General features: G+C 45.8%; 2 protein-coding genes across 6 annotated transcripts; both read left to right on the top strand.

Annotated features, from left to right (window-relative positions):
• Positions 1-3,858: 3,858 nt before the first annotated feature.
• EPS15 (epidermal growth factor receptor pathway substrate 15) lies at positions 3,859-103,624 on the top strand. 2 transcript variants are annotated; one of them, XM_083157385.1, is made up of 25 exons: positions 3,859-3,974; positions 26,268-26,309; positions 35,057-35,146; positions 36,184-36,231; positions 38,107-38,202; positions 39,063-39,128; positions 40,848-40,973; positions 44,219-44,278; positions 45,964-46,176; positions 49,606-49,751; positions 51,015-51,171; positions 59,755-59,840; positions 68,284-68,356; positions 72,176-72,337; positions 74,193-74,390; positions 75,528-75,734; positions 77,412-77,492; positions 79,078-79,186; positions 81,296-81,331; positions 82,654-82,931; positions 87,164-87,233; positions 87,908-87,987; positions 88,585-88,744; positions 90,299-90,450; positions 101,179-103,624. In XM_083157385.1, exons 1-25 carry the CDS (start codon positions 3,948-3,950, stop codon positions 101,323-101,325), a joined length of 2,910 nt encoding a protein of 969 aa, XP_083013511.1. In that variant the 5' UTR covers positions 3,859-3,947; the 3' UTR covers positions 101,326-103,624. The 2 variants fall into 2 exon arrangements, with proteins under 2 accessions (XP_083013511.1, XP_083013510.1); XM_083157384.1 differs by having other exon boundaries at positions 79,072-79,186.
• A 9,333-nt stretch (positions 103,625-112,957) lies between these two features.
• On the top strand, positions 112,958-238,269 carry TTC39A (tetratricopeptide repeat domain 39A). 4 transcript variants are annotated; one of them, XM_083157379.1, is made up of 18 exons: positions 112,963-113,110; positions 206,117-206,221; positions 212,608-212,739; positions 214,387-214,463; positions 216,733-216,800; positions 219,113-219,177; positions 219,541-219,640; positions 221,253-221,318; positions 221,905-222,013; positions 222,127-222,194; positions 222,450-222,509; positions 223,463-223,624; positions 223,912-224,003; positions 227,009-227,129; positions 228,756-228,867; positions 233,812-233,926; positions 234,232-234,348; positions 235,048-238,269. In XM_083157379.1, the coding sequence occupies exons 1-18, from the start codon at positions 113,019-113,021 to the stop codon at positions 235,142-235,144; spliced, it is 1,758 nt and encodes a 585-aa protein (XP_083013505.1). In that variant the 5' UTR covers positions 112,963-113,018; the 3' UTR covers positions 235,145-238,269. The 4 variants fall into 4 exon arrangements, 3 of the variants coding, with proteins under 3 accessions (XP_083013505.1, XP_083013506.1, XP_083013507.1); XM_083157380.1 differs by lacking the exon at positions 112,963-113,110 and adding an exon at positions 184,435-184,713; XR_014454494.1 differs by lacking the exon at positions 235,048-238,269 and having other exon boundaries at positions 112,958-113,110; positions 228,756-228,889.
• The last annotated feature ends 4,393 nt before the right edge of the window (positions 238,270-242,662 follow it).

Here is a 242,662-nt window from a genome sequence, read left to right as displayed (position 1 = left end):
ATGGGAATAAAAATAAATAAAAAATTCTTAGTTTAAGCCCCGCACACACTATACGATATACAACAATGCCGATATTGTTATCAATTTTGGCACAAAACCGCACAACCTGTGGTTAAACATTGAATGATATCGTTAAGTGACATCACCGGGACCCCCGCCGAACATGCAGTCACTGACAATATTGTCAGATTAGACTGCATGTTCAGATGATCGGGATTATCGTTAACGATCCGTGGGAGTCCGCATTGCAAACGATATACGCACTAAGTGATGTGAACGATATCGATAACAATATTGTATTGTGCATATCGTTCATGCAAATCGGATAATGGGCCTGATTCTGGTTCACTTGCAAAAGCAAATTCTCCCTCTAATGGACAAAACCATGTGCAGTGTAAGATTTGCAGAGAGAGTTAGATTTGTACTTCAAACTGATATCTATATTGCAGTGTAAAAATAAAGCAGCCAGTATTTACTCTGCACAGAAACAAAATAACTCACCCAAATCTAACTCGCTCTGCACATGTTACATCTGCCCCCCGATGTCACCTTTACTTTGTCTTTCCACATTCTTCCATACAGGAAATGGCTGTCAGCCTGGTGGCTCTGTGTATAATTCACAATTAGAGCAGCCGAGCACTAATCTCTACCTGCCTTCCTATAAATACCAGAGGCACCACCAGCCTAAGGGGCAGATGTGTGCCCGGATATCTGGCAAATAAGGAACCTATGCATAGTACTGTATGTGTATGATTTTTAATGTGAACAGTGCCATCTTGTGGTGAAGATATATGATGACATGTAACATGCATTTCTTGATGACATGATCACATAACTCTGCCTCTACTGCAGCCTGGTACTGCCAGGGTCGGCGCCACCACTAGGCAGCTCTAGGCATTTGCCTAGGGTTGCCGGCCACTGGAGGGCGCCAGTGTGCAGCACGGAGCAGAGAGAGGTGAGTGGCACCGGCGGCCTCTGATACCCCCCCCCCCGCACACTGCAGCTGCATCACACCAGGCATCACCCTACACCCCCTGCCATACCTCCCCCCCCCGCCCCGTCCGGATCACCGGCACACACACACACCCCTCACTCCTGAAGATGTCCTTGTGACATTAATGCGATGAGTTAAAATCATGTTCCTGGCATGAGAAGAACACATTATTCTGGTTCATTCGCATCGGAGCGATGTTTGGTGTATGCGCATTTATGTGCAGATGCTTGGTGCGAGCAGGTGTGGCAAACTGCTTGTTCGCCGACCCGTTCACATCTAGCAGTGCGGGCAGGGGGTGTTGGGCGGCGGCGAAGGGCTGCAACCATGGGAACGCCCAGCATTTCATGGGCGTTCCCATGAAAACACTGGACGTTCCCATTCTAATATGTCCGTGAAGCACATGCGGGGGGCGGGCAGATGACGTCAGCAGATGTTAGCTGCCCGTCCTCTACCCACACAGGGCACTCACAGATGTAAGGCACTATAGAGATGTCTTAGGGCTATTTCACACGCTCCGGCTCCTGCCGGGCGGCGAAACCCTGCACGGCCAAGAAGCCGTGCCGCACACAGCAGTTTACAATGGTGGTGATGGCCACAGCCCAGCAGCCGCCCCTTCCAGTGGTGGGATCAGGCTGCAACCGGGCGGCTGGCCCGTGGCTGTCCCGTGTGAATGGACACAATCGTGTCCATTAACAACTACTGTGTGCAGCACGGCAATTGATGTTTATGCTGAACAACTATTTGCACGGGGAGCTCGCCGTGCGAGGGGGGCGGATTGCCTTTGTGAGTGACATTTGGTGGACTTACAAGGCTGCGAAATTCGCAGCCTTGGGAGTCAACCAGAGTAAGGTCCATAATACAGGTGTTATTAAGTCTTACTTGAGCAGATACTTTGCCCATACAATGCAGTGGATGGGTACTGAAGGAGTGTTTCAGATTGTGCAGCCAGGAATAGACTTCTGCGTAGGTTTGGCTTGACATTCGTAGCACTCGGTGACACCCTGTAGATACAGATTTAGGTAAAGTGAACATACTCATCCGGCCAGCAGCAAGTATACAAGCCTCCGGCTGCCTAACCCATAAGAAGCTGTAGTGCAATCACATAAGGGGAGCGCTGCAGTCTTCTAGTACATATTTACATCAATACTAAACTCCTGGTTGCCAGAAAGGTCGCCCAGATTAATGATCAGCTGCAGCTACCGGAACCTCTCACACGGTATATAATGTACTGCGAGTAGGCGGTCAACCTGCATGTGACACCTCAACCCCTGGACTGAACGGGGTGTCCTCAATAACAATACCATGTCCTATGATTGCAGCATGTCCTGCAAGGCCATGCCGCACTTAGCTGCTGCAGGGGCATTTCTAGCACTCTATGAGCTGCTGGCCATGCATCCCTGTCCCTCTCTCCCAGTGAAAAGGCATCTGCCCAACCACTGAGGGACGTTGCTATTTATGCTATTATCATCTAGAAGGTGTTAGATAAATTATAAAGTAGAATCTAATTGGTTGCTATGGGCAACATCTTTCACTTCCAAAAACTCTCACTTTAGAAAATTGACCCCACACAGCCGTACGGTTCTAACAGCCCCCGGGAGGTAAGAGCATCAACTTTCTTGCACCAACTGGCTTTAAAGCATTCTTGGCTCTGACTACAGTCCTGCCTGGGACTGTCTGTCGACACTGGCAGCGGTAACACATTTCTGCAGTATCGCTGCGTGTGAATACTCAGAGGCAAATGCACATATGCCCACCTCTAAATCAGGCCCATTGTACTAAAGCAGAGGTTCTCGAACCGAGGGGGTTATTCTGGTTCACTCCTTCTGGCAAATTCCTTCTTAAATGGACAAAACCATGTGCACTGCATGGGGCAGATGTAACATGTGCAGAGAGAATTAGATTCGGGTGAGTTATTTTGTTTCTGTGCAGGGTAAATACTGACTGCTTTATTTTTGCACTGCAATATAGATCTCACTTTAAAGTAAACCCCCACCCAAATCGAGCGCTTTCTGCACAAGTAACATCTACCCCACCTGCAGTGCACATGGTTTGTCCATTTGAAAAGGAATTTGCATACCCTCCAACATGACCCATCCCATTAGGTACAAAATGCTCTGTTCCTGGACTTTCCTGCCAGTGACAGTTACAGATGTGAGCCTATAGCACAGTCCAGTATTCAAAGAGGGGGGGTCACATCAACTCTCAGTGATGTTTGGGATGGCAGCTGGTGTGGCTCCCCTTTTTGAATATTGGACTGTGCTGCAGGCTCACATCTGTAACTGCCACTGGCAGGGAAGTCCAGGAACAGAGCATTTTGTACCTAATGGAATGGGTCATGTTGGAGGGTATGAATTTGCCAGAAGCAGTGAACCAGAATAAACCGCTGTCCTTAAGGCACCCTAACAGTCCATGTTTTAAGGCTATCCATGCTTGAGCACAGGTGATTTAATTGGTACCTCAGTCCATTTGAGCATTCAGTGCGTTCTCAAGCATGGGTATTCTTAAAACATGGACTGTTAAATGTTAAGGTGTCTTGCGGGAATGGGTAGAGGAAACACTGCACTAAAGTTTGTGGCATGCAAGCTACCACAACAAGCTACCTACCCACCGCCACCCAACTCCCCGGGTTATCTGGGTAACAGGTAAAGGCAAGCATTCATTTTAGCAAAACCTAAACCACACTGAATATGGGCAATGCTGGTAGTAGTGATATCAGAACAACAGTTCACATCACTGAGTGAGTTTCCTTTATTGTGGGAGGGAAAAAAACTTCTGTCTCCCTGTCCCGAGCCCGGAGTCACCTGAGTCCCCTCAGTCACAGCCCACTGTCATTTTGTGCACTAGAGCTCCCCAGCCCCTTCCCCACCTCCAGCCCTGACTCACAGGCCGCCCCGCCCAATCTCCCTCCAGTGCCTGCTTCAGCGTATGATGGGCGGTCCTGCCCGGAAGCAGCATGGCGGCCTCACTGCCCCGGCCACAGGTAACTCTCTCTGCGGGGCTCAGGGCGAGCAACTCAGGGGCAACAGCGGCCGCTGACTACCGCTGATCTGAGTGGCTCAGTGACGCGGAGGTAACAGACCTGGGAGACACAGCCTGAGAGTGTGTGTGGCAGGCTGACCCTGAGTTTGTGTGTGTGTGGGACACAGAAAGACTCACCCTGAGTTTGTGTGTGTGACAGTGAGAGACTCACCCCGAGTTTGTGTGTGTGGGACACAGAAAGACTCACCCTGAGTTTGTGTGTGTGACAGTGAGAGACTCACCCTGAGTTTGTTTGTGTGTGTGTGTGACAGTTAGAGACTCACCCTGAGTTTGTGTGTGACACAGAGACTCAGCCTCTGTGTGTGTGAAACACTGTGAAATTTAGCCTGAGTGTGTATGACACAGAGAGACTCATCCTAAGTGTGTGTGTGTAACTTAGAAACTCAGCCTGAGTGTATTTGTGGCACTAAAAGATTGAGCTTGAGTTTGTGCGACGCTGAAACTCAGCCCGCGGGTGCATGCGAAACTGTCAGACTCAGCCCGCGGGTGCGTGCGACACTGTCAGACTCAGCCCGCGGGTGCGTGCGACACTGTCAGACTCAGCCCGCGGGTGCGTGCGACACTGTCAGACTCAGCCCGTGGGTGCGTGCTACACTGTCAGACTCAGCCCGCGGGTGCGTGCGACACTGTCAGACCCAGCCCGCGGGTGCATGTGACACTATCCGACTCAGCCCGCGGGTGCGTGCGACACTGTCCGACTCAGCCCACGGGTGCGTGCGACACTGTCCGACTCAGCCCGCGGGTGCGTGCGACACTGTCCGACTCAACGTGCGTTCTTAGATGGACAAAACCATGTGCACTGCAGGGGGGCAGATGTAAAATGTGCAGAGAGAATTAGATTTGGGTGAGTTATTTTGTTTCTGTGCAGGGTAAATACTGGCTGCTTTATTTTTACACTGCAATATAGATCTCACTTTGAAGTAAAACCCCACCCAAATCTAATTCTCTGCACAAGTAACATCTACTATGTGTTTTTCCCTGAAACTAGAAATTTATTTTCACGTGAAAAAAGGGCTTTTAATTCAACTGCCTGAAAATATATATATATTTTTTTCTGCATGAAAAATTTTCAGGCATAATTAAATCCCCCCCTAAATATACTAATCATTAATTGCAGACTTACATTACCACAATATTGAATGCACTATATGCCTGGTTTAAGTGTAATTATTCAAGCATTAATTATTATATCCATTACAAATCCACACCGAAAATCAGCTTTTTTTAAATTCATAGTAAATCTAGTTTTCATTCCAGCACCCTGCATCTTTCAAAACCGGTGCAGTTCCTCTTCCCTGCCTGGAGTGTCGCTCTCTGCTATGGTGGTGCTAGCACAGGTCTGGTCTGCATATAATTGCTGAAATACAGATCAGACTGTGCTAGAAGCAACACAGCGAGATGAAGTTAGCCATGGAAGAGGAACTACACAGGTTTTAAAAGGTGCAGATAAATGAACCCCTGAATCTTTTTTGCATTCACATTCCTCTGGGAGATGACTTCAAAGATATAGAGACAGAATAATATAGTATGTGTTGTACCAGAATGTTGTATGTGTCAGAATGCTGTTACAGAGGGATTATGATGATTATGTGCATGGGTACTTGTGTAGAATCACGGCTCCCACGATGTCCATCGCATAGCAAAAAATCGCATGCGATTCGATCACATGTGATTTTTAACAGAAATGCATCCAAATGCATTGAAATTAGTATCAAACATGTTCAATGGCCCCCAAATGTCATTTTTAAAGCTGTACCACCCCCACTATCAACGCGAACCCGAAGCATGGCGAGTGCAGCGGTATGCGTCCCACGACCTTTTCATACCCCCACTATCCACGTCGGCATGGAGTTGACAATAGAAAGTGTGGCGAGCCACTGAGCCCGAAGCATGGCGAGCGGACACGGATACATTCACAGGTATACGCGTCCCCTCGCGGGGCGCGCTGCGCTCGCCACGCTTCGGGCTCGGTGGCTCGCTGCGCTCGCCACACTTTCTATTCTCAACTCCACGCCGACGTGGATAGTGGGGGTATGGAAAGGTCGTAGGACGCGTACCGCCGCCCCTCGCGGGCTCGCTGCGCTCGCCACGCTTCGGGTTCGCGTTGATAGTGGCCTGAAAAATGACATTTGGGGGCCTGAAAAATGACATTTGGGGGCCATTGAACATGTTTGATACTAATTTCAATGCATTTGGATGCATTTATGTTAAAAATCGCATACGATCGCATGCCACTACATATGGCATGTGATGGGAGCCGTGATTCTACACAAGTACCTGTGCATGTAAGAACTATGTATTAGAGGTGTACAGAGTGTGTCTGGTTTGCATGAAGTGTACAGTTTGCATGAAGTGTACAGTATGTCAGAGTTCAGTTACTGGGCTTCAGGTTACAGAGAGTTATTCCTATTCATTATTTAAATAGTAATACTGTACAAAGTACTTGCTGGTGTTATATTGAAGAAATCACAATAGGCGTCATGGTGTGGACCTTCTACCAAAAGCTTACAATCTATTAGTTGGTACAGGTGTGTTTTGTTTTTTACTGTGGCTCAAGTCGCACCAAATAGTTTCTCTCTATGCACCCAGGTATCCTGCGGCCTGGCTGCGCTGCGCATCTTCCACTCTGAATGTGCCTCTTCTAATAATTAACCCTTTGAGTGCCAAGTGAATTTGTCTAACTAGGCTTGAAAATTGGCAAGCAAACATTTTTATTCGTCATTATGACCTGTAATGCTTTTATATAGGAAATATAATCCTTTTTTATGCAACAATTTTTATTTGAATTTATATAACAAATGTGAGGTTTTTTTTTTTTTAGCGGATATTGTGCATGTTTCACAGATGTTGGCACTCAAAGGATTAAAGCAGCTGGGAGTGACAGAACTACATTGCTAGCTTACACTGATGACTATGATGTGCTTCTGGGCGCGACCCAGGCTGATTTTGTGTAATAAGGCTCATATCGTGCTTCATCTGTGAGTTTGTACGTGTTTAATACCGATTCCTGTGTGGATAACATCGCAGCCGGCGTCGCTGATACGCTGCGTCTCTCAGAATAGTTTTATTGTAGGTATTGTACATTAAGGATGGTGCTGTGTCTGTGAAGGAACTAAGAATTGCAATTCAGAGACAAGTCCACTGCATTACTTGTCGCGGAGCATCTCAGCTGTGTGGTGTGCAAACATTCAATGAATGCCTGATCTTTTCCGAAATTCTTTTGATGGAATGGATCCGTCGTCCATAATTCAATGCATTGGCCAAATCCGGATGTCTGATTTGGCCGCTGATTAAAGCTCACCCGGCCGTCCTGGAGACCAGGCGAGTGTGGCGGCAGGAGGCAGGGGGAGCCGGGATGGGGCCAGGTGAGCTGCTATCTCCCGGCGGGACAGGTGAGTGCGGCGGGAGGGTACGGCACTGTGGAAGCTGCCGCAGCTCACCCGGCACTATCCTCGCTGCCTCAATCTAACATCTTTTCATGTCTGATTGGGACTGCCGGAAATATGGACAAAACCTTTCGGTTTTGGCTGTGTTTCTGTCAATAGCAGGTGGATTAGAGGCTATTCCGGCAGGTGGATTAGAGGCTATACCTGGTTTTCGGCAGGTCGGAACCTTCCGACCTGCCGAAAAAAAAACCCAACAGCTAGAATTAAATAGATCGGAACCCCTTCCGACCAATTCATGTCGAAAACGTCTTTTCAGCAAGATGGCAGTTTCAACATCAATTGAATATACCGCCTTAGTCAGTGATGGCTAACCTTGACACTCCAGCTGTTGAACTACACATCCCAGCATGCCCTGCAACAGTTCTAGCATGGCCAAATAGCATGCTGGGATGTGTAGTTCTACAACAGCTGGAGTGTCAAGGTTAGCCATCAGTGCCCTAAATCTTGCATTTATTTCGTATTCATGAGCTGGGGAAATGATAAAGCCATTGAATTCTATTATAATTTCACATTTCCGGTGTATTATCTAGCCATTGCATCACAGTGGAATTGTTATCCCCACGTGTCTTGAACTGGAGGGACGTGAGTCTTTAATCAACCTTAAATACTATGTAACTACAGTATGTCACCTGACTACTCCCTATCTGTAGTGCAAGACCTGGGTGTGTGCCGCGCGCTGGGTGACTTGTGGTAGTGTGCAAGGAGCTACTGTATGCGACTAGTGATATTCATTGATAGGTTTATCATAATTGTGCAGAATGTAGCAAGATATTTTATTAAAATAAACTTCTGCATGACGCGAGGATGGCGAGTTAACCCTAAAGCCCCATTGACACTAAACAGTGTGGTAAGCAGTCAATATAATTAACAATATCGTCCACGGGTCCCGATATTGGCCGTTGATGAACATGTAGGTCCTTTTGATCCCCCCCCTCCCTCAGTGGCCTGATGTAGAACTCCCCAGTTAATTACCATTTGGCCTCCTCATTGCTGTTGATTCCGGTTCCAGTCTCCTGGCAGTAGTCGGGATGCCGGCATTGGTGTTATGAATGTTGGAATCCTGACCGCCGATAAGCTAAACCTGTCTTAAATCGTTTAATTTTGCTTATTCAATAGAGTGCCAGTGCTTTAGTCTTTGAGCCTAATTCTGGTTCACTCGGAAAAGCAAATGCTCTCTCATGGACAAAACCATGTGCACTGCAGGTGGGGCAGAGAGAGTTTACATTGGGTGGGGTTTGTACCTAAAACTGATATCTATGATGTAGTATTTACACTGCACAGAGTCCAAATAAAACACCATTATCTAACTCTCTCTGCACGTGTTACATCAGCCTTACCTGCAGTGCAGCATGGTATTGCCCATTAGAGAGAATATTTGCTTTTGCGAGTGAACTGGAATCAGGCCCTTTGTCCCATATTGCTATTGGTGAGCCTGGTTTATAAAACCTTTCTGTTCAATGTAATCTGTCCTTTCACAATACAGCAGCTTTGTTGCGTTTATGGCACGGGATAAAGCTGGACAGGATCCAGTGACTGGGTTAACGTTCATAATGTCGATAGGCACCACGTTGATGTGCTTAGAATGTCAGCAAGTTCAGTGTCGACAGCTGCAATGTCAACATTCTAAGACTTTTGGGGGAATGTCATTAGGCACAAGGATTATGGTTTAGGGGCAGGTGGAGAAAAAACATTAAATTAAGCATATTGGGCCTTATTCTAGTTCACTTTTTCTGACAAAATCCTTCTTAGATGGACAAAACCATGTGCACTGCAGGTGGGGCAGATGTAACTTGTGCAGAGAGAATTAGATTTGGGTGGGGTTTTACTTCAAAGTAAGATCTATATTGCAGTGTAAAAATAAAGCAGCCAGTATTTACCCTGCACAGAAACAAAATAACTCACCCAAATCTAATTCTCTCTGCACATTTTACATCTGCCCCACCTGCAGTGCACATGGTTTTGTCCATTGAAGAAGGATTTTGTCAGAAAGAGTGAACTAGAATAAGGCCCATTGTTTTTGTTCTCCTTAGGTGCAGTTATGTGGGGCGGGACAGTAGCCACTGTTTGTACTGTACACATATTTTATGATTGGCACCACAAACACTGGTTTTACCTATTAAATTGACCATAAATAATGTAGATTGGTCTAAGGACACCTGTATATTATGCCTTTGTGAACAAGGGGGAGCTTTAGCTACGGGACGGGGAGTTGTTTTAGCAGTATATGGGTGCATTTGTTGCATATAACCATGTGCTTGTGCCCCTTAAGAGTGCTATAGCTGCAATGGCAGATTTTTTAATTACGCAAACTGTACCCAACTCTGCATCCGCCTCACCATGCATTAACAATTGTGCTGCTGTTTGGTATCATTGGAGGGCTTTCAGGTCAACGCGATGTGCCCCTGAGCATTGCGGTGATTCCCGGCTGCACACATATCAGCCACTTATACCCCTTTCAGACAGAAAAAAAGACCCAGGAATTTCCCGGCTCTTGCCGTGTCGACCCGGGTTTTTCTTCTGTCTGAAAGGGTCAACGCGGGTCTAAAGTTCCGGGACTTCGACCTAGGTACTTACCTGGGTTTTTCCCGTGTCAGACACATGTTTGCGGCTGTGTGAAAGGGACCGACCCGTGTTTTTCTCCCGACTATTGAAAAATCATGCTGATTGGCTGTGCAGCATGGCGCTGCGCGATTGGCTGATCTTTTCAGCTTCCCTGATTGGCTGGGCATGGCAGTGGCGTGCAAAACACTGCTGTAAGCAGCAAAACACACAGAGCACTCATGACCTCCAGGTTCTGCAACTTGTCAGCCATGTTTAATGCAATGCAGTGAGCAGACACCTCCCACTTTTCATGATCTCATCTCTGTGTCCTTTTCTTATGACACACAGAGTTTTGCAGGAAAAATCCGGCTTCTGTGTGAAAGGGGTCGACACGGGAAATACCCGGGTTTTTGCTCCTGTGTGAAAGGGGGTCAGCACCTTGCTGCCTAGTTCTACCCGGGTTTTTGTATCCGGGAAATACCTGGGTTTTTGGGATTTTTCTGTCTGAAAGGGGTATTATTGGAGTGGCGACATTGCAAAACTTGACATGCCAGCCGATGCAAGGTGCTGTTCATGCAGAATTTAATGCCACCCACATCCCCCCCCCCCCTCCATGTTGATTGGTTGGCAGCACACCCTCCCATGATTTGTACAGCAAGAAAGTACATGCATCCCTCTGTAAAATGCACAGATAACCAAAGTGGCAGTAAGCGCTGAGCTACAGTTTACATTATATATTTATATTCTTTTATATACCCCAGAGAAGCACTGCGCTGTGAATGGCTGAGTACGGCCATTGCCTTAGTATGCCCAATTAATTATTGAAAATGATTTTTAGGAACGGATTATGCTGCTGCGGTGTTTGTCCACCCACAAGCCAACAGATCCTGCAAGCTGGTACGTCTAGGGTTACACACTGGCTGAGTGGCTACTGCTGATTCAGCTAATGATGTTTCCAAAGATAACCAGCATTCCGCAGAATGGAAGGACGAGAATTTCCAGCTATTATTTAGCGTACAGGACTAACACTTCGATAACTCAGGAGAATTTTCTGAAACTTATTTCTGTTTTATCCGTATAAATAAAGCTCTTCTCTGGGCAGTTTATGCCTCCCGGGCTGCTAAGGGCAGGACAGATAGGACTGTGAGACTCTAAAGAAGGGAGAATGTTGGACATAAATGAAATATGAAATTCTAAGTTTGCGCCGTTTGGACAGTTTTCACTCTGTATCACGTTGGAGCACAATACTCTTTGAGACAATTGTATTTTTTTTTTTGCAACAATTACCCCATGTACCTGAAAGTGCTGACACATTGCATAAAACCGCAGTCAAAACTGCCTAGATCATCACTGGTTGCATGTTCAGCAGGGGGGGTGATGTCACTGAACAGTGTCGTTCAGTGTGTATGCCTTATATATTTTGTCCAGGAGTACAGCCGGTATTGTTAACAATATTGGTGGTGCTGCGAATCGCATAGTGTGTACCCAGCTTTAGGTCACAATCTGAAATGTTTCACTCATGTACGTAACTATAGTGTGGGCAAGGGGTGCCATTGCTATGGGGAAGTCTGGACCAAGGTTATAAAGTTGCATACCAATTTCCCAGATTTGCCTGCTAAGCAGTTGGGTCTGATCCATTCCCCAACCTGAATTGTGTGACATTGACTTTCAATGCGAGGGCTGTGTAGTGCAGGCATGGTTGTTGTGAAACTACACATCCCAGCATGCCTTGCCATAGTTTTAGCATTCCCCTAATAGCAAAACTGTGGCAAGGCATGATGGGACTTGTAGTTTCATAACAGCTGGAGGGCCATAGTTAGGCCATTCCCTGTGGATGTTCTAATTCAGGCATGGCCAAACTATGGCTGTTGTGAAGCTACAAGTCCCATCATGCCTTGTAACAGTTTGCTACTACGGAAAGGCATGCTGGGATGTGTAGTTTCACAACAGCTGGAGGGCCACAGGTTTGACACGCTTGTTCTAATTAATAGACCTATATACTAGCAGATGCTCAATTAGTTAAGCGATATCACGCAGGTGCTTGCAAGGGTGGGGCGGGGTAATCTTGAGCAAAGAAAAGCACACTTGGTACCCCCAGAACACTGTAACCAACACATGATGATCTAATTAAAGGTCCATACACACTGGGCTACTATGCCCAGGGTGTATGGACAGCGATGATTGCTATCATCACTGGGGGGAAAGCCGCTCAGTGCGTACACACTGAGCAACTTTCCCCCTGCCCGGCACCGTCAGTGGGAAGAGGATGGCTTTGCATATTGCAGCACTATGCAATGCCGTCCCCAAAGCCACTCATCTGCTGGTAATACCAGCAGATGAGCGGCTTTCCCGGCGTTGATGCGGGAGTACGCAGCAGCGCTCACCGCTGGGCCACACATACTGGGCGGCTTTGAGCTGAAATCTGCTCAAACTTGCTGTTTGATCGGCTTTCAGCTCCGTCCCCCAGTGTGTATGGGCCTTTAGAGATCTGTTACATATATTTATAACTATATGTGAAGCCCCCAAGCCATAGTCAAGGCCTCTCTGAGATTAAATGAGATTAAAAGTGCTTCTTATCTGCATTTATATTCTAGGTTCTATGGGGTAGATGTATGAAGCAGTGATGAGGGAGGAGAATTGTTAAAGTGCCTGGTACTTTATCACTGGCCAATCAGTTACAGGCTGGGTTTAAAAAGGGACAGTTAGGAGCTGATTGGCCGGTGATAATGTACCAGGCACTTTATCACCTCATCACTGCTTCATACATCTACCCCAGAGTTTCTTCAGCACTTGCTGCATTGATGACGGCAGGACAATTATCCACTGTCTGCATGTATTCCTCAGCTTGCATCAGCAACATACAGTATATCACAGAGAATTGCTTTGGGGCTTACTGTCCTCACTTTGCCTCCCAGCGCAACATCACCCAATTCCAGGATGTAATTGCCACTTTATTACGATTATCACTCAATAATAATGTGTCACGTAGGGACACTGTGACTGTGGCTTTGCTTCTTTTTTGTTGTTGTCATCTTTCTTGACTCTGGAGTGTTACAACGCTGTCTGCGCACTCGCATTCTTATGGGCTAGCCCTAATAGGGCGTACAAACAATTCAATTTGGAAATGTTTTCGATTCGATTTTGCTTTTAGAAGCAAAATCGAATCTAAATCGAAGTGTTAACTGTCTTCAATTTAGATTTGATCCTGATGCGCGGCACCTGGATCCGAAGCAGAAATAGATTTGCCTGGCAAGATGTGCAGCATCCTCCCTCCCCCGCATGCTGTCCTCGCACCGTCCGTCCCTCCTTCCTCTTTAATGCCAGGTCCCAGCTGCCATCGATATGGAATCAGTATTGACGGCCGCCGCATCGGACCATCTGTACGCCCCTTTATACATCACATTACCTGCATTTCCCATCTTTATCTCTAGGCTGTAACACAGACTTAACGCACCCACGCCGCCCCGAACGGACCCTCGCCACCTCACGCCGACCCCCCCTCACCTGTGTCCAGGCAGCACAGTGCTGTGGCTGTGCTGTCTGGACCTGTGACCTCCTCCCTTCACTGTATTCTCTTCCAGGTGCAGGGAGGAGAGCCCACACGCATGCAGCAGCCCCGGGTAATGGAGGGAGGGGGGAGCCGCCGGGACCCGCAGCACATCGCCGGCAAGATCGCAAAGGACAGCTCTTAACGCAAGAGCCGTCCTTTGCCATAATTATCGCCTATATTAGAGCATATGCGATAATTAGGTCTGCGGTAGCCGGCGATGTGCGGCGGACAGGGGGGCGCGGATGTTACAGCATCCCGCCCATACACACTGATGCGAATGTTCAAATAATCTCTGTAAAGCGCTGCGGAATATGTATGCGCTATATAAGAAACTGTTAATAAATAAATAAATAGACGCCAGCACAATAAACTGGTCGAACCTGAGCAAGCAGTTAGAGAGCTTTTAGTACATGAGATGCGTGGAATGCTTATGCAAATGAGTGTGCATTCCATGCATACATCGTCGGTCACTTTGTGCGGTCCCAGTGCCTGGTAACCATATCAGCGAGGAGGGGAGACTATATAACATGTGGTGTGTCTACAGGTAGTCTAGCAACATTCACAACACAGTGCAAACTGGAAGGTGAAAAACTGGTATTCTGATTCCCCTGCATCGTCTACAGCAGGGGTGGCCAAACCGGTCCTCGAGATTTACTAGCAGTCCATGTTTTCTGGACCACCCGTGGATCTGTAGAATATGTCTGTTAGGAATGAATGCAGCACATGTTTGGAAATGTGAGAGTAAAGGTGCGTACACACTGGGTGATGATATCGCTCATGTTGGCCCTTTTGAGCTCTAGTGTTCAAATTACAGGCCAGTGTGTATGCAACAAGGATGAACCATGGACGCTCCTGCTGGTCATTAACCCCTTGAGTGGTGGGTTTTGCTGGGGCAGGACAAACCTATCAGGGCAGGTTTGTCCTGCCCCAGCAAAACCCACCACAGGAAGTTGGAAGCCCCCCCCCCCCTCTCCTCTGCTCTGGCGTTAGTACGTCGGGCTTCCCTGCCGTCGCTGTTCCTGCTGCCTTAGCCGCCGCCTGTCACATTCAGCAGTGATGGCGGCGGCAGGCTGGGGGATGTTAGCGGCGGCTTGGGGGGACTCTGGTGCCTGAGCGCTCCTGAGTCCCCCCGAGCCACACCGACCATACCCGAGCATGCCGCCGACGTCACTGTAAAATGAGTGACGGCTGGCTGGCGGGCGGGTCAGGGGAGCTCCGGCGTACCGATCGCTGGAGCAAAGGTGATGGGGGGACTGCAAGGGATGGGCGGACTGCAAGGGATGGGCTCTAGAGGTGCTGAGCCAGTGGTGCACACCTGGACACCACTGGCGCGCACCTATTGTATATTAGTAGTATGCCTGGAAATTTTCCGGGATAGCCTGGAAATTTTCCAGGATAACCCGATTCGGCAGCGCAGCTGAGCCCGGAAAATTTCCGGCCATACCACTCAAGGAGTTAACAAGGGCTTCTGACGTCTGTACATGCAGCTTAGTATGGCTATGACGTTCACAAAAAGATGCATATAACTAGACTGTAGCTATCATTTGTCTAGGACACTTGAAAGTCACTGCACACATCATTTAGTACACGGGTCCTCAAAGTCGGTCCTCTGGACCCCACACAGTGCATGTTTTGCAGGTCTTACAGAATCAAGTGGAATAATTAGCTCCACCTGTGGATCTCTTACAATATGTCAGTGAGTAATGAGTGCACCTGTTGGGTGACCTGGAAAGCGTGGACTGTGTGGGGTCCTGAGGACCGAGTTTGTGAACCATGGTTCTAGTGTAATGACTGCACCTGTGCGCCAGCTAGGTGTTCTGGAAAACATGAGCTGTTGGTAGATCTTGAGAACTGGTTTGGACAACCCAGATAGACTACAGCTAACCAACAAAATAACGGATTGTTCAGTTTGGCCTTTTTTTTTTGTTATGTAGACAACCGATGTATATGTTTTTATAGCTCCTAAAATTGCTGCCTGTTCTGAAGTAAATCACAGTTCTACTGCTTCTATTAATTAGACCTGCCTTCCAATAACAAATGTTGCCCGGCTGTCCCCATTGCAAACTGTTTTACTATGTCTCTCGGCGAGGCTCCTTCTCCTCTAGGTAAACCTGTGAGGTTGCTCCACAGCCATTCTCTGCAGGCGGCACTGTCTCATTGTTGGCTTGCTGCTTCCTGGTTTGTGCACTGCTGTGACCTCTGACAGTAGATACTCTGGGTATGGTCATAAACAGCACAGCCATAAAGTCGACATGGGATTAGGTTGACACGGACACTTAAAAAAAATTGCACCGCATCCGCTCGCTACGCTTTGGGCATGGTGCCTCGCTACGCCCGGTGCACTATTTTATACTCCCACCATGCCCTAGTGGATGGTAGGGCATGGAATACCGCCTGTCAGCACAAAAAATAAAATAGTGAAAAACCCCATGTCTAACTTTTTGCCTGCCTAATGCGTGTGCCAACCTAATGACATGTCGACCTAAGCCCATTTCAAGCTTCCCCTGTGTTGATCTTGGTTCATGTCGACCATATACAGATACTCTTTAGGAGAAGTAGCAGAGATGTATCATACAGTCTTCAGATCTGGGTTAAACCATTGTATTAATGTGTTTATATGAATGTGCGTCTCTGCATTTATTGAGAGTAGAGATGAGAGTAGTACACACGTAATGCTCTCTAAGTAAAAGTTGCCAAAAAGGGGGGGGGGGGGGGGTGCTGAACATCTGAATCCCAACGCCGGCACCCCTACTTGCTGCTAGAAGTTAAATGACAACACGGAATCCCGACTCGTCGTAAGTATGCGAGGCCGATTACTATCAGTCATGGGTGGGTGGGGTCGACCTTTTAACTGTCAACCTTCCCATTGCAGGTCTAATGCTTGTGTCAACCTTCCAACCCAGACTTGCCTGCCCTCCCGAATGACCGGGAGCCTCCCGAAAATTGGGTCTTTCTCCCGGCCCCCCGGGAAGGTGGGCAAGTCTCCCGCTTTCTGGTGATTGCCCTCGCTCCCCCCCTTGCCCGCTGGTTTAATTACTGTAAAATCGCGGGTCCGTGGGGAGGGGGCGGGGACTAAATGACGCGATCGCTGCATTTAAGCCCCGTCCCCTCTCCACTGCTCTTGAATCACAGCGTTTTCCGGCATGGAGGAGCCAAGTGATATCAGCCTTGCCCCAGCCCCCCTGACGGGCTTCTCCCGGAGAGGTGAAATCCAAAGTAGGCAAGTATGTTCCAACCCTGTCGACCTTTGCCATGCTGACTTATTTCAGGTGTCGACCTAAAAAGGGTCGACTCGATGACCCATACCCGAGAGGAAAAGTCACAAAACCTGTAGGGAGCCACCAGTAATATGATTACCGCAGGAATCCGCCACTGTAGGCCGTTTCCATCGTGAGGTTACAGAACCCTAGTGTTCATTCTAGCACCCGCCATCTTTGAAAGCCCATGCAGTTCCTCTTCCCTGCCTGGGGTGTCGCTGTCTGCTGTGGTGTTTCTAGCACAGGTCTGGTTTGCATATCAGTGCTGATGTACAGACCACACTGTGCTAGAAGCACTCCAGCAGACAGCGACACCCCAGGCAGGGAAGAGGACTGCATGGGTTTTCAAAGATGGCGGGTGCTAGAATGAACACTAAAGTCCTGTAGGTCACAAGATTCTTCTTCCTTTTGGGTAAACAAGGCTATTACATTTTGTGGCTCAGTCATCCTGTTTTATAGCACTAACCAGCTGGACATACTGTGTATTATGCCACAGATAAAATGTTTTATTGTTTGAGTAAGAACATGAACTTTCCCTTTATACTGCCATTCTCCACCCTGTGACTCTGGTTAGAGTTTTATACTGATGATGACTTGGAAAGCTCTTATCGCAGACTGCCTTTGTCGGTACAGTTTGTGTCTGGACACGGTGTACTTGCCATTACATTGGTGCAAGGCCTGCTACACATGGGCCGATTATTTGTCTGATTTCACCACGCATCTACCATGATGACCATCCCGGCAGCAGTGATCGTTTTACCTACATTTCATAAGATTTCTGTGAAAGATCCGCCAAAGGGACAATAGTGTGTTATGCTTTGCAGTCATTGGGGCAGATGTATTAAGCCTTAACAAGAGATCAATGCAAGGGTGATAAAGAGAGATAAACGTCCAGCCAATCAGCTCCTTACTGACTTTTTCAAACACAGCCTGTAACATGGCAGTTAGCACGTGATTGGCTGGATGTTTCTCTCTTTATCACCCTTGCATTTATCTCTTGTTAAAGGTCCGTACACACTGGGGGATTGTGCCCAGTGTGTATGGACAGCTATGATCACTATCATTGCTGCAGGGAAAGCCGCTCGGTGCATACACACTGAGCGGCTTTCCCCTTGCCCGGCACCGCCGGAGGGGGGGGAGGACGGCATTGCATAGCGGAGCGCTGGTATAACCAGCAGATGAGCGGCTTTCCCGGCAATGTTGCGGAAGCGCGCAGCAGCGCTCACCGCTCATCGCCGGGGCATACACACTGGGCGGCTTTGAGCTGAAAGCCTCTCAAACCTGCTGTTTTGAGCGACTTTCAGCTCAAAGTCGCTCAGTGTGTATGGGCCTTAAGGCTTAATACATCTGCCCCATTGGCAGGTACCACACACTTTCATATTGGGTTGTTTTAGCAGCTGAGGTATTATCGTCTGACTCCTTCTTGCTGTGGGAGTCGCAAAGAAAGTTTATTAGCTAAGCGAATGACATGGACCATTGGGGGAGGTTGCAAAATCGCAGGAGTCTCGCAACTATTTTTGGGATGTTTGCGATCCCGCACACAGTAACAATGGCTCCTACATCTCCCTTCCTGCACCCCTGTTGCATGACCATAGGGCTCCCCAAAAAGTTTGATTTTCTACTGATCTGCTGTTGATTCTGCATCTTTGTACGTACTATGTAGAAAAGGCGACGGTAGTAGTCTAAAACAGGTACCATGTTACAGTACCAAACCGGCAAGGTTATCCTCATATAGGCCCTTATTCTGGTTGGTGCGGATATTCCCGCATTCTTACGGAGCGGTCCGCACGCTACGGTGTTTTGCCGCATGCGGCCATCGTCCGTAGAAACGCCCGCGTGTCCTCCGCATTCGGACGGACTCACTCTTTAAGAACAGGGCGTGTTTACGGACGACATACAAACCATGCGTGTGCGGGAGAAACACTCCGATTCTGCACGGTATTACAGAGTATTACAGAGTATGCTCGGAAATACCGCATCCGACCGGGAGCCAAGCGGTGCTACCGCCCGTAAGCGGAGTATTTACGCCAAACAACCCACTATTAAGTATCTTCTGCAAGACATCACATGACCCACTTATTCAATTACCTATCCTCATAAAAAACAAATAATTTTTTTTACTTTACCCAAAAATGTGTGGTTTCATGAGTACATGTCGAATACACATGTGTATTGCTAGTATTAATATTCTGTCATGTCCATTGTTAGCAGTTTTAAAGTGTCTGACAAGTACAGGATATGTGGGTGTTTAGTAAGGGTTCCTTGAAGCAGCAATGGTTTCAATTAAAGCACTGACAAGCGGCCTATTAGTGAGTAATGAGTAAAGGAGTAGATTCTATTGGGTTCAGGTGTTAATGCTTGTAGTCATTAGGCGTACGTTCGCCTACCGCATGAACGAGTGGTGTCCGCAAAGCAATAGTACACTTGTGGACACCGCACATTTCTTCCCTTTTTGATCGCGTGCATTCGGAGTGCTATCCGAATGTACGCCCCCCAACATAAGTGTACTCCCCCGTGTCCGCCCATGTTTCCGCCCCGTTTTGCCCACTTTGAAACTACGCCCATGTGACATTCCGCATGACGCCCATAATACGCCCATATTTCCCGAATGATTGCGGGGAACAGTTTTGTACGGGATTTGGCCGAATTGGTACGGAGTCAAGGCGTGGCACATGCGCGTTGCGTTCGCCACGCATGCGCAGACGCCGTAAAGACGCGATCCGAAAGTATGCGGTAAAGTCCGCGTCAATCAGAATAAGGGCCATAGTGAGCACTCTAGCATATTTTTAGGGCAGGGCACTTTTTTCAATCGGGAGGGCACATTTTATATTAGAAATTTACATTAGAAACAAAAAAAAATTAAATATATAAAAAATTGCACACTGCATTAGGATTACGCCCATTTAACATGGTCATACTCTGCTATGCCCATTACATATTCTGTCCTAATGACAAATACACATTTTGGCACCCACTGTAATTCCTCTTACACATTATACCACACACCATGATGCCCATTACACATGATGGCATACATTGTAATACCCATTAGAAAGTTCTCAGTAGGGATGGCCATCGTCCATCGATGGTTTATGGCCGACGTTGAATACTTTTGCCATCGATGTGGGAGAACCAGATGGTTTCCCTACATCAATGGCAAAGGAGAACAGATGTTCCTTTTTTTTATTTCAATGTGTCGGGACACAGAATATAGCCCCGCCCACGCATTTTGGAATGGTCCACGGGCCATTCAGCCAAATATAATGGGTAACCATCAATCATCCATCACATAGTTTCTGACTATCGATGGATGGTTGCAAAATGACTACCGATGACCATCCCTAGTTCTCAGCGGCATGTCAGAGCGGCGAGTGGGCAGCATAAAGTGCACACAGTGCCACACATAATAAGGGCAGGGTGCATTTGGAGGTTTTAAAAACAGGCAGGGTGCAGCACCCTGCAAAAGAAGCTTAGAGGGAACACTACTCATATGTTATGTATGTAGTAAAGCATACATGAGTTCTAGCCAGCTGTTATTGTAATTGTGTGGTTATAGGGGAGAGGTTGTGTTTTATAGACTACTTCTGTTTCCTTTCCCAGAAGCCTGAGACCTGCATACAATATCACAGGACATCCAACCCTTTACCTCCTGACTCTGTACAGTCAGATACTCGAATGAGGAATTACAGCCTCTCACTGAGTTTTTCATGTTTACTGTGACCCACTTTTCTGGTTATTCCGCCCACACGTTGGGTGTGTCTGTTTGTTCCCAGAACTTGGGCAGCTGTGAAAACTGAAAGTATGATCCTCAAATATTTCTGTACATGTAAAGTGAGAAACGTCGTCTCATGGAATGTAGGAACATATGTGAGGGAATATTTCTCTCCCCCTTCTAGAAAACACCCGGTTATCCTGTCAGCTAGCCTAAATGTTGGCTCGTGCGGTTGTCAGCGTGTCACGGTGGCTGGATAATTAAATGGAACCGTATAATATTTTGATAGTTCCCGTAATCATTTCTATTAGTATTTTGGGGATTTCTTCGACTGACAAATAATATTGTCACTGTCATTATTGACGGGGTTTTAACTTAAACTGTTTTACGCTCTAAGACGTTTTGTTTGCAGGCTCCACTAATGTTTGTATTCAATAATCCTGTGTGTGTTTTATATAAACACTTGGTTCCGAGATGAAATTTACCGTACATATTCGCAGACACACGTGCAGCCGTGCAACAAAGGATTTATACTTCCCATAACCCTGTACTTTCTGAAGAGCTGTGGGCAGCATGGCCACTTAATGGTACATACCCACAGGCTTAGGGTTTTCCTGGATTTTTTGTTTTCTAGATTTGTTACTAAAAATTGTTCCACACCGTCCATATCCACTTGATGCTTGTTCCTTTTCTGTGTGTTTGGCGTGCTGCAGCGCATGGGGAAAATGCAACCAGAACCGCATATTCAGATTGGGCTGTAGTTTTGTAAATCCCGAGAGGCCCTCCGTCACAGGGCAAGGTCTCCCCCCATTAAAATCTTGCAGCCACATAACAGAATGGGTGCAAAGCCATATTTCAGGTCAGAGTGGCTTTGTGTGACATCATGCAGCCGCCGTGGTCCTCCCACTGAGTGGCCCATCGACACCTGCGTTGTTTGCGTGGTCTTTGCAGACCACTGAATCAGGCACATCAAACTCTAGTGTTTATGTATGTATGCATGCGTGTGTATGGATGTCTGTCAGAGCATTCGAATTGCCTGCAGCCCGTTTAAGACCGTGATTCTGATATGAGAATGCCACAAAGGAATCTGGGGCCAAATGTAATAGGGTGAGAGATTCAGAAAGTGAGAGATTTTGGGAGAGTTTTCCCGTTTTTTTTAAAGCAGCAATCAATTACATGGCAAAATCAACCTGGTTTTGCAGTGTAATTGATTGCTGCTTTAAAAAAAAGGGGAAAACTCTCCCAAAATCTCTCACTTTCTGAAACTCTCACCCTATTACATTTGGCCCAAGATTTCTATACCGAGGAATCCGATTAAGTGGCCAGAACTTTGTAGCAAGGATGTTGCAGCAAAGCGAGGAAGGGGCGTTTGCATGCTCCTGCTATGCCTTTAAAGTGAATGGGAGCCGGTGTCTGCATGCTCCCGCCTTTCATTCACCTCAGTAGTACCCTGCAGCAAAGCAAACACCGCGGTCCCGCTACAGGAATCTCCGGTACTTGTGTATTTTGGCGGCGCCCATTGCATCGCATACCATAAGGCATACGATGGTATGCGATGCGATATCGCGCGATATTGTACAATGGCATACAATTTTTAAATTGTATGCCATTGTATATGGCATACAATGCCATACAATGCGATGCGATTAAACATTGTATAAGCACCCTAATGGGTGCTTACAATGTTAAATGCACCCCCACGCCACCCCCCCCACTATAAACGTGAACCCGAACCGTGGCGAGCGCAGCGGTACGCGTCCTCCGATCTTTTCATACCCCCACTATCCACGTCGGCGAGTGTGGTGAGTCACCAAGCCCGAAGCGTGGCGAGCGCAGCGGACACCTGTGAAGCCCGCGAGGGGACGCGGATACCTGTGAAGGTATCCGCGTCCCCTCGCTGCGTTCGCCACGCTTCGGACTCAATGGCTCGCTGCGCTCGCCACACTTTCTATTCTCAACTCCACGCCGACGTGGATAGTGGGGGTATGAAAAGGTCGGAGGACGCGTACCGCCGCCGCTCGCCACGCTTCGGGTTCACGTTTATAGTGAGGGGGTGGCATGGGGGTGCATTTAACATTGTAAGCACCCTTTAGGGTGCTTATACAATCTTTCATCGAATAGGGGGCAAAAATCGTGTCGCATCGCATGCCATCGGGTGCATGGCATGCGATGCGATGTACTCATCGCGCGATGGAGGTCGGGGGCGCCGCCAAAATACACAAGTACCAAATCTCCTCTATGCAGCAACAATATAGTGGGACACAGCTGTATCGTAGGGGCATACACATGTAGAGATGTGTGCCAAGCAATTTTGCTAAGCTATTTAGGGTAGGCGATTTCCTGGTGTCCAGATCTCCCATGGACAGCACATACACATGCAGAGATTTGTGCGAAGGGATTTTGCTAAGCAATTTTGCTAACCAATTTTTAAGCAAAAAAGGTCCGGGTAGTGGTTCAGAATGAGAGATTGCGATCAGTATCTCTCATTCTGTACACACAGAGAGATTTGCAGTCACTTGCTAAGCAATTTGACTAGATTTTGACTGCATGCAGTTAGTAGGGGATAATTAATCTCTCGGGGCATACACACGGAGAGATCTGTGCTTACTTACATAAAAATAAACACTATATACTACACTTTGATAGATCAAAAGAAACACATTGCTATAAAATGGCTTAAAATCTGAACTACGTACAAAGAATATTTGTTACTTGTGTATTATCACTGCGCCGGCGCGCGCAACATAGTTGGCGTAGTCAGAGCTAGGTATAGTCAGCGTCAGCCAGCGTAGTCGTAGTAAGGCAGCGTGTAGTGTAAAGTAATAAGTAAAGCTGCCGGCGTCCACAGGGTCGGATGCGCTGGCAGACCACCGCGCCCGACCTCTGTGGACGCCCTGTGGTACATAATACTAGTATCACGGCGCTGGCACAATGCAACAAATAATATATTGAAGGGACTTGTGTATTATTATGGTGACAGCGCGCGCAACGTAGTTGGCGTAGTCAGAGCTCTACAACTGCTGCCGCTGCGCTGAAGGGACACTACGCATGAATAGGACAGTACGTAAACTACTTAACGGGCGCCTGTGATAATACACAAATAGCGCTTAAAACTACGCTGGAGGGACTGCCGCCGCGCTGAAGGGACACTACGCTTAACAGGTCAGTACGTAAACTACTTAACGGGCGCCGTTATAATACACAAGTACCGAATATTCTAAAATACCTACCAAGATAAAATAGTAAGCATTAAATAGCACAGCTACTATATAACTAGAAAAATGTCCAGCAATTAATAAATGTCAGTATAGATAAGTTCTCTTGCATTCCGAACAATTAATGCCTGAAAGCTGTAATTGCACTTAGCAAATTGTTACAGTATGACAGATGGCACATGATACACAAATGGCTTCACTTGCCAACCCCTTAATCATGGAAATGTAATTGAGATATGAGTGTAACCTCCTGTAATGATGATGATTCATCGCTGAATCTGCCACTTGTTACAATTAATGTTTGTGAAAGACAATAATGATCCGCAGAAGTCAATTAAAGGAACATGCGTAGTAATAGGCAATGGTGCCAAACAGCAAAACAATTGAATTGCTGCCATTGGATGCCCACTAGTAGCTCTGCAAAAAAAAAACAATTGAATTCGGACCAGTGAGGTAATGAAGTTATTTTGCTGGCCATCTATGATAATGGAACAGACGCCCTTTAGTCTTTAAATTGTCTGAGTGCCATAGGCTTAGTCGCGCAAAACACCATAATGTTTGGTCACTTTGGGTGTTCGGCGACTGTGCAGGCAGCTCAATTTGGATATCTTTCAAAAGCTTATACGCGCTCTGCAGAATATGTGTACGATATATAAGAAACTGTTATTAAATAATAAAAATAAGCCCCTACACACTAGGGTGTCTGAGTGATATTGTGGACAATATCACCTAGTGTTTACAGTCCCTGTCGTTAGCGCTGTGCACTCCTGCGCATCGTTAATGACCCCCCCCTCCCTCGTCCAGCATGTCCAGGCATGGAATGTCCTCATTAATGATGCCCCCCCCCCACATCAGCAATTGTGTGTGGCTTATAGACACTAGCCAGATCCTTCGCCGTTCATCTGTCAGCAAATCATTCAGTGTGTGCATCTTTCATCCAGGACACTGGGGAAGTTCAGGGGAAATTGGTCACCAATGTCTTTAAGTAAATGCATTGTCCAGTGTGTATGCACCTTTTAGTACTGAGGAATATTTTGTTTTATTTGCTCATATAAATACACCCAATGAGCTTCCACTACCTTCATTTATTGAATTAATACCACCTGGGAAAATGTCCCCCTGCTGGAAGTCACGAGGAGTTCTGTGACCAAACAAATGCACAGGGCCAACATACAGTACTGTTTATTAGTGGCTATTACTGTCGGTGGCTCGTTACTCCTATCTCTACTGCTAGTGGATTGTTGCTACTGTCCATTACTATTACATATGCACCAGTAAAGTGCGAGTAACAATGCTTGGGGATCCAGATGGCTCACAGACAACGTCTAGGTGGTCTTTGACGACTAGCCCAGGCAGCATTAGTCATACAGTCCCCTCTGCAGGCTCCTCTGCGTGCAAATGGGTGGTCCCTCTATTACAGTGGTCAGGGAACAGGGGTATGCATGCATGGCTGTGTCTCTGCAGTGCAACCGTTCATTACCCCCAGGAATATATCATTCATTCATGCCCGCCCAGCTCCGTGTGTTACAGTACAGTAGAAGCGCGGCGCAGAGTTTCTCTGCCTGGTTATAGGCTCTGTCAAGCTTACCCATCTTTAAATACTGAAACTAATAGTTCCTTGGACGTCACATTACTAATGGCTATACCACACACAGCCTGGCAGCCATTGATAATGATGATGATTACCACGTATGGCTAAGAGTGGTATAAATTTACCACACACAGCCATACATGGTAATCAACATCATCAATGGCTGTCAGGCTGTGTACCATACTAGCAGGATAGATCATCAATTTCTGTGGTACAGTGTGTATTACAATTATATGATTTCCTTCCTTTCAAGGGTATAACATAGGCGTAGCTAAATATATTTTTTTGGGTAATAGGTAGAAAAGTTCCCTGAGCCCTGCTCTATTACATATTATAGAGGTCTGTCTCCTGATTGTATGTCACTTTTATTTGTAATCTGACAATAAAATGACAAATAAAATAAAACAATAGTGTAACACTAGCCGTATACAGAGGAGAAAATGCAATGCAATTAGCTGATTGAAGCAGTTATTAGAACGTGCTCTTCATGGTTTTTTTGAATGCTTGAAAAGCAGAGAAATATGCGGACAGATTGGTGTTAATGTGGCATGTGTTGCAGAGTAGTTTAGCCACGGTTGCTCTGTGACCATGAGCTCTCACTAGGAATATTCAGCACTGATTGGTGTTCCTGGGGAAATAAAAGTCTACAAGCAAGTTAAAATGTATTAATAAAACAATTTACTGCTGTCTTCTGTGTGTCATTTCTGCCTATGTAAATGGGTGGTGATTGAGATGAGCCTGTTACCCAGTTTTACCGAGTTCGGGTGTCAGTGTTCATGGTAAACACCGAAACCAGTGCCCACTTTTACCCACCCTTGAGCTGCATTTCCTCTTACCTTGTCTTTACCCATCCCGCAGCTGCCAGTCATCACCTGTACGACCATCTCATTGTTTATCTAAATGATCGTTCTTTCTCTTTCAGGTCCCCAGCAATAATGCTGTATATGAGAAATACTTCCACCAGGTCAGTGTTCTTATTTGTTAAAATGTGTGTGTGACAGATGCTGGGATTCCACCAAATATGATCTTGTATAAGGGGTCTTGTATATGTAATACCTGTGTTTGGTGCTCTTGTTAATGTGCAAGAGAGCGTTCAGTAGAATATCCTTTTCAGACATACTCCAAAATCCCAGGTTTTTGCACATAAATGTGCATCAACTTAGGATTGTGTCTGAAAGGGTCAACCCGGGTATTAAAACCCGTGTCTCCGACCCTTCTTTTTACCTGGGTTGAGGACCCTGGATTTTTGACCCAGATTGTTCCTTTCAGACATTAAGAAAAACCCGGGTTTTTCAGCAAATTCCAGGTAGAACTGCTTCACCTGGTAATTTGCTGCTGTAAGTGTGAAAGGGTGCAGGCTGTACCCGGGAAAATGACCCAGCAGTAAAAATGCCGGGTAATTCCTAGGTAGTATGTCCTAAAAGGGGTATACCATGCTCTTTGCCAGGCCTGACCAACCCTTGGCTCTCCAGCTGTTGTGAAACACATCCCAGCATGCCTTGCCACAGTTCTAGCATTTCCTAGTACCAAAGCTGTGTCAAGGTATGCTGGGACTTGTAGTTTCACAACAGCTGGAGAGCCACAGGTTGCCCGTGCCTGCTGAATGCTGATAACTTGGCTCTGCCTTAGACATAATCTGTGTGTATACAGAATACTTTGTATAGGCCAAATTCCTCTGTATCTCACAGTTTTCTGCTGTTAAATACCAAAGCAGCTAGCAGAGAACACTGCGAGCATGTACTTCTCATTACTTTGGTATATGCCCATGAGTTTGAAAAAACTCAGGAGCCCGAGGTGTGCTCCCTACAACCAGTGCTGTGCCTAAACACGTGCAAAGGGGGCCGTGCGATCGAATTGGGCCATCTCCCGAAGGAGATGGGCCCCGTTTTTCCCCTAACCCCTCTCAACCATAAGACCGAAGAGGGGAAAATAGGGAACGGTGGGTCCTCTTCGCCGAAGCTTAGAGAGACCCTCATTCCTCAACCCCTGGAAGGGTTAGGACGGTGGGTCCTCCGCACCCGAAGGTTTGGAGAGACCCTCGGTAGACTTCCCTCCGCCTTGTGGCTCGGGGTCATCCTCGGGGGACCGAAGCTCTCCCAAAAGGCGAGAGCTTCGGCACATTGGGGAAATGGAAGGCCCGAAAGGGTCAACCACACTACCCAAAAAACGTGACAAACTAAAAAAAAAAACAAAAACAAAAAAAAAACAAGGAACGTGAAAAGTGACAAATGTGAGAGGGGAAGAGAAATAAATAATAAATACCTCAGCCAGAAGGCCGGGGTGGGGGTGTGAAAAATTGTCCTACCCCATCCAAAAGGACGAGGTAAGGATGTGAAGCGCTACCTGAAGGGAAGTGCGCAGTGCAAGTGCCATACTAGTGCATGGTGATTTTGGGATCACCCGTGCATGTTCGGCACCCCTGAGTTTCCCCGGGGGCACAGTGCAGCCTCGGACTCCAAGCAACCGACCGATCAGCGTCCGACCAAGGTTTCTCTGCTCCCATCGTAGGGCACTTTCCAGCCCCTGGCATTTGAATGGGTACTCCACTGGGCTTTTCGACTGACTCCCTTAGGGGCTGTGACCCCCTCGGAAGAGCAATCGACTCAGTCTCAGTGTTTCTCCGATCCCAATTTTAAGGTACTAAGCTGGGCCTTTCGCGGTCTCCCCATCAGAGGCTACGAACCTCTGGAACAGGAGCCATCTACTCAGTCCCAGCCTTTCTCCGCTCCTTGGGAATGGATACTAGACTGAGCCTTTCGCTGTCTCATCCTTCGGGGGCTACGAACCCCGTCAAGAGAGCCAAACTACTAGGCCCAGTGTTTCTCCCCCCCTCTCACCAGTGGGTTTACGGAAACAACACCTCCTACCACTGGCAGAGGTGAAGGTACTCAGCCAGACTTTTCACCACTCCCAGGCAAAAAAGAGGGGTCCCACACCCTCCGCCCATCAGAGCAGCTACTCAGTTCAGCCTTTCTCTATTCTCTGCCAGAGGCCAGTCCATACCCACTGATAAGAACAGATGAGTTTGAAGAAACTCAGGGAGCCCGAGGTGTGCTCCCACCACCACCAGTGCTGTGCCTAAACACGTGCAAAGGGGGCAGCCGTACGAACGTTTGGACCCTCTCCCAAAGGAGAAAGGCCCCATGGTTCCCCTAACCCCCCTCAACCATAAGGCCGAGGAAGGGAAAAAAGGGATCGGTGGGTCCTCTTCGCCGAAGCTCAGAGAGACCCGCGTTTCCTCCACCCCCGGAAGGGTTTTAGACGGTGGGTCCTCCGCACCCGAAGGTTTGGAGAGACCCGCTTAGGCTTCCCTCCGCCTTGCGGCTCGGGGTTGCCCTCGAGGGGACCGGGACTCTCCCCAAAAGGTGAAGAGTCCCAGCCACGTTTGGGGAACGGAAGGCCCGTTAGGGACAGCCGCACTACCCAAATCAAAAAAACGTGACAAACTAACAAAAAACGTGAAGTGCTCAAAAGTGCAAATCAAAGAAAGAAATAAAAAGAGGCCCTAGCCAAAAGGCCTGATAAGAACAGATACTACACTTGATCTTAGCCAAAAGGCAGATGCCAAGCTGTCTGCATATACTATGCTTTCTTCAGGGCAGCCTTCCTGGAATCTTCTGAGTCCTCTTGGACCAAGTGTGTGCCCGCTGAATGGGTGACGGATTTATGTTTGCTTATTGCACATAAGGATCTATGTTTGAAATTAAAATACCCAGTAACAGATGCTCATTAAGCGAAGAGAATGCGTGAGGTTGCATTACTGTCAGTTACTGAGCAGTAATGAGCTATTAGCATATGGACAAGAAAAACAAACCGTTTAAACTAATAACCATATTATACAGTTCTAGGATAATGCTGGAGTAGGGTTCTGGTTATGGAAGAACAGAAAAAAAATTATCTAAACTGAACTATTGTCCTACATTTATTTATGTTCATGTCATTGTGTTGTGTATTGCTTGTGTGATTGTGACCCAGTTTGGTGCTGACAGCTATTTTGTACAGTTGGGAGCAGGATGCATTGTGGTTCCTATAGCAGCATTTGCATATTGGGCCTGATTCAGAGATGTACTGATGGTGTAGTGGTTAGCATTACTGCCTCAGAGCACTTAAGTCATTGGTTCGATTCCCACCATGGCTCTAACTGTGCGGAGTTTGTATACTCTCCCCGTGCTTGCGTGGGTTTCCTCCCACAATCCAAAAATATACTGGTAGGCTAATTGGCTCCCAACAAATTAACCCTAGAATGTCTATGTGTGCATGTACACGTGGTAGGGAATATAGATGGTAAGCTCCCCAGGGCAGGGACTGATGTGAACGTTCAAATATTCTCTCTGTAAAGCGCTGCAGAATATGTGTGCGCTATATAAGAAACTGTTAATACGGTAAATAAATAAAATGAATGCCGATGCAGCTAGACACGCCCACCAGCGGCTTTACTAGTCCTAGTCACTGCGTAGAAAGCCGTGTTGATCGCTCAACTGTGTAAATGTTGGGTTTACATACAGATGGAGCGGGTCCCATCTTTGGCCGGCGCTCGCCAGATCCCTTGCACTGGCGAGTGCCGGCGCTAGAGACTGGGACGCGCATGCCAGTTTCCTGTCGGCGGGGGGACGGGTACCCTGTCCGTCTCCGCTTCAGGGAGACGGACAGGGTTATGGGGGGGGGGGGGGGCGGCAAGGTGGCAGGGGCCCGGGGGGAGCCCCATTGTAAGGGGTCGCGCACGCATCTCGTGCGTCGCGCTGGCGAGGGATGGCGGCTGGCGAATCTTCCGCCATCCCCTGCAAAGCTGGGACCCGCTCCATCTGTACAACTCTGAATAAGGCCATAGTCACCAGGGAGGAGGGGATGATAAAGATCTATTTTCTCGCTTCCCAGTGCAGTTCACTCTATAGCACTAACATGTAAAATGGAGCCCTTGCCCGTGCACTTATGAACCCACTGTCACTCATGCATGAGCCATTGCACTCATGAGCCACTCATTTCTGAAGTGTTCTGTGTTCGGACAACTTCCCCCTGTAATTACCTAAATACTTATATTGTGAAACATTTATGTAAAGGGTTCCTGTGCTTCTGAAATCCTGCTGAGCGCATTGAAGGTTCTTTATTTCCTACTGTCGCTTGAAAAGATCTCTTTAGAACATGTCATTTTTCCCTGCTTTACTCCTGGTTTAGCACTGAAACTACTCCTTAATGACCCATTGCAGTTGATGTGGAACACTTACATTTGTCACACAAACGCTTGTTTCCTACAGTGTTGTTGGAGCCGTAGCACTCCCATGTGTCAGGGATGGGCTTTTAAAGGCCCCCATACACTAGTAAAATTTGGGCCGATTTGATCTAAACCCAACGGATCGGGCCGAGAAATTTTATGACATCCCATCCGACCCTATGCGCAGTCCCGTGCACTTTGGGTCGGAGCCTGTTGCACATAAAATCTATTGGGTCGGACCCATCAGCAGGACATCATGGGTGCTTCTTAGCACCCACAATGTATTTGGTCCGATCTGTATGTGTTTGCCAGCAGTGAAGCACCGCTGGCACACGCCTATGCGCAGTGGCTTGTGCCACGGGTGGGCAGCAGCGGGTGCAGGGAAGCTGGCAGTGGCAGGTGCCGTGCGGCGAGGTCGGGAAGCGGCAGTAGAATTTTATTAAATATTTTCAATCGACTGGCCTGCTGCTGATTGGCTGAGAGAATTAAAAATATATTTTTTAAATTCTGCTGCCACTTCCCGCCCCGGCACCTGCCACTGCCAGCTCCCTAGCACCCGCTGCTGCCCGCACTGCAAACCACTGCTGCCCGTCTCTCCTGCTGCCTGCCACTGCTGCAACTTCTTGGGAAAGTAGTTCTGATGCGATATGCGGTCTCATGCGCATCGCATCGGCTGCAGTAGTGATCTGTTGGATCGCAGCCAGGCAAGCTTGGCTGAGATCCGTTGTGATACTGTAAGCAAAAACACAGCATACAATATATTGCATGTGATCCTGATGCCCAGAAAGGTCCCGGGCAGTTTAAGGGGGGGGGGGGGTTTGTGGATGACCTCTCCTCTTTGAGAAGTCACCCTAGTATATGGGGGGGTCTTAAGGGTCTCTATTACTGTGTGGCATTAAATGTATAAGGTGCACTACTGTGTGGTGTAATGTTTATAAAGGGCACTAATGTGTGGTACAGTGTATATAAGGAACAATACGGTGTTGTATAATGTGAATAAGCAATGGTACAGGGGCGGAACTAGCGGGGGTGCAAGGGGGGCACCAACCAAATCTTCCCTAGGGCATCAAATTAGCTAGGGCCAATCCTGCATTTAGATAATGATGGACGCTCATGCCTTTCCAGCTAGAGATTGTCTGGGTGGCATCAGCCTGATGAGAATATGTTTCAAATCTTGTAGAGAGATAAAGTACCAGCCATTCTGCCCCAGCTCATTTTTCAAACACAGCCTATAAATTGACAGGAGCTGATTGTTTGTTTGGTACTTTATCGCTCGCTCCAAACTTTGATAAATATACCCCTATATCCGAAAACTGTGCGGGTAAGCTAATGCCTGTCGGCGACCCGCCAGACTGTCCTGTTAGATTCACACTGTGACATCTGTTAGTCTGTTTCATATAGTAAATGAAAACATAAATAATATACATTGTGGCCCTTTTTATGAGTGTACAGATTTGTCCACATGCGTTAAAAGTTGCGTTCTACATCATGCATGAGCTCCGCGTGAATATGTAAAACAGGGCATCTTTATGCTGGCTATTTCCATTAATGGCATCTTATTTGAAAAATTAAGTGCACAAGCAGCTTCTTCTGATTTAAAATATGGGGCATGCCTACTTTTAGAGTGTGACCGCGGCCGTGTTTGCATATGTAATGAAACTTTACAGGGTTTCCCTGGGAAAAGTGGAACTGAATATAGACATGCCGCATATCATTTTACTCAGCAGAAGCTTGTGTGTCCTATTTGCATTATTGCAATTAAGACGCTGTTTAACCTAAAAAAAATTTGTAAAGAATATTCCCAGTGCTACTGATGCTGCTTTCAGACCGCAAACCTGGCTTTGACCAGGTATGTTAAAACGTTTCTAAAAACAGGTCTGACAGCTAACACCCCTTTCACACCGCATGTCTTTAAACGGCATTTCAGTGCAGTTTTTGTCCTTAAACGGTATTTCAATGCAGTTTTTGTTCCCTCACAACACTGAACCCGATTTAAACCATAGAAAACACTGGATGAAAAAAAAAACGGGTCTGAAACGAGTAGGACCCTGCTTTTATTACCATTTAGAAATACCAGTTCAATAGAACCGGTAAATTCACTCTGCACCTTTCAGACTGCACAAATTACCGTTTTAAAACTGTAAAAAAAGGCAAAATAATGGGTAAAAAGTGCTGTCTGAAAGGGACATAAGTGACTTAAGAGGGCTGTTCAACATGAAATGAGGCTAGATGTACTTGGACACATCTGTAGACAATTGACACTTCCTTTTTTTGTATCTTTTTTACAGTCCGTTTCCTGTTGTAGTCCTTTAACAATAAAAGCCATAAAACTAACAAACAAACAAACAAACAAACAAAAGACTGATAATAGAATGAAAACATTGACATTTGAAATGGAAAGTTCCGTGTTTTTTTTATTTGAAATTGTATTTGTTTTATTGCCATATGTACAAGGTCACCAAGAAAGACAATTGAGTTTTATCAATTAATAGCTTCAAAATGTTTTCAGGGAAAACTGTAAAAGTTTACATGTGCATTAACACAGTGCTTTAAGCGCCCCCTACCTCCTGTCCCGGCACTTAATCTACATGCGCCTTCACATAATAATAAGATTAAGTGCCGGTTTCCTGATAGGAGCTTTCACGTAGCATATTCCTATGTAGGCCGGGAAACTGGTAGTTACACATTAACACTGACAACTAGAGGTTAGGGAATGACTTTGTAGAGATATGTGGCCACTCAAAGCACTCTTTTGTCACTAGTATATAGCTGTATGCAATTGCCTCATGCTTCCTTATTCCGAATGGGAATTCTATTGTAATAAGGTGACAAACTGTATATGGTGGTGCTTAGAAATGTCATGTGCCATGTTGTGGCATAGCTGCTGCCTATGGTATCAGTCACTGATCGCGTGTGTGAATGGTCCCATTCAATTCATATTCTAACTCACCCGTACAGTAGCAACCTTCTAGGAATAATGTTTAGCAACCCGATCAATCCATGCAAATTAAAGTATGCAATCATCCATAGCAGCCTAATGGCTGGGTACACACAATACATGATGGCAGATTTGCCATAACCTGAACAAAGGACAGCTCTGGTAAGGTAAGCCTATAGACTTGTGATACGATGCTCCATCTGTAAGTCCTGTCATCCAGTCGGACGGACAGTTGAATTTGCCCTCCCAGCTATGATGTTCGCTCCTGCAGCAAGTATATGAGTGGTCGGTGGACTGCCCATACACACAGCCATATGCACCAATATATCAGAAGATATACACGTGCTGCAGAGCAAATGTCCTATGTCTGTGTACCGTTTATCTACACGCTAACAATATGTCACCAGGTGTGTACCCAGCATAAGATGTATGTTATTTCAGTACCAGTCCAGATGTGGGGGGGGATTAAATAGGATGAGAGATTTGGTAAGAAATCTCCAGGTGTTTTTTTTTAAAGCGGCAATCATTTACACTGCAAAACCAGTTTGATTTTGAAGTGTAACTGATTGCCGCTTTAAAAAGACTTAAGATTTCGGTACTTATGTAGTATCTGGGCGTCCGATTTAGAAATCGCATCGCATCGCATGCGACCAAATCGTATGCGATGCGATGGTCAAGATTTTTCCATAGGATTCAATGTTAAAATGGTCTGAGTCCATTTTAACATAGAATTCAATGGGAAAAAGGGGTCCTTTTCCTTTCCCCACTATCCAAGTGGGCATGGAGTTGGATATAAACCTGTGGCGAGCGTAGCGAGCCACCGAGCCCGAAGTGTGGCGAGCGGACACAGAATACTTTTTAAGAAATATGCGTCCCCTTGCGGGGCTCGCTACGCTTCGGGCTCGGTGTCTCGCTGCGCTCGCCACACTATATAAAATCAACTCTATGCCCACTTGGATAGTGGGGAAATGAACAGGACCTTCTTAACATTGAATCCTATGCAAAATCGAATCGCATCGCATCTGATTGTATGCCTTAAGGCAGGGGTGGGGAACCTTTTTTGTGCCAAGGGCCAATTGTATGGGGAACAAATCCTTCGGGGGCCATATGTAAAAATTTCTCTTACAAATTCGCCTGCTGCAGCCGTCCCACGCTCCGGCGGCTGCCGCTGAATAGGACTGACAGTCTCTGGCAGCTGTTGATTAAGAGGATCTCGCAAGAACTACCGACCTTTCGCGAGATTCCCCTGTACTTGACTCCTGGCAAAGCCGCCGGGCGGGTCGGAGGGCCACTCAGACCAGCCACGGGGGCCGCATACGGCCCCCGGGCCTGAGGTTCCCCACCCCTGCCTTAAGGTAAGGCATACAATCACAAAATCGGACGCCCAGATACTACATAAGTACCAAGATTTCTTGACAAATCTCTCACTTTCTGAATCTCTCATCCTATTACATTTCCCCCGTGATGTCTGGATGTGTGCTCCAGGTCACCTGCATAATGCCATTCAGTCTGGTTCTAAAAGCTCATCAAAGCAGCTAAGGGCAGTCTGTATTGTCCTCCACAGGTGGAGTCCGCAAACTCTGGGAGAGTATTGGCTGGAGATGCTGCCCTTTTCTTGAAGAGATCTGGACTGCCAGACCTGGTGCTCGGCAAGGCAAGTGATGTTTTGTAACGCAATCCTACTGGCTGAGCAAGTGTATTTCACGCATAAGGCGAAACATTATTCATATTGAGAGTATTGGCGATCAGTATAGCGTATTGTACACGCTGTCATTTACAGCACAAAACCGCTGCTCTCTGACTAATCTGCAGATGTATCTGCTTATGCAGGTCCGTTTTAATGATGTTTAACCCTTTGACTGCTAATGGAATTTGGCAGAATAAGTGTGAAAATTGCCAAGCAAACATTTATATTCATCATAATGACTGGTAATGTATACCTTACAGTATATAGGAAATATAATTTTTTATTTTTTTTTTATAAATGGGAGCGGCGCTGCCATTTTTAGCGGCTATTTTGCACATCTCGCACAAATGTTGGCAGTCAAAGGATTAATAAATAATAATTGTAAGAGTGAAAAAGTATAACAAGCACTAGCGCCTTTGCCTAGGCTGGTATTGGAACAATTGGGGTTTGTGTTCTCTACCCCATGTTTCCATTATACGCATTACATTTGACTAGCTATGGCTAGTTGGAACCAAAGAAGGCAGACTCACAGTGTGGTGCAACACCCCCTCCCCCCCTTGATTCCATCAACCGCATGCAAGTTGCCACCAAGGCTGGTTTCTCCAATGGGAGGAGTGTGGCCGGCAAAATAAAACCCACGTGAGGCCTCCTGTATGGAACCAACCAACCCTATTACACATGGCACCGGGGCTCTTCTCTGTACCCCTGGGGCTTTGAGTACAGAGTTAATATTTAATAGTATAAATTGTTCTATACAGGTGCATTACGGGTCCCAGCAAGGCTGCCAGGGCAGGATGCCACTACCACTTTAGATGACTACATTGTGTTTATTATCCCTACCCTTACCGGTTTCCATCCGTATACATCTGTGTAATTAATATTTTGTTGGTTAAGCACATTGCATGCTGATAGGTCAGGAAACGCTAGTAAGTCTGTGCTGCATCAGTGTTTTCCTGTATGTCATTTTCCCTGGAAGTAACCCATTGAATTTTGTCTCTGCATAGATTTGGGATCTGGCGGACACAGAGAGCAAGGGATATTTAAACAAGCAGGTAATGTAATTCTGTACTTTTGAGTGGCATGTAGTGCAATTCTCGGTGAGCACAGGATTTGTTCGAATCTTTAATAAATCTCAATTTACTGAAATTAACAATTGAGATCTGGCATAATCATTAGCCGTGTGATTCGGTCTGACTGTAAGAGATGCAGCTGGTCACATGACCTGCATACGGTAAGGAAGGAAGCGTAAGGAAATTGCTCATAGTCTAGGGATTTCCTATTAGATGTTTTACACTCGGACCACAGAGAGCAAAGTGACAGAGTATTAGCCGCAGCATATTTCGGAATAGTCTAAAACATTTTGCTTAGGGTGTGTACACACTCTGCAGTTTGGCGGCCTCCTAGAACGATTCATTGAGCAGCACGGCCCTCATGGTTCCGAGATAGTAGAAGTAGACTGTGCTGCACAGTCTATTTGTACATATGATTCCGATGCCGGGTGCTGCAAAGCACGGTGCGATTTACACTATGTGCTATAAGATTTTGACTATATACAGTCAAAATCGATAGTGCAAACCGCACCCTGTGTTCACAGCATTAGAGGGGTTATCCTATAAGACAAATCATTCTCTTTCAATGGCATTGCCGCAAAACCTCCGCACCTCTACTTCCCAATTAGTATTTTGGCGATGGCCACCCCCAAGCCTCTGCCATTCTTGTTGACAGCCAGCCAACATAACCAGTCGTAAAGCTAGGTACACGCCATATGTTACTGTGGCCAGTCTTGACCATCGTATGGTGTGTACACCTTCCCATCAGATGGAACACTGCTACGTATGATGTGGGTCGTTAGTATTGATACTGTATCGATATATCATCCTGTCGTATTCCAGATTTGGCAGTGCGCATTCGGGCACCATAAATCATTACGTTGTTTTGTCCCTTTGCAAGGTCCACAAATTGCTCAGGTGTGTACCCAGCTTAAGGGGAAAGCTGCATCCAAGTCGTGGGTTGTTTATTTAAACCTGGTCAGACTTGAGGTGTGTAATAACTGCGACACCTGATTGGACAGGAGCTGTAGGCTATCTTGTCTGATGCTGCCGTATTAGCGTACCTTCTATTTAAATTCGGTTCATAATCCCAAGGCACCATTGCTGTATGTGGATGCACAGTTGTGTAATGGTGAGCATTACTGCCTCCCAGCCTTAAGATCATGAGTTGAATTTCTGAACAGCGTCTATCTGTGTGGAGTTTGTACACATTTGCATGGGTTTCCTCCAGTATAGTTAGTTGTGCTCTGATAAAAATGAAGCCTATTGTGTATATGTGTCCAGATGATACTGAATATAGATTGTAAGCTGCGGTGGGGCAGGAACTGATGTTGCATGGTCATATATTTTCTGTAAAGTGCTGTGCATTGTTTGTCCTACATATAAATAGCTGTAAAGGAGAATAACTGTTATTAATTGTTTTTCGCCTCTTACTGGATTATCATATACAACCATTGCAGTCAGCATTTTGCAATTTAATTCATATAGTAAAGATATCCCCTGCCACCTAACAATCTGTGGTGTGTTACAGCAGTGCTAGCACTGCCATGGACACAATAGACAATGGCTGGAGAAGTCCTGTGATGGGAATGTGATTGGATTGTGCTGACAGCCGCCATTCCTCTCCCCCAGTCCTGCCACTTTACCTTCATGCCCTGGAAGACAGGAATTCCTGTGTTTATCATGTACCATGTTTTGATTTTCTACATCCTGGTTTTTGTTTGCGTAGAAAGTGCCGTTCATAAGACTGGATTTATTCTATGTGTAAATGTAGACTTCATTACATGTTACGTTTCTGTATGTTAAATCTTGTTCTTGCCACCAAAGTCTTGTACTAATACTAATGTGTGCTTATGTTGCTTTTTTGTGTTTCTCCAGGAATTCTTTGCAGCTTTGCAGCTAGTGGCTTGTGCACAGAATGGGATGGAGGTTTCACTCGGCAGCCTAAAGAAAGTAGTGCCACCACCCCGATTTGTAAGATGCAGTAGAATCCATATAGTGACAGCTTTGTTGTTTTGTTTTTAAACTATTTGATGTATTTCAGAGACAAACTGTTGCATATCATTTGAATTGTTTTATTTAACGCTTGAGGTTTCCAGAGTGTGTGTATGTGTGAGTGTGTATATATGTGTGTGTGTGTTTATAGAACAATGTTACCAGACAATGGTGTTATGGGCCCCAAAATGCCTCTCCACGTTCAAATGGAAGAAGTTAGGGACTGGCACCAGTTCAATGAAGAAGGTATTTGTATTGAAGTTTATAGAAAAACCATAAGATCAGCAGACCCAACAGCTGTTTCAATCAGCAGTTGCAGGATTTCATCAAGGGCTGGTTGAAACAGCTGTTGGGTCTGCTGCTGACATGTAAACTTCAATACAAATACCTTCTCCATTGATATGGTGTGCTGGTCCCTTACTACTACTTTCGTTTGAACACGGAGAGGTGAGTATGAATTATAACATTCGGCTGTATGAATTCTGCACCCACTTATACCAACTTGTGAGTGCTATCCTGTCTGTGAAATGCTGGCCTTCATTAGGACAGGGCCACCGCCACAGTATTGTCCGTCCAATACTGTGGCAGTGGGCCTGTCCTAAGGAAGGCCAATGTTTGGCCAAAACATTGCCCTGTAAAGTCAGTTTGATGTCGTGAGCAATATAAACTTTCAATGAACAAGTCCCTGGTGAGAGTGCGCTTATTTACATTTGTTAACAATATGAAAACCCTTAGTAAACCTGGAGTTTGACCCTGCATGTGGCAAAGCTGTGTATTGCATATTTTATGCGGTGTTCACATTGTGGTGATTTAAGCATGCTGTCTGTTTCCTTATACAGCATGACACTGCCAGTCCCTCCTTGGTAGCTGCACCTGTCTCTGTGGACATGCCGTGGGCTGTCAAGGTGAGTTCTGTTGGCCTGGCCACTATATTGTGATAGAGGACTACATAAGGGAACATGTCATCCATCTAGAAACAAATCTATGTATGTGAACGTTCCCACACCTAATCACAGCTTTATTACTTGCTGAATTGTATCCTCCGATGGCCGTCTGTTACTGGGGCAAAGGATAAAGTTGGTCACACATGTTAGTAATAATGAGCAAGTGGCTCACTATGATCATCTGCAGTTCTGAAATACTCCTCCATTACTGGACATGTGCCTCATGAATCTGTAGTGCATACAGCTGGCTCCTGACATGTTTGATTTCATTGGACGCTGATCTTTTCACTTGGCATAAGAAGACAATCGTGCACTTAAAGGTCCCCATACACCAGAACGACATTGGACCCGGACACATGATCTCGATGGGCCGTGTGACGGATCTTGTGCGTATTCACATAATCAAGCGTGGGTCCTGAGGTAGGCCCTCGGGTCAGTCGCACTGCACGTCTAATCTGTCGGCTCACTTTGCGGTCGCAAGCAGATCGTATGTTCTTTCCAGGCTTGTTTGACCGCTCCACGACCTGCATACGATCAGGTCGTGTGCAGGTCATCCTGATGTACGGCCAGCTTTAAGCTGGATACACACCTAAAGATTTATCTGTTCAATCTGTCTAGTGAGAACAACAATCTGGTAATGTGTAGGAGAATACGACCGTCGGCCATTTGCTCCTAAATGCTGGGACATGGACAAAACGATTGTCCAGATAAATGTGTTAAATCAAAGGGATATAATGTCTGAATGATCATTGTCCGTTTTCCAGCATTTGTGAGCAAATGTTCATTTCTCATATGCTCCCATACTGTACATTACCAGATTATTGTTTCCACCAGATAGATTGGACAGATAAATCTTTAGGTGTGTATCCAGCTTTAGTGTCTGGTCTGTTACATTACTGAAAACTTTGCTAATAAATGTTTAATAGTAGATATATTTATGTAGGCTACTGTGCATTTTACAGTTAGGAGTCCTTTAAATAATGACTGAATACGACAAGTGCCTCAAACCATTTAAGAGGTCTGTAGAATGGGATGGTCATTAAAGTTTTCTGCACCTTTTAAAATGTGAGCTGAAACTGATGAATGGCATCCAGTGTTTAACAAAAGTCTGTCTGTGGAGTAGATGAGCATGTTTTAGACCAGGGGCGGCCAAACCGGTCCTCAATATTTACCAACGGTTCTTGTTTCTCAGGTAACCTGCAGATCTATAGTAGGAAAGAATGCAGTAAGTTAAAAAATGTGACAGTAATGGCTACAGATGTGCACCGGCTAGGTGATCTGGGGAATGTGACAGTTAGTAATGACTACAGCTGGGCACCAGCTAGGTGATCTGGGGAATGTGACAGTTAGTAATGACTAAAGGTGCGCACAAGCTAAGTGATCTGGGGAATGTGACAGTTAGTAAAGGCTACAGCTGTGCACCAGCTAGCTGATCTGGAAAACGCAGACCATTGGTAGGTCTCGAGCACCGGTTTGGCAGCCCTGCAGTGGTCGCTGATGAAAAGGGGGGGCACTTAGCAATTTGGTCGCTGAGCGATATATCGCTCAGTGACCAATCGCTCCGTGTGTACGGAGCTTTAGAGTCTAGATGTCCATGTGACCAGTACATATGTTTATTACAAAAGGAAATTGGGCAAGTCCCTAAGGGTGCATACATTAACATCTTCCTTTATGTGACAGACTGAAGACAAGGCCAAATATGATGCGATATTCGACAGTTTAAACCCTGTGAACGGATTCCTTTCTGGCGACAAGGTCAAACCTGTGCTGCTGAATTCCAAGCTACCTGTGGAAGTGCTGGGCCGGGTATGTTCTCAATTCTGGCCATGCTTCTGATTTACCTGTAATGGGCGTTGTCCTAGTTTCTTTAATCCTTTATTCTTAATGGTCTCCTATCCTATTTATTCTTAGGAGGCAAGGAACTGTTAAAATATAAGCACCTACGTTATATATTTATTTATTTTTTATTTTGTAGCATCACATGTACAATGTCCAAGGATAAGACATTGAGATTTGTGTAACAGAATACCTCGGCATAGCGTATTCCCCAATAGAAAAAAAAACAGCTTCTCCATGTTCTACTATCATTACATATATAAAGATGGGTGGTTTAACCAAGCGCAGGGCACTAGTAACAGTACCATCTGCCGTTTAAAAGGGATACTCAACCCTTTATTTTAGACCAGAAACAACAACAAAAACGGAAACGGCGCTAATGGACTGTAACCCAAGTATCTGAATGAATTTAAAATGATTTATTTTTCACAATAATAAAAGGTTATTATTTCAACATTACCACCGGCCGGTGAGACAATCTCATACAATTTATAAAATACAATCATATAATGACTGAGAAACTCAAAGAAATAAAAAACAAACAATAAAAATAGAATATGTATAATATTATAGTGCATAAATTTGATCTTATATTATACATATTCTATTTTTATTGTTTGTTTTTTATCATTATATGATTGTATTTTATAAATTGTATGAGATTGTCTCACCGGCCGTTGGTAATGTTGAAATAATAACCTTTTATTATTGTGAAAAATAAATCATTTTAAATTCATTCAGATACTTGGGTTACAGTCCATTAGCGCCGTTTACGTTTTTGTTGTCATTACATATGTAAATAATACAAATAAATTCAAACCGTTAAATATTTGTGTCTCATTGCCCACATCCCTCGGGGGAGGCCCTAAACGCTGGCAGTAATTTACATCCCTAGGTCATAATGAAATACGAGGGTCACCAGTAGGGAAGCCAATCCCGGGGCATTTTTTCAAATGCTCAATCCCGGGATTCCCAGGATCCCGGGATTGGCTTTCCTAATAAAAAGACTGCCCCACAATCACTTACATTTTGAGGGGTTGCTGGGTGGGGGGACGGGTCGTCAATGACGCTGGGTGCGTACTGGCTGGGTGGGCGGGTGGATGCGCTGGCTGGTTGGGTAGGCACACTGGCTGGGCGAGCGGGTAGGCACACTGGCTGGGCGAGCGGGTAGGCACACTGGCTGGGCGCGCTGGCTGACCGGGCGGTGTGGCATCACAATGCCGGGCGCGACCTCTTCCTGCGCAGCGTGACCTCTGATCTCACGCTGAGAGTTCACGCTGCGCAGTGCTGCCGGGAGAAGTCGGGCAGCGTCTGAGCGATGCTCAGATGCTGCCCGGCATTAGACTGCGCGCATGCGCAGTCTAATCCCGAAATCCCGGGATTGGAAACTCCAATCCCGGGATTGAAATCCCGGTGTTTTGGGGGCCAAATCCCGGGATCCCGCCGATCCCGGGATTTGCCACCCTAGTCACCAGAAACCTTGCGAGTAAAATACCAGGAGGTACAGTGACAGTGTAAACTTTTATAAAAGTAATCTTTAATTTCGGGTACTAGGATTTCTATATAACTTTCTCACATGTCAAAGAACATTCCTGCCTTAGATTCTTTAGCAAGAACCATGTCTACCCAGTTCATTAAAATAAATATTGGCTTTAAATATTGACAAGGTGGGAGCGGTTGTGTTATTTCATATCTGAAGAATGGCCTTATGAGCTGCTTCCCCGATAGACATCAGCAGTCATATAGAGGAGGGATAATCCTAAAGATTGTCCATTGTGGTGTGAGCAGTAAGTAAGTTGCTCAAAAAGGCCTTTGCATATCCCTTAGCTTGCAAACATAGGTCCATACACACTGGGTGATTTTGCCCAGCTTGTATGGACAGCGATGACTGCTGTCATCGCTGAGGGGGGAAGCCGCTCAGTGCATACACACTGAGTGGCTTTAACCCTGCCCAGCGCTGTCAGTGGGGGGCGGACGGCTTTGCATAGCGCAGTTGTATGTAAAGCCGGCCACAAAGCCTCTCATCTGCTGGTAATACAAGCAGATGAACGGTTTTCCTGGCGATGATGCGGGAGCGCGCATCACCATTCATCACCGGCAGCTTTCAGCTCAAAATCGCCCAGTGTGTATGGGCCTTAAGAACCAAGGGGCATTGCCCACATCCTCTTTTTAACCCTTGCATCTACATCGGTTTCTTTTGCATTGCTCTGTATAGGAGATAGGCACTAGGCCATTGCCCTTGAACATTAGTTATAGTCGGTTTTCTTCATTTTACAGTTTAATGGAAAGAATTCTAAGAACAGTAGGAAGGTCCTGAAAAAGTGTTCTTCGTTCTCTAATATGGGCAAATTCATAATCACTGCCCCAAAAAATGCCACTAAGCCACCAACATCTCTAGTTCACTGATCATGTATTTGCTAAATACCAGATTAACCTGCTGGATTAACAGGAGGAAATTGGTATACCCCCACCAGGGAGGAAGGGAAGGTGGCGCTTCGACTTGAGATGGGTCACTAGCAGCTGCTAGAAGTCAGGCTAGTCGGGCCTGAACTAAACAGTACAAAAGAAAAAAGGGGGAATATGCCTTGGTCCATCCTCAAGGCATATTAGGAACGGACAGTCCCTTTCCCCATTTCTTATGTGGGACTGACTTGTATCCCATACCAGCATTCCCCCAAACGGTCATTTCACTGTATTGAATAAAATGTATTGATTTTATTGTACAATGAGTCCAATTTTTATTATTATTTTACAGTTGATTTTAATTCATTTAGCGCTGCTATTCCCCCTTTTTTCTTTTTGTGCTGGATTAACAGGCCTCTTTCTACTGCCTGGGTTTCTTTGTGATCAGTCCGAGGTGGCGCCACCCCTGGGATTAAATTCCCCAGGCAATGCTTGGTGTCTAGCACACTTTTGCTGTCTTCCCTGATAGAAACATAGAATTTGACGGCAGATCAGAACCACTTGGCCCATCTAGTCTGCCCGTTTTTCTGATGGTCAATGGAATTAGAACCGGAGTGTTAGTTTCTAGGATCAGCAGGGGTTGTTCTGTACTCTGGGTCCTAAGTAGGCTTATTGTGAAGAGATAAAGGAGCAGGGTAGCCATTCAGACAAGTCGCCGTGTTTACTAGAGTGTAAACCTACCCCGCTATCTGTGTCCTACAGGCCCGAGGAAAGGAAAAGAACAGCAATAACCTGTGGCTTGTTTTCTGCAGGTCTGGGAATTGAGTGACATTGATCATGATGGGCTGTTGGACCAAGATGAGTTTGCAGTTGTGAGTAAATTAGTTTCTGAATAATATTTGCCTTTTATTCTATGTCAGAAGCTGAGCTACAGAACACCCTACATCTGTACATTTCGCCCAAGAGAGGACCGTTTCCGCTGGTGAAACTTCTCATGGGTTGCTTACAGTTTTGTTGTTTTAATTGGAAACATGATCCTTTTGATGGTGGGATTACCGATCCCCAGAGCTCTGGGGACATGTTTTTTTCCCTTCTGTTTTCAAAGGCCATGGTGAGTGATTCCAGTGCAGTGACCTTGGCTTGCTTTCCCATAAAGATGACTGTACAGGGAAGTAGGAAACTCTTGTCCTGGCTCTGTTATCCAACCTCCTGAGATGCCCATGTGACTGCAATGGCTTCTCTCCGTAGAGAACAATGATCTCTAGGCAACCTTCCAGCTCCCATTGGCTTCAAAGTGACGGAACTAAGTCAAAGAGACTGAGCTAAACACCCTTTGCACATGCTTGCCCCGCTAGCTTTAAGTGGCGGTTGTCACATCTTTAATGCTGCCATGTCTGTTCCCCCTTAGGGCTATTTCACACACTCCGGCTCCTGCAGGGTGGCGAGATCCCGCACGGCCGAAAGCCGTGCAGTGCACAGTAGTTGTTAATGGGCACTATTGTGTCCATTCACACGGCCACGGGCCCGGCCGCCCGGTTGCAGCCGGATCCTACCACTGGAAGGGACGGCTGCAGGGCTGTGGCCATCCCCTCCATTCTAAACTGCTGAGTGCGGCACGGCTTCCTGGATTTTGCCGGCCGGCAGGAGCCGGAGCATGTGAAATAGCCCTTACCATTGTTTTGTAAACCTACACTTATAAAAACCAATTTACCCATCCAAGCATTTAACCCCGGCATGTCCAAACTATGGCTGTTGTGAAACTACAAGTCCCATCATGCCTTGCCACAGTTTTGCTATTAGGGAATGCTAAAACTATGGCAGGGCATGCTGGGATGTGTAGTTTCACAACAGCTGGAAGGCCACAGTTTGGGCATGCCTGCCGTAATCGGGTGGATAGGACGGTGTATGGTCACTAGGTCTACAGGGTCGACATATAAAGGTCGACATGGCTTTATGTTGACATGTCATAATGTCGACACAAGCATTAAGTCGGCATTGGGAAGGTCGACAGTCAAAAGGTTCACATGGTTTTTTACAGGGTTTTTTTGAGCAGACATGTGCCAACGAGTGGTATTTCATGCCCTACCATCCACTAGGTTGTGGAGAGAGAATATAATAGTGTGCCGATCGTAGCATGGGGAGTCGGTCCACTTTTTTGGTGCCCATGTCGACTGTGTTGACATTCGGGACAAAAGTTTAAAACCCATGTTGACCGTCCCAGTGTCGACCTCATGATTGTGTCGACCTAAAGTCGCGTCGCCCTTCAGTGGTCGACACACTGCATATCGACCTTCGTTTGGTCAACCTGCATTGGTCGACCCGGTGATCCTTACCCGATTGGATGGTTCTTGCTGAAAGCTGTGGTTTCTCCCAGCCAATGGGAGGAAATGGCAAATTTTTCAACGGCTACACTGGAGCAGATGTTGATACTTCTCCATATTGGTTCTACGTATATATCTGAAGTACTGATCTTTTGGGCAGGATCCTTGTTCCAAATGTACAGACCTTCTGCTCTATATTATATTCTGAACTAGTCTCTTACATTCTGGTTTTCTAGGCGATGTTCCTGGTATATTCTGCTTTAGAAAAAGAACCTGTTCCTATGCTTTTGCCTCCGGCCTTGGTGCCACCATCCAAGAGAAAAACATCCAGTTCTGCATCATCATCCTCATTGCCAATTCTCCCACCGCCTCCAGTGCCACCTGCTAAAGAGTCACGGCATTCCTTGCCACCTGTAGGCATATTACCCACTAAGCCACCTGCCAACCAGGTAAGAAAGCGTAGGCTGATGATGTGGCCACAGTTGTTATTAATAATAATAATAATAATAATAATAATAATAATAATAATAATAATAATAATAATAATAATAATAATAATAATAATTAATAATAATAATAAAAAAATATAATATATATTCTTGTATTAACATTACTATAAATTGGTCCTAATTGCACTAACTAACATTATAGGTTGTTTGAAAATGGCAGTTAGGGTTGGTTTTGTCTGGATGTGTAAAACTCTTGATCGCTCATTCGTTTATCTCTTTAATGCTTAATACATCTGCCCCTGGGCGCCTAATTTGTATAAAAGCTGCATACAAAGTCACTTACAGTGTACCAGGCTCACTAGATTGGTACATTTGTTGCAAAGGAACTGGTATATTTTCTCAGATTAAGCATAATGACATTATGCATGGCAGGGTTCTCTATATTGACACTCCTCTTTTGCCTTATTTTACCCAGTTTTGCTGCTTACAGTAGCCAAACACACAGGTACATGTACTGCCAGCCCCAGGGGTTAAAGTGAGGGGGAACGCGGTGGAACGGAGTTCCACCACCTCTAATGGTAGGGGGAACTGAACTTCCACTTCTACTACAGCCCTGAACAGTAATTCAAACAGAAAAGCCTGTCCAATCACCGCCACTTGAGTGAAAAAAAAACACAAATAGGGGCAGGCGCTGTACTTGCTGAAGACAGGTGATAGGGGGCTGGAGGGACTCAGAGGTGAGGAAGCTGCTGGAGGGACACAGGGTATGGAGCTGCTGAGGGACATGGACAGTGAGCTGCTTGAGAGACAGAGACAGTTGTGTATGAGCAGCACAACCGTGGACATTGGACCTTTTATTCTGGTTCACTCTCAAAGGTAAATTCCTTTTCAAATGGACAAAACCATGTGCACTGCAGGTGGGGCAGATGTAACATTTACATAGAGAGTTATATTTGGGTGAGTTATTTTGTTTCTGTGCAGAGAAAATACTGATGGCTTTATTTTTACACTGCAATATAGATCTCTCTGCACAAGTTACATCTGCCCCACCTGCAGTGCACAAGGTTTTGTCCATATCAGAAGCAATTTGCCTTTGCGAGTACATGTACCTGTGTGTGTTGGCTACTGTACATACTGTAGGTTAATGTGATAAATGGTATAGATCAGGGGTAGCCAACTCCAGTCCTCGAGAGCTACCAACAGTTAACAGTTTCGATGTCTCCTCAAAGAATCACAAGTGAAGTATTTAGCTCCACCTGTGGATCTTCATACATGTGAGGTGAGCTGGAAAACATGAACTGCTGGTAGCTCTTGAGGACTGGAGTTGGCTACCCCTGGTATAGACAGTGTTTAGAAATATCTTCATATGCACAGATATCGTTGAATAAAGGAAATGTTATGTTTAATATTCAGTACTACTGTTAAGGCCAATACACACTGGGCGATTTTTGAGCTGAAAGCAGCTCGCTTTTTTGGTGAGCTCAAAACCACTCATTGTGTATCCCCCGGCGATGAGTGCTGATGCACGCTCCCGTGTCATCGCTGACCACCGCCGTACTGGTGTTACCAGCAGATGAGCAGCGAGTGGACAGCTTTCCTTAGCGTCCTGCTATGCTGGTCAGGGGAAAAATATCACTCAGTGTGTATGCACCGTGCGATTTTCACATAATCTCTGTCCATACATGCTGGGTAAAATCCCCTAGAGTGTATGGACCTTTACTATACACAGAAATGCATATTGCTGTGGGGGATTAGCGTTAACTTTTGTTCGTGTGTCATTCATGAATAATCAGTTACACGCGAATTAAATTGAAATAATATTTTGATGTACATAAAATACTGTCTGAAGCTGCTAATGATCATACTGTATCTTGGGTACTTGTGGAGTATCACGGCTCCCACGACCTGCATCGTATGCAGATCGTATGCTAAAAATCGCATCGCATCACATGTGGCATACGATGGCATACGATGCAATGTTTTTGATTTACAGATTTTTGACAATTTTTGCCATATGTAGTGGCATACGATGCGATACGATGTTTTACCGAGTTTTGAGCATTTTTGCTCAAAAATCGTATGCGATCGCATCGGATGCCATACGATGGCATGCGATGCGATCACACCCGATTTTGCGCTGAAATGCATCAGAATGCATTGAAATGTGTATTAAACTTGTGAAATGCCCCCAAATGCCATTTTTCATAGTGCACCACCCCCACTATCAACGTCAACCCGAAGCGTGGCGAGCGCAGCGAGCCCGCGAGGGGCGTCGGTACGCGTCCTACGACCTTTTCATACCCCTACTATCCACGTCGGCGTGGAGTTGAGAATAGAATAGTGTGGCGAGCCACCGAGCCCGAAGCGTGGCGAGCGGACGCGGATACCTTCACAGCTATATGCGTCCCCTCGCGGGCTTCACAGGTATCCGCGTCCCCACGAGGGGCTCGCTGCGCTCGCCACACTATTCTATTCTCAACTCCACGCCAACGTGGATAGTGGGGGTATGAAAAGGTCGTAGGACGCGTCTCGCGGGCTCGCTGCGCTTGCCACGCTTCGGGTTGACATTGATAGTGGGGGTGGTGCACTATGAAAAATGGCTTTTGGGGGCATTTCACTACTTTAATACACATTTCAATGCATTCTGATGCATTTCGATGCAAAATCGGGTGCAATCGCATCGGATGCCATCGTATGGCATCGGATGCCATCAGATACGATTTTTGAGCTAAAATGCTCAAAAATCGGTAAAACATCGTATCGCATCGTATGCCACTACATATGGCATACGATGCCATGCGATGGCATACGATTTTTGAGCAAAAATGGTCAAAAATCGGTAAGGCATCGAATCGTATGCCATCGTATGCCACTACATATGGCATACGATGCCATGCGATGGCATACGATTTTTGAGCAAAAATGGTCAAAAATCGGTAAAACATCGCATCGTATGCCATCGTATGCCACTACATATGGCATACGATGCCAAACGATGGGAGCCGTGATACTCCACAAGTACCGTATCTTGTCTAATATTTAATAAGGGTACTTGGTGCTAACTATAATTAATACAATGTATATGCACCGTATCCATCAAGGTAGGAGAATGATCTATGTATACTGATCCTTTATTCCTTGATTTCCTAGATTCTGCTTCCAAGCCTTTAGAATAATTGACCATACATATACAGAGGAAATAAGATAATCCATCTATGTGTGACAATGACTAAGAAACATGCATTCATAGGTATCTAGAACACAAAACAATAGAACCATTCAAGCTGTTGGCAACCAAATAAATGTGGTGTTGGCGCTTTCATTATTAAACAAATAGCTACTAATATTCCTTCCTCTTCGGGAGTTCTTTGCTGTCCTACGTGGGCTAACGGCCTATAACGCCCATCACTCTTGTGTTGTTTTCTGTAGTGGGTTGTCTCACATGTAGAGAAAACGAAATACGATGAGATTTTCCTGAAACTTGACAAAGACCTAGATAACCTGGTGTCTGGGCTGGAAGTCCGAGAGATATTCCTTAAGACTGGCTTACCTTCAGGACTCCTTGCCCATATATGGTAAGTGCGAATGTCTAAGGGCTAAATTCTCGTGTGCACCAGTAAGAGTTGATTTTGATGTCACGTTAGATGTCCTTAGTTTGTGTTCTGGATATTTCATTTGTTTTGTACATTACTTTGCAATATTGCTGGTGATATCTTCAGACTGTCCTCCAAACAGGCGCGATGCCCACAAATGAAGTCAGAAGCCATAGCTGAGAGTATAATTAGGAATGCCTCACCACCCAAAGGCAGCGACTGCTTTCTGCCTGTATGGTGACCGTGTGATTCTGTCACGTGTGGTCAAATAGGAAGCGGTCTTGGAATTTAGCTCTAGGTGTATTGACGCATTACAGACTGTGGACCAGATGCACTAAGCTTCAAAAGTGATACAATGGAGAGTGATAAATAGCCAGCCAATCAGCTCCTACCTGACATTTTTCAAACAGTCTGTGAGATGGCAAGTAGGAGCTGATTGGCTGGCTGTTTATCACTCTCCATGGTATCACTTTTGAAACTTAGTGCATCTGGCCCTGTGACTTATAGACCTTGTTTCTGCATTTTTCATAAAGTCCTATTTATGTGGATGTGATCACATGTTTGTCATAGATTATTTCATACAAAGCAATAATAAAACGCTGACCCATTCTAAACAAAAGACACGCAATAGGAGGGAATGTCTACATCATAGTATATTTCCTATGGTGGAAATTGCGGTATATCTATTTCATTAAAACAGGGCTTTGAAAGCAACTCCCAGGTAGGTTCCCATGGACTGTCCTGTTTCTGTAGTCCTGCAGTTCTCAGAGTGAGGGATGGAACCTGCCTGTAATGGATGCTAATAATGCCGCTTATGTGTAAAGCTAAGGGGTCAATTCAATTTGCAGGGGTCTGATTCTGTTAGCGAGGCTGCAATTTTTGCAGTTGGAGAAAACAATGCTGCACTGCAGGTGGGGCAGATGTAACCTGTGCGACCTTTCACATGTGGTGACCAATAGCGAGCGACCTATGACCATTAAAGCACATGTGACTTGATTAGTACCCAGTCATGTTGATTATACCATCTGTGCACAAATATGCATATCCTTTAAAACCTGGACTGCTAGTTGTCTTGAGGATAGAGTTTGGTCTGAGTGCCGGTCTCTACAGTATGGATGAAAACCATGAAATGATACTTGTGTGTGCAAGGCCTGGTGCTTACAATAAAAGATATATATGTGTAGGTTCTGAATGGTTTGCAAATGTTCTGGTTTAACCGGTGTTTATGTGTATGTGCATATACAGGTCGCTGTGTGACACGCAGGATTGTGGGAAACTCTCCAAAGAGCAGTTTGCTCTGGCTTTCCACCTCATCAATCAGAAGCTGGTGAAGGGCATTGATCCCCCGCAAGCCCTCACTCCAGAAATGACTCCTCCGTCAGAAAGATCTGCCACACCTAAGGTAGGGATTAGAAGAACGCTCCGTCAGATGTACGGTGGTTTCACTCCTAGCAACCAGACGTATTGCTCACTTCTGGGGTCTGTAGTAGTGTTTTAGTACCATCAGTTATGTCTGACATTCTACCGCTCTCGTTCGCTTTATAGTGTAACGTCCGATAATTTATGAGAATCCTGTGAACTCACTGACAAGTTCACTTGTGTCCTTAAAGCCGAGATAGGGACTCGTTCCATCTAACACATTCTTCAGCTCAAACAGCCGTTTCTGCAGTCGTTCGACTCATCAGAGACCAATGCGGCAGATGTATTAAGCCTGGTGAAGAGATAAACTGGAGATAAAGGGGAAGGAGATAACACACCAGCCAATCAACTGTGTTTGAAATATGACAGTTTGGAGTTGATTGGCTGGTGCGTTATCGCCTTCCACTTTATCTCCGGTTTATCTCTTCACCAGGCTTAGTACATCTGCCCCATTATTATCTTCTGCACAAATAAATCTGAATTTATAATCTTTATCATACTGTGTGAGTGTGGTGCTCTGATTCTGCTCCTCAGACTAAACCACTTACTTCACAGCAGCAGTGACCAGGACACCTGCTGTTAGGAAGGATTCACGTCCTCACAAATCACCTGCATTTAGTGACTGTTTATATAAGCAAACCCTACTAAGGGCTAAATGATTCTCAACCACACCCTCAATGCTGACATTGCATGAGGGGCCCAGCTGTAACACCAACTTTTATGTGTCAGTTGTTGGTATACACGCGTTGTGATATAAGCCCCAATTTTATAAGCGATACTTTGCTTTAAAATTAAGCATGGATCGCTCAGTGTGTACACCCTATAGAGACAGACAGTGCATCGCCCCCGTAGAGATACAGTGATCACAGGGTTTGGCTAGCCTATAAGCATAGGCAAAGCCCTTCCCAGCAAACATCGCACGTGGGCCCTGTGTGTACGTGGCTTTACCCATTGAAAGCTAGAAGAGGCTGATGATGCTAGGCCTGTTTTACTGAACATGCTGACTGCCCTATTCGCAACAAGAGCCAATAGTTACTAGGCCAAACCAGGGCAATACTATGAAAACTGTTGCCTGTGTATAGTATGGGGAAGGCTTTTGACAGCATCAGTGGTGTTAGTCATGAGGGCTACTTAGCAAGTATGCCTTAGGTATAAAGACCATTATGAATGATGCAGAGTACTCAGCGCACCTTCTTGTGATTTCACATCGCATGTGACCAAAATACATATATACTGGCAGAAGCTCAATTAGTTTAGTGATATCACTCAGGTGCACAAAAGGAGGGGTAATACTGGGTAAAAGAAAACTACATGTTTTCCCTCCAGCATCCAGCATCCAGTTTTCCCTGACATCAGTAAAGAGACTTAAACACATGATAATACAATTCAGAGATATTGGTTACATATATTTATATGAATAAGCCCCCAAGCCAACGTCAAGGCTTCTCTGTATATTTTGGGTCCCTATTGCTATATCTGGGTGCGGCAACTCCCCAAAAAATCAGCATAGGCCAGAAAGGCCAGAGCAACACACCAGTGAAAAAATGAAAAAAGGGTCTAGTACCAACCCTAGATAGGGGAGGAAACTAGGGAAGCACTTGGTGTGGGTGGCTATCTCAGCAGCCGCTAAAAACAGGTTAGTGAAACCTGTACAGTAATAGGTATGCAAGAAAAAAGGGGTAGGGATAGCAGTGCTCTAAAAGAATTTTTAACCAAAAAAAGTTAAAATTGGATGATCTGTACAAATATATTTAATAGTAATAATTCAAAATTAATACATAAACTAAAAGCATATCATAATATTAAAACAATTAAATGTAAACATTGCCCATATGAACAATTTAGCAGCAAATATAAATGGAGAGTCCGTTCCTATTATGCCCAGACTTTGTAAACAGATAGAAATAGTTACCACTCCTGGCTATATGGAAAGAAGCATTTATAGACGCCGGCCAAAGTTGGCACAAATAACCGAAGTCCACTGGCAGACTGGTGGGTCTTGTATAGCTGGAGGAGAAAGCACTGGTGCACCAGGGAAGGAGTTCAATGGCCTCCCATTTTGGAAAGGTGGCGGCCAGAGGTGATTCAATCCTGTAGGGCTGGTCCGGACTGCAATCCCAGATAGGCAAGTGGAAGGTGGGCAAGCAGTGAAAAAATGAGTGTTAATAAATGTATGTTATAGGAAGCCAGAGCTATATACAGAAAAAGTGATACAAATATAATTAATGTAATTACAATAAAGAAATTGTGATCTCACACTGCACGCGACCAAAATAGTGTGTGGATACACATGCTCCCATGAAGATTGTCTCTGCCACTTATTCCACTCTTCCAAAGCCTGCGTCTGGGTAGGTGAAGCCAGAGCTTCAGTATTAAGGGCTACATGGGCCTGGAGCGGGAATAGATAAATAGCCTACCGTGAGAAGTGGAAGAGCTGCCGCCATAGTTGCCAGATCATCCCTTTAATAAGCCCAACATATAAATTACACAGGTTCTTGACTACTTTTCAAGCTTTTCAAATGTAATGACAGTTGGTATGAACTCTTGAACTCGGTCACCTCCCAACCATACCAACTGTCATTACATTTGAAAAGTTTGAAAATTAGTCAAGAACCTGTGTAATTCAAATGTGCGCTTATTAAATGGGATGATTTGGCAACTATGGTTGCCACTAGTTTTATGTGGGTGTGGCCAGTGCACAGTGGGCGTGTACATCCCCACACTATAATCCCCAAAGTCTCCCTAATCATTAAAAAGGTAAAAATCTGCATTAGTTTGAAAAAAGAGGATTTTTTTTTTAAATACTCATTATTTATGCTTGTTACTGCTGCCTTAGATGAGTTTTAGCCATTTAATTGTTATTTTATAGTACATCTTTTTGCGGAACATAAAATAAATGGTTTATTACACAGGTGCAAATGGGATGTAAGTGATTTGTACATAACATCAGTCATCGGTTCTAAATCCCAATTGACTCCCTTTTTGTGACCTCCTTAATGCGTGTATGATCTTTAAATCACCCCCAAAAACGTTTATTTTCTTCTTTTTGTTTTTACTGTAAATTGCAATAGTGGCCTGGTGCTTTCCCGCTGTGGACTATGCAATTATCCTGTGGGTCAGGTCCAGTTTGCGTAAGTGGGAAAGGGGGTTTGCAACCAATAACAAACTGACTGCATTGGTTTGTGTACCTATTCCATGACTTAACAGAATGTGTGTAACGCTTAGGGGCAAGTTCAGTTAAGTGCGAAGGTGCATTGTGCGTCTGCACATGTTTCACATAATTACGGAAGGAAAACCTCCTGGCACAAGTAAAAAAAACAATTGTGAGGTTTTCCTTTCCAGATAACCGTTGTAGTATTGGAACATCGGAACCTCGTGGCTACTTGACACTGCTCCTTACATGGGATGTCCTGAACACTCTGCTGCTGTATAACAAAGTAATCTGTATTAACCACCTGTATGGAAGTCCCTGATTGATAATTAAAGTGAACCTTTCACCTTACAGAAATGATGTTTAAAATTAGAGACAGTATTTTCTGTGTCCCCCCCTCTCAGGCAAGAGGGCACTTCTGCATGCTCCTGGAAAGGGGGTGTGGCTGCTTGGAGGAGTGGGTGTGGTCTCATGACAAACCAGGTCCAACATCCTAAGGGGAGGCGTGGCCATCAGAGATTCTGCGCTGCCCCAAAGCTCTTTCCCCACTGTGAATTGATGTTGTGCACATGTGCACGGCATCTATGCACCTAGTGATGAGTGTTTTTAAAAGCAACCTTTTACCCCCATTGGACTCTGCGGCAGGCGGGTAGGATGGCACACGGTAGGCTGTTTCAGCACGGGTGCCTCCATAAGAGCATATTAGCATGTTAAAATTGGGAGCGGTGCGGGAACGCAACGTTAAACTAACGGAATTCTATGAGACCTTGCATAATACTAAGCTTGTCGATGCATATAACTGCGCATGGGTATAAGTCACACTGGGAATGGGCCTCCATGGTCTTGCCAAGGTGGTCGCCGGGAGGATTCATTTGCAAAATTATTGATAATCAGGGAGCCTTTTTGGGTGGTAATGGAGACTCAAACACAGCAATCCTGTATGCAGACAAAAGGACTTTAGCGTCTTGCTTCTGAAGACCATGCAGTAAGGCCAGCATGGTTGCTCAGAAGGTCAATGGCTGTGACACTTACCTCTACTTAACCATTTACATACATCTCTGTATCCAGCCTTTAATCCCCTAATATTGCTGCGTGCCGGCAGTGATTTCTGGATGCTGGGGAAAGGTACACTTTAATAATCTGCTTGTGTTAAGCCCCAGATATGAATATATTCTGCATTGCTGAGAAGCACAGAGAATGTCTGCGTGACGTCGCCTAATATGTCTTACTGGCTTCCTGTTGGCTGCTGAATGCTGACCAGCTAATATGCACACATCGGTAATATAGGTGGGGTCTATCAAGTTTTTCTTTTCAATAGCTTTCATTAAGAACAAAGCGCTGATTGACCAGATACCATCAGGTTTGTATTAATAACAGAACATCTGTTACAGAGTGAAATAGTCTTGTCTGGACCATTTAGCCAATATATGGCAGGAACATCCACCTTTCTCTGCATGGTCATCGCCAGCTATCCTGAGTTGAGAAGCCGTTCTTTTAATGGGCCAGAGGCACTAAGCTTCAAAAGTGATAAAATAGAGAGTGATAATCAATCAGCTCCTGCCTGACATTTTTCAAACACAGCCTGTGACATGACAGGTAGAAGCTGATTGGCTGGCTGTTTATCACTCTCCATTTTATCATCCGGCCCAATGTAACGTACCGTGTTTTACTTCTGCCACCCTTATCCAAGTGCTGGTACTTGTGGAGTATCACGGCTCCCACGATGGCCATCGTACATGAAAAAATCGCATCGCATGCGATTTTTAACAGAAAAGCATCCAAATGTATTGAAATTAGTATGAAACATGTTCAATGGCCCCCAAATGGCATTTTTGAGGCTGTACCACCCCCACTATCAACGTGAACCCGAAGCGTGGCGAGCACAGCGAGCCAGCGAGGGGCGGCGGTACGCGTCCTACGACCTTTTCATACCCCCACTATCCACGTCGGCGTGGAGTTGAGAATAGAAAGTGTGGCGAGCGCAGCGAGCCACCGAAGCGTGGCGAGCGCAGCGAGCCCCGCGGATACCTTCACAGGTATCCGCGTCCCATCGCGGGCTTCACAGGTGTCCGCGTCCCCTTGGCGGGGCTCGCTGTGCTCGCCACGCTTCGGGCTCGGTGGCTCGCTGCGCTCGCCACACTTTCTATTCTCAACTCCACGCCGACGTGGATAGTGGGGGTATGAAAAGGTCGTAGGACGCGTACTGCCGCCCCTCGCGGGCTCGCCACGCTTCGGGTTTGCGTTGATAGCGGGGGTGGTACAGCCTCAAGAATGCCATTTGGGGGCCATTGAACATGTTTTATACTAATTTGAATACATTTGGATGCTTTTCTGTTAAAAATCGCATGCGATCGCATGCGATCAAATCTCATGCGATGCGATCGCATGCGATGCGATTTAGTCAAAAACGTTAAAAACGGCATGCCACTATATATGGCATGCGATGGGAGCTGTGATAATCCACAAGTACCCAAGTGCTAAAGCTGCATGACTTCTCTTTGCTTGTGCACCCCTCCCTGCAGCACAGTCACCCACGCATTTCAGTGTTGTACATGACTCCGCTACAAAGATGGGCCCTAACCAGAGCTACGGCAAAATGGCTGCTGGCACTTAACAACAGGAGACGTGAATTGTTCTGATGCTTATTTTCTCTGAAATTGACTAATCTGTTCCAAAAACGTATTGTTTAGGACTTACAAGTGTACAACAGAGCTAAAGCATCCACCTGGTTTAAAATGCTCATATACCATAGACATAATATGGGTAACCCTGCATGATTTATTTCCTAGTCATTATTTCTCTGGTACCACTTGCAGCTATAGCTCACACCTGTAGTTCGCTATATTTCAGATCTTGCAGTGATGTTAGCCATTGTGTCTGCATCTGGAATGCTGCTGGTAGGAAGACCCTGAGTTACTAACCCAATGGCAGGATATAAGTACATGTCAGAGCGGCCTGTGTTCTCGCTGCACTAACTCTCCTGGTTTGCTGTCTTTGCTCCGTTCTAGCTTGCTGGACTCTTTATTTCCGTCTGCCTCAGTCTGCTTTCAGCCTCGCTCCTCTATTACTCCTAACTCGCGCCTCTCCTCTCCTGACTCTGCAAGGTTAGACATTTTACTACTACTTCTTTTGTGTTCCTTAATCCCCAGAAATCTTCCTTCAACGTGGCCTTGTCACCTGAACACAGCAGAGGCAGACATTTCTGTGGGCTGAACCAATATTCAGGGCGGCTTATCTACTCACTGGCAGCTAGGGATATCATGGAGGCACACCGTACCTCACACCTCTGTTGATGTCCGTTTCTAACAAATGACTAGATGGCCGTCTGAGGTATTCATAGCCAGGGCCCACATAAATGGTAGATCAGCCAGCACAATAGATGCCGTCACTGTGTATCGGTAACCGGGACATGACTATTATTTTGCATGGAAGTGTTGGCATGTTCCGTCTGAACTTGGCATGCTGTGGCCACTATACCTTGCTATTATCCTGTTCCTGGTGGGGTATCCTTCTGCGCTATTCGGCTATTGTGATGTGACATGTATGTTATATAGCATTTATAGGCTACCGCCGCTGTTTACAGTTCTACGTTTTATAAATTGAGTTCTTGCCTGCGCAAGAGAGGCCAGACCGTGCTATAGTTCGTGTAGGCCGTACCCATCTGCAGGGAAAGTCCCTAAAGTGGTTGGCCAGTAAGTTCTACACATGAATTCAAGACATTGGTTCCCCCAGCACACTGAGTGGTATTCGTAACCAATCTTGAACACTACGTGATAATAGTGTTCAAGATTGGTTACTAATACCACTCGGTGTGCTGGGGGGAACCAATGTCTTGCTTTACTTACTCAGTATAAACCCCTCCCTTGCATGCACCTGAATGGTATTACTGAACGAATTTGAGCATCTACCACTATCTGTATCTACACATGGATTCCCTATGTACAAAATGATACCTTCATTCTAAACCCCAAAGCTGAAATATTCATGTATTGAGTCATTTCTCTTTGGGGTTGAACTTAATGAACCTTCACACCCCAAAATGATCATTTTTAGATAATGAACTACAGTAGGTGGTATGGTTTATTGCTGGTATCAGATTCTCTACATATAGAAAGATCATGTATTGTACCTCAACAAAGGTCATTCCGGGGTAACAATAATGATGTGATCCCAACAAGACCTTTACATATTATAACTAAAAGAGGAATTCTCTTTTATACAATAAAATGTCTGTCTTCATAGCATGTGAATGTCAGTTTGGTTAACCTGACAACATTTGCCCTACCCACCCATATTCTCTGCCCATGCTATATAGTCAGTGAGGAGCAGGCACTGATTATCCAATAATTACAGCCTGTCCAGTAATTACACACCTCCTCTCAGAGGCCGATCTGTTGTCAGATGCGGTTACCTAGAGCAGGGGTTCTCAAAGTCGGTCCTCAGGACCCCACGCAGGTCACCAGGCAGGTGCATTCATTGACACATTTTAAAAGATCCACAGGTAGAGCTAATTATTTCACTTGTGATTCTGTGAGGAGACCTGCAAAACATGCACTGCGTGGGGTCCTGAGGACTGAGTTTGAGAACCTGTAACCTAGAGTAATACCGCGTTTAGTGCAGGGCTGGACAACCCCCACGAGACATGCAGCCAGTGCTTATTATTGTGCCACCCTATGTGTAGTTAGTAGCGCTCTTATTTAATAGACGTTTAAGAACACAGCTTACAGAGTATTACAAGTGGACCAATAATTATCAATAAGAATTGGAGTCTTTTACAGATTCTTGGTTATCAAATATGGAACATAGATTTAAAACCAATGTTTGCGTTCCGTTTGAGTCAGCGTTTCTCATGTGCATGTTTTCCAGATAACCTGGCTGGAGTCCATATGTGCTAATTGACTAATAGATAGTAGTAGTAATTCTTCAGTCATATCTTGAAAACTCGCCCTGTTAGGGTTCCATGATGAGAGTTTGAGAAACGCTGATCTGCGTAGTGCTCTATACTTTAAAAATAAAAATTTTTAACCAGAGATATTTAATTCTGAATTTACAGAATTAATAATTTTTTTATTCTATTCCATTCTGTTATTCAGCATATTGTCCATTCATACTGATGGGGTTCTAGATTCATGTCGGTTCTAATGCTTTTTATTGAGGTTTCTTGAATACACCATTCAGTGGCCGTTTTAAAACTATTAACTAGGTATGCTACTAATTAAGTACTGATTGGTTGCCATCTTATAAAGTACATGTGTTTTAAAATAATATTGTTCAAAAGCAGAATTTCCCATTTTTGTGCTTTCTACTAATAGCAGGCTGAACAATGTAATTCCCTTTAAATCTATGTTCTTGCGCTGGCCCTTTGAATGTTTATTAATCATCCTATCTGTAGATAATGCTGAAATTCCATTACAGATCCCATCTGCTCCCAGCCCTGTTGCTGATTTCTCTGCCATTAAGGAGCTGGACACATTGAGTAATGAAATTGTAGATTTACAGAGGTAAGTGGGAGTGATTATGTATTGTCATGATGCATAATAATTGTCTAATCGCAGAACATGTATGCAAGTTTATATACACAATGAATAATTGGGGGGGATTCAATTTGTTGCGAAAAATGTTCTTTCACTTGATGAATTTTCTAATTGAATTGTGCGATAAACGGGATTGTGCATACTGAAGATAAGCGGAATTTTTGCACAATACAGTAGTTGCCTTAGTTCCCAAGCTCTTTACTGATAGTTTGGCATTTACTTTATATTTGGGCATTTTATCTCATTTGCTTCTATTTTGACTATTTTTTATGTTTAGTGAAGTCATTGGGGAATATTCAATCCCCTGCTGCTATTTCAGTCAGGGGAAATAGCAGCGGGCGCCTATTCAATGTTGTCTTTGCCGACAACATTGAAGAGGCATCACGGCAGAACGGACCCGACTTTAAAAGCAGTCTGGCCGAGAAAGGCAGTGGATTGTCGAGCTCACAGGTGTATACTGACAGTCTACAGCTGTGGACACACAGACATTCCAGGGTTAATTTTGTTGTCAGCCAGTTAACCTACCAGTATATTTTTGGATTGTGGGAGGAAACCAGAGTACACAGAGGAAAAACCGACGCAAGCGCAGGGAGAATATACAAACTCCACACTGTTTGGGCCTGTTCAGTTTCAGTTTAGGTACGCATCCTCCGACCTTTTCATACCCCCACTATCCACGTCGGCGTGGAGTTGAGAATAGAAAGTGTGGCGAGCGCACGGGGATACCTTCACAGGTATCGGAGTCCCCTAGCGGGCTTCACAGGTATCCGCGTCCCCTCGCGGGGCTCGCTGCGCTCGACACGCTTCGGGCTCGGTGGCTCGCTGCGCTTGACACACTTTCTATTCTCAACTCCACGCCGACGTGGATAGTGGGGGTATGAAAAGGTCGGAGGAAGCGTACCGCCGCCCCTCGTGGGCTCGCTGCGCTCGCCACGCTTCGGGTTCACGTTTATAGTGGGGGGGGGGGTGGCGTGGGGGTGCATTTCACATTGTAAGCACCCATTAGGGTGCTTATACAATGTTTAATCGTGTCGCATCGCATTGTATGCCATGTACAATGTCATACAATTTTAAAATTGTATGACATTGTACAGAATCGCGCGATATCGCGTCGCATCGCATACCATCGTATGCCTTATGGGATGCGATGCGATGGGCGCCGCCAAAATACACAAGTACCCAGTTTTTACTAAAAAGTGTAAAAAGCTCACATACACTTCAATAAAGAAATATCAGCATGGAGAGGGTATTCACCGCGTCACACAACACAGCACCATCCGGATACAGGACACCGACTACGGCAGACTCGGCAGCAGCAGCGATGAGGGGCGGCAGCAGTGTACTCCTCAAGATGAACCACAGGACGGAACGGCGATTCAGCACGTCAGGAGACCACGACCCAACGCGTTTCGTCACTAATGACTTCGTAAGGAGGTCCTTACCAAGCCAAAGAAACAACAGGCGAAGTCCTCTGTGACTAAACGCATTGGATTGGTTCCCTGACTTGCCGAGTCACTGCTTTGTCCGTCCGGTGTTCACTCCTGTGGATCAGCTGGTACCCGCCGACATCCTGCCGTGTCCTGCCGGTGTCTACCATCTGGATAGTCGTTGCTGTATGCGGTGAACGCCTCCCATGCTGTTATTCTTGTATTGAGATGTATGTGAGCTTTTATACATTGTAGTAAAAAATGCTCTATTACTGCTCATTGTGCGCTTCTTCTTTTCTTTTCTTGAAATGTTTGTGTGTATAAATTACACACACAAACATTCCACTGTCCCTTACGGACACAGACAAAGGGAAGCACCAGTCCCTGCACATACGGACATGTGGTTATACACATGGAATAACTTTGGTAGCAGCATTAACATAAAGTCACAGACTGGAGATGGTCAATAAGCAATTTTTTTGGCTCCTTCTGTGAGACCCTCTGAATCCTGCCCATTCCCTCTGGTTTTCATAGTATATCAGAGCAACACTCTACTGTACCTTGGAAACTAATATGTTAAAACATTTTGTTCTAGTTATGGTAGCCTCCCGTTTGACAATGAAAGTGTTAAGATAATGTTTTGTCCTTTGTGACTGCTGGAGTCTTTTGGCTCCCTGGTTACAGTGCCTCTTAGGGATTTCCCTAGGTCTCTCTAACAAATACATGTAGAAATCTTTAGAAAGAGCATATTTCCTGGTTAGTAAATAATCCGCCTCTCGGAACCCTGCTCATTCCTCTTTTCTCATTGCAGTTTCACCACACACCTCAGTACAACACATAACCCCACTGCTTGGCGTTACATAATTCCTAATTCATCACACAGGGTAACCCTGATTCCTGTGCAGCTACCCCACTATCATTGACTGTTATCACCTAGCATACAACATCTCTGCACTTCTTACAGTTGAAATATGTTGCTAGGTTGCCCCCCCGGTTCAAGAGTGACCATAATCTGTAAAGCAGTTCCCGAATGTATGGTGTTGTCTGCCTGTGGTTGCCTGTGTGCTAGGCAACAGCTGACATCTAGTGGATTGTTGGTGGGACAACCTAAGCCAGGCATATCCAAACTATGGCCCTCCAGCTGTTGTGAAACTACACATACCAGCATGCCTTGCCATAGTTTTTGCGTTCCCTAATAGCAAATCTGTGGCAAAGCATGATGGGACTTGTAGTTTTTTATACAGATTTCACATAGGTATGTACATATCCATTCGGAGAATGTTCTTAGGGTGTGCTACACGTCAGTTGCACTTTAAGCACCGTTTATGATTTAAAAGAAAGGCAGGTCAGTTAGGAATGTGCGTTCTGTGTGCCTTGTGTCAGCCTCACAATTTATATGGACTCCAAGTCTAACAATGGCTTGCTATTTCTGTCTCCTGTCTCCTGGGTGTGTACTGACTAAGGCTGTGGGTCTGTACTAAGTGGTGTCTTACTATCCGCACTGTGCACCGACAGCCTACGGTGGTCAGCAATAGTCTGAGACAGTTGTCAGCCCATCAGCCGGGACTCATTAACTCTCTGGTCTATAGCTGTTAATTCAGAAACAGTTTTACTGCTAAGCCTTTCTCTGGGACCAAGTCTCTCAAGGATTATGATCCTTCAAAGAATCAGGAAGATGAATCATCGCGCAGTGTCTCATGCCCTGCATGCAGGTTACAGTCTGCAGTCACCGAACCTTTTCTGTTATATATTATTTGATCATGCATCCAGTCACAGCAGAGCTGTAATAATGGTCAATTAAAATGTTGCGGGCTTTGCGTGACTGTTTGACGTCTCTGTGCCGGCGCTCTTTGAATAATCTGGGGTGAGTCTGCAGTAATAAAGTTTTATCTATCTGGGAGTGGAATAGGTGGCGTGTCCCATTGGATTCTTTGATTTTTTTTAATGTGTGCGGTGGTGTGATAAGTGGGGCTTAGATTTAATAATTAGGACTGTGGCACATAAGGTGGTTTTTATCTATTTATTTTCTTACGAGTCTCCCTTTGATAGGTTATGTAGTGTTTATTGACTTACATCTTGTGATCTGCAGTGATGACCATTGTAAAGTACTGGTTCTATGGAATTATGTGTATGTGTGAGGATTTGTACAGTTTCGTATTTGCAATGGTGTTTATCTTTTGTTCATCTGTTAGACTTTACTAATGTGGGCCACACACAACTACAGGTTGATTCCTCGATGCTGATCCAATCGGCCAATTCCAGTGATCTGCGATTTCTATAGGGAGTGGCAGAATACGGCATGTTAAGAATTCTAGACTCAGGGTCAGAATCGCTAATCCGGTTGGATTTTGCCGGAATCGGTACATCTATCAGAATGAACTTAGGTCTACAGTCATTAGGTCGACCCCACTAGGTCGACTTGCAGGAAGGTCGACATGACTTAAGGTCGAATTTGCATAAAGGTCGACATGAGGAAGGTCGACTGGTCATAAGGTCGACATGGGTTTTCGCTGTTTTTTGATCCGAATGTCCACACAGTCGACATGGACACAGTTGGCAATGCGAATCGGACCCTCGCATCGATCGCTTCGCTCGCAATGCTTCGGGCACGGTGGCTCGCTTCGCTCGCCACAGCTTTAATAACCTCCTCCACGCCCTAGTGGATGGTAGGGCATGAAATACCGCCTGTCGGCACATGTCGGCTCAAAAAACAGTGAAAAACCCCATGTCGACCTTATGACCAGTCGACCTTCCTCAAGTCGACCTTTATGCAAATTCGACCTTAAGTCATGTCGACCTTGGCCCATGTCGACCTTAAGTCAGGTCGACCTTCCTGCCAGTCGACCTAGTGGGGTCGACCTAATGACTGTAGACCTAACTTCATTCTAATAGATGACCGCTTCCCGATTTTGCAAGTCTTTTTACCCAGGCATTGGGAGAACAGAGCATTTTCCCAATATGTGCCTGATATGTGCCGCTAGATGTGTGCCTATTTCAAGCACATTGATTCCATTTATTGTGATTTTTGTACAAATGTCTAGGATTTGGGTTTTTTTCTAAACCTTTTGGAGGGTATGTGTCATGATAGCATTGCTGTCCAGGATGTATAGTCCCACATCAGCTGGAGGACCATTTTTTTGCTCACCTCTCCTGGTGATAAGATAGAGGGAGATCTGTATCCTGTTATTGGTTGGTCTACCTTTTGGCCCTCCAGTTGTTGTTTAAATACACATCCCAGCATGCCCTGCTACAGTGTTGCTATTTGGCCATGCTAAAACTGTTGCAGGGAATGCTGGGATGTGTAGTTCAACAAAAGCTGGAGGGGCAAAGGTTCCCCATCCCTGGTCTACAATAAAACTGTTAGTACACATTTAATCTGCACCATTCCCCGACCGTTCTGCACATAGTTTAATGGAAATACATTTTATTCCGACAAATTTATCTGATCTCATGGTTTTCAAAAATATTTACATTTTATTCTGAACAACCAATGTAAGTTCCCCTGGCCTGTAGTGGAGATGCGGCTGTACATTTCAGATCATCCTCTGTATCTACGCATAAAATAATTATCCTTGGTTTGGAACTGGTTACGTGATTTAACAAGGCATTTAATTGTTATGGCACAGGGGAGATTGGAATATTTGTCAACATGTGTAAGGTCAACAGGTCCCAAGGTCGAAAATTTTAAATGGTCTACACGTTTTATTTTCTTATCCTATTTTTCATCCTGTACCTTCCACGTAGACTATGATTGGGATTAGTTACTCCTGTTGAGCACAGCTGTAGCAAAGTGAGGCTCCTCGCCCGAAGCATGGAAAGTGACATTTTATCCTGATCAGCGTCATGTTGTTTAATAAACAAAACAACACCCCTCTCCCCCCAAAGAGTTTTTGTTTATTTTTTTTTTGCATCGACTATCTCCCCGTCGTCCTTTTCCGCTTGTTGATCTTTTTGACTGTCGAACTAATGACCCGCTCAGCCTTACGGCAGAGTTAACTTATGCAATGTTGACCATATGAGGTCAACGTTGATTGTCGACCAAATTAGGGTTGACCTCATACATGTTTGATACAAAACAAATTTTGTGCGTGACTGAAATTTTGCGCTAAAAGCAGCTATGAGTGGTTCCCGGGACTTAATAGGACCTACACCAGAAAGGTCCTTGGAGTTGAACAAATGGAAAAATTGGTTTTTAAGATCCAGAAACAGTACACAGCGCTAAAATTAAATACAAAAATATCGTGAAAGTGAACAAAATCAATGTGCACAAGTGTAAGGTCAAAAAGTACTTCCCTTTCATATGTCTCAATGGGAGGGAATTAAGAGTATCAGTCCCTTGAAGGAATTCTTTTAAGGTGCGAGATCCGTGCGTTTTCGTATATCTCTCACAAAAGGCATGAAATGAAGAAAATGTACAATGTATAAACAAATGGAATTCAATACAGATGAATCCTAAATAGTAAAGTTGAAAGTGTTGACGGAGGAATAAATTTTCTCCCGACTTCTATACTTTGTCACGAAGTCTACTTCAGGGGCGTACCTCTACTCACTTAGGTCATATATGTTATAGTCCCATAAAGGTATCTTTGTCAAACACAATTTACTGACAGGATAGATAAGCGTACCCCCACTCACTGGTTACTCGATGGGTTAAATCTCATCAAGGTATCTTTTGTGAAGGTTATCCCAAAGAGTATATATCAAATTAATGGATATATGTTGGCGTACCCCCACTCACATCCAAGATGGTGGATGAAAGTACATCAAGGTATCTTTTATATGTTTATTCAAGGTAGAGGTCTTAAAGAGGATAGCGTACCACACTCACGGTGTTTTAAACTGGAGCCAGACGCATCAAGGTTTCTTTGTAATACCAAAAAGAAGGTTTTTTATATCCACAGAAATTCTCTCAATGTGGATGTTGGTGACCCCAGGAAAAACAAGGAGAAAAATGATGGGTAGACTGGAAAATTTTAATTTACAAAAAGTCCATAGTTGGACTACAAACACGTACAATTCAAATACATGTATACAAAAAAAGAGATAAAAACTTTTGAATAAAAAAATAATGTATGATGTATGAAAAAAATAAAAAAGCAAAGGCAAAAAGGACCAGGTGACCCAAGAGGCAACGTAAGGGCATCAACACAGTCACAAAAATAGATGTTAAAGGTCCGGACAAAGTGAAGGGTATAGGTGTCCAACGTTACCTCTGTCGGTCAAACAGGTCCAAGATGCACAGGATCCCCTAGTGTCAACGCGTTTCGGCTCCTTTAGAGCCTTTTTCAAGACATGCCTTGAAAAAGGCTCTAAAGGAGCCGAAACGCGTTGACACTAGGGGATCCTGTGCATCTTGGACCTGTTTGACCGACAGAGGTAACGTTGGACACCTATACCCTTCACTTTGTCCGGACCTTTAACATCTATTTTTGTGACTGTGTTGATGCCCTTACGTTGCCTCTTGGGTCACCTGGTCCTTTTTGCCTTTGCTTTTTTATTTTTTTCATACATCATACATTATTTTTTTATTCAAAAGTTTTTATCTCTTTTTTTGTATACATGTATTTGAATTGTACGTGTTTGTAGTCCAACTATGGACTTTTTGTAAATTAAAATTTTCCAGTCTACCCATCATTTTTCTCCTTGTTTTTCCTGGGGTCACCAACATCCACATTGAGAGAATTTCTGTGGATATAAAAAACCTTCTTTTTGGTATTACAAAGAAACCTTGATGCGTCTGGCTCCAGTTTAAAACACCGTGAGTGTGGTACGCTATCCTCTTTAAGACCTCTACCTTGAATAAACATATAAAAGATACCTTGATGTACTTTCATCCACCATCTTGGATGTGAGTGGGGGTACGCCAACATATATCCATTAATTTGATATATACTCTTTGGGATAACCTTCACAAAAGATACCTTGATGAGATTTAACCCATCGAGTAACCAGTGAGTGGGGGTACGCTTATCTATCCTTTCTGTCAGTAAATTGTGTTTGACAAAGATACCTTTATGGGACTATAACATATATGACCTAAGTGAGTAGAGGTACGCCCCTGAAGTAGACTTCATGACAAAGTATAGAAGTCGGGAGAAAATTTATTCCTCCGTCAACACTTTCAACTTTACTATTTAGGATTCATCTGTATTGAATTCCATTTGTTTATACATTGTACATTTTCTTCATTTCATGCCTTTTGTGAGAGATATACGAAAACGCACGGATCTCGCACCTTAAAAGAATTCCTTCAAGGGACCGATACTCTTAATTCCCTCCCATTGAGACATATGAAAGGGAAGTACTTTTTGACCTTACACTTGTGCACATTGATTTTGTTCACTTTCACGATATTTTTGTATTTAATTTTAGCGCTGTGTACTGTTTCTGGATCCTAAAAACCAATTTTTCCATTTGCTCATACATGTTTGGGCAGTGGGAAAATTAAGTAGCTGTATTGTGTAATAACTTGGGCGAGACTGAGATCTCTATATATTTTATAATGCATTTCTCCAAATCTTCAGCATTGCTGCAGTGTGTATGAAAGCCTGGGCCATCCCCCGGGAATTGTGTGGTGTATGTTGCTGTGTGCCTCTGAATGTATGCACTGCTTACAGCTTGGCCTGATTGTCTCTCGCCGGCGCACAGCCACAGCTTGCTGTCCATCGCTTCCCTCCCACCTACTTCCTCAGCATTTTGCATGAGCAGATTTCTCCTTAGCAACAGTGAGCTCATCACAGACTATTTCATTGATTTCTCGCTCTCCTCCTTTTCCCATTCCCACTGCCTGTTCTCCCACAATGAGGCATTGGTTTTAGTGCTCCCCAGGCCTTGCTCTCTCTAGGCTTTTATACTGACACTTGCTCAGCAGGAAGTCTGTGCACAATGTACTTGAAGTGGGACTCTGGATTAGGGGGCTGGATAAGCATGCCGGCTGTCACTGAGGTCTTCAGATATTCCTGTATGGTTTGCTGGTCTTCTAGGGAGAAGACGAATGTGGAGCAGGAACTGAAGGAGAAGGAGGAAACTGTGAAAAAGAGGACAACTGAGGTTCAGGTAAGAGACAGTCATCTTTGTTGTTGGCATCATTGCCCTGAGCATTAGAGATAAGTCTGCAAGCAGTAACATGGGGAGTCTATGGGAATGTAAGGGGAGGTTATTTCCAAACTCTGATGATTAAGTATCTGGGGCAGAAGGAAGTAACCTTTGGCTCTCCAGATGCTGTGGAACTGCAAGTCCCAGCATGGACTAGATCATGAGCCTGTTTTGTGTTATTACTATATGCACTGGAATTTTATTTTAGCCTTACCCTCCAGCCTTCACCCATACCTTCCAACTGCCCCTATTACAGCGGGGCAGTCCTGCTATTTGGAGACTATCCCTCCTGTGTCCCGCAGGTGAGGGGAGGGGGGCGATGGCGGGGAGCCGGTATCTCTTCAGTGAAGGGAGGGAGTGGGCCAGAGCCTGCCCATTCACTAGGGCAGGGATGGGGACCCTTCGGCCCTCCTGATGTTGTTGAACTACACATCCCAGCATGCCCTACAACAGTTTTAGTATGGCCAATAGCAAATTTGTTGCAGGGCATGCTGGGATGTGCAGTTCAATAACACCTGGAGGGCTGAAGGTTCCCCATCCCTGTACTAGGGGAACGTGGGGCACTCCCCCAAAAATGCTTGAGGAGGAGGCTCCTGACTTTAGGCCATGCCCTTTAACTGAGGCCATGCCCAGCCACCCCATAGTCACGCCTCTTTTTCAGACCGGATGCACCTTCAGCGCTGCAGGTCCCGATTTGGGAAAATAGAAGTTGGGAGGTATGCTTCACCCATAACTACTTTAGATAACCACATTCCCTGGTTCATCATATACAGCAGGAAAGGGGTTGGGTTCTTTGTCCTGCACTGTGTGCTCAGTCACATGACTACACACTGCATGATGCTTACATAAAAACATAGAATTTGATGGCAGTTACTAATCATTTGGCCTATGTAGTCTGCCCCTTTAGGGTATGGTTATAAGGGTTAGAGTTGGATTATAGTTTCTACAGCACTACTATTAGGCATAACGTTAACACCTGCTATGGAGAGGTGTCTCTCTAGAGCAGGGGTAACCAAACCTGTCCTCAAGATCTACCACTATAGTAGGAATTGAATGCAGCATGTTTGAAAATGTGACAGTTAGTAATGACTACAGCTGTGCTCCAGCTAGGTGATTTGGGGAATGTGACAGTTAGTAATGACTACAGCTGTGCACCAGCTAGGTGATTTGGGGAATGTGACAGTTAGTAATGACTACAGCTGTGCACCAGCTAGGTGATTTGGGAAATGTGACAGTTAGTAATGGCTACAGCTGTGCACCAGCTAGGTGATCTGGGGAATGTGACAGTTAGTAATGGCTACAGCTGTGCACCAGCTAGGTGATTTGGGGAATGTGACAGTTAGTAATGGCTACAGCTGTGCACCGGCTAGGGGATTTTGAAAACTTGGACCGGTGGTAGATCTCTAGGACCGGTTGGCCAGCCCTGTTCTAGAAGCTATAAAAGTACTGGCCATGCTCCTGCCTGATACCTACCCTCTAACCCTAATACCCTTACCTTAGAGTGCAGATGTAAATCTTGTAAACATAAAATTTGACCACTTCAACTGGTTGGTAATGATCCTCCGCCTGTGATCATGCGCCCGTGCCCACGAACGAGCTTTAATGTCAAGAGTCCACAAGTGTGGCATTATCATATGCCAGGGTATTTCTGTTGGCACAGATGTATGTTCTGTACCCTTCTGCTAGATAAACAGATTGGCAGCTCCCATTACAGCCTCCTGAATGTCTAATCTGTTTTATTTTTCGTTTGGAATTTATAAATTACCCCCCAGGTCCTCTGTGTTGTTTTAAATTTATGCCATTGATATTAGCTCCCCTTGTGCCATCAGCTCCATTCCGTAACCTTCATCTGACCTAGACCTTAGTATAGTAATACACAGCTTCTATCACCACGTAAACCTGCCCATTAATGTTAATCCATAGACATTACTGTCCCATTTATAAACCACTTTTGCATTGAATTCCTCCGATCTCCCTGGATTGTTACATTTACAGCAATGGGCTTTTTTAGGTTGTTGTTCATTCTGTTTGGTGACCACTTTCCTCTGACATTACACAGAGTAGTGCAATATTTTGGTGCATTAGAAGTAATTCACCACATTATGCGTGTGGCATGATATGATATAATAAACCGCTATTCCTCACTGCATGAATACACCCATTTATACATGCTGTGTTTTGCAGGGCTGTAGTGCTGGAAGTGCCTGTACTGCTTCACACGGTCGGAATGTACACAGATAAGACACTATAACAGTGGTGCGGACATCTTGCATTTTTAATAGGATAGTTGTTTCTGGTCAGTCCTGATAGGCCGGACCGTTGCTTTTATTCCTGACATAAGGAATTTCTGTCTTCCTAGTAACTGGGGAAGGCCTGTGTTCTGTTGGGGACGGCATTATGAATTTCCTGATATTTAATGAATCATGTGTTTTTGTGCTGTCGTCGCCCCCCCCATTTGGCACCTGACATCAGGGAATACAAGTCACTAGGACAGACTGAGGTCCCAGATAGTATTCTGACTACGATCTCTTGTGTATCTTTCCTGTAGGGATGCAGTCAATTTACCTACAGTCAAAATACTGATGCATTTAAAATACATTCATTATGCCGACCTGGACAAAATAAGGAAAATACCAACACATTAAAAATGTTGACAGGTCAAAAATTCGACATGAGTTTTTTTTTCTTTGAAACCTACTTGTTCATACTTTACCATCTCAGTGGACGCGGAGGGGGTATATAATAGTCTTCCGAGTTTACAAGTGTGCAAGCGTACACTTATGTCGACATAGACACCGTCAACATCAATTTAAAAAAAAAAAAGTCTACTTTTTGACCTGTCTGCATTTTAAATGTCTGCATTTTTTATCTTGTCGACCATTATGACCATCGGCCAACGGTGGCCAGTATTTTGACCGCCGGGATTTTGATTGTAGGTAAACCATACTGAACGCTTCCTGTATACTGTACTGTACCTTCATTCCTGGTGGTCAGTGTCTTATGGTGCCTACACACGGAAATTTAAATAACGGGTTGGTGTAGTTGGTTTATTGCCCATCTCCCGCTACAAAAAAACCGCGGGCGATGTATAGACTCTTCTGAGCAATTTTACTAGATTTAACCAGCAGGCTGGTTATACATCTTGATTCAGACTTGATTCCCTTTGTTAATACCAAGTAATATTGTATATGGTGCTTTTTTCAGTAGGGTGTTTCTGACCGTATAAAACACCACATCAACCAAAGTAGTAACATTGAATATTGTTACTTCTCAATGTTACCATCTGCTAATAATCTCAGTTCAGGGAATTTTCTACAGAACATGCCCCCATGTCTGCTGTAGATGAAGCAAGATAGGGCCTGGATCAGAATAGGGAGCAAAGCAAGTTACTTCGCCCCTGGACAGGCATGTTGTAAAGCCAGAGTGCACATGTTTATTTTGCATGCAGGGTAAATACTGAAAGCTGTTTGCATGTAGCCCCACAATTGCTGTATTATTCAGAATGCGTTGTTATTACACTACAATTGTAGATGCTTTGTGAAATAATTAGCACAACATCGTCCTTGCGTTGCATAAGGCCCATTGAGCAGACTGTTCACTTGGGGCTAGTGATGTCATGAACTCCTGGTTAATTTGGCTGTATTTTCAGAAATATTTATTCCTCAATGGTTTCCCTGGGTCCTAGCGACCTCCTCTTGTGTCAGTAGCTGCCCAGGCTGTGTGTTGGCAGCGCATTCACCTGCTCACTGTCTGAGGTAGGATCTGTTCTCTTTCTGGTAGGACCTGCAGGATGAAGTGGAGCGTGAAAACGCCAACCTGCAGAAGCTCCAGGCCCAGAAGCAGGAGGTGGAGGAGCTGTTGGCTGGGTTGAACCAGCAGAAAGCACAGCTGGAGAGCCAGTTACAGGAACTACGTCTGAAGTGCACAGAGGAGAACCAGCTGGTATGGAGGCTCTAACATTATTTCATTGTGACTGTTAAACGCAGCTTAACAACATTTGTTGTAATTGGCATCGGAGCCTTGTAATGGTACAGGTATCTAAATAATAATCCTTAACAACTCTCATTAGGTGGGTATTCAAAGGTCAACTCCATATGGTCAACACATAGGCTATCAGACACAAAAAGTCAACATTGTCTTTAGGTCGACAGGTGAAAGGTCAACTGTCTAAGGTTGAGAGGTACAAAACGTCCACGTGACGATGGTCAACCAAACTTTTTTTTTTTTACAAATTCACACTGTTCCATCCTTGTGGAATCTGATTGACTACAGTAAACTGCCATGTGCAGCGTGGCACCATGCCCGAAGTGTGGCGGGTTCACACTTATTGGGGATTTACAATGTGAATAATCATAATAAATAATATGGTGACTTCCGTTGACCTTTTGTATCGGTCGGCCATGTTCATGTCGTTTAATACGAGTTGACCCATTGATCTATTCCCAATGGCACGTGTCTGACCTAAAGGGGAACTATCAATTAATATCACACAGGGTCCTTTATTCTATTAGATCGTTTGCTAATGAAGTTCTTGCTTAGTTACTTCGTCAGTCTCCAGTTTTTGTATTCCCTGATTTAGAAGCCTGTGTTCCGCTTGTTTGGGTGTGACTGCATTAGTGAGGAGCGGATAGAGGAATTGGATAACTGTATAAATAGACATATTGCAGTTATATCTGGAACAAATCACTGACTTATACTGTATATAGGCACCTTTGGATGTTAAACCAAATATCATGAAATGCACCTGTCAGTGGTACTTGCAGGCATGCGTTTTACTGGTACATGTTCTGAAATAGCATGCGTTTTATTTCTATATATATTTGTTTTACCTGGCGTTTATCTTTGAGGAGATTAACTCTTTCATCTCCAGAGCCGCCCCTAGCAGCTCTCTGCATTGCCACCCATCTCCCAAAGGGGTGTGAGTGCAGACTGAACAGATCTCTGGCCTCGGTAGAAGCTGTGTAAAACAAATAACATATTGGGTGCGCTCTACTGCTGTGATTATCAGTATATAAAGATGATAACCACATGTGCATATGCTCATTATGCAAACATCTGATGAGATCATTATGGGGCAGCAACTCAATGCAGACATGGTCAAGAGGACAAGTTGTTGGAAAATAACTGGAATGTAGGAAATAATGTGTCGACATTGATTTTTACTGTGGAGTAATTTTTGGTGCCTGTTTGCATTTTTTTAAGGATAATATAAAATGTTGATAACGGATTTTTATCAACAGTCGTATAGACAAAGAGACTAGTTTTTAAAACATACGGTGAGCATCAGTTCTGTGGGCGATGAGAGACGTCAGAGGAGAATGCACAGACTGTTGTAAGTTGACAGGAAGCCTCAAATACCTATGTGTCGCACCAGTGGTATGCAGTAGAGCATCTGTGAGCACATAGCATACCAATCGGGAATCACACAAGGGTTCCGCTCCTGTCAGCTTAGTACATGAACCTGAGGCAAGATTTAGGTACAGGGTCCGCAATGCTGGACACTGGAGGATTGAGATAAGTGAACTCCAATGACCCCCCACAGTTACTAGATCTAGGACTAATGTTGCGCCCGGTGTAAATGCTAATTTGCAGCACTAATGCGCAGCCTACAACTGTGTGATGGTATCAGGCCAGCGTGCGCCACAATCTGTGAGTAACATTTGCATCACCTGCTTTGTTTCACGCAATTTACTAAAGGAGGGAGGGGGCTGGTGTTCGTACTAGAAAATGGTATCCTAATAGTTAATATGTAAGTTCCAGTGGATTCCTATTCCTTTATTACCACCTGTCTGCATAGATCTCGTCTCTACAAGTTGCCGTATCCAGCCAGGAGACTCAGATTTCCACTTACGAAGAGGAAGTCGCCAAGGCCCAGGAGGAACTGAGCCGATTGCAGGAGGAGACTACACAGCTTGAGGAGGACCTGGTGCAGGGGAAGGAACGCCTCACGCCGCTGGCACAGCAGCTGCTTCAGTGCCAGGAAGAGCTACGTTTGGTAAGAGTTCTCCCTATTACATAAATACATACATACATACCTTACCTCTCATGACATCTCCCCTCTTACCCCCTATGCCTAGTTTCAGGGTACATTTGACAGTTTGACGGCAGATAAGAACCATTTGGCCCAGGGTATGTTTAGATGTCTTCCACCAAATCCTTTTGAGAATCTTCACAAACCTCCTTAAGGTCTATGGAAATTGTAATCCCTTCCTTTATTCCTGCAATTGTTTTGTTTTATACCTTACTCTAGGTATGTAGCATTGGAACAATGTCCTGATCGTTACCGTTAAGACACCTCACTAGAACGGAGCGGGTTGTGCCAGGCACCGATCGTCTTGATCCAGCGCACTGCCAAACATGCCAGATGCATGCTGAACAGGAGGGGATAGCCATGGGCACCCATGTGACCTGTTATACCCCTTTCACACCGGCGACACGGCCATTACCTGGTATTTTTGAGTGCCGGGTAATTTTGCCAAGTGCAGCCTGACCCCAATTCACACCACACCGCAACTTACCGGGTTAAAGCTTTTCAACCCGGGAATTTGCTGAAAAACCCGTGGTTTTCTGTGGTGTGAAAGGGTCAACACAGATCTTAAATCCCGGCACTCGGACCCTGGTCAAGAGCAGGGTCGGAGTGCCAGGATTTAAGACCCGTGTTGACCCTTTCACACCAAAGAAAAACCCCAGGTTTTTCAGTCAATTCCCGGGTTGAAAAGCTTTAACCCAGTAATTTTGCTTCTGGTGTGAAAGGGGGATTACTGTTCTGGTGTCGGTGGCATAGAGTTTATAGGTACCTCGGCCCAATTGTCATGAACTTTCTTCATGCACATGAACTTTTATGGGTTGCAAGACAAAAGGTTAACCGGATCAAAAGATCGACACAATCGGTTGACATGGAAAAGTTCAACATGATTTATGTTCAACATGGCTTATGTCGACTGAGAGACACACAAAAATCATGAAAACCTCAGGTTGACCTTTTACATGTCGACCTATTGCGACGACTTTTTGACCACGTCGACATAATGCATGTCAACCTTTTCCACGTGTCGACCTATTGGCTGTCAACCTTATGACCCATACCCATCTTTTATATACTTCTCTCTTTGTTTTGTTTTCTTTTGTCTAGGCCAAGCTGGAAGAATTGAAGCCGGCTGAAAATCACATAAATGATCAGTTTCATGTTAGCTGGCGTCACCATTTGGATCCGCCCATGGTGAATGGTACCGGAGATCACTCCAGCCTGAGTAACAGCAGCAGCGAGCCTGCAAATCTTCATGAGAACTTAGAGTACGAAAGTCTTGCCCAGCCGGAGAACCAGAGCCAAAACTCCCCGGTCAGTATAACCCCCGACATGAGCTTTCCCTTGCTGAAAATACAACCCAACGTTTTACCTAGCACTTCATGCAGTACATGTGCTTCTGGTCTCTTCTAAGAACAATAATAACTTTATTTATACAGAGCTTTTCTAGAGCAGGGCTCAGTCATTTTATGAGCATCAATATCATAGACCAAAGGTTTAGTATTACAGCATGAAGACTATATAAAAAAAAAAAAAAAGTTGAACTTTGGTGGATGCAAATCTTTTTTTCAACCTCAACTACTATGTTACAAACCTAAAAACAGTGTATGCAGCTAAAACAATGAGCTAAATGCTGGGTTATTTCAGACCTTTTGATTTCTAAGTTCCACAACCCACCCCTGAAAGGTACTGTACCAGGGAGGCGGCCATTTTGGCATGGTACAGAGGTCAACCTAGGTGAAATAGGCAGAGCCTAGAACACAGGTTCTCAAACTCGGTCCTCGGTGCATGTTTTGCAGGTCTCCTCACAGAATCACAAGTGAAATAATTAGCTCCACCTGTGGATCTTTTAAAATGTGTCAATGAGTAATGAATGCACCTGGAAAACGTGTGGGGTCCTGAGGACCGAGTTTGAGAATCCCTGGCCTAGAAGATATTGCCCAAAATGGGAATCTTGCAGTGCACTAAAGCTAGAGGCAGATTATTTAAATAATTAAGATTACACAGTGTGATATAAGCTATGTGAGGAAAGAAGACCTACTGTATACAGGTGACTGCAGATCCATGTCTTCATCCTGGATAGATCATCCCAGGCAGCAGTCTAGGATGCACTGTGCAGGGGACATCGTTCAAGGTGTGCAGTTATCAGAAGTGTAACACTCAGGTTGAGGGAAAGAAACAAGAAGCTGAATACAGAGACATGCAGCGTCCAAATCAAAACAATGGTGACCGCAGTATGAGAACTAGAATAAAGATGTCAAATAATGGAATAAACTCCATACCTGGCCTCTCCCTTGCTCAAATATGCAGCCTTGCAGCATACAGGAGATTGAGTGTGACTGGGCCACTGTACGAGATTGCCCCGAACACAGTCTCTGAAGTACATGGTAACACCAGAGTAAACATCAAGGTCGTGGGGAAAAATATATACTAATACAACATGAGGTAACTAGGGCAGCACGGACGGTGTACTGCCTCACAGCAGTAAGGCCATGGGTTCTATTCCCACCATGGCCCGAACTGTGCGCAGTTTGTATATTCTCCCCGTGCTTGCGTGGGTTTCCTCCGGGTACTCCGGTTTCCTCCCACAATCTAAATATTTACTGGTAGGCTAATTGGCACGCAACATAAAATTAACCCTAGAATGTCTGTGTGTGCATGTACATGTGGTAGGGAACAATAGATTGTAAGTGTCTCTGGGGCAGGGACTGATGTGAATGTTCCTATATTCTCTGTACAGCGCTGCGGAATATGTGTGTGCTATATATAAATAACTGTTATTATTAATAATAATAATAATAATAATAATGTGAATAGGCCAAAGTTCAGAGTTCAAATTCCAGAGATGGCTTTGCAGTTGTTCTTCTGTTTTCCTCTTGTTCTACTCTGGCGAAACTCTGTCAAATGTATAAAATTCTAATAATCTTATAATGACTACTGCAACCTCACCTGAGCACGCTGACATTCTTATGACCTCGATTCATTTTCTAGGTAAGGAGCAGTCCGGAAATCATACAGAACTCAGAGAGTGATTTAGAAGAAAATCCTAAAGTGCCAGTGATCACTGAAAAGGTTTGTTTGTACCATTATATTATATAAAGTGAGGTAGGAAAGGGAACTTGTATTTCGCCACCTATTTCATCATTGTCTAGCACTGGGGTAGCCAACCCTGGTCCTCGAGAGCTACCAACAGTGCATGTTTTGCAGGTCTCCTCACAGAATCACAAGTGAGCTAATTAGCTCCATCTGTGTATCTTTTAAAATGTGTCAGTGATTAATGAGTGCAGCTGTGCAGCAGCTAGGTTGTCTGGAAAATGTGAACTGTTGGTAGCTCTCGAGGGCTAGGGTTGGCTACCAATCAGTAGCTGTAGATTGTTGGGTGTATCTTCTCTGTACTACTGAATAGGCCGTCCTTAAGGGGGATACCCTAACAGGTTAGTTTGGTTCTACATTAATAATCCTTATGCCGGCATCCTTTCCCCCAATAACAGATGTTATCGGTGATTATGTTTCTCCAGCCTGAGGCACGTGAACCATATCCTTCCATAAGCAGCCACCAGGAGCTGCAATAACAATTTAATGGCCATCAAAACCATTCTCTGTGATTTTGTATTTTGATTTAAAAAATTGTTATTGTGACTGCGAATGCAATAGCTCAGATACATAAAATACCTAAAACACTTCACAAATTAAGGGCTGCTCCACTTCTAGCTTCAACCGATAGAAACATCGGAGGTAGTGAGTTTCTCCAAATACGCTTTATCTTTAGGATTCCACTAGGCCAGAGGTTCCCAATCTTTTTTGATTCACGGCACCCTAGAGTATCAGAAGTTTTTTCACGGCACCCCTAGGCCCCCAAATAAATTATTAGATTGAGTTTATATGTGATTCTTAGGGTCAGTTATGTGGTAAAAGGCAGGATTTGCTTCTGTTTGTACACATTTTATGATTGACAGCCACCAGCACCGGTTTTGCGCATAAATAATTAACCATTAATAATTGGAATTGGTCCTGGACCACCAACCCAGGGCACCCCTGCATGTGTCTCGAGGCACCCCAGGGAGCCACGGCACACAGTTTGGGAACCACTGCACTAGGCTGTACTTGCCTCTCTAGGTGGGACTAGGACCTGTAGTTCATAACCTAGCCACTGGGTGGCGATACCGCCTATAAATAACTGTGTTGAATTAATACAATAATCTTATTTTCACAAACTAGCATTTCCTTCATCTGTCTGGATTATGCGGTTCTGTATTTATGAAAAAAAATTCTTAAAAAAAACTCAACTTTTCATACAAATTTGCCGTAGAATTTATAAAGTTATTTCTTTCTTTCTCATCATGCTACATAACTTCTCTTTAAATTCCAACCTTCTCAAATGAATAGGTTTGATGGCCTTGTTAATCCATTCAGTGTAAGGTCTGTACTGTGTGCATCTATCGTGGTACTTGGCATTAGTGTGTATCAGCAGTATTTCAAACTATGGCGTTTAATATTTTTGGTGCATGTTTAGAATTCCAATGATTTTGTCCAGTAAAACCGTATCTTCCTTTTACCGGCTGCAGATTCCTAAATAGACCGTTACAAACCCACAATATGCGTAAAACCTGTAATCTATGCAGCACTGTTGTTTTAGCAAATGTCTTTTCAGTTACAGGAGGTCACGTTCCAAGTGGGCAGTTTTGACACACAACAGACTGCACCCCCGTCGCATCCTGCCCCCGAGCCTGGACTGGATTTCTTCCAGAGTGATCCTTTTGTCGGCAGTAAGTTCTGCTTGGGGGCATTGTTACCAGGTCTTAAATGCTGCCCATACACTAATGCGATCAGATGCGATGGGACATCGCAATGCGATGTCCCATCGCATCTGATCGCATCAAGTGGTGCCCAGTGCAGCACCCGATGTCGCATGCTATCTGCTATGGACATCGGGTGCTGCGGGGTACTACCTGGCTGGGGACCGGAGCTGTTAGGTGGTGGGACTCAGCAGCATATAACTTTGAAATACTGGACAGCCTTCTGATTGGCTGAGGCCGCTGAGACTGAGAGCTCTCTCAGCCAATAAGCGGCCTCACATTCAGGCAGCCACTGATTGACTGAGAGAGCTCTCTCAGCGGCCTCAGCCAATCAGAGGGCCGTCCAGTTTTTTAAGTCATCTGCCGCCGCCGAGACCCGCCACCTGAAAGCTCCACCGCTCCGGTCCCCAGCTCCCGCTAAGGTACCGGCTCCCGCTCCTCGTCCGCCGCTGCCGGCTCCAGTCCCCACCCCTGTCCCGCTCCCACTAAGGTTCCGGCTCCCTCTCCTCGTCCGCCGGCTCCGGTCCCCATCCCTGCCCCGATCCCGCTAAGGTACCGGCTCCCGCTCCTCGTCCGCCGCCGGCTCCGGTCCCCATCCCTCCCCATCCCTGCCCCACTCCCGCAGCTGATTGCATTCGAGCAATCGCTTGTGGTTAAAAACCACATGCGTTTGCTCATGCAATTCGATAAATATTATGTGCAGCTCATAATATTTATCGATGTGACATTCGACGGCGTGCCTGCGCATTGCGTCGAATGGCAGCTTAAAAATGCATGCAATCATTCGATTTATCGACCAGATGTGGCCGAAATCAAATGATTGCATGCAATATCTGACATATGTATGGGCAGCATTACAATATGTCACGCTAATCTCCTTGTTTTATCTTGATTCTGGAGATGGCCTGGTGGGTAATGGGCCCTAAACATGGGTCGATTTCAGATTGCTTAGAAAATGACCCTACATCGCTCCATGTGTAAGATCCATAGTGATAGCGATGGGCGGCCCTGCTCGTCGCTATTGGCGGACGATTAAGTTCCTGGGTGCAGGATAAATTTAGTCAGATCACCGGTCAGGGCGAGCGTTCTCACCGGAGAAGTCTGACCCTGACAGATTGCTTAGCACACAGCGCTGACACTTGCATGTGCACTGTGTGGTGAGTGATCTGAGCGATCTGTGTGTAGGCCCCATAAGAGAGCATACTCTGGTCTGGAGGAGGAAGGTGGTAAAAAGGGCTGGTAGAGGACAAAGTGCAACTATCATGTGAATACTTTATAGGGGAAGATATTCCATGATCTACACTATTTACTAGTAGCCAATGAGATGTGAGTATTTGTTTAGCTTACAAGCTTACAGATGGCTGCTTCCACTGTTTGTACATGTAAACATAGCAGAATGGAATTTTCCATTTTATCTCTGTGATCTTCTGTGGCCCAATTCATATACAGTAGATTCTTATTTCCAGCCTAATTCAGAGATGTATGTAGACCTGATCTTTTATATACAACTCCAATGGTGTAAGATCTGTGCATGCATAGAATCTGCACTGCGAGATTGCCGGCAGTTCGCAGGTCACTGCAACATCAATGGCATCATCGGCGTGACTCCCGATCAGCTTGAATGTGCTGAGATAATCGATGTTCGCACCGTATGATCCGATACTGCAGTGGTAGCTCAGAGAAGCCGGCAGACAAAGGGGATTATAATGTTAAGTAAATAAAATGTACTGTAATGGTATGTACACACGGTGCGATACCCTTGCTATTCGATTGGGATCAAATCGCATGGAAGGCCAAACGCATACATTCAATTTTTACTATATAGTACAGATCTGTACTATATAGACATTGCTGCACTGTCTATTTGGCTATGCAATTTCAGCTGAACGGGAGCGCACATCGGGATCGAAATCTTAAAACCAAACTGCATTTGATTGTCTATGTGATACTGATTTGATTCTGACTAATCATATAATCAAAATCGAATGGTGAATCTCACCATGTGTACACTCCATAAGTCTTGCCTATTTATATATTTTTTGCCGTGAATGACTGAACAATCTCTTATTTCCCCTGCAGGTGATCCATTTACAGACGATCCCTTTGGCAAAATAGGTGAGTGTGCGAATGCGAAGTCTAGTTAGTCAGCAATACAGTGCTTGATTTTACATCTGTTTACACGTTTTCTCTGAGTATGCAGGTATTAGAATGCAGCCTGTACATTCTCTGTTGTGCAGCATTTGCATTGAAGTAATGGGACTTTACTTAGTGATAAGTTTCACTCCCAGTCCTAAAACTCCCTCCAATGTTCAAGGTGACAGGTACTTATTTGTGCATTTACAGGGGTGCTTCTCTGTACTGTGTAGTGAGGCCGGAAGACTTGTTTTCATATCCAGCGACTGTTAGCAATGAAGTTAGTTCTGGCCATTGTGCATGCAGATGATGAACAGTGCGAGTCTAGAATACCCTAGAAGAGCCAGTCCGAGTGTTGAAGGTTTATTTGCAGCACATGATTTTGAAGTAGCTTAGGATTGATTGCGATTTGATTGCGATTTGGAAATGAATCGAGAAAGTTAAGTAACTGTGCACTTTGGTGAGAGCATGCTGCACTGTAAGGGGGCAGACTTCAAATGCGCAGAGAGATTTATTCTACTTAGGATCAGTCCCGGGATTTTGGACCCGGCATTTGACCCTTTTAAAGTGCCATGTCTATGCATAATGCAGCATGGGTGATGTCTGCGGAGGTGGGTCCTGAGCTGGCATCTTCTCCCAGGGCTGGCTATTTCATTGCAGTGCACGGTACCGGGTTACCCGTTTACACCGCACCGTGAGCCTTATTAAAACCTTGTTCAAGCCTAATCGCTACCTGAGTTAAAATGCTGGGTCACTCGACTTGGGTAATTTCAACTGGGGGTGATTTCATTGCTCAATATCCCGGGTTGCTGCACGTTCATGTGCAATAACCCGGGATATTTAGGGCAGTGTAAAAGTGGTGTTAGATGTGAAAAGGTAAATCGCAGTGTAAACCTAAAGCAGAGCCAGTGTTTGTGGGCTACATGCAGAAGCAGCTAGTATTCACCCCACATGCAAAAAAATGTATGTATTTACACCCCTTGCCAGGACACTTACTGCTCTTTTTTACAGATCAGAATCGGGCTCTTAGTGTGGTGACCCTAAGTCATGTGGAAGGTGTAAACAGGCCTCCCACTAAGTGAAAGCGGAGTTGTCTGTGTCACGTGGTAGTGTCTTAATAATGAGTTTGATTTTGGGTCGCAGGCAACACTTCCGCAAAGTTCCTGCACTCACTCTGAACAGTATCGCTCATGCCTGAGATTCTGCAGCTGTGTCATCCTCCGTCTCAGAATCACCGTGTGGATTGTACGATGTATTGCCGCTCCTGCATGCCAGGCATCAACCTTTATATGTTTCATCTGCAGATCCCTTCGGAGGAGATCCTTTTAAAGACTCTGATCCTTTTGCTTCCGATGCATTCTTCAAGCAGTCTTCAGCAGATCCTTTCTCGTCCTCCAAAGCGGAGAAAGCCGATCCTTTCCTGTCCTCAAAACCAGACAAAGCGGATCCCTTCTTGGCCTCCAAAGCGGACCCCTTTGCGTCTTCCGGAGCAGATCCCTTCTCCTCTTCAAGCGAGGATCCATTTACGTCCTTTAAAGCGGATCCTTTTTCAACGGCGATGACGGAAAGCAGCATCTCCTCGGTATGTGTATCTATAGTGCGAAGGCAAAATTATTCCCAGAACTTAACTGGTTTGTTTCAGCTATGGTCCATGCCTGCACACTAATGGGTTTTGCCCTCATTCGTTGTTTTCCTATGTAAAGTCTCTCTATCTGCCTGTCTGGTACAAGGGGTATACATTATGTGGATGTGTAATTCCTCTGTATCTCTTTTCTCATTCCTGGCCAGCTCGTAAGGGTGGGGGCAATTAAAGAGCTTGGGGCCCCCCTGCGCATACAGGGTATATAGCAAGTCCAAATATGTGGACAGGGGTGCGAAAGAATGCAGAAATAGTACCTGGCTGAATAAATAACTTTCTTTAGTCTTCGTCCAGCACATAACTTGTACCTGATGACGGATAAGGTTATATTACATTTGACCTTGATGCCACTCATTAGCATCTCTCATCTGGATGTTACTTGTAGTACTACACTGCATCTCTTGTATACAGCCTTTTCGCCAAGGAAGCGGGCATCGAGAACCATTAACAATAATAGAACGCAATCGTTACTGTCGCTCCAGTTCCAAAGCACCTCTCCGAACCTCCCGATTGGAGTATGAGAAAAGAACATACGGTACTGCAAAACTGGCATCATTGTAATGCAGAAGTATTTCGTAAAGGATTTAATGCAGACCAAGTGGCTGACCAGACATCCATCCAAGTTCATGACCCAACATCACAGGTGTTCAAATTCAAATGTAACTTAGAGGCCATTTTAGGCTATTAAGAAGGTTTAAGCACTGCCCTGTACGCATGGAAGATGAATAATAATGATGATGTCAATGAAAAACTCCTGTTTCAGAAACTCTTCTCACCAAGGGTATAAGGTGGCCATACATCTACAGATCGATTGTCAGATTGGGCTGGTTGGAGCAGTTTTCCAGCCTTTCAAGACAAATGGTCAACTGTAATTTGCTCTCATCCATTACCAGGATTTTGTTCCAACCAGCCCAATCTGACAATCAATCTGTAGATGTATGGGGCCCAATAGTTGACAGCAAGGCGACCTTCAAGGTGAGGATCCTCAGCTCCAGTCAATGGAAAGCCAGCAGCACCAGCTGGAGCTACCAAGGAACTATCGTAGTGATGTTTAGAGGCTTCGCGCTCATCACTCTTTATAAGAAAGACTTTAGACAAGAGAGACACGTGTTGGATGAGAGAAATCAAAACAATGCAAGTCCTCCTCCAGATTTTCCTGCAGGAACAGCAGCAAGCTGTCAAAGGCAAAGGAACAGATGCTCTGATTTGGAGTCGTGTCAGCCTGATCTAGCTGTAGCCTAACCTTGGTGTTGCCACCATCAGAGCAGGTGGGAGGTCGAGCTTTCAGTAATAAGATCCGTCATTCCAGGGAAACTGTTCCTTCACTAGAAGGTACCTGGCAGCTTGTGGGCAAACAGGGTCAACCAGGGATCGACATGTTTACATCTTGTTTCAACGCCAAGGTGGAAGGAATGTAAAGGCATTTTTGGAAGATACCAGGTTTTGAACCCATGCAACTTCAATTGGTTTTATCAGTTCTCTCTGATATTGATGTAGATTGATTTAGCCAGGGCCTTTACTTTAATGTTTTTTGTTTTTTTTTTATTAATTAATCTAGCTTTAATGAAAAATAATCAAAACATTGAGCACATCAAATAGAGATATATGTATTAGTTATGGCCCCCATACACTGCGCGATTTTGACCCGATCAGCCTGAGAATTGGTGAAATTGACCCAAATAGCATGTGTGTGACATCCGATGCCCAAGATCTCCGGTTCGGACCCCCACCCAGCGACCGGGAACGGGGAAGGCATGCGATACATCACATGCAGAAGTACCGCATGTGCTGTATGATGGTCCCAGGGCAGCTCAAGGGGGATTGGATTCGATTTCTCAGAGGGGAAAAGTCGCATAGTCTATGGGGGCCTTTTCGTTTTTTAAATGTATTGTTTTACGGATATTTCAGAAGGCTGCATGTTTCTATACAATGAAATGTGGCATTCAGAAATGTGGCGGTGAATAGTGAAACCCCACGTGCAGTACTGTTAATTTCCACAGTATTGTTGCAGAACCTTCCTGGTCTTCCTTTCTTGTTTGATGCTAAACTGAATAAACAAGTAGAAATATATGTTTTTAGAACATCTTCTGCACCGCAACAAATAAGTCCCCTTTTGTTGACTATTTCACATCTTCTTTTATACCCCTTTCACATCGCACTTTTAAAACGGTATATTGCCGTTTTTTTCCCATTTTAAAATGTTTAAGGCTGCAATGTGAAAGTGCCAAAGTTGATTTACCGGTTAAAGATAACCGGTATTTCAACACGGTTAAAAAGCAGAGTCCTACACGTTTTAAAGCCGTTTTTAGGCAGTGTGAATGGCTCTATTTCAATGGCTTGAAACGTGTCCCTTGGGGGTTAAACAGGTTGAATTTTGAATGGTATTAAATGATTTTTAAAACGGTTTTCACCTGCAATGTGAAAGGTCTCAAGGCTCAGACCCGTTTTAAAGTCCCATTTAAGAATACCGTGTCATTACCCATTTCTGCAATGTGAAAGCAGTATTATATTAAACATAATTGCACAACTGATCACACATTCGTTTGGTTTTCTAGTGAGTCTGTATTGACACACAAAAAAGATACAATTACCCTGTTTGAATTCTTTATTGAAAAGACAGAAACACAATTGATGTGAATTTATTCACAGGACTACAATATGGCTAGTTGAAAGCCAGCAGTGGTCATACAGTGTATTTAATATAATACAGCAAGACCAAGGATGCACATAGAACCTCCAGGGACAGAATTACCCTTGTAAAGTTGGATATAGATGAGCCGTGGCCATTGATATTTTAAACACTTTCTTTTCTAATTTTCACTTACTATATTTGAATAATTCACCATTTTATTATAAATTAATAAAAGATCTCTTACTTCTCTTGTTACGATTGTCAATTATATTACACCCAATCAAAATAGTACAACCAAATTGTACCCTCTGTATTGTATCATTTATGCACCACTGTGTATTTTAGTGTTCATTCTAGCACCCGCCATCTTTGAAAACCCATGCAGTTCCTGTTCCTTGCCTGGGGTGTCGCTGTCTGCTGTGGTGTTTCTAGCACGGGTCTGGTTTGCATATCAGTGCTGATATACAGACCACATTGCTAGAAGCACTACAGCAGACAGCGACACCCCAGACAGGGAAGAGGAACTGCATGGGTTTTCAAAGATGGCGGGTGCTAGAATGAACACTATGTATTGTTTTTTAAGTGAACCTTGTTTTACACATTACACCACATTGCTGATCGCTATTCACACACAACCACACACAGGGACGGATTGGTATTAAAATCCGTCCCGGGAAGGGGTGATGCTGCAGCCCGGGGGTGGGTGGGTGGGTTGGTGTTTCTGTCGCCACAGCCGGGGGAGGGGGGGGTGCGGACACTACTCACCACCACCTCCATCGACATCCAGTGGCTGCAGTTGCTCACACAGTGCAGCATTGCCCAAAACAAATATGGCCGCCACGTATGTGCATTTAATATATGCGGCGGCCATATTTGTTTTGGGCAATGCTGCCCTTCGTGACCAGGCTGGGCTGCGGCCGCTTCTCACGAAGGTAAGCAGCCCAGCCAGAGTCAAATCTGGTCCGGCCCACCCAAACGGCCCGGTTTCCCGGTGGGCCAATCCGCCTCTGACCACACAGGAGCCAAGCGCAGCACTATCCAATTGTTTGCTCATATTAACCAATGCCATCGCACCGGTCTCCCAATAAGTGCTATCTCCGCATAATATTTTCCCTGTGCAGATAACCAGCCTCCACTTCTTATATTTTATTTATTATTATAAGACTTTTAGTGCACCCATACTACTTTATCTTTCTTTTGTTGTATGGGTGTGTAAGGTCAATGTCTAAGTAGTGGTGTATATACCTACAATGTGGAGATAAGAGGGTCTCTTGTATAATATTGGTGTGGGATTCATTTATGTATCCTGGAAGATCACTGGGCGGAGTTTATCCCAAGTGATTTACAACACCTTGGTAGATTCTGTGCCATGGTTTATACAGGCCACATGTACTGTATGTTAGCACAAATCATTAAATTGTGTTGGCATTATCTTTGTTTATCTCTCAGTAGGTTTCTGATATAATGTGTATGGTGTGGTACAATGTGTAACGTGTCTGGCATTATGTATGTATGTATATCTTGTTTCTTTCCTGTTTTGCAGGTTGAAGCTTCAAAAACCAATGACCCCTTTGCTCCTGGTGGAACACTTGTCCCAGCAGCCACTGAACCATGTGAGTAGTTTATTGATGGTGTATAGTTGTTGATACAAAACCATGATAAAAAGATTTATGTACTATTGATTAACCCCCCCCCCCCCTTTTTTTTTCTTTCTGTAATTAACCCTTTACCATTTGTATGGTGTGGTGACATCCTCTGTGACCACACCAGGCAGTGTGTAAGCTGTTCTGGTTGCAAACAATGCAACCAATCAGATATACAGCATAGGTGACTACAGAAGAGAATCTTCCCGCAGCTAAATTGTTGAAGAAAATTATTTTGTATATGTTTAAATACATCATGCTGGTGTGTACTCCGCCATTATAATAATTCAGGAATTAAGAGCTCCGTTGTTTATCTGCTCCGCTTGTACCTTCTGATGTCAATAGGCAGAGATGTGGCACCTCTTCTCAGTTGATCTGCTATTGAGTTCTGCCCCCTATTAATTGGACCGCTTTCTGAGTCTAGGGACCGGTTCTCAGCTAACAGTGCTCTGCCATCTAAGTGCAGCACATAACCTGTGTCCATCTACAGCTTTTTGGAAAAATTATTTATTGGTCATTAAAAAAAATTCAATTTTTGCCGTACCAAATTAGTATACTAGAAATCGTAGATAATAATTGCATTAAAGAAGGCAAATTCTAGTTGGTAAGACATCTGCTCACACAGGCTTTTCTTTATTTCCTAGCAAAAGATGATCCTTTTGCCTCACTGTTTGGGAACGAGTCATTCGGGAGCGGGTTTGCAGACTTCAGCACACTGTCCAAGGTAAGGGTTATTATTTTTCTTAGATATTTAAATGGACTCCTGAGCAAACATATTACTGTGGGTGATATACAGTGTTTTGTTACTGACGCGCTGAGTCGGGAGAGGTGCGTTCAGGTTATTGCAGTGCGGTTATCACTTCAGCAGGCGTGATCATCTCTGTGCTCTGTTAGAAAGGTGCCGGGAGCTCGGAAACAGCTGATATTCTGACATTAGGCTCCTAATGGGCTTTTAATACTGTGCTTTAAAGGCCATTTAGATTAGGCTGCTGCTAAAGGCTGGCTTTTATGCTGCTGATGCACTGTTTATGCTGCCTATGGAACATAAGTATACACGCTGCTATTTCTTTCTGCGCTAGGCACTTTAACATGTGACCTATACTGTTCAGGCCGCTCAACTGATTATCCATTCACTTCTATTAATGTGTGTTAGATCTCCAGCATCCACCCTTCAGTGATTTGTTTTCCGGGTTCTTCCTCGCCATCCTTACCGTGTGTATGTTCTGCGTTGAGCGGATGTGTTGATGCTCTAACTGTACCGTAGCGAGACGAGTAGACCGTGGTGTAATCCTGTGTTCCTGTGCCATATATCTATTTTCAGAACAGCAGTACGGACTCGTTTGATGGAACGCTGCCCCTTCGAGAGAGAGAGACACTAAGCGGGAGGGGCACACTTGACACCGAACCCTCACAGACAGAGGCCCCACCTGCACTGCCTCCAAAAATCGGGACTCCCACCCGGCCCTGCCCTCCCCCACCAGGTGTGTGGCACATAATGACATATCTGTATCCGCTCCCTTGTAGGGTGCATGCACAATGGCATTTAATATTTATGCGTCCTGTGATGCTTTGATTCCTTGGACTCAACACAAAAATTTTAAAAATTTGTATTTAGCACATAAGTATTCACCCATACAGGCCAAGCGGAATATATCTAGGACCACCGGTTACAACAGTTTGTTTTTTTTAATTTTGTTTTAGATGTATAAAACTTTTTTGAGCTACGTCTTAATATTGCAGAGTAGTACCTGTGCATAAATGGTGATAATTCAACAGTAAGTCCATTTTGGTTCCATGATTAAATAAAATAAAATGTAGGAGAATACTTTTTATAACCAATGTACAGGTATGCTCACATACAGTACATCTAGTCTTGCGCATGCGACTTGGGAATGATGAACGTTTTTTTTCCGTTTTTTTCCGTTACAAGGCTTCCTATTTGCAAAGCTATAGACACGCACAAGCAGCTTTTGCTGATTAAAATGATATTCGGTATGGTTATATTCTGTGTGCGACTGTGGCTGTTTATGTATATGAAATGTTACTTGTTTTCTAATAAAAAGCTGCATGCAGAGACCCTCATCACTATCAAGGGACACGGAGCACACGTGACTTATTGAGCACGCTGCTTAGATGTATGTAGAGTAGACACATCTGTGTGATGGATCTGACACCATCACCTTATCTGTAAATATACTTTTTATTTAGTGATTGCCTTCTCTCTCTCTATCTCTTTTATTTGAACTGTGTTCTTCAGTGGCAGGATGTACAGTTAATTTTCGTACTGCCTTATATTGCTAACGTCCATTGGGGACACTGCATATTATGGACTATAAAGTGCAGTGACTGGAGCAGGGGCTCCAAATGCCTTTTGAACCAGAGCAGTGGTAGTTATGGTAGTGGCTCCAAGGGCCTTCTGGACCAGAAGAGCGTTAGTAAGGGTAATGGCTCCCATCGCCTTCTGGACCAGAGGAGTGATATTAAAGTTAGTGGTTTCAAGTGCCTTCTGGAGCAGAGGAGTGATAGTAAAGTTAGTGGTTTGTAGTTCTTTCTGGACCAGAGGAGCAGAAGTAAGGGTAGTGGCTCCAAGGACCTTCTGGACCAGAAGAGCGGTAGTAAGGGTAATGGCTCCTATCGCCTTCTGGACCAGAGGAGTGATAGTAAAGTTAGTGGTTTCACGTTTGTTCTGGAACAGAGGAGTGATAGTAATGTTAGTGGTTTGCAGTTCCTTCTGGACTAGAAGAGTGATAGTAAGGTTTGTGGCTCCAATGGTCTTCTAGACCAGAGGAGAGGTAGTAATGGTAATGGATCCAAGTGCCTTCTGGACCAGAGGAGCGAAAGGAAGGTTAGTGGCTCCAAAGTATCTCCGGATGTATGAGGATGACAAACACAAGAAGAGAAGTTATCAAGTAGGACATAATACAACACTTTACGGTAGCATTCCCCAAGAAACAGATTGCGTGTTTTGGTTTGTGATTCTTGGATCTCAGAAAATCCATGATCGGAATTTGCTTTCTTATTTCATTGCTATTTAGGCCAGAGGCCATCCTCTAAGCCAGAGGACCTGTTCAAGCACGAAGACCCTTTCCAGCAGTTCAACCTCAGCTTCCCCAAAGAAGTGGAATCAGACCCCTTCGCTGCCAGCAAAGGGAAAGACGATGCAGGAAGCCATGGCAGCATTAACACTGTAAGTACAAGCTTAGCCAGGCAGCAGTCAGTACTCAGACAGCAGCATTAACCAGTAACTAGCAGACCACCTTTGTACAACCAAGATGACAGCCTGCTGCAAATTTTATGTATGGAGTGATAGGAACACTGAAACTATAGCAGGACGACGTGACACATTCATTTCTGCCATTATAAGGTACATCTATTGCTTAGATTGCTTTTTATTCTCCATAAGCTGCTCCGTTAGTATCAGCAAGTTATTCTTGCAAATGTTGCAACAGTTTCATATAAAATGGATTAATCTAGATATATAAAAGGCTAACTTCTCCTCACCTCTGAGATGAAGTACCACCAGGGACTACTAGAGGCCACTCTATGCACTAAATTACTCCGTAACAGAAAGTGAAAGCAAAATGATCTTTCAGACTTGCTGGATATGGAGAGAGGGAGCTGTGAAGAGAGATTGGAGGTAGGAGCAGACAAGGGACTAAGGGGCCCATTTATCAAACCATATTTGTGGATAAATCCCCGAAAACACCAGTTTTCGGGGTTTAGCTGCAAATATTAAGTATCCCCTAAATGTATCAAAGGGGGACCGCAGCAGAAATCTCCGATCCCTGCTGCGATTCCCCCCCCTGCACCGCCGCATCCCCCATAGGTTTCTATGGAGGATGCGAAGCTGCCCGATGTATCAACATCGGGCAGCCCGGCTTTGCATCCCTGGGCTATCGTCATTCTGGGATGGCGATAGCCCATTGTAGCCTATGGCTGCGGGATCGCGGTCAGAGGGGTCAGCGGGGGTCAGCGTATTACCGCACATGCGCAGCCCCCCCGGCTTCGGGGTCAGGGCTTCGCAGGGACGGTCTTCTTTCGGTATAACTCAACACCGCAATGCGATGTCCGGCGAGGTCATCGCGCCGGCATCGCAGTATATTGATAAATGCGCCCCTTGGCCATCAATGTGACAGGCTTTTAACTAGTTTGCTCTAAACACATGAAAATATATACAGTACTGTATATATACCTGTAAGCAGGTATGTGGGAGGTGGGTTCTACAACATTAAAATACAGGGCCGGTGCAAGGCACCGGAGCGCCCCAGGCAAGTCGGGGTGGGGGCGCCGCGGTGCCGGGGGGGGTGGTACCGGTGGAAAAAACTTGTGACCCCAGGAGCGGTCAGGGGTGTCCGGCCGGCAGGGTCCCTGCAGTGAATAGAAAATAACTAGCGCTTCCTGCGCCGCCGCGCGCATAGCGCTAGTTATTTTCTATTCTCTGTAGGGACCCCGCCGGCCGCAGCCAGCTTTAAACACATGACGGCGCCGCAGGTACCCCTGCCGCACGGACACCCCTGCCGCACGGACACCCCTGACCGCTCCAGCAAGTTTTTACACAGTTCGCTGGGGGTGAGAGGCAAACTGACGCCCTCCAGGTGCCTGTTAAAATGTGTTGTCTTTTCTTCCCTAGTCCCCTCAATGTTGACGATTTGGTGTATGGAGCTGGTGGAACTTTCCATAGAGCCTGTCTGTCCAACACTCCCTCCCCAATTATCCATGCATGTTCAGCTGCAAGTTTGTATGCAGCTGCTGCATTTTTGATACATCGCTTGTGACAAAGATGCAACCATGGCTGCAGTAAGACGTAGGATCACAGTCACAAACAGTAACCCTCCTTCAAAAGGGTTGCAACGCGCCTGCATTTTTGCCACCATTGCCCCCTTACATCCTCCTGACTGTAAAGCCTCTCTTGAGCTGTACGGGAAATCTGCGGTGTATGCAGCCTCTTGCACGTAGCGCATGGGAAAACCCATAGGTTCCAGCACATAATGTATTTGCATTTAATTGAATTGCTCCAGGCATTTAAACCCAGAGCTTTACCCATGCAGTGAATGAAGCGGGTAATTGATTCTGCCCCATTGATTGAGTGACATAAATTAATTAACTCTGAATGGTGATGTTACCACTGATAGTGTTTTACTGGTAGGTTATTTCGCATTTTACTTCGTGCACAGTTCTCATTGCAGTAATTATATTTTCTGGTAAATAAAATGTTCTCAGGGACCGACCACACAATCACAGTGCACTCACTGTCTTCACCCACTTTGACCTTTTACAGATGTTCTCTTCTTACATCATAGACATAATTGTTCCCAGCAATCAGGGGTAGATTTATCATCTGTCGATCAGGGAAATAAGCGCTATCCCAGTGCGTTATGGCAGGGGATATCGCTTCCCCTGATCTATGACACCCGCGATGCGGGTGTTTTAATGTGCGGCGGTGCGGGACAGGATGCATAGCGCAACAACGATATTGTAAATAGAGCACCTGCGCCTTACCAGCGATGTGGGGCTTCATTCTTTATGCAGCCTTGTCCCGGATCGCCATCTTTTTCTGGAGCTGCGGGTTTCCTGCTTCTAATGTTCAGTGCCACTTACTGGTCTCCGGCGCCTTCAAATAAAACGGCGCATGCGCCGGGTATACAGCATCCCCGGCGAATATTATCCGTGTGTGCGCAGTTTTAATTTGAAGGCGCTGGAGACCAGCAAGCCTAGCAGATTGTTAGAAGGCTGGCGACACAGCGCACAGCCGTTATGGGAGGACGCGTATCCCCGTCAGGTGGGGATAACGGACTCCCATAACCAATAGTTTAAAGTTAGTACATTCAGGAGATGTGCGGGGCATCTCCACCACGTTAAAGTGGTGAAGCGGAATGGGGCTGATGAGGATCGAAAAACCGGCAATGATAAATCTACCCCTCAGTCCCTTAAGGTCAGATGTATCAAGCTTCAAAAAGTGATAAAACGGAGAGCGATCAAAAACCAGGCAATCAGCTCCTAACTGCCGTGTTATATGCTGGGTTTGAAAAATGACTGGTAGGAGCTCATTGGTTGTTTTTCACTCTATTTTTTATCAGTTTTGAAGCTTGATACATCTGATCCTAGTCACATAACCAAAAAATAAACTTTTCACGGGGATGGTCCTAAAGTGTCCTGCAAACACAGTGTACACATTGCATCTTCCCTCTCCGTAAAGATCCTCCCAACCCCGCAAAAGGGCACAGAAACGCATTGGGTTCCCCCTTTGTTAATATGGGCACAGAAACGCATTGGGTTCCCCCTTTGTTAAGGAACATTTTTCAAATCATTCAACGGACTCAAAACAGTATTTATGTGCAAGGTTTTGACTGCGCCACAAGTTTTGGCACATATTGGAGAATATAATGTGATCGTGTTCATCTAGCTGGCCTCTACTGTGATGGGTTTGCACGAAATATAGAGCCTAGTGTTGACTATAAAGGTTTGGCCTCCATCTCATTACACTTTCTCCGCTTGGTGTGTGGTTCATTTTCAGATGAGATGTGAGTTTTTTCTTTTTCTCTCAGTCCCTTTAAAGTGCAGATATGTGCAGTGTCCCCTGAGAGGACATTTAGCGGATTGCCTTTCTCTACACAAATTAACCGCTGTGTTACTTGGTCTTCATGATGAAGCTCCTCTTTAAAAATGCAATAACTAGCTGTGGAATTTCTCACAGGTGCATTTATTTACTTTTCAAGCCATTTCAATAATAATGTTGTAGACCGGTGGAGTTCAGTCAATTTAGCAATGGATTATTGTATAGTGTGGACCCTGGTGCAATCATTTGTCAGACCAGTCTAGCTTGTTGGAATGAGTCTGGCAGTGTAGGGACAAATGACAATCAACCATTTGTTTACAAACACTGGAAATGGACTAGAATGGTGTTCAGGCAAATTGATTATATCTGATGGATATATTCGCTACCACTTTGGACAGTTTTCCAATGTTTGGCTGCAAATAGTAATTTTCCATTTGCTCCCATCCTTTACCAGATTTTCACTCCAACCAGCCAGATTGGACAAATGGTCTGACAATCAACATTTGCTCCCAAATAGTGTAGCTCATTAATCAATTAGTCTGATTTAACCAATTTGTCGGAATGACCATTCTTGTCCATTTACCAGTGTGTGTGAACAAATGGTCGATTGTCATTTGTCCCTTCCAGGCAGGTTTTCATTCCAGCCATCCAGGTTAAAAAAACGTGAAAAACAACCTTTTTCATTCATGCCAATGGTGGTCACTGGGACAGTGGGGTGTGGGTGGAGCTTCAGCTACAGGCACCAAGTAGAATAGAGTTCTTCAAGTGCAGCCCAGGCTCCTCCTCCTCCACGCCCCTACAGGCTCCAGTTGTTTCTTGGTGCCTCAAGGCACAGGTACCATGGGACAGGGCTCCGTGCCCTGTCTGATATCTTTTTTTTTTTTTTTTTTTTTACACGGAGACAGCGTTACGCTGCTCCCCTGTGGCTGGCAGCGGCGCGCTGACTTCCATAGCCAGACCCGCCGCTCTCCTCATGACACGGAGGACACCGCGCTCCACCACAGGTAAGCGGGCCCTCCATGTGAGGTGACGCGCACACCTTTTAAGTGCGCACCGCTAGCGGTCGAGTCACCGGGCGGGGTGCAGCCCGGGTGACCCTGGCAGTGGCACCCAGTCCTTTCTGCGCGGCCACTAGACCATCAGGGAGCCGTACTGTGGAGCGCCATTTTTGTTAATGGCGCAGGGCACTGATGGTTCCAGGGGAGGCGGGACCTTGATCCACAGCTCCCCGCCTCCACGCTCAGAGCGGCATAACGCTGGTTTCCCGCCTGAGCTTAGCTTCCCCACGCCCCAGCAGCGTACTGAAGACGCCATTACGCGGGACTACACGGTGGGAGAAGTGCACCAGAATCCCTGCTCCTCTACACGCTACAGGAACAGGTTTTTCAGCAGCCCTCTGTACCTCAGTATTTAGCTGAGAGTCAGAGAGTATAGTGTCTTTTCTACTGTCATCCATCTGTATACCTTTATAGTTTCAGAGGGTGTTACTGTCCACTGTATTATTGTTACTCAGTGCACACAGGGCCTGTCTGTGTTAACATGTCACAGAAAAACCCCAAAGCAAAGCCAGCTAGGGATACACCTAAACTGCATGCTTATACATGCGCTAACTGTAAGGAGAATTATTCCTCCATACAGGAGCAAGCTGGTTTGTGTGAACGCTGTTCTGCACAGGACTCCCTGGGGGGCCCCTCAGTCCCAACACATGGGGAACCCAGTTGGGCTTCCACTCTCTCAGCAGCCATGAAGGAGTTAGCAACTCAGTTAGCTGCAAACAGAGAGTCTGCTGCGCAGCCATTGCCAGCTCAGCCTGCTGTTGCTGCATCAGAGCCATCCTGGGTACAGGGTTTATCCTCCTCTGTTCAGGATTTAGTCCAAGTGTCTGCTTCTCTGCAGTCTGCATTGAGGGCTCCACCTAAACGCAAAGCACAGGCCCCTTTAGCTTCTAATCAATCAGATGCTGGGGATGACCTGGACGACCAGGTGGGGGTCGACACAGACGATGATCCTGACATAGATGATGTCGACATAGATGAACCTGACAAGGAGGAAAGGATGACCCAGTCCAGAGTAGACTCCTTAGTTAAGGCTGTTAGGATGTCTCTCAATATTCAGGACACCCAGGCCACAACACCTGACACACTTCTTTTTAAAAAGAAAAAGAAGGAGTTGGCTCTTTTTCCCTCAAATTCAGACTTAAATGAGGTTTTATCTGAAGCGTGGCAACACCCTAACAAAAAGTTTTTAGTGTCCAAACGCCTGATTTCCTTCTTTCCGTTCGCGCCAGCGGACCGTAAGAAATGGGAGGAGCCTCCACAGGTTGATGCTCACGTGGCCCGCCTAGTTAAGGCTACTACCCTTCCCATCCCTACAGTGGCCTCTCTTAAGGATCCTACTGATAGGAAGATTGAGCACTGCCTAAAGTCTGTGTTTTCCAATGCTGGCGTGTCAGCAAGACCGGCTATGGCTTCAGCCTGGGTGGCAAAGGCGATTGCAGCTTGGGCTGACTCCCTACAGGAGCAGATATCCTCAGGTACACGTCGCTCTGAATTGTTATCAACGGTGGACCTCATTAGGGAAGGGGCCACATACCTGGAAGAGGCAGCGATAGATGCAGCGGCACTCTCCTCAAAAATTTCTGCCTCTTCAATTGCTGCCCGACGTGCACTGTGGCTGCGCACTTGGAACGCAGATTCTGATTCCAAAAAGGCATTAGAGGCCCTTCCATTTTCAGGGGAGGTACTGTTCGGCTCTGAGCTGGACAAGATTGTAGCCACCATTGCAACGTCCAAGACAGCTTTTCTGCCTTCGGCACCAGCTAGGCCTAGATCTCAGTCCTTTCGGACCTTCCGTCCACAGGGGAGACCCAGGGGTCAGCCTTCATCAAGGGCACAGCCCGCCACAAGGCGTCCATCCGCTCCCAAGACCAAACAGTCCTGGGCGGGTCGCCGTCAGGCCCCAAAACAGGCCGACAAGCCCTCAGCATGAGGATCAGGCGGCCCACCAACCACATCAGGTGGGCGGTCGCCTGTTGTCATTTGCCGGGGTTTGGCAGGCCACTACCACCGACAGGTGGGTAAACACCATAGTGACCCAGGGTTACTCCCTCTCCTTTCAGGGACGTCCGCCATCTCGGTTTTTCACAACAAGCATACCCAGGGAGAAGGACAGAGCGGCTGCTCTGACCAGCTCCATTCACTCCCTGCTGGCAGCAGGGGTCATAGTGCCTGTCCCGCTTTCTCAGCGAGGAGCAGGTTTCTACTCAAGCCTGTTCCTGGTGACAAAGCCGGACGGGTCATTCCGGCCCATCCTCAACTTGAAAGGCCTGAACAAACACCTCTGCATTCCCAAGTTCAGGATGGAGTCCCTCAGGTCTATCCTGCAAGCTCTGGAGCCGGGGGACTTCATGGCATCCCTGGACATCCAGGATGCCTACCTCCATGTGCCAATTCGGACGGACAGCCAGTGCTACCTCAGGTTTGCGGTCAGGAGCAACCACTACCAGTTTATAGCCCTCCCCTTCGGGCTGTCAACCGCGCCACGAATCTTTACAAAGATTATGGCTACCATGGCAGCGGCCCTGAGGGCCCAGGGCGTTCGTCTACTACCATATCTGGACGACCTTTTGATACTGGCTCAATCCGCACAGACACTCCAGGGGCATCTGGAGCTAACGATTTCCCTCCTGCAGACACACGGCTGGCTCATAAATTGGAAAAAGTCCTCAACAACCCCGTCACAGCGGATGGTGCATCTCGGAGCTGTGATAGACTCCAAAACCCTCAGGGTTTACCTGCCGGAGGACAAGTGGATACTTCTCAGAGACCTCATCAAGCTCTTCCTGAAGCAGCACAGAGTCTCGGTGCACTTGTGCATGAAAGTCCTAGGCAAGATGGTCTCTTGTTACGACATGGCGGAATTTGCGCAGTTCCATTCCAGGCCACTGCAAAGGGAAATGCTGCGTCACTGGAACCGTTCCCAACCAGGCCTAAAGTCACAGACCTTTGTCCTGTCCAGGCAGACACGTCTATCGCTCACATGGTGGCTCAGTCCTCTAAACCTTCAAAAAGGGCGCCAGTTTATCATTCCTCAGTGGGTGATGTTAACGACGGACGCCAGCCTCCGAGGGTGGGGAGCTGTTCTGGCAGAACACTCCTTCCAAGGCCGTTGGTCAAGGGAGGAGGCGCTGCTCCCAATAAACATACTGGAGCTAAGAGCCATCCTGCTAGCCCTCAAGTCGGCAGGCCCTCTGATTCACTCCAAACCGGTGAAAATACAATCGGACAATGCCACTGCGGTGGCATACGTCAACCACCAGGGGGGGACCAGGAGCCTAGCTGCCATGAGGGAGGTAACATCCATTCTGCAGTGGGCAGAACATCACCTGTTAGCTCTGTCAGCGGTACACATCCCAGGGGTTCAGAACTGGGAGGCCGACTTTCTGAGCCGCCAGGAGGTACAGTCAGGCGAATGGGGGCTCCACGAGGACGTGTTCCAGGAACTAGTCAACAAATGGGGTCTCCCGCAAATAGACCTAATGGCCTCAAGCGTCAACAAAAAGTTACCCCGCTACGGGGCTCGCTCAAGGGACCCGCAGGCATATCTGGTGGACGCCCTGTCGGCTCCATGGCCATTCTCCCTGGTCTACATCTTTCCCCCAGTAGCACTGCTTCCAAGAGTCCTCAGGCGCCTCAAACAAGAAGGAACCACAGCAATCCTTCTAGCCCCAGACTGGCCCCGCAGAGCCTGGTACTCGGACCTTCGGGAGATGTCTCTGCAGCCACCTTGAAGGCTGCCAGCTCGTCCGGACTTGCTAGTACAAGGACCATGCCTTCATCCGAATCTAGGCAGGCTAGCTTTGACGGCGTGGCTCTTGAGACGGAAGTTTTAAGAGAGAAAGGTTTTTCTTTACCGGTCATAAAAACCATGATAGCAGCAAGGAAACCAGCTTCTTCCCGGATCTACTATAGAATCTGGAATGCCTTTTTCGCCTGGTGTGCAAAGAAAAACTTTCCGCCTAGGGAGTTTCGTCTTTCCAGGATCCTGGCCTTCTTGCAGGCGGGCCTGGATTTGGGCCTTAGGTTGTCCTCCTTAAAGGTCCAAGTTTCCGCTCTCTCTATTTTGTTTCAGCGGAAATTAGCGAAGAGGATGGCTATACAGACCTTTTTACAAGGCGTCCTTCACATACAACCTCCCTTTGTGCCCCCAATCCAGCCTTGGGACCTCACAGTGGTACTCTCAGCACTGCAAAAACCACCGTTTGAGCCCCTAGAATCTGCAGAGCTCAGGTGGCTAACATGGAAAACGGTGTTCCTACTGGCTATTTCTTCAGCCAGAAGAGTTTCCGACCTGTCAGCATTATCCAGTGCATCTCCGTATCTGGTGTTCCACCCGGACAGGGCAGTCTTAAGAACTAAAAAGGAGTTCCTGCCCAAAGTTATTTCCAGTTTTCACATAAACCAGGATATTGTTGTCCCTGCCTTCTCCCAGTTGGAGGACTCCCCAGAGTTACGCTCTTTGGATGTTTCAAGAGCTTTAAAAGTTTACGTTAATAGGACTCAATCCTTGAGCAAGACAGAGGCCCTGTTCGTGCTCTATGATGCAAACAAGAGAGGTTGGCCGGCAACGAAGCAGACATTGGCTCGATGGTTGCGGCTAACAATAAAACAGGCTTATGTATCTTCTAATAAGCCAGTTCCATCCTCTGTCAGAGCCCACTCCACGCGTTCGGTAGCAGCCTCTTGGGCGGCTCATCAGGGAGCCTCAGCAGAACAGTTGTGTCGCGCGGCCACTTGGTCCTCTCCACACACCTTTTTAAAATTTTACCATTTTGACACGTTCGCCAGGGCAGATTCTGTTTTTGGGCAACGCGTCATCAGTGCAGCTCAGGTGCGTTCCCTCCCGTAAAAGGGACAGCTTTGGGACGTCCCACTGTCCCAGTGACCACCATTGGCATGAATGAAAAAAGGGGATTTTGGTCCTACCTGTAAAATCCTTTTTTCTGAATCCATGGTGGACACTGGGCGCCCGCCCTCGCACACTGATCTACAGTAATGGGGGTCGGCTTACACCTTCCTGAAACTTATTCTTCCTTTGGGTTGCTGGTTTCTTTCCTATTTCTCTTCCTTTTCCTGTACCTTGCGGGTAAGCTGTTGAACAAACTGAAGCCTGTAGGGGCGTGGAGGAGGAGGAGCCTGGGCTGCACTTGAAGAACTCTATTCTACTTGGTGCCTGTAGCTGAAGCTCCACCCACACCCCACTGTCCCAGTGTCCACCATGGATTCAGAAAAAAGGATTTTACAGGTAGGACCAAAATCCCCTTTTTCCTGGTCGACCTTTTGCCTTGTGTCGACATTTTGTAAGTTTTGACCTTTTGCTGTCAGCCTAGACATTGTCCGTAAGCTATACTACACTCCTGTGTGTACAACTTGAAAAAGAGTAGTATTTTTTTTTTCTAGATGTCTTTAAAAGGCCCCTATGAATACACAGCCTAGGCGGAGATTTGTGTCCTGGATCAATCTTCTTGAAAATGCCGTCTATTAACCAGGAAGTAGGGACATAAAAGACCTTGTGCCTTAGTGATAGGATGATTCTCCTTGATATTATCTCTACTACAAATAATAACGGCCTCCATTGTTTCACTGACCCTGTTAAATTGTGTTTGTCTGACTCCTAGTTGCAAAGTATTTGTTATCTCTAGTTCATGCAAATATCCCTCGTAACTTGTTACTTCATGCACATGTCTCACTGGCGTAACTATAGCTCCACAGAAGCTGCAGAAGGTATTGTTACGGCCGCCGCCGCATCTGGTGCTGCCATGCCGGCCGCCACTACAATTTTAACGCTCCCTCCACTCACCGCTGTAACTATCTTTGGCCGCCCGGTCCGTTCCTTGCTGGGACCAGCAGAGCCTCCTGTCTGCAGTCCCGGTGCTCCTCCTGATAGAAAGTCACTTGCAAAATGGCCACCCTCCTCACAGCAGATGGTTATTAAGGATGCTAGAGGAGGCGGCAACCTCCTCTTCCTAAATAACGTTCTTCTGTAAGGTGGAGGCCAATTTGCAAGTGACATTCTATCAGGAGGAGCGCCGGGACTGCAGACAGGAGGTTCTGCTGGGAACGGACCAGGTGGCCGAAGATAGTTACAACGGTGAGTGGAGGGTGGCCGCTCAAATTGAAGTGGCGGGGGGGGGGGGGCGCTCAAATTGAAGTTACATCACTGACATGTCTGAAACAAAATCATGTACCCCACATGTTGCTTATGTCAGCTTTGTCTGCTCTGGGGGCGATACCTTAATCCTTTTCCGGTTTGTCTGTTAAGCCTTGCTCAACCAGTCAATGTCTTTCTTGAAATCTGCAGTACCAGTCTGAGGACGATCTGATCGAATGGGCGAAGAGGGAAAGCGAGCGCGAGGAGCAGGAGAGACTCCAGAGACTAAAGCAGCAAGAACAGGAGGATCTGGACCTGGCCATAGCGCTCAGCAAGTCAGAGATCTCACAAGAGTGACCCCATCTGGAATCCTCTGGTCTATATTAAATAACTGTGTAATTCTTTAGAAATATTTAAATAGTTGGCAGCCCTCTACCTATGAAGTATTTACACATCTCGTGGACACTTGCTCCGCTAGAGGCGTCTCTGGCGGTGGACAGGTAACATTAGCTGTTTGTGTTTTGGACATGACGGAGGAGTCATACTTGGTATTTCAGCACACTGTAGTACAGCCAACACCATGCTGATGGAATAACTTTTCCGGCAGTTGTGCAGTGTTACATATAGTGGTGGTTGTGCCTTTAGAGGACATAAATAACCCAGGAATGATGGTAGTGCCTCAGATACACTTCTCCACTTCATGGGCTGCTTGGTCGCCAATGTTGACATTGCATTTCTTTTACATCATTGTCCTCCGGAGCAGATCCAGTGGTGGTGAAGGGTTCTTCCTATACATTGTTACGTAATATACTCCTACTTCTATTCAAGCCAGCATTCTATCCCGGTTGCTTACACTGTGGCCAGCTCTGTAATGCAGTATTGTTCTGCTGAGCACTGTGTGGTGTGGAATAGGTTACCAGCCAATCACAACCAATGAGGTGAAATTCACTATACATGGAATTTGCCCCCAACCTTTACCCAGTGCCTAATTGTTTTCAGTAATCTAGACTGATAGCCGCGTGTCTAGTGCTGCCACCAGACTGGTTGTGGGAGGCTCATTCTTATTTAAACGCTCCATTAATTTATGTACTCATTATCTGCTAATTTGTGCCTTTTATTAGTGAGTTACGCTTACTGTGGGGGTGTTAGGGTTCAGATATGCCTTCATCTCACTAGTGCCAATGTTCACCCCCTTTATTTGCTAGATGATAGTGTTTTAGACCCCATAAATGAAGAATGGTTTCTGAAATACCATCAGACCTCCTCTGGATTGTGTGTATCCTGATGCAACTTAACAATTGGTCAGCCACAAGGTGGGAAGATGGGGGGCGAGCGAGGTGACTGTGAGATTAACACTCAAGGAATACATGGTTATAAACGTAGAGTGTATAAAGTGAATTGTGGAGAGCAAACCGGACAAAAATAACTATTTTAAGGGATAACTTTTCTTTCTAGAATCCGAAAATAATTTTTCATCTGGAATACGTTAGAAAAAAAAATATATGGTCCTATTTGTGCTTTCTTTCTTTTTCAATATGTACCATCTCATGACCTGATTATTGCCTAAAAAAACAAGAACGGTCATTTACCAGTATAACTTTGTGGACCCTTCTAGGTGATTTTATGTTGCAGTCGAGGTCATAGCCCTCAAAAGTGACAATTGTATAAGCCGGTCTCCTACATGCCGCTTATGAATCCATTTTAAACCCGCAGAAAACGTCATAGTGGTTCCTGAGGAAAGAATGAAGTTGAATGAACGCGTTTCATGTGTTTTCTCTCCATAGCTGGTGTGAGAAATTTGGCAGGTTGGTTGCCCTGTAGATCTTTTAGTCCTATATCGACGCCACTGGCGCGTCTACACCTAGCCTCTGAATGTCTGGATATAACCCAAAGGCTGCTCATTCAATAGTTCATTGGTCTCCCTTTTAAATCTCCCACCCCATTTCCCTCTCAGGATATCCTTAATAGTCCTTCTATAGAGGCTTACACGTCATTCTATTATAATTAACTTGTGTCTGGAACATACCGTAATAAGGAGTATTTATATGTGGTATATTGACTTTCAAATACGTGGTATATGTTCCTTGTGTTGCACAAGATGGCATATGAACAAAACCTTATTACTGTTCAGTGGCCATAATTTGTATTCTATATTACTGATATTTGGGATAGCTGTGTCATTACACGATGAGACACATCCATATGTGGATGAGAATCATCGTCCCCCCTCCCCCCCAGCCCTCTAAAACATACAATGCTATTTTAAATGTACACTAATGTTTTACAGAAGTATAGAATCTGTTTGTTACAATGAATACTCTGTGGACCAATATTATTATTATTGTTATTAAATATGTATATACAAAATTCATTTATTATATGTTCATTCTACTGACGTGCAGCTGTTCTGTGCTGGAAAAGTAACCGTAACCACTATAATAAGCCCGGTGTCTCCCCCATGGGTCCTGCGCGGGCTGCATAATTCATTGCCACGGTGCGTCAGCGCCCCCTGCAGTATTCCAGGGGCGGACACCTGCTTCTCTTAAATTACTCCTTGTTTGTTTTTCCCTTTTTTGTTTTTTCTATATTTTATTGCAGCTAGATGTTGTAATTATGGACATAAAATGTACTTTAATAAAGTGTAAATTGATTGAGATTGTTTGTCTTACTAAGATCTAGAACATGATAATTATGACACTGATCAACCGTTATATTAGAGCTGTTTGGGGGGTAACTTTGTGCAGCTGAAACGGGAATAGGACATCGGTTTTGCTAGATTGGGACTACTACTACAGGTTGAGTATCCCGTATCCAAAATGCTCGGGACCAGGAGAATTTTGGATAACGGATTATTCCGTATTTCGGAATATTTTAATATTTCAATGATGTATCTTGCATGTATGCTGTATAAACACATAATATACACACAAATATATTTTATTACCACATAAAATACACACAAATATATTTTAATTGTTCAAAAAACAAAGTTTCAAAACGTTTAACAAAATGTGTGTACTATCTCAGCACTGAATTTGAATGCCTAGCAATCATTGTCTTGCACATATATAGTGCCAGTTACATATCATGTCCCCAGTGATGCTGTTACAAATGTCCCCAGTGAGTTTTTAGCAAAAAAAAAATTTTTTTTCACTTTCTGGAATGTCCGTATTTCGGAATAATTCGGATAACGGATACTCGGATACGGGATACTCGACCTGTACTAACTTATGAGAATCCCAGACAAGGAGAACCCAGAAAAACACAAAAGACAAAACGAAAACTTTTTAACAGTCAGTGGCTGAGCACACATATACGGAGGGGGAATATTCTAGAATGATTGATCAACTAGAATAGAATGCTCCTATTTGTTTAAATGTATTTGGAAACTAAACAAAAGTTGGTACTTGTTTCCTAGCACGGCCACAATCGTTGGGATCGTGTACCTTTAAGTTAAGGTACACGATCCCAACGATGGACCCGATTTCCTTTGAAATCAGGTCCATTTTGCCGGCAAAGGAAAAATCGGGGGCATCGCGTCGGTCGGGACCATTAACATTGGTCCCAACGCGATGCCCCCGATTTTGCCATAGGCTTCAATGTTAAAATATTTTTTTAACATTGAAATCGTGAGCATCGCGTCAGTCTTGTGCCATTATAATGGCACAAGATGAGATGGACTTGATTAAGTCCATCTCACATTGGAAAAAAGGTGAAAAATGTGAAATGGGCCAATATGACCCATTTCACATTATATATGGCCCCGTCGTCACCCCACGATAGACGCCAACCCGAAGCGTGGCGAGCGGCGGCGGTGCGCGTCCTCCGACCTTTTCATTCCCCTACTATCCATGTCGGCGTGGAGTTGAGAATATATAGTGTGGCGAGCCACCAAGCCCGAAGCGTGGCGAGCGCAGCGAGCCCCGCGCGGGGACGCATATACCTGTGAAGTTATACGCATGCGCTCGCCACGCTTCGGGCTCGGTGGCTCGCTGCGCTCGCCACACTATATATTCTCAACTCCACGCCGACGTGGATAGTAGGGGAATGAAAAGGTCGGAGGACGCGCTGCGCCGCCCCTCGCGCGCTCGCTGCGCTCGCCACGCTTTGGGTTGGCGTCTATCGTGGGGTGGGGTTTACGTTGTACAATTTGGGGGTCTAGGGAATATTTTACATTGAATCCAATGTAAAATCGGGTCCCAGGGACCCTATTCACATTTGATTCAATTAAAAAATCGGGTCGGTCGCGTCGATCGCATCGCATGCGACCGCACGCGATTTTTCCGACACGACCACCCCGATGTAAATCGGTGTAGCCGTGCTAGGAAACAAGTACCCAAAAGTTTGTTGTGCTGCAAATGCCAGCCTGCATTTCTTAAGGCCAAAGAGGACCAATTTAAAGGTATTGTGACAAAGAATCACATACACTGGATAAGATGTAGTCTTCATCTTTATTTTGTAGCCGGCAAACGGCATACCGGGTAAACAGCATAGGTGAGGATGGTGACAGCATTGCAGCATACAGGTGTCACAGCATAGTACAAACTCCTCAGTATGTTCCAGTGGTTCCTACCATTACCCACACCCCCGGCCTATCACCTGGGCAGCTATTCCACCATCAGGAACAACAACCTCCTGCCCTGGAAACACTTATATCAGGAAAGCACAGGTGCTGCTAATCACATCAGTTTTCCTGCTGCTGCTGTTTTAAAACCTGGACCGGATCCTCCACATTACCTTCATATGGAAGTTTACTGTCCCGGCTACAGTATGTCCACCGATAGATGACTTTAAAATGTATTAGATTGTCTGTGACCTCTTAAATCCTTTATTTAATATGAAGTTTTATCTTTGTAATTGTTATCGTTTGTATGTAGCCATATGATTCTGTCATTTGACAGAATTGCTGACCTGGCATTGGTGACACAATACAATAGTTGTATACTACAAGGTCAACACTACATAACTGTTTAGAGAATATAAAGAGGGACGCAGATAACTGGGGTGGCCGAAAGACGGGCTATATCTATTCACTATAATTTTCTCCGACAAATTATAGACCATGACTCCATCACCACAGGGATGAAAGCATGGACACAGGTGATGCCAGACCTGACATGCCCGGTGTTAACCAGAGCACTGTGGCGCTCCAGGAAATTATTACCCGCCATACAATACCAAGAAATGTTTCTTAACATTTTCCATAAGGCATATTTTTCCCCCCGCAGACAATTCCTCGCTGGGATGGCCCCCTCGGCAGCATGTCCGAGGTGCCAGGCTAGTGAGGCAAATTTATACCATTATTTCTGGGATTGCCCCATAATTAAACTGTTTTGGCTGCAGGTCAGGAAGTTTGCACAGGACCACCTGGTGAACTATGTCCCTTTCAATGATCAATGGGCTATCTTTGGTATACTGCCTGAGGACCAAAGAATAACCAGAGGGTGCAGGCGGCTATTGGTAATTGTCAGCGCGGTCGCACGCAAGGCCATTCTGCAGACATGGATCGACGCTGTTCCCCCTTCCATGCAGTTATTCAGGACAAAACTGTTCCATGTATTTAACATGGAGTGGATTGAGGGTCTCTTAGATAAAGAACGTCACACTAAGAAAATATTCGATACTTGGGAAAGCTATATAACTGTGCTCTCACCTGAAATTAGAACAAAACTCCACAATTCGTTTAAAGACACCCAATGGTACTTGATGAGACTTGTCTCAGGGGACCCCCCTATAACCATAGATACTTAAGAGTGAGATGCTTTTACCAACTAGATTGACAGCCCTGGGACACCAAGGGCTCATGGACAGGTTAAATACACCTGAGGTGGGGAAAGAATGACTGAGACACATGATATGTTTTGCTGAGATCTTTAATCGTGGAGGACAGTGCCTGACAAAGGAAATACAGGTTGAGTATCCCGTATCCAAAATGCTCGGGACCAGGAGAATTTTGGATAACGGATTATTCCGTATTTCGGAATATTTTAATATTTCAATGATGTATTTTGAAGTATCTTGCATGTATGCTGTATAAACACATAATATACACCCAAATATATTTTATTACCACATAAAATACACACAAATATATTTTAATTGTTCAAAAAACAAGGTTTCAAAACGTGAAACAAAATGTGTGTACTATCTCAGCACTGAATTTGAATGCCAAGCAATCATTGTCTTGCACATATATAGTGCCAGTTACATATAATGTCCCCAGTGATACTGTTACAAATGTCCCCAGTGAGTTTTTAGCAAAAAAAAAATTTTTTTTTACTTTCTGGAATGTCCGTATTTCGGAATAATTCGGATAACGGATACTCGGATACGGGATACTCGACCTGTAATACTGTTCAAAGACCTTTTCTCTCGTATGTCTATGTTACTTGTAAGGAAATTGCTATTCATACATTCATTCTGTAACATTATGATTTTTGGTGTTTCAATAAAAACATGTTTAAAAAAAAAAAAAAAAAAGAGGGACGCAGATGAAAGTTGAGATCAAACAACGGTAAGTTACACGTACAGAAGGGCCCACGCTAACCAATAGGGCTGACATCCACCGTGAGGACATTTGGGTTTTCTATGCAGCTTATCTACTTTCCTGCTTTGCCTCAGGGATTTCCCTCTACAAGGCTTAGTACATCTCTGCCATCATCTCAAGGTAAGGTCGTTGCTTATAAGGACTTCAGCAGAGGAGCAATAAAGATCAAAGGGGAGGAGTCTTCTTTTTTAATCAATGACATGAGTATTATCAAATCAGTCATTTCCCCTTATTACTGGCCAACATGATCTAGCCGAGGTTGCTGGGAGATCTTGTAACTATGGGATCGCACTTTGGTGCTAGTTACTATTTTTTGAATAATTGTATTGCTTAACATTATTCTTGATGCCCTCTTAACCGTGCTTGCTATTTGCCGACAGCCATTTTCTTGAATACCTCTGTATAGGATTTTATTAGGGAAGGAGCTGGTTGTAAAACTATGGATGCTTCTTCACCTGTTAAAGTCATTGCACATTGCTGCTCATGTCCATTTTTAAGCTCTATGTATCAAAATCTCAATATCCTTTTTTAACCCATAAAGCTGACACGGTAAATTCTTGGAGTTGAATTAAATTTAAACCTTGCAGATAGAACCATTCTTATAGAAGGGCCAGTGGGTGGTTTAGCACCCGAGCCTTGCTTCTCTATGCTACATGCAATGTCTAAATTAATGCAAAAGAACAATTTTCGATTAGAGATGTGCGGTTCGGATTTGCTCGGATTTCAAATCCGGAACTAATTCGCTATCGGCTGTTATGTGTTGTGGATAGCCAATAAAATATCGCTTTGAAATCTGAGCAAATCCGAACTGCACATCTTTAGTATAGATCTGTTTGATTATACTTGTTTTGGAAGCCCAGGGTCGACTCTCACCATTCCCTTCTTCCATACAAATAAATGTATCTGGTTTTATACATTTTTACAATATATTGCGATTTTTAAATCCTATTAACAATGCTTAGTTTTTAGTCCTCTCACAGCAACCTTAATAACAATGCAAAACTGATACGATCATGGATTAAAAGGTCCATGAATAAGCTGGCGCTATATAAACAAATGTTAATTAGTCCGAGTAACCGGTAATACTTCTGCATTGTTTATAATATTTAATCGCAACCAGTACTGATGATAATGCAAGGCACATAGGCCCCTATTCTGGTTCACTCACAAAGGCAAATTCCAATGGACAAAACCATGTGCAATGCAGGGGGGTGGCAGATGTCACATGTGCAGAGATATTTAGATTTGGGTGAGTTATTTTGTTTCTGTGCAGGGAAAATACTGACTGCTTTATTTCTACACTGTAATATAGATCTCACTTTGAAGTAAAACCCCACCCAAATCTAATTCTCTCTGCACAAGTTAAATCTGCCCCACCTGCAGTGCACATGGTTTTGTCAATTTGAGAAGGAATTTGCCTTTGCAAGTGAACCAGAATAAGGGCCATAATCTGATCATCCCAACCAGTTATTATCATATCAAGCAATAAAATTGGTTGACGATAGGTGTTATCCAAATGTTGACCTTATTTGCCTGTAGTGTACCTTACTTTATTAGTAGTTGGGATCCGTTCTACCATTTCACACATTTCTGTTGGGTGTGTGTGGGGGTGTGTGTGTGTGTGTTTTTGCAGCTTTCCAAGATCACCTTCCAGGAGATCTTGCTCCATTCGGAAACTACACATCATGACTAAAGAGGATGTTTCATTTTTAGACGTTCGTTATACGATCACTTCCACAGGGTTCCAAACGTATTTCTTTCTCAATGTTTGGTTCTAACCGTGATTTATTATATCCATTTATTATTTTTCACTGAATAAGTCCTATCTACAGTATCTTCTACCACCGTGTGGTGTTTCTACCAAAGGTAAGAAAGTTCAGTGCTGTTCTGGGTTGTTAGACCAAGCAGCTACTCAAGAGAATAGTCAGTACCCAATAAAACGCAATGTATAGAAATCTAGTAGGCAAACTCTTGTTATGGTATGGATGGTCCTCACCAGGGTTCCGGTGTGTTCGATTATTGCTGAGTGTCCAAAAGATAAAGGAGTCCACAAAAATGTCCCATATTTTGCAGTGCTGTACGGAGTATATTATTGAGAGACCATAGTAAATCATTCACACCCCTATAGGAGTTTGTAGGCTGTGTTATCTTAGGGTGGATACAAATAGTATGATTTGCCTTATCGGAATGACAAATTGTCCATATCCTCAGACAATATTCCATGCAATGCCGTCCATATTAATGTCTAATGTGTAGGGAGGATTGGATGTAGAATCTGAGCAGGTCTGCAGTAGGATAGAACAGTCTGATCTGCCTAGGACTGGACAAGTGTGTACCCAGCTTAAGCAGGTTTAAAAACCAGGAGACCCAACAGGTGACCAGGATTGTGTGTGGAGGTTGGTCTTTGCTGACCAACCTCCGCACACAATCCTGGTCACACACTTGAGAAATGTTGGGCAAACTGGTCTGTCGGGGGTTGGATCTCCTGAGGATTGGACAATATGTGATGTCAGCATGGAATTATCAGCAATGGGCAGCTGATTAAACACACGAGCCTCTGTAGGTTAAGCATGTACAGTCAAGAAAAAAATGTGTGAAAAGTTTGTAGTCCAAACAAGACATTCAGACAGGTTTAGATCCTTTTGTCCAGCTAATCACTCAGCTGTCAGTCACGTCAAATGATAATGAGCATCTGATTGGGGCAGAAGTTAGTAAGCATCCAGGTATGTGCGCTACAATTAAATGGGTAAGTGTATTCTACTTTAATACGTAAGTATTGCTGTTATTTTTATCAATACTTTTTGGGAGCCACTAATATTTGTGTGGGGTTAATCTTAGTAGTGAAAAAAAATCTTTTAAGAGATCGTTGTCAATCAAATAAGGTTCTTTGATTTGTATTTTAATAGAGACATTCAGGCCTTTTAAAATCACTCAGTCCTGGGAGGAAAATATCACAGATATTCTGGGGAATTGGTACTAATGGAATTGTCTTTTCTTGCCTTGCGTGCTTTTTACAGGTTATTTTTACGTTTCATTTTCTTACAGATGAGTCTTTTGCTGCTGGTGAGATGCTCCTCTAGGTGGAGGGATTTAATTATTCTCAAATCATCTGGGGTTCTGTGGTTTTTGACATATTTTACTAGTGTTCTTAAATTTCACCAGTTTTTCATTTCCTTGTGTTGCAGGTTATCTAGCCTACTGAATAAAGCTACCAGAGTGATGTGATCTGAGGCAGCGTTGGTAGAATTAATTGGTTATAGTGTCCTAGAATCTTCATCTTCTACAAATACAGTAGCCAAAATATACTGTAAGATTATGCTGTACGTAAAGGGGAAAAGATGTACACTTGTCTATAAAAGCCGCTCGAAGTAATATATTATTACTACCTTGTGGTGGGTACTCATCTTAGAAGTCCGGTCTTCTTGTGTGTCGGAGGTACGTTTAATAACGAAGTGGGCATTTAATAACCTCAATATTGGGGAAGAGCCACTTGTGGTGTAGTTTGTTCTGGTTGATAGGTCGACTACTATTGGATGACAGACACTAGGTCGACATGGACAAAATGTCGACATGCCAATGATCAACACATGGAAATGTTTATCATGATTTTTTTTTTTTATCTTGCTTCAGGATCCATGCTATTACAACTGAGAAGAGTATACTATGCCAAGCAAAACGCCTTGCCAATAGCGTGGCGAGCTAAGCGTTACACAAATTGGGGGTTCATGTTGACATAGACAGCAAAAACCTGCAAAAAACTTGTGTCAACTTTTTGCTCATATTGCCCTTTTTCGTGTGTCAACCTTTTCACTGTTGACAAATAGTGGTCAACCTCTGGTGACCTAATTTTTGTCCATCTTTCAATTCACACCCGGTGTGTTAGGGAATTCCATAAGTTCCAAGTTTTGATAAATATAACTCAGGATGTAGAACCTGAAGGATCTAGAGATGAATCGGGAGAAAACATCCAAACGATATTATCATTATGCAATATACTGCTGAAAATATGGTCCCTAATCACATACAGTATATTAAATAGGTCATTTGGTTTGTAAGTAACAGAGAGGGCAAAACATGATAAACTGTATTCCATGCACTTTTACATTATGTATTAAAATTGTAAGTAAAGTCATCCTTCTGTTAACATATAGATCATATTATTTATTACTGCCGTCATAGGTGACGTCACAGAACAACAATTGAAGCTTTTGCCCTTTCCCAGCTAGAGGAGTGTTGTGTAGCTATGGTATCAGGTGGCATTGATGTCACAGGCTGAGCTGAGGTGAAATGAGAATGATTCAGCTGTAAAAATGTTAAATGGAGCTGGCAAATCTCATAGTGTGAGTGTAATACTGACTTTATGTCTAGTATAAGATAAACACATTCTGTTAGGACCCCTATACATTTAGTATCAGTGTCAAGAAAGAACGTATTGCCATTTTTGCTGTTATTCAATGAATAAATGATGGTCTAAGGCAGTGGTTCTCAACCTTGGTCCTCAGGACCCCCCAACAGTTCACGTTTTCCAGGTCTCCACGCAGAATCACAAGTGAAGTCATTAGCCCCACCTGTGGATCTTTAATGAATAATGACTGCACCTGCAGGGAGACCAGGAAAACATGAACTGTTGGGGGTCCTGAGGACCAAGGTTGAGAACCACTGGTCTAAGGTGACTTTTCGAGCCTATATGTAGTACTTTAGTAGAGGTGACAATCAGCTTCTACCTATCTGTAACCCCTGGTTAAAATGCCTGTATTCAAAACTCATATCCTATGTTAAATACCAGTAAATATATGAACTAACTAAATGTAGTGTTCTGTATGGCTATGTTTTTTAAAAATGTTTATATAAATTTTGGTGTGTTGGTGACACTGTATATGTCAGATTTCATTGATGGCAGTGGACGTATATGTCAGATTTCATTGATGGCAGTGGACTTATTTGTTGGCTGCTATATGTACAGTATATACACAGTTCACAGATGTTGGAGAGGGCGTAGGGATATACAGCTGGGAGTGATTTGCCCTGTCAGAGGAGAAGGGGCAGAGGGAAAGAGAAAAGAGGACTACAGGATGAGGTACCTGGGAGGACTCTATGAAAAGACTTCCCTGTGTATTAGAGGGAGAGCTGTGAGGTACCTGTAAGTGAGGGACAGAGGCCTGTACTCTCACTAGGAGAAAGGTGAGGCATTCCTGTGTGCCTGCAGATGGAGCTACACCTGGCATGTCAGTCAGCTCAGAGTAGGAGATGGAGGAGCCAGGATAAAGTAGCCAGCCATTAACATGAGAACTCATTGGAGGATGCTGGACAGAGGGACAGAGGAGGGAGAGTGGTGAGTTACCCCACCCCCAGAGTCCCATATTAGGCCAAAAAGGTGCAGCTTGACGTTGAGTGACAAGTGACACCTGGAGTCACATAGCAGATACATTGCAGAAGGGGTGACACTGACAGCCTCCTACAGTAATGTTTCCCAAGCCTTTGCCAGAGATAAAGATGGTGATTCATGCACCAAGTTGTGCACAACTACAGAAAGCTAATTTACAGTGACCGTGAAACACTGACAGACGTTATAGCTGCGCCCACAGAGAGAGAGAGGTAATGTACACTGACAGAGCGTTATAGCTGCGCACAGAGAGATAAGTAAGTTACACTGCAGCAGTGGAGACTCTTGGCTGACAGACCACAAGGAGCCCATACACGCTCCATTGTGGTCCGGCTACGTTCTGTACTGTGCGATGCACGCTCCCGCATATATCGGGAGCGCGCATATCGGGTCCGCTATATCGTCCGATGTTTACCGATAATCGGTCGAAAATCGGCCGATATTTGTCCGATGCTCGCTCCCTGGATCTTTAGCTGAATCTTCTGATCTTACAAAAGATCAGAAGATTTTACAAAAGATCCATAGGGAACGCACACGGGATCTTAAGAAAAATCTTTGATAAAGATGTGTGCTTGCCTGAAATCTTTTGTCCAGGACAGGCAAAAGATATCAATGCTAATTTATGCGCACATCTTACGATCGCAGATCTTTCTAGTGTGTGGGCACCTTAATAGACAGCTTAATTTATTGATTATATTGGGCTGCACTCTGTAACCACACGGAGGATTATGTCATATGTTTCCTGTCAGTCAGAGCTGCAGCTCCGTGATCGTGGGGTAATGAGGACCGAGTTCCCTGACCGCTGCTCTATATGGATATCCCACCTCTACCTAAATCTGTACATGTCCGATACACCAGATCGTCCCTACTCCCCACAAATCTCTCACGGTAAAATCACTATCTTCAGTCTCCCGAGCCCTCTGCTTTGGTGTCACCCTCTCCCTCCTCTCAGACTTGTTGCTTTCACACACAAAATAATGCTTACGTGTTCCTTTACTCGGCAAAAATGCTGCAAAAACCCTTATCTCCCACCTCTGCTACTGCAATGTTCTATGTGGTTTTCCACTCCCACATGATTCCTACTTTATACCGAGTGTCTGTTTGACTGATACTTCTTAAATCTCAACCTTCATCATTAAATAATATTTGCTATATCTGTGAGCAGTAGCTTAAGGCCCCCATACATCAGAGATGAATTGGGGTAGTAGCGCGATGCCTCGACGGCCAGGTTAGGAATATTGAACATGTTTTAAAACCCTGATTCCCTGATATCGACTATTTTTGGATTGGGTTAGGCAAGTTTATTTTCCCAACGCATCACCTATTATCGCTGACAGCTGGATCTGGTGGGGGACTGGGGCAGCTGATGTCTGAGGGCATTCACCTGTCTGATAACCACATCTAGATCCCAAAATATACATGGTTTCCCTCAGCTCACTGAATGGTATTAGTAACCAGTCTAGAACACTACATGATAATAGAATTCAGAGATATTGGTTACATATGTTTGCGCAATTTATGTGTAAGCCCTCAAGCCATAAGTCGAGGCTTCTGTGTATATTGGTGGTCCCTAGCGCTATATCTAGGTTCAAGGTGCGGCACCTCAAAAGAAAACATTTTCTCACCTGGTAGTACTAACACTGGTACAGCTATTGCCCCAATGTCCATTCTGAGCCACACTCACTCCAGTTGGTCACAGCTCTGCCTGTTTCACGCTAGAGTGAACATGCTCTACCACGAACATGGCTCTCCTGCTCTTCTACATTCACATCTGTATTTACAGTATAGTGTGACCTGTTTGGTGTATGTTGTGGTACTTTGCACATCTATGGTGTTAATAACTGAGTGATCGGAAGGTGTTCACCTTCTGTTTAGTTTAGACTTTATACATGAGCACGGTCTGGAAATTCCAATATTTGGTTTATATTTACAATGACATCTAGTTATTTTTTCTTTTCCACACCGGCTCTCATCTCTGGAAAATGCATCATTTTTTTTCAAATATAATTTGAATTTACCTACCGTGTGCTTGTTTGTCAGGCTGCATTGTGACACGGTTATGCTGGTCACATGACTTTCCAGGATGTGGGAGCTTATAACGTGGTAACACATAATCTTAGTTTAGGGTTTGTATTCATATTGTGCAGGTGTGTTAAACAGGGTATGGCTCATAGGGTTGACCGTCATTAGGTCGACACAAAAATTAGGTTGACATGCATTAGGTGGAGAATGAATCTTTACTAATCATGTGCACACGATGCATGCTATGATGTGTGCACTACATATAAACCACTCGGGATAACTCAGCATGGGAGTGCGATGGGGGGATTACTAGCCCCTCCATACCTCCAGGTGCCACAGCATCTGCACCCATGGCCGTTCCACCACAGATTTCCATGCCTCAGAAATTGTGACAAGTTCACACTTTCGAGTGACAGTAATTGTAGAGTACTTATCCGTTTGCCGGATAGTCTTTTTCTTTTGGGAATACTTTTTTCACCACAAAGCAAGCTGCGCATTGGATTGCATGTGCCTATTCTGATTTGGCCACATTTTCACCTGATTTCTCTGCCCAATCTGCCAGAATCGGGGGAAAGGGGCCCAAATCGTATAAGGGCCAGCTTAAGGCAGGGCGCCACCAAGTCTGCCTAATTAATTAACTAAGGATATCTATGAGGAAGACCTTGTTGTACTTGATGTAGGTATTGGCTGTGTAACTCCTAAGACAAGGGGCAGATTTATTAAGCTTGGTGAAGTGATAAAGTGGAAGGTGATAAGGCAGCATCCAATTAGCTCCTAACTGTTGTTTTTCAAACCCAGCCTGTAACTTGACAGTTAGGAGCTGATTGGCTGCTACGTTATAACCGGCCACTTTATCACTTCTCCAGGCATACAAAATCTGCCCCAAAATATCTACACTTTAACTTGAGGGTCTGCAAAGGGGGTATTGGTGGTGGTGGGGGGCAGTAGGTTGAAGTTTTGTTTAGGGTGGCGAGAAGCTTCATACCGGCCCTGATTTTAACAAAGCACTTAATAAGATAAAGATGGAGTCGGCCTTGTCCGGCGCCCACCAGAATGTTCCCTCTGGGGAGCGCCAGCAGACAGGGACTCCATTAAACTATATAGATAGATAGAATCGCCAGCATCTGCCAAGATGACAGGGGCTACATCTGTGACTGCCATTTTTCTGGTACACATAAGAAAATAAAAAGCAAACATTTGATGACAAACACCAATGCGACTTCTTATCAGCTGAAGATGTGAACGGTGTCTTTATCATTTACATCCATCTGTTGTCCCTACATCTAAAATGCAATAAAGCTTGGTGAAAAGTGCATCGATGTGTGCAGGCCGTCCCAGAACAGAAACACATGTCCTTATCTATATCTGGGAGCAATGTGCTACTTATTCAATAACAAATGTGCCTGATTTGGCTGAAAATTATCTGTACGTATTTGCAGTGTTATTTTCAATGCCTATGAAGAATGTCCATTGTGATATTCACCTCACAAGATCCGTTTCCAGTGGAGCACGCAGGAGGGGTTTCTGAGTACCCAGAAACCCCCCAGGAGTCTGAGGGCCCTAGGCTGAAAGCTGAGGGTCCCCTCTTTCCATGGGTACATGGGAATTTTAAATATCGGCCCTTGGGAACTGGAGATATCTGCCTTCAAAAAGTGGTCCCCATCCAAGCCTGTTAATTGCTGTTCCCAGTCAGATATTTCTGAATGGAAGCTGCACAGTGTCCCCCACCCTCCTCTTTAGTCCCCCGTATGCCCACACACCCCTATCCCTACCCAGCTTCCTGCTCTCCTGAACCATAACTTCCACCACTGGGGAGTCGCTGACGCTGTGTTGCCCACATACCCCTATCATGCCTCATAGCCCAGCCTCCTGCTCTCATGCACCCTAATTCCCACCCAGTAGGAGGAGATGCTGACTCAGGGGCACCGTCCTGTGCTGCCACGCTGGACCCTCAACCACTGGCAGAAGCTGCACAGTGCCCCCCACCCTCTTTAGTCCCCCGTATGCCCACACACCCTATCACTATCCAGCTTCCTGCTCTCCTGAACCGTAACTTCCACCACTGGGGAGCCGCTGACGCTGTGTTGCCCATATACCCCTATCACGCCTCATAGCCCAGCCTCCTGCTCTCATGCACCCTAACTCCCACCCAGTAGGAGGTTACACTGACTAAGGGCCACCGTCCTGTACGCCTGTGCTGCCACGCTGGACCCTCACCCACTGGCAGAAGCTGCAATACAGGGCATCTTTCATACAATTCTAACCATATTTCTCACAATACAAACGTTCACAAATTAAAGGGCGCAGCCCCTTACGCCGGTGTGAAGAGCGCCCGTAGGGCGCGATGAATCACCTAGTAGTTTTATATTCTCGTTGGCAGAATGCTCTGCCTCCTGAACTCTGATCCCCTAGTCCCCAATACTATTTAGTAGGTGGGATTCCATACCTCCCAACATTTACAGACTAGCAATCGGGACGCTGCTGCGCGCCGTAATTTTTCGGGGTGTGGCCTAATTTGGGGGCGTTGCCTATACTCGCGGCTCTTGCGGCGAGGCCACGCCCCCATTTTGCCGCTTTGGGGGTATGACCCAGAGGCTCTGTGAGCCTCTAGCCATGCCCCCAGCCCCCTGGCTGCGGGAATAGACGCTGTGCGCATGCGCACAGCGTTTATTCCCCGCTGCTTAGCAGCTGACAGGGGGGACTCCCAACAGCCCCCCCACACCGCGGGACACTGCCGCCCGCGGGTGGGACAGCGGGACAGGCCCTGACAATCGGGACTGTCCCTCTAAAATCGGGACTGTTGGGAGGTATGGGATTCTCTAGTTATTAATTCCTTTTAAAATCTAAGAAATCTATTTCCGGGAACTGGAGATATCTGCAGTCAAGCAAGCTGTCCTCCCACCAGAATAATAAGCCCACTCCACTATACATCCCTCCTCTGCATATTAAACATCCTCTACCACCCTGGAAGTTATGTATCAGGGCCCCTTCATTCAGCCCAATTCCCCCTTCTCCCACCCCATCTCCCACCATCTGTGCAGTAAAGGGGTATTAGTGGAAATTACTGATCCAGGCCCTACATGCTGAGCGGTTGATATAATACCCCCTACCACTCGCGGGGCATCAAAGCTTCCCCCACCCCTACCGCTGGGGGATCGGTAGGGGCTCCAATACATTGCTATGCCCAGGGGTCTACACTGCTGTTGACGCCCCTGTATGTATGTATGTATGTGTGTGTGTGTGCATATATATATATATATATATATATTATCATTTATATACATTTGGTCTATCTATAATACTGTAACTGACCCGGCATATACTGGGTCACCTAAGTGTCCATCTCTGTGCTTTGCTCCGCCCCTCTGGAAACCCCCTTCTGGAAATCCTGCGTTTGCCCCTGCACCCCTGTGCACAGCATCGAATGGTTTTCCCCGTTTGCAGACCCCATGCATGTGCACTGCGTACCGTGCGCATGGACGGTCGTTCGATAAACAATCAAGCGGCAAATAAATTCGCAGCCCAGCAATCAGGTCTGTATCAGGCCCAATCACCTTAATTCATGTGTGTATGCAATGCCGATGTTTCACAACTGAGCGATTGTCAGCAGCCTATTCATGTGCTGCGAGTGATGGGACCATGTGGGGGAGATAACATGGACAGCAATATGCAAATCTTGCATCTATTTTGCCGTCTGTGCAATTGGGAGTAACTCTGACCCTTCCACTAATTGATGACTGTGATGGGGCGGAAGCGGTCATCGCTGACATCACAGACCCTCCCCATAAATGCCCGGGCACATCACTTTTTCTGGAAAACGGCAGGTTTCCACCCCAAACGCCCACTTCACCCTTACACAGTCAATATGCAAAATAGGATTAAACATCTTTTAAACTGACCGTGACGCTAGTTACAAAACAATAATATAACCGTAAAATACCATTAATAAACAGAAAGACTCAGACACCGTGATTGCCAGTAATGGGTATTTATTTATTTATTATAATTAAATCGATTAGGAAATGTCTGGTGGTAAAGATGCCCATAACCTTCCACCATCTGGGGGGTGTCCCATGTATATACCATATAATATATACCATATTATAATCACACACTCGTAAGTAACCATAATATGAATAAAGACTCGGAGACATGTATTTGGCAGAATAAAAGGTGGAATTTATTTAAAACACATTAGGATTATTTAAATATGTTTAATAAACTAAAGTTTGGTGGCAAAGGGGCCTATTCGGGAATCAGTGAGAAGAGTGGAGGGGTGAGCCAGAGGAGATGTTACCATGGCAACCAATCACACTTCTCCCCTCTTTCACTGCTTCATGAATAGTTCCCAAAGAAATTAAAATTTAAATGGATGATCTGCCAAAAAAAAAAAAAACAACAACTTTTGTTTAATTGAATGCCAATTAGTCGAATTAAGACAAGCTTCAGGGCCAATCAGAAGCAACATAAAGACACATGAGGGGAAAGAGGGTTGGGGGAGAGAAAGGATAACACAAGTAAAACTCGGCAAGAGGTGAACCCAAAACCCTGCTGAGGGACTGAAGAATTTGAATTGTTGCCAATTAGCCAAATTTCAATGAGCCAAATTAAGTCCGTCAGTTCAGGTAAAAAGGTAAAATCCCTCAAGACTTCTGCTGACAACAGCAGCAAGTAGCTAATCCCCGAGTAGGGTAGACAGGGGAGACAAGACAACAAGGACACGACCAGCTGTAACAGTACTTACGTCCTCGGATTTCCTTTAAAGACGACGCAGGAAAAGTCTGCTCAGGCATCGGGTGCGGCACAGGGGGCAGATGGTGTTAATGTCCAGCCACTGTGTCAGGCATGAGATGTGGAAAACATGCCTGCAGGATGTGACCGCCACTTCCTCTCCAATCCGAAACTGGGAGATGCAGATGGGGCAGGACTCTACAGCGCCTCCTTCTGTAAAGGTGCATCTCCTGTAGGATGGAAGGCGGGCAAGGATGACTGCTGGTCTTCGTGCTCCTGCCACTGCTGGTGCTCCTGAGGACGGCACTGCTGCTGCTGGTGGTCCTCCTGATGTTGGGGCTGCTGCAGATGGTACGCCAGAAGATGGTCTGCGGCGCCCTGACCGTAGCCAGGAGGTGTTCGGATATGGCCCAGTTCCAGTTAACTGGGCCAATTCCCTCCGGCTCATTGGTGATGGTAAATTGCACCAAAGGTGCACAAAAAAAAGAAAAAAAAAAGAAAAGAAAACACAGATGTTAATGTGCGCTGATCTCTCTGATCACTGATAATACCTGGAGTACACTCGCTGTAAAAGCTGGCTCTCTCTAGGGGGGTCTTTTTTTCTTGCACTCACCTCTGCTCCTGCTCAAGAAATGACAGTGAGAGGCCAGCACACTGAGGTTTTCTACCTGGCATGTGGCATGCGGGCGGCAGTTGGAAATGGCAGTTGGTCTCTCTGCCCCTAACCCACATCATCTTCCCACTAATATTACACAGTAACACAGTTGGGGAATCAGTGGGAAGTGACATATTAGTGCTCAGGAGTCACCACACTGGGGCCCAGATGCAATAAGATTAAAAAGTGATAAAATGGAGAGTGATAAACAGCCATCCAATCAGCTCCTACCTGCCATGTCACTGACAGATTTTATATATATATATATACACATAAATAAATAAATATATATATATATATATATATATATATATATAATGGAAATGAGGCTGCACGTGCAGAATTGGAGTAAAGAAGGTGCAAAATTTATTGCTGATTGGTCCTAAAGGTTTCGGGCTCCATTGCCCATCCTCAAGGATCACTACAGTGCACAGATATAGATATATGTATATATATATATATATATATATATATTTTTTTTTTTAGTTATTAACAGTTTCGGTACTTATATGTTAGTTGGGCGCCCACTAAGCAAATAGCTTAGTGGACTATTCTGCGTAGGCAAATCGCATTGCATCACATCGTATCCGATGTTTTGTATGTGATGCAATGCGATTTTTCCATAGGGTTCTATGTTAGTGACTTTACTATACAATATTGGGTGCCATGGCATCCGATAATCACATCCTATGTTTTCCATGCGAAACATCGGATGCAATGCGATTTTTCCATAGGGTTGTATGTTAGTGAATTTACTGTTCAATATTGGGTGCCATGGCATCCGATAATCGAATTGCATCCGATGTTTTGCATCCGATCTTTTGCATGTAAAAGATCGGATGCGATGCGATTTTTCCATAGGGTGTTATGTTAGTGAATGTACAATATCGGGTGCCATGGCATCCGATAATCATATTGCATCCGATGTTTTGCATGCAATGCTGTTTTTCCATAGGGTTGTATGTAACTGATTTTACTATACAATATCAGGTGCCATGGCATCCGATAAAATATCGGATCCGATTGGATAGGGTTTTATGCCATATAATGTACTATCCATGTATTATGACATATAATGTGATGGACGCACCCCCCCACTACCCACGCCACCCCGAAGCGTGGCGAGCGCAGCGGAACGCGTTCGCCCGACCTTTTCCTACCCCCACAATCTTATATAGTGTGGCGAGCACTGCGAGCCCCGCAGGGGACACAAAATACATGTAATGTAATACGCGTCCCCTCGCAGGGCTCGCTGCGCTCACCACACTATATAAAATCAACTCCACGACGACGTGGATAGAGGGGGTAGGAAAAGGTCGGGCGGACGCGTTCCGCTGCGCACGCCACGCTTCGGGGTGGCGTGGATAGTGGGGTGGGGGTGTGTCCATCACATTATATGTCATAAAATACATGGATAGTACATTATATCATAGGTGTGCGCACGGAGGGTGCCAGGGGTGCACAGGCACCTCCTAATGGCCGCCAGCACCCCCACACGATTGCACGCAAAATTGATTTGTGGCCAGCAGTGGTCAGGATAGCATTACTTGCCTGCCACCGCCGGTCTCCAGCCTGCACGCCAAACAGATCACAGCGGCCGGGTGTTGCTGCTGCGGTGCACGGACCTGAGGAGCTGGCTGGTCTCCATTGAAGTCCGCCCCTATAGACGTCACGGCACACAATGCTGTGATGCCACAGCGTGCACCCAGGCTGTCCTCCCGCCCACACTCCCGTCCTCCTGCTGAGTCCTCTCAGATCCAGCTCAGCTGCACACCACAGCGCCGTCACTCAGCACCTCCATCCTTACCAGTGATAGCCACGCTGAGCAGGAGCCAGCGTGAGCTGAGCTGCAGCCAGGCATCTAGTGTTCCTCCTAGGAGGAAGCAAGATACAGTAGGTTGTTATTTGCTTTGAGACAAAAAAAACAGTAATGAAATTGTAAAGTAATAAATGTGCAAATGACATAGCACATTGAGTACTGTACTACTGACTGAATTTACTGTGTTGGGTAGGAGTAGCTGCAGCACTCACTGAGTGTCTGCTGCAGGGGAGAGAGGGCCAAGGGGGAATATATTGTAACAAACGTATTGCTTAATGCTTAATTGGTTGGTGCTTTAACCCTTATTCTCATTTGCTGATCACTGCCGATGGCAATATTGGGGGAGGGGGACAGCATCAGCAAGTGCATAGACACTTGATGATGCTGGCCGCAAGGGGGATGATGTCAGGTGGAAGCGATGGTCATGGTGCAGCATGACTGTCATTGGACTCCCTTGTCCGAACATGTTTGGACGAGGTACAGCATACACACTAGGCAATATTGGTCACACTATTGCTCAGAAAGCCCTTTCTGAGTGATATTGTGACCAATATTGCTTAGTGTATATGGGGCTATCTGATATCCCTGCTTTGTTATATTTAATATAATTTCGTTTGCATTGATGCCCAGTAGGCGGGGATAGACATGCCCCTCCAATTGTGCACCCACTAATAAAATGGGCTGCGCACGCCTATGCATTATATGGCATAAAACCCTATACAATTGGATCCAATATCGGATCCGATAGTTTATCAGATGCCATGGCACCCGATATTGTACAGTAAATTCACTAACATACAACCCTATGGAAAAATCGCATCGCATCCAATGTTTTGCATGCAAAACATCGGATGCAAAGCATTGGATACGATGCAATTATCGAATGCCATGGCACCCGATATTGTATAGTAAATTCACTAACATACAACCCTATGAAAAAAATCGCATCGCATGCGAAACATCGGACGCGATGCGATTATCGGATGCCATGGCACCCAATATTGTATAGTAAAGTCACTAACATAGAACCCTATGGAAAAATCGCATCACATGCGAAACATCGGATGCGATGCGATTTCCCTTCTGTAACCTACGTATGCTAAGTGGGCGCCCAACTAACATATAAGTACCACAGTTTCTTATATAGCACAGCATATTCCATTGCGCTTTACAATAGGAGACAGTGAAACAACAAACTGGGTATTTACAGACATTCAAAGGTATGAGGGTCCTGCTCGCAAGCTTACAATCTATAGATATGTGTATATATTAGAGATGAACGGATTCGCATCCTAGAGATCTGAACCCCCACGAACTTACCTGATCCGAGGCCGGATCCGAGGAGTTTGCCGGTTCCCGCCATCTTTCCGAGTCCAAATCGAGGCTAAAACGTCATCATCCAGCGTCGGATTCTCGCGAGACCTGGGGATATATAGTTCCATGTGTGCTGTATCAGGTCAGGGATGCCCACATGTGTGACGCATAATTCCTGGGGTGAGCCAAGTGTGTCATAATTCATGGGGTGCTGCTTAGTGTGCCATCACAGTCCAGGGGTGATGCTAAGTGTGCAGTATCAGTCCAGGCGTGAGCCAAGTGTGCTGTATAATTTATGGGGTGCTGCTAAGTCTGCTGTATCAATCCAGGGGTGCTGCCATTTTTTAAACAAAAAAATAACTCTTTTACTGCAGGAGTGTCACTATGTGTGCCATATAATTCCATGTGTGCTGTGTCAGTCCAGGGGTTCCGCCATCTGTGCCGTATAATACCATGTGTGCTGTCATGTGTGCTGTATCAGGTCAGGGGTGCCACCATCTGTGCCGTATAATTCCTGGGGTAAGCCAAGTCTGCCGTATAATTCATGGGGTGCTGCCAAGTGTGCCGTATTAGTCCAGGGATGATGCTAAGTGTGCCATATCAGTCCAGGGGTGATGCTAAGTGTGCCTTATCAGTCCAGGGGTGAGCCAAGTCTGCCAAATAATTCCTGGGGTGAGCCAAGTCTGCCGTATAATTCATGGGGTGATGCTAAGTGTGCTGTATTAGTCCAGGGATGATGCTAAGTGTGCCGTATCAGTCCAGGGGTGATGCTAAGTGTGCCTTATCAGTCCAGGGGTGAGCCAAGTCTGCCGTATAATTCATGGGGTGATGCTAAGTGTGCTGTATTAATCCTGGGGTGATGCTAAGTGTGCCGGATCAGTCCAGGGGTGAGCCAAGTCTGCCAAATAATTCCGGGGGTGAGCCAAGTCTGCCGTATAATTCATGGGGTGCTGCCAAGTGTGCTGTATTAGTCCAGGGGTGATGCGAAGTGTGCCATATCAGTCCAGGGGTGATGCTAAGTGTGCAGTATCAGTCCAGGAGTGATGCTAAGTGTGCCGTATCAGTCTAGTGTTTGTGCCGCCCACTTGTGTCGCTTATCATAGTTATCCAACTACTTGTGTACAACCTTTTGGCCTAAAAACTATTTTGTGAGGTGTTTAGAATGGAATGGAGTGGAGATCAATGCTCTTGAGGTTAATAATAGCGTAGGAGCAACAAAAACACCTAAATTCTGTGATTTTAGTGTTTTTTATGCGTTAAAAAAAATCAGAACCCCAAAACCATACATACATACATACGTCTGGAAGCCGCACTCATCGGTCTCTAATTATTGGTAGGGTGCGGTCAGGAAAAATAGAAAACAAGTATTTGCTACCAGTATCCCGTCTGGGAATAGAGCAAATAGACCAGAACACCGAATGTATATGCACCAGGATACTGTGCGGACACTAGCATATCTGTGTGCGACTGAACCTCTAAATCTATCTACATATACATAGCAGGCACAGCTGTATTCTATTGTGCTCAGTATACAGACTCAGTCGCACACAAGTGTCACATATCTAATTAATCTGCACAGTCTCCAGCGTTGTGGACTAAGACACTTTTGGGGGTAATTCAGACCTTCAGGCTGCATTTACTAGCGAGCAGTCAAAATTGTCCTGCAGAACATTGGAATCCCAATTGTAAAATGCCTGGCAGTCAGGATCCCAACTGACAGGGGCTATTCTCCCTCGTGGGGGTCCATGACCCCCATAGAAGGAGAATACAACCTGTGAGGAGCGCAGCGAGCCCACAAGGGGTTTTGATGTGCTTGCCCCTCTGTCAGAATACCGGCAGCTGGGATTCCAATGTCGGTATATTGATCGTCAGGAATCCCGAGTGTCAGGCCGGCATACCACACCCCTGCAGTGCCCATGTGTACATATTCTGCTGGTCTTGCTTAAATAACCTTTGTTGCACCTTCAGACACAATCATTTATTGCACCGATGAAACTGGCACTAGCCCCATGTTAGGGGCAGAGTATGGCCTCCAATGTGAGCGATTGTGCATCTGAGTGAGCGACAGTGACACAAGCATTAGACTACTATAACACGCCCATAGGATGGACCATCTCTGTGCACCTGCGTATCCACCTCCCAGTCACCAATACATGTCTGGTCCTATGTTCCTCACTAGCGGCTGTGCGACCCTTTAGTGACTATGACACATGCGCAGTAACAGAATATCGCTCAGCTTCTGGAACAGCGTCCATTGCAAACAGCTTATACTCCGGCACCTGCATATCCTCCTCCCAGTCACCAATATATGTCTGGTCCTATGTTCCTCACTAGCGGCTGTGCGACCCTTTAGTGACTATGACACAGACACAGTAGCAGAATATCGCTCAGCTTCAGGAACATCGTCCATTACAAACAGTTTATACTCTGGCACCTGCATATACTCCTCCCAGTCACCAATACATGTCTGATCCTATGCATCGCACTAGCGGCTGTGCGACCCTTTAGTGACTATGACACAGACACAGTAGCAGAATATCGCTCAGCTTCTGGAACATCGTCCATTACAAACAGCTTATACTCTGGCACCTGGATATCCTCCTCCCAGTCACCAATACATGTCTGGTCCTATGTTCCTCATTAGCGGCTGTGCGACCCTTTAGTGAATATGACACAGGCACAGTAACAGAATATCGCTCAGCTTCTGGAACAGCGTCCATTGCAAACAGCTTATACTCCGGCACCTGCATATCCTCCTCCCAGTCATCAATACATGTCTGGTCCTATGTTCCTCATTAGCGGCTGTGCGACCCTTTAGTGAATATGACACAGGCACAGTAACAGAATATCGCTCAGCTTCCGGAACAGCGTCCATTGCAAACAGCTTATACTCCGGCACCTGCATATCCTCCTCCCAGTCATCAATACATGTCTGGTCCTATGTTCCTCATTAGCGGCTGTGCGACCCTTTAGTGAATATGACACAGGCACAGTAACAGAATATCGCTCAGCTTCCGGAACAGCGTCCATTGCAAACAGCTTATACTCCGGCACCTGCATATCCTCCTCCCAGTCATCAATACATGTCTGGTCCTATGTTCCTCATTAGCGGCTGTGCGACCCTTTAGTGAATATGACACATGTGCAGAGAGTAGTATAGCATCGCTCAGCTTCCGGAACATCGTCCATTGCAAACAGCTTATACTCTGGCACCTGCATATCCTCCTCCCAGTCACCAATACATGAAAACAGACAGATGGTGGAGCGCTAACACAAAATTGCATATGACCAATTGGGTATCACAAATATTTTATTTACTACTAGCTAAAAAGTTGATACGTTTTTTATATAAAAAGTGGCAATTGCAATTTACAAATAAAAAGTGTACAGCCTATTTTTTATTTGTAAATTGCAATTGCCATTTTTTATATAAAAAACGTATCAACTTTTTAGCTAGTAGTAAATAAAATATTTGTGATACCCAATTGGTCATATGCAATTTTGTGTTAGCGCTCCACCATCTGTCTGTTTTCTTGTTCCCTATTTTTTGGGGGTTGACCTCCCCACGGTGTGAGCAGCTTGCCAAACAACTCACCCCAAAGCGCCTGGGGTGAGTTGGCAAGGAGGCGAGGAGGCAGATGGAGAGTGAACCCCCACCTCAGGGAACAAGCGAGGAGGCAGATGGAGAGTGAACACCCGCCTCAGGGAACAGGCGAGGAGGCCGATGGAGAGTCAACCCCGCCTCAGGGAACGGTTGAGGAGGCAGATGGAGAGTGAACCCCCGCCTCAGGGAACAGGCGAGGAGGCAGATGGAGAGTAAACCCCCGCCTCAGGGAACAGGCAAGGAGGCAGATGGAGAGTGAACCCCTTCAGGGAACAGGTGAGGAGGCAGATGGAGAGTGAACTCCCGCCTCAGGGAACAGGCGAGAAGGCAGATGGAGAGTAAACCGCCGCCTCAGGGAACAGGCGAGGAGGCAGATGGAGAGTGAACCCCCGCCTCAGGGAACAGGCGAGGAGGCAGATGGAGAGTGAACCCCGCCTCAGGGAACAGGTGAGGAGGCAGATGGAGAGTGAACCCCGCCTCAGGGAACAGGTGAGGAGGCAGATGGAGAGTGAACCCCTGCCTCAGGGAACAGGCGAGGAGGCAGATGGAGAGTAAACCCCCGCCTCAGGGAACAGGCGAGGAGGCAGATGGAAAGTGAACCCCGCCTCAGGGAACAGGCGAGGAGGCAGATGGAGAGTGAACCCCCGCCTCAGGGAACAGGTGAGGATTCATGGAATACCCTGCAAATGCCCCTGCCAGTGGTGTAACTAGATACATGTGGGCCCCATAGCAAAAGTTTGTAAGGGCCCCTATTTATCATCTAATGCTGAAAAATGCATGGTACTCTTTACCTAGAAGGGCGCCCACGATTTTGATCGTGGGCATCGTTAGTAAAAAATCTCGGCCATCTCGGGCATTGAATGCACTAAAAAATCGGGTGCGATGCGACCGACGCGATGCCCGCGATTTCCCATAGGGAACAATGTTAAATGTCTCAATTGACCCGATTTTTCCAAAGGAAACAATGTTAAATGGCCCACAGAGGCCAAATAGGCACCCTGAAGTGTGAAATGGCCCCCACAATTGTTAACGCCACCCCACGATCAACGCGAACCCGAAGCGTGGCGAGCGCAGCGGTACGCGTCCCACGACCTTTTCATACCCCCACTATCCACGTCGGTGTGGAGTTGAGAATAGAATAGTGTGGCGAGCGCAGCGAGCCACCGAGCCCGAAGCGTGGCGAGTGCAGCGAGCCCCGCGAGGGGACGCGGACAGCTGTGAAGCCCGCGAGGGGACGCGGATACCTGTGAAGGTATCCGCGTCCCCTCGCGGGGCTCGCTGCGCTCGCCACGCTTCGGGCTCGGTGGCTCGCTGCGCTCGCCACACTATTCTATTCTCAACTCCACGCCGACGTGGATAGTGGGGGTATGAAAAGGTCGTAGGACGCGTACCGCCGCCCCTCACGGGCTCGCTGCGCTCGCCACGCTTCGGGTTGACGTTGATCGTGGGGTGGCGTTAACAATTGGGGTGGCCATTTCACACTTCAGGGTGCCTATTTGGCCTCTGTGGCCCATTTAACATTGTTTCCTATGGAAAAATCGGGTCAATTGAGGCATTGAACAGGAAAATTGGGTCAATTGAGACATTTAACATTGTTCCCTATGGGAAATCTCGGGCATCTCGTCGGTCGCATCGCACCCGATTTTTTAGTGCATTCAATGCCCGAGATGGGCGCCCTTCTAGGTAAAGAGCAGGGCCGGTGCAAGCCCACCCCCCGCCCCAGGCAAATCCCCTCCGCCCGCCCCGGCGCTCACCAGCTCCAGGGAATGGGGGTGTTTGATGCGGCCACGATGGGGGGTGGGAGACAGGGGTTCCGGGCTGCTGCTGCCGGATCTCTCCCCCCTGCGGCTGGGACGGGGGTGCCGGGCTGCCGCCGCTGCCTGGTCTCTTCCCGCTGCTGCTGCCGCCGGGTCCTTGATGTGGCCGGGAGACGGGGGTGCCGGGCTGCTGCTGCCGGATCTCTCCCCCATGCGCCTGGGACGGGGGTGCCGGGCTGCCGCCGCTGCCTGGTCTCTTCCCGCTGCTGCTGCCAGGTGTGATGCGGCTGGGGAGATGGGGGTGCTGGGCTGCTGCTGCAGGATCGGGGACACAGGTGAGGTGTGTGGGTGCACCACAGGGGGGCGGGGGGTTTGGGCGAAGTCGCTCCATGGGGGAAGGGGAAGCTACACCGCTCACCTTCATCCAGTGGAGTCCCTGCTTCAACTTCCGCCCTGCAGTGGCCGGCGCCCTAGGCAAATGCCTAAAGCTGCCTAGTGGTGGCGCCGGCCCTGGTAAAGAGTACCAAATGCATACAGCATATGATACTTTGACAGGCAAAATGGGCCCCTCTCAGCTCTGAGCCCCATAGCAGCTGCACCCCCTGCAGTAGCACATGCAGGGGGGTTTCTGAGTACCCAGAAACCCCCCAGGAGTCTAAGAGTCCTAGGCTGAAAGCTGAGGGTCCCCTCTTTCCATGGGTATAATAATTTATAAAATCAGCCCTTGGGAACCAGAGATATCTGACTTCAAACAGTGGTCCCCATCCAAGCCTGTTAATTGCTCTTCCCAGTCAGATATTTCAGGTTCTTTCTGACTTAGGGCAGTATTCAATGTAAAATATCACCGTGTGCAGCGAACCCTGTTTAGGATTCGCTGCACACTCGCTATGTTCCGCAGGGCTGGCTGCCACTCGCTCTCCCAGTATTTAACGTCGCAGGGGTGAGTTGCCCCTCGCGGTGAATCTTAACCCCTGCAGCGGACGAGTGTCCGCTGCAGGGAGCCATGGGACGGTGGCAGGTGGCAGGCAGGGAGATTGAAGTCCCTGCCCCAGAACGTATGTGGAGGGGAGGAGGGCTCCCCGGGACCCAGGCAGCACAAGCTGCCACCCCCCAGAGCCAGCAGGGGATATTACAAACAGGTATATTCACTGCTCCCGATCATGCATATGTAATGATCGGGTGCAGTGAATATATGAATATATAATGAGCGGCACTCGGCTCCGGCCCCCTGCTGGCTGCTCTGTGTAAAAAAAAATATATATATATTTTTTTTTTTATTAAATATAAATTGCTATAAGCACATGAATAAAAATAGCATGCCCTTTCACAGAATAAAATTCCTGATTTTTTTACACCAAAATTAAAACAAAAAGTTCACATTCCACTTCTCCATGAAAAGATGGAGAATTGCTACACGGAGAGACAAGGTGAAAATCACTTAGAAAGATGGCGAGAAGTGCACGTTGAATAGGGTTGTTCGCTTTTTGAGACCAAAATTCTCCGTCCAACGCGAGAAAAGCACAAACTCGCCATAAAACACGGCAAATTTTTCTCATTGAATACTGCCCATAGAGTTTTTCGGATGGATACTAGTAGCTTGTCTCTACTGTTCCCAGAGCCTGAGATATCAGCCTTCCAGCAGCTGGTTACTGCTCCAGCTCCACACACCTGGTATGTAGTTTTATACACTCGTTGGCAGATTGCTTTGCCTCCTGAACTCTGATCCCCTAGTCCCCATGTATAAATATGTATACATATATATATATATTTTTATTATTATTATTTATATACATTTGGTCTATCTATAATACTTTAACTGACCCGGCGTATACTGGGTCACCTAAGTGTCCATCTCCGTGCTTTGCTCCGCCCCTCTGGAAACACCCTTCTGAAAATCCTGCGTTTGCCCCTGCCCTGCACCTATGGTAGTTACACCCTTGCGCCCTGCCCTGCCTCGGCTCTCTTTTGTGAAAGTGACAGGCCAGCAGCAGGAGGGAGCCAGCCAGAGCCGGATTAACAATGGGCCTGATGGAGCTATAGCTCCAGGCCCACTCTCCAAATTTGTAGCTGAGGGTCAGGGCTTTCCAACGAGATCAGCCCCGCGTCGCTAGCCCCCCGGGAACCGGAGATACCGCCAGGCAAACCTGGAACGTTTTCCCCATAGGATAACATGGGACCCGCTAATTCCGATCTCCACCCAGTTCCAACGGCTGCCAGTTCCCCCTCACAGAAATTCGAGGTTGATCTCAGTCGAACCCAAATTGCTGGGCCCTCAATCTGATACCTGGTCCATATGGGTTCATTGGTTCTAGAGATATTGCAGGTAAAACTATTTTTTTTTTTTCATTTCTGAAATGTAATTTCATGGCTGTTCATGTTGTTTGAGGACAGATTTCTCTGGAACCAAACGGCCCAGTTTCACGGGACCAAAATCATTCGAAGGCTACATGTAAATGGGTCAGTTGGTTCCGAAGATATAGCTGGTTGTTTAAAGTGGGGCGGGGGTGGTTTTCTCTCCCCCTCACACCAGAAAATGCAGGGACTAGGCTGGTGTAAAAGGGGCCAGTCCGAGAATGTCCCTGCATGATCCTGGGACTATATTCTCTGCATTTTCTGGTATGAAAGGGGTATTATTTAAAATAGCCGGGACATGCAGTGCTCTGAATACAGCCGGGCAGCCCCCTGCTCTCTGCCCGGCTGTTAATGGCTGTCATTTCTGCCCGGGGGCGACTGTCCCCCAGTTACCGTGAGCATGTATTCCCTCTTGGCAATGAGCATGTAATCCCACATGGCAACGAGCATGGAACCCCTGGCAATGAGCATGGAACCCCCGGCAATGAACATGTAGGTAAGCAACACTTATGTAGTATCATTTTTAATAGGCATTATGGTGTTTGGCATAATACGTAATGGAGATTATGGTGTGAGGCTTAACATGTAATGGGCATTATGGTGTACATTTTTAATGTGCGCCAATGCCCCTATATTGCATATTGTGCATTATTGCTCAATCTGTTTGTTATAGTGCAGGCATGACCAAACTATGGCCCTCCAGCTGTGAAACTACAAGTCCCATCACACATTGCCACAGTTTTGCAATTAGGGAATGCTAAAACTATGTCAAGGCATGCTGGGACGTGTAGTTTCACAACAGCTGGAGGGCCACTGTTTTGACATGCCTGGTATAATGTGTATTTTGGCTCAATCCATGCGGCAAAATGTGAATTTTGCCTTAATCTGTGTGGCATAACGTGAATTTTGACTCAATCTGTGTGCCATAGTGTGAATTTTTGCTCAATCTGTGTGAATTTTGTCTCATTCCATGTGGCATAATGTGTAAGAAGCAAGTACAGTATGAGGGGTTACTATTGTGTTGCATGATTTGTATAAGGGGTATATGGTGTGGTAAACTTAGGTTACCACATAAAAGGTGCTGACATATTGTCTACCAAGTTTCGGTTTTCAGTATTTTTTTATGACTGGAGTGCCGCCTCACCCCGCAAGTATCTTAGGACATCGGCGTCCTGCGGGTGCACCTTTGGAGTGCACCCGCCAATATATCTCCCTGCATTTTTCTTATGTCAGCCCCCTGCATTTTCCAGGTATATATAATTAGTTGAAAGTATTTACACAAATAGAGACACACCCATGAGCAGACCACCCAACCAGAACACTGGTCACGCCCCCACATTATTAGGTGCTGTCCGCAACCCCTATTATTGCTCATAATAGGCCCTTGATCATTTTCAGCTCCAGGCCCATTTAGACCTTAATCTGGCTCTGGAGCCAGCAGCAAGTAGCAGCCAGGAGCCAGGCCAGCTGAACTGAGAAAGAGAGAAGTCCACACCTGATGGATTTAGTATTGGGTGGGGGTGGGGGTGGTGGGGGGGGGGGGGCAGAAATATCATTGTACAGGGCCCCAAGATTTCTGTTGCCCTGACTGAGAGGAGTATATGCAGGCGCCAGAGTATAAGCTGTTTGATGTTCCGGAAGCTGAGCGATATTCTGCTACTGTGCCTGTGTCAACATAGTCACTAAAGGGTCGCCCAGCTGCTAGTGAGAGGCAAAGGACCAGACATGTATTGGTGACTGGGAGGAGGATATGCAGGTGCCAGAGTATAAGCTGTTTGTAATGGACGATGTTCCTGAAGCTGAGTGATATTCTGCTACTGTGTCTGTGTCATAGTCACTAAAGGGTCGCACAGCCGCAAGTGAGGAACATAGGACCAGACATGTATTGGTGACTGGGAGGAGTATATGCAGGTGCCAGAGTATAAGCTGTTTGTAATGGACGCTGTTCCGGAAGCTGAGTGACATTCTGCTACTGTGTCTGTGTCATAGTCACTAAAGGGTCGCACAGCTGCTAGTGAGGAACATAGGACCAGACATGTATTGGTGACTGGGAGGAGGATATCCAGGTGCCAGAGTATAAGCTGTTTGTAATGGACGCTGTTCCGGAAGCTGAGTGATATTCTGCTACTGTGTCTGTGTCATAGTCACTAAAGGGTCGCACACAGCCGCTAGTGAGAGGCATAGGATCAGACATGTATTGGTGACTGGGAGGAGGATATGCAGGTGCCGGAGTATAAGCTGTTTGTAATGGACGATGTTCCGGAAGCTGAGCGATATTCTGCTACTGTGTCTGTGTCATATTCACTAAAGGGTCGCACAGCCGCTAGTGAGGAACATAGGACCAGACATGTATTGGTGACTGGGAGGAGGATATGCAGGTGCCGGAGTATAAGCTGTTTGTAATGGACGATGTTCCGGAAGCTGAGCGATATTCTGCTACTGTGTCTGTGTCATAGTCACTAAAGGGTCGCACAGCCGCTAGTGAGAGGCATAGGATCAGACATGTATTGGTGACTGGGAGGAGGATATCCAGGTGCCGGAGTATAAGCTATTTGTAATGGACGATGTTCCGGAAGCTGAGCGATATTCTGCTACTGTGTCTGTGTCATAGTCACTAAAGGGTCGCACAGCCGCTAGTGAGAGGCATAGGATCAGACATGTATTGGTGACTGGGAGGAGTATATCCAGGTGCCGGAGTATAAGCTATTTGTAATGGACGATGTTCCGGAAGCTGAGCGATATTCTGCTACTGTGTCTGTGTCATAGTCACTAAAGGGTCGCACAGCCGCTAGTGAGAGGCATAGGATCAGACATATATTGGTGACTGGGAGGTGGATATGCAGGTGCACAGAGATGGTCCATCCTATGGGCGTGTTATAGTAGTCTAATGCTTGTGTCACTGTCGCTCACTCAGATGCACAATCGCTCACATTGGAGGCCATACTCTGCCCCTAACATGGGGCTAGTGCCAGTTTCATCGGTGCAACAAATGATTGTGTCTGAAGGTGCAACAAAGGTTATTTAAGCAAGACCAGCAGAATATGTACACATGGGCACTGCAGGGGTGTGTTATGCCGGCCTGACACTCGGGATTCCTGACGAACAGTATTCCGACATTGGAATCCCAGCTGCCGGTATTCTGACAGAGGGGCAAGCACATCAAAACCCCTTGTGGGCTCGCTGCGCTCCTCACAGGTTGTATTCTCCTTCTATGGGGGTCATGGACCCCCACGTGGGAGAATAGCCCCTGTCAGCTGGGATCCTGACTGCCGGGCATTTTACAATTGGGATTCCAATGTTCGGCAGGACAACTTTAACTGCTCGCTAGGCAGCAACTAAATGCAGCCTAGCGAGAAGGTCTGAATTACCCCCAAAAGTGTCTTAGTCCACAATGCTGGAGATGTAAATAGATTTAGAGGCTCAGTCGCACACAGATATGCTAGTGTCCGCACAGTATCCTGGTGCATCCTAGTCACATGACTCTGCCACTCAGTCGTTAGTAGTCTCTCACATTTCCTGATGATGTATGAGAACACAGCTGTATAAGGATGTACAGAATGTCCGTTCCAAGGCACACTCCATATCCACTTTGTTAATTCCATGCACAGGATCGTATAGAGGACTGCGTGAGCATATACCTCCCAATTTTAATAGACAGTCTTGATTCTATGGATCCTATGATCGATACATTTTTCTTGTTTTGAGGTTTTCCCCTGTAGTAATGTTGCAATAATTTTGTGTTTCCTTTATGAAAAACACTAGTGGCATGACTACACCACCCGCCATGGCATGGCCATACTCCCCCCCCCCCCCCCCCCCATCAAGACACCACTATACACCCACACTGAGTTCCACACTGTTGGGAGTTATTGATTGCAGAACAGCACAAAGTGCAAGAAAAGTCCTTTCTTTGATCAATTCCAGCCTCAGATATGTCCTCCATATCTGAATTTTTTTATTAAAATAACGCAGCCCTCTCTATGCATTAATCCCCCCCCCAGCAGGTTTGCCCCTTACACCCCTCAGCAGACAGCCTGTTTGAAAATGGCGCCGATCTCCGGGAACTATATATCCCCAGGTCTCGCGAGAATCCAACGCGGGATGATGAAGTTTTAGCCTCGATTTGGACTCGGAAAGATGGCGGGAACCGGCAAACTCCTCAGATCCAGCCTCGGATCAGGTAAGTTCGTGGTGGTTCGGATCTCTAGGATCCGAACCCGCTCATCTCTAATATATACACATATCTATAGATTGTAAGCTTGCGAGCAGGGCCCTCATACCTTTGAATGTCTGTAAATACCCAGTTTGTTGTTTCACTGTCTCCTATAGTAAAGCGCAATGGAATATGCTGTGCTATATAAGAAACTGTGGTACTTATATGTTAGTTGGGCGCCCAATTAGCATACGTACGTTACCGTAGGAAAATCGCATCGCAGCCGATGTTTCCGATGCGATGCGATTTTTCCATAGGGTTGTATGTTAGTGAATTTACTATACAATATTGGGTGCCATGGCATCCGATGTTTTGCATCTGATGTTTTGCATGCAAAACAACGGATGCAATGCGATTTTTCCATAGGGTTGTATGAGTGAATTTACTGGTACTTGTTTCCTAGCATGGCACCCACGATATTCAGTCGTACGGCATCGCATGCCATATGCCGGCATGCGATGCGATTTTAAATTGTATAAGCACCCTATACAATTTTTTATTGTATAAGCATCGTAATGGGTGCTTACAATGTTAAATGCACCCCCACACCACCCCCACTATTAACGCCAACCCAAAGCGCGGCGAGCATACCCCCACTATCCACGTCGGCGTGGAGTTGATTACAAATAGTGTGGCAAGTGCAGCGAGCCACCGAAGCGTGGCGAGCTGACGCGTATTACTTTACATGTATTCCGCGTCCCCTCGCCACGCTGCGCTCGCCACACTATATAAAATCAACTCCACGGCAACGTGGATAGTGGGGGTAGGAAAAGGTCGTAGGACGCGTACCACCGCCCTACACGGGCTTGCTGCGCTTGCCACGCTTCGGGTTGGCATTGATAGTGGGGGTGGCGTGGGGGTGCTTTTTACATTGTAAACACCCATTACGGTGCTTATACAATTATTTATCTTTTAGGGGGCACATTTAACATTGAAAACACCCATTAGGGTGCTTATACAATTTTAAATCGTATACCATTGTATATAGCATACAATGGCATACAATGCGATGGTATACAATTTAAGATTGTGTAACATCGGTTGCCATCGCGTAACATCGCATCGCATACCATCGTATGCCTTATGGTATGCGATGCGATGGGCGCCGTGCTAGGAAACAAGTACCAATTTACTATACAATATCGGGTGCCATGGCATCCGATAATTGCATTGCATCTGATGTTTTGCATGCGAAACATCGGATGCGATGCAATTTTTCCATAGGGTTGTATGTTAGTGAATTTACTGTACAATATTGGGTGCCATGGCATCCGATAATCGCATCGCATCAGATGTTTTGCATCCAAAGTTTTGCATGCGAATCATCGGATGCGATGCGATGCAATTTTTCCATAGGGTTGTATGTTAGTGAATTTACTGTACAATATTGGGTGCCATGGCATCTGATAAAATATCGGATCCGATATAATGTACTTTCCATGTATTATGACATATAAATGTGATGGACGCACTCCCCCATTATCCACGCCACCCCGAAGCATGGCCACGTTTTGGGCTCGGTGGCTCGCTGCTCTCGCCACACTATATAAAATCAACTCCTCGCTGACGTGGATAGTGGGGGAATGAAAAGGTCGGGCGGACGCGTTCCGCTGCGCTCGCCACGCTTCGGGGTGGCGTGGATACTAGGGGGGTACGTCCATCACATTATATGTCATAATACATGGATAGTATAATTATATGGCATAAAACACTATACAATTGGATCCGATATTTTATCGGATGCCATGGCACCCGATATTGTACAGTAAATTCACTAACATACAACCCTATGGAAAAATCGCATTGCATCCTATGTTTCACATGCAAAACATCGGATGCAATGCGATTATCGGATGCCATGGCACCAGATATTGTACAGTAAATTCACTAGCATACAACCCTATGGAAAAATCGCATCGAATCCGATGTTTCGCATGCAAAACATCAGATGCAAAACATCGAATGTGATGCGATAATCGGATGCCATGGCACCCGATATTGTATAGTAAATTCACTAACATACAACCCTATGGAAAAATCGCATTGCATCGCATACAAAACATCGGATACGATGCGATGCAATGCGATTTGCCTACGCAGAATAGCTTAGTGGGCGCCCAACTAACATATAAGTACCGAAACTGTTAATAACTAAAATAAAATATATATATATATATATATATATATATATATATATATATATATATATATATATATATATATACATATATCTATATCTGTGCACTGTACTGATCATTGAGGATGGGCAATGGAGCCCGAAACCTGTAGGACCAATCTGCAATAAATTTTGCACCTTCTTTACTCCAATTCCGCACGTGCAGCCTCATTTCCGTTACATATATATATATATATATATATATATATATATATAATCTGTCTGTGATATATAGATTTTCTCACTGAGGGCCAGATGCACTAAGCTTCAAAAGGGATAAAATTCAGAGTGATAAACCACCAAACAATCAGCTCCTGCCTGTCATTTTTCAAACAGTCAGTGACATGGCATGTAGGAGCTGATTGGATGGCTGTTTATCACTCTCCATTTTATCACTTTTTAATCTTATTGCATCTGGGCCCCAGTGTGGTGACTCCTGAGCACTAATATGTCACTTCCCAATGATTCCCCAACTGTGTTACTGTGTAATATTAGTGGGAAGATGATGTGGGTTAGGGGCAGAGAGACCAACTGCCATTTCCAACTGCCGCCCGCATGCCACATGCCAGGTAGAAAACCTCAGTGTGCTGGCCTCTCACTGTCATTTCTTGAGCAGGAGCAGAGGTGAGTGCAAGAAAAAAAGACCCCCCTAGAGAGAGCCAGCTTTTACAGCGAGTGAACTCCAGGTGATATCAGTGATCAGAGAGATCAGCGCACATTAACATCTGTGTTTTCTTTTCTATTTTTTCTTTTTTTGTGCACCTTTGGTGCAATTTACCATCACCAATGAGCCGGAGGGAATTGGCCCAGTTAACTGGAACTGGGCCATATCCGAACACCTCCTGGCTACGATCTGGACGCCGCAGACCATCTTCTGGCGTACCATCTGCAGCAGCCCCAACATCAGGAGGACCACCAGCAGCAGCAGTGCCGTCCTCAGGAGCACCAGCAGTGGCAGGAGCACGAAGACCAGTAGTCATCCTTGCCCGCCTTCCATCCTACAGGAGATGCACCTTTACAGAAGGAGGCGCTGTAGAGTCCTGCCCCATCTGCATCTCCCAGTTTCGGATCGGAGAGGAAGTGGCGGTCACATCCTGCAGGCATGTTTTACACATCTCATGCCTGACACAGTGGCTGGACATTAACACCATCTGCCCCCTGTGCCGCGCCCGATGCCTGAGCAGACTTTTCCTGCGTCGTCTTTAAAGGAAATCCGAGGACGTAAGTACTGTTACAGCTGGTCGTGTCCTTGTTGTCTTGTCTCCCCCTGTCTACCCTACTCGGGGATTAGCTACTTGCTGCTGTTGTCAGCAGAAGTCTTGAGGGATTTTACCTTTTTTACCTGAACTGACGGACTTAATTTGGCTCATTGAAATTTGGCTAATTGGCAACAATTCAAATTCCTCAGTCCCTCAGCAGGGTTTTGGGTTCACCTCTTGCCGAGTTTTACTTGTGTTATCCTTTCTCTCCCCAACCCTCTTTCCCCTCATGTGTCTTTATGTTGCTTCTGATTGGCCTTGAAGCTTGTCTTAATTCGACTTATTGGCATTCAAATAAACAAAAGGTTTATTTTTTTTTATTTTTTGGCAGATCATCCATTTAAGTTTTAATTTCTTTGGGAGCTATTCATGAAGCAGTGAAAGAGGGGAGAAGTGTGATTGGTTGCCATGGGTAACATCTCCTCTGGCTCACCCCTCCACTCTTCTCACTGATTCCCGAATAGGCCCCTTTGCCACCAAACTTTAGTTTATTAAACATATTTAAATAATCCTAATGTGTTTTAAATAAATTCCACCTTTTATTCTGCCAAATACATGTCTCCGAGTCTTTATTCATATTATGGTTACTTACGAGGGTGTGATTATATGGTATATATTATATGGTATATACATGGGACACCCCTCAGATGGTGGAAGGTTATGGGCATCTTTACCACCAGACATTTCCTAATCGATTTAATTATAATAAATAAATAAATACCCATTACTGGCAATCACGGTGTCTGAGTCTTTCTGTTTATTAATGGTATTTTACTGTTATATTATTGTTTTGTGACTAGCGTCACAGTCAGTTTAAAACAGGCATGTCCAAACTATGGCCCTCCAGCTGTTGTGAAACTACAAGTCCCATCATGCCTTGCCACAGTTTTGCTATTATGGAATGCTAAATCTATGGCAAGGCATGATGGGATGTGTAGTTTCACAACAGCTGGAGGGCCACACTTTGGACATGCCTGGTTTAAAAGATGTTTAATCCTATTTTGCATATTGACTGTGTAAGGGTGAAGTGGGCGTTTGGGGTGGAAACCTGCCATTTTCCAGAAAAAGTGATGTGCCCAGGCATTTATGGGGAGGGCAGGGCCGCCGAGAGGCAGGGGGGGCGGGTACATTTTACCTGGGCCCGGGCCTGCCAGGGGGGCCCGGGTCCCGACACAAAAAATAAATAAAAAAAAATCGGGTTTTTTAAAAAAAGGGGGCGTGGCCACGGGTCCGCGATTAGGCCACGCCCCCGAATTTGCCTAAGCCCGGTCAGCGATGGCTGTCATGCTCCTGCTCCAAGTTCCTGTTCCAAAAGGTAATGCCGCCCGCAATGCATGGCTATGGACAGGGGGAACAGACAAAAAGCGTGTATGTATGTAACAGGCTGTGTATGTATGGATATATGTGTGTGTAACAGGCTGTGTGTGTGTGTGTGTGTGTGTGTGTGTAACAGGCTGTGTGTGTGTGTGTGTGTGTGTGTGTGTGTGTGTGTGTGTAACAGGCTTTGTATATATGTATATGTGTGTGTGTGTGTGTGTGTGTGTAACAGGCTGTGTATGTATATATGTGTGTGTGACAGGCTATGTGTGTGTGTGTGTGTGTGTGTGTGTGTGTGTGTAACAGGCTATGTATGTATGTCTATATGTGTGTGTGTGTGTGTGTGTAACAGGCTATGTATGTGTGTGTGTGTAACAGGCTTTGTATGTATGTATATATATGTGTGTGTGTAAAAGGCTGTGTGTGTGTGTGTGTGTGTGTGTGTGTGTGTAACAGGCTTTGTATGTATGTATATGTGTGTGTGTAACAGGCTGTGTATGTATATATGTGTGTGTAACAGGCGTAGGGCGGGATGTACTAAATTTCGCAATTTATTATTATTTTTTCGCCTACCTAACGTTTGTTGTACGCTGCGTTATGTTTGCCTGGTGCATCTTCGTCCGCCTCATGCTCTAAACTTCAGACTTCCCTGCTGGAGTTGCGGACAGTGCGTCCGTCATGGTGTGTTTTTTTTTGTACTGCGCATGCGCAGGTTTATTTCCTTGCCGTCATGCGCAGTGCGCACTTGTTGATGGTCACGGTACCTTAAGGGATTTGCAAAATGTCAAAGGGTTCTGTATAACCCAATATGAAAGAATACTTAATTACATCCTTACATACTCCTATCCATCCACCAAGTACCAGTGCTGGCAATATTACATACATACATATATATATATATATATATATATATATATTATATATACAAATAAATATGCTGTAGACAAATAATACAAGAAAATAATGAGGAAATTCGCCAACTTATTGTGGCGTTAATGCCCACTGCTTTAATCGCTTTTAGCAAACAGTGCAGCTGTTAGTGCATGTGAGCCGTGACAATTCTACTCAGCCGTCTATGAGGAGGAAGTCTCGTCGCGGGTGTCCCGCGATACTCCCCGACGGGCTACTGAAGAGCAGAACAAAACCACCGCTACTTTAGTGCATTCGAGAACGCAGGAACGCGGAGATAAAAGACAACTTCCGCGGCGGCAAGCATTAGTACATCCCGCCCTATGTGTGTGTGTGTGTGTGTGTGTGTAACAGGCTATGTATGTATGTATGTATGTATGTCTATATGTGTGTGTGTGTGTAACAGGCTATGTGTGTGTGTGTGTAACAGGCTTTGTATATATATATATATATATATATATATATATATATATATGAAGCAAAATAACGGGCACACGAGGACTTTCAATGCGGTGAAAACAAGGACTGGTTTATTACACAGTCGAGATGTTGTCAACGTTTCGGGGTCTCCCCCGTCGTCAGGACAAATAAGGTATATGTGCAAGTGCTAGACAATACTGACATTTATAAGCTTAAAACATACTTACCCCCTCCTGCAGGCAGCTCTCTCTCCGCGACCGCCAGGCTTGATTTCCGGGTGCGATCGCTCTCTGGTGACGTCACCGCTACTCACAGCGCCGTCTGACAGGCGCATCGCTGCGGCTCCGTCCTGGGGTCACGTGGGGCTGGCTGCTGGGGGAGGCAGAACAGGTGATATTTAGTGGCATAGCAACGATAAACAAATGAAGAGTACAAGTGTCACATGAAACTGGTTTCCCATATACCGCATACATTTAAGGGGAAACTCAACAACGTGCAAAAACATACACAGCAATAACGTGAAAGAAAATGCATGAGTGACAATGGGTGTATATACGAAAAAAACATGTATAGAAAAATGGACAAACATGTTAAAAACCCTATACTTCTGGGGACTGCGTGGAATAATTCGCAGAGGGTAAAGAGCATGGAGAGCTGATGGTGAAAGCACCACTAATCACAAGTGTGCCTCACATAAAGCACGTGCAGCGGGTAGCTGCTGGACTGTGCTGGCAAGCAAAAGAGCCTTCATGTCAACAGGAGCAAGTGTCGACCATGTGTCGGAATGACTGAAATGGCCTATAGGGATGCCAGATGGTCTGAGGCGGGACTAAAAGGTGTGAAGTGGACAGTGGGGTTAGGGTTCCTTATAGGAAAGCATGTAGACCCAAACTGTCATTTAACCCCTTGGGGGCCAGGGTACCCAATCTGAAAATCCATTGACATTCTAGTTGTAAAAGTTTTTTAGATCGGTCACCTCCACGGATGGAGGGAGGGACGTGGTCTATAATCTTGTAACGCAGCCGTGCCAGGCTATGTTTAGCTATGGCAAAGTGCCGGGCCACCGGTTGTTGGCTTTTCCCTGAAATCAGGGCTGCTCTGATGGCACTGCGGTGCTGCGCCATGCGGACTTTGAATTCGCAATCTGTCTTGCCGACATAATAAAGACCGCAAGGACAATGGATGACATAAATGACGAACTCTGTGGAACAGGTCAAGGGCCAATTAATTTTGAATTTTTTGCCTGTGTATGGATGTGCAATATCTTTGCATGCTACCAGATAACCGCAAGTGGTGCACCCAAGGCATTTGAAGCAACCGACTCTGATGTTGCGATACGACCGTGTCTGGGTGTTGAAGTTGGTGATTTCAGTTTTAACCAAAAGATCTTTAAGGTTGGGGCCGCGGGTGTAACTCGGCATGAGTTTGGTATTTTTAAATATGGGTAGATCAGGGTCTGTGCGAACAATGTCCCACCATTGTTTGGCTTTGCTGGTGGTGTACTGGCTGGTAGTGCAAAATTCGTTAACCCATGGTATGCTGGGTTGCTTCTAGAAGCAACCCAGCATACCATGGGTTAACGAATTTTGCACTACCAGCCAGTACACCACCAGCAAAGCCAAACAATGGTGGGACATTGTTCGCACAGACCCTGATCTACCCATATTTAAAAATACCAAACTCATGCCGAGTTACACCCGCGGCCCCAACCTTAAAGATCTTTTGGTTAAAACTGAAATCACCAACTTCAACACCCAGACACGGTCGTATCGCAACATCAGAGTCGGTTGCTTCAAATGCCTTGGGTGCACCACTTGCGGTTATCTGGTAGCATGCAAAGATATTGCACATCCATACACAGGCAAAAAATTCAAAATTAATTGTCCCTTGACCTGTTCCACAGAGTTCGTCATTTATGTCATCCATTGTCCTTGCGGTCTTTATTATGTCGGCAAGACAGATTGCGAATTCAAAGTCCGCATGGCGCAGCACCGCAGTGCCATCAGAGCAGCCCTGATTTCAGGGAAAAGCCAACAACCGGTGGCCCGGCACTTTGCCATAGCTAAACATAGCCTGGCACGGCTGCGTTACAAGATTATAGACCACGTCCCTCCCTCCATCCGTGGAGGTGACCGATCTAAAAAACTTTTACAACTAGAATGTCAATGGATTTTCAGATTGGGTACCCTGGCCCCCAAGGGGTTAAATGACAGTTTGGGTCTACATGCTTTCCTATAAGGAACCCTAACCCCACTGTCCACTTCACACCTTTTAGTCCCGCCTCAGACCATCTGGCATCCCTATAGGCCATTTCAGTCATTCCGACACATGGTCGACACTTGCTCCTGTTGACATGAAGGCTCTTTTGCTTGCCAGCACAGTCCAGCAGCTACCCGCTGCACGTGCTTTATGTGAGGCACACTTGTGATTAGTGGTGCTTTCACCATCAGCTCTCCATGCTCTTTACCCTCTGCGAATTATTCCACGCAGTCCCCAGAAGTATAGGGTTTTTAACATGTTTGTCCATTTTTCTATACATGTTTTTTTCGTATATACACCCATTGTCACTCATGCATTTTCTTTCACGTTATTGCTGTGTATGTTTTTGCACGTTGTTGAGTTTCCCCTTAAATGTATGCGGTATATGGGAAACCAGTTTCATGTGACACTTGTACTCTTCATTTGTTTATCGTTGCTATGCCACTAAATATCACCTGTTCTGCCTCCCCCAGCAGCCAGCCCCACGTGACCCCAGGACGGAGCCGCAGCGATGCGCCTGTCAGACGGCGCTGTGAGTAGCGGTGACGTCACCAGAGAGCGATCGCACCCGGAAATCAAGCCTGGCGGTCGCGGAGAGAGAGCTCCCTGCAGGAGGGGGTAAGTATGTTTTAAGCTTATAAATGTCAGTATTGTCTAGCACTTGCACATATACCTTATTTGTCCTGACGACGGGGGAGACCCCGAAACGTTGACAACATCTCGACTGTGTAATAAACCAGTCCTTGTTTTCACCGCATTGAAAGTCCTCGTGTGCCCGTTATTTTGCTTCATATCTCTGGAACTGCAAGGTTCCCATCGCAGGCACCGGGGCAAGCCACCTTGGCATACACCAAAGTCCGGGAGTGCCAGTTTATCTGGAATCTATATATATATATATATATATATATATATATATATATATATATATATGTGTGTGTGTGTGTAACACAGGCTATGTTCTGTATGTGTGAAGGAACAGGCTGTGTATGTATATATATATGTGTGTGTGTGTGTAACAGGCTATGTGTGTGTGTGTAACAGGCTATGTATGTATATGTGTGTGTGTGTGTGTGTGTGTGTGTGTGTAACAGGCTATGTTCTGTATGTGTGAAGGAACAGGCTGTGTATGTATATATATATATATGTGTGTGTGTGTGTGTGTGTAACAGGCTATGTGTGTGTGTAACAGGCTATGGCCCTCATTCAGGTTGGTTCGCTCCCCCGCACGGTCACACAGGGGAGCGATGTTGTGCATGTGCAGCCACTTTGTGTGAGCGAGCAAACCGATTATTTGCCGCCCAGATCGCATGCAGCAGTGTGGATGGAAGCGTGGGGTGGTGGATATGGTTTGCGCCCATGGGAACTCCCATGACGTGGGTGCCGGGGGAGGGCAGCTGATATCACCGGATGTCAGCTGCCCACCTCTTCTCGTACAGGAGCGCCACAGATCTAAGACAGCAGAGACTGACTTAGATCTGCGAGCGCTTGAGAAATCATTTGATGGTCAGCGACCGCACTGCCCTGCACACAAGCTGCAAATCGATGATAATGTAAAACATCCGTTCGCATGCGTGAAATCTGAGGTATTTAGATGACCCGCAAAGCTGCAAATTTTGCAGCTTTGTGGTCAATCAGAATGACCTCCAATGTGTGTGAAGGGAACAGGCTACATGGGGCCCATTTATGACGGATCATATATGGAATGCGATCTGGGTGGGACCATGCTGCCCAGGATCACATGAGATTAAAGAGGTTTAATGGACACAATCCCCCCTCTCCCTCCAGGTGCACATACCGCTGGCCATCACAATGCAGCTGCTCTTGGTGCCGGATCTGTAGCTTTGGGGGACACAGCAGATACCGGCAGCTCAGCTCGGCGATACTGCAAGTAGTGGCATCTGCTGCTTCTTGCCAGAACTGTTGCCGCTTTCCCTGCTGCGTGTTTGAGCTTGGGATCCTTATACTCCAGAGGCGGCGCTTCAAATGGGGATGATCGTGCCAGTCACAGATCTTGGGGAGAGGAGCCGTGGGCTGGCCACCCCTGCTGTATGGCATAGGGGTCTGGGCAGCGCAGGGGGGCAGAGGGTCCCTGTGACGGATGGGCAGACAGCAGTGGGGTCCTTGCGGAGGATGGGAGCTATTACCTAGTTTCCATCCTCCGTAGGGACCCTGCCGCTATCTGCCCATCCATGGCCACGACCCCTTACTCCCATGGGCGCAACCCATATCCACCACCCCACGCTTTTGTCCACACTGCTGCATACGAACGGGGCGGCAAGTAATCAATTTGAATTTTGTGTAGCATAATGTGTAAGGGGCAAGTATAAGGGGTCTACTATTGTGTTGCATAAAGGGTATATGGTGTGGTACACACCCCTATATCCTTTAATGGCCACACCTCTTTTCTGTTGCTCGCCACTCCAGGGGGGCCCCGTGACGCTGTTGTACCGGGGCCCAGGATTTCTCTTGGCAGCCCTGGGGGAGGGTCTGTGATGTCAGCGATGACCGCTTCCGCCCCGTCACAGTCATCAATTAGTGAAAGGGTCAGAGTTACTCTCAATTGCACAGACGGCAAAATAGATGCAAGATTTGCATATTGCTGTCCATGTTATCTCCCCCACATGGTCCCATCACTCGCAGCACATGAATAGGCTGCTGACAATCGCTCAGTTGTGAAACATCGGCATTGCATTCACACATGAATTAAGGTAATTGGGCCTGATACAGACCTGATTGCTGGGCTGCAAATTTATTTGCTGCTTGATTGATTATCGAACGACCGTCCATGCGCACGGTACGCAGTTCACATGCATGGGGTCTGCAAACGGGGAAAACCATTCAATGCTGTGCACAGGGGTGCAGGGGCAAATGCAGGATTTCCAGAAGGGGATTTCCAGAGGGGCGGAGCAAAGCACGGAGATGGACACTTAGGTGACCCAGTATATGCCGGGTCAGTTACAGTATTATAGATAGACCAAATGTATATAAATGATAATAATAATATATATATATATATATACACACACATATATATATATATATATATATATATATATATATATATACATACAGGGGCATCAACAGCAGTGTAGACCCCTGGGCATAGCAATGTATTGGAGCCCCTACCGATCCGGCAGCGGTAGGGGTGGGGGAAGCTTTGATGCCCTGGGAGTGGTAGGGGGTATTATATCAACCGCTCAGCATGTAGGGCCTGGATCAGTAATTTCCACTAATTACCCCCTTACTGCACAAATGGTGGGAGAAGGGGGAATTGGGCTGAATGAAGGGGCCCTGATACATAACTTCCAGGGTGGTAGAGGATGTTTAATATGCAGAGGGATGTATAGTGGAGTGGGCTTATTATTCATGATTTTCTGGTGGGAGGACAGCTTGCTTGACTGCAGATATCTCCAGTTCCCGGAAATAGATTTCTTAGATTTTTAAAGGAATTAAACACTAGAGAATCCCACCTACTAAATGATATTGGGGACTAGGGGATCAGAGTTCAGGAGGCAGAGCAATTTGCCAACGAGAATATAAAACTACATACCAGCTTCTGGAAGGCTGATATCTCTGGTTCTGGGAATAGTAGAGACAAGCTTCTAGTGTTGATCAAAGGGAGAGAGTCCCAGCTTTTGGAATACACCCTCAGAAAATCTCTGTCAGACAGAACCTGAAATATCTGACTGGGAACAGCAATTAACAGGCTTGGATGGGGACCACTGTTTGAAGTCAAATATCTCCGGTTCCCAAGGGCCGATTTTTAAAATTCTTGTACCCATGGAAAGAGGGGACCCTCAGCTTTCAGCCTAGGACCCTTAGACTTCTGGGGGGGTTTCTGGGTACTTAGAAACCCCCTCTGCGTGCGCCACTGCAACCAGTGGTATAGCCTGTGAGATTGCAGCGGTGCTTGCAGCCTATAAGACTTTTCTGCCTTCTACCCAAATATGATCTTACATGTGTTAAGTCATATAAATAGATAGAGAAGTCAGTAAATCAATTCACATACACAATACACCCAAGGCCTGATTCAGACCCATGTTATGGAGTGCGGAAATTGCTAAGTCAGAGCGGGCATGAGCAAGGCCCAGGCGATTTCAGACTCATTGTGGTAGGCGGCAACGGACCGCTGGAGGAGGGGAGGCCCGGTGACCGAGCATTTCGTGGGAGCAGTCCGGATGTTACACGCAGTCGCTGTGACCCGAAACATGGTTTATGGGCCCTATTCAGACCTGATCGAGCCCAGCAATCAGATAAAAGCCGCTCCACTAGAGTCGATCCCCACTGCAGTGGCGCACGCAGGGGGGGAGGAGTTGAGGACCCAGAAACCCCCCCAGGAGTCTAAGGGCTCTAGACTGAAATCTGAGGGTCCCCTCTTTCCATCGGTACAATAATTTTAAAAATCAGCCCTTGAGAACTGGAGATTTCTGATTTCAAACAGTGGTCCCCATCCAAGCCTGTTAATTGCTCTTCCCAGTCAGATATTTCAGGTTCTGTCTGACTGTTTTTCTGAGGATATATTCCAAAATCTGGGATTCTCCTCCTTTGAGTGACACTAGTAGCTTGTCTCTACTGTTCCCAGAACCAGAGATATCAGCCTTCCAGCAGCTGGTTACTGCTCCAGCTCCACACACCTGGTATGTAGTTTTACATTCTCGTTGGCGGATTGCTCTGCCTCCTGAACTGTGATCCCCTAGTGCCCAATACCATTTGGTAGGTGGAATTCTATAGTTTTTAACTCCTTTAAAATCTAAGAAATCTATTTCCGGGAACTGGAGATATCTGCAGTCAAGCAAGCTGTCCTGGAAGTTATGTATCAGGACCCCTTCATTCAACCAAATGCCCTTTCTCCCACCCCATCTCCCACCATCTGTGCAGTAAAGGGGTAATTAGTGGAAATTACTGATCCAGGCCCTACATGCTGAGCGGTTGATATAATACCCCCTACCACCCGCAGGACATCAAAGCTTCCCCCACCCCTACTGCTGGAGGATCAGGAGGGGCTCCAATACATTGCTATGCCCAGGGGTCTACACTGCTGTTGACGCCCCTGTATGTATGTATATATATATATATATATGTATGTATGTATGTACAGTATGTATGTACAGTAAGTACTACATGTATGTGTGTGTGTGCATATATATATATATATATATATATATATATATATATATATATATATTGATCAGAAGGTATAGGCGCTATATAGTCACTTAATAAGCTTGACCAGCAGAAGAAACCTCTTGTGCAGTCCAGCAAGGGTTAAAAAAACACTAGACTCATTTAGTAACGGCCGCAGCTCGCTTCTCTGTAAATATAACTCCGGGATCCAAGGAGTAACAGATCTGTACAAACAAGCAAATGAGATGGAGCGCTTGATAGTGCATTAAAAGAGTTATTTAATAGACATAAAACATCAATCCAGGGTACATAACGTGAAGACTCGTACCAAGGTGAAAGACACTGTGGGCTGGTTAGCACATGGCATATGTATAAATACCACGGCACAACAGCTGGGCGTCCGTCTGAACTGGAGTCCCGCCGAGAGACCACACGCTGGCTTGCGATGCAGCACCAGGGGAGACCCGAGTCAAAGGTTCAGCCAGTCGTCAGAGGGGAAAGTTCCGCAGGCCACGCCCTAATGCGTTTCGTCAGATTACTTCGTCAGAGGGCGTGGCATCTGCGGGCGCTGAATACAACTTATACCCACACAACTGTCAATCAAACAGTGGAGGCTGGACACAACCGTCCAATGAGACAGCAGTATGATACATCTATGCGCCTTCTGGCTCAATCAGCTGCTTTTCCCAGCGTCATGACACACTGTCTACCAATGTAATAGCCCGGTCATACCTTTTATAAGACCCCGGCCTTCTGCATTGACTATATATACATATGCAGGCGCAATAAAACATGAAACGTAAGTGCAAGAAATAGAAAACAAAATATATATAATATATAATAAATATATATATAAAAAATAGATAGATTAATTCACGGATGCATCTGTATATCTGAGTAAGCCTTTTTGGTGGTAACCTATTGAATTCAATAATCTATAGTTTAAATGTAAATACCAATACTGGCAATCAGATGTATCACACTCTTACCTCATTCTATACATACATATAAAATCCTTTGATCAATCAATACAATATATCTAGACAAAATAAATCTTATATAAGCAATTTCTATAAGTTAATAAACACAATACATACATATAAAAAATATATAACTGTATAAAAAATGTATATATATATATATACACACACACATATGTAAACAATGGAAATTCCGGCCTCCACTGTTTGATTGACAGTTGTGTGGGTATAAGTTGTATTCAGCGCCCGCAGATGCCACGCCCTCTAACGAAGTCATCTGACGAAACGCGTTAGGGCGTGGCCTGCGGACGCTTCCCCTCGGACGACTGGCTGAACCTTTGACTCGGGTCTCCCCTGGTGCTGCATCACAAGCCAGCGTGTGGTCTCTCGGCGGGACTCCAGTTCAGACGGACGCCCAGCTGTTGTGCCATGATATTTATACATATGCCGTGTGGTAACCAGCCCACAGTGTCTTTCACCTTGGTACGAGTCTTCACGTTATGTACCCTGGATTGATGTTTTATGTATATTAAATAACTCTTTTAATGCACTATCAAGCGCTCCTTCTCATTTGCTTGTTTGTACAGATATATATATATATTTATTATTATGATTTATATACATTTGGTCTATCTATAATACTTTAACTGACCCGGCATATACTGGGTCACCTAAGTGTCCATCTCTGTGCTTTGCTCCGCCCCTCTGCAAACCCCCTTCTGAAAATCCTGGTTTCAGAAAAAGAGATCTATTTGCTATGCCGTGGAGAGAAATAAAGTGCAGAGTGAATACATTAGCAACCTACCTCCTAGCTGTCATTTTTCAAACCCAGTGTGTAAACTGGCAGTAAGAGCTGATTGGCTGTAGGGAGGCCAATCCCAGGCCATATTTTAAATTCTGGGGTTTAAAGCTTGTCAGCACTGGGATTGGCCTCCTGATGCCATGTTGGGAGCTGTTATGAAGCAGTCCTTTAGCGGATGGACGTGAAGGGCCAGTGCATCCACACAACCTGAGCCCAAGCACTGCTGGGGATCATCGCTGCCTGGCAGAAAGATCAAATTCTCATTTTGAACCCAAAAACCCTTGGGATGGGAGGCTACAATCCCAGGGAAAAAAGCACCTTGCCTAAGTGTGGCAAATCGTAACCCTCCAATGAAGTCGGGAGGGTACAACTGTTATTTAGGGTACTAGAATATTTGTTTAATTTATTTATTAACCGTTTCCTATACAGCACAGCAGGTTCCATTGCGCTTTACAATAAGAAACAGGGATAAAACAAACTGGGTAGTTACAGACAGTCATATGGTAGAATATTGAGAAATACGGCATCAATATTATCAAATCTATGGAAAACCAGGCTTTGCCGGTGTGGTGCAAATTTTCAACATCTGATGCCAAAAGTCGACATTGTGCAGGTTAATGGGCGGGAGGTCGAGCATGAAAAGTCGGATGGAGATAAAGTACCAGCCAATCATCTGCCATGTTACAGGCTGTGGGGCAGATGTATTCAGCCTGGTGAAGTGATAAGAAGGAAGCTGATAATGCAGCAAACCCGGCCTGTAACTTGACAGTTAGGAGCTGACTGACTGGTGCTTTATCACCTTCCACTATATCCACTTCCACTTCAGGTTTAATATCTCTGTCCCCCAGTTTGAAAAATGACAGTAGCTGATTGATTGGTACTTTCTCCACCCACTTTGTCTTTCTGCTAGGCTTAGCATCTAGACTGACGGTGCCCATACATGGTGCATTTTGGGCTTTCGATGGGATTTGCGCACCCGTGTGTGCAGCACGTACTTTTTGAACTAGATCGCATCACATCTAGTCCAAAATGAACGGTGTGCATCGTGCGGCCATCATAATATATAACAGCCAATCAACTCCCATGTTACAGGCAGTGTGTGGAAACTGGCAGGCTCTGATTGGCTAGTACTTTATCTCTCTCCAAGGATTAATACATCTAAGTTTGTCTAGCTTAACCCTAAACCTAAAATAGGCTGCTAATATTCTCTTTCCAACATTCACAATGTTGACATTATATCATGTTATCATTCTGTCATTGTCAACATTTTGCATGTTTACTAAGCCCTGGAAACTCCAGAGCGGGCTTTCCCAACCTCAAGGCGTTCTAAGTACCTTATTCTAATTGAATTTTGAATTGCAAGGCTGTGAAATTCCATCAGACAATGCTCGCAAAAACTCAAAGTTGAATTGCAATCAAAAAGTTTTCAGCCGCAATTGATCCCGATTCGATGCACGCTCCCGTTTAGTGTAAATCAAACCGAAAAATAGACTGTACAGGCAAGACTATATAGTACAAATCTGTGCTACATAGTCAAAATCGTATGTGTACACTGCTGCGTGCGATTCGTTCCCAGTCGAATCAAACAAGCATTGCACTGTGTACATACAGTTATGCCCCTTTCAGACCGCACATATTAACCGTTATATTGCCTTTTTTTACCATTTCAAAGCGGTAATGTGTGCGGTCTGAAAGGTGCTGAGTGATTTTACCGTTTCCCAAAAAACTTTTTTGGAAACTGTAAATATGGAGGGTCCTACCCGTTTCAGACCCGTTAATTTGGTGTCTAGAACGGGTCTGAAACAGTATTCTCCCTCTCCCTACCTCCCCCACCAGCGCAGGGAAGGGAATGGTGCAGGGGGTCCCTGCAACTTTGGCGCACTGTCTCCTGCCCTGACCGGGGTGAGAGCGGGGGCTGCTGCACTGCGCCGAGGAGGTGAGCGGGGACGGGCGCCTCTGGCTGAGGTGCGGGCGGCTGTCTGCCCTGTCTCATCACCAGTTCCGGAGCGGGGCAGCAGCGGAGTGCGGGCAGGGGGCAGCTGGAGCCTGATGTGGATGTCCCGCTGCCTCCGCGGTGGGGTGGGGGTGGGACTCGGAGAGACGGCACTGAGAGACAGTCCGACACAGGCAGCAGCATCACAGGGTGTGCTGATGATGAGAGGGACGGAGAGCAGCCAGTGGTGCAGCTGATGGAGAGCGGGCAGGGGGGCGCATGGTGAGGTGATGCCCCCCATCACCTCACCATGTGCCCCCCTGCCCGCTCTAAATCAGCTGCACTGCTGCCGTCCCTCTCATCATCAGCACACCCTGCGCTGCTGCTGCCTGTGTCTCAGGGCCATCTCTCCGAGCATAGTGGGGGGGGGGGGGGGGCGGCTTTACCGCTTTTCACTGTTGCTTTCACACTGCAAACCTGCTTTAGACCAGGTATTTACATGCGGTGTGAAAGGGGTTAAACTTGTTCTGACCCGTTTCAAAAACCGTTTTAAATACCTGGTCTGAGCAGGGTTTGAGGTGTGAAAGCAGCATAAGTGATATCCAGGCTTGAGTACAGGTGCCTTAATTAGTGCCTAAGGGCGTATGGCCTAATTGAAAGGGGAGATGCTGGCTGACCCTGGAGACTGGACAGTCAGCAGTGCCGGCGTATTATCTGGGACAGGAGAATATCACACTGCAGCACCAGGCTCCTTTCACTGCAGAAGAGTCAGCTCATTGGTGCAACCCCATTTGTGGGTGAGAGCCGAGTGTGGGCTGCACTCCCTACACACAGCTAGTGAGACCACTGGGTACCGCCATACTCAAGGTTGGACACAGATGGAGCGGAACAGTGTCACACAGCTCCCCAGTCAGTAAGTGTATGGATAGGTGCTTAATTGGGGGCAGTGCCGCCCCCCCCATATTTGAGAGGCGCCAAAGCACTGGGTCTTGGGTGCAGTGCAGCCGTCATCTACAGTTAATACGATCAGCGTCAGGGCGTAGATCATACCTGTTCTGGCTGCTCCGTTTCCTCCCTCCCCAAAGTCATTCTCTGCCTGCCACCAGGATACTCCTCTTCCCCCTATTCCCAGCTCAAACCCTTAAAGCTAGTTGCTGTGTTCTGGCCCCTCCTTTGGGACCTTCCCACCTCCCGCATCAAATGTTCCTGCCATCTTTCCCCTAAGCTCCCCTTTTGTCCTCCCTATTGGCAGAGTGTCTATAAGTACGTGCAGTGTGGTTGTCAGACCTCACACTTAGAAGATATAACCAAATGAAGGGTTTATTCAAGTGGCAGGCTTGTAGGTTACAACAGTACTTTAGTAGTTAACTTCAAGCGGTAATACAAACTGGTACATTGGGAACGACAGTCTCTGGTTGTTACTTAGCTGTAGCGTTTTGGCGCGTGCAGGGTCTATGACAGTTTGCTGGTTTACGCTGCGGTATCTCTCCCAGTCTCGCTGCTGCCAATGATGACTGATCTCCCTGTGCAAAAGGTCACGCTGGTAACGGGATTACAGCGGGGACTTGCTCCTATGCGCTCCGGTGCACGTGGAGCTACAAACAGCATGGACGGAGTCACATACGCTCTGAGGCACGCACTACGCGGGGACTTCCTCACAGGAAAGGGAACGCTGTCAGCAGGGTCAGGGGTCTCTGCCCTGCTATTCGCTTAAGCGAGCTGTCACTCAGGGTGACGCCTAGCTGCGTTGGCTGCAAGGGGACAAGGCAGACTGTAAGCCTTACACTAAACAGTGTATGGAGACAGGCGCTGAGCGCTGCAATCTAACACTCCCCCTCGCTCAAGGCTGTCTTCGGCTACATAAAAGAACTTAATACAATTCTCTGTCCTTTTGTGATACCTGTAACCGAAAATATGGTTAGAGAGAAAAGACATTCAGAACATCAAAACTTCAAATCAACATTTTGAACTTAGACAAGTCCACAGTCCTTCACGAACTTAATAAGCAAGTTTGTCGACAGTCCTTTAGTAAGCATGTCAGCGACATTCTGTTCACTTGCAATGTATTCAACATCGATGGACTTGTTCTCCACTAGTTCTCTGATGAAGTGGTGTCTTATCGCGATGTGCTTCGACCTTCCATGGTGCTTGGTAGTACAGGAAAGATCTATTGCTCCCCTGTTGTCACATGCGATACTGATAGTCTCTTCTCCATAAAGTAGACCTAACTCACACAAAGTCTCTTTGATCCAGAGTGCTTCTTTTGATGTCTCTGTAAGAGCCATGTATTTGGCCTCAGTTGTTGAGAGGGCAACTGTTGGTTGTTTTCTACTCGCCCAACTAACTGCTGCTCCGGCCAGTGTGAACAGGTAACCGGTGTGGGAACGACGATCATCTTCATCTGCTCCCCAGTCGGCATCGCAGAAGACTTTCAAATTTGAATTGCTTGTCTTGGCGAATTTTAACTTCAAAGAACTTGTACCTTTTAGGTATCTCAGAATCCTCTTCACCGCAATCCAGTGTTGTCTTCCAGGATTTATTGCAAATTGGCTCACCCGACTGACTGCATGAGTGATGTCTGGACGGGTTCCAATACTTGCATACATAAGACTTCCAACCACGTTCTTGTAAGGAACATCTTGCATTTCCTCTGCTTCTTCTTGTGTGGTTGGTGACATACCTTTTGTAATCTTGATGCTTTTGTCAATTGGTGTATTCGCTGACTTGGAGTCTGCCATCCCATACTTCAAGATTGTTGCCTCGATGTACATTTGTTGGTCGACTGTGACTGTTCCCTTTTGCAAGTTTTGAACAATTCTCATGCCCAACAGATGATTGGCTGGACCTAAGTCTTTCAACTTGAATCTCTGTTTCAGTTGATCTCTTACACTTGTGATGTGATCTTCGTGACCTGCTATAAGTATATCATCCACATAGACTGCTATGATGAACAACTTTTCTCCCAGAGTTTTGTGATAAAGGCAGTGGTCAGCCTCTGATCTAATAAAATTCATTTCAAGTAGTACTGTGTCCAATTTTATGTACCAGCAACGACCACTCTGCTTTAGGCCATATATGGATTTCTTCAGAAGACACACTTTCTCTGTCTGAAGTTCATTCTCATCATAATGATCTGGTGATTCCATATAGATTTCTTCAAGTAGCTCTCCATTTAGGAACGCTGAGTCGAAGTCTAGTTGGTATAGCAGTAAGTCTTGTAAGGTGGCGACTGCAATTACTAACCTGAGAGTGTTATACCTCGCAACAGGTGAGTATATCTCCCCATAGTCAATTCCGGATCTCTGTGTGTATCCCTTAGCAACAAGACGGGCTTTGTAACGGGCAACTTCTCCGTCTGAATTTAACTTCTTGCAGAAGACCCACTTGTTCTTGACTGTCTTGCGGTTGCTTGGCCTATCTACTATGGTCCAAGTATCGTTCTCTCTCAGTGCTGATAGCTCTGTGTCTATTGCAGATTTCCATTTCGCCCAATCACTGCACGCTTTCGCTTCTTGAATACTCTGAGGTTCACTGAAAGCAATATTCGCATATTCTTCCTCATATCTCCTGGCTGGTATGCCCTTGTTTCTTCTTACAGAAGCTCTATTAGTTGGTTCGCTTCCTTCTTCAGTATTTTCTGTTGCAGGTATGCTCTCTATTTCACATACCTCTACTAGTGCTTGCTTTTCTTGCTCTTTTGCTTTTGTGGGTGATGCTGTCTCTTGAAATATCACATCTCTTGATTTTAGAAGACGTCTGTTCTCTGCATCCCAGAGCCTGTACCCTTTGCTCTCCTCACAATAGCCTAGCAATATGCACTGTCTTGATTTTGGGTCAAGTTTCTTCCTTTTCTCCTTTGGTATATGCGCATAAGCTCTGCTCCCAAAGACACGGAGGTGACTGATGTCTGGCTTCTTCCCAGACCAGGCCTCTAAGGGGGTTTTTCCCTTCACGGCCACTGTAGGTGTTCTGTTTTTCAGGTATACTGCAGTAGATACAGCTTCTGCCCAAAAACTCTTCTCCAGGCCAGCATCGTTCACCATCGCTCGTGCTCTTTCAACGATTGTTCGGTTCGCCCTTTCACTTACGCCATTCTGTTCAGGCGTGTAGGCCATCGTCAGCTGATGCTTTATGCCATGTTTTCTGAGAAAGTCGGTTAGAACTTCATTTTCGTACTCTCCCCCATTGTCGGACCTCAGGACCTTTAGCTTTAGGCCCGTCTGAGTTTCCACTAGGTTCTTGTACTCCACAATTTTCTTGACCACCTCACTTTTCTTCCTTATGAAGTATACGTGTGTCATTCTTGTGGCGTCATCGATGAGAGTCATGAAGTATTTGTAACCACTGGTTGACTCCTCTTCCATTGGTCCGCACACATCTGTGTGCACCAGAGCTAATTGTGTTTCTGCTCTGCCTGCTGACTTGGGAAATGGGTTGCGGGTCTGCTTGCCTTTTATGCAACTCTCGCACACAGGTCTTCCGGTGTCCTTCACTGTGATTCCTGTTGCCATTCCATCAGCTAATTTCTGGACATTATCATATCCTAAGTGTCCCAAACGTCTGTGCCAGAGTTCCATCGACTCATTTTCAGCAGAGGCTGCCAAAGCTACACATTTCTCTGTGTCTAGGACGTATAGTTGGTTGCATCGGGTTGCTGAAGCAATTACAGTCCCTCTTTCATTATGCACCATACACTTGCCCTTTGCAAACTGGACTCTGTAGCCTTTTGCCTCGAGTACGCTGATAGCGATGAGGTTACTTCCCAATTCTGGTACATACAGGACGTCTTGGATATCTGTGACTACTGTCTGTCCCTCAATTCTTAGTCTCACTGTGATTGTCCCAACATTTGAAGCAGTAAGGACCTTTTCACCAATCCCGGTAACTGTTGTGGGGTTACACTGTGTTAAAGAATTGAACCACTCCTTGTTGCAGCTGAAGTGTCTAGAGGCTCCCGAGTCCATGTACCAGAGATCCCTCCTTGGCTTGTCTGTTACATTCAGTGCTGACTCGTTCTTCTTATCATGCCGCTTGTGCATGCCACTAGTGTTCTTCAGCCTGCATTCTGAAGCCTTGTGCCCTACTTTGTGGCACACATAACATTTGAATGTGCATTTCTTGGGTTTCGCACCCTTTGCTACTAAGGCAGAACCCTCAGCTATGGCATCCTTGTGGATTCTCTCTTGGAACTGTAGTAGTTTGGCTCTCACAACTTCAGTTGTAAGCTTGGTTTCATTTGACTCCAGTGCGACAACTAGGAAGTCAAATTCTTCTGTCAAGTTCTGCAGCATTACCATCGCCACTTCTTCCTCATCCACTTTTGCTCCTACACATGCCAATTGCTGAGCTATCGATAGTATCTTATCAATATAATCGTTCATGTCCTTGCATGCATTCAGCTTTGTTCCATACAGTGTGCGTCTCAGACTTATCCTTCTCATTAAGCCTTTATTCTCATAAGCACCTTGTAGAGTTGTCCACATGTCCTTAGCGGACTCCTTCCCACAGATAGTAGAATAAACATGCTGCTCCACAGCCAGGCCTATTGTGCCAATGGCCTTGTCTACCTCTTCTGGGTTTGGACTATCTCCTGGGGCTATTGTGACTTTCCATAGCTTCTCCCTCTTAAGCTGCATTTCCATAGCGAACTTCCATGTAGTATAATTCTCTGAGCCTTTGAGCTTTGGAAAGTTCATGCTATGCCCTGTACTGTGCATTCTCGTTAACTCTCCCACAAATGGCAATTTAGAAATAATTCCTTTGTGTTCTTTTATGTACTGCGCTAGCACTTTGTCTTCAGGGGGTTAATCTTCGCGCACGTGACGTGCTGGGCCCATAACCTATTGGCAGAGTGTCTATAAGTACGTGCAGTGTGGTTGTCAGACCTCACACTTAGAAGATATAACCAAATGAAGGGTTTATTCAAGTGGCAGGCTTGTAGGTTACAACAGTACTTTAGTAGTTAACTTCAAGCGGTAATACAAACTGGTACATTGGGAACGACAGTCTCTGGTTGTTACTTAGCTGTAGCATTTTGGCGCGTGCAGGGTCTATGACAGTTTGCTGGTTTACGCTGCGGTATCTCTCCCAGTCTCGCTGCTGCCAATGATGACTGATCTCCCTGTGCAAAAGGTCACGCTGGTAACGGGATTACAGCGGGGACTTGCTCCTATGCGCTCCGGTGCACGTGGAGCTACAAACAGCATGGACGGAGTCACATACGCTCTGAGGCACGCACTACGCGGGGACTTCCTCACAGGAAAGGGAACGCTGTCAGCAGGGTCAGGGGTCTCTGCCCTGCTATTCGCTTAAGCGAGCTGTCACTCAGGGTGACGCCTAGCTGCGTTGGCTGCAAGGGGACAAGGCAGACTGTAAGCCTTACACTAAACAGTGTATGGAGACAGGCGCTGAGCGCTGCAATCTAACACTCCCACCCTGTCCCTCGCAGCAGCCCCTGACCTCAAACCATTTTCAATGTGGCTCAGCTGAAAATGTACCCCGTATATTACCCTCCATACACAGCCTCAGACACGGTGTGAGCTTTGAGTGGATGCTGTCTCTTCGTCCTGTTTTTGGGTCATATTTATTATACATGTTTTGTGGGAAATCACCTGAAATATCAGGATACCCTTAAAATCTTAAAATGTAAGTATCGCCTTAAAGCAGGGGTGGGGAACCTTTTTGTACCAAGGGCCATTTGTATGGGGGAAAAAATCCTTTGGGGGCCATATGTAAGAATTTCTCTTACAAATTGCCCTGCTGCAGCCGTCCCACACTCCGGTGGCTGCCCCTGAATAGGACTGACAGTCTCCGGCTGCTGTTGATTAAGAGGAATCTCACGAGAACCTACCGACCTCTTGTGAGAATTCCCCTGCACTTTACTCGCGGCAAAGCCCCGGGCGGGTCACTCAGACCGGCTACGGGGTCTGCATACGGCCCCCGGACCTGAGGTTCCCCACCCCTGCCTTAAAGTATTAAACGGGTGCTGCAGAATATACTGTATGTGATGTGCTTTTCCTGTTTTCTATAGCAATTGTAGTCTATGGGATACATAACACAATTTACTGAGAGAGGGATCTTCCCCGGTAACAGCCACTGGTGCTGGACAATGACCCTGAAAGCAACCACTTTAGGTTATGTATTGCTGGGATGGACTGTTATTGGAGCGCCCGTCCTTTCATGTGATTTTTAATACATCTGGGCAGATATGAATGTTTTGTGGCCTGAATAGCAGTGATAAGTAATTCTATTTATTGAGTCTGAACCTAAATAAGCAGTAACTGGGCCCCTTAATTTTGTATTTTGCCTCTAATACACTATTCCGCTATGCTATTTGTTACATGAATATGTGTGTGTGTGTGTGTGTGTGTGTGTGTGTGTGTGTATAGATAGATAGACAGACCTCTGTTAGGTGGTGTCGCGGGTAAGTCTAGCTGCCTTTGAGGGAATGACATTCTGTGATTTAGGGGCACCAAAATTAAAATATAAATATACCCCTCACTCCTTTTAAACCAAAAATGGTTGTAGCACCCCTAAGTGTGTATACAGTAGGTACTGGTGCAGGAACAGTGGGTGTGGTTTAATTGGAGCTAAGTGTCTCCCGCACTGTCATTCTCACATAAAGCCTGAATCGCAGCCCTGTCAATTATCGAACAACCGCGTGTGCGCACAGATCCTAGAGCTGGGGTAGCCAACTCCAGTCCCCAAGAGCTACCAACAGTGCATGTTTTCCAGATCTCCTCACAGAATCACGAGTGAAGCAATTAGCTCCACCTGAGGATCTATTAATAAGTGTTAGAGAGTAACGATTACACCTGTGCCGCAGATAGATTGCCAGGAAAATGTGAACTCTTGGTAGCTCTTGAGGACTGGAGTTGGCTACCACTGGCCTAGAGTAATGGATTGTCCTCACTGGCTCTTCACAACTTGATTAACAGGCGACCAGTGCTTGTGCAATCGTTTTCATAGCACAGCACAGGGGGGGGGGGTTGCCTCTGGTGGGGTGGTGGCTACCTGATCGCTGGGATCCAATGTGTCCGTGGGGGGTCAATAATGTGGCCGCCGGGGGTGGGGGGGGGGGGGGCGATGTGGCTGCCATGCTGCTGGGGGGGGGGGTTTCCACTCACCGAACACCTGCTCCTTCCTCCGGCTCTCCTGCTCCTCTGCTGCTGCTGCGGTGGTAGCTTTCCAGCTCAATACCGCCCTCCAGTGGCCGGCACCCTGGGCAAATGCCTAGACCTGCCTAGTGGTGGCGCTGGCCCTGGTTATGCATATGGAACTTAAATATGATAGGCTTGCCTGAAGAGGTGAGTTTTCAGGGAACACTTGAAAGTTTGGAGGCTAGTGGAGAGTCTTATTGTGCGTGGAAGGGCATTCCATAGGATGGGAGAAGCCCACAACATATGGGGCTAAATGTAATAGAAGAGAAGCCACAGGTGCTGGACTGTGAATTGATCGCTGATCAGTGAATTCGCAGTCTTGCGATCAGGTCTGAATAATCCCCAAAGATCGGCACCTCTGCCACCCCGCCAGGCTATTACAATTAGCACCTAATTACCGGGTTCATGCCAGTTTGTTGCCGGTCCGACCCGGTAATTGGTGTGATGTGAAAGGTGTTACCGAACTTACCGGGTCCCGCAAACGGTAGCAACACTGCAATACGAACTGGTAAAAAAGAAGGGTTCTTATCAGTTCGTTGCCGTGTTGCTTTACGGTATGCACGGGTTAATCGGGTCAAGAGACCCGTTTCCCGTTCACTACAATGGAAGAGGCACTGCTTGGAGCAGCGTCAGCTCTAAGCGCTGCCTTCTCCCCCACCCCCGATGACACTAGTGAACCAGCAATATTGCCGGTTCGTTGACGAGGTCTGAACAGACCAAAATGCAGGGACGCACAGGGACTGAACCGTTTCAAAGTTTCGGTGAGACCTTGCATTTGCAGTCTGACAGCGGTAGGGAACTTCCCTTATTCTGAATCGTGCGGTACGGCCCGCGTGCGGCCGTACCGCCGATGTTTTCAGTCTGCACATGCGCAGAGGTCAATCTGCGCATGTGCAGCCCAATTCGCCGCAGACGTAGTTCGTCCGCCGCAAAGGGGGCGTATAGGGGCGTGAGGGGCTTCATACCCTCATTTCCCTATGCATACGCCCCGCGTTTCATGGGCGTTCCCATGCAAACGCGGGGCGTATGCATGCTAATGAGGGTATGACGCCAGTGATGGGGGCGGGAAGCTGACGTCGCCGGATGTCAGCTCTCAGCCCCCATACAAGCTATCACACGGACGATTGTCCGTGTGGTCTCAGCTTGCGGGACCTGGTGGGGCGTGCGGCCCTGCCTTCGATGGTCGCCGACCATCGAATGCAGGGGGCAGCTCCCACCATGGTGGAGGCGTACGCCCCACCATTTTCTTGCGGATCGCCAGCCGTCCGTGTACGGACGGCCGTGGCGATCCGTATCGTGGGCGGGGATTGGTTTGTGCGGCCGGAGCACCGTGTGCGGCTCCGGCCGCACAGATCTGAATAAGGGCCCTACTAGTGCAGGGAATTGGATTCCACATTGGTTCTTTAAATGCATACTTGCCTACTTTTGAAAACTAGTTTCAGGGAGATTATAGTTGGTAATAGAATTTTGCACAGAGCTCCATTGAGGGGGCGTGTCATGATCCACCCAAAGGGTGTCTAGTTCCATATATGTGAAAAGAGATTGTGAACGTGGCACCTAGAAGTCTGTGCCACAGTTCATTATCTGTTTCCAGTCAGTATGTATAATGGGGCTTGGGCAAATCCATGTGCACTGCAGGTGGGGCAGATGTACCATGTGCAGAGAGAGTTACATTTGGGTGGGGTGTGTTCAAACTGAAATGTAAATTGCAGTGAAAGAATGGAGCAGCCAGTATTTAGTCTGCACAGAAACAAAATAACTCACCCAAATGTAATTCCAGCAAGGGGTGGTCCGGGGGTGTCATCCCCACCAAGCCACACCCTCTTCTCGTGAGGCCATGCCCCCATTCCAGAGTAGTTGAATCTGGGACCAACTATTACCATATTTCTAGATTTACCAGTGCTTTGCCTTTACCAGATTATATCACTCATTTGTCCCACAACACTTTCCAAATACGTTAGTAATTTCCCATAATTAAGATTCCACCTTATATGTAATTGGAAAACATTTATAATGGTGCAGCAGATTGGCATTTACAAGGCATGTTTTTGCCTTGTAAGTGATTGCCCCTTTAACAAAAATTCCGAATTCGGCTGGCATCCCACACTACCACCGAATTTGGGCAGCATTACATTCCTATATACCGTATTTTGTATATATAAATGAATGATACCAGCATCATTATACAAAAGTTTGAAAAACAGTTGATTTCCCGTATATATGAGTTTGAGGCTGATGCTGGCTTTCTGATAAGACCCACTCAGCCTCGGACAAACAGGAAATTGGTATCATACACTTTTTTCATTCCGTGAGCGTAGGGAGTCACATGACAAGATCACGGCCTCAGCCATGGCCTCTATATACAACTCTATGGACACAGTCTGGGAGCCTTCTGCTGGACCATGCTATTTTGACAGCAAATTTTTCATCTAAATAAAAAAAAAAATATATATATATAACAAATTATATTGTTTAAACTAAAACTTCTTCAGCCCTTTATTCAGTTTGTCATTTTTTTTGTTCATGTCCTCAGGGAAAATGCAGCCTCTCACTTCTTTAAGACCCAGCTGTGGGCTTTGAGGTACTTATACTTGATGGTCTACAACATAATCTAGCCGCAAAGCAGTGTTGGCATGGAGTCAGTGGGTCGTGTTAGTGTAAAGTGCTAATATACACGGTATGTGAATGTAATGATTGGACTGAGTACAGTAGAGGGCAGGCGGTTTAGCTGGGTGGCCTGGAATTTAAGAAACTTGCCTGAAGAGTTTTCAGGTGACGCTTGGTTTGGAGGCTATAAATCTTGTATGGTTACGGTATAATGGGTAGACCATCAATGGACCAATGTCTAGGTTGACCACCAATGGTCAACAGTGACTCGGTCGACACCTGGAAATGGTTGACATACCATATTTCGACAAGCTTAAGGTCCACATGGTTAACACTCCAGAGGTCGACACAAGTTTTTCATGTTTTTTGTTGTCTATGTCGACACATGTTGAGATGGCCACCGAAGTGTACAGCGCTTGCTTCGCACTCCATGCTTCAGGCACAGTGCCTCTCTATGCCCGGCACTCTATTATATTCTCACTCTATGCCCACTTGGATAGTAAAGTATGAACCAAATCAGTCTGCACACAAAAAAAGGTGAAAATCTTGTGCCGACCATGTCCATGTTGACCTAAAGCGCATGTCGACCTTCTATGTCAACCATTTCTAGGTGTTGACCCAGAGCTAGATTAAGGCTATGGAGGGCCCGGGAAATCAGCTCATATACATTGAGAATAAGGGATAATAGCTAGTCAGTACGTGGACGATGTAATCAGGAGCAGCACTCAGTTACCACTGCTGCACGGACCGGTATCCAATGCGCTGTAGAGTCCTAAAAAAGACCGCTGTATACTCGCAAACACTGAGGACATCACCACGTCTCAAAGAATAGGCCACCCCCAATGCGTTTCATCACAGGTGGGACTTTGTCAGGGGAAAAAGTTCCATCTGTGATGAAACGCATTGGGTGCGGCATATTCTTCGAGACATGGTACTTGTAATCAGTACTGCGGGGCCACTGGTAGGGCAGGGCCTCGGGGGCGTGGCCATGCCCCCCTGAAAAATTTGATAAACAAGAGGGAGCAAAAGGAAAGGCTGCAGCTGTCTCTCTCCTCCGGTCAACACACGGCACTGATCAGCATGTGCTGAGCTGGGGAGAGAGGCTGTGCTGCAGCAGCCTGTTCTCTCTCTCTCCCCACTGCCAGGCTCCCTGCAACTGGGGAGAGGGGAGCAGGACCAGGGCCCCTCGGCTCCAGCAGACCCGGGCCTATGTAAATAGTATCCCCCCCCCCCCCCTCGACACCCCTGATTATGTCATTAAGCCAGTAATATCAACCCTTTTAGCACAAATATACATGTGCGCCTTCTAGGTGTAGTGTTTCATATGTCATAGAAATGAGTTGCAATACTCAGCGCCTAGTGCAACACTTTCTTGTAATTTTTAGGAGTTTATTTCTGGACTTCAGATAAGAAGTTTTTATTTTATTTGCTATTTACACGCAACACATACACTATGTAAGTATTGTAGCAATATCTATTTTAATGTATATAAGATTTGAGATGTTACCCCATACCTGAGGAGAGGATACACCTTCGGTAACAAAGAAAGAATGACAAAGAGCATTGGTGGTTACGGTTTTGGTGGTGACACACCCCTCCCCCACTTTTGGCACCAATTTTGTATTTATTTTCGAGACAATACAAATATAATTTTTTTTTTTCTCAGCTGAGGGAAAAAAAAAAGTTACAATGCTAATGATTTGGACTGAAACAGAAAGATTATTTCCGGTGAAGCAGCAGGGGCGCTGCCACTGGCAACTTCAAAGAGAACCCAGTGAATGCTGTTGGGCCAGCTCTGTCTATTAGCACTGCTGGATGTCACTCGGATCAGCAGGGCAATGTTTCTGCTGCTCCTGAAAGAATTGTCTAACAGCTTATTATTAGTTTACCATCAGTGGTGCACTGGTTAGTGGAGGATAACTAGCTGCCATGTTTAGAAGGGGTGTGGACTCTCCTGAGTGATGCGAATTTGGTACCCCAGGAGGATACTTTGGATACCTTCTTCACATCCTACTGTGGAAAAATGTCTTTAATTTTTTGTAAAAAAACAACAACTTTGTAATATTACCCTCGATCCTTTCTGTGATCATAAATCCCCAGTGTCTTTTCCCATCATGAAGTGGTATCAAATCCCGAATGGCTTTACACCCCTGGTTGCCCGGTTATCATATAAATATTTATGTAGTGGGTAAGTAAGAGAGACCCCATAAATAAGGGATGATCTGTCAATATTGGAACAGTCCCAGCCTGAAACACAAAGATTATCACCACCAATGGTCATAAGGAAGGATCCTATTTTGCACGTGTGAAATGTCTCCTGTCTGAATAGTGGTTAAAAAAAGGAGACTGTCCTAGCAAAGGGTACATCTGTAGCTCCCGTTATCCCCTTACTACTGTGCTTGGACCCACTAGGGTATTGCACATGTGCGGCCCTAGTGTTGTCAGTTGGGGTCATTTGTGGCGCCATCTGGAGCCCCCTTAAGTGGATAACATCCCCTTTTCCCATACTTAAGGGCTTTCTTCATTTTCCATGATTATTAAGTGATTGTGTTGGTTTAGAAATGGTTTACATTATGTGCCTTAAAGCTCTGAACATTTTTTTCTTCACCTAATTTACTGTTGGTGAATGGCGAAAGTGCAGGGTGGGGGGTGATTGGGTATGTAGCTGAGCATCTTGCAGGTAATGAAGGTGGATGGTAGATGATGTAGATAGGTGGAGGGGAGTGTGTGTGTGTGTGTGTGTGTGTGTGTGTGTGTGTGTGTGTGTGTGTGTGGTGGGGGGAATGATGGATGGATGACCACATAAGGAAGAGTGGTGAGAGGTGGACCTTGGACATCTTTTTTTGTGTTGTGAGGTGAAAGTTGTACATAATGGCGCTAGAGTGAGGTTGGATGAATATGTTTGGGTTTGGTTGAGATTAAATTGGTCCTATCAAGGATCAGGTGGCTGAATAACAGGAGCAGGCATTCAGTTTTATGGTATTGGTTTAGATGTCGGGTAATGGTTTTTGGCAGTGGGGATTAAACATCGTTTTGTACAAAAACAAGATTGTAAAACAGTTCTGAAATATTTCTCTTTCTGGTGTGTACCTTGCTGTGATACACTGTTTCTATGTATTTATATGTTCTGGAATGCTGTTGCGCATTTTTTAATAAAAAGCATTGCCTTGCATCGGCAAAGATAGGCTTCCCGGGGAGGGATCTGAAAATAAATATAACAATAGGCCACAATGGCTAATATGTACCCTCCAACATGGCCCATTCCATTAGGTACAAAATGCTCTGTTTCTGGACGTCCCTGCCAGTGGCAGTTGCACATGTGAGCCTGCAGCACAGTCCAATATTCAAAAAGGGAGTCACACTTAATGTCACTCCAAACATCACTGTCCTGGACTCACCGGTAGTTGATGTGACCAGAGCCAGATTAAGGTCTAAATGGGCCTGGAGCTGAAAATTATCAAGGGCCTATTATGCGCAATAATAGGGGTTGTGGCCAGCACCTAATAATGTGGGGGGCATGGCCAGTGTTCTGGTTGGGTGGTCTGCTCATGGGTGTGTCTCTATTTGTGTAACTACTTTCAACTAATTACATATGCCTGGAAAAGGCAGGGGGCTGGCATAAAAAAATGCAGCAAGATATATTGGCGGGTGCCCTCCAAAGGTGCAACCACAGGATGCTGATGTACTAAGATCGTAAGATACTTGCGGGGTGAGGCGGCACTCCAGTCATAAAAAAAATACTGAAAGCCAAAACTTTTTAGACAACATTTCAGCACCTTTTATGTGGTCACCTAAGCTTACCACACCATATACCGGGATGCGGTCAATAAGTCAGCGGTCGGAATCCCGACGGTCGAAATACCGATGCCGGAATCCCGACCGCTGCAATGCCGGCACTTTGTCCCTCTTTGGGTGTCCACGAGGGAGAATAAAATAGTGTGACGAGCGTAGCGAGGCACCGGGCTCGCTGCGTGGCCAGCGCAGCGTGCCTGCAAGGGGGAGCGATCCACAGCCCCCCCTTGTCGGCATTGCGGCGGTCGGGATTCCGGCGGCGGTATTTCGACCGCCGGGATTCTGACCACCGGCATATCATACCGGATCTCATATACTCCTTATACAAATCATGCAACAAAATACTGTAGTAACCCCTTTACTTGCCTCTTACACATTATGCCACATGGAATGAGCAAAAATTCACACCGACTGAGCGAAATTCAGACTATGGCGAACAGATTAAGGCAAAATTTCCATTTTGCCACATGGATTGAGCCAAAATACACACTATACCAAACAGATTGAGCAATAATGCACAATATGCTTCATAAACAGGGGCATTGCGCGCCAAAGGCGCGTATTCAAAATTTACACCATAATGCCTATTGCATGTTAAGCCACACAGCATAATGTCCATTACGTATTAAGCCAAACACCATAATGCCTATTAAAAATTATGCTCCATATTAGTGCAGTTTACCTATAAACTCATTGCCAGGGGTTCCATGCTCATTGCCAGGGGTTCCATGCTCATTGTCATGTGGGATTGCATGCTCATTGCCAAGGGGGAATACTTGCTTGCGGTAACTGGGGGACAGCTGCCGTCGGGCAGAAATGACAGCCATTGACAGCCGGGCAGAGAGCAGGGGGCTGCCCGGCTATTTTCAGAACAATGCAGGTCCCGGCTATTTGAAATAATACCCCTTTCACACTAGAAAATGCAGGGATTTACCCGGGCTGGCCCCTATTACACCAGCCTAGTTCCTCCATTTTCTGGTGTGATGAGAGAAAACTACCCCCCCCCCCCCCCTTAATCAACCAGCTATATCTTCGGAGCCAACTGATCTATTTACATGTGGGCTTCGAATGATTTTGGTCCCGTGAAACTGGGCCATTTGGTTCCAGAGAAATCTGTCCTCAAACAACATGAACAGCCATAAAATTTAATTTCATAAACGAAAAAATCAGTTTACCCGCAATATCTCTGGAACCAATGAACCCATATGGAACAACCTGGTATCAGATTGAAGGTCCAGCAATTTGGGTGAGATCAACCTCGAGCTTCTGTGATGCCGTTGGAACCATGTGGGGGTCGGAATTAGCGGGTCTCATGTTATCCTATGGGGAAAATGTTCCAGCTTTGCCTGGCGGTATCTCCAGTTCCCGGGAGGCAAGCAACGCTCAGCTACAAAATGGGCCTATTTGGAGAGTGGGCCTGGAGCTATAATTCCATCAGGCCCATTGTTAATCCGGCCCTGGATGTGACCTCCCCTCTTTGAATTTTGTACTGTGCTGGAGTCCAACCTCTGTAACTGCCACTGGCAGGGAAGTCCAGGAACAGAGCATTTTGTACCTAATGGAATGGGTCATGTTGGAGGGTATGCTAATGTCATCTAAATCTCAGAAAAGCCTGGTAGATGTAAGTTTAAGTGTTGATGTTTGGTCTGCAGGTGCTTTCTAAACTAACCGCCAACTAATTCAGGTATGGATAGTTTGTTTTAGCGCCTCCCGCGGAAGCCTACATCTGCCAATAAGGCAAGTGTGTGTCACTCTGAATACAGCAGTGACTGGTGTCAATCTGAATGAGAAATGCTGTCTGCACATCAGCAGGCAAATCCAGATTTTTTCATAGGCACACTTACCTACTCACCCAGAAGTTAAGATTTTTCAGGCAGACCCTCTGCACCACGGAAGACTGGGTACCCTTCCCGCATACCGCCAACTTCCAAGTTAAATGGACAGGATATGGACAAGATGCCGTGATGGGTGTTTATGGAGGGGGTGCGGATAAAATTAAGCAAATCTCTGACCTTGATATTGGCCCCACCCTCCAACGTGCATTTAGATTCCCGCACATTCAAGTCTGAGATTCTGGTTTGTTGAACAACAGTCAACAAATGAAAGCAGGTGTTGCAGGTTATTGTTCCAAGAAGTATCATCGTGATCAGAAACGTCAGTTTATATTTTGACCAAGATTCAAAAAGGAATCAAGACTATTGGCCTGGTTCTGATTTGTAAGGAAAGCAACATGGCAAAACCATGCTGCACCGCAGATGTAGCATGTGCAGAGATTTAGATTTGGGTGGCATGTGTTGGACAGACTATGAAATCTAAATTGCAGTTTAAAAATAAAGCTGTCTAATTTGTGGGCTACATACAAAAGCAGACAGTATTTACCCTGCACTGAATTTTTTTTTATTTTTTTGGGCTTTACTTCCAAATCTGTATCAGGCACAATATAAGTGGATCCAATTACTGTAGGAAAAATACTGTTATTGATGAATTCAGATATCACGACCATTAATTCTCTTTATTTTCGAATAGATGCTGCTGCAGAAGCGGCTAGGGGCCTAATTCAGTCCTGATCGCAGGGCACGTTATTTAGCAAATTGTCAAAACCATGTGCACTGCCGGTGGGGCAGTGATGTCACACACAGCCGCTGTGAGACAAGACATGGCATCCCTGTGCCTGCCTTCGTAGCCAGGGGGCTACCATAGATATGCTACCAAAAAATATTTGCAATCGCATCATGGGGAGGGACTGCATGCTTTGATTTGCCCTGTGCTGGGCGACCACCAGCATATAGAGAAAGCAGTTTCAAACTACAACTGACACTGTCAGGCCCTAAGCACGTAGGCAACTAAATCACTGTATTTGTCTCATTTGGTCATTCATTCATTTTGCTATTCTTGCAGGTCCAGGCATAAGAACCGTCAGCCATCCGTACTTTTATTGTGCATAACAGCGAGCACACGGTGCAATTTATAATCACCCATCCAGCTTATGAAGCAATCTAGTAGGGGATCAGCAGCAGGAAATGACACATGGAGAGAAATGTAATAGAGTGCAATTTTTAGTCATGTTTTAAAATCGCACTAAATCGCACTAAATCGTACATTTTAGGAAAAACGCGCAAATGTAATAGGTCGAAATTTGCATGTGATTTTGAGACACGAAAGTGTGTACCTGAGCATAACCAGCTCTGGGCTCGTTGAGCCAGACCTGGTTCCAAAAATGCAGGGGACAAAAAGCATAGGGGTCTCCCGTATTTCTGAAACCAGCCCCGGACTCTTAGAACAGGGGGACCAAAACACGGGGGGGTCACCCGTATTTTGGAACCAGCATCGGGCTCCAACAGCCTGCGGTGTCATGCCACAGCCGGGGGACAGTTTTTACATAAGGTCCCACCGTGGCTGGTCAGCCCTGGACGGGGTACCTGGGGGAGTGGGGGACCCCCCAATAAAGGCCCCCCAGGCTTTACCCATCCAGGGCTGAAGCCCCGGTGGTGGCATGACACTGCGTGCTGTTGGAGCCTGGTGCTGATTCCAAGATAAGGAGGACCCCCAGTTTTTTCATCCCCTGTATTTTTGGAGCCAGAACTGGTCCAAGAGACCGGTCCAATGGTTCTGTCAAATTTGCTTGTCAGAACCTGGTCTATGTTTTTGGGCTATTTTTGGTAACGTTTACCAAAAAACGCACCCTATTACATTTGCGAGTTGTATACTTTATATTGGGAAAACATCTGGATGCAAATTGAAGTGTGACCAAAATTTGCGAGATCAAAACGTGCGATTTTCACGGCAACAGGTGTGGTTTTTACCGCAATTTGCACCCTATTTCATGTGCAATTTTTGAAAAACGTGTGATTTCGAACCTTTTTCTACCAAAAATTGTATATGTCTAGAAAATCGCACCCATGATGATCTATTCTATTTGTCTTGCTAACTTATTTTTCCTAAAACAAAGTATTATCTCAATACATACAGGAGCGGATGACTCTGGTCTGGAAAAGATACAAATTACAGTAGTTTTATTGCAAAAAGCCAGGCAAAAGTTATATAATAGCTAGGCTGTAAAAGTCTCAAGGTTTGAAGAAACAAATGTAAATGAATACACTTGTATTTCCTTATTGTCGCTAGCTAGATAAAAGAAAAAAGGATACAATCTGCACAGCAGCTGATACCCCTTTTACGCCAAAAGCGCCGGGTTGCACCCGGGTTTTTGATCCCTGCTTCAAGCCGGGTGTGACCCAGCATTTGCTCCATTTACACCGCCCACATCCCCCCGCCGCCACTTGGAGATGACGTCATCTCCAAGCGCCGATCGCTGCCGCCGGGACCCATACCGCTGTGCTGGGGGCAAGCCCAGCACTAAGGTAATCTGTTGGATTGCCCCCAGCCCCCGTGCACCCCCCAGCCGTCGTCCAGGAGGTGAATGGATGGCGCACACAGGCATCCATTCACCTCCTCCGCTGCCACTGCTGCTGTCTGCAGAGTATAGCAGACAGCAGCGCAGCCTGTGTGTGCCCCCCCCCCCTTCCAACCGGTCCCATTTACACCACCCTCTACCCAGGTCCTGGCCGTGTTCTACACCGACTTCTACCCAGGTCAGGACCTGGGTAGAAGTCCTGTGTAAAGGGACATGGCATTTCCCATTTACACCGCCTCTGACCCGCCGAAGACCCGGAGTTTTGCGGCGGTGTAAAAGGGGTATGATATACAGGTTCCCATCAGTAACCAGAGGGGTGGGCAAACATTTCTTCAGCAACACAAAAGGGATGTTTCCACAGGAAGACCCCCACACACTAGTATGATATGGCGCTTTTTAATACGATTTTGAACTATGGGCTGATAAATCGTGTGAGAAGTGTCATATTGTATGTCATTTACTTCCAATTCCGATCCGTGCGCATCAGATAGGATCCGGTGATCGACATGACCGACAAATAGTGTCTTCCTCCCGGCCCCGCGAAAGGGTGGGTAAGACTCCCACATTTAGCGGGGTCCCTGCACCCCCTCCTTTTGCTGGTGAAATACCGGCATTAGTGGCTCTTCGGGGAGGGGCTAAAATGAGGCAAATTGCATAATTTAGTTCCACCCACTCCCCGAAGAGCTGTTTACCGTGGCATTTACTGGAATGGGAGAAGGGCTTAATGATGGCGAGCCCCGCACCCGGAAAAGCTACAGAAGGTCTCCTCTCCAGGCTTCTTCTGGCGAGGAGACAATTAAGGTAGGCAAGTATGCACAAGGAAGGATACATTGTATCCTAGGCCAGTGAATGACATTGCATATGATACCTTGTATGCAAAAGTACCACCGAGGAGTTGTCAAGGTATTGATGTGAGGCTGCATAAAATACCTCACACTAGTATATGGGGCTCTTTACCGTACAACGGCATGCTAGATGGGATGCAGTCAAAATCCCGACGGTCAAAATCCCGACGGTCAAAATACCGACAGCAATTGACAGAAAGTCAAAATCCCGACATGGTCAAAATCCCGACATTTAAAATCCCGACATGGTCAAAATACCGACAAGGTCAAAATACCGACATTTAAAATCCCGACAAGTTCAAAATACCGACACATAGAATGTAGACAGGTGAAAAAGTCAACATGACTTTCGGGCGACAGGTCGCGAGGTCGACATGGGTTTTTCACTGTTTCTTGACCCGACATGTGCCGACAGGCGGTATTTCATGCCCTACCATCCACTAGGGCGTGGTGGGAGAATAAAATAGTGTGCCGAGCGTAGCGAGGCACCGTGCCCGAAGCATTGCGAGCGCAGCGAGCTATGCGAGGGGCTGCGGTTGACTTCCAACTGTGTCCATGTCGACTGTGTCGACATTCAGGTAAAAAAACTGTGAAAAGCCCATATCAACCTCGCGAGCTGTCGCCCGAAAGTCATGTTGACTTTTTCACCTGTCTACATTCTATGTGTCGGTATTTTGAACTTGTCGGGATTTTAAATGTCGGTATTTTGACCTTGTCGGTATTTTGACCATGTCGGGATTTTAAATGTCGGGATTTTGACCATGTCGGGATTTTGACTTTCTGTCAATTGCTGTCGGTATTATGACCGTCGGGATTTTGACCGTCGGGATTTCATACCGAATCCTGCTAGATACCAATTAAATTGTTTGAAATTAGTACACATCTAAAATTGGCCATGCTCCTGGATGTGGCCACTGAACGATATGGGGTGCAATCCTGCTCTATATCGCTCATTGTGTACGGACAACTGTCAGCCATGATCCGCCACCGTCTAGTGTGTACTGTACCCAGAATCACGCTCCTAATCCTTACCATTAGTGCGTGAGAATGTGGCCATTGTATTCAGTGCGGGGCTGGTCGCACAAACATTTGACTTAGCTTCTGCCCACGTTAGATGGGAGAGACTTGCAGCTTGTCTTGAGGAATAAGGGTACGTGCTCCTGTATTGGAAAGAGAAAGACAGTTCATCATGCCTGATGGACTGGGCCTTATTAATGAATGCATGAATGAATGAAGATATGTTTATGTGTTAAATTACAGTTATGTTATTTTACTGTATGGGCTTATTACTACTTGTGTTTGATGCTTTTCCCTTACTCCGCCTCAGTGTGGAAAGGAATGGGGCCTTAAAACAAACATGTCATTAAACTGTGCATCGAGAGCTGCTCAGACAGACATTTAACTCAGACCGGCCCATCAGACGGTCAGCCCTTTTGCCATTTTCCAGACGGGTTGGATTTCCAAGATGCCCAAGAGTTGGTGTAGGGTTTCTAGATGGCCTAAACAAAAACTCACACTATTAACACTTATTTCACCAACACCCTGTTCCTAGCCATGTATACATAGGGCCACACCCACGTGCTTCTGTCCAAGTCTCAGAACAATATTTCTATGGGCACTGTGGATGATGGGGCCCACCAGGGATTTCTTTGGTGGGCCTGTTCTATACTGAGTCCATATACTTTATTTTGCCAGCCCTAATTTGAGAGCGACTGATCCGCAGAAGTAGATTCAGCGGAAAGGGCTGGGGGTGGTCACCTTGAAGGGAGGTCATAAATACAGAGCTGCAGCGGGTTTTGTAATTGATGTAAGAAGGGAAGACATGTTTGCTAGATTTATTTCATAAAGAATGCGTCCTTCACTGTTTCATCAGCCGGCCTAGTATTGTCGGAACACTGACACATTTATAAAGATAAAAGAGAATAAAAAAAAACAGATACAAAATTATTCTGACTAAAACTTTCCAGTGGCGTATAGGCATGTGACATGAATCCATTCACCCCTCACCCTGTGAGTTCCCTCAAACCCAACAACTTTTAATCCATTCCACCCAAGAGTGCATTATAAAATTGCCATTCAGCCCCAGAATGCTGTTCTGTTCTTTGGTTGTTCTAGATTGAATCCAATGTCTCCTAGCTCCATCCCTTTGCTAGGTACCCTGCAGAGACTGATCCATGGTGAGAGACCAGTGGGAATTAGCCGACTCTGTTGCTGCAGCATGTCCACGACTTACCCAGAAGCAGATGGTTCCAGGTACTGGAGTGGAACAAGTGCTTCCTAGAGCCATTGTAGGAACTTGGTGGTAGCTGCTAGTTACCCACCGACTGCACAGAAGGTGCATTCCTTAACATGTAAGATGGAATCCCCTAATACTCCAAGATCCGCTGGAGTCAAACCATCTGTGATTGCCTGGCTAAGCAAGGTGTGATTGGCCACAATGTTCCTTTCAAAATCCATGCATTGCTCATCCTACCACGCAAGGCTGCCATGTAATATAGGTTGCTGTGTGTATTGACCCTTCTGTGGCATAAGGTCTTCAAAAAGATAATGAGTAAATCCCTTTTTTAATGTCTGAGGGTGATATGCAGCAAGCATCGCATTTTACTTGCAATGCATCCCACCAGTCTCCGCATGCATTTCAGCATTTACTAATGCCATGTGCATGAACATTTTAGCAAAGGACGGTCCTTGTAATAATAGCCCTCCTTTGCAATGATAGAACTTCTCGGTTTAGGCGTTGAGTGACGTACGCACCATGGGTTATGCTGGGAAGGATCCAGTTGGATCCCTCAAAGTAGTGAGGCGTGATATGAGCCCGTAGGCTTCTATAGGGAACAGCCAATCTGAAGATAGTGTTGCCCAACGCATCCATGTGTCGCACTCTGGGCTTGGAGCATATGCGGAGCACGGCCAACCGCCCAAATATTTTTTTACACTTTGCTGCATCTCACCCTGGGTGTTATATAGAGATAAAAATGATAATTTCCTTATGCACCCGCATTTGTGATATCAATTTGTACATTAAAATGTCACAACTCTGCAACGATGTTAATGTTCAAGCTGCCGTAAAGATTTTTTGGAGTGACAAATTGGGTGGGTCACATGGGACATGACAATAAATGTGGGCGATGGTTGGCCATGAAAAGATTTGGGCTCACCAATGCCCATTTATTGTTCTTGGAATGTGTTTTTTTTTTTTTGGGTGTCTCATGTACAGTATTAACGTCACTGAGATTCATTTATGAAGGCCAAAATTCAGATAAAAGCCATAACTGTCATTAGGGAGGGCTGGTAAATGTTTAGCCTCGGGGGACAGGTCATAATAGGGAAAGTTCCATGATAAAAATGCTTTATTTATCATTTTGTTTAAACCTTTTTTTTTTAAATGTTTCCAAAATCCCAAATTAGCTACTTTTATATATATCGACCTCCAGAATATAAATCAAGCACAAAAAAAAATCAATATGTTACTGACATAATGCAGCTTAGTGTAAAAACCAAGGACGCTTCCGGGAACTGGGCCATGAAAATCAGGGACAGTTGGTGAACTGTGTGAATATAGCTGAAACCTTTGCACAGGAAATTCCTAATTTGGAAGCAGTGCAACACCCCCCATGGTACAGTAATTTAAGGGTCTTTCTTATCCCTGACTCATTGTAATGCTCAGCCAGAGGTTTCCTGGTTTCTCCTGTCACTTGCTGGAGAAATTACTCCTATGTGAAATGCCTTACATAGGTGGCTGAGATAACCCTCTAATACAAGCATTCTACTTTTATATCTAGGGCAAAGTTTGAGTTACCCCTCCCAAGTGCCAGGCCCCAGGTGTGTCTGCCAAATGTACTAACACAGGAACATGAGACTAATATATATACACGTTTGTCAACTAGCAGGGCAGCTCTTTCCCTGGGCATTCTGTCCTCAGAAATGTAGCAAAGAGAAAAGGTTTTTTTTTGCTGCGCTCAATGACGTTTGTACGTTTTAAAATTTGATTATTTTATTGTAATTTAATATTAACTTAAACAAACATGCTATTATAATATAAGTAATTAGCATAAAGTTGACAATAGATAAAAAAAGCAACAAGGATTAGAAAAAAATTGAAATAACATGAATAAACATAAAAATGGTGGTGCGTGTATAATAAGTTGATATAGTCACCCATGGCCTCTGATCCTTTTGACTCTTTTTTGGTAGTCCAATTTGGTAACACTCATGGTATTTTGTAAGGATCCTTCAGATAACTGCTGCGGGGGGGGGGGAATGATGGATTGCCAATATGTTGCTGGCGAGGTAGCTTGCCTCCGGTGAGATGGTAGTTCGCTGTAGGGTAGCAGCAGGCTGAATATACCTGTCTCCCTTGAACAAGTTGACAGTAGTGGCTAGATGGTATCCACACTTTAGCTGATAATATAATGGTTTGTCCACCAAGGTCTCCCAGGAAAGTGTTTTAAAGATAGTTTGCACAATGATGGGGTCAGGGTCACTGGGTGTATAAAGGAATGAGTCCGCACCACTCCACCGACACGTTTCGTTGTACAGCAGACAGCTTTTTCAAGGTAATAAAATAATAAAATTTTAAATTTTAAAACGTACAATCATCATTGAGCTCAGCAAAAAAAAAACACCTTTTTTTCTTTGCTATATATTGTTTAAGGGGGTGACTCCCCTGACCTATTGCTGCAGCCATTGTGTAAATCAGTTACATTTAATACCAGCGCCCCTCTTTCTTGATATCTTGATATCATACCCTTGTCCCCAGAAATACGTCTGTGTTTCAGTAATGACCAACTAACTGCACAGTTACTCTCAGCTGCTGTTCTTAGTAGTTCCTGTCATCAACCTATGCTGTAGGCTTTATAAGGAGTATTTCAATATTTACTATTGAAGGGTATTTATTTTAGGTCCACACTGAATTTGTTGGAAGTCATTAATGAACTAGAAATACTACAATAGGCCTTTTGCATATGATTTATCGTATGTGAACCACAGCCAAGCCTGCCGGGGGGCTTGGGAAGGCGACTTAGCTACAGTGCAGTCCATGCGATCATCAGATTCCGATGTGATGCTCACAGGACTGCGCATTGCATCGGACCTGATGTCCAACCCATCTGATTTATCGCCAAAATCAGCTAAAAAAGTGACCAAATTTCAGGAGAATCGCCCTATTGTATGGGCACCTTTAGATTGAACGCTGAAAAACAGTATAATACCGTTATCCCTTCTCCACTAAACTTCACAGTTGGCATAAAGCAGACAGGCAGGTCTGAACAGAGAAGCGTTACTCATTACTCCACAGGACACGTTTCCACTGCTCCACAGCCCAGTGTCGGTGCGTTTTACAAAGCTCCAGTGGAATTTTGCAACTCTTCAACTATGTTGGCGGCTTTTATGCACCATGCTCCTTAGCAGTCGTTAACCCCACTCTGTGATTCTACGTGGTCTTCCGCATCGTGGCTGAGTTGCTGTTGTTCCTAAATGCTTCCACTTTCTAACTATACCACTTACAGTTGACCGAGTTACAGTTGAATCCCTATTTTATAACGCTGACAACCTGTCTGATTGAAACACTTGAATTCAGTAAGTAAATGGTGTGGCCAAATTCTTTTGACCATCTAGCGCAGGGCTGGGCAATTGCGGCCCTCCAGATGTTGAGGAACTACACATCCCAGGATGCTTTGCATTAGTTTTGCTATGTGGCCATGCTGAAACTGATGCAAGGCATGCTGGGATGTGTAGTTCCTCAACATCTGGAGGGCCGCAATTGCCCAGCCCTGATCTAGCGTATTTATGAAGGGGCCCAGACCACGCACTCGGTAATGGTTAGCCAAGCCTCTGTGGCAGCTGGCCACACCTCCTCCGGAGACCGGTAACACCCCTATATATATTGAGTGCCGTTATTTAATGATGCTATCATGCATTTGAATGTTTCCATTATGTTGGTAGAAATTCCCTTTCCATATAAATGGAAAAGTCGCTGTCTGATCACTATTTATTGTGTTAAATTAGGAAATGTTGCCATAAAACCCAAACTGTGGTGCTCTCTTCCAGGGGTGCCGAGAGAGGGGGGGAGCAGGTACAATTTACCCGGGGCTGTCAGGGGGGCCCTGGTCTGGACACACAGGTTTTTTTTTATTTGGTGGCAAGTACCCCCAACATGACCCATTACATTAGGTACAAAATGCTCTGTTTCTGGACTTCCCTGCCAGTGGTAGTTACAGAGGTTGGACTCCAGCACAGTCCAAAATTCAAAGAGGGGCAGTTACATCAACTGCCAGTGAGTCCAGGACAGTGATGCTTGGGGTGGCATATATGTGACCCCCCCTTTTGAATATTGGACTGTGCTGCAGGCTCACATCTGTAATTGCCACTGGCAGGGAAGTCCAGGAACAGAGCATTTTGTACCTAATGAAATGGGCCATGTTGGAGGGTATGTGTAAATCCTTTGCAAGGAGCATGTAACCCCTGGCAGAGCATGTTAACACCTGGCAGAGCATGTAAATCAGGACAGACAGGTTAATCCCTGGCACAGAATGTTAACCCCTGGCAGAGCATGTTAACCCTTGGTAGAGCATGTTAACTTCTTAATATGCAATGAGCATTACAGTGTGTGGCATAACGTGTAATAAGCATTATGGCATGTGGTATAATATGTAATGGGTGTGTGACATGTGTAATAGACATTACATGCAAATTTTTGTACGTGTATCCACCTTGGAAGCAGTGGCGTAACACCGGGTCCGCAGAGTGTGCGGGGATCTCCGTCCGTGGGGGCCCCAGGAAGTTGTTGTACTGGGGCCCAGGATTTCTCTTGGCGGCCCTGCTCTCTTCACCCCTTGAATGATCTTTTAAGATCTATGCCTGCAGAGAGGAATCTTACATATGCATGCAGAGGCAAATGCAGGGGGAATACTTTCATTTGGAAACCACCCCACAGCATTTACCCCGGCATGTGGACACAATACAGAGGATATTTAACTATGAACACCCCAGGGTACTTGGGCGCCCACCCCAGTTTAGTGCTTCCCAAATCCAGTTCTAGAGACACACTAGCTATACCTCCCAACATTGGTGGCAGTGGAGGAGGGACACTTGCCAGAAATAGTGGGTGTGGCCCTCACGATCTGAGGGCATGGCCTATGAACGCGGTACTCCATGAGGATACACCCCGACCCCCATTTTCCCCACTGTGCAGGCCATGCACCCAGCTACTCTGTCTCACCGAATAGATGCAGAGCAGTGGGTAGCAGAGGGGACTCCTAACTGCCCCCCACCGCTGGACACTGCTGGCCCCAAGGGGGAAGAGGGACAGTCCAATCACAATGGGACTGTCCCGCGGTAATTGGGACAGTTAGGAGCTATGCACTAGAGGTGCATGTTTTCTGATCCTCCATACAGAATCACACGTGGAATACAGTAATGACAGCGCCTTGTAGACAGCATCATTTGTGCTTGTGTAGTGTGTGGTAGCTGAGTTTCTCATTATAGTGAATAATAACAATAATAATAATATAAAAATTTCCTATTATGTCAGATGGTCTACAGGAGAGCCCGGTGCAATGCCTCCACTAGAACATAATTCTGTCTTATTTCAGCTGAACACGGAGTATTGCTCTGCAGCTGCCGCTCAAGTTGATTAATGCAGAGAAATATAAAAATGTCCTTTAGGGTACAAACGCAAGCGATACTAGACTCATTACTGCTGTATGCTTCCCCGGGCTGGACTCAAACTATGCAAATATGACACACTGTGGTTATTTCAAAACCAGACACAGAAATGCAGTCTATGGGGCCCGTTTGTCATTGATTATATAGTCAATGCGACCTGGGTGCAATATTATAGCCCAAGATCACATTGCAATATGAAATCGCTTTGTGTGAATGTATTAATAAATACCCGCAGGAACAGGGGCGCTGAAATGAGCTTGATGTGCTCGGTGAGCTGCCAGGGCCGATACGCAGACCTGTTGATCACCAGTGGAATTGAGGGGGGGGGGGGGGGGGGGCGGTACTTTTTACCCGGGTCTGATGGAGGGTCCCAGGTACCACTCCCCTCTCCCCCTGTTTCAGTGAGCATTGTAGAGAGAGGTGACAGCCTCTCTCCAGCTCAGCACATGCTGCTCAGTGCCATGTGCTGAGCTGGGGAGAGAGACAGCTGCAGCGGCAGACTCTCCACTCTCTCTCTCTTGCTTACTTTTTTCCCGGAGGCTCTGACTGGTGGCCATGCTCCCTCCCAGAGGCTCTGCCTGGTGGCCATGCTCCCTCCCAGAGGCTCTGCCTGGTGGCCATGCTCCCTCCCGGAGGCTCTGCCTGGTGGCCATGCCCCCTCCATTTTACTGGGGTCCAGGCAATATGTTGGCACACATGCACTGCACCAATTTCTGTGGAGCGTTTCAGGGGAACACTCCAGAACTATTTCTGTGGCAAGTAGCCCATAAGCTACAACGCGCTACCACCATCTCTTGAATGCGGGGGTCAGTCTGGCATCCTCACATCCCAAAGTAAACACACCAAAAAAATATGCATAGAAATGAATCTACACATATATATTTTTAAGAGAGCACCACACAACTGGATGAATGAAATTAAAAGTATTACTATATGATTAATATATTAAAATGCTAAATAAATAAAAACATACAAATTTACACACAGTAAAATATATAATTACTTTACATGATCACACTCCTATTAAGTATCAAAAAGCCAAGTCCTGGGGTTTTATTAATTGATCTCCACCAGAAATAACAAGTGTCCAGTGCTTTCAGTTGCAACGAGATAGAAATTAGCACCCTCTTGGGGTGACACAATTTAGTTCCGATCCGTAGAAGTATATTCTCCGAGGTATATTCAGGTTTATAAATTTTCCAATCAATGGCAGATTTATATCCACTTAAGGTGCCCACAGACGCATCGATCCCGGCGTGCGTTCTGTGCTTAACTAGCACACACAGCATCGCATCGTAAGCCTTGTGCATGCGATGTGCATGCGATGCGATGCTATGCGATAAAAAGCTAGTACAAAAAGTATGTGCAGCACATACTTTTTGTACTGTGCGATGAGGTGCCGCGGGAGCGCGCACCCCATCGCATAGCATCGCACCACCGGGATCGGTGCGTGTGTGGGCACCTTTAGACAGAGTAATCAAATGGCGTACATCCATAGGTTAAAGACTCAGGCTGTAGGTAATTAGACACTTTGGGGTAAATTTACTAAGAAAAATTAGTGGAAAAAAAAAAATCGTATTTTTTGTACGAAAATACGTGTTTTTTTTTTGCGTATTCCTATTTTTGGCATTTACTATGCCAAAAATACAAATTTTCGTATACGTATTGACATTCGTGTTTGAATTTACATATTGAAAATACGGCCGCTAAGTAGCGTAAAACGCCCGCAAATGGTGTGTGGTGTGTGGTGTGTGTGTGTGTGTTTGTGTGCTTGCTATCACCACAGCAGCCGGGGGGGGGGGGGTAGCATATATGCGGCGGACATATTTGTTTTTGGCAATGCTGCTGTTTGTGACCAGGCTGGCTGCGACCACTTCTAACGGTAAGGTAAGCGGCCCGGCCAGAGTGAAATCTGGTCCGGCCCACCGGGAAACTGGTGGTGGTTGGTGAATACATGAGCCATAACTAGACTTTTTGGTGCTTTTCACCAGAAAGATAATTGCTCACCCCAAATCCCAGGATTTGAAACCATAACCTGTTGCATTCCAGTCAAACACTCTAATCTGGGCCAGATGCACTAAGCTTCAAAAGTGATAAAATGGATAGTTATAGACAGCCAGCCAATCAGCTCCTGCCTGACATTTTCCAAACAGAGCCTGTGACATAGCAGGTAGGAGCTGATTGGCTGGCTGTTTATCACTTTCCATGCTATCATTTTTGAAGCTTAGTGTATCTGGACCTCAGTGAGCTAAAAATTAAAAGACACAGATAAAACAATATGATTCGAGTTGTACGGCACTTTGTAAAAACAAAACAAAAAAACAGCATTAATATTGAGCAGATCTGTGTAGTGTGCAGCCCTGCACCCAATCCTAATCAGCCACACACTACATAGATCTGCTCAGCTGCAATGCTGCTAACTGGTCTGGATTGAGATAGCTCAATGCATAGAGTTTATTTTATTTATTATATTTTATGAAGATGAGAAAGACATTGACAGACTGGAGACATGATGCACACAGATATAATCATGAGAGAAGTAATATATTACTATTACTGTAGGAGGTGATGGTGAGTAATATGAATCTAGTTACTGTATGTGCATTGTGGTAAAGTCACCACACCACAGGCGGTGAACTAAGGGGGTGTGCGATTTAAACTTTGAAACAGTAAATTAAAAAACAGATATAAAAATACAGTCCTGGAGGGATATTTATAGTAGGTGACAAAACATGATCGTAGCTGAACCCACTAAGAAACCACTTGAAGTGGCGAAATGCGTTCACTATCTACTTTTTATACAATTTAGAAGGTATTTCTTTTCTTAGCCGTGGCCCCCATAGGCTGGTGTGTATAGGGCTAACTTGTGCTAGAGAATGGTTAAAAATGGTAATGGTTTAGGGGGTCGACAGTCACTTGGTCACCCAATAACGGTCAACAGTGACTAAGTCGACACCTCAAAATGGTCAACATTGACAGAAGGTTGATACAAGCTTAAGGTTGACATGGACCGGTGCTGGGAGCAGATGCACTGTCCCAGCACCGGGGAACTTGGGTGGGATTTCAGTCATGCGGGCAGTGTTAGGCAGCATTTATTTAATTTCTGGGCCCCAAACACTCACAGTCCAGCAATGAGGTCTGAATCGGGCCCACTACTACATTCGTCTCAATGTTTTATTTTAGACACAAAGAATACAATTTGTTTGCAGATACTGTGAATCCCACGGTAGCGATAAGAGGCCTAGTCACCAGTTTTATAGCTGTTCCATCGTGTCAGTCTGCTTGTGAGAACTTGATGCTAAGAAGGGAAACACACCAGAGGCATGAATTGATAAAATGCATGTCTAATATGTGTATAATAATCAGTGCACATGCATAAGGAGAGAATTACTGTAACACCATAGAAAACCTATTCACCGCCGTTTCCTGTTCTATCAGTGCATTTTGCTGGCTCCTAATGGGTTTCCAGCAAAATATTACCTCAGGTTTGTAATTAACTTTGCAGCACAAGCCTCTGTGTCATGTGTCACAAATTAGGCCCTGCTAGCAAACTATCCTGCTTTCACTTCCTCTCCATACAGTCTTCCCAGAGAGTCACCCTGAATTCATTTGCCAAAAATACAGCAAAAGTGTCTGGTTTACATTATTCCTTTCTGTTTTGCGTTACCTGATACTGTCAGCTGATAGTGTTCATTTATGTAAACAAGCTAAACTAAATCATAAAATGTGTACATATAATAAAACTGCATGTTTTTTGGAGAAATATAATCCTCGGTACTGTTTATGAACCTTTATTTTTTTGGCTGTTCGTTCCGGCATTATGCAAAAACTACTGGGTGAATTTGGTTCGAAGTTTCACTATTGTGTAGCTTATACCCCTTCCACACTGCGCTAAATCCCGGGTTGATGCGCGTTCATGTGCATCTAACCCGGGATATTATTGCTGGTGTGAAAAGGCACGTTTTGACAAAAGCGGGGTTTATCTTTGCTTGGTGCTTTTCACGGAGTGGGTTACCGTTCCTGATTTCTCCAGCGGTGCCCCCAGGCTGTTTTTCTTGAATCCTGTAATTATATATATATATATATATATATATATATATATATATAAAAACAAAGTTGCTGTTAATATCATCAAATGCAGGATGCACCTGCCTAATTTAAAAAAAAGTCAAGTAGCTACTGCAGAACCTCTTTTATACTGCATCCAGCTTGCACTGCTTAGACTAGCACTGTGACCACACAAGATGAAACCGTGGTTACTGCAGCAGCTGCACCGTTCCTGCTGCAATGTGCCTGTACTGAGCTCTGCAGTGCTGGCTGCATCACAAAGTTTGTCCAGTTGTTCCAGTTCCCCCAGTATAGTCGGTGTCGAATTCCTACACCTCAGACAGGAAAGCTTCCAGGCTGCTGGTGCTGAGTGCCACAAGAGCTTGCAATCAGGAGGCTTCAATGTTTGTTGTCAGGCACAGTAAAGAAGGCTGGAATCGGATACTGTAATTCAAGGTAGCTCCCAATCAGAGAGCTGTGAGAGGGCAGAGCCAGCCCAGCCCCAAAGCCTGTGTGACAGTCACATACTCCCTGTGTGCCGCTGAGTGTGTGACTGTCCTCTCTGGGCTTCGGGGAGATCCTGCTCACTTACCAGCAGACACAGCAGCAGCAGCATCATCATGTCTACAGACACAGGTGGAGGGTGAGTACAGACTAGACTAGAGCCATATCATAGTGACCAGTAGCCTAGTCAGCTGGGGCTTATTATTGGATTGTGTCATGTTAATGGTAGCAAGTCTTTAAATGAGGGAACCACAGACTTTTAAGGTGACTCTTGTCAGGCAGGAAAAGTTTATATATTGTTGATCTCTTTGTTGCCGAATCTAAAGCGTTAATCATGTGGAGTCTCCTGTATGTACACATATGGGCTGTATTATGTAAGTGTCATAGAGTGCAAGCTCTGCAGTCTAGCAGCTCTCTCCCAGACATGGCTGGAGGACTGAGCACTCATCATGTGATATGATTTGTGGATGAATGCATTATTATTACATTGCTAACTCTTGGAACAATATTTGGTCTGCCCAAACTGATAGCACATTGTATTATATCCTGACGCAGTCTCTGCGCTATTCTGACGCTGTCACCCGGCAGTTACGTGGTAGATGTCACTATTCTGTCCTGATTCAGCAGGCAGGGTGCATCTGCATACACTGCCTCATTAGTAATATATTCTTGTTGCTGTCCTGGTAACAGCTCATTATTATCCTCCCTGGGCTGTGGTGGGTGTACAGTATGTGGGCACTCAGGAGTAATAAGATATAAGTGGAGATGCTGATAAAAGGGACATTGGGTCACAGTGCCGCATCTGTACAGAGAAGAGGATAATGCACTCAGCAAGAGACTTCTGTATCATGCAGGAAAAATGTACAAAGCTATAAAAAGCTTCAAAGAGCCTGTGGCCAGCTCGCCTGAAGTTTATGATATCTAGCTTCCACTCCTTCTAATCTATACAATAAACAAAAATGTCAGGTATGAGTCAGGAAGGTAAAGGCTCAGCGGTTTACGGTCATTATTCTAATTGGATTTTATACAATTAAAAAACAAAAAACAAAATGACAATGCAGTTTTTTTAGTCGCAGTGACATAACTGGCCTGTGTGCGTGAATCAACCATTTCGCAAGCTGCTGTTATGCGGAGCAAGTCTGCCAGGCTGTCAGTCACTGGTGTCTGTTCAGGTAGAGAAGCACCGGCACTTGTGTAGCGGGGCTCGCTTCGTTCGCCCACGCTGCGGGCTCGGTGGCTCGCTACGCTCAACACGCTATCTAAAATCAACTCCATGCCAACATGGATAGTGGGGGTATGAACTATCCATGTTGGCATGGAGTTAAGTTAGTTTATTTTAGATAGTTTGCCGAGCGTACAAACCGGAAGTAGCGCGGCGCCATGCTGGCGACGTGAAACTACACAAGTACCGAGCACCTCCTACCCAGCATGGCAGCCTGCTGCAGAGGAGCGAGACAGCATGGCAGGCATATTTAAATACAAAACTTCAGTTATGACTGAAAAGCTGTTTCCAGGCCCTGGGCAAATCAGTTCTCTGTGGGCCTGTAGGCAGGCTGTGTGGTGGCAGCAGGCTTGTTCCTTCTCTCTTACTTAGTGCCAGTAGTAAATTGGGGGTATCGCCTGGAAAAGTTATCCACAAAGGTGCCACAGTGAGCTAAGGTGGGAGCAATGACAGTATTGGATGGGTGAAAATAGATGATGGTGCACATTTGTGTACTAACTACGGCGTTTGGCAATATGTACAGAGCATGCAGTACGATCAAGGAGTTCGGCTTTGAGTATGCGCTGAAACCGACTCATCTGCCACAGCTCACCGCAGTGGATAGCGTCTCATTTGTCGGCATCTTCCATTTATGCAAATAAGGGCTCTCGCTTTGGCCACTACACCTACTGTGCGCAGCAATACCTCGATAGATCTCACATTCACGCGCAATTTGGACATACAAGCTTGTTAATATGTATCCTACTTTACTTATCACCGGCCAATTCTACATAGGCTAGCTATTTCTGACAAATAAACAAATCATATATCGGACTATGGGTTTCATTCATATCATTACACAGGTATGTAATCCATGTTCGGTAGGTGCCTCAAACGGCAATCTACCAAGGGCCCTTAAAGGAGCAGTCAATTACATGGCAATATTCTACCCGTAGTGTGATTGTTTTTGTGTTTGTTTGGGTTTTTTTTTGTTCCTCCCATTTGGGCTATGATAGTTGAAAAAAAAATTTTTTATCCCCATATGACCTACATATCATTATCATGAGAATTTTTAAAAACTTTTTCTTTCTTTCTTTTTTTTTTTCAAAGTGGGAAAAAATGGTTAAGGCAGTGGTTCCCAAACTGTGTGCCACGGCTCCCTGGGGTGCCTCGGGACACTTGCAGGGGTGCCTCGGGTTGGACGTTCAGGACCAATTCAAATGATTTATTATCAATTATTTATGGACAAAACCAGTGCCGGTGGCTGCCAATCATAAAATATGTGTACAAACAGAAGCAAATTCTGCTCTTTACCACATAACTGAACCTAAGAAGCACATATAAACAGAATATATTTAATTTTATATATATTATTTTGGGCCTAGGGGTGCCGTGGAAAAGTTCTGATACTCTAGGGTGCCGTGATTCTAAAAAGATTGGGAACCCCTGGGTTAAGGAGTCTTTTATTAAGTAAGATTTATTTAAAAATAAAAATCTGTTTTCTTTTTTATAGTTTTGAGAGAATGAACACAGATCAGACCCTCACACCTCAAATTCCCAGCCCTCTTTATAGAGCAAATCCACATATGGTTCTTTTCATGAGGGACTGTCACAGCTAGAGATCCCTGTTACTGAAATTATCTCATCATCTTTCATGTTCAATACAGGGACTGTTTATTGCCCTTTGTGAATTGTTCACTGGCGAGAGGCTCAAGTGCCTTTTTTAATAGGGGAATTGTGGAACACAAGTTCAGATTAAGCAGAGAGGGATGCAGCATATTACCACAAACCATAGTTGCCTACCCTCCTGCATTCTGCAGGAGACTCCTTGAAATAACAGCAATCTCCCTCTCTCCCTCATTAGTCTAACAATCTCCCTCATGTCACCTAGCCCACATTACACTTTTACAGTTTTTGGGGGGAAAAAGGAATGAGAGATAGACACATTTACATTGAATCATCAGCACCGTTTCCCAGCACTTTACCAAGTATAGTAGCTCTTACTAACTGCTTTGGGGTCATCTACATTTGGATACAAACCATTTAAAAAGGTTCCTCTCAGATGTAGCAGTACACACCCACGCTTCTAGGTGCCACGTTCACAATCTCTTTTCACAATCTCTCCATATATGGAACTAGACACGCCCTTTAAGTGGACATGACACGCCCCCTCAATGGGGCGCTGTGCACAATTCTGCTACCAACTAGTCTCTCCCAGAATGCCTGAGAGTTTCCAGAGAAACTTGTTGAAAGAGCAAGCCATCCACTGCCATCACTCGAACTTCCCAAGTATGGTGGGTGTCCTTGGACCTGATAACACAATTTGGTAAAAATGATTCAAACCCGGTGCCACCTTCTGCTGAACAGTGCTGTGAATTGTGGAACTGCACTTCAAATGTTAGGGTATTGATAATGCAGATCCGATTCATACCGTTGCCTCCTGGACCTTCCCCCTGGGATCCACCAATGGGCAGGCAAAATATATTGACAGGAGCGTTTACTTAGTGCTGCTCTCCCGCAACCATGCTGCAGGTACAGACCATCTGTGCAATGTGTATCTTGGCATTGTATTACATGGCACGCACAGGTCTTGTTCAAATAAATTTCTAGAGGGTTTACCTCAAGTCTGCCAAACTAAAGTCCCCTCCAGATAGTTTCACTAGTTCCTGATCACGTGCCTGAAGAAGAGTCAATAAGAACGGTATTTACGCATGGCAGCGCTGGATTGGACGCTCGGCACTTGCATTTAGTTAATGGGCACAGTAATGATACATTTTAAGGTTTTCCAATTCTCGAGATTTACTAAGCCTTGGAGAGTGATAAAGTTGAGAGAAATAAAGTACCAGACAATCAGATTCCTAATGGTCATGTTTTAGGCTGTGTTTGGAAAATGACTTTTGGGAGCTGATTGGTTGGTAGTTTAAAACTCCCTCAACTTTATCACTTTCCAAGGAATAATTAATCTGCCCCAATGTCTCGGTAGTAGCAGGGGGTTTGCGGGAACTCATTCTAGGGCTGTGGTCCTCAACCTCGGTCCTCAGGACCCCCCCAACAGTTCACGTTTTCCAGGTCTCCGCACAGAATCACAAGTGAAGTAATTAGCCCCACCTGTGGATCTTTTAAAATGTGTCAGTGAGTAATGAGTGCACCTGTCAGGTGACCTGGAAAATGTGCACTGTTGGGGGTCATGAGGACCTAGGGTGAGAACCACTGCTCTAAGGGCTACATTTAAGTAAAAGTACAGCACTGGCCAAAGGGCTTATGCCATCCATTCAGTATTTGGACGACTGATAAGCTTCTCTTACTGCTGTATATGACTGTACAGATGGCATACATGGCGTGGCCCCATTGTTGACAATGGGGGCCCAGCAAAGCCTTTCCAGCTTCAGCTAAAGTCTCCCAGACTTTACTAATTCCCACTGGGTTGAAGCACAATATGCATGCACAGCCATCCATCATGCATGGGCATTATTTAATTCTTTTTTATTAGTTGGCAGCCCAGTAGGGTTGCCCATAGCAACATCCCATCTTAGTAAATTTCCCCCTATGAATTGGAAAAGTCCCTGTGTAGTGCAACACCTGCTGTATGTGAGTCTTTGCTTGGCCATAGGAATGTAGGCTGGGAGCTATTATTCCCTGTCATCGTTACATTGCAAATGTGTTAGCAGTTCTCAGATAGATTGTGGTTTAGTTACAGAACATCGGTCCCCAGAGCGAATATGTCGGGGACCGATCGTTAGTGAATCAGGACCAAAGTGGACGGAAATAAAGTGTCAGCCAATCATACCCTGGGCCAGATGCGCTAAGCTTCAAAAGTGATAAAATGGAGAGTGATAAATTCTCCAACCAATCAGCTCCTGCCTGACATTTTTCAAACACAGTCTGTGACATGTCAGGCAGGAGCTGATTGGTTGGAGAGTTTATCGCTCTCCATTTCATCACTTTTGAAGCTGAGTGCACCTGACCCCTTAACTGTTATGTTACAGCCTGAGGGGTAGATTTATTAAGCTCGGTGAAGTGATAAAGTGTCTGTTTTTTATCACCGGCCAATCAGCTCCTACCTGTAATTTTTCAAATCAAGGCTGTAACTTCACAGTTAGGAGCTGATTGGCCGGTGATAAAAAACAGACACTTTATCATTTAACCGAGTTTGCCCCTGAGTTTGAAAAATGCCAGTTAGGAGCTGATTGGCTGGTACATTATCTCCGACAACGTTATCTCCTACCAAAGCTTAGTAAATGGACTTCAAAGTGACAGGAGATCACAGGGCTCATTTCAGATTGCCAGTCCAGGTAGCAGCCACTGAGCTCTGAGGGAGAAGTATATGGGTTAAGGGGGGAGGGGGGGGAACATATGCAGATTAAATGATAGATATATCCTCCCATTCTCCCTATAACCATTATTCTTCTATAGAGGCACACACGGCGTACTCGGCATATTGTCTCCGCAGCAGTGATCTTAGTGGATGCTCCGCTTGTCAGAGTGTGCTTACAGCTGGTAGTTGTCAGGAGATCCCTGTGACACTAAATCACATGCCTGTGTGTACACAGTGTAGATGTAAGATCATATCCTTATTCATTAGCCTAGAATACAGCATTATGACACCCAGGCACAGGGTGAGCCCGAGGCCTATAACATAGTGTCACTGTGAATGTCTATTGCATAATTCATATGGGTAATGCTGGGCCCCTGTGACATGGTCTACAACTACCTTCCCTTATGGAAAATGCCACCTTTAGTATGATGTAACTTAATACAGCTTAATTATATTTATTTTCTTAGTTCAACTCCCTGTATGTTTGGTTTTATTTTTCAAGCCACAGTTTAACCGATGCACATCCGGAACTCGGCAGTTATTGAATACCCAATGCCCCCTTTACACTTGGATCGCAAAGACCTAGTGGTGTTAACATTGAATTCAAATCCATTTTGAATTGTTTGCTGTTGGACAAGTGACGGTGAGGGCAGGGCAGAGTGGTCATAGACTATGGTCTTGGACACAGTCCGCATAGCAGCTTCAATGTTTCATAGGCGCCTCTATAATGGGTGCAGTGTGCGCAGTGCACACAGTGTCCTGGGTCCAGGGGCTCCATACCACACCCCGCACTCATGTACATTGATTTTCCTCTCTGGAGTCCTGTGTGATGCTGCTACTGCAACAGAAATCACATGGAAACTGACATGTTTTAATTGAGTGAAGGAAAAGCACATAAGGGTAGAGGGCCCTGCTCGTGACAGTTCCGAAGTCATGAAAACCACGGGAAACCCAGCCATAGAGCCTGTAGGGGTAACGGTACTTCCTCATCTTTGCAGCCACTGCTACGCCAGTTACGTTAGCCGCTATTCTCAAAGCAATTGCTGAGGTCTGGCCACCTGTCTCTGACAACTAAAGGTACTTTCACACCACCCTCCTGTGTCCACGCCACTCTCCTGTCTCCACGCCACCATCTATTACTTTAAGTAAAGGTGCCCACACACTAGAACGATTTTTTGGCCGATTGGCCCATTTCCGATAAATCAGCCGATATATCGTCAGATAACAATCATTGGTCCGATGCACGCTCCCGTGGATCTTTTGCTAACTCTTCTGATCTTTCATGCAACATCTAAGATCAGAAGATTTAACAAAAGATCCACGGGAGCGCGCATGGGGTCTTGAGAAATATCTTTGGTAAAGATGTGCGCTTGCCTGAAATCTTTTGTCCAGGACGGCCAAAAGATTGGAAGGCTAATTTATGCGCACACCTTAAGATCACAGATCTTTCTAGGGTGTGGGCACCTTAAAGTTGTGGAAAGTGAAGTGGAGCGGACTGAGCCACCAAGCCCCTCGCGGCTCGCTTTACTCACCACGCTTCAGGCTAAGTGTCTCGCTCCCCTTCGCTCACCACAACTTTACTAAAGGTATACATGGTGCCGGGGACCCAGGGTGGTGGTTCTGTAGCATAAGTGGTGGCCGCAACCGTAGAGTACGTAAGTTCCGTAGCATAAGCGGTGGCCACAAAGATGAGGAAGTACTGAAGTAACTCTCCCTAGTACAGTATGTCTGTAGGAGTTCATCCAACTGTGTATTTTTCAAGCTTTTCAAGGGTCCAACCAAATTTGTTCCTGTGTAATAATAAGGCCTCAGCCGGAATAACATTCCCATGGCTGGTAAATCAGTGATCAGGGAGATGGGTCTTTCCTGTACTGTCCTTTGTTTACCAAGGGCAGGACTACGCAGAAATAAAGTCTGACAGCTATGCAGTAACACTATCCTGTTCTCCACGGTATAAAAATCCAGGACACCGCTATGTTTTAACTGGACGAACTGGTTTCACCTGTGCACTTTACTTTTTGGGTAATAGAGCAGAACGAGGCTGAGGAGTTGTATACACACCTTTATCCCCACCGGGTGCCAGAGTGAGAGGCAGGGGGCAGTACCAAGGGGCATTAAACGTCACGGTTACTTTGTAACACTCAGCACAATGGATGCCAATTATAGACCCAGGCATTACGCAGTGTGAGGAGGCGTGGGAGGTGACGGGTTAGGTGGCACTGTCCCATTCTCCTATCTCGTGTGACACGGTGCAGCTGCCTCCTTTCACACACACCCATCCGTTCATGTCTCCGCACCTCCTCTGACGTGACATGAAAACAGGCATAGAGGCTGAGATTACTGTTTATGTCAATGTTGACACTGTATCTCCCAGAGGCTTCAACCAACAGAGCAGCAGATGATTCTTAAGGGAGAATTGGCAACATGAAAAAAACATGTTGGGTGCTGCTAACATAACTGGTGTCAGAACTCATCCTGCCAGAGTCCTGTCTGTCAGAGCTCTGTCTGGAGTGAACAGATACTCACCACCATGCTGTGATGCTGCAGTCTGGCAGGGGTACCGATCCTCATTCCTTTTGGGTGGGGGCTTCCTGTGGGGTCCCAGTGTGGTGGGGTCTTTGGGGGTGCTATGGCACTACAGCTAGCTCTGGTGCCTGGGCGCCGCCATATTGGATTCTATCAGCTGACCACTGAACTACCAATGGGAATGGGTCCTTCGTTCATCTGACTGCCTCCTCCAATCCCAGTCTAGCCCAAAGAATAAAAAGGGCTAATGGTACAGCTGCAAGCGGCCTGAACAACATCGCATCTTAAGCCATGTCTCCAGGCTCCTGGCTAAAGGCGGTCAGAATTGCTGGTTCTGTTCCCGGGAACCTGCAATGCCAGTCTGGTTAACCGCAATGCTGGCTCCAGCCTGGATGCTCACAACACCAGTTCCAGACCATTTACCTGCGATACAGGTTCCAGCCTGGTTATCTCTAATATTGGTTCCTGCATTGGTACCAGTTTTACCAGTTCTAGTCCGGTTACCAGCAACACCCGTACCAGCTCAGTCACCAACAAGGACGGTCCCAGGCCGATCATCCAGTGACACCAATTCCTGCCACAACACTAGTCCAAACATGAACAGTCTGGACAGTTATATTAACGCTAACCCAGTTTGTCAATCTCAATATTAGTGCCAGTGTCACTTCTAGTCCCTCTACTTAAGACCGCTATTCTAAGAAGAGGAACTACATTCAGCCATTCCATTTCCAGCTGTCTAAAGTCCCAAGAGAGAGACACCTCGCCCTGCCTCTAAGAACCCAAAGTCTCAAATCATGACAAAGGACAAATGTTATCGGGAATAAGCCATAAGAAGGGACCTTATACCTAGCTCGCAAAGATTTCAGGTTTTTTTTGTATTTAATCACCTTTCTCATGTACATTTACTGTTAATGCATTGGCCATCGCAGGGTTAGCAACTATCAATGGTTTCCTCCTGAATGTTGCTGGTTTTACCATCAATGAGGGGAGGTCTGATGGCAAAATTCCATTCCTTTCTAGTACTGTGCATGTGAGCCGGCAGTCCTTCTGCACATACGGCTGCAGTCCTTGTACACATGCGGCTGCAGTCCAGGTGCTGTCCATGGCGCGCACATGTGGCTGCGGTCTCTGCGTGAGTGCGCCTGCACGAGTGTCCTTCTGCATGATAGTTACTCCATAATGGCTAAAAACATTGACCAGTAATATACAACCCTACCCTCTGTCTGCATCTATAGCCCCAACTCATTTTGTGCTAGTCTTTCTACCGTGCGCCATACAGGAGGGAGGTGCCTGGTTGTGGTACAGATAATGCGATTGACCATGACTTCAGGAGTCTCCTGGACATTACATGAGAGTCGCCAGGTAGATTCTAGAGGCATCAGGTAAATGAAGTTACTGATTCCGCTGTTAAATCTGCCCTTCCCTGCCGCTTTGTGAATTCATGTTTTCCATAAACATCTATCCGCAGGGTAGCGTACGGGGGTGGGGGGGAGTTGACATTCAATGGTTGCTGACAATCAACTGATTTTTTTTCACTGCTCGCAAATCTAGGCTGACTTAGATTTGCGCTATCTGGTCTGGGAATGGGGCGGGTGGCTGACGACCTGTGACAGGCAGCTGCCCGCCAGCCTTTTGTGAGTACGCCCAGGAAACGCAGGATGTTTGAATGCAAAGCCCCCTGCCCGCCTCCATCCCACCCACCCCCTGTGCGAGTGCCACGGTGAACATGCAAGTCGCTAAAGGCACCCACGCAGCATCCCTGTGCATGCGCATATACGAATATGTGCATGCGCAGTATGAAAACATCCGTCCCCGGTGCGAAATACCCGGGAACTGATTCAATCAGAATGAGGGCCTCTGACAAAATATGACAGACAACATTATGTGATATTGGTAACATGGGTTTGTTCATAACTGTCCACCAATTCAGTCCCAGTGCTCTCAGATATAATATGAAAGGCTCAACAAACCTCCAATGACTGAATGGGTTACCTTGCCTTGGTGGCTTGAGATGGTTACCGTTTAATGGGATACATATATTGCACTTTTACAATTGTGCACCTGCAGGAAGATACATTTATAGGCGCACTTTGGCCAATGTAATAAAAACGAGGGAACACACAAAAACGAGACACACGATGCAGAAGATTGATTTCCCAGAGGTAACTGAGGCATATAGGAAACTCATCAGCGGCTATCAACAGTAATAGCACCTGCCGGCCTCAGGGGGGTCTGGTAAATAAATTAGAACTCGATCTATGTGAAATCGCCAGTTACATGAGATCCAGGACTTCTCTCCCTATGATAAATAAATTATAAATGAAGTCATGGTTTCCCAACATGTGCACACCAAGTTCACCAACATCTCTACCATTAGGCACAGTGGGGTAGCAATGATGCCGCAGACCCCTGTGGTGGCTGGGGGGAGCCAGCACTGGCGGGGTCTGCGCGGAGCGCTGTTACAAGGACACCTGACAGCCGGGAAGGATCGCTCCCTGCCATCCAGCTGTAAGTTTGAGGCTGCGCTGCCGCCCACTGCTGTGTCGGGACGTCAGCCGGCATCTAGGATGCAGGGACTTAGGGGCCCATTTATCATTGATTGCATTTAAAATGTTCATCCCTGACAGGGACAGATCCTGCTGACCTCACTGCCGCCTGGGCAGTGCGATGTGTAGCCATAGGCTACAATGGGCTATCGCCATCTCAGAATGGCAATAGCCCAGGGATGTGAAGCCGGGCTGCCCGATGTTGATACATCGGGCAGCTTTGCATCCTCCATAGAAACCTATGGGGGATGCGGCAGGCGGCGCATACATTCAGGAGATACTTAATAGTTGCAGTTAACCCCCTAAAAACTGGTATTTTGGGGGATTTATCCGAAAATATTACTTGATAAATGGGGCCCATAGAAGGGACGTGGCTTAGTGGGATCCAGGCGGGGGACGGGGCTTAGCAGGATCCAAATGAGTGAGGGGGTGAGCAGAGAGTGTCTGTTAGTGAATGCAGCAGATCATGCCCTCCCACAGTCCATTCACTCAGGGGTGCCGATTTACATTTTTTTCCAGTTGGTGCTCTCCCCCCTAACCCCTAGACAGTTGTTCATCAAGGTTGTTCGGCAATTGGGCATGCAGCTCAATTTGGATATCTTTCAAAAAGAGCCTATAAACTGTAGCTAGTTCTTTCGTCAATATTTTTTGTTAATATCTTTCGTCCAGGACACTGGGTTCAAGGGAAATGTGTTTCAACTAAATTGGTCAAAAAAGTTGTACAGTCTGTATGCACCTGAAGGACAGGAGTGCATGCATTTGTACCCCTGAAGCTTCTGCCCACAGTAAAGGTACCCATACACTATGCGACTCGCATACATATCTTGTCTTATCTCAAAATATCATCCAACACGACCTCTACGCTCCTCCCAAGATCTGCGTCTCTCATCCACACTCATTACTCGCTCCCATTCCCAACTGCAGGACTTTCTTCGGGCTGCACCCACTCTGTGGAATGCCCTCCCAAGCACAAGAAGACTCTCCTCCAGTCTCCAAACCTATAAGCGTTCACTAAAAACCCATCTCTTCAGGCAAGCTTATCAAATTCCAGAACCAGTCACGGAACCTTGCATTCTGGTGGAATCGATGCAATAAAGAATACAGTATCTATCCTTATGTATCAATGCCTATTTCCCTATAGATTGTAAGCTTGCGAGCAGGGCCCTCCTACCTTTTGACTGTCTGTAAATACCCAGTTTGTTGTATCACTGTCTCCTTTGTAAAGCGCAACGGAATATGCTGCGCTATATAAGAAACTGATAATAAATAAATACAATCCTCCTCCAGCCTCCCAGGACCTCCCAGGGTGGCAGAATCACATGTGAAACATTGCATGCTGCACTTCTGCATGAGATGTATCGCATGGGATCCCCGTTTCCTGCAGCAGGGACGTGGTCCGACACCGAGATCATATGTGCAGCATATATGATCTCCAGGTCCGATCCGATCCGCACGGGACCGTGCATCGGATCATATGTCAGACACATCCATTTTGGGCCCGATCTGTCGGAACTGGGTGAAATCGTGCCCCAAATCGGACAAGTGTATGGGGGACTTAAGTATACAGAGAAGCCTCATATCCTTTTATGTCACTGTGTGTTTGTGATTACAGTATATACTCCTGTACCGGAACTCTGATGCTACATGTATATAATAAATGTAAATTGTTTAATGGGCATTACAGTGTGTTTGTTATATAGTATTATATAAATGGCTTTATGGTGTGTGTCATACAGCGTTTGTGGCATCACGGTGCATGGCGTATAGTGTAAGGTGCATTACGGTGCATGGTGTATAGTGTAAGGTGCATTACGGTGCATGGCGTACAGTGTAAGGTGCATTACGGTGCATGACGTACAGTGTAAGGTGCATTACGGTGCATGGCGTATAGTGTACGGTGCATTACGGTGCATGGAGTGTAGTGTAAGGTGCATTACGGTGCATGGTGTATAGTGTAATGTGCATTACGGTGCATGGCGTATAGTGTATGGTGCATTACGGTGCATGGCATGTAGTGTAAGGTGCATTACGGTGCATGGTGTACAGTGTAAGGTGCATTACAACATGTGGCATCTCTTATATATTTGGCTACATCTGTCACTCAAAGTGTGTCTGAAGCTGTAACGCTGGGTGGAGCCTCTGACTCACATGACTGACTCACATGACAGAGAACCAGCCCACCCTCTGCCTCTCCATGTTACACAGCAAAGACACAGCTACTCACCAGACACACCAGGTGAGCGCCCCACACCTCCATACCTCCCAACATGACCCTCTCCAGGAGGGACAGAATGCTATGTTTGTGGACTTCCATCTTAATATATGATTGTCATCACCTGTCATTTTAAACAGGGTAATTGATAAGAAAGGTGTTTAAGCACAGGTGATGGTAATCCATAAATTAAGAAGAAAGTCCAGAAACAGAGCAATGTATCCCTCCTGGAGAGGGTCATGTTGGGAGGTATGCACCCCCCCCCCCCCCCCCCATTCACGGCAACCCCACGATTAAATGGCACATGTAAAACACTGACATGGCTATGGTCGACAATGAAAAAGGTTGACATGAGTTTTTGAAGATTTATTTTTCACTTTTTCAATGTTTTCATATTCATTCTCATGTGTCGACATGGACACCAATGAAGTGCGGTCGGTTAGTTGACAACCTCTCCCGCAATTCACGGACCCCCCGCGCACCCCCCTCCCACGATTCACACCCCATCCAACGATTCACGTCACCCCCTGCACACACACCCTCCCGAAATTCGCAACCCCCCCCTCCCGCAATTCACGCCCCCTCCAACGCATTGCAGAGCCCCGCCCTCTCCCGCCATTCGCGGACACCTGCGCCCCCTCCCTCCCTTGATTCACGGCACCCCCGCGCCCCTCCCACAATTCACGGCACCCCTAAGCCCCTCTTTAGTCCCCTGTATACTCACACACCCCTATCACTACCCAGCTTCCTACTCTCCTGAACCGTAACTTCCATCACTGGAGAGTCGCTGACGCTGTTTTGCCCACATGCCCCTATCATGCCTCATAGCCCAGCCTCCTGCTCTCATGGACACTAACTCCCACCCAGTAGGAGGAGACACAGACTCAGGGCCACCATCCTGTACTCCTGTACTGCCACACTGGACCCTCACCCACTGGCAGAAGCTGCACAGTATCTCCCACCCTCCTCTTTAGTCCCCCTTATGCCCACACACCCCTATCACTAGCCAGCCTCCTGTTTTCCTGTGTTGTGACCTCTGCCAGTGGGGAGCCGCTGACTCAAAAACACCCTACTATACTATTGCACACACACACACACCTAAACAACATGCACACACAGCCCCCCCCCACACCCACAAATGTCACTGTACCATCCACACTATCAATGTACATCTACTCTGTAACCGCTTTTTAATTAAAACAATACACACCCCCTTCCACATCATATTCTCTCTATTTAACACATTTCACCTATAACTCAAGTTGCAATACAGGCATCTGTCATACAATTCTAACCATCTTTCTCATATACAAATGTTCACAAATTAAGGGGGCGCAGCCCCTTACGACGGTGTGAAGAGCGCCCATAGGGCGCGATGAATCACCTAGTATAGTGTAAGTGACAAATATATCCCCTGAGCAACAGAGGAGAGTTTGGGCGCTAATTGACCATCCAAATAAAATAATTGAAAAATGAAGAATGAAATTTTGTATATATATATATGTATATGAAGCTGCAGTTCTCTAAAAATGCACTAGTGTTAGCGCAAACATAAATGTACACACCCACACGTCAGACTAATAAGCCTCTGGCTGTGGGAATATGACACCTGTTTCCAAACGGAATGGGAGACTGCGCTAATTTAATTATAATGATAGTAAACTCTCTTATGCCATGGATGAGTTCAAATAATCAGACAATGGAGACTGTTTGTATTTCAAAAGTAAAAAATATTTTTGCAATTTATTAAATAGAATATAACATTAATATTTATAATAGGCGGCCACCTATAGCAGTATATGTACTAGTACATTTGTATCAATGTGTACAATAACACAATTGAAGAAAAAATATATAAATAAATACACACAATGAAAAATAAGTATAAATATATATAAAAAATAAAAAACACAATAAAAAGCACACACTTTGGCCTTTGAAATGTTTGTGGAAGGCCACGTAACTTCCAGTAGGTATTTGTATATTCCTCTAATAAGTAATTTGTGTAATATCAGAGGAGCCGACTTTAGCCCACTAATTGTGAAAGACAGTCAGATGCCCACAGGCAATTAGATTATAGGGGATTCAGCCCTCGCCAAAGGAAAAGTCACTTTTTTACAGGGTTGTGTATAATTGTGTGCATTTAGCACATGGATCTCACCCTTAGTGTTCCGATGGTGGTAACTTTTAAGTATGACTTTTCGCAACTTTGTATTTTTTCATGCCTCGCTATGTATCACCTTGAATTGTTGTATGCGGACCAGATTGCCTTGTTGGCTCTATATATGGATTCTTTGCCAGGTTTAATTAACATACCTTTCCAAAATATGTTTTGGCAGTTATATGTTTGAGATCGCTAGATAATCATGTATCTCTGTACTCTTTTCGAGTCCTTATTATAGTTAGTCATGTTTTATCATATATTTGTCATATTTACATGCTTTCCGTACAAGTTTGCTCTAACTATTTGTTTTGTACAGTATATAAATAGTTTTGTTATATGCTGCAATCCCCCTGCTAACACATTGAAAACAGGGCATGATCAGGTTAAAGCTCCGGCGTGAGTGCTGGGTTCGCGTGGTGTGGTCTCCATGGCAACGCACCTGACGCAACCAGCTAGCGCCGTGGATGAACCTGATGATGTCATCTGTCAGTGGATGGAGCGCGGGAATCTGGAGTGAGCTGCACATTTGTGATTGGTTTATGGTGATATATAAGGTGAGGTGACTGTCTGTATTATTATCCTGACTAAATTTCTATAAAGAAATGAAACGTTGAAGTTACGCTACGGTGTCTGTCATTTATTTTCGGAAGAGTGCCACACACTGCTGTTTGTTATATTATATTGTTATATATACGCTGCTGGCCTTCTCTGGAGAGACCAGAAGTGACTTCGGAGATCCTATATGAATTTTATCCATATCATAGGTTCAGCTACTAAAACCCATATCAGAGGAGGCTATCTGAAATACCTGAACCAATTACATTTTAGGCAGCATACTGCAATCACTATATCAGCTATCACTATGTCGCTATATACAGTCGTATTGGATAAACAGTTATAGTGAATAAATAGGAAACAGAAATTTCACTGCACGTAAAAAGAGTGTGGAAGAATTGACCACTTTTTCAACTTTATTCACATAACACAATCATAACCGTAAGACTGTTATATTCCCCTGATGAAGTCTCTGTGAGAGGAAACGCGTTGGAATTTCTCTACATGCGGTTATTCTCGATAATCCTGTGAAGACTAATAAACAAATATCGGAAGATATCATCTTGTCGCTTCATTGGATGTGGACCTTTTAAACTGTATTTGGACATTAATATTCTAAAATCAGGGTGCCATACCACTATTGGGTAGAAATATATATATTCAGACTGAACCAGTGACCAGAGCACATCTACTAAGGGTGAGGATTGCCTCCTGGAGCACCCCTGATTCTGTACTGAATTTATCGCCTTTTAAATTGTATTAAGCTGGACCTACCTGATATCTAGCCCTTAAACCAACTGGGCTCCCCCCAGATCCTTTAGGAAGACAGTTATCATCATTTTTATCCACTATAGGTATAGCCACCTCTAAAGGCTCCTTTTTTGGAAAATTGTTGTTCAAAGGGAGAAAGGAATCTTTTATAGCAACATTGATTGGAAAAAAATCTTTCCCCACCAACCGGTCCTCCTACATAGACATTGGAAATAGTTAACCCCTGATGAAATCCAGCTAAAGGGGCGAAACGCGTTGGGTTACTTGTATCAATGACGTGTACAAAGATCTGGAATAACTATTACCACTGTGTGGAAAGAAAAGACTTTTTAATAAATATTTAAAGATTGAATGGACTTTTTTCCTATGTGCTAGATTTATATTGACTAAGGCTTGGCTGATCTAATTGGAGTGATCAACATTAGGGGCGCCAACCCACTATTGCTCTCTCTCTCTCTCTCTCTCTCTCTCTCTCTCTCTCTCTCTCTCTCTCTCTCTCTCTCTCTCTCTCTCTCTATATATATATATATATATATATATATATATATATATATATATATAGACTTTTGGTTTGCAGGATGGCACTCTAAATAGAAAAAAATCCCGGTGCCAGGAACATAAAGTTTTAGGACATGAAAAGCACTTACCCCCCTTGGTTGTAGAAGGATAGGAACCGGCACACGGGTGGATGGTGAAGAAAAATTGATTTATTGTACAAACATGATTGCACACAACGACAGCTGTACACCTGACAGCTGTTTCAACCGAAATAAACGGTTTTCATCAGAGGTGAGGCACACAGTAAAAGAGCCTGCTTATAAATAGCTGAAAATTGCGCCAAAATGCATATGTAAATTGGACCAACCAGGCCTCCACTGATTTGCAGCTGACTTCAATTACAGTGAGTGACAGCTGTAGTGGGGGGCGCGGCTCAGGCAGCATCATTGGGATTTCCCAGAGTGTAAGCACTAGGCTAGCTCCAGGAGTCCCATATCTGCCAGTGTGTGGCGGACGGCAGCTGTCTGTGTGCATACAGACAATGCCGCTTGACACGCCAAGAGAACCCAGTTGTCAACACGACAGTCAACAACACATTGTCCAATAAGCCGGCCCTGAGATGTAAAAGCACCTTTGACCCCCGTCCATCAATTCCTCGATCAATACATTCAACAGGGTCCTCAAGAGGGACACCAATGCCTTCATCGAAAAGCAAAAAATCTCCTTCCATAACACCACTAAGGAAGAAAAGCTTGCCATTAGAACCCTATCAGAAGATGCGGATCTTGTCATCAGACCCGCGGATAAGGGGGGTGGGATTGTCCTACTGAATAGAGCGTACTACATTGCCGAGGCAATGACACAATTATCAGATGCCACCTGCTACCAGCAACTGGACTCAGATCCCACCTGGAGGTTCAAGCAGTCAATCGACCAGATCATGAAAATGGGCACAACTAACCAACATATCGGCGAGGATACAGCGAAATTCCTGACGCAACCTCATCCACGTATACCCTTTCTTTACACATTACCTAAAGTGCACAAATCCCTCACTACACCACCAGGGAGGCCAATTATCTCGGCCAGGGGATCACTGTGCCAACCTCTATCACAGTTGGTAGATTTCTGATGCTGCCTGAGCCGCGCCCCCCACTACAGCTGTCACTCACTGTAATTGAAGTCAGCTGCAAATCAGTGGAGGCCTGGTTGGTCCAATTTACATATGCATTTTGGCGCAATTTTCAGCTATTTAAGCAGGCTCTTTTACTGTGTGCCTCACCTCTGATGAAAACCGTTTATTTCGGTTGAAACAGCTGTCAGGTGTACAGCTGTCGTTGTGTGCAATCATGTTTGTACAATAAATCAACTTTTCTTCACCATCCACCCGTGTGCCGGTTCCTATACTTCTACAACCAAGGGGGGTAAGTGCTTTTCATATATATATATATATATATATATATATATATATATATATATATATATATATATATATATATATATATATATATATATACGTCTGTATTACAGAGGCCATGCCCACTTTTCTGAAGAAAACCACTCCCCTATATTTTTGGCTTGAGCACCCACCAGCAAAAACATAAATGGGCACCTATGCAGCTAAGTATCCAGCAAAATCCAGTAATACAGCAGTAGGTAAGAGTTAATGCTCAAAAGGGCTTTTCTCATCTAGAGTTTATGGGGCTTTAGATTTAGGTGAGGTGTGTTCAAACTGAATTCTAAATTGCATTGTAAAAATAAAGCAGACAGTATTTACCATGCACAGAAACAATATAACTTGCCCAAATCTAACTCTCTGCACATTTTACACCAGCCCCACCTGCAGTGCAGCATGCTTCTGCCTATAAGAGAAAGAATTCGTTCTTGAGATCCTTACTGAGTGACCCCCACGAACTTGGTATTGCAATATAAGAGGGATAAAATATTATTTGCATTGTTGCTCTATGGACTTTTCCCATCATTGAAGTGCGTCCTCTGCTTAATTCTGATGGGTGCATCGTTATTGTGCGTACTCTTTAGGGGTCGCAGGCTACTGTGTGTGTGGTGGGGTCCTGTCTGTGCGCCATCTATAACAGGATCTGTGGTGTCATATCTACCAATAGAATGCTGTGTCTTTGTTACATGGTCATGCATTCTGTGGAGAAAATACATAGATATGTTCAATGGCCGACAGTGTGCCGGCGGTTAGAATACTGACGCCGTCATCCCAATAGAGGTGATCCCGATAAGGATCTGGTAAGTTTACTTAAATCCCCCCTGCCTCGCCCAACCCCCACCCACTTGCAGCCTATTCCTAAATTACCCACAAGTGTCTAAACATGACCCTCCCCCCAGACCACCCGGCAAATGTTAACCCGCCCCACATACTTACGTTTAGGATGCTGGCATTTGGAATTCTATCCTTTTTTTGTGGCCATAAGTCAGGATCTGTATTCTGTCCACTCTGAGGTTAAACACATGATCCCCTGTAGACAATAGGTGTGTACCATTTTATGACATAGGAGTGTACCATTGTATGACCAGTCTGATCACTTCCAATATTGGTTTTGCAACAATGTCTAAAATAGTCACAAAGAAACAAAACATTTTACTGTATATCTGGTCACAAAGGGCAGTCTATTATTACCCCCCCCCCCCCCCCACCACCACCACCAACTCCTTCAATAGTTTCATTTGCCTTCATATTTCCAGCCAAATGTTAGAAGTGAATAAAGGGGGTTATTCAGAACTCAGAGCACCGTTGCAAATTTGCAGGCCGGGCTATTATAGATAGGCTGTGTATGCGTACAGCACGTAGTATGCATGTGCGTCGACTTCCTGCAATTAAATCCTGCTTTTTTTTTTAAATCGCTGTCTGTACGCTGATTGTAAGTTGATTTACAGTAAACCAGTGTTTGTGGGCGTTAAACGGACGTTTTCTGGGGAAAACGAAGGCGTGCCCAGGCGTCAGAGGAGAAGTCATGTGACCTCAGCTCTGGACCCGATCCGACTGTATCCATCACAGCCCCCAATTGAGTCCTGGGCTACGCACAGACTACACACACTAGAATATCCATTTGATGGCGAGAAGCTTGTGTATCGTTTTGCATTAATCGCTGCTCCAGCTAATTTTCGCAAGCCCTGCTTAGCGATTTGCAGGCTTGTACGGGGCGGGATTTCTCTCTGATTGGGCAGCTATTACTTTATTGCCGGGCTCTGCAATTTAGCAGAGCAGCGATCAGGTCTGAATAACCCCCATAGATTGGCTTAAAAACCTTTTGCAGTGAGAAAAAAAGTGCAATACTAAATGCTGTTTGGAATGTGGGTGCGTAATGCAGAGCACGCGTCTCCTAATTCATACAGAAGGAACATCTGTGATCCACCCAATTCTCCATCTGCGGCTGTGAGCTGTTGTGCCCTGCAGACACTGCATTCCTCACCTGCGGAATATGCGCATTTTCCTGTAAAACCAGATGCCGCTGCGTAGAAATGTCTGTAAAATAATAACAGTTTCATTGAAGAATATTTCCACTTTAAACAAGTCAGGGCATTCAGTAAATAGTTTATACCCAAAATGTAGATATTGGCCATTAGAACGTTGTACCTATACAGGAATGTCCAAACTATGGCCCTCCAGCTGTTGTGAAACTACAATTCCCAGCATGCCTTGCCACAGTTTTGCTATTAGGGAATGCTAAAACTAGGGCAGGGCATGCTGGGATGTGTAGTTTCACAACAGCTGGAGAGCCACAGTTTAGACATGCATGACCTATGAGATTAAGTACAGCAATGTCTGCCCCGTGTAGCGTAATACAGTTTAGTTTGGAACTAATTGCCCCACCCCATTTCATTGCACACTACAAACCAGGTCGACGGTCAATTTGTCTGCACCAAAAGGTCGACACACATTAGGTTTACATTGACAAAAGGTTGACAAAGGCAAAAGAACAACAGGAGTTCTAATGGACAAGTGTCAAGATAGGTAAGTATGTGTGTGTGTAATGCTACCCATACACTTGTGCGATAGTATTCGACACGACATCGGGTTCAATTTCTCTTGAAGCTCACCTTTCGATAAATCACATCGAAATGGCATACAGTTGTGCATACAATCATGCAATTTATCGAATGCCCCTTGCGATAAAAAATTTGGGTGGGATCTTATGATCGAATGCGGTTGCATCGAATGCTGTAAAAAAACACACCGGATTATCAAGTAGATTTGTGCGCAGTGGGGGGAAGAGGAGTGGCCAGGAAGGGAGCAGAAATCTTCAGGAATCGAACATTGCAGTTAGAAAAATTGAATGTGCACAAAACAGCATTCAACTGCAAGTACAATTCGAAAATCCATTTGATGGCGAGAAGCTTGTGTATCACTTTGCATTAATCGCCGATCCAGCGAGTCGACCAGCGTGCCCACGCATCACATTGAATTTTACACAAAATATACATACAATCATTAAATTTATCGAACAGAGGTGGTCGAAATTGAATGATTGCATGCTATATCTCACAAGTGTATGGACAGCATGTGCATGTATGTTTACTTTGTATTGGATTTTGCAGCACCCAATTATAGGTCTGCTTTAATTTTAGATAATGCACCGGTAAAGTGAGCTCTGTGTGTGGCAAGTTTGTGTCTATTGTCGTAACTTCGTCCAGCAATGATTGGCTAATCTAACCTATCCAGATAGCCTTGCTATTAATCTTCATCTGGGCGGATGCTCTAACCTGTCCTGGGTTTTTCTATCTAGGCTGCCAGTGTCGGACCTGAAGACCTCTCTCGCTGAATGTATGATTGCACTGGACATGTTCTTAAATAATGACTTCCAGGAGGCACTCAACTTTCTCCAGGCCAAGTAAGCATCACCTTCCTATGTTCTGACTATGGGTATCCCTGTGGCCACACTCAGCAAAGATATGGGATTTGTCCTGGAGGTGCCCAAACCTGTCCGTTGTTAAGCCTATAACTATTCACTAGTCGGAGTCCTTCCTCTGATGTGTTCCGTCTATTAGACTTCGTCAAGGGACCCCTTGATGAAGTCTAATAGACGAAACGCGTTGGGTACTGCCTGCTGACTCCTGCACTAGATAAATGATGTTCTTATATTTTTAAAGTAACATATTTTTATTTTTTATTTCTTATATAGCAATTTTTATAAAGGTCATATATATCTTATCTCTACTTTTTCCTATGTATACGTTTCACTGTTTGTACCCCCCCAAGTTTAAACTGCCTTTACTGCCTTTACCCCCGAAGGCTTAATCCAGCCTTGGTTCTCCTGCAGGACTGCCACCAGAAATTGTGGGGTCCGGGACTGACAAAAGAGGCAGCCCCCCCTAACCCCCTTTCTCAAAATTCCAGCATGCTTGGTAAGATTTCAGGTGTCTGCAGCACTGGCCGCACTACTGTCTCTAAACTGTGCCAAGAAAAATGTCATCCTAGTTTGTGACAATATCCTCCAGATCAGGACCCTGTTCTCCTGTGTGTATGTGTGGGAAAGGTGGGGAGAGGGGGGGGTCCCTGTTCTTTAGTAAATTATAATGCAGAATACAATAATCTTATGGAACCAATTGATCCATCTAGCGCCTGCCTATTCCTGTACCTCAGAGGATACACTCCCTTATGATGACTACAGTGTTCTGTCCCCTGATGCAATATATCTCTTATATATTTGGCTACATCTGTCACTCAAAGTGTGTCTGGAGCTATAACGCTGGGTGGAGCCTCTGACTCACATGACTGACTCACATGACAGAGAACCAGCCCAGTGAGCCCACAGACAGTGCCAGACACCCTCTGCCTCTTCATGTTACACAGCAAAGACACAGCTACTCACCAGACACACCAGGTGAGCGCCCCACACCTCCATACCTCCCAACATGACCCTCTCCAGGAGGGACAGAATGCTCTGTTTGTGGACTTCCATTTTAATTTATGATTGTCATCACCTGTCATTTTAAACAGGGTAATTGATAAGAAAGGTGTTTAAGCACAGGTGATGGTAATCCATAAATTAAGAAGAAAGTCCAGAAACAGAGCAATGTGTCCCTCCTGGAGAGGGTCATGTTGGGTATGCACCTCCCTCACTCCCCCCCCCCCCCATTCACGGCATCCCCACGATTAAATGGCACATGCAAAACACTGACATGGCTATGGTCGACAATGAAAAAGGTTGACAATTTATTTTTCACTTTTTCAATGTTTTCATATTCATTCTCATGTGTCGACATGGACACCAATGAAGTGCCACACTTATGTCAACATTTACATGTGTTGACCTTTCTGTGTTGATTTTTTCTTGTGGCGATTCGCGGCACCCCCCCGCGACCCCCCTCCCGCGATTTGCAGCACACCCCCCGCAATTCGCAGCACCCCCGGTGACTCCCGCGATTTGCGGCCCCACCCCGTGACACCCCCCCTCCTGCGATTCGCGGCACCCCGTGACCCCCCCTCCCACGATTCGCGCCAACCCCCGGGCCCCCCCTCCCGCGGTTCACGGTGCCCCCCACGACCCCCCCTACCGCGATTCCCCACCCCTGGCCCCCCCCTCCTGTCATCGCGGCAACCCCCCGCCCCCACGACCCACCCTCCCGCGATTCACTGCAACCCCCCACGACCCCTCCTCCCGTGATTCGCGGACACCCCTCACCTCCTCCCTCCCACCCCCGCGTGCAATTCACGGCAACCCCAGGATTAAATGGCACATGCAAAACACTGGCATGGCTATGGTCGACAATGAAAAAGGTTGACATGAGTTTTTGAAGATTTATTTTTCTTTTTTTGAATGTTTTCATATTCATTCTCATGTGTCGACATGGACACCGATGAAGTGCCACACTTATGTCAACATTTACATGTGTTGAACTTTCTGTGTTGATTTTTTCTTGTAGCAATTTTTTTCCAGTGACAACTATGAACTATGTGCACGTCAACCTACACATCATCAACCAATTCTTTGTATAATATATAACACCTGTTCTGTTTTACTGTAGGTGTTTCAAGTCAGACCTTTTACTGCTACTATTACTGTTTATGTAAATGCATTCTAAATGACAGCAACATCCTACCATCCTTCTACAAGAATATATAACCAACTAGGTGATTCATCGCGCCCCGTGCCCCCCCCCCTCCCGCAATTCACGGACCCCCCGCGCACCCCCCTCCCGCGATTCGCAACCCCCCTCGCGCAATTCACGCCCCCTCCCACGCTTTGAGGACCCCCGCCCTCTCCCGCGATTCGCCGACACCTGCGCCCCCTCCCTCCCTTGATTCACGGCACCCCCCGCGCCGCTCCCGCAATTCACGGCACCCCTAAGCCCCTCTTTAGTCCCCCGTATACTCACACACCCCTATCACTACCCAGCTTCCTGCTCTCATGAACCGTAACTTCCACCACTGGGGAGTCGCTGACGCTGTTTTGCCCACATGCCCCTATCATGCCTCGTAGCCCAGCCTCCTGCTCTCATGCACCCGAACTCCCACCCAGTAGGAGGAGACACTGACTAAGGACCACCATCCTGTACTCCTGTACTGCCACGCTGGACCCTCACCCACTGGCAGAAGCTGCACAGTATCTCCCACCCTCCTCTTTAGTCCCCCTTATGCCCACACACCCCTATCACTACCCAGCCTCCTGTTTTCCTGTGTCGTGACCTCCGCCAGTGGGGAGCCGCTGACTCAGAAACACCCTACTATACTATTGCACACACACCTAAACAACATGCACACACAGCCCCCCCCACACCCACAAATGTCACTGTACCATCCACACTATCAATGTACATCTTACTCTGTAACCGCTTTTTAATTAAACAAAACAATACACACCCCCTTCCGCATCATATGCTCTCTATTTAACACATTTCACCTATAACTCAAGTTGCAATACAGGCATCTTTCATACAATTCTAACCATCTTTCTCATATACAAATGTTCACAAATTAAGGGGGCGCAGCCCCTTACGACGGTGTGAAGAGCGCCCGTAGGGCGCGATGAATCACCTAGTTACCATATACTTGTCCTACATTGACCTGTACTGTAAGTCGTTCTTTTCTTGTTGTGCTCATTTGTTTATGCATTTTGTTAGACGCTGTGGACCCCTTGCAGCGCTGTAGTAATAATAATGATGATAAAAAAGGATGTTTGGTTCTAACAGATGCCTTGTGCTTGTCCTGTATATCAATTATGGCGACATGCAGCAAGCAGGCAAAACGTTGAAAATTGCAGTTTGCGATACATTCTGGGGATTGATTGTAGTGGGCAGTGCCATCCTCCTATCGGCATTGCCCTATTGAAGCCTATGGATCCGTTCCAGCAACCCCCATCAGTCAACGCATCGAGCATATAGGACTTCAAAGTCCTATCATTGCAAAGGATGGTTCTTCCTGCAAGAGACATCCTTTGCAGAAATATAAATGCCTATGGCGTTACTAGACACCGACATGCATGCGGAGAGTGGCGGGATGCACTGCTTGCTGCATCCCGCTAATCATGTATTAACTGTGCAAGTCTACAGCAGCATTGCTTGTGCATCTTATATGTCTCATTCTCTGTGATTGGTCCCAGATGTTATTGCCCCTCACCTTCCAATTTTAGACAGGGAGGCATATTGATGATTTATTCCATTTTGGGACAGGTGGTAAATTGCTGGGGCACCATGGGCTAATCTGTGTCACCAGAGTTTTGTGAAGGATCAGTTGTGAGGATGTTAGAACATCCGCTGCTTCACCCCCTGTCACTAAGTTCCATAATATCTGTTGACCACAGTGGCCCTACGGGGCCCCTTCTGTTGAGAACACAGTATATAGAAGCTTCACCTCCGAATAAAATGAAATCTTGGATCTGATTAATTTAACAGTGTAATAATTTGTCATGTTCAGACATGGTGTTGGGTGACAATGATTATATTGCTCTATGAAGGTGGTGTCATATGGCGTGACGTGACTGAAGGCAAACACTGTACGCTCTTGTATGAGGTGCAGGTGCTGGCCCCTGCCCCTTTAAAAAAATCCTCAGAGTTCGACTGGCCTCGCCACGGCCGCCGGATCAGCATCGTATTACATCTGGCCCTTTATGCGAGACATTACAACTGATATTTTCCCAGGTTTCCATAATACCATTATGGGCATCTGTACATTGTTGCTGTTCATTCACAGAAAAGTTATTGACATCATGACTCACTGACCTATGTTCCCACCCAGCATTGTGCGCTGTTTATTTACCTTAGGAATGTTCAGCTGATCCCGGCAGCACCTCCCTCTCTGGTTTACTCACTGTGGAGAGCATTGATAATGTCCAGGACTTTAACCACATCTCACTTAGGGCTATTTGCTAACATTACTCAAGTGCAACTTTATACTATAACAGGTCATTTTGCACCTGTTAACTTGGATGTCTCTCAAGTCAGGGTTGGCCCCTTATCAAGTCTTTTGAGACAAAGCTTCACATTTCTACTTTGTCTTGTCATGCATGCTGAAAGATGCTGTGCAGACTCCAGTCTTTCTGTTCTTCAGGGAGGCTTCATGCACTATCCCAAGATGGCAACCAAGATCACCACTGAGCATGTGCAGGGGCTATCTTGTTTTTTATTGTGTAACGTAAGTGGTGGGAGACAGAAGTCTCCTGTGTAGCTCATATGAGAGCCCCGGGGAATACCTGCTATAAAGCTGTTCCAGCATCCCTGCACCATACTTGCCTACCCTCCCGGAATGGCTGGGAAGCTCCTGAAAATTGGGTCCCCCTCCCAGCCCCTGGGAAGGTGGACAAGTCTCCCGCATTGCCCCCGCACCCCCCTTCCCCTCTGCAACAAATATAGGATTTTATGGGGCCATGGAAAGGAGATGGGACGAAAATGACGTGAATGGCGTCATTTTAGCCCCTCCCTCAATCCGCAGACCCACAAATTGCCTGTCATGGGGACAGGACTTGGTGACGTCAGCCTCGCCCCGTCTCCCTAACATGCAGTATCTGGTCTCCTCTCTGTGCTTCTACACTACACTACACTACACTAATACCCATTTGCAGTATATACTCACCTGGCTGCTAGTGATCTGTATGAAACCCTGTTACACTGAAGCTCCGCTCCATGAGAACCATTGTGTAACAGTGAGCACAGCTGTACCTGCTATCCATAAACCAACACAACATGTTTAGTAATTGGGCTTTTCATAGTTTCAATCTTTTGCTGGTGTGTGCCACCTGTTCTTCCCTTTATCTAATTTCCTTAATCCTTCTATATTGCTACTCAAACCATAAAACTCTTTAATTTCCTGCAGACACCTTGCTCTACCCAACATTTCCCCACAGCCGGTCCAAAATGCTGCTACTCTGCAAAAGCCACACTGAGCTGCTCAGCAATTATGGTGAACTTTGTAAAGTATATGCACTGGCTGCAGATCCAGGTCTGCTACACTTGTGATGTATCACTGTATATAAAAGTAGGGATGGCCATCGACCATCGATGTTTAGAAAACATTGATGGTTTATGGCCGATGTTGAATAGTTTTGACATTGATGGAGGAGAACCAGATAGTTTCCCACCATCGATGTCAAGCTTAAACAAATAGTTTTGTTTTGCGTTTTCCTGGCACACGGAGCATAGCTCCGCCCAGGACACCCTTGAAGCCCCGCCCCTATATTCAAAGACAAACAGATGACCATCAATATGTAAAATCATATTTCTAGGCAGAAAATAAGAGTTTTGGGGTGTGAACTATGTGATGACCATATGATCACATGGAACGGTTCCATATTGTGGGAGTGGCCTGGTCATGCCGTTAAAGTTCCGTGCTCTTCCGAGACATGCATATGGAGAAAGAAGGCCTGGTACAGATGGATCTCTTGCACCCAGCCTTAGGTGACATTAGGCCATGCTCCCTTCCAACGTTGTGCCACAATGCACAGCTGTATGGGAGTGGGTGGAGCCAAAACTATACCCACGCGTTATGGCAATTATGATGCGAGGGGGTAGAGTTCTGATTTTGGTCAATCAGAGGGTGTTTCTAATTACTCAGAACTGATCTTGAAACACTGGCCGAACTTTGCAGTATGAAGAGGGTTATCTCTCAGAGATGGAGCCACGTAATCTAATTCATATCTCTTAATGCATATTTGTTAAGAAATTATACCTGGTACTAAGTGAGTTTTTGTAAAGGAAGTTGTTGGTGGTGGGTGGGTGGGGAGGGGGTGTAATGATTGGGCATTAGTATTTATTTAGAAATTATGTTATTTTAAATACACAGGTCTAAGGAGAGTATGTACCATGCACTCACATATGCAACCGTGCTGGAAATGCAGGCCATGATGACCTTTGACCCTCATGACATAATGAATGCTGGAAACACCATGAAGGAGGCGCAGGCCGTCTGTCAGAGGTTTGTACTTATTACACAGAAATCACCTCAAATTATAAAGCTCGAACTTGCAGTGAAATAATGCATGCAATAGAAGATATTGGGGCAGGTGTATAATAGTGGCGCATATCGCGCCTCTATAATACTTCCTGCTTCACCTCATTAACGAAGCGAAGCAGGAAGGGACATCAACTAGATCTATTAACATCTTGTCTGGCGAAGCGGGAGAGCGCAAGCATTCCCCCTCCGGCGATGTCCCCTCCTGGAGATAGCGCATCAGTATACACTGACGCGCTATCTCCCCGGCCAGCTGGACTGGGCATGCGCGGGTTCTCGCTAATCACGCGAGACCTCCAGTGCAGCCAACAGCAGGGACAGCGCTGTCCCTGCTATTGAGATAGGGCTTCGCCAGCCTGCTGCTAGTGAAATGGATAGCAGCAGCGGACGGAACTGTCAGCGATGCTGACCATTTATACATTCGGCCTGCTATCATTTAGATAGCAGTGCTGATAGGGACAGGGGCATATAACGATTGCATGTAACTGTTCTGTGTAGTGAGTGGGTAGGTAGAGTTCCGTACTGTTCTGGGTCATGAAGAGGCAAGGTAAGCCTGTATCTGCTGGATCTCTTGGACCTCGCATGGGGTAGGTGCTTTGCAGCTGCGGATGGGGAAAACAGTGGGTGGAGCGACTTTCCACTAAGCTGCACAGACCCCTTCATTAGCCCTATAGGCACTCATGTTAGTACAAGGTAGTAACTCAAGATTTTGCGGCATCCCACAGACACAGTCACACCGCGTCTGAATCAGACCCATAATCCCCAGCTCCTGCCCTCCAAAAATATACTTCAGTGGGCTATAGGAATTTTGCCTTTTCTTGCCAGGAGCTGTAAAATAATCCCAACCAATCGGGCATTATTATTCCCCATTACGCTTTAATAATGTAAAGGCTGCGTTCAGCATTTCTCAAGAGAAGGTATTGTCGTGTTCATTCACAGAATGGGTAGAGAAGCACAGTCTACTATATCAATGGGTTAACACAGGGGCATGAGATGTTTGTATGCAAAGTATCTGTGCGTTATTCTCACACTTATGTCTGTGCCTTATAGGATCAGTAAGCCCCAATTCCTGCTAGCACTGACACAGCAACTTACATCTGCTTGGACTGCAAGGAAAGTACCCAGCACATGTGACGAGTGGCGTTCTGAGCGATGCTACAGTGATGTGTCAGCGCTGTGCGTCAGCGCTGTGTGCTGAGTGATCTGTCAGGGCCAGTGTTTTCCGCTGAGAACACTGGCCCTGACCACGTCGACCACAGGGACTAAGTAGATTTATCCAGCATGCTGAATATTAATAGCCGCGCATCGCTATTGCTATGGCCCCTACACACGGAGTAATGTAGGGGCATTTTCTAAGCGATCTAGTGAGATTGCTTAGAAAATGCCCCTGCATTGCTCCGTGTGTAGGCCCCGTTACTGTGTGATCTCTGCTTATGATGCAACCTGCAATTTCTGATCCCATGTGTAGGAATGCCACCTCCCCTCTCCCACCAGTGTCTAGTCCTGGTTTGAATCCTGTTTGTTTTTCCTCTCTATGTTCCGTGTGGAAATATCAGTAGCGTGTAAACTCCAGGGGGCAGATTAACACCTTGTGTATCATCTCACCTCCAGGTTCCGGAAGAAATCCACAGTCGCAGACTCTTTCAACAATTTAGTCCATGGCCAAAGTCTTGATCAGTTCACTGAAGGTAATTATTACTTATTTACTTTTCATTATTTAACCAGAGAGACAGCTGTATTAGCTGATCACACATCCGTGGAAGTACACTCAGGGCTGGAAAATACAGTTCTCTAGCGATCGGTGTACGTGGCGGTGATAGTAGCCGCAGGGCATATTGTGTATAACATAGGGCAGACCTGATGAAGCCCTAGATTGGCTTCAATTCTCCCTTCCTTTTGTAAGAAATAAAATGATAAAGAAATGTAGGTAATTTGGGCCAGTGGAGGGAACTTTACCAAGTGGATCTGGAACTGCCATAGGCTGGCCCAGATTTGTGGGAAGGATGTGTGACCAGGTGTTAGGCAGCAGACTCATTGTAAAGGCCAGGACTAACAAGGTGTAGGTGGGGGTGGGGGGTTCCCGTGGACCATTTTGGGAACTATTTGTATTGATGCAGCCTTTTTTCATAGCCTGGTCTGGCTATGAAGAAAGGGAAATGTAAAGGCCTGGCCTGACCATGGGGAGAAGGAAATGTAAAGGCCTGGCCTGACCATGGGGAGAGGGAAATGTAAAGGCCTGGCCTGACCATGGGGACAAGGAAATATAAAGGCCTGGCCTGACCATGGGAAGAAGGAAATGTAAAGACCTGGCCTGACCATGGGGAGAAGGAAATGTAAAGGCCTGGCCTGACCATGGGGAGAGGGAAATGTAAAGGCCTGGCCTGACCATGGGGAGAAGGAAATGTAAAGGCCTGGCCTGACCATGGGGAGAGGGAAATGTAAAGGCCTGGCCTGACCATGGGGAGAAGGAAATGTAAAGGCCTGGCCTGACCATGGGGAGAAGGAAATGTAAAGGCCTGGCCTGACCATGGGGAGAGGGAAATGTAAAGGCCTGGCCTGACCATGGGGAGAAGGAAATGTAAAGGCCTGGCCTGACCATGGGGAGAGGGAAATGTAAAGGCCTGGCCTGACCATGGGGAGAAGGAAATGTAAAGGCCTGGCCTGACCATGGGGAGAAGGAAATGTAAAGGCCTGGCCTGACCATGGGGAGAGGGAAATGTAAAGGCCTGGCCTGACCATGGGGAGAAGGAAATGTAAAGGCCTGGCCTGACCATGGGGACAAGGAAATATAAAGGCCTGGCCTGACCATGGGGAGAAGGAAATGTAAAGGCCTGGCCTGACCATAGGGAGAAGGAAATGTAAAGACCTGGTCTGACCATGGGAAGAAGGAAATGTAAAGACCTGGTCTGACCATGGGGAGAAGGAAATGTAAAGGCCTGGCCTAAGCATGGGGAGAAGGAAATGTAAAGGCCTGGCCTAAGCATGGGGAGAAGGAAATGTAAAGGCCTGGCCTGACCATGGGGAGAGGGAAATGTAAAGGCCTGGCCTGACCATGGGGAGAGGGAAATGTAAAGGCCTGGCCCGACCATGGGGAGAAGGAAATGTAAAGGCCTGGCCTGACCATGGGGAGAAGGAAATGTAAAGGCCTGGCCTGACCATGGGGAGAAGGAAATGTAAAGGCCTGGCCTGACCATGGGGAGAAGGAAATGTAAAGGCCTGGCCTGACCATGGGGAGAAGGAAATGTAAAGGCCTGGCCTGACCATGGGGAGAGGGAAATGTAAAGGCCTGGCCTGACCATGGGGAGAGGGAAATGTAAAGGCCTGGCCTGACCATGGGGAGAGGGAAATGTAAAGGCCTGGCCTGACCATGGGGAAAGGGAAATGTAAAGGCCTGGCCTGACCATGGGGAGAAGGAAATGTAAAGGCCTGGCCTGACCATGGGGAGAGGGAAATGTAAAGGCCTGGCCTGACCATGGGGAGAAGGAAATGTAAAGGCCTGGCCTGACCATGGGGAGAAGGAAATGTAAAGGCCTGGCCTGACCATGGGGAGAGGGAAATGTAAAGGCCTGGCCTGACCATGGGGAAAGGGAAATGTAAAGGCCTGGCCTGACCATGGGGAGAAGGAAATGTAAAGGCCTGGCCTGACCATGGGGAGAGGGAAATGTAAAGGCCTGGCCTGACCATGGGGAGAGGGAAATGTAAAGGCCTGGCCTGACCATGGGGAGAAGGAAACGTAAAGGCCTGGCCTGACCATGGGGAGAGGCAAATGTAAGGCTTGGTTCGGTTGGACATGACAGGAAGGCCTGGGTTAAGGCCTGGGTTTTCTTTGGCTAAACATGGGAATGTGGGACAACAGATACAGAGTAATAAAATAAAATGTCACATTTACTAGTAACAATAGTTAGCACCGGTCTGACATGAATTATTCCAGTGTACAATGTTGTCCTTGTGTTGCAGAAGAGATCCATGCAGAGGTGTGCTATGCGGAGTGTCTGCTTCAGAGAGCCGCCCTCACGTTCCTGCAGGTCTGACATGTCAGTGTTACACCTTAGTCATCACCAATAATATTCCCTTGTCTTTAGTCACCTTTCTGTGCCCTAACTTTATTACACCCGGAGGTACAGCAGCCAGCCCTCAGTCCCAAAGCTCCTTGGGACCTATATTTATCATCATTTACAGATTTTATTTATGTGTGTATAAGGGAAGAAACCCACCATTCACAGCCTGCTTGTTCCACCCACACTGCTCATTCCACTCACACTCCGCACGTTCCACTCACACTGCTTATTCCACTCACACCCCACACGTTCCACTAACACTGCTCATTCCACTCACACCCGCTCATTCCACTCACACTGCCTATTCCACTTACACCCCACACGTTCCAGTCACACTGCTCATTCCACTCACACTGCTTATTCCACTTACACCCCACACGTTCCACTCACACTGCTCATTCCACTTACACCCCACACTGCTCATGAGCTCACACTTGCTCATTCCACTCACACTGCTCATTCCACTCACACCCGCTCATTCCACTCACACCCCACACGTTCCACTCACACCCGCTCATTCCACTCACACTGCTCATTCCACTTACACCCGCTCATTCTGCTCATTCCACTCACACCCCGCTCCTTCCACTCACACTGCTTATTCCACTTACACCCCGCTAATTCCACTCACACCGCTTGAATCACTCACACCACTCATTCCACTCACACCCCGCTCCTTCCACTCACACTGCTTATTCCACTTACACCCCGCTAATTCCACTCACACCGCTTGAATCACTCACACCACTCATTTCACTCACACTGCTGTTTTCACCCACACACATCTCATTCCACTCACACCGCTTTTTTCACTCACACACCGTTATTTACACTCATTGCTCATTCCACTCACACAGCACTCTTTCCACTCACACCGCACGTTTCACTCACACCCCTCGTTCCACTCACACTGCTCTAATTGTAAAACCAGATCAACGTAATGCATCAATTCATAGAAACCTTTGTATGCCTGAGGTCTGTCCACCTGTCCCCATATTGTGTGGGCAACCATGGCAGTTCATTCTTTAATATTGCTTGGAGGCTCGGGCTACTGGGAAGATGTGGCAGCAACTATAACTATTGTTGTCCCATTTTGCTTTGAATCACATCATTGTAGCTCCACCCATGCTTCACAATGCTTTGAATAAGAGGGGCAGGGCTAAAATTATGATGATGGGGCTACAATTTATCTCCACACAGTGCCAACCTGGCTGTCTTTTCCCAGAGAAGGCAGTCAAAAGGGTCAGTAAGTGTGGATCATGGTGGTGACCACTGGACTTCACATAAGTGAGGAGTGGTGGGTGTCTTGATAGGAAGAAGAGAATAGAAACTTTTCACTAAATAGCAGAATGTGCAGGGTCTCCCATCAGCACAAAGTGGTGATTTGACTTATAACACTAGATCAAATGGTGTGTGGATTATTAGATAGACAGTGTCTAGTGATAGACAATCAATAGGTTGACCCCCCAAAGGGTCGACATGCAATAAGTCCAAAGGCCCAAAATGTCGGCATGGAAAAGGTGGACATGGTCAAAAGGATGACATGAAAAAGGTAGACACACGAAAAGGTAAACATGAGTTTTTCGCAATGTTTTTGTTGTCAGTGTCGAAACCTGTCGACATGGGCCCCCAATTAGTGTATAGCATAGGTGCGCTTCGCTCCGCACACTTTACTATTCTCAGGTGTAGTCCACGTGGTTGGTAAAAGTCCCCCAATTTTTTTTAAAAAAATTGTGAAAAACTTTGTCACCCTTTTTCATGTTGACCTATTCACCATGTGGACCTTTTGACTCTGTTGACCTATGGCATGTCGACATTTTAGGGTCCATCTATATCTAGACACTGTAGATTCTAAGCCTATAAAACTGAAAAGAGGGGATGTTGCCAATAGCAACCAATCAGATTCTGTATATAATTTCTCTAATGCATCGTAGAAAATGATAGACAAATCTGATTGGTTGCTATGGGCAACATACTCTCTTGTTTCGGGGATAAATAATGGGGGTTCTATTGATGTCGCTATGGGCAACCAATCAGATTCTATCTAATATGTTCTAGAAGGATGCTAAATATATAAGAAGTAGATTCTGTTTGGTTGCTACGGGCAACTTCCCATCTTCAATAGGACTCCCATCTCCCTATGTCTTTAATTGTAGAACTAGAAGACTAAAATAGCTGGTAAGGCATGCTGGGTCTTGTAGAGATTCGTCAAAGTGTTAAATACTTAAAAAAAAAAATATATATATATATATAAATAATTAATGTCTTCATTACTTAAGGATGAAAACATGGTCAGTTTTATTAAAGGTGGAATCAAGGTCAGAAACAGCTATCAGACGTACAAGTGAGTATTACTCAGTAATATTGGGACACGGTGACCCAGCCTTCTTATAAGGAGAATATCATGCAAGAGTGAAAGAAATGTATAAAGCGATAGTGAATGATTGTAACAGTGGTGCGTACTATTAGCCAGATGCAGACGTACAGCTGCTTATGGCCACTAACGCCTTCTGTACTGTCCGGCTATCTCATATGTTACTGGTTTTTTGGGGTGCAAGATGGTTTCCCTACTATTTTATGCATTTAGAATAGATTTCACATTGCGCAGTTAGCACACAACATCTGTGACTCTTTGTATCTAATTGGGAATGCAAATTATTTATTTATTCACAGTCGTCCAATCAGTCTTGTTTTTCTTTTTTTTAAGGGAACTGGATAGTCTTCAGAAATGTGCCAATTACGTGAAGGGGGACAGTCATTGTCACTTCGAAGGTGGAGTGAAGCTGGGTGTTGGAGCGTTTAATCTGGTAGGTAACCAATCTCCTTATAGATTTACAGCTACTGATAAAGGTTGATGAGTCTGCTGGGGAAGTGGAGGATGTCACTGCTGGGGTAGTGGAGGATGTCACTGCTGGGGTAGTGGAGGATGTCACTGCTGGGGTAGTGAAGGATGTCACTGCTGGGGTAGTGGAGGATGTCACTGCTGGGGTAGTGGAGGATGTCACTGCTGGGTAGTGGAGGATGTCACTGCTGGGGTAGTGGAGGATGTCACTGCTGGGGTAGTGGAGGATGTCACTGCTGGGTAGTGGAGGATGTCACTGCTGGGGTAGTGGAGGATGTCACTGCTGGGGTAGTGGAGGATGTGGAATATAAGGCAGTGTCACTGCTGGTTCCGTAGCCTAGAAACCGAAATTGCATTTGCACACAAACATGAATTAGGCCCAAGGATTGCTAAATCTCCCCCCCAAGAAGTTTTCCGGCCGGGTGACACCCAAAGGTGAAAACAGGACAGAGGCTTAGTACTTGCCCTGTGTGTAATATACATGGCAAATAAAGTTACGCTTGTTGACTACTGATCAGAGCTGATATCTGGCAGCTAAGGGTTACCACACGTCATTAATAATAAAAAATAACGCATAGGCCAGGGGTTCCCAATCTTTTTTTAATCATGGCACCCTAGAGTATAAGAATTTTTTTTGCGGCACCCCTAGGCCAAAATTATTTTAATTAGATTGGATTTATATGCGATTCTTAGGGTCAGTTATAGGGAAAAGGGCAGGAATTGCTTCTGTTTGTACACATTCTATGATTGGCAGCCACCAGCACTGGTTTTGCTTATAAATAATTAACCATTAATAATTTGAGTTGGTCTTGGACTACCAACCCAGGGCACCCCTGCATGTGTCCCGAGGCACCCCAGGGAGCCACGGCGCACAGTTTGGGAACCCCTGGCATAGGCCACACGTAGATGTGTAAAGCAGTGTTTATAGTGTGATCGCTCACGTACTGTTTACACAGATCACATGATTAGGCTCCTTGTGGAACCTTAAACACTGGGAGATGCTCAGTAAATATTTACTAACGTTCCCATCGTAATGGTAGTGATGTGGGTTGCGGGAGTCTCGTCTGCTTGAAGTTTACTTTACTCCTTCTCTTATCTCTCAGCATGAACTTCCATAAAACATTTAGTTACAGATTAGGGCAGCCCTGTTTCTGGGAAATAAACCAATCAAACCGGACCCCTGGGTCGCAATAGGTTTACACCTGAAGTTACACCAAACGTCAGGATTCATGTACTGTATTAGAATTACAATTTTCTGCAAAATCTGAAGCAAACCGCAGTAACAGGTTCTGGTGTCTGTCATACTGACAGGCTGGAAATGAGCGGTTATATAAATAAGGCTTTGCAACACTATGTAAGACCTCCATTTTGAATTTTATAAAACGGGTAATAATGGTTCAGGAAACCCAGATAAGGTGATTGTGGTGTTCTGCAGTCACCGGGCGGGTCTATACGCAGTATATAGGCATTTGTCTTGTTTTTTTTTTTATATTAAATATAAACTTTAATTGAATTTCCTGTGAGTGACATTATGGCCGCCTTTATTGATATATCTCATCTATATCTTTTCCTTGCAGACATTATCTATGTTGCCTACCAGGATCTTGCGGCTCTTGGAGTTTGTTGGCTTCTCTGGGAACAAGGTACAAACCATTCGTTTACCGGTGCACATTCAATAAAATGATAGTTAGATGCTACAATGATGTGGCCCCTTTTTCACCTCACATACTTCAAAGTATACATGGCAACATAACCCCTAACAGGCCGTGATTTCTGGAAAATTACAGGTCGGGTCTCCCTTATCCGTGTATTCCAGAAACCGTAATATTCCGAAAACCTTGTTTTCTCAGATTTTGGGGGGGGGGGGGGGGGGGGGAATCAGATAAGAGGCTCAACTTAGGCCAGATGTATCAAGCTTCAAAAGTAATAAAATATAGAGTGAGAAACAACTGGCCAATCAGCTCCTATCTGTCATTTTTCAAACCCAGCCTGTAACATGGCAGGTAGGAGCTGATTGGCTGGCTGTTTATCACTCTCCATTTTATCACTTTTTGAAGCTTAATACAGTACATCTGGCCCATTGTGAGTTTGTCAGAAGCCACCAAGCCTTTAGTTACGGCACTACTTCAAAATGTGACCAGATGAAGATAACGCACATAACCCTATCATTTATCTAGAACATTCCATAGATACATCTCCCTATTCTTACTACTGAATGCTTGTTCCCAGGATTACGGCCTGACGCAGCTGCAGGAGGGGGCAGCAGCACACAGTTTCCGAGCCCTGCTCTGCACCCTGCTGCTTCTATGTTACCACACCTTCCTGAGCTTTGTGCTGGGTAAGTGGCTCTTTCCGATGCTGTGCGCGGGTTACATCATTATGCTGCCCGGAGCGGTGCCAGCTTTGTGTACACATCACAGTTAAACACTAAATTGTATTTCCCTAATCCAGGCACAGGCAAAGGGAACATTGAGGAAGCAGAACATTTGTTACAACCATATCTAAAGCGCTATCCCAAGGTACGGACAATTTTTAAATACGTTTCTTCATAGGCCCAGCCCTTCTGGGGGAGATGCAGCAACCATTGGAGAGAGACAACGTACCAACCAATCAGCTGCTCACTCATTTTTCAAAGACAGCCAGTAACATGTCAGTGAGGAGCGGATTGGTTGGTACTTTTTCTCCTCTGTGAGGCAGACTGATGAATAATAGAATGTTACTTCCGCTTTTGTTGTTCTGGGGATGTATTGTTATAGTAATCGTCTTCTCCTCAGGGTGCCATATTCCTGTTTTTTGCTGGAAGAATTGAAGAAATTAAAGGCAACATTGAAAAAGTAAGAGACATAAAGCTGTATTTGATTGGTTGCTGAACTGAGGGAACGGTAATGTGTGATGTTTTGTATTACGTCTCAGCATCTCCACAGATTTTTCTCAAAAAATATCTGGGGTACAGAATATTTATCCCTCATACAAGTCTTTGCGGTGGATTGACTAAAACTTCTAAAAAGCAAAAGTAGAGGTGCATGCCCGAACAGCAAAACTGTGGCGGGACATGCTGGGATGTGTAGTTCCACAGCCACACGTTGTCTAGCGATGTCCTACAGGGTGGTGGTAGAGGCTCTTGTCAAACGTATAGAAACATTGTGGCATCAAGCACAGATGTAGACGCTCCATTGCATCATGTGTACTGTATGTATATTGTTATATCACATACAAAATTGGTGTATGTACAGGGCTGGATTAACATTTAAGGGGCCCCAGGGCAACAAACCTGTGGCGGACTCTACCAATATAATTCTCTATATGAAATGCTGGTGATGTTATTAGACTGTAGTGCCCCCAGTTCCCATTATGCCACACAGAATCCACAGTTCACATAAGTCACAATGCAGCCTCGCTGTTGAAGATACAATGCAAGCTATTCAATTGAATGCAATGTGGCTCAGCTTCTGGAATGAGCTATTCAATTGCCCATACTGTAAACCTGCAACGAGTGGATTTCTCCTCGCACCCTCCTGAGTTGCGTTCTGAAATCTGACTTAACTAGTGCCTATGTGCCTAGTGTTGGTGCTAACATAACAATATGCTTTTTACTGTGACTAAGCTCTAGACATTAGTTGCAGAAAACTGCATCTCCTGATGGGCACAATGCCCACAATTGAATAGCTCTCGGCACTTATTGCCAGAGCCTGACAAACTTGGGTTTACCCCTGGGTGATTGTCCCTGGCTGTCCTGTTGTCAATCTGGCACTGTGTATATATATGTCATTCATCTTATATCTTCCAGGCTATCCAGCGGTTTGAGGAGTGCTGTGAGGCGCAGCAGAACTGGAAGCAGTTCCACCACATGTGCTACTGGCAGCTGATGTGGTGCTTCACCTACAAGCAGCAGTGGAAGATGGCCTACTTCTACGCTGACCTTCTCAGCAAGGAAAGCTCCTGGTCAAAGGTATGGAAATGGGCAAAATATACTTACCCATTAATTACTCATCATTAAGGATGTGTACAGTAACATGGCTATGGTACAGTATTATATTATTATTATCCTGGCTGCAAGTCACTGACTCCATAAATACATGAGGCCACCGGTTGAGCGCTTAGTTGGAAATGACACAAGTGCAGAGCATCGGCGCTTTAGAATGACTGATGGGTGCTGACTTATGACACTTACTGTAATGTGCATTTGCTGCATTACTTCTCTATGACAATATCGTGTTATTTGTGTGTTCTTCGCAGGCTACATATGTTTACATGAAAGCTGCCTGCCTCAGCATGTTCGGAGAACAAGACTCTAAACCATTTGAGGAGGATGAAGTACAACTTTTTAGGTTTGTGCGAGAACACATGGAAGGTCCCACTGCTCAGAGTCCTAGGCTTTGTAGAGTTCTCTTCATCTTCATCAGTGATGCATTCCGTGTTATGCTAATTGTACTTCATTATGCATTGGCAATACTGTGGTTATGGTAGTGCGCATTGCTGCCCTCTAGGGGTAATACAATTGAAAGCAGACAGAGATACAAGAATTAAGCTGGGTATACACTGGGCCATATATTGGCTGTTCTATCAAATGGCCAATATATTGCAAGCACTTCAGCAGGTGTATACATTTCATACTGTATGTTTGTGAACAACATTGTTCAGATCCATAACACTCTGGCTGTGCAGCACAGCTGATCACCCATACACTTGCTGCAGGTACTTCCAGTGACTGACATCTCAACTGGGTGAGCACATTTAAATGGGCCAGCCGCTAATAAGGCGTGACCATTGGTCCGCCAACATGTCGGCTGAAAGTGGAAGGAGCAGAGGCCCTAACAGTACAATGTACATCTCCACTGTCACCCTATGTAAGTGAGCTTAGGTATGTCTTGTAAGAATGTTAGGGTTGATTATTGGTGAGCAGGTACATTGACGCTCTCTCTTCTGGATTAATGCACCTCCGCCATATTGCAGTACCCATGCGTTTCACACAATAGCCGATAGTGTTCCAGAACAGGATGAGAGGCCCATTGATCAAATAATATTTGCGGCTAATTCCCCAAAAACACCTATTTACAAGTATCACAAGAATGGGTACTTATGTAGTATCTGGGCTGCCGATTTTGAAATCGGGTCCATCGCATCGCATCGCATACGACCATATCGCATGCGATGCGATGCGATGCGATGGACCCGATTTTTCCATAGGATTCAATGTTAAAATGGACTGAGTCCATTTTAACATGGAATTCAATGGGAAAAGGGGTCCTTTTTATACCCCTACTATCCAAGTGGGCATGGAGTTGGATATAAACCTGTGGCGAGCGTAGCGAGCCACCGAGCCCGAAGCGCGGCGAGCGTAGCGAGCCCCGCGAGGGGACACAGAATACCGTCCCCTCGCTGGGCTCGCTTTGCTCGCCACGCTTCGGGCTCGGTGGCTCGCTACAGGTTTATATCCAACTCCATGCCCACTTGGATAGTAGGGGTATGAAAAGGACCCCTTTTTTCCATTGAATTCTATGTTAAAATGGACTCAGTCCATTTTAACATTGAATCCTATGGAAAAATCGGGTCATCGCATCGCATGCGATATGGTCGCATGCGATGCGATATCGCATCGCACTGATTGTATGCCTTAAGTTAAGGCATACAATAAAAAAATCGGCAGCCCAGATAATACATAAGTACCCAAGAATGTATGTAGGAGGGACCGCAGCAGGAATCTCCTACGATCCCACCTGCCCCACTCGCAGCGGCATCCTCTAAAGGTTACTATGGGGGATGCGATGCTGGCTGATGTATCAACATCAGGCAGCATCGCAGTGGGTCCCGGGGCTACCGCCATTCTGAGATTGTGGTAGCCCATTGTAGCCCATTGGCTACAGACCGTCAGTGGGGTCAGAGCTAACCATGCAGGTGCAGACCCTCGGCATCTGGCGAAGTAGAGCACAGGGACGGACCCCTGTCCCTGTGTCTACAGGATGATACATTCATCCGAAAGGATCACATATTGCAATGCGATCCTGGGCGGTGAATGCCTCCAATGATAAATGGGCCCCATTGTGTTTCTGCCCCCTGACATGGAGGTGGAGTCTGCAGTGATCACGCTATAATAAGCTGCTAAGGTGAAACGCGCCTAGAACTGCACCCTCACTACAAGCTGAATACTATAAGTAGTAATGTGCAATTCAAAGCATAAGCAGAAAACGGAAACACTTTAAATGGGTTTAAAAATACTTATTTTGCCACTTTGAGCACCCAGTAATTAGGGCATTCCTCGTCACTTGTGATTGGTCCTTGTTATGCTCCCTGGGTCAGTCTTGTGGGAAGAGGGTTATTTGGCTGTACATACAAGTTAATTGGTTTACACATGCAGCTTTCCGGATATTGTGGAACTACAAGTATCAGCATTCTCTGACAAGCAGAGGCAGGGCGTGCTGGAATGTAGTGCTGCCTATGCGGGCGTGCCAAGGGATACCTCCTGTCCTATATGTAATTATAGACACAAAGAAATGGCCACTGGGAAGAATGCACATTAAGGCATCGTTATCCCTTACACAGCTGCTCATTACACTGATACCTGCATAGACAATGGCTAATTAAACCCTTTGTGTACTGTTCCAGTGTGATGCAGCTGGTAGTGCCGGCATGATGGGCAGCTATGACTGTGATCTACTCATGATTAACTAATGCTGCCCATACACTTATGCGATCAGATTTGATGCAACATCAAAGTGCGATGTCCATCGCATCCGATTGCATCTTATGGTGTAAAAGTGCCCCCTTTCTGGGCGACCCTCTGATTGACTGAGAGAGCTCGGCCAATTAGAGGGCTGCCCAGTGTTTTAAACAGTTTTTTCTAATTCTGCTGCCACCGCTGACCCCCGCAGCCCCCTAGCGCTCCTTCACAGTGCTAAAGTACCCAGACGGCCCCCTCTCCTCAAATTCGACGCAGCCGGAAGAGTTCCCTCTGCCCCACACCCGCGGATTGCATTGCAGCTCCTGCAGTTTGATAGATATTATGTGCAGCACATTATACTGTCTATCGACGTGATATTCGACCAGTGTGCCCGCGCATTGCATTGCATGGTCCCTAAAATGCGCATACAATCATTCCATTTATGGAACAGATGTGGTCGACATCGAATGATTGCATGAAATATCTTACAAGTGTATGGGCTATATTACACGTGCCGTCTGCTCCTGTGTTACATACTGTTATCTGTACAGTATATACTCTATTGGTATGCCGGATACCCAGTGGTATGACCCTGCACTTGTGTATGTTGTGTAAGGGTATAATAATGGCAGCTACACCTGTGGATGTGACTTATGTTTGGATTTATTTCTTCAGACAGGTGCCGAGCTTAAAAGTTAAAATAGCCGGGAAATCGCTTCCAACAGAGAAATTTGCTATAAGAAAATCTCGGCGATATCAGCCTCAGAATCCTGTCCCTTTGCCTGTCCCCCCTTTGGTATGTTAGAAGTCCGGTAATGTGACATTACACTTCTGTTCCCAACATAGATCCTCATGTAACACTGGTGTGTACCACACTCCTGATCTCATACAATGGGATTCAGTGCATTCACTAGCACTGCATTGGGGCTCTAGATCACATCTAAAGGTGTGCATACACTATGCGATTTTGGGGCGATTTCACCCGATTTCGGCATCATGGTCCGATAAATCAGGTGAAATCGGCCCAAAATCCGTCATTTGCGACATTTGATCCAATCCGATGCGCGGTCCCTTGTGCATCAGACCGTATCAGGAGGTGAGACGTGCAGCATGTACGATGACGTCCGACCTCCAGCAGCAGACGGGCAGCGGCAGCTATTAGAATGATAAAATAATGTGTCAAATGACTGGCCGGCCGATCAGCCGCCACCCGGAAGGCCAATCAGCCAATCAGAGGCCGGCCAGTCATTTGACACATTATTTTAAAATTCTAATAGCCACTGCTGCCCGTCCATTGCATTGATCACCTTGCTGCTCCTCCTCACTGCCGCTGCACCCGCCCCGCTGCTCTACAATGCTGCTGCACCCGCCGCCCACCCCACTGCTCCTCATCGTATCAGGAGGTCAGACATGCAGCATGTAAGATGACGTCCGACCTCCAACAGCAGGCGGACGGGCAACGGCAGCTATTAGAATGATAAAATAATGTGTCAAATGACTGGCCGGCCTCTGATTGGCTGAGAGCCCTCTCAGCCAATCAGCCGCCACCCGGAAGGCCAGTCAGCCAATCAGAGGCCAGCCAGTCATTTGACACATTATTTTAAAATTCTAATAGCCGCTGCTGCCCGTCCATTGCATTGATCACCTTGCTGCTCCTCCTCACTGCCGCTGCACCCGCCCCGCTGCTCTACACTGCTGCTGCACCTGCCGCCCGCCCCACTGCTCCTCACTACTGCAGCACCCGCCGCCTACCCCACTGCTTCTCACCGCCCTTCAGCTCCCTGGTTTTACATGTGATAAATGCCAAATTGTGCGTGAGCCACCGGGGGAGCTGCCTCGCGGTTGTCAGGGGAATTAGGTCCGACTTGTCCTTTGGACAAGTCGGCCTAATGTATGGGGGTGTTTAAGCTAGAGCACCCAATCACAGAATGGCTTTATGTGGCCATACACCTAAAGATTTATTGTCCGATCTGACTGGTTGGAAAAAAAACTTGGCATTATGGGAGCATATGACAGTTGACAGTTGACCATTTGCTTCGAAATGCTGGAACAGAACTCTGGTAATACCGTTTTTGTCAACCAGCCAGATTGGGCAATAAATCTTTAGGGGTACAGCCACAGATGTATGGACCCCTTTAATATTAATAATTGGGCCTCAACTTCTGCAGATTCCTGTGAAGGCGGGATATAACCAGTAGGCCCACATAACATATATTGCAATGTTTCTTTAATCATGCCCTTGGTCTTAGTATAATTGGCTGGGCCAGAACCTACCTACCAGTCCCCGCAGTGTCAATCCTGCAACCATGAGCTGCAGGGTGTAAGTTCCGGACTTGGGAAACCCTGCTTTATGCTGCGCCTGACTCATGCCTGTTTCTGGTGTAATGAGTGCATTGTTCAGGGGATGTCTTCCCTCTTCCAGGAGATGATGTATATCTGGAACGGCTATGCAGTGATCGGAAAGCAGAGTGATCTCACCAAGGCCATGCTCGGAACGCTGACGCTGGCAGAGGAGGCTCTGGAAGGAGCTGCAGGTAGCAAGTCATATAGTTTAAGGCAAGCACTCATCTTTGGGGTGTTTTTGCATGTGGGGATCAGTAACTCCTATGAGTTAATCTGTATCATTCATCTGACTAAGGGCCAGATGCACCAAGCTTCCAAAAGTGATAAAATGGAGAGTGATAAACAGCCACCCAATCAGCTCATACCTGCCATGTTACAGACTGTGTTTGAAAAATGACAGCTGATTGGCTGGTTGTTTATCACTCTCCATTTTATCACTTTTGAAGCTTGACACATCTGGCCCTATTAAAGGGAGACATATTAAACCTTTGACCTTTGACCTTTGAGAAAGAGAAAATGGAGAAGGTGTCAATAGCAACCAATCAGCTTCTGTCGTTTGTCCAGAGCAGTGTATAAAATGACAGAAGCTTATTGATTGTTATTGGCAACTTCCACATGTCTCCCTCTTACTAGTTCCAGACTCAAAGAGGAAGTCACTTCCTCCAGACTTCTCCTAATATACCCCTCTCTAAATTAACGCCCCCTAAGCTACCTGGTTGGGCCAACCCACCTGCCACTCAACTGCCCAAGCTTTTATTGGGTAATCTACTTTCTTCAATAACTTTATTTAAACAATCACCAAATTCCCAGGCTCTTAAATGCACTTGAGTCTATGCAGCCCTCGTTATATCTTAAATCCCTATAGAAGTTATTGCCTTTACAAGTTTCTCCTAAAATGATCAATATAAATCTGTTAGGGAAATATATATTATGAAGACTCAGCATAAGGTCTCTTAAAATCGAGGTTCCATTAGGTCACTATGTACTAAATCTCGCCCCATACAGTGACCCAGTAGCTGACTGCTGTGTCGTTTTAATTGACTTACAATGGCACTTCCTGTTTTGAAACACAGGATAACTAGTGTGCACTGTAAATATGCTTCCTCCACAGAGGAAAACACCAAACTGTATCAAGTCTTGCATCTCGCTGCTAAGATCCATGCAATTCCTATTCCTGCATTAACAAAAAATGCAGAGCCGGCCTTAGGCATAGGCAAACTAGGCAATTGCCTAGAGCATTTGGAATGCCTATGGGCATCAGCAGCTTCTGCTGATTAAAATGATATGCAGCCTGTATTCTGAATGAAATAGTGTATTCATGGAAATTACTGTTACATAGTATTCCGTATGCAGGTACAGCCACAGTAGCACACAGAATATAGGCATGCTGAATATCATTTTAATCATTGGAAGCTCCTTGTGTGTCCTGGTCCCATAACAATACAAATAAGATGAATTTTCAGCAAAAAAGGCACCCAACGTTAGCAGAACTGGCCAGGAGCTGCATGGCCTATTGAGACAAGATGTCAAGAGGAAACATCTGTATCCAAGCAGAGGCAGAGGTCACAGTGTTAGCGGCTGTGCGAGTGCTGTCTGCGGGGTGGTTGGTTGTGCAATAGTGTTCGGCATATGTGTAAAGAGCACTATGTGTGTCATGTATAAATGCATTAATAATGTGCGACATATGTGTAACAGGCATTATGTGTCTCATGTGTATAAGGGCATTAATAAAGTGCAACATATGTGTAAGGGGCATTATGTGTGTCATTATGTGTATGAAGGGCATTAATAAAGGTTGGCATAATGTGTAAGGGGCATTATGGTTATAAGGACATTAATAATGTGTGTCATGTGTAAGGGGCGTTACTGTGTGGTATTATTAGGGGTGCTGATAGAAAGGGGTAGGGGGCATAGGCGAATCTAGAATTATGATAATGGGTGGTCCCAGATCTAGACACAACAGCAGCGGTACCTTTGCGCGGCGCAGCCGCGCGGCAAAAAGGGGGCGTGGTCTCATGGGAAGGAGGCGTGGCATCACAAAAAGGGGTGTGGTATTACACTTTAGACCATACACAGTAATGTCGATTACACATATTAGCAAACTCCATAATACCCATTACACATAAAGCCACACGCCATAATGCCAATTACACATAAGGCCACACACCATAATGCCCATTACACATTGTGCCACACATCATGATGCCCATTACATACTATATAACAAACCGTAATGCCCATTACATATTTGCCACATAAGTGCTGCTTACCTACGTGCTCATTGCTAGGGGGTTCTTGCTTGATGGCACACCATAGTACCCATTACACAGGATGCCGCACACCATACTACCCATTACACATGATGCCGCACACCATAGTACCCATTACACATGATGCCACGCACCATAGTACCCATTACACATGATGCCGCGCACCATAGTACCCATTACACATGATGCCGCGCACCATAGTACCCATTACACATGATGCTGCACACATAATGTCCCTTACACATGAGGCTGCACACATAATGTCCCTTACACATGATGCTGCACACATAATGCCCCTTACACATGATGCTGTACACATAATGCCCCTTACACATGATGCTGCACACCGTAATGCCCCTTACACATTAAGCCACACATTATGCGTAATGCCCCCACATACTGCCACTTGTAGCGTCCCTTAAGCAATGCCCCCAAAAGTGCCACTTACAGTAAATTTTTATATGAGCCTTCGCTGCTGCTGCAGGGAGAGATGGAGAGCGGTGCAGCTGCTTCTATGGGAAGAGGAGCAGAGCGCAGCGCAGAGCACGCTCCCACTCCCCTCCTGGTGTCTAGCTGAGGGGACATTTGAAATATTGTGCGCGCTGTTGTTGTGCGTGACGTCGGGGGAGCATGCCGAGCGCCGGCACCATATGATTAAAGGGGGGGAGGTCTGAAGTGAAAGCGGGGAGAAGAATTGGAGCAGAAGCTGCAGGGGTGACAGTCATTGACAGCTGGGCAGAGAGCAGGGGGCTGCCCGGCTGTATTCAGAGCACTGCAGGTCACGGCTGTTTGAAAGAATACCCCTTTCACAACAGAAAATGCAGGGATTTACCCGGGAATATGGTCCCAGAATCATGCAGGGACATTCCCAGGCTGACCCCTTATACACCAGCCTAGTCCCTGCATTTTCTGGTGTGAGGGGGAGAGACAACCACTCCCCTCTCCCTACCCCCCTTTAACCAACCAGCTATATCTTCGGAACCAACTGACCCATTTACATGAGACCAGTATCATATTGAAGAACTTTTGAGTTGGCTTCGAATGATTTTAGTCCTGTGAAACTGGGCTGTTTGGTTCCAGAGAAATCTGCCCTCAAAGAACATAAACACTCATGAAATTACATTTAAGAAATTAAAAAAACGGTTTAACCTCAATATCCCTGGAACCAATTAACCCATATGGATCCAGCCTGGTATCAGATTGAAGGCCCAGCGATTTAGGTTCGACTAGATCAACCTCGAGCTTCAGTGATGCCGAAGGGGGAACTGGCAACCGTTGAACTGGGTGGGGGTCGGAATTAGTGGGTTATCCTATAGAGAAAACGTTCCAGCTTTGCCTGGCCATATATCCGGTTCCCAGAGGGCTAGAGACACGGGGCTGGGCTCGTTGGAAAGCCCTGACCCTCAGCTACAAAATGGGCTAATGGGTGGTCCTGTGCACCCCCGGACCACCCCCTAGATTCGCCTATGGTAGGGGGTACAAATTACCCAGGCCAAAGTCTGATGGAAGGGCCCAGTGGGGGCCCCGGGCCCCCTCCCCTTAAGTGACAGCAGCAGCTGCAGCTCTTCTCCTCTGCCCAGCACACACTGCTTTGTAGCCATGGAGGTGCTTAAAATACAATATTTTCTCAGGATTTTTTTCTAAGGGTATAATGTGAGGAGTAATGTACATAAGGTAAAGTGGTACTACTGTGTGATGTAATGTGAATAAAGGACACCATCGCATGATATAATGTGAATAAAGTTGCACTACTGTGTGGCATAATTTGAATTGGGGGTACTATTGTGTGGCCATGCCCCTTCCCAGCAAGAACACACTCCTGTTTGGGCTGCGCACCGAATGTGTGCACTGTTTCTATTTAAAAATTTGCGGGTAGGAGAACCAAAATGATGACTGCTATGATGAGGGTTGATGGTGCTGGGAAAGGGGAGCAGGGTCAGAGGTGGAACTAGTGGCGGTGTTAGGGGGCACCAGCCAAAATCTTGCCTAGGGCGTCATTTAGGCTAGGGCCGGTTCTGAAAAAATGGATACAGCTGTTAGAATTTGTATACATTTGACAAGGTGACATGACACTGGCCTTCTGTCCTTAGTAATGGTTCCACGGGGCTCAACTGATTTAGCAGCTACAGAAGCTTAGTACTGTGCATGATATCCACTATTAAATCTGTCTCAGAACATAACAGATAATGAGCCTGATTCTGATTTCTATATGGGAATTCCATATTCAGGCCATGACTGGCAGTCTAGTGGGCGAATGCAGCCGTGCTGGGCCTTCCCATATGCTAATGAGGGCGCCCCACTCCGCCCCCGCCCGCTGTCCTGGGTGCGTGCACCCTGCGAGCAGACCGTCCGCTGTGGATGCACGCACCCTGCGTATGCACATGTACAGAAATGCGCATGCGCAGGAAGACAACATCGGTCCCCGTGCGAGCATAGCGCTGCTGCGAACGGAACTGAATAAGGCCTTATATGCGTCTGGCTCAGAGTGGCACAAAGATGTGGTGTCTGCAGAATAATTGCTAGATGCAACCAACCCCGAATCAGGCCCTTTACTCTCCTGCTATGAGGATAGATAGATAGATAGATTCTTAGTTACATTATATTTTGGTAAAGAACCTTCCCTGAGACTACCCTATGCACTGGGGCTCCGTGTCTGGGGCTGCGGTCACATATAGAGGAATGCACATACTGCTGACTATACGGATTAGTTCCAGCGAGGCCGGGGGTATCACTGGCTTCCTTACAGCTGTCTAATAGTATTGTATCCCCAGCTATGGAGTGTAGCCCTGCTGGACGCCTGCCTTCTGACTGTCTAATTCTCCCAAGGAAAGGGAGGAAATAAACTTTCTTTGTACCCTTTGTCAGCCTCGGAATTCCTGGCAGATGATCAGTGCCTGGTGAAGCTGCTCAAAGGCCTTTGCTTCAAGTATTTGGACCGAATTTCTGAGGCGGAAGACTGCTTCAACTACATCCCTGCAAAGTGAGTGACGAGGACTCTGTATTACACATATTATCCATAATCACCAAATACAGTATTTATATATATATATATATATATATATATATATATATATATATATATATATATATAGGGACATATCTGACTTTCTGTAGATATGAACATTACATAGACAGTATTCATAGACAGTAACAGCGCCACCTATTCTGATTGAGCAATGACTCTGCTAGTATATCTTTCCACCAATCAGGAGTGGGGTGGGGCGGGGCACTGTAGTCTGCTGTTACTCCATGATGGCTCTGTCTGACTGGTCCTGTTCTCTGTAGTGAGAAGAAGATTAAATATGATGAATACCTGGTTCCCAATGCATTGCTGGAGCTGGCTCTGCTGTACCTGCAGCTGGGGAGGAGGCAGGAGGCCATAAAACTACTTGAGAATGCAAAGTGAGTAGTGGGAGATTGCACTTACGCTGTATATTTTGTCAGTATTTACAATGTCGACACATTCATAAGACCAACATTAACCATGTCGATGTAATGTTGACATTGTTGAAGTCTGATTCTAGCCCTAATCCCAATAGAAGCGTCAACTATATGACAATGTCAACATTTCTGATGTCGACATGGCCAATGTAGGGTTGTCTGCAAATCAATGAACTCTTATGACTGACGAGCGTAACTAAACTCGGCTGTACCAGGGAGTGTGGTCATTAGGTCGACAGAGCCTAGTTCGACATTCAAAAAGTCGACCACTATTGATCAACAGGCAGAAGGTCGACACACAAAAAAGGTTGACATGGTCAAAAGGTTGTCATGAAAAAGGTCGAGCACAGCGAGGGGACACGGTACACTTCTGCGGAGTCCATGTTGACCTATGTCGACATAGACACCCCCAAAAATGTGAAAACCGCATGTCGACCTTTTTCAGGCCGACATTTTACTTGCGTCGATCTTTCGACAATTCTGACATAATGCATGTGTCGACTTTTTGCCTGTTGTCCAATAGTGGTCGACCTTTTGACTGTGACCTAGACACTGTTGTCCTATTGGCCGATGCCTGCCATGTAGCCTATGCAGAGCTGGGAATGTGGTCACATCTCATGCACCAGCAACATTCCTGACGTGTTCTCCTTTCTCCCCCAGACACAATTACAAGAACTACTCTATGGAATCCCGCACACATTTCAGGATTCAGGATGCTTTACTACAAGCCAAATCCGTCCCTCACAACGGCTGCTGACGACCGCCCCTCACCAATAGTCCATTAGTATTTATTTATCAGAAGCCGCGCCTCCGCACCGCCATGAGGGACGCAGCCAAAGGACAATGGGGGATTGCTGACCAGTTTCTATAAATTATTTGTCCAAACGTGATTTCTACCGGGGGATGTTGTAGCCAGGAATTTATCAGCATTTTCTCATTCAACTATTCCACTTTTTATTTCAAATTCATGACGTCATTGTGTCTAGGAATGCAGACACCACAGGATATGTGGAGTCAGGCTGCTTAACTCCACTTTAATCTGGTTTCTACAGATATATGTATACTGTGTTTCCACATTACCTACAGAGTCAGAGGGCTCGAGACCAAGCAAAGTGCTTACGTGCGGATGTGCATTTCTAAAGCTATATATAATGACCGATTTATAATGTGAAGTAGGGCAGCAGTTTCACGGATCACAGCAGATCAGACATTCACTTAGGAGACTTGCCAGTAGATGGCGCCAGAGGAACCGTACAGAGTGGGATTTAAGCTATGTCCAGACAGATGGGTGGGTAGGGGTTCAGACTGCACTTAAAGCGATTTGATGTTCCAGCCGTGCGCCTAATGTGCCATAACATCTGCCTTTTTGGGGATTTTAGTACTGCTGGTATGGGCATAGGCAGTAAGAATGTCCTTGATCCTGAATACAGTAGTTGTGGGTAAAACATAATAATGCCTTGTCTGGATGTAGCACTAAGCAGAGATTCCGCAGATGTGATTTTATGTATTGTATTTGATGCATGGATGGGCAATAAGGGGCCCTCGAGCTGCTGTTGCACTACACATCCCAGCATGGCCAGCAATAGTTTTAACATGCCACACGTGTCCTACAACAGCTAGATTGTGTGCGCGCAGTAACACCGTCACATTAGTGTACAGTTGCATGTCACTTCATATTGGGTAATAAGAGATTGGTACATACAGTAAGTACAACTTCTACAGGCTTGACAACAACTGAAGTGTTCAGAACAGTCTCTGATTACAAAGTAGTACACAACAGTCAGTGCATGGAAATCTCCTGCTAAAATGTCCCATTTCCTAAGCATACAGCACAATATACAATACACATATATCAGGGAACGACATGAATGTATAATATGATGTCATAACCGCTGGTGTTTAGCCTACGCATATTTCCTGTTCAGAAAATGCCTAAGAAATGTAAATGTAACGATTACAATCATCGCCATTTCCACTGCCGGCTGTACTAATGTTTCCCAGTTAGAGTCTGTATTGTGAACACCAGTTAGGGCGGCTGCAGACATGAATGTGCGCCTGTTGTATTCCTTCACACTGTATACTCTCTGGAGGTGTACAGGCTATACATATGCATGCGAGTCTCATCGCACGTTTTAGGAACATATTTTGGGGTCTGGGTAAAAACCGGAACTGGACAGCGCCCGGGAATGCCAGATCGGACAGGCTCTTGCTGTCACCAGGGAGAGAATAAAGCTTTCCTGCATGCTCCGTAACGGTCTGGACCATGGGGGTTATTTTAGTTCACTCTTTCTGACAAAATCCTTCTTAAATGGACAAAACCATGTGCACTGCAGGTGGGGCGGATTTAAAATGTGCAGAGAGAATTAGATTTGGGAGTGTTATTTTGTTTCTGTGCAGGGTAAATACTGGCTGCTTTATTTTTACACTGCAATATAGATCTCACTTTGAAGTAAAACTCCAACCAATTCTAATTCTCTCTGCACATGTTACATCTGCCCCACCTGCAGTTCACATGGTTTTGTCCATCTAAGAAGGATTTTGTCAGAAAGAGTGAACTAGAATAAGGCCCCATATGAGGAGACTGCAATCTGACTCCTCCCCATGTCCCCGGTGGAGGCCATCACAGGCGAAACCCCCCCACAGGCGACCCCCCCCCCCCCGATAATGGTTACCCCCTTAGGCCCAATATTTTGGACCAAGCACACAGGCTCACGTATCTGCACCCTGATGGAGCATCTGCGGACAAGCAGAACCAACATGTATTTTTGGGACTATGTAAAAACTGGACCCGGACTACACTCCGGACCGCCGGACAGGACATCAAAATCTGCAGTCCGGAGCTTGTAGGGTCCGGTCCGGGGGGGGGGGTGTCAAACACAAGGCCCGCTGGCCAAATCCGGCCTGCCAGACCTCTTCATGTGGCCCTTCACCTTTTATTCTCTTTTTTTTTTTAAAAACAAGAAAGCCGCCTCTTCAGCGCATGCGCGGCAGCCTACAAGCCAGAGAACGTCTGCCCTCTAGCGCAGTGCCGCCGGTCGTCAACCCCTCCTCCGCTCCCACCTGCTGTATAGGAGCCAGAGAGAGGAAAGAGCAGGTCCGTCGTGGTGAATGGTGCTGCTGCTGCTGTGCGCTCCAGGTCACTTACTGCTGAGTGTGCACTGCACAGTGACCGGGAGCACACTGCCCCCCACTCCTGGATAGATAGTGCAAGGAACGCTACTCACAGGAGGGAGGGGGAAATGCGCCTGTGTGAAAGCGCAGCTGTGTCCTTGGTGGTGGAGCAGCTCAGACTGGAGTGGGCGCATCAGAGTGGGTAAGTGTCAAACTCTCTGCCTATGTGTGTGTGTGTGTGTGTGCACTGGCACATTGCAGCCCATCATTATTGCTGTGTACCATGATAATAAGCAGGACATATGCCCTAAGACATTTTAGCCCCGCCCCCTCCATGGACATCAGTCATTTCTTCTATTTCCCGTAGTGGGGGCGGGGCTTAATGACGTCACTGTCAAGCCCCGCCCCCGATCGGGTAAGGAAAGTCTCCTCTCCGGGCTTCTCCCGGAGAGGAGCATTAAAAAGTCGGCAACCCTGCTATATTTTGTGTTATTTAATGTACGTTCTCCTGTGAAGATTGCACCAGGAGCGGATCAGCTGCTGATCCTATTCTGTCATTTCCATACCTGGTGGGAGGCATTTGATTAGTGGAGTGTAAAAATTGCAGACAATGCTAGTTCTCGTTAGGCTTGGAAAACAATTGCCAAAAAAGATTTCACAATATTTTAGAAGCTTTTCAATCATTTATAACAAATCTGATGTTTCTTAATAAAAAAAAGCCCTCTGTATTTTTCTAGCATTTGTTCAAAATAAATGGTCCTTTTAGTTAAATCAGAGTCCAGCTAAATGTTTGATAGAACACATCGGTATGTAGGTGTGTATGTGTGTATGTATGTATGGCAGTTTTGTTTCAGTACAATTTTGCTGGAAGCATCTATTCTAGAGCTTCAAATTCTCTCTCTCCAAGATTTGGAAAAAGTGGACAAGTTAAAATACCAACCAATCAGCTTTACCCAACTGGCATGCTAAAAAGGGGCTGATTGGTTAGTACTTTATCGCTCTTTAATATTTGAATAATCTGTAGTCAAACCAACATGGGCAGGGATCTGCATTTCTTTTATAATAAAAGGCACACTGCGTCTCGCCTCTAGGGGGGAATTCAAGTACTTTGCGCACCGGCTGTCACCGACAGAACAAGTCACGTGTTACTCCGTTCGGGCATGCACAGCTACCAGCTCCGACATTACCGTTATGTTATTCTGTCATTTTGACATGCGTGTAATGAACAGCATGTTGAGTTAGACAAACCTGTTAAACAGCCAGGTGATATTTTCTGATTTTCCCGTGATCCACACACTGCTGCCTATGTAATCACTCATTGGCCCAAGGATAATTGATATCTGCACCTAAAGCATTTTCAAGGCAGCTCTTGTTTCAGGACTTGTTTCATCTTGCTACATTACAAAATGCTCATTAAATACAGGTGGTGATAACCAGATGTGGGAAGTTACTGTACTGTGCAGTAAGCAGAGTGGCCACCAGAGAGCAGTAGAGAGAGACAGCAGACCCCCACCTCAATAACACTGCATACTAACATTTAGTCCATTTGTATCAATAATAGGGTGTTAGTAACTGGAGAAGTGTGGTGAATGAACTTGGCAATGGAACACAATCAACAAGCCTAAACGGATTACCTGATCACTCAACATATGACTTCACAAGCACATTATATAGGCCAGAGAAGATTTATTATCTGAATGGTATTACAATTCAGCTGCTGCAAATGTAAATTAGTTTGTGCCAGTTATAGATCAACAATTTACTCATCAAAAGAAGTTTCCTGCTACAGGCATGAGTTGGAAGGACTGAGGTGTACACTGGGTTATGAGTGATCATACCTGATGGTGAATGAATAGGCCAATAGATCTCCAACTCGGTGCTAAGGACCCCAAAGTGCTCACGTTCTCTAGCCACACAGGAGTAGTCATTAATTATTGTTTAAAGCAGTGGTAGCCAACCCTAGCCCTCGAGAGCTACCAACAGTTCACATTTTCCAGACAACCTAGCTGCTGCACAGCTGCACTCATTAATCACTGACACATTTTAAAAGATACACAGATGGAGCTAATTAGCTCACTTGTGATTCTGTGAGGAGACCTGCAAAACATGCACTGTTGGTAGCTCTCGAGGACTAGGGTTGGCTACCCCAGGTTTAAAGGGTCCATTAATAGAGATAATTGTAATTCTAGAAGGAGATCTGGAAAACCTGAACTGCGGAGGGTATGGAGGACAGAGTTTGAGAAACCTGTGGAAACCTATTACCTTTCAGTTATCCCACTTCTGTTATACCACGTGGTGGCGCTGTCTCTGCCCTGCCTGCTTTTTAGCATATCTTACCTACCAACACTCTGTGCCACTAGAAACAGCCATTTAATACATGTAGTTCATATCAATGTAAACCTTAATGACAGGGCACAGAGCATGGTGTATGTATCCCACCAGTGCCTGCATTCTGGGATGATATGGGTGACCACAGATTCTGACAGAATTCTTGTACACCTCTAAATAAGTTTGGGTACAGATTATCGGTGGGACGCAGGCACTATGCATAACCGAATTATTGCTAGGTATAACAAGACCTGCCCATCTCCTCCTGGGAAAGACTGCTGTGTGCACTCCTCATTAGGTAGTAACCCCTCCTGAATAAGTGTCATGATACTAGCAGACACTCTACGTATAGTGGTGCGCAAACAATGAGCACATAAAGTCATTTACAGCTTTAGCAATAAAAATATGCTGGATTGTCAATGGGGTATAAGGGGCAGCCTTACGAAAACCAACGCCATCACTAGCAGCACCTTGGCAAGGAGATGTAGGAAGGCCACGGAGAGGGTGTGGCTGTCTGAAGTAGCCCACCCTCCAACCACCTGACTTCCCCTCCACTATACAAAGGGCCTAAGGCAGGAGCCACACACAGCAGCCTAGTGCAGGGGTGGCCAACCGGTCAGAGGTAAAGAGCCGAAAAATATCGGTAGTCAAGCTAAAGAGCCGACATCATGCGTGCGCCGAAGGCGCATGCGCCAAAAAAAGGGGCGTAGTCTATTTTGACACCTTGGGTGGGTGTGATACAAATAGTATCACACCCACCCAATAGTGCAGTGTCATATATACATATGCCCCCAATAGTGCCAGATACACATATGCCCCCCACGGTGCCAGGTATGCACCACACGGTGCCGCGTATGCCCCCACAGTGCCAAAAAGCTGGTATGCCCCCACAGTGCCACAAACTGCTATCCCCCCTGCAGTCCTCCTGTCATGTCACCGATGGGAGGAGAGCACAGCACACCGCGCTTCTCCTCCCTCACTTCCCTGTGACTGGGCCGCTCACTGGCCGGCTGCTGGCCCACGAGCTCTGATTGGCGGACGGCCCAGTCACAAGGATGCACAGTAAGGGGTAGGAGAGATGCGCACTCTCCTCCCCTCAGAAGGAGAAGGTTATTCAGGGAACCGGCAGCAGGGGGGTCTGGGACAGACGGTGGGCGGCGGGCAGCAGGAGCCGCACTTTACAAGGGGGAGAGCAGCATGAGGCTCAAGAGCCACAGGTAGGCCACCACTGGCCTAGTGGGTCCTGTTCAGCGGGAGCCACCTGGCCAAAAGGAGGCTGGGTGGTGTCACACACACAGCAATGTGACAAGATCCTGCAGAACAGTCACCACCACTGCCAACTGGATTTGTAGGGAACATAGTGCACTGTGTGAACACATACATTGAAATGTATGCGTTTGCCTTGAAATCCGGCCGTTACAGCATGCTGCATTAGGATCCGGCGGCTGCAGCCCCGCTGCGTGTGTAGGCAGCCGCATAGGAACCTTTGTGCCGGCTACTCCCAGCCAAATGGGAAAGGCCACTCACAGCGTTTCAGCAGTATGCAGCAGAACAGGACTCGTTTGGCAGGATACACCTTTTTGGGTTCACACCTCGAACAGGATGTGTTATGTCCAACCAGTGCCACAGTGATTAAGTAGCAGGGTGTGCGGTGCGGCAGTAATGTGTGAACACAAACATTGAACTGTATGTGTTGTAGTTCTAATCCAGTCATCCTGTCTTGCTGCGGTAGCATCTGGTGCATGTAGTCGGTCACACAGAACTACGGGGTAGATGTATGACGCAGTGATAAGTGAGAAGTGATAAAGTGCCTGGTACTTTATCACCGGCCAATCAGCTCCTGCCTGTTACAGGCTGGGTTTGAAAAGGGACAGTTATGATTTGATTGGTCAGTGAAAGTACCAAAGCACTCCCTTATCACTGCTTCTTACATCTATCCCTACATTTGCAAACCCCTTCCTGCCAAAGAGATCCCGTTGAACAGGAGCTGCTGAAACACAATGTGTGGCCAAGCCTAACTAGATTCAAAACCGCAGCGGAGGTGATCCGTAGAAGAGGAAGGAGCTTACATCCAACTCCCCCTCCCAATTAGTTGAGTCCATCACTACAGTCAGGTCTCAGTTTGTGGCTTGTTCACAAATCAGTCCCATTAGGACAATATATTTTTATTACACAGACTACGTCTTTGCTCTGAGAAGATACAACACCATCTGCCGCCTCCTAGTTGAAACATCAACTGCTCAGTAATATATGACCCATTGAACACCTATTGGCAGCTAATTTATTACCCAGAGACCACCTATTGTTGGTATTTTGTTACCCAAGGACCAGCCTTTTATTCGTCGCCGGTATATTACCCTGTGATCACATATTGGTTAGTGGTATATCACCCAGAGATCCCCTATTGGTCAGTAATATATCATCCAGGCAACATCGATTTGTCAGTTGGTAGATGCTAGATCCTAGTAGGCTGAAGGATCTCCGATGACCAACCACGTGTCGCTAGGGGTAGGAGCAAGGTCAATGGGCTCACATTGTTACTCTCCATTGCCTTTAGTAACCAGGTGGTGAGCAAAGCAAGCAACCATGACTGAAGCGCGGCGAGCGAAGTGGTGTTGAAATGGTCCATCTGGGCTCCCATGTTTGGACCTTGTGCTGTGTGGTTGGCTTGTGACATCAAGGGTCCATTAGCCCACTAGGATCTAGACCCATTTATTTCCCCATTTGTAAACAAGGATTTCAGACTGTAAGTGTATTGCTGCCCCATATAATGGACGTGAAATGGGCTGTGAAAGATATTGCCGACCTTCAGTGGTCAACCCAATGCATGTCGTCC

The sequence above is a fragment of the Crinia signifera genome, chromosome 8 (assembly GCF_055691185.1).
Source record: "Crinia signifera chromosome 8, ASM5569118v1, whole genome shotgun sequence".
NCBI lineage: Eukaryota > Metazoa > Chordata > Amphibia > Anura > Myobatrachidae > Crinia > Crinia signifera.
The sequence above is the reverse complement of the archived record's forward strand: the minus strand, read 5'-3'. Positions and strand labels throughout refer to the sequence as shown.

Coding starts and splice junctions, on each gene's coding strand:
- EPS15 (XM_083157384.1), top strand. CDS start 3,948: ATGGCGGCCTCACTGCCCCGGCCACAG. Junction 39,129..40,847: donor ACATGCCGTGGGCTGTCAAG/GTGAGTTCTGTT, acceptor TTTATGTGACAG/ACTGAAGACAAGGCCAAATA. Junction 81,332..82,653: donor CGATCCCTTTGGCAAAATAG/GTGAGTGTGCGA, acceptor TTTCATCTGCAG/ATCCCTTCGGAGGAGATCCT.
- TTC39A (XM_083157379.1), top strand. CDS start 113,019: ATGCACCAAGTTGTGCACAACTACAGAAAGCTAATTTACAGTGACCGT. Junction 206,222..212,607: donor CTCAACTTTCTCCAGGCCAA/GTAAGCATCACC, acceptor TTAAATACACAG/GTCTAAGGAGAGTATGTACC. Junction 234,349..235,047: donor AAACTACTTGAGAATGCAAA/GTGAGTAGTGGG, acceptor TTTCTCCCCCAG/ACACAATTACAAGAACTACT.